Here is a 288,358-nt window from a genome sequence, read left to right on the forward strand (position 1 = left end):
GCGGACGCAGCCACTCTAAGGGCTGCGAGAGGGAGCCTCTGGCCCGGGAGATGCAGCTGGTCCGCGAAATTTGCATTCCAATGGATTTGCGGCGGGGGGTGTGGGTCCAGCCGCGGGATCCAGCTGCGGAGTGCCCTCGGGCCTGGGGGCTTGAAGGGCTTGGGGAGAAAGGCCGTGTCCAGGGCTGCACCCAGGTCCCTACTCTGCCCGGGGCGGGTTTGCGGGTCAAGCTGGAGGATGGGGGCCTGCCCACCCCGCCCCCCACCTGCTCCCTGTGCCAGGGGGGGAACCAAGGCCCAGAGTTCGCCCGGGGCGGTGAGATTCCAGACTGAGGGCGGGGCACTCGCCCCCATTCCTCCTCCCACCCCCACCAGACTCCGTAGGGTGCCACGGACAGGGGACAGAGGGATCCCCCGCCCAAGGCCCTGCTGCCCCTTACTGTCTTGGGCGCTGTGCCTGGGAGGCTGAGGCACCCCGCGCCCGCGCCCGGCCGGTCTACTCTCGGGGCTGGGGCGTCGGCGCGGCCCCACCGGGAAAGGAAGGGGTCCTGGGAATCTGTGGAGCAGCGCAGGGACCCTACTCCTTGTGGAAGCAGCGATTCAGTGTGTGTTAACAGTGTGGATGCCGGGTCCCGCTCCCCCTCTGGGTGGCGGGGGTGGGGGTAGCAGGAAGGGGTCCTGAGCAACCAGGTCATTTGTTAACTTAAATGTTTGTGCAGCGCTGTGTACCGGTCGCTGTGGACGCGGTCTCTGGTGCTGAGGGGATTTGAGGGTTCCTCACACTGGCGGGATTTGGAGCCTCTACCCTGGTGGCAGTAGGTTTAGTGGGTTACCCTGGTGGCATAGTGGTTACGTGCTAAGGCTGCTAGTCAAAAGGTTGGCAGTTTGAATCCACCAGGTGCTCCTTGGAAACTGTGGGGCAGTTCTACTCTGTCCTATAGGGTCGCTATGAGTCAGAATTGACTGGATGGCAACGGGTGTGTTTTGTTTTTTTTTTTAGGTTGGAGATTAGGTGTCTCTCAGGCTGACATTTGAAGGTCTGGAGCTGACGGTTTATGAGGGTTTCTAAGGGTTTTAAGTGCTCCGGCCATGGGCACCAACCCGATCTTCCAGCACCTGCGGACGGACCGCCCCTCCCCCCCGGGGGATTGGCTGCTCTGGGACCCCGAGCCCAGAGGGCGGTGAGAAGCTGACAAACGTGAGTGATGTCCTGCAGGCTCCAGTTGGCGGGGCAGCCCTGCTCACATGGTCTCAATACCGGCAATCGGGCAGTCGGCTTCGTGCCTGGGGGTGGTTTCCGAATGTTCCCTCGTGTCCCCCCACCCGTGCGGGGCGACAACTCTCCCCTGGGCGGGGACCTAGTAGAGGCCTGCAGGGCATCAGGGTATGGAGGGGCAGAGCTTGGGCGGGGAGGGTGCAGCCCTGCAGGTTCCTCTACGTGACCACGGCGGGGGGGTGCGGGTCATGAAGGCTGGGCCTGGTAGAGGACCCACTAGGGCGCGCAGAAGGAGTGGGTTAGGATAATCATAGCATTAATGGGAGTATTGAGAGAGCGCCCTGGGGCCTTGGGTCCCTCGGGAAGAAAAGCTTCTGCTGTCGCCACTGCAGCAGTACCCAGGTCAGTCCCGGCTTAGGTCCAGGAGGTTCCCATGCTCAGAGGGTCTGGTGGGCAGAACAGAACCGGCGGTGCGCGCGCCCTCTCGCGGCCTTGCACCGAATCGCTGAAGTTCAGTGTCAGGCAATTCTAAGGCATGGTTTTGGAACTGAATAGTGAAGCAGAGCAAATGATGCAGTGCCTTGATGGGACCGATGGAGACAACAAGAAGCAAAGCACAGCTCAAACTTCAAAATTCCACTGAGTGTTAGTAGGATTTGGAGGAAGAAAATAGACGGAGAGTCGAGAGGCCCAGAGATGCAGAAGGGTTAGAGGATTAGGGTTAGGGGTTAGGGTTTGGTGTTAGGGGTTCAGGTTGGGGGGTTAGAGGTTTGGGAGTTAGGTTTAGGGGTATAGGTTTTAGGTGGTTGGGGGTTGGGGTTAGGGCTGGGGTTACTAGGCTCGGGCACAATTGGTTTAGGGTTAGGGTTAGAGTGAGGCTGAGGTTGATTCCCCAGTCTTGTGTACCGTCTTTCCTTTGCCAGAGTTACCACCGATCTGTTGTTTGGTTGGAAACCCTGATGGCGTAGTGGTTAAGAGCCACCGGTGCTAACCAAAGGTCTGCAGTTCGAATCCACCAGGCACTCCTTGGAAACTCTATGGGGCAGTTCTAATCTGTCCTGTAGGGTCACTATGAGCTGGAATTGACTCGACAGCAGTGGGTTTGGTTTTTTTGGTTATTGTTTAGTTGGCTTTTCTCTACCCGCTCTTCGTCTCCCTGGTGAACATCAAGGATTGTTTCTGTGCATAAATGTTTTCAGGAGTTTTTATGATAGTGGTCTCTTACTGTATATGTCGTTTTGTGATTGACTTAGTGTGATGCGCCCCAGATTCATCCATGGTGTGAGATGTTTCGGAGATTCATCATTGGTCTTTATTGTCGTGTAGTGTTCCACTGTGTGTACGTACCGTAGTTTGTTTATCCATTCCTCTGTGGACGAGCACTTAGGTTGTTTCCATCTTTTTGCTACTGTGAATAATGTTGCAGTGAACACGGGTGTGCATATGTCTATTCCTGTGACTGCTCATGGAAACCCTGGTGGCTAGTGGTTAAGTGCTACAGCTGCTAACAAAAAGGGTTAGGGTTTGGGGTTAGGGATGTTAGGGTTAGGGTTGTTAGAGTTAGGGTCGTTAGGGTTTGGGGTTAGAGTTTAGGGTTAGGGTTTTTTGGTTGGGGTTAGGTGTTAGGGTTAGGTTTAGGGTTTGAGGTTAGAGTTTGGAATTACAGGTTAGGTGTTAGGGGTTGCAGTTTGGGGTTTAGGGTTTTGGGGTTTAGTCGTTAGGGTTTGGGTTAGGTTTTAGGGGTTAGGGTTTAGGTTTAGGATTGGGGTTGGTGTTGGGTTTGTTTGGGATATGTGGTTTGGGGTTAGAGGGTCGGTGTTAGAGGGTTGGGGTCTAGAGGGTTGGGGGTTAGAGATTGAGGGAGTTAGAGGGTGAGGGGTTAGAAGGTGAGGGGGTTAGAAGTTGAGAAGATTAGAGTGAGGGAGTGAGAAGGTGAGGGTGTGAGGGGGTGAAGGTTAGGGTTTAGGGTTAGAGGGTTTAGGCTTAGGGTTCAGAAGCTTGGGGTTAGGGGGTTAGGGTTTCAGGGTTCAGAGGTTGGGGTTGGTGTTGTGGTTAGGGTTAGAGAGTTAGGGTTAGAGGATTAGGGTTAGGGGTTAGGGCTAGGGCTTAGGGGTTCAGGTTTAGGGGTTTGGGATGGGTTTGGGGTAAGGTTTTAGGGTTTAGGATTAGAGGGTTAGGCTTAGGGCTTAGAGTTTAGGGTTTTAGGATTTAGAGTTTAGGGCTTAGGGCTTAGAGCCTAGGGTTTAGGGCTTAAGGTTTAAGGCTTAGAGTGAGCGTTAAGGCTGGGGGCTGGGGTTAGGGTTTAGGGTATTAGGGTTAGAGGGTTAGACGGTTTAGTGTTTAAGTTTAGGGTTTAGGGGTTAGGGGTTGGGGTTAAGGGTGTTAGTGTTTAGGGTTGTGGCGTTTAGGGTGTTAGGGTTAAATGTGTTAGGGCTAAGGGTGTTAGGGTTTTGCGTGTTAGGGTTTTAAGTGTTATGGTTTAGGGTTTAGAGTTAAGTGATAGGGTTAGGCTTAGGCTCATTCTTAGGTTTAGGGCTAGGGATTTGAGGTTTAGGGTTTGGGGTTAGGTTTGGAGGTTGGGGTTAGGATTAGGGCTAGGGTTAGAGGTTAGAGTTAGAGGGTTAGGGTTTCGGATTAGGGTTTCATGTTAGCGTTAGAGGGTTAGGGTTCGAGGGTTAGGGTTAGGGTCATTAGGGTTAGGGTGGTTAGGGGTTAGGGTTAGGTGTTAGGGTTTAGGGTTTACGGTTAGGTTTAGGGTTTGGGATTTGAGGTTTGGGTTTAGGGTTTGAGGCTTAGAGTATAGGGTTTAGTGTGTAGGGTTTTGATGTGTAGTGTTTTGGGGTGTAGGTGTTTAGGTTGTAGAGTTTAGGCTATAGGGGTTAGGGTTTGGGTTAGGGTTAGAGTTTAGGGCCTTGGGGGTTAGGACCTAAGGGCTTAGGGTCTTAGGGGCTTTGGGGCTCAGGGCTTAGGGGCTAGAGTTAGAGGGCTAAGGCCAGAGGGCCCGAAGGCCAGAGGGCCAGGGTTATGGTTTGATTCCTGGCTGGCAATTTTTTTCCTTCAATATTTTGTGTAAGTCATCCCTTTGCCTTCTTGCCTGCATGATTTCTGCTGAGTAGTCCAAGTTTTTTATTATTTACTCTCCTTTGTTGGTGACTTCCTTTATCCCTAGCCTCTCTTAAAATTCTCTCTATATTTGATTTTGGCAAGTTTGATTATTATGTGTCTCGGTCACTTTCTTTTGAGATCTACCTTATGTGGAATTCGATGAGCATCTTTCATGATATCATGGAAGTTTTCTGCCAACAAATCTTCAACAGTTCCCTTTGTATTTTCTGTTAGCCCTCCCTGTTCTGGTACTGAAATCACTCATAGTTATTTCTCTTGATAAAGTCCCACATGATTCTTTGGATTTCTTCATTTAAATTTCTTTTATCTGCTTTCTCTTCAAATATATTAGTCCCAAGAGTTTCATCTTCAATCTCAGTAATTCTGCCTTCCAATTCCTCAGTTGTGCTCTTCTTACTTTCTATTGAGTTTTCTAACTCTGTAATTTTATTGTTAATCTTCTGAATCTCTGACTGCAGTCTCTCTATGGTTTCTTGCAGCTTATTAAATTTTTAACTATGTTCTTGAGTAACCTTTTTAATTTCTTCAGCTGCTTTATCTTTATGTTCCTTGGCTTGATCTGCATTTTGCCTCATTGGAGAAATCCTTGGGCCCTTCACTGGCTCGCCATGCAGCTCCACGACGTCCACTCCTGGCCCTGGCATTTGGCCGGTGCCCGACTGAACGTGTGCTCCGGAGCCATGTTTCTCCACCCATCACTAGCATTCTGCCACCAGGGGATATGTGAGTGTGGGAGTCACCATTTGTCTGTCACTGGCAGCAGTGTCACGAGTCACTAGACTTCCAGGTACCAGCTGACCTAGGCTGCCTTCTGCCCCAGGCAAGGTCCGGAATCCTTTATCCCAGATGCTGACACCTGGGCACTGGCCGACATTAATTTTTATCAACACAGAGGTCTGAGTGAGGGTCAGCAGGCCAGCTAGGTGAAGTCAAGGCCAGGTGGGCGGGACTAAGGCTCCTTTGCCATCACCATGGAGACAGTCCCACCACCGGAAGAGTAGGCGGAGCTTATGATGGGCCCGGTGACAAGACTGAGCCAATGGCAGAGATCTGGCCCGCCAGGCAGATGACACAGGGCCCTCCATTATGACCTAGGACACCTAGTGGCCACAGGATTTGAGCACACCCTGGGAAAGGCTACGCAGGCACAAGGGAGCCCCTGGTGCGGACTGCTTCACGGCATTGGCAGAGCAGGCCAGGGTCCAATTTTCCCACTTTCCTCAGGATATCAGTACGCAAGACATCCTCACTCAGCATCTCTTGCCTCTCTCTCTGTATGTGTTCATTCTCTGAAATCTCTTCCTTCTCTCCCTGAGTCACTTCACAGCTTGGAGTGCCTGATAGAGTGCCTAGAGACGAAAGAGCAAAGGGGGAAGGTGACTGATTGGGGAGCTACATCACGGGTGTACTCTGGCCAGGTGAAGCTTGTTGACATGTGGCAGCCTCTCCGGAGACTACTAATTCCACTGATGACATTCTATGCAAATACCCGGGTGAGTGCCATGGGCAGAAAACATTGACACATACCTGCCAGAGGCCTATCCTGGGTCTGAAGAGTTCACCCCGGTCTCCAGCGACTCATCCTCTCAGCACACACTTTGCTGCACGCATGGAAATCGGCTCTCTCCACGAATGCCTTCACCTGCTAGGAAACACACGATGTCACTCAGCCAAAGGAGAGCACAGGCAAAGTCAACTGAAGCCCCCATTGTCAAGATTTTGCTTCTTTCTGCTGGGCCACAGCCCCCGGTGGCACACTGCATGCGCGTCACTTCTCCAAAGACAACGCCGAATTCTGGGCAACCAGGGCCCCAGCAGTCCAGAGTCTGCAGAAGGCGGCACACGGATCGCCTCTTTGCCACATACAGGAGGGAGGCCTGGGCCCTACACTGGCTCCGCTAGAGCTCCACGACCTCAGCTATTTTCCCTGACCTTTGGCCCGTGCCCTCATGAGTGTGTTATCTCTAGTTACACTTCTCCTCCGACCACTCTGAATCCACCACCTGCGGATACCTGAGTATGGAAATTAACATCTATCACTCGCTGCAGTGTCACAGGTCGGTCACTAGGTGTCTAGGCTCAGACTGACCTTGGCTGTCTTCTGCCCAGGCAACTAGCCTAAGCCTTCAAAGGAAATGAGGACACGTGGTCACTGGCCGACATCCTTTAACCAACACTGAGTCCCTGGTCAGCATCCTGGAGTCCTGGCAAGAAGAGCCAGGCACCTCCAGGAGCATCTGGAGGAGGAGACAGGGGCTGAAGAGGCTACCACACCTACTGGTGCTGCTACACATGTCGGAGACCTGGCTGCAGAGGGTGCAGGCATGGCCTCAAGGTCAAAGGAGAAAGCACCTGAAGACGTGCTAGGACTCTTAGACTGAGAGAAGCAGGATGTCTGGACTGCAAAATATGTACTCTTCAGGGAAGAAGTTCATTCAAGCTTCTTAAACCCACCTCACCTGGAAAATCCATCCTCTTTTAGCCTTGTGCCCCTTCCACACCCCTTCTAGTACAAAGAGAGATGCAGCCCTACGGCACCAGGGTGGAAGAAGCCCCAGGATAGCTGTCCGAAGACATGAGGTCCACTCAAAAGCTTCCCCCGCCAAGGAGAGAAGAGGACAAGACTCATCTGCAGATGAGGTCTCAGGGCCCTGAGAATGAGCATAATGTTTGTAAGGAAAGAGAAATAGGATTTCAGTGGGACATGGAAGTCTGAGAAAGAGCCTCTGCAAAGATAGCTCTAAGGGAGGTGTGATTGTGAAGGTGGGCTGGTCACTGAGTTCTTTGTAGTACAAGGTACCAGACAGAAGCCAGACTCTGGGGGGAACCTGCCTGCCGGTGAGCAGTGGGCATAAAACCCTAAACCAATGAGAATCGAATCCCTTCTCAGCAGCTTCTGCACAGATCAGTGATGTTTGCTTGGTCTTTCTCTTTTCTGTGGTCTAACCTGATCTGTTCTGAGATCAGAGAGTTGGAATAGAAAAGCCTGACTGAGATGAAACGAGCAAAGAGAAGACAAGGCCTCCTAAATCTGGTGAAGACAGAACACAGATAACCAAAGGTGAGGATGGGAAGAAACAGATTGAGTTCCAAGTCCCATCCACAGTATCCCAGGGCCTGGGAATCCCTGAAAGTGCCAGAGGTGTGTACTCCCTGGGAGATGCGACCCCAAGTGTCAGAGGAAGCCCTGTGGAGCAAGGAAGGGAGGGCAGGGCCTCTAGGATGGGCACTTCCATACAGGCTGCCCATGTGAATTTCTCAGAGTGACCGTGACAGATCCTGAGAGGGACAGTTTGAGGCAAAGGAAAGTAAGTTTTCTGAAGACGGGTGAATTCCACAGTCGCCTGATAATGAAACAGAAATCCCGTCCTGCTCAGAGGTACTGAGTAGGAGGGATTGTGAATTCCCATCCTGCACAGAGGTTGGCTGGGAAGTTCGACTGTCTAAAGACAATGTGGCCAAAGTCTTCTTTATCTTTCAAAGATATATCTTTAACTTCCTGCAAATTCAATCCTGAAAAAAAGCCTAGAATATACAAGTGTGGGTTTTTCAGGAGAGCAACAAGGGGAGAAGGTGATAGTGGCATATCAGAGAAGGAGAACAATAGTCTAAGGGTCCCTGTGTTACTTAATGAATCACACACGGTGTCAAGCATTCTTCCTTACCTGTAGACATGCAAATTCAGTAGATGTTTTAGCAATAACTGAATTAATCCTCAGAATTCTTTTTGGCCATTTCGAGGCATAGAGACCAGAAGAAGTCATTAGTTACAAGAGCAAGCAATAATTCGCTGGTCTGAATTTTGTTCAATTTCTGTGTTTGCCCTTCATAGATGGATAAAAGTCTCTGAATCTGGCATTGAAGACAGTGTTTTCTCTATTGTTATGGATTGAATAGTGTCCCCCAAAATGTGTGTCAACCTGGCCAGGCCATGATTCCCAGTATTGTGTGGTTGTCCTGCATTTTGTGATCTGATGTGATTACTTATGTGTTGTAAATTCCAACCTCTGTGATGTTAATGAGGCAGGATTAGAGGCAGTTAGGTTAATGAGGGAGGACACAATCTGCAGGATTAGGGTGAGTCTTGAATCAGTCTCTTTTGAGATACAAAGAGAAAAGTGAGCAGAAATGAGAGGGACCTCATACCACCAAGGAAGAAGTGCCTGGAGTGGAGCATGTCCTTTTGACCCAGCGTCCAGGCACTGAGAATTTCCTAGGCCAGGGGAAGATGGATGACAAGGACTTTCCCCCAGAGCCACAAAGAGAGAAAGCTTTCTCTTAGAGCTGGCGCCCTGACTTCAAACTTCTTGCTTCTTAAACTGTGAGAGAATAAGTTTCTGTTTGTTAAAGCCATCCACTTGTGCTATCTCTGCTATAGCCACACTAGATAACTAAAAAACACATATATAAAATAGTAAAAAAAAAAAAAAAAAGTTTCAAATACACACACATACACGTATGATGTTATTAAACTTTAAAAGGTTTTACATTCTTATAACACATTTAACAACAGAGATTTGTATACAGAAGTTATAATAAGAGCCATCCCCACATAAGTATATTGTACCTGCTCCCCCAAAGTGTCCAGTGTCCAAAGATACATATGTACCCTTTTACACACTTCTTTTTGCCGGGACACATGTAAGTACATTCATTTGTTTGTTTTTATGGAAATTAGGTCACATTCTACCCATGTTTTTCTCTGAATCACTCTTCACTTGACAATTTTTCATGGTTCCTCTAAATCAGCAGACATGGAAGAAGCACTCTTTTTGGTTCTTCTTATTTTTAACTCCCACCACTCTTCTGTCAGTTTGTTGTAGTGTGGTGGCTTGCATGTTGCTGTGATGTTAGAAGCTATGCCACCGGTATTTCAAATACCACCAGGTTCACCGATGGTAGACTGGTTTGAGTGGAGCTCTGGATTTAGACAGACTAGGAAAAAGGACCTAGTGACCTATTTCTAAAAACAACTGGCCAGTGAAATCTTACAAATAGTACTGGAACACTGTCTGATGGAATGACAGAGGATAACCCCTTAGGTTGGAAGGCACTCAAAATACAAGTGGGGAAGAGCTACCTCCTCAAAGTAGATCCCACTTTAATGACGTTTCCTGATGGGGCACAACTCATAATGAGAAGAAACTGATGCAAATATCCTTTAATAATCAGAACGTGGAATGAAGGAAGTATGAATCTAGGGAAATTGGAAGTCATCAAAAATGAAATGGAATGCATAAAGGTCAGTAATCCAAGGCATTAGTTAGCTGAAATAGCTTGGTTTTGGACCTTTTAAACTAGACAATGATATGTTCTACTATGCCAGGATTGAGATACTGAAGAGAACGGCATCATATTCATCGATAAAAAGAACATTTCAAGATCTTTTCTGAAGTAGAACACTACGAACAATAGGATAATATTCACAGGCCTACCAGGAAGACCAGTTAATAAGACTATTATTCAAATTTACACACACATTATGAATGTGAAAGATGAAGAAGTTGAAGGTTTTTACCAAGTTCCGCAGTTTGAAACTGATCAAACGTGATGCATTCATCAATCAAGATGTACTGATAATTACGTAATTAGAATGCGAAGTTGAAAACAAAGCAGACAAATCAGCAGTTGGAAAATAAGGTATTGATGATAGAAATGACAATGAAGCTTACCTGATAGAATTTGGCAAGACCAATGACTTATTCATTGCACATACCTTTCGTCAGGAACATAAATGGTGACTATACTCGTGAACCATTCCAGGCAGAATAGATAGGAATCAAATTTGTGGAAGGTGATGATGGAGAAGGTCAATACCATGAGTCAGAATCAGGCCAGGGGCTGACTGCAGAACAGATGATCAGTTGCTCATATTCACGTTCAAGTAGAAGCTGAAGAAAATTAAAACAAGTCCATGAGTCAAAGTATGCCCTTGAGTATATCAAACCTGAATTTAGAGACCATCTCAAGAATAGATTTGATGCACTGCACACTAATGATCGAAGACCAGATTAGTTGTGGGATGATAACAAGGACATCATATATGAAAAAAACAAAAAGTCATTAGAAAGACAGGAAAGAAAGCAAAGACCAAAGAGGATGTCACAAGAGACTCTGAATCTTGCTCTTGAATGTACAGTACCTAAAGAGAATGGAAGGAAAAATAAAGTAAAAGAGCTCAACAGAATACCTGAAAGGGAAGCTGGAGAAGACAAAGTATGATAATAATAATGTGAACAGATCTGGAGTTAGAAAACCAAAAGGGAAGAAAACACCTGGCATTTCTCAAGCTGAAAGAACTGAAGGAAATATTCAAGCCTCTAGGTGCAATACTGAAGGAAGGATTCTATGGGCAAAATATCGAACAACACAGGAAACATCAAAAGAAGACGGAAGGAATACACAGACTCAATACACCAAAAAGAATTGGTCGACATTCAACCATTTCAGGAGGTAGGATTGGATCAAGAGCTGATGGTACTGAAGGAAGAACTCCAAGCTGCACTGAAGGCATTGGCAAAAAACACGGCTCCAGGAACTGATGGAGTACCAAATGAGATGTTTCAACACAGGGACGCAGTGCTGGAGGCACTCACTTGACTATTCCAATATATTTGGAAGACAGCTACCTGACCAAATGACTGAAAGAGATTTATATGTGTACCCATTTCAAAGAGAGGTGGTCCAACGCAATGTGGAAATTATCGAGCAATGTAATGTCATTAACATCCCACGCAAGAAAAATTTTGCTGAATATAATTTAAAAACAGTTGCAGCAGTACACAGACAGGCAACTACCAAAAATTCAAGCTGGATTCAGAGGAAGACATGGAATGTGGGATATCATTTCTGATGTCTGATGGATCTTGGCTGAAAGTAGAGTATATCAGTAAGATGTTTACCTGTTTTTGTTTCCTATACAAGCACACTCAACTGTGTGGCTCATGACAAATTATGGATAGCTTAGCAAAGAATGGGAATTCCAGAACACTTAACTGTATTCATGCGGAATATCTACGTAGACCAAGAGGTAGTCATTTGAGTAGGGCAAGGGGATACTGTGTGGTTTAAAATCAGAAAGTTATGTGTCATGGTGGTATCCTTTCACCATACTTACTCAATCTGTATGCTGAGCAAACATTCTGAGAAGCTGGTTTCGAAGAACAAGAACATGGCATTAGTTTTGGAGAAAGATTCACTAACAACCTATGATATGCAGCTGATACGACCTTGCTTGCTGAAAGTAAAGAGGACTTGAAGCAGTTACTGATGAAGAGCAACCACTACAGCCTTCAGTATGGATTACACCTCAACATAAAGAAAACAAAAATTCTCACAACTGGACCAGTAAGCAACACCATGATAAACAGAGAAAATACTGAAGTCATCAAGCATTTCATTTAACTTGAATCCATAATCAATGCCCACAGAAGCAGCAGTCAAGAATTCAAACAATGTATTGCATTGGGCAAATCTGTTGCAAAAGACCTCCTTAAAGTGTTGAGAAAGAAAGATGTCACTTTGAGGACTAAGGTGTGCCTGAGCAAAGCCATGATATTTTCTATCACCTCACATGCTTGAGCAAGTTAGACAATGAATACGGAAAACCGAAGAACTGATTCATTTAAAATATGGTGTTGGCAAAGAATACTGAATATACCATGGACTGCCAGAAGAATAAACAAAACCATCTTGGAAGAAGTACACCAAGAATGCACCTTAGAAGCAAGGATGGCGAGACTTCGTCTCACGTGCCTTGGACATATTTTCAGGAGGGACCTGTCCCAGGAGAGGCTCATCATGCTTGGAAAAGCTGAGGGTCAGAAAAAAAGAGGAAGGCGCTCAACAACATGAACTGGCACACTGGCTGCAAGAATGGGCTCAAACATAGCAATGATTGTGAGGATGGTTCAGGATCAGGCGGTGTTTCATTCTGTTTTACACAGGATCGATGGCATCTAACAGCCACAACTAACATATGTATGCATATATATATGTATGTGTGTATGTGTGTGTGTGTATATATATATACCCATTGCCATCGAGTCGTTTCCAACTCATAGTGACCCTACAGGACAAAGTAGAACTGCCCCACAGAGTTCCCAAGGAGCGCCTGGTGGATTCGAACTGCTAACCTTTTGGTTAGCAGCTATAGCTATTAACCATTATGCGACTAGCGTTTCCATATATATATATATATATATATATATATATATATATATATTCTCTTCACTAGTTTTGCATCTCTAGAGATCCCAGGCTAAGACATTTGGTACCTACTGTGGTTCTAGAGGAACCAAATCTTAAGGATGAGTTTTCTGAATTGATTCTCAAGTCTGGCTAGTCTTAAAGGCACTGATGACTGTCTCCAGTAGTAAACAGGCTATTGCTAATCCATGGTGGGAGGTGACAATAGAAATACGCAAAATACTACTACCACTGGATCAAATATTTGTGAGAGACAAGGCTCTGCCTGATTACATATTTGATACTTTTCTATAATTTTGTCAGAATAAGAATAATAAGGAAGCTGCTTGGTTAGTCCTGCTTTTGCTAGTCACACTGGTGAATGAAAGAAATGGGCTCAAAGCTGAAGCACCACATACAAGATCTGAAAGCTGCCACTTGTGCCCAGAAAGAAAACCATATTTCTTATAGTAACAAGGCTAATGCTGCCAAAAATAAACTCAGATTCTTATCATAAGAGTGACTGAATTAAAGCGCCAGTTGAATATCCAGCCTCAAATGGTGTCTGAAGTTAGAGTGAGGGCACTGATTGGGAAGAAATGGGATCCTGAAACTTGGGATGAGGACATATGGGCAGACAGTCAGGAAGCGGGGGACAATGAACCTCCAATTTCTGTTGAATCGCTCTTCCTAACAGAACCAGACCTCTTACTCCCATCTGAAGAGATTCTCTAACTTTGCCTGCTAAGGCACCCTTCCCAGTAAAACAATTATCCCTTCCACCTCCATCTAATGAGATTACCCTCAGCTGTGCCTGAAGTGTCTTGTTTGAGTTATCTCCTGGGGTGGTATCTGGGGCATTGCCTGGGGCATCACCTTAGGCAGATGTCTTATAAGACACGGCTGAACATCCCACTGCCACTGCCCATTTTTGCTTCTAGACCTATACCTAGACTTCAGTCCCAACAAGCCCCAAAAGGTGAACTATGAAGTGTGACCCAGGAGAAAGTATGCTAAACTCCAAAAGAACTGCTTGATTTTTCTAATACATACATACATACATACAGAAACCTGGTGAATATGTGTGGGAATGGCTATTATGGGTGTGGGATAATGGTGCAAGCAACATAAAGGTGGATTAGTCTAAGTTTATTGATATAGGCCAAGGAAGCATAGATTCTTCATTCAGTGTTTCAGCTTCAGAGGTTAGAAAAGGATCTCATAGTTTATTTGGTTGGTTTACTGAAGCATGGATTAAGTGGTGGCCTACAATAAATCAAGTGGAAATGGCAGATCTGCCATTGTATAATGTAGGAGAAGGTATCCAAAGGCTGAGGGAAACTGGCAGGTTAGAATGGATTTATTAGGCTGGACCCACAGATCCACACACGGAGTGCCCAGAGGGCTCTCTTTGTACCATAGCGGTGAGGTACAAATTTGGGAAGCAAGCCCCAGCATTATTGAAGACTTCTGTGGTTGCTATTTTATGTAAGTAAGAGTCCACAGTGAGAACTGCCCTAACTGAATTAAGACACCTAACTACAATGCAGTTGACTGGACCCCGTGGTGGTAGCAGCCAAGTGGTGGCACTCAATCAACAAAGACAAGGTGTGTGTGGTTACCATAACAGACAGTAGAGTCAAAGCAGTAATCAGAATAGTCTGCTCACATGGATTTATGGCAATGGCTACTTAGTCATAGTGGCCCTGGGAGTGAAAGAGCTGGGAAATGTACATCTCCTGGTACCTAGTGTCTTAGATATCTAGTGCTCCTGTAACAGAAATACCACAAATGGATGACTTTAACAAAGAAAATTATTCCCTCACAGTCCAGGAGGCTCTATAAGTCCAAATTCAGGGTGCCAATTCCAGGGGAAGACTTTTTCTCTCTGTCACTCCTAGGGGAAGGTCTTTGTCACCAATCTTCCCCTGGACAAGAAGGTTCTCAGCACAGGGACCCTAGGTCCAAAGTATGCACTGCTCCTGACACTTCTTTCTTGGTGGTACTGAGGTCCCCCTGTCTCTCTGCTCTTTTCTCTTTTATATCTCAAAAGAGACTGACTTAAAACACAACTTAATCTTGTAGATTGAGCCCTGCCTCCTTAACATAACTGCTTCAAATCTTCGCTCATTAACATCATAGAGGTAGGATTTACAATACATTGGAAAATCACACCAGCTGACAAAATGGTGGATAATCGCACAATACTGGGAAGCATGGCCTAGTCAAGCTGATATATACATTTTGGGAAGACAGAGTTTAATCCGTAACACCTAGTATGCAGCTATCGACCTGTTAATGTCTTTTTCTCCATACCTGTTTGGAAGTATCACCAGAAACAGTGTGCCTTCTCTCTGACCTAAGTATATAAGGACCAAATAATATAGAGGAATCTCTGTTACATTTTCTCCATCTTACCGTTATTTGGCCTCATAGGCAGACCCAGTCACTTAATTGCACGGCAGAATGAAGAGATTAAAGCCCCAACATTCTTGCCAGTGGACCAGGAAGGTAGCTGCTCAGACATCAGACAGCCTCAGAGAGACAGAGACCAGGCGGCTCAAGAGAGGGATACCATAAAGTTGTTTTTCATACCCCCCTCCACTCCCACAGTTGCATATGCTTTGCTCTGACCCTAAGAAGTAGATCAATCCTTTGAGAACTGCATTATGGGTTAGAACACCAACAAGGTCCCAGACTGAGTGACACTCCCATAGATTACATCCAAATATCATTGCAAAGTCTTCAAAATCTGAACTGACATCTGAGCCACAGCATCCAGAAGTTGGGAAAGAACCTGCAGCCTGAACATAACTGGGTCAAGTGATTGCTAAAACAAACAACATCAACATTTTCTGTAAGATTGAAGTAAGACATAGTCTTGGAATCATAGACAAAAACTTTAAAAAGCTACTTTAACCACGCTCAAAGAAGTAACAGGCACAACTTAGAAAAATAGAAAAATACATAGAAACCATTCACAAATGAAAATTTTAGACAGGAAAAATAGAGATAAAAAATTCACTTGATCAGCGGAATGCTGTTGACAGACAAAAGGATCAATGAGATGAAAATAGTTCAATTGAAAATATCCAATCTGAAAACAGAGAGCAAATATTGAAAAAAAAAATGAACAGAGCCTCAAAAAAATCCAAAAATATCTAACATTTATTTATTGGAATTCCATAAGGTGTGGAGAAAATATGTGGTGTAGAAAAAAGTATCTGAAGAAATACTGGCTGAACACTTTCCCAATTTGTTGAAAGACATAAACTTACAGATTCAACAAGCTATGCAAACTCCAACAAGTTAAACTCACATAATTTTACGCCCAAATGACTCACTGTCAATTGTGGAATAACAAGGACCAAGAAAATATCTTCAAAGAAGCTAGAGAGAAAACAACTCATCTCACACAGGAGAAACAATTGGAATGACTCTGTATTCATCATCTGTAGCCATGGAGGCCAAAAGGCTGTGAAAACAACATTTTTTCAACACTGAAAGAAAAGAAACATTAACCCAGTGTTCTATAGGCTGTTATTTCTTTCATGAGTAAAGGAAAAATATTGACATTCTCAGGTGAAGGACGCTTAAGAGAATTCATCGCCACCAGACTTGTTCTAAATGAAACACTAAGGAAGTTCTTCAGGTGGTAGACTTGGAATTTCAGGAGTTATGGAAAGCAACAAAGTCGAAAGTACCTTCTGAAGTTTGCCGATCAGCCAAAGATTAGACAGGTCTATAAAACAAACAATAACACACGTGAAGAAAGTGTTTCTTAGTTCAATCGTGTGTATGAGACCAAAAGTACAAAACCTGCCCAAAAGCACAGAAAAGAGGGCAGGACGGAACAGGAATCATGGCGGATGGAAACGGGGAACCGGAGCATAGAAGAGAATATTGACACATCATGAATATTGCCACCAATGTCACAAAACAATTGTGTATAAATGGCTGAACAAGAAAGTAATTTGCTCTGTAAAGTTTCAAATAAAGCACAATAAAAAATTTTTAAAAAGTGGTAGGTATCTGGGTAAACATATTATGCCAACCCTGATGTCACTGCACAACATGGTGCAGGACTCCCCTCTTTGGAAAGACTTTCTAGCCTATTGCAAACACTTTGGAATATACTCTTGGTGGCAAATTAGTATTAGAGAATGGGATTATTTTGAAAATATGAGATGTCTGTACTCATGTCTGGTGAATAAACTGGATAATAAAATTTTCAGAGCGAAATGAGATGTTCTAACAGAAAAATAGGCCTGAATTCCCACGTGGGCCATGAGCCTAATCTGAAGGCCTTTCCCAGAGAGGCATTTCAGGCACTTCTAGAGCAGCAGGAGCACTGGGGAATGCATGTATCAACCTCCCCCAGGGCCTTCTCTGAGGAGTAAGTACCTGCTTTAGTACTAAGCTTAGGGGTTCATAAATAGTCATTCTGCATAAGGTCTTCAGGTTCAAGTCTGTAATCCAGCTGGGATTCTGTGTGTGCTGCATCTCTGCATCAAAAGAACATGCTTCTAGAAGCAGAATGCCAGGAGAGAGGCGGTAGGGCAGTTGGGGGTGGGGGGTGCTGCGCAGACAGGGGTGCCCAAGGGAGGCACAATATAGTCATTCTGCAGCAGGTCTAGTCATTCTGCATAAGAATTAGAATGCTTCTGTCAATGCATAATAGTTTACATGCAGGACATAAACAAAGTGACTGAAGGACAAAGTCGAATAGTAAACCAAGCCACTCCCTGTCAATCCTTACCTGAGAGGGTCTTCATGAAGACTTCCGGGGATGGAGAAGGACACAGTAAATGCTGATTTATTTTACCTCTTCCTTCCTCAAGAAACAGGAACTGGTGTTAAGATGTCAGGTGTCAAGCCCCAAACTCCTCTTCTGGTCTGTATTTAAGCTGTATAATAAAACTGGGATCAGGCAATCAGCCGTGAGCAGACAGACCCAGAGTATTCCCAGTGCCCCACATCTTTGAGCTCCAGTGAGATCCTGTTCTTAGTCACTAGATTAGCAGAGGAGCTGAAAGACTGAAATTCCGTGTTTTAAGGCAACTTGGGCTTCAAACAGTCACTTATTGCTAAAGTCGTATTTCTCTGTGTTAATTTATGATCCTTAACTCAAATCCGGAGTTTGGAGCTCATTTTGATAACTCCTCATTAGTCTGCATAGACTAGATTCTGCTCACAGTCAGTGATGACAATGGAGGAAACAAAGTCCCTAGCCCAGAGGAGGGACTGCTCCCCATATTTGGGGAAATGCCCCTGGGAAGCATCGGCGAGGTGCACTTTGGCCTCTGTGGCTTTGCCTTCTGCTCCTGGAATTGCACCCTGGGGGCCTCCATATGCAGACCCAGAGTCCGTGGGTGACCACAACTCCCCCCTTCTGGGTCATCGTCAGGACACACGTTGCGATATGCTTCCTGCCCTCCTTTCCAGCATAAGCGCTGCGATCACAAGTGGCAGAACCAGTTCTCAGGTCCAGACCCTAGACCTTGCCCTCCTTGGCCTTAGGCTTCCCCTAGTCCTGGTGGAACCTGCAAGCCTGGCGGATGCGAGGTTAGCACCCGGCTGGGTGGGCTTGGGCCTGTCTCAAAAGGCTCATGGCGCACGCGGGTTCCGCCTCCTTGGAGCCTGCGGGCTTGCGGCGGGCAGCCCGACATCTCCTGCCTCCCTCGGGCGCCCTCTCTGGGCAGCAGCTCCCCTCCCCCTCCCCCGCCAACCACCCAACAGTCGCACTGCCTGCTTTCTGCTTCTAGAAGCGTGTTCTTTTGATGCACACATGCAGCACACACAGAAGCTCAGTTGGATTACAGACTTGAACCTGAAACGCACAACTTTAAAACTACTAGACTGGCGGGGGGCAGGGGTATTGGCAGTGAAAAACGGAAAAAAAAAAAATAAGAAAGAGAACAATTACAAAAAAAGTATTAGAAGACTATATCCTCACATTATGGACTCAAGAAGGTTGTGGATAAACAACTGCGCAGATAGCATACTGTTGTCTCTTTGCAAATAAGTCTTAAATGAGGGAATTTGGTACCGGGAAGAGTTGCAGAGCCTGACTTTGGGGAAATCTGGGATTGATGAATTGCCTTCCATGAGGCTACAAGCCCTGATAATCAATATTTGAAGATGAGATTCGAGCAACCTAGAACATGCATCAGAATTTTTTCTAAGTAAATTAGCACCAGAAGATGCCTTTAACCACTAAATAAAATGGGTCAGTAGTTCAAGATCTCCCTACAAAGAAAACGGCAGACCTAGATCGTTTCCAGTCAGGTTCCAGCAAACATGCAAAAAACAGTCATTTTAATCTTGTACATAGTCAACAGAGATTAGAAAACCATGAGATACTCCCCTAACTTGATCCTTAAGGCTAGTTTAAAAATGATAACAAATTAGAGAAGGATGGTAGAAGAAGAGTTAGAGGACAAGCACACTCAGTAACTGAGATGCAAAACCCTACGTAAGATGCCAGCAAAGGAAATCAGCAAAGGATAAACCACGTAACATGCCATGATCAAGGCGTTTTATTGTAGGCATACAAATTTGAGTGAACATTAAAGATTTAGTAATTTCATTCACCACATGCATAGGTGAAAGAAGAGAAGACATATGCTCACCTCAAGAGATGGGGGCAAAGCAGGTTGATAAAATCCAATCACACGGAGAGATAAGGACTAGGAGCAAATATGGAACAGAAAAGGAGTTCCCGAACATGGAAAACTACAACTAGCACGATAGTTCATGGTGACGTGTGGGACATTCTCTTTAAAATTAATAAACAATAAAATAAGGGTGCTTCTATCATTACTTTTATTAAACATTGAACACTGGAAGTGTAAGCTAGTACAAAAAGAGAAAAAGTATAACTGCTATTCATAGATTATAGGACTGTCTCCATTGAAAACTGTAGAAAATACTGGAATTAATAGTAATCATAAATAAAAAATAAATTGAAATTTCAATGCATCAGCATCAAGCTGACTCTGTCATAGCTCTTAGGTGAAAGCAAAGGACACTGATAGGGAAAGAGCAGATTCGGGTGGGCTAGACCAAGGAGGGAAGAAAATTATTCTGCACTGGGCTGAACTTATAAGCACGGGTATGTGTGTTAGTTACCTAGTCCCTCCATAACAAAAAATAACACAACTGGATGGCTTTAAAGAACAGAAATTTATTTTCTCACAGTTTAGCAGGTAGTAGTTCGAATTCAGGGCATGGCTGTAGTGGGAGGTCCTTCCTTGTCTACCTCAGCTTCTAGTAGATGCCAGCAATCATTTGTGTTCCTGGCCTTCTAGAAGCATCTGTCTTCTTTGTCTGTCTTCCTTTTCACCTGTTTGTGTCTGTGTGTATTCTGCTCCTTTTATAACTAAGAAGAGTTAGGCTTAGGACCCACCCTACATTGGTATGACCTCATTCACATAATAAAAGCAGGCCCCCTCTTTCCTAACAAGGTCAGATTTACAGGTACAGGGGTTAGGATTTCCACATACATTTTGGAGGGACACAATTCAATCCCTAACAGTCGACTTACCAGATATTCTGGATTGAGAGTACTCGCATGAACAGCTGAGAGTGGTTCCAATTCTTTGCTACATTCGTTGGCTGAAACTTGTCTCAATGGTCACCCAAAGGAACGCTGGAGCAATTTATTGTGTAGGACCTAGCCAACCATTCCTAATCACATCCATTGTGTGGAAAAACACACAATCCCATCACCGAAGCCTTGAGAAATTCATGGATAAGAAAAGAATAGTGGCTGGAACAAAGAATTGTTTCATAGCCTAGATAACATGGTGTAGGTGTTAGATATTCACATGGAGATGTCAGGTAATAAAACTTCACCCCACATGGGGATGTCAAGGATAATACCAACAGCTAATGTTCATTGAGTACCTACACTGGTGCCAGGCACTCCTGTGCTTTTCCTTTCATGTTTGCTTTCATGATGGCCATATGAGGAATGTATCATTATAATGCATAAAGAGGTCAATACAGAGAGTTACGCTGACATTTGAATATATGAGTCTGGACCCAGGAGGAGTTTGAATGGATGGAGGTATAAACCTCACGTCCTTAGCTACAAATAGACAGCAGTGAACTCACTGAGGCATCCTAGAGGGAGGGTGTCAACAGAGAGAGGAGCAGGCACCAAGCCCAAGGGTACTCGGGTATCTAGAAGCCTGCCAGGTGAACAGCAGCCAACAAGCCTCTCTGAAGTCCAGTGTGGTTCCTGGAGGGTTGTCTGTCCTTGCTCTCAGCTGCATTTCCCCAGTGCTCCTCCCCCCTGCACTGGGTTGTCCGCTCATGACGACAGGGACAGTGTGTACCTTTCACCACTGTATCTGCATAACACAGACTATTTCTGGCCCATGGAATATACCGACTGAATGAAAAATAAACAAACGATAAGGACGTAAAATCCTTCGTAGTTGATACCTTGGGATACATTAAGGGGCTTCATGAGTAAGAGGGAGAAAAACTGATCAGGGCTGCTTCTGAGACCATCTCTTAGGCGTAATGAGTGTTAAACAATAATTAAACAAAGAGATTTAATGGCAGAGATGTATGCTAAAAAGATGTAAGTATACGTTGAAGATTACTAGAAACATGCACATTTATTATTGCAACTATAGTCAAATCGTTAAAAAACATATACTACATGCACACAGAATATTATAAAGTAATTTAATGCCCTCATTAAAAGAAAACCAAAAAAATTTATCATGAGAAAAGACTAATGTTGAATGAAAATATCAGGATATAATATCCGTGTTAATATACATAAATGTGTGTGCTAATACACACATAAAACCAGTTGCCACTGAGTCAGTTCTGATCCATGAGGACACCAGTGTGCCAGAGTAGAACTGTACCCCATAGGGGTTTCAGTGGCTGAGTTTTCGGAAGTAGACTGCCAGACCTCTCTTTCACAGCAATTCTGGGTGGATCTGAACTCCAACTTTCTGTCAGCAGCTCAAGATATTAACCATTTGCATCAACCAGAGACTCTAATACGCATACACGCCAATATAAGTAAGATAACAGACATATCGGAACGTTAATAATTTATTCTATGCATTACGTATGTTTTCTTGTTATTTATTGCATACTTTCCCATTGCTTCCAAGTTTTTGAGGAATAGAATGTACTTTTGGAAAAATTCATGAGAGATTTTTAAGTAATGAAATAATTAACAGAAACAGAATGAGTAAATCTGTGGCAACGCAGCCCATGAACCCAAGATTACAGTAACACTGCTATGAAAAGGAGAATTGTGGAGTCCTGAAGCTCAGTGGTCCCATGCATGCATCAGGAAAGACGGAAGAGCAAATAAACAAGGAGAAAATACAGTGAGCCAGAGGAGTGGGAGCCCTCTGTTGTGGGCACAGTTTTCTCATGAAACTTTAGATGCACACAATGGGTGGGATTATCCACTTCCATCACACAAACATTTTTATTACCCTTGATTTTAACGGAACTATGTTATAAAAACAAATAATAAAATAAAGTATAATAAAAGAATAAATCTCATAGTGGACTACTATCATTTTCCCCAGCCACTGAGGAGGGCAGGAGACACACACGGGAAAGAAGATGGAGCAGTGTGAAGAATCATGCTTAGTGAGGAGGGGAGTGTTTCTGAGACAGGCCTTACCTGCTACCACCTAGGGAAGTAGGCAGCCGTGCAGGACCAACTGGAAGAAATGGCACATTATTTCTGAGACCTACTCCAGCTCATAACAAATTATGGATAACATGGGGAAGAATGAGATTTCCAGGACACTTAATTGTTTTCATGAGAAACTTGTACATAGAAAAAGAGGCAGTCATCTAAACTGAACAAGGAATACTGCATGGTTTAAAGTCAAGAAAGGTGTGCATCAGTGTTGTATCCTTTCGCCATACCTATTCAACCTGTATGCTGAGCAAATTATCCGAGAGGCTGGACTGTCTGAAGAAGAATAAGGCGTCAGGATTGGAGGAAGACTCATTAATAACCTGAGATATGCAGATGATACAATCTTGCTTGCTGAAAGTGAAGAGGCCTTAAAGCATTTACTGATGAAGATCAAAGACTACAGACCAAGAGCCTAACAACTGGACCAATAAGCAACATCATGATAACGGAGAAAATGTTGACATCATTAAGGGCTTCATTTTACTTGGATCCACAATAAACACCCACGGAAGCAGCAGTCAAGAAATCAAACGACACATTGCATTGGGCAAATCTGCTGCCAGAGACCTCTTTAAAGTGTTCAAATGCACAGATGTCACCTTGAAAACTAATGTGCGCCTGATTCAAGCCATGGTGTTTTCAGTCACCTCATACGCACACGAAAGGTGGGCAATGAATAAGGAAGACTAAAGAAAAATTGAAGGCACTGAATTACGGTATTTGCAAAGAATATTGAATATACCACGGACTGCCAAAAGAATGAACAAATCTGTCTTGAAAGAAGTACAGCCAGAATATTCCTTAGAAGCAAGAATGGCGAGGCTTCATCTCACATATTTTGGACACGTTGTCAGGAGAGATCGGTCGCTGGAGAAGAAAGTCATACTTGGTAATAAGTGGCCACAACAACCGGCTCAAACATAACGACGACTGTGAAGGTGACAATAGGTAGTTTAACATACATTTTGACCCATACGAATTAAAATTTAAACAATTATTTCATGCCTTTTTGTAGCGGTTTCAGAATATACAATTAAAATAAATGTAAACAATTAATAGAAAAAATCTCTGAAAATAAAATTTAATTTTTTTAAGTCACTGCTCCATACCCCAAATCTAAATGGCTTGATATAAAGCACTGGTCTTTGTGATTCACAAAAAGCAGGTGCCAATTCGTGAACAAGAACTGAAGTGACAGGAGAAACTCCCCATGCTGTTAGAGCCCTGAGTATGGGCCCTAATCCAATAATCTGTCCTCATTAATTCCTTTTCATTTCATCTCTGTGAAAGAGGGGAGGGAGAAGGTGAGAGAGGGTTACATGTGCCTATTCTGTTCTTTAGCATCTAGTTCACTGCCAGGGACAAGTATTCATAAGAGGCTACAAAACATTAAAGTACAAATAAGGAGGAAAACCTCCTAGTATATATATGTATTAGGTGGCACAAAGAGTTAAGTGCTCAGCTACTAACTGAAAGGTTGGCAGTTTAAATCCACTCAGCTGCCTTGGAAGAAAGGCCTGGCAATCTACCTCCAAATGGTCACAGCTATTGAAAACCGTATGGAGGGCAGTCCTACTCTGAAAACTCACGGGGTCCTCAGGAGTGAAAATCTCCTCAACGGCAACTGGATTGGTAATCTATATATGGCATAAATGTTCGGAAAATTAGTTTCTGAACATATACACGGCATACAGAATACACTGCACATTAGTATTATGTGCCAAAACCCACTGTCATCAAGTCGATTCTAACTCATAGTGACCCCAAAGGACAGAGTAAAACTGCCCCATAGGGTTTCCAAGACTGTAAGTCTTCACTGAAGCAGACTGCCACATCTGTCTCCTGCAGAGAGGCTGGTGGGTTCGAACCACTGACCTTTCAGTTAGCAGCCAAGTTCTTTAGCCACACAGCCACTAGGGCTCACTGCTGTCATGTACAGTGATTACATAAGCAAATTCTGAAACAAACTGCCTGGGTTTAAATCCTAACTCAATCTATCAGCTGGTTGATCTGGGAACGTTACTTTACCTCTCACTGCCTCAGTTTCCCATTTCTAAAATGGGTCTTATTCAAAAGGTTGTTACGCAGGTTAAATAAAACACACAAGGCACTTAGAAAAAGGCCTTACACACAGAATGAACACAATAAATGTTAGCTTTCATAATTATTAAGGGAATACAAACAGCTTAGTTGAAGAAACTTCCATTGAGAAATAGTTGCGTTCCAAAATTCATGTGTAAAGTCATTTACATCAACTGTTAAAGTTGTATGTTTAGATTCAAGTGATTACTGAGGTATGTTATGATCTTGAACAGAGTTCAGGGGACTATACAGGCTGACTCTGCATGCCCTTCTCCTGCACATCCATTCCATCTCCCTTGGAGCCCAGACATCATGTTATCAATTAAACCCCTCCCACACTGGTGGTGTACTGTTTAAGAGCTACAGCTGCTAACCAAAAGGTCATCAGTTCAAATCCACCAGGCGCCCTTGGAAAGTCTATGGCACAGTTCTGCTCTGCCCTATTGGGCCGCTATGAGTTGGAATAGACTCAGTGGCAATGGGTTTTTAATGGGTATGAGTTAACTGTTCAGTGCTTAAAGACATACCCAAAGCAACCACGAACACAAAAGTATAGTAAAAAGTTCTTATTTCAGAATAGCAAAACCTTTTTCTAACACAGTGGTGAATTAGGGTGGACTGTGTATCAAAAGGAGGCCTGGTGGCATAGTGGTTAAGAGCTCAGCTGCTAACCAAAAGGTCAGCAGTTCGAATGCACCAACTAGTCCTTGGAAACTCTATGGGGTAGTTCCACTCTATGCTATAGGGTCTCTATGAGTTAATATCAACTAGGGTCTGTACGGGTTGGAATCCACTTGATGGTGACAAGTTTGATTTGGTTTGGATTAAATTATGACCCTAAAAAACGTGTGTTTCAACTTGGTTAGGCCATGATTCCCACTATTGCGTAGTTGTCCTTCATTTTGTGATTGTAATTTTACTGTAAGAGGATTAGGGTGGGATTGTAACACCACCCTCACTCAGGTCACCTTTCCCTGAGGTGTGGCCTGCACCACCTTTTATCTCGCAAGAGGTAAAAGGAAAGGGAAGCAAGCGGAGAGTTGGGGGCCTCAGACTATCAAGAAAGCAGCACCAGGAGCAGAGCATGTCCTCTGGACCCCGGGTCCCTGCACCTGAGAAGCTCCTTGACCATGGGAAGGATAAGGACAAGGACCTTCTTCCAGAGCCGAAAGAGAGAGAAAGCTTTCCCTTAGAGCTGATGCCTTGGACTATTAGCCTACTTTAATGCGAGGTATTAAATTTCTCTTGGTTAAAGCCATCCACTCATGGTATTTCTGTTACGGCAGCACTAGATGATGAAGACAGTGGGTAAAGGTGGAAGGGGTGGATGAAGGACAAAAAAAGAAAAATGGACAACAAGAGAAATATAAGAATTTAGAGAACTGTGAAAATTTAATTCCTGAATATACTTTCTTTCTCCTCCCTGTAACTGTAAGGACTTTTCTCATATACAGCATATATAAGTAAATCCTTGCAATATTTAAAACACTTAGATTTTTGTAAAACTCATTCTCTGAAAACTCATGGTGGCCCCATTAATTTGTGGCTTAAAAACAACTAGAACTAAAAAGAAGCATAAATAAATAAAGGCACTGCTGTCATTTGCGGGTGATGTTCTTTTCCTGCTATCCACAACCCACACACTCGGGAGTTAATTTTCCAGGGTCAGTGTTCATAGACCATCCTCTTTCTCTTACCACCACCCCACCACCCTTAATTATTTAGAAAAGGCAGGGCCAGTCAGTGCTCCAAACATCAAGATTTCTCTCCAAAATGCCAACTCGCACTTGGGGAGCAGGCTACATTCTCAGCTATCAGCAATTCCACTAGCCCCTGCAGATAAGGAACATGTCTCCACTGAACTGTTCGTTGTAATTAAAAAAAAAAAAAAGTAAAAAACTGTTTCTTAAAACCAGAAAAAAAAAAAAAAACAGGCATTTCCCTATTACCCACCCACCCCACTCTCCCACACCGAGTGCTCCCCTCACCACACACACACTCAAATATTTCATACCAAGGGTGTGTCCCAAGCACGGGGTCTGGCTCCGCTCTTCTTTTACACCCCTTGGAGGCCTCTGGAGAAACCATACCTTTGGTTGGCAATTCCCTGAACCCTGCCTATTCAAGCTGGCACTTATTCAAAAAGGCAGGTGAGTCTTCAAGTCAGGTTTTTAAAAGGAGTTTAAGAGGAGCCAGGTGATATGCCTACTCACCCTCAAGTTTCTCAAAGGTAATAATTTCTTGAGATGTTTACAATGTCTCAACTATGGGTTAATTAAATCCCTTAGGATGGTGGGCATAGGAAAATCCTGCATCTCAATGCCCCCCACTTTGAAAAAAAAGAGGGGGAATCTCCAAAATTACAAATTTGAATGTCTACATACTTGATTGAACTAAGGAGTAAGTTCCTCATGTGTGTTATTCTTGGTTTGAGCCTGGTGGTGCAGTGGTTAAGAGCTCAGCTGCTAACCAAAAGGTCTGCTGTTTGAATCCAACAGCTGCTCCTTAGAAACCGTATGGGGTAGTTCTACTCCGTCCTATAGGGTTGCTAAGAGTCAGAATTCACTGGATGGCAATTGGTTTGTTTGTTTTTCAATCTTTGGCTGAAAGGTAGACTTTGTTATCAATTTTTAAATCAACTGGTAATTTGCTGGATATTTCTCATACAGGAACTTATGATGTCTTCAAATCCAGCCAATCAGGTTTAGGAAGAGAGAAACTTCTCTACCTTAGCCTCCCTGCCACTCCCATACCTTTTTCATTGATTTCCATGCCCTGTTTAAGTAACATCACTCATCACTTCTCACTGTCTAGGTTATCTGAGCCAATTCATGGCAGTCAATTCCACCTGAGCCCTAGGATACCCTCATTTACATACTCTGCCCTGTTCCTTCACCAATGGCTGACCTCACATCTCCCCTTGAATGTCTACTAGGCATCTCAAACTTAATGTGGTTCAAATAAAATTCTTCGTCCAAGTGTCTTATCTACCTCCCAGTCTTCCTTATCTCAGCAAATGTTCTCACTATCCTCTGGGTTGTTCAGGACAAAAACCTAGAAATCATCTTTGATTTCTCTCCTTTATTCAAATCTTGCATCCAATCCATTGACACATATTCTGGACTCTTGGCGCTACCTTAAAATAAATCCTGACTCTATCCACTTCTCACTACCTCCACCTTACAGCCACCATCATCTCTTGGTGAAAACTGGACTCCGTGCCACCGATCTTCCCTCTTACAGTCTACATAACAGCATCACCTCAGTGGCTTCTCATGGCAATTAGGAAAAATTCCCAAATCCTTCCTATGGTCTTTCATGATGCGGGGCTTGCTCACCATACTAACCTCATTTCCTAACAGTCTTCCCTCGGTTCACTCCACACTAGCCATGACTTATTTCCTGAACTTCCTCAAAACATGCCAGAACACTTGGTTATTAAAGGGCCTCAGAAACAACTCTTTCCTTTATTGGCAATATCCTCCCTCCAGAACTTCATACAGCTATTCTCTCCTTTGATATAGGTCAGTTATCTCCTCAAATATCCTGCTCCCATAAGCCTTTACTAACTATTAATCTAAAACAGCTCACCCCACTCCTTCCCTCACATGCAAATCTGTCTTATTTTCAAAATATTTAGCTCTCCTTGACATTTTTTGTTAATTATTACCTGTAAATGTATTTTTTGTGGTGGAGAATGTATGCAGCAAAACATACACCAACTCAACAGTTTCTACCTGTACAATTTAATGACATCGGTTACATTCAAGTTGTGCAACCATTCTCACCCTCCTTTTCTGAGTAGTTCCTCTGTCATTAGCATAAACCCACTGCTCCTTAAGGTTCCTATCTAATCTTTTCAGTAGCTGTTGGCAATCTGATGCCATATAGACAGTTCTTAAAAGAGCATATGCTCAAGGTAGACCATTTTTATTAGTTAAGTAGCTAATGTTCTGGAGCCCTCGTGGCACAGTGGTTAAGTGATACGGTAGCCAAGCAAAAGAAGAGCAGTTTGAATCCACCACCTGCACCTTGGAAACTCTATGGGGCAGTGCTATTCTGTCCTACAGGGTCTCTGAGTCGGAATCAACTCAATGGCAACAGTATGGTGTTTTCTTTTTTATACTTCAGTTTTAAGATGATTCAAGGGAAGGCTTTTGGTGTAATGATTAAAGATTATCTCACGGCAATAGTTTCAGGAGTTCATTCACTCTCAATGGCTCCAAAAAGTCTAGGGTTCATGAGAATTTGAAATTCTGTTCTGCATTTTCCCCGTTTTGATCAGGGCTTTGCTATGGACTCTTTGATCAAAATGTTCAGTGACAGTAGCCGGGAACCTTCTGGTTCTTCTGGTCTCATGGCATGCTAGATGTTCTTTTAAAAAACATGAGTGGATGCTGGAGATTATCAAATACTTGTTTTATTACACCTATTAATATAATCACATTTATTTTTCCTGTACATATGGCAAATTATACTGATTCATTTTTGAATGTTAAACTAACCTTGAATTCTTGGGATAGACCCAACTTGGTCATAATATATTCTTCTTTAGAGTATTGCTGGATTTGTTTTGCCTATTTCTTTTTATATTTTGCATCTATGTTCATCAGTGACATTGGCCTGTAATTTTCCCATCTTGTGCTGCTCTTGTCAGGTTTTGGTATCAATATTCATTCTACAAGCTTTATAAAATGAGTTTGGGTATATATTTCATTTTATATTGAAGAATTTGTGAAGTATTTCTTGAATATTTGGCAGAATTTGCAGGAAAAGCCATCTGACATGAAGTTTTCCTTTTGAGAATAGTTTGAGCTCCAATTCAATTCTATTAACAATTGTGGAATTACTTTTGCTTCCTGTTTCTTCTTGAATCGTTGTTATTAACTTACATGGTATGATACGTTTGCCTACTTTACCTAAATTTGCAAATTTATTAGCTAATATGGTTCATAACATTCTCACATTATCTTTAAGTTCTGCAAGATCTGCAGTCATTTTCTTTCTAATTCCTGATATTCGTTATTTATACCTTCATTCTTTTTCACTTGATCAATCTTGCCTAAAGTTTGTCAATTTTACTAGCATTTTCTAAGAATTAACTTTAGTCTTCGTTGATCGTCTGTTGCATGTATCCAATCATTAATAGAAACAAAAATTCCTATGAATGTTTGTTTCTGTTTTTTTCCCAACATTTTGAATGGATGTTTAACTCACTTATTTTTCAAAATTTGTTCTTTCCAATTATATTTTTAAGGCTATAAGTTTCCTATATTATATTGTCTGTACTGCACCAATTTTTATATGTACTATGTTCATAATTGTTCACTTCAAAATATATTCTAATTTTCATTATGATGTCTTTTTTAATGCCTAGTATTTTAAAATATCCAAGCACATGGAGATTTTGTATTTTCTTTTTCTAAGATGGTTTTTTTTTTTAAATTATGCTGTACTTACACAGTATCCTCTATATTATTGCAGACTCTTGAAATTTGTTGAGACTTGCTTTATAACACAGTATACAGTTAATTTTTATAAACACTATGTATGTGCATGAGATGAATGTATATTCTTTAGTGGTTAGATAATGCACACACATACACATATATCAATTTGGTATTTTTATACATGTTAAATCTTCTGTATCCTTGACAATTTATGGACTTCTATGTTTCTGAGGGGTGTGTTAAAAATCTATTATGATGCATGATGTCAAAAGGAGCCCCAGTAGTGCAGTGGTTAAGCACTCAGCTGTTAAACCTTTTGATTTGATCCACCAACTATTCCACAGGAGAAAGATATGACAGTTTCCTTCCATAAAGATTACAGCCTTAGAAACCCTTTGGAGAAGTTCTACTCCATCCTATAGTCACTATGAGTCAGAACTGACTCAACAGCACATAAGAAAAAATGTATGATGTGATGGAAACTGAGCAGTACGAAGGTATAAGAATTGAACCTACATCCAGGGTCAAAGGATGAAGGGCAGAGAAAACAGCAGAGACATCCAAAAGCTTGGAAAAAAGGGGGCTGAGAGGACAATGGTTGGTGGTTTAAGGGCTTTGAAGGGCTACCACATATACTGAGGAATCTGGAGTGCAATGTTCTTGCCTAAGGATGAAGACATGCTCATAAAGATCCTGACAAAGCTTTAGGCTTGCACCTCTGGCTGATCTTTGGGCTCCACGGGGGCAGGAAGTGAAGGCTAAGGCAGAGTTTTAGGCGCTTTTGCTTAGCACTGAAAGAACACCCCAGTTCAGAGCCAATCTGCAAAGACTGGGATAATGTTACTTTTTCTTTTTGGCTACAAGCATTTAAAGAAATCACTGTCAGGTCATGAACTGACTGCTGTCATAACAGAACAGAACTTCAGTGTCCACACATGAGAAGACATACAATCTTTGCAGAACTAGTTTGGAAACATCACTAAGCAAATGGATGACTGGCCCTCAACAATTAAAAAAAAAAAAGCAAACCCTAATGACTGGAGGGAATCTGATTTCCAGAGTTACATTATAATATTTAAGATATCCAGTTTTCAACACACTATTTTAAGTCATAAAAGGAAAAAGAAAAGGATGGTTCATTTGTTAAGAAGAAAGAAGAGAATGAACAGAAAGCATCCCTAAGGAAACACAGATATTGGGATTACTAGACAAAGATTTTAAACCAATTGTCTTAAATTTCCTCAAAGAGCTAAAGAAACCATAGACCAAAAAAAAAAGGAAACCAAGAGAAGAATGTATGAACAAGTAGAAAATATTAATAAAGAAATATTATACAAAAGAACCAAATAGAAATTATAGAGCTGAAAAGTAGAATAGCTGAAATAAAATTTTCATTAGAGGAGCTCAACAGCAGATTTGAGCAAGAAAGCAGGAAAATGTAAACTTGAAAAAGCACAACTGAAATTGTTCTAACTGAGGAGCGTAAAGGAAAAAGAATGAAGAAAATGAACAGAGCCTAAGGGACCTGCGGGACAACATCAAGCATACCAATATACTCATTAAGGAGTCCCAGAAAGGAAAGAAAGATGAAAGGACAGAAAGAATATTTGAAAACGTAATGACTGGAAGTTTCCCAAATGTCATCTAGATATCCAAGAAGCTCAATAAACTCAAAGGACAATAAATACATAGATATCCACAGACAGACATAATCAAAATGTCAAAAGACGAAGACAGAAACTTGAAAGTAGCAAGGGATAAGTGACCCCTAATGTACAAGAAGAGAGTCTCAACAAGTTTAACTGTTGATTTTTCATCAGACACCATTGAGATGAGAAAATAGTGGGATGATGTATTTAAGATACTGGAAAAAAAATACAGAAACAAAACTATGAACCAAGATGTCAGTATCTAGCAAAACTATCTTTCAAAAATAAAGGGGAAATTAAGACATGTCCAGATACACAAAACCTGAGGGAGTGTGTTAGCAGCAGAACTGCCTTATGAGAAATGCTACAGGGAATCATTCTGGCTGGCATGGAAGGACACTAGACAGTAACTGGAAGCCATAAAAAGAAACAAAGACTCCGTAAAGGTAACTACTTAGATAAAACAAAGTCAGTAATATTTTTATGTCACGCCTCTCTTTTTTTCATATATGATTTAAAGCACGAATGCATAAAAATACTTACACATCTCTCTTAATGGACACACAATATATAAAGATGCAATTTTTGTACCAGCAACGTAAGTAGGGGAGGTAACTGAGCTGAATAAAAGCAGAATGTTGTATACTGTTGAAGCTAAATTTGTATTAATTAAAAGAAGATTGTTATAAATATAAGATATTAATTGTAATCCTCATGCTCACCACTAAGAAGTTAAAAAATATAAGGAAAGGAAACAAGGAGAGGATCAAAATTGTACACTTGAAAAAAAATCAGTCAAACACAAAAGTGGACAGTAGTGAAGAAAATGAGAAACAAAATACGTATATGACCTACTATTACAAAGTAGAAGATATAAGTCCTTCCTTATCATGAATTGCTTTAAATATAAATAGATTAAATTCACAATTGGGATCATTAAAGTTGTGTGTCAACTTTGTTGGACCATGATTCTCAGTGCTTTGGCAGTTATGATGTAGTTTAGCAGTCGTAAAACGATGCAATCACTTCCATGATGAGATGTGATATAATGTGATTACCTCCATGATGGGATCTGCTGTAAGTAGCCAATCAGATGCAAGGGAGTTTCCTCAGGGGTGTGGACTGCATCCAATATAGGTGGACTTTCTGGCAAGGCTCTTGAGCTTTTGCTCACTCTGAATCCTGCAGCTGGCTCCTCTTCATCTGATCTCAAGTTTTTGGGATTTGAACCTTCAGTTTACCTTCCAATTTTGGGATTCATCAGCCTCCGCAGTCTGTGAGCCGCGGGCTGCCAGCTTACCTGCCGATCTTGAGATTTGTCAGCCTTTGCAGCCTGTGAGCCACAGACCTGTTGTATGACCTGCAGATCCTCAGTTCTGCAGTCCCTGCATCTACGTGAGTCAGGAGAAGCCACCAGGCTGACCCATGGACTTGAGACTTACCAGCCTCTACAGCCTCGGGAGCCATTTCCTTGATATAAATCTATTTATATATAAATACATACATATATATATATCACTGGTTTTGCTTCTCTAGAGAACCCAGCCTAAGATACCAATTAAAAGACAAACACTGGCAGAATGAATAAAAAAATCATTCAATTGCTATCAAGCTGATCTGACTCATGGTGATCCCTCGCCCCATGTGTGTCAGAGTAGTAGTGACACACAAGTGTGTCAGTTCAACGGCTAATTTTTCAAAAGTAGATCACCAAGCCTTTCTTCCGAAGTGCCTCTGGGTGGACTCAAACCTTCAACATTTTGGTTAGCAGCTGAATGCATTAACCGTTTGCACCTCCCAAGGACTCTATGTTTATTTCTGTATTACTTGTCTTTATACTATATACATACACACACACATAGACATCCATGAGTGGTTCATACAGATGATTTGGACTTCGACTAGCAGGGCTCTATTAATTATTGATAGAAAAGTACTGATACCAATTACAAATGCGTATTTGTCCATTTCCCCTTTCAGATTTATTAGTTTTTGTATTTTGGAGCCCTGTTGTTAAATATGTACACATTTAGGATGGTTGTATCTTTTTGGAGAAGTGAACCTTTATTATGTTATGTCCCTACTTATTCCCAATAATACTCCTTTTTCTGAAGTATAATTTGTCTGATATTAATATAGTACTGCAGTAGAACTGGATAATTTTCAACCATTTCAAGAGGTAGCATAAGATCAAGAACTGATGGTATAAAAGGAAGAAATCGAAGCTGCATTGAAGGCATTGGTGAAAAAACTATCCTCTCTCCACCATCTTCACTAACTCTGACACCAACTGTCCCTCACACAGCACTCCCTACTTCTCTGCTGGGTTCAATAATTCATTGCAACGGCCACACAGAGCTCACAGTCCATATTCACGATGATGGGGTTTATTAGGGAAGTAACAGTTACAACTCAGGCTCAAAGACACTCAGAATACAGTTCTTCTATCAGGACAGCCTCTTCCCCCCTGTGCTCATAGGCGTGCCTCTGCCTGGCCTTGGGCCTCTCTCCAAAGGCACTCAGCTTTCCTTCTCCATGGGCCATCATCTCCTATAGCCGGGTCCCTGTTGCTTGGTCTCTCCTGCCATGGCATCTTACCGTCTTCAGGGTTACAGCTTCCTCTCTCTATCTCAGTCTCCTGCTTCTAGGAGCTTCTCAGTGCAGGGATCTCAGGTCCATAATATATGCTCAGCTCCTGGCTGTTCTTCCTTGATGGGAGTTGAATCCTCCTCTTTGCTCTGGAACTGGTTCTCTTTGAAGGGAAAACTAAACAATCCCCTTGGTGAGCCACAATTACCCTATCACACAGTCCTGCCCAAGCACCAGGGTAGATGTTATAAGACCATGGTTAGAAAGGCCACACAAAGTAAACAATCACATCACAGTACCTTGGACTCATTTTTCGAGTGAAGTATCAAAAATCCCATCGGAACGGATTGGTAAAGAACATAATCAATAGCAAGAACATTTTCATAATTATGTTTTCTGTATTTGGAAGAAATCTATAGCACTATTCTTATTTTGCCAGTTCACAGGGATCACAGAGGTTAGTGGTAGATGTTGCAGTACCAGAAAACTCTCTGGTGAAACAGTCTGTGAGCAGTCTTACAAACACGGATATTCCACCAGAGTCAAAAGAATGACGTTACATTAATCATCAAAGAGAACATTTCAAGATCTAGCCTGAAGTACAATGTTGTCACTGATAGGCTATTACCCATACACTTACAAGGAAGACCAGTTTATATGACTATTCAAATTTATGCACCAACCACCAATGCCAAAGACAAAGAAATTGAAGATTTTAAACAACTTCTGCAGTCTGAGATTGATCAAACATGCAATCAAGATGCATTGATAATTACTGGTCATTAGAATGTTAAAGTTGGAAACAAAGAAGGAAAAGTAGTTGAAAAATACAGCATTGCTGATAGAAATGATGCCAGAAATCTCATGAAAGAAGTTTGCAAGACCAGTGACTCATCCACTGCAAATATTTTTTTTCACCAGCATAAACGGCAGCTATACACGTGGACTTTACCAGATGGAATACACAGGAATCAAACTGACTACATCTGTGGAAAGAGAAGATGGGAAAACTCATATCATCAGTCGGAACAAGGCCAGGGATCGACTGTGAAACAGACTATCAATTGCTCATATGGGAGTTCAAGCTGAAACGGAAGAAAAGTAGAATAAGTCAAAAAGGGCCAAAGTATGACCTTGAGTATATCTCACCTGTATTTAGAGACCACCTCAAGAATACATTTTATGTGGTAAACACTAATGACTGAAGACCAGGTGAGTTGTGGAATGACATCAAGGACATCACACATGAAGAAAGCAAGAGGTCCTTTAAAAGACAGGAAAGAAAGAAAAGACCATAATGGATGTCGGAAGAGACTCTGAACGTTGCTCTTGAATGTCGAGTAGCTAAAGGGAAAGGAAGAAATGACGAAGTAATAGAGCTGAACAGAAGATTTCAAAGGGTGGCTTGAGAAGAAAAAGTATTATAATGACATGTGTAAAGATCTGGAGATGGATAACCAAAACGGAAGAACACACTCAGCATTTCTCAAGCTGAAAGAACTGAAGAAAAAATTCAACCCTTGAGTTGCAATACTGAAGGATTCTACGGGTATAATATTAAATGAAGCAGGAAGCATCAAAAGAAGATGAAAGTAATACCCACAGTCACTATGCCAAAAAGAATTGGTCGACCTTCCACCATTTCAGGAAGTAGCATATGATCAGAAACCGATGGTACTGAAGGAAGAAGTCCATGCTGCACTGAAGGAATTGGTGAGAAAAAAAAGCCTCCGAGAATTGATGGAATACCAGCTGAGATGTTTCACCAAATGGATGCAGCACTGGAATCGCTCACTTGTCTAATCCCAAGAAATTTGGAATACAGCTACCTGGCCTACGAACTGGAAAGGATCCATATTTATGCCGATTCCTAAGAAAGGTGATCCAACCAAATGTGGAAATTATCAAACAATATCATTAATATCACATGCAAGTAATATTCTGCTAAAAATCATGCAAAAGCAGCTGCAGCACTACATTGACAGGGAACTGCCAGAAATTTAAGCAGGATTCAGAAGAGGACATGGAAGGAGGGATATCACAGCTGATGTCATATTGATTCTGGCCGAAAGCAGAGAATACCAGAAAGATGTTTAAACCTGTGTTTTATTGACTATGCAAAGGCATTTGACTGCTTGGGTAATAACAAATTATGGATAACATTGCAAAGAGTGGGAATTCCAGAACACTTAATTGTGCTGATGAGGAACCTGATCAAGAGGTAGACGTTCAAACAGAAAAAGGTGATACTGCGTGGTTTAAAGTCAGGAAAGGTGTGTGTCAGGGTTGTATTCTTTTACAATACTTATTTAATCTGCAAATAATCTGAGAAGCTGGACTTTACCAAGAAGACGACATCAGGATTGGAGGAAGACTCACTAACAACCTGCATTTTGCAGATGACACAACCCTGCTTGCTAAAAGATAAGAGGACTTGAAGCACTTACTGATGAAGATCAAAGACCGCGGCCTTCAGTAGAGATTGCACCTCAACATAAAGAAAACAAAAATCCTCACAACTGGACCAATGATGATCAACGGAGAAAAGACTGAAGTTGTCAAGGATTTCATTTTATTTGGATCCACAATCGACACCCATGGAAACAGCAGTTAAGAAATCAAAAGATGCACTGCCATCAGGCAAATCGGCCCAAAAGACCTCCAAAGTGTTGAAAAGCAAAGACATCACCTTGAAAACTAAGATGCAACTGATCCAAGCCAAGGTGTTTTCAGTGGCCTCGTATGTGTGGGAAAGCTGCCTGATGAATAAGGAAGACCGTAGAAGAATTGATGCCTTTTAATTGTGTTGGTGAAGAATTCTGAATATACCATGAACTGCCAAAAGAACGGAAAAATCTATCCTGAAAGAAGTATAACCAGAACGTACCCTAGCCTAGAAGCAAAGATGGCTGGCTAGACTACATCCTACATACTTTGGACCTGTTTTCAGAAGGAATTAGTCCATGGAGAAGGATATCATGTACTATTTCTTTGGACTATCTAAGACCTCAAGAACAAAATCTCATGGTCCAAATTAACGTTTTTACTTACTAATTTTCAAATGTAGCCCTGGTGGAACAGTGGTTAAGAGCTTGGCTGAAACTAAAAGGTTTCAACCAGCCTCTCCTTAGAAGCCCTGCTGTGCAGTTCTATTCTGTCCAATAGGGTCACTGCTAGTTAAAATTTAATCCACAGCAATGAGTTATTTAATTTTCAAATATAATTTTTTTTGTGTTAATGTCTAAATTCTAAAGTAAATTTTATTTTATAAACTTCCGGTTTTATAAATTTATTTTCTATTATTCAAATTTATTGTTATGGCAGAATCAAATTTAAAAAGTGACATTAATTTTCAATCCAGGCAAAATGAAACGGCAATAACTAAGTGCCGTACAAAAATGGAAGCCTGCAGAAGATAAAAAGAAAATGATTTGTGAATCCCTAAAGACTATTCCAAAATTCGTTTTTAGAATGTAATAAATCAGCAGAGACTTCTTCCATTAAAGGTACGTGCTTAATGGGTGGGAGTCATCTTACTAGTACCACTAGTGCTGAAATTAACGATGGCAATACAAATATAACAGAATTTGTTCCAAATTCTGCAACTATTTCTTGCTGTAGTAAAAAAAAAGAAATTAGTAATGATCTAGAAAGTGAAACTAAGAATATTAAATGGTCACATCTGCAGACCCCATAAATAACAGAAATGCAGATCCTGCCTTGTGGAATAATTTTCTTCCAATGAAGTAAATTACTGGATCAAAAGAGGCCCAAGTGATTGTCAACATCACAGTTGTCCACTTGTAAATTTGTGTTGAAAATTCCTGGACGGTAAACAAAGTTCTGTAGCCAGAATTTTTTCTAGAGTGCAATGTTAATGACGAAAATTATAAGAGGGAGTGGCTACTGCAATCTCCAACAGTCAGCTCTGTGTATTGTTTTGTTTGCAAACCTACTAACCAAACAAACAAACCCGTCATCCTCATTTAATTCTCGAATTGTTACAGATGAATTTAGCAATTGGTGCAAATTGAATAGAATCGGTAAACATGAAAATAGTTCAATTCACAGAGATTATGTTATCATATTTAAACCAAACACATTGTTCTGGCTTAATTTATGAACTGGAATCACAAATTAATGAACATCAGTATTGAAAAGCCATTTTGTAATGTGTCTTTGTTGTCCTAACAATCACTGAATGTGGACTATCTTCGTGAAAAAGAAATGAAGTCTTTGGGTCCCCACGAAATGGAAAATTTTAAAGTTGGCTTCAACTTGTTGCTCATTTGATCTATTTTTAGCAAGTCACATCTCAAAATACAGTAACACAGGAAAGGGCAATCCATCCTATAATTCTAAAATAATGTGTAAAAAATTTATAATCTTGATAAGTAATGAAGTTCAATCAACTACTGTCAGTGAAATAAGCATAGCTCGATCTTTCATTTTGTCTGTGGATTCCACTTCTGAGCCTTCTCATACAGGCCAGCTAAGTATTGTTTAAAGATCCGTATCTCCAACAGATAGAAAACCTGTGTGGTGATTTATCACATTTACTAGCTTAAAAAATCTAAAAAATCATACTGGTAAAGACATTGCAAAGCAAGTGTTTCACTAATTATGTGAAGTTTGCAAAATTGATTTTTCTAAGTGCAGAGACCAATCCTGTGACAATGCTGCCATTACGTCACTGCATTATAAAGGCATGCGACAGAAAATTCTGGAATGAAATTAATATGCCCTTTTCATACCAAGGTGCTGCACATTCACTTAATTTTGTAGGATGTATCACAATAGATTTTTTTTGTCCAAAAGCAATTGATATTTTTTCTAATATTCAGTTACTTTACAAATTTTTTGCCACCTCTGCTCACTGCTGAGCTGTTCTTAAAACACATTCAGGCAATGATTGAGCATTAAAGTGTCTAATACACATTGGGAAGCACATGCTATAGCAACAAGTACAATTCTAGGCGCCACACAGAATATTGCTGAAGACCAGATACAAAAAGGAAACACCAAAACAGAAGCTAAAATCATCGCTGCCTTAGTCATCTAGTGCTGCCACAACAGATACCATAAGTGGATGGCTTTAACAAAGAGAAATTTATTTTCTCACAGTCTAGTAGGTTACAAGTCCAAATTCAGGACGTCAGCTCCAGGGGAAGGCTTTCTCTCTCTGTTGATTCTGGAAGAAGGTCCTTGTCCTCCATCTTCCCATGGTCAAGGAGCTTCTCAGGCGCAGGGACCCCGGGTCCAAAGGACATGCTCTGCTCTTGGTAGTATGAGGTCCCCAACTCTCTTTCCTTTCATCTCCTGAGAGATAAAAGGTGGTACAGGCCACACCCTAGGGAAACTCCCTATATCTCGGATCAGGGAGGTGTTAAAATCCCACCCTAATCCTCTCAACATAAAATTACCATCACAAAATGGAGGACAACCTCACATGGCCTATCCAAGTTGATACACACATTTTGGGGGGACATAATTCAATCCATGACATTATACCCTTTGGCCCCCCCCCAAATCACATTCTTGCAAATGGAAAACATATTCATCCCATCACAAACCAAAACCAAACCCACTGCCGTCCAGTTGATTCTGACTCATAGCGACCCTATAGGACAGAGTAGAACTTCCCCATAGAGCTTCCAAGGAGCGCCTGGCAGATTCGTACTGCCGACCTTTCAGTTAGCAGCCATAGCACTTAACCACTACGCCACCAGGGTTTCCTCATCCCATCATAGCATAGAAAAAGTCTTAAATCAAGTCCAAGTCCAAAATTCAAAAATCCCTCTTCATCTGTGAAATCTAGGACACAAGTTATCTGCTTCCAAAGGTACAATGGCATAAAAGGCACAGGCTAGACATTTGCATTACAAACTGAAGAAACTTGAGGGAAAGAAGGCATAACATGCACCAAGCGAGTCAGGAGAGCACATCGCATTAGCCCTCAAAGACATTGCAAACCAAGTGTTTCACTAATTAGGCGAAGCTTGCAAAATTGATTTTTCTAAGTGCAGAGACCAATCCTATGACAATGCTGTGAAATGTCACTGCATGATAAAGGCATGCAACAGAAAATTCTGGAATGTAATGAATACGCCATTTTCATACCAAGGTGCTGCATATTCACTTAATTTTGTAGGATGTATCACAATGGATTTTTGTCAAAAAAATGATTTTTTCTTCTATTCAGATATTTTACAAATTTTTTGCCATCTGTATTCACCGATGACCTCTTCATAGGAAATGATCAGCATTAAAATGTCTTTCTAATACCCACTGGGAAGCACATGCTATAGCAACGAGTGCAATCCTGGAATCACACACTCAGATTCTAGGTGCCACAGAGAATATTGCTGAAGACCAGTCACAAAAAGGAGACACCAGAACAGAAGCTTAAAACGTCACCAACAAAATGTAAATGCAGACCATATAATTGTTATGTATAATAATATATTGCATTATTTTCATTTGACGAGTCAATTCTCCAAGATTCAGAAGTAAATTTATAGACATGCATAGATCTCTACCAGCTATTAACAAGATATTTACAGAAGAGAACATTTTGAAAACATAATAAAACAAATACTGCCAAATACTGATTATCAAGCAGTTTATTGTTGCAGAAGCATTAAAAGAAACAAGTAAATGACAGAAATGCTCCAGAAGTATTGAGTGCCAGGGATCAATTTCACACAACCATCCTCACTGACACACCTGAATCTTGCATGAAATGAAGGGTGAAGATGTATGAAGTTCCTTCTGATATTTTTTTCCTTCTTAATGTGAATATAACTGATGAAGAATTCCTGAAGGTACCCAATAAACCAGCACAGGCTTATCCTGACGAGGAAACCCTGGTGGCACAGTGGGTAAGTGCTACGAATGCTAACCAAGAGGACAGCAGTTCAAAATCACCAGGCGCTCCTTGGAAACTCTATCGGGCAGTTCTACTCTGTCCTATAGGGGCGGGATGAGTCAGAATCGACTCGACGGCAGTGGGTTTGGTTTTTATCCTGATGACTTAAGATAAACCTTTATGGAGAAGTGCTACAATTTCATTCTTACATTAGAATTAAGTTTAGAGATTCAAGACAAATTTTACTCATGTAGGCGTGTAAACCAAAAAACCAAACCCATTGCTGGTGAATTGATTTCAGCACATAGCAACGCTATAGGACAGAGTAGAATTGCCCCCATAGGGTTTCCATGGAGCAGCTAATGTATTCAAACTGCCAAGGTTTTGGTTAGCAGCTGAGTTCTTAACCACTGCACCACCAGTGCTCCAAATATACTTTGGCCCAGTAGTTCAAATGCAACAGCCGCTCCTTGAAAACCCTATGAGGCAGTTCTACTCTGAACTATAGGGTCATTATGCATCACAATCGACTCCAACCCAACGGGTTTGTTCTGCCTACTGCCTCATCCCTATTTCATTTTCTCAGAGATAAGTTTCTGTGATAGTGTCAGATTCAGGAATGTGATGAAAAATGTCTCTTGTAGGGGTGGGGACAAGATGGCAGAATAGTCAGATGCTTTGTGTAGCCCCTCTTATAACAAAGACCCAGAGAAGTAAATCGATTATATATGACAATCTAGGAGCCCTGAACATCAAAGATGAAGTTACAGAATTGGACTTAGTGGCAGGGGGAGGGGGATATGGTTCAGAAGCAGTGAGAGGTGGACAGATCTGACCCGGCAGAAACCAGCACCCTGCAGGCTGGATTGAATAGCATGTGCGGTGACGCAAGCAGTGACGCTCGGGACATGTTTTTCACATCAGAAGAGACCGAGTGGTAGAAAGTCTACACAAGCCTCCAGAACCAGTGAAAAGCAGTGCTAAGTTGGCAAAAGATAAGTACATGCATTTAAAATGCCACACAAATCAAAAATCATCCCCTTTGGGAAGAACATCTCTCCCATTTACCTGCTTCCTCCCTCTCTGTTTTTAGTCTTAGACCAGCTTCGGCTATTTCTGGGTCCCCTGGGCCAGAAGTAGGAACTATCACATGCCCTGGAGCAGGAACAAACAACAAAAAATAATCTGCCAGCTTCCCTAAGCCAGGAACTCAGGGAAGGCACAGACATAAGGGGTCCAAAGACTCTGAGTGCCTTTCACCCTTGCATAGACCTGTGTGGGCCCATTTCAACAGCATAGGCCCTCATTAGCACACTACGACAGGGTATATACCTGAAGCCTGTTTTCAACTGTATCAGCTATAAAGTGGAGTGGCAGGTTCGGGATATTTGACAATGTTCTGCCAATTAAACAGGGTCCTCACCTACCCACATCAGTGACCTGAGGGTTGGTGGCTCCACCCACGTCACCTAGCCACCCAATTCAGGAGTCCAAGAATAAGTGGTGAATCCCAGTCCTTACAACCAACAGCATTGGGTGCCCATGGTCTGGCTGCAAAACCCACACACCTATGTTCTCTAGGGAACAGGGACATGCTTTCCTCCCAGACACTCAGGGGCAGTCATTCCCCCCATAGTAGCCAGACACCTGTACCTACACCAATCAACCCTGTCTATATGCAGGACTGTAGGTGAGAGCCTACACCACACACTTGGTGACCGACTACGTGGACAACTGAGCTGAATCCATACAAGAAAAGTAAAAGGGCTCCTAGGCTCACATACCTAGTAACAGCTCTGATCACCTGGTGACAGGATGTAAGAGCTTCAAAGGTGCCAATAATCAAACTAGCTCAACCAAGCAGCCTATTTGGGCATATTAAAATAAAACAAGAAACTAGGACACAATACAACAACAACAAAACCAAACCCAGTGCCATCAAGTAGGTTCCGACTCAGTATGCAAACATAAAATAAATGAATATAATAACTTATTGATGGCTCAGAGACAAGTGTAAATATCAAATAACATAAAGAGGCAGACCATGATGGATTCAGGAAGCTCCCAAAACAACAAATCAAGAAAACTTCCAAATGAAAAAAAATTCCAGGAATTACTGGAGGTAGAATTTAAAAGATTAATAGACCGAGCCCTTCAAGAGATCCAGGAGGAGATCAGGCAAAACGAAGAACAAGCCAAGGAACACACAGATAAAACAATAGAGGAACTTAAGAAAGTTACACAAGAGTATAATGACAAATGTAACAGGCTGCAAGAATCCATAGAATGACAGCAAGCAAATCCAAAAGAGTAACAATAAAATTTCAGAATTAGACAACCCAATAGAAAATGAGAGGAGCAGAATTCAGGCACTGGAAGTCAGAATTAGTGAGACTGAAGATAAAGCTCTTGACGCCAACTTATTTGAGGAAAAATCAGATAAAGTAATTTTTTTAAATTGAAGAAACTCTAAGAATTATGTGGGACTCTATCAAGAGTGATTGGAACACCAGAATCGGGGCAGGGGGTGGAGGGATAACAGAAAACACAGTGAGAATTGTTGAAGACTTCTTGGCTAAAAACTTCGCTGATCTTGTGAAAGATAAGAAGATATCTATCCAAGATGCTTACTGAACCCCACCCAAGGTAGATGCCAAGATAAAGTCACCAGGACATATAATAATCTTGCTTGCCAAAACCAAATATAAAGAGAGAATTTTAAGAGTAGCTAGGGATAAACAAAAAGTCACCTATAAAGAAGGGTCAGTAAGACTAAGCTCGGACTACTCAGCAGAAACCATGCAGGCAAGAAGGACATATACAAAGCCCTGAAGGAAAAATAAAAAATTGCCTGCCAAGAACTATATATCCAGCAAAACTGTCTCTCAAATGTGACAGTAAAATTAGGACATTTCCAGATAAGCAGAAGTTTAGGGAATTTTTAAAAACCTAACCAATACGACAAGAAATAATAAAGGGAGTTCTCCAGTTAGAAAATCAATAACCTCAGCTAACAACCCAAGACTAGAACACGGGACAGAACAACCAGATATCAACCCACGTAGGGATGTCACAAATAAATCAAAGCTAAAACACTGAAAATGTAGAAACAGAGACATCGATCTGTAAAAGATGACAACATTAAGAGAAAAAAGAGGGACTAAATAATGTAGTCATAGATCTTTCATATGGAGAGGAAGTCAAGACGATATAAAGAAATAAAAGATTGGTTTAAATTTAGAAAAACAGAGGTAAATGTTAAGGTAACCCAAAGGAAACTAACAATCCTACACATTAAAACAAGGAAAACATAAATTTTCGGCAAATACAAAAGCAACAACAAGGAAAAAGATGAAAGACTAAAAAGAAAAACGATTCAGCACAGAAAAAATTAATTAGCAGTAAATACAAAGGCAACAAAAATGAAGAGGATGAAAAGAAAATGCACAAAGAACAACGACTCAACAGAGAAAATTAAGTGGAATAAGGAAAATGTCAACAAGACATTCACAAAAAAGACGAAAATGACAGCACTAAACTCATAACTATGAATAATTATGATAAATGTAAACGGTTTAATTGCACCAATAAGGAGACAGAGAGTAGCAGAATGGATTAAAAACCATGATCCGTCTGTATGCAGACTGCAAGAGACACACCATAGACTCAAAGACATAAACAAACTAAATCTCAAAGAATGGAAATATATATATATATCAAGCAGACAACAATAAAAAATAAGAGTGGCAATATTAATCTCTGATAAAACAGGCTTTAAAGTAAAATCCGCCACAAAGGAAAAGGAAATACACTATATAATGATTAAAGGGTCAATATACCAGGAAGACAAAATCATAATAAATACTTACATACCCAATGACAGGGCTCCAAAATACATAAAACAAACTCAAACAGCATTGAAAAGAGAAATAGCTCCACAATAATAGTCGAAGACTTCAACATACCGCTTCTGATGACAGACAGGATATCCATAAACAAGCTCAATAAAGACACGGAAGACCTAAATACCACAATCAGCCAACTTGATCTCATAGACTTAAACATAACACTTCACCCAACGGTAGTCAAGTAAACTTTCTTTTCTAACGCTCATGAAGCATTCTTGAGAATAGACCACGTATTAGGCCACAAAGCAAGCATTAACAGAATCCAAGACATCAAAATATTACACAGCATGTTTCCTGACCATAAAGCCATAAAAGTCAAAATGCTGTCCTTATCATACATTTTAATTTCTTACATATTTTAAACCCAATAAAGTCTATTCTTATTATGTTATGCAGTCAGTAATCCTCTATTTTTACCCATTTCATTAACTTTCATTCCTTCTTGCATCTTAAGCCTTTCACCCTATTTTCTTTCTGCTTGAAGAATACCTTTGGAATTTTCTTTAATGTGGGCATGCTGATGTTAACTTACCTAGGTTTTGTTTGTCTGAAAACAAAAGGTCTTTGCTCGTTCATGAAGGATGTTTTTCCTCAGCATAGAGTTCTGGGTTGCCATGGATTTTCTCTCTATAATTTAAATATACCATCTTATTGTCTTACGGTTTTCACTATTTCTGTACAGAAGTCATCGGTCAGTTTCTTTGTTTGTCCTTTAAAGATAATCTTTTAGTAGTGTTCAATTATTTGCTTTTTGTGGGGTTTTTTGTCTTTAGCTTCAGCAGTCCTACTATGAATTTCTTTGTATTTACCGTACATGGGTCTTATAAGGAAACCCTGGTGGCGTAGGGGTTAAGCGTTACGGCTGCTAAGCAAAAGGTCAGCAGTTCGAATCCACCAGGCGCTCCTTGGAAACTCTACGGGGCAGTTCTACTCTGTTCTATAGGGTCGCTTTGAGTCAGAATCAACTTGACAGCAGTGGCTTTGTTCTTTTTTTTTTTTTTTTTTTTTGGTTTGGGTTTTGTAAGTCTTCTAGAATCTGTGACTTGATATCTTTAATCATTTGAGGAAAATTCTCAGCCATGATCTCAGTTTTTCTGCCTCATTCTTTTTATTCCTTCTTAAAGTATTTTATGCTAGATATTCTCATTGTATTCTCTGTATCTTATTCCTTTTTATATTATATATATTTTTCCTTTTGTCTATGCCTGTATTTTCTTCCAACATGTCTTCCAGTTCACTAAATCTCTCTTCAGCATTTGTAATCTGCTGTTATATACATACATTAAGATTTTAACTTCAGCTATAGTTTTCAGTTGACTTTCTAAGTTGATCTTTTTCATAGATTCTAGTTTTTTGCCAAATTTCTAAGTCTTGCCTTTATTTCTTTGAACATAATAGAGTTATTTCACTGTCTTTGTCTGATAGTTCAAATATCTAGTTTTTCTGTGGATCTCATTCTGTTATTTGTTGTTTCTACAGGTTTCACTCTTTTCTTTCTTTTTTAAAAAAATTGTTGATTATATTAGAGAGGCGAGGCCAAGATGGCAGAGTAGGGAGATGCTGCCAGTGATCCCTCTTACAAAAAAGACCCGAAAAAACAAGTGAAGCGATTATATTTATGACAAGCTAGGAGCCCTGAACATCAAAGGTAAAGTTAGAAAATGGACTCAGCGGCAGGGGGAGGGAGAGACTATTCAGAAGTGGAGAGGAGTTACTGGACCTGAATAGCCAGGAACCCTCAGGCACCGTTCCCTGGAGCGACTGCAGTGGGGCTGGCAGTAGCATTCCAGAGGCGCTTCACTCAGGGAAAGACAGCAAGTTGCACAGACTACTCACAGCTCCAAAACAAGAGAAGAACGGCACTCTCGGCAAAAGCTAATTACTTGTGTTTATTTTACCACGTCCCCAGCCCCCAAGCCGGTTTCAGTGGCTGTCAACTTCCCTGGGCCTGAGATAGGCCCTGGTACCACTCTGAGCCATTTTTCCATCCTTGAAGAAGGTGTAAGTTCACAACTGGGGGAAAGATAATCTGCCAGCTCAATTAAGCTGGGGAGCTCAGGACAGAAGTAGCTCTTGTTCAGGCACAAACGGTCCATGGGCTTTGAATACCTTTCACCCCAGCACGGACCTCTGTGGGCCCATTTCAGGAGAATAGGCCCTTGTTGCCAGACTGCAATGGTTTCAGCTGAACGGTGGAGAGATGGGTGTTTGATGTTTGACACTGCTTTGCCTATTAAACAGGGTCTTCACCTACCCACATCAGGGGCCTAAGGACTGGTGGTCCCACCCACAATACCTAGCCACCTGTGACAGGGCTCCAAGGATAAGTAGTACTGCCCAGAACTTACAACCAAAAGCATTGGGTACCCACTGCCCTTCTGCAGAACCCACCCGTGTGCTCTACAGAACAGGGATGCACTTTCCTCACAGACACTCAGAGGACAGCTGTCAGACCCCTGCCTTGATCAGAGCCTGACCCCCTACTGCAGCCAGATACTTCTGCCTACACCAATGACCCCTGCCCCTCTAAGACGGTAGGACAGAGCCTGTACCTTACACTTTATGACCAACTACCTGGGCACCTGAGTTGAATCCATACAAGAAAAATAAATGAACTCCTAGGCTCATATACCTGGTAACAGTGCTAGCCATCTGGTGATAGTACATTAGAGCTTCAAAGGTGAAAATAATCAACCTAGCGCACTCAAGCAGCTTATCTGGGTATACCAAAACTAAACAAAGCAAGAAGCTAGGATACAAAAAGCAAGCATAAAATAAACTAATACAATAACTTATAGATGGCTCAGAGACAACAGTCAATATCAAATCACATAAAGAGGCAGACACGGGGGCAGGACCAAGATGGCTGACTAGGTAGAAGCTTCCGCTTATCCCTCTTGAAACAAAGACTTGAAAAAACAAGTGAATCAATTACATAAAGGACAATCTACAAACCCTGACCATCAAACACAGAACTAAGGAGTTGACCTGAGTGACAGGGGAGTGAAAAGCCACACTGCAGCAGCGACCGCTTCCAGAGCCAGTGTCCCACGCCACAGCCTTGAGCCCTCGCGGTTTCCTGGTGTCAGAGTGGTGGGGCTAATTGTGGCTTACTGAGACAGGGAAGCACGGATGTAGGCCTAACCTCAGGACCAACCTCAGAGGGGACCCAGGCAGCACACGCAGGCTCCACACAGACGCGGCTGGCAGGGAAATGAAAAACCACGGGGAAGCAGCAACTGGTTTTGGAGCCTGGAGTGCAGCGCCCCAGAAAGGAAACCTTGGTGCTGGGTGTTGGACTAAGTGTGGGGGAGCTGATTGTGGCTTCCTGAGATGGTGTGAGCATGAATGCAACCCTAACCCTCTGGGACAGTCTCAGCAGGGATACAGCCAGCACACGCAAGCTACACAATGCTCTGGAATCTCAGAAAAAACAGTCCTCACCAAACAACATAAGTAACTTTGTATATTTTGCCAGGCTACTCTCTTCTATATATCTGATTCCACCCCTCATTGCCCCAGCCAGCTTCATTAAGACTGGAATTCCCTGTGCCAGAGAGTGAAGTGCACTGCTCGATTTTTTTTTCTTCTTTCTTTTCTAACCCATTCTCCTGGTCTGAGAAAAGTACCATTTAACAATCAAAGAAAAAATCCTTCCCTGACTTCCCTAAACTGCAATTAACAATACAGAATCAGCTCCATCCAGGCATTAAGAGACCCATAGTCTTTGGCTTTCACCCTACAGGTAACTAGGTGGCTATTATAATGCAAAGGCAATTCTGATAGAGATCTGACCATAATTGTTTTAGCTCAGCAGTGGAAAGGCAAGTTTTGGAGGTCAGATACCTCTGTACCTATTAAACAGAGCCCTCACTGGTCCACACCAGCGAAAAGAAGGCTGAAACTCCACCCACACCACCTAGCCACCTGCTAGAGGGGTCTGAGAATAGTGACGTCTACCCAAGTATTGGGTGCCTAAGATACAGCTGCAGAGCTCACCCACCAGAGCACTCTAGAGAATAGAGCCACACCTACCTCACTGACACTTGAAGGAAGGCTGTCAGCATCCTGCCCTCCTCGAAATGTGACCCCCTGCCACTAATAGAAACTGGCACATACAACCATCACCACTACTCCTCTAAGATAATAGGTGAGAGCCTACACCACACACTAGGTGACCAGCTATCAGGACACCTGAGCTGATTCTATTCAAGAATAGTGAATGGGCTCATACACTTATATACCTGGTAACAGCTCAGGCAAGCTGGTAATAGGACGTAAGTGATTCAAAAGCTACAGCAATCACAATACCACAATCTAGTAGCCCATGTGGGTGTATTGTAACAAAACAAAACAAGACTCAATGAGCAAATATAAAAGAAAATATTACAAAATCTTATAGATGGCTCAGAGACAGCAGTCGACATCAAATCACATGAAGAAGCAGACCATGATTGCTTCTACAAACCCCCAAATCAAAGAATCAAAATCATTCCCGGATGTAGATACATTCCTAGAATTGCCAAATGTAGAATTAAAAAAAATTGTATACAGAATGCTTCAAGACATCAGGAATGACCTCACAAATGAAATAAGGCAATCTACAAAAAAACCAAGGTATACACGGATAAAGCAGTTGAAGAAATCCAAAAGATCATTCAAGAACATAGTGAAAAAATTAATAAGCTGTAAGAACCCATAGAGAGATAGCATTCAGAAATCCAAAAGATTAACAATAAAGTCACAGAATCAGACAACTCAATAGGAAGTCAGAGGAGCAGACTCAAGGAACTGGAATGCAGAGTGGGGGAGCTGGAAGATAAGACAATTGACACAAATATAGTTGAAGAAAAATCAGATAATAGAATTTAAAACTATGAAGAAACCCTAAGAATCATGGGGGACTCTATCAAGAATAATTTGCGTGTGACTGGAGTTCCAGACAGGGAGGGGTAACAGAAAATACAGAGAGAATAGTGGAAGATCTGATGGCAGAAAAATTCCCTGGCATCGTGAAAGATGAAAAGGTATCTACCCAAGATGCTCATCGAACCTCATACAAGATAGATCCCAAAAGAAAATCACCAAGACATATCATCAAACCTGCCAAAACCAAAGATAAAGAGAAAATTTTAAAAGCACCCAAGGATAAACGAAAAGTTACCTACAAAGGAGAATCAATAAGTTTGCAGTACTCGGCAGAAACCATGCAGCCAAGAAGGCAATGGGATGACATATATAGAGCACTCAAAGAGGAAAAACTGTCAGCCAAGAATCATACATCCAGCAAAACTCTAAAACATGAAGGTGAAATTAAGATATTTACAGATAAACACAAGCTTAGAGAATTTGCAAAAAACGATCCAAAACTGCAAGAATTACTAAAGGAAATTCTTTGGTCAGAAAATCAATAATATCAGATACCAATACAAGGTCACAGAACAAAACATCCTAATATCAACTCAGATAGGGAAATCACAAAAACAAAATAAGATTAATTAAAAAAAAATTACTCAAAACAGAGAATCATTGATGTCATTATGTAAAAGATTACAACAGTCAAAAAAGAGGGACTAAATACAGGAGGCATAGATCTTACATATGCAGAGGAAACCAAGGTGATATAGGGTGAAACAAGTTAGGTTTTTACTTAGTCAAACTGGGGTAAATATTAAGGTAACCACAATGAGGTCTAACAATTCCATACTTCAAAATAAAAACCAAGATAAACATAACGACTCAGCAAAATAAATTCAACTACTATAAAAGGGAGGAACACACATTCTACAAAGAAAACTCAACACAAAAAAGTAAATGGAAAAATGAAATTGTCAAAAACAGGCATCAAAATGACAGCGCTAAACTCATACTTATCTATAATTACACTTAATGTAAATGGACTAAATTCACCAATAAAGAGACAGAAAGTTGCAGACTGGATAAAAAAACACGATCAGTCTGTATGCTGCATAAAAGAGACACACCTTAGACTTAGAGACACAAATAAACTAAAACTGAAAGGACGGATAAAAATATATCAAGCAAACAACAATCAAAAAAGAGCAGGAGAGGCAATATTAATTTCCAACAAAACAGACTTTAAAGTTAAATCCACCACAAAGGATAAAGAAGGACACTACGTAATGATTAAAGGGACAATTTACCAGGAAGATATAACTGTATTAAATATTTATGCACCCAATGATAGGGCCGCAACATTCATAAAACAAACGTTAACAGAATTAAAAAGTGAGATAGACACCTCCACAATTATAGTAGCAGACTTCAACACAACACTCTCAGTGAAGGATAGGAAATGCAGTAAGAAGCTCAATACAGACACGGAAGATCTAATTGCTACAATTAAACAACTTCACTTCATAGACTTATACAGAACACTCCACACAACAGCTGCAAACTATAATTTTTTTTTTAGTGCACATGAAACATTCTCTAGAATAGATCACATATTAGGTCATAAAACAAGCCTTTGCAGAATGCAAAACACTGAAATATTACAAAACATCTTCTCTGAACAAAAGACCGTAAAAGTAAAAATCAATAACAGAAAAACCAGGGAAAAGAAATCAAATGCTTGGAAACTGCACAATACCCTGCTCAAAAAAGACTGGGTTATGGAAGACCTTAAGGAGGGAATAAAGAAATTCACAGAATTCAACGAGACTGAAAACGCTTCCTATGAAAACCTTTGGGACACGGTGAAAGCAGTGCTCAGAGGTCAATTTATATCAATAAAGGCACACATATTAAAGAAGAGCCAAAATGAAAGAACCGTTCCTACAACTTGAACAAAGAGAAAGAGAGCAACAGAAGAAACTGTCAGGCACCAGAAGAAAGCAAAAAATAAAAAGTACAGCAAAATTAAATGAATTAGAGAACAGAAAAACAATTGAAAGAGTAACAAGGACAAAAACTGCTTCTTTGAAAAAAATTAACAAAATTGATAAAACACTGGCCAGACTGACTAAAGAAATACAGGAAAAGAAACCAATAACCCGAATAAGAAATGGGATGGGCCATATCACAACTGAAATTAAAACAATCATATCAAATTACTACAAAAAATTGTACTCTAACAAATTTGAAAACCTAGAAAAAATGGATGAATTCCTAGAAACACACTGCCTACCTAAACTAACACAAACTGAAGTAGAACAACTAAATAGACCGATAACAAAAAAAGAGATTGAAAAGGTAATCAAAACACTCCCAAAAAAAAAAGCCTTGGCCCTGACGGCTTCACTGCAAAGTTCTATCAAACTTTCAGGGAAGACTTACCACTACTACCGAAGGTATTTCAAAGCATGGAAAAGGACGGAATACTACCTAACTCCTTCTCTGAAGCCAGCATAACCCTGATACCAAAACCACCTAAGACAACACAAAAAAAGAAAATTACAAACCTATATCCCTCATGAACATAGATGCAAAAATCCTCAACAAAATTCTAGCCAATAGAATTCAACAACGTATCAAAAAAATAATCCACCATCACCAAGTGGGATTTATACCAGGTATCCAAGGTTGGTTCAATATTAGAAAAACAATTAATGTAATCCACCACATAAAAAAAGACAAGAACCAAATAATTTTATCAATTGATACAGAAAAGGCATTTGACAAAGTCCAACACCCACTCATGATAAAAACTCTCAGCAAAATAGGAATAGAAGGAAAATTCCTCAACATAATAAAGGGTATTAGTACAAAGCCAATACCCAACATCATCCTAAATGGAGAGAGCCTGAAAGCATTTCCCTTGAGAAGGGGAAACAGACCAGAATCCCCTTTATCACCGCTCTTATTCAACATTGTGCTAGAGGTCCTAGCCAGAGCAACTGGGCTAGACAAAGAAATAAAGGGCATCCAGATTGGTAAGGAAAAAGTAAAATTATTTCTATTTTCCAACGACATTATCTTATACACAGAAAACCCCAAGGAATCCTCAAGAAAATTATTAAAATAGAAGGGTTCAGCAGAGTTTCAGGTTACAGTATAAACGTACAAAATCAGTTGATTCCTCTAGATCAACAAAAAGAACATTGAAGAGGAAATCATCAAATGAATACCATTCAGAGCAGCCCCCAAGAAGATAAAATACTTAGGAATAAACCTCACCAAAAACTAAAACCGCTATACCAAGAAAACTACAAGGTACTACTGCAAAAAAACAAAAGGAACCTACGTAATTGGAAAAACATACCTTGCTCATGGATAGGAAGACAACATTGTAAAATTGTCCATTCTACTAAAAGCCATCTATAGATACAATGCACTTCCGATCCAAATTCCAATGACATTTTTTAAAAAGATGGAGAAACAAATCACCAACTTCATATGGAAGGGAAAAAAGTCGTGGATAAGTAAAGCATTACTAAAAAAGAACAAAGTGAGAGGACTCACTCTGCCTGATATTAGAACCAATTATACCGCCACAGTAGTCAAAACAGCCTGATACTGGTACAACAACAGACACATAGACCAATGGAACAGAATTGAGAATCCAGATATAAATCCATCCACATATGAGCAGCTGATATTTGACAAAGGCCCAGTGTCAGTTAATTGGGGAGAAGATAGTCTTTTTAACAAAAGGTGCTGGCGTACCTGTATATCCATCTGCAAAAAATGAAACAGGACCCATACCACACACCATGCAGAAAAACTAACTCCAAATGGATCAAAGACCTAAACATAAAATCTAAAACGATAAAGATCATGGAAGAAAAAATAGGGACATTAGGAGACCTAATACATGGCATAAACAGAATACAAAACATTACCAAAAATGATGAAGAGAAACCAGATAACTGGGAGCTCCTAAAAATCAAACACCTATGCTCATCTAAAGACTTCACCAAAAGAGTAAAAAGACCACCTACAGACTGGGAAAAAGTTTTCAGCTAAGACATCTTCGCCCGGCACCTGATCTCTAAAATCTACATGACTCTGCTAAAATTCAACCACAAAAAGACAAACAACCCAATTAAAAAATGGGCAAAGGATATGAACAGGCACTTCACTAAAGAAGACATTCAGGCAGCTAACAGATACATGAGGAAATGCTCTCAATCATTAGCCATTAGAGAAATGCAAATCAAAACTACAATGAGATTCCATCTCACTCCAACAAGGCTGGCATTAATCCAAAACAATAAATGTTGGAGAGGCTGTGGAGAGACTGGAACACTTATACACTGCTGGTGGGAATGTAAAATGGTATACAACCACTTTGGAAATCAATTTGGCGCTTCCTTAAAAAGCTAGAAATAGAACTACCATACAACCCAGCAATCCCACTCCTCGGAATATATCCTAGAGAAATAAGAGCCTTTACACAAATAGATATATGCACATCTATGTTTACTGCAGCACTGTTTACAATAGCAAAAAGATGGAACCAACCAAGGTGCCCATCAATGGATGAATGGATAAATAAATTATGGTATATTCACACAATGGAATACTACACATCGATAAAGAACAGTGACGAATCTGTGAAATACTTCATAATATGGAGAAACCTGGAAGGCATTACGCTGAGTGAAATTAGTTGCAAAAGATCAAATAGTGTATAAGACCACTATTATAAGATCTTGAGAAATAGTTTAAACTGAGAAGAACATATTCCTTTGTTGTTATGGGGGGCGGGGTAGGAGAGGGGTATTTAGTAAAGAGATAGACAAGAACTACTATGGGTGAATGGAAGGACAACACTCAACACAGTGGAGGTCAGCACAACTGGACTAAACCAAAGCAGTTTCCTAAATAAACTGAACGCTTCAAAGGTCAGCAAAGCAGGGGCACATGTTTGGGAACCATATTTTCAGGGGACATCTAAGTCAACTGGCATAATAAAATCTATTAAGAAAACATTCTGCATCCCACTTTGAAATGTGGCGTCTCGGGTCTTAAATGCTAACAAGCGGCCATCTCAGATGCATCAATGATTCTCAACCCACCTGGATCAAGGGAGAATGCAGAACACCAAGAACATAAGATAATAACGAGCCCAACAGACAGAAAGGACTACATGAACTAGAGACTACATCATCCTGAGACCAGAAGAACTAGATAGTGCCGGGCCACAACCAACGACTGCCCTGACAGGGTACATAACCGAGATCCCTTGAGGGAGCAGGAGAACAGTGGGATGCAGACCCCAAATTCTCATAAAAAGACCAGACTTAATGGTCTGACTGAGACTGGAAGGACTCTAGTGATCATGGCCCCCACACCTTCCGTTTACCCACTACGGGAACCATCCCCAAAGCCAGTTCATCAGACATGGATTGGACTAGACAATGGGTTGGAGAGGGATGCTGGTGAGGCGTGAGCTACTTGGTTTGGGTGGACACTTGAGACAATGTTGGTATCTCCTGCCTGGAAGGGAGATGGGTGGATAGAGGGGCTTAGAAACTGGCAAAACAGTCACAAAAAGAAAGAGTGGAAGGAGGGAGCGGGCTCTCCCACTGGGGGGAAAGTAATTGGGAATATGTAAGAAGTTGTGTATAAGTTTTCATGTGAGAGACTGGCTTGATTTGTAAACTTTCACGTAAAACACAACAAAAATTATTGAAATAAAAAAAAAGCTGACCCATGATTGCTTCAACAAGCTCTCAGAACAAAGACTCAAGGAATCTTCTGGATGAAGGTGCAATCCTGGAATTACCAGATGCAGAATACAAAAGATTAATATACAGAACTCTTAAAGACATCACGAAGGAAATGAGGCAAAATGCAGAACAAGCCATGGAACACACAGATAAAGCAGCCGAAGAAATTAAAAAGGTTACTCAAGAACATAATTAAAAATTTAATAGGCTGCAAGAAACCATACAGAGACTGCAATCAGAAATTCAGAAGATAAACAATAAAATTACAGAGATGGAAAACTCAACAGAAAGTAAGAAGAGCACAATTGAAGAACTGGAAGGCAGAATAACTGAGATTGAAGATAAAACACTTGGGACCAATATATTTGAAGAGAAACCAGATAAAAGAATTTAAAAAATGAAGAAATCCAAAGAATCATGTGGGACTTTATCAAGAGAAATAACTATGAGTGATTGGAGTACCAGAACAGGGAGGGCTAACAGAAAATACAGAGGGAACTGTTGAAGATTTGTTGGCAGAAAACTTCCCTGATATCATGAAAGATGCTCATCGAATTCCACATAAGGTAGATCTCAAAAGAAAGTGACCAAGACATATAACAATCAAACTTGCCAAAATCAAATATAAAGAGAATTTTAAGAGAGGCTAGGGATAAAGGAAGTCACCAACAAAGGAGAGTAAATAATAATAAACTTGGACTACTCAGCAGAAATCATGGAGGCAAGAAGGCAATGGGATGACTTACATGAAATATTGAAGGAAAAAAATTGCCAGCCAGGAATCAAACCATAACCCTGGCCCTCTGGCCCTCTGGCCTTAGCCCTCTAACTCTAGCCCCTAAGCCCTGAGCCCCAAAGCCCCTAAGACCCTAAGCCCTTAGGTCCTAACCACCAAGACCCTGAACTCTAGCCCTAACCCAAACCGTAACCATATACCCTAAACCCTACAATCTAAACACCTACACCCCAAAACACTACACACTAAACCCTATACTCTAAGCCCAAAACCCTAAGCCCAAACCTCAAGCCCCAAAGCCCAAACCCAAAACCTAACCGTAAGCCCTAAACCCTAACACCTAACCCTAAACCCTAACCACCCTAAACCCTAACCACCCTAACCCTAACGACCCTAACCCTAACGACCCTAACCCTAACTACTCTAGCCCTAACCCTCGAACCCTAACCCTCTGATGCTAACCTGAAACCCTAACCCAAAACCCTAACCCTCTAACTCTAACCCTCTAACCCTAACCCTCTAACCCCAACCCCCAAACCCAACCCCAAACACTAAACCTCAAATCCCTAGCCCTAAACCTAAGAATGAGCCTAAGCCTAACCCTAACACTTAACCCTAAACCCTAACACTTAAAACCCTAACACGCGAAACCCTAACACCCTTAGCCCTAACACATTTAACCCTAACATCCTGAATGCCAGAACCCTAAACACTAACACCCTTAACCCCAACCACTAACCCCTAAACCCTAACTTAAAGCCTAAGTCATCTAACCCTCTAACCCTAATACCCTAACTCTAAACCCTAAAACCTACACCCTAACCCCAGCCCCCAGCCCTAACCCTCACTCTAAGCCTTAAACCCTAAACCCTAAGGCCTAAACCCTAGGCTCTAAGCCCTAAACCCTAAGTCCTAAAACCCTAAACTCTAAGCCCTAAGCCCTAAACCTAACCCTCTAACCCTAAACCCTAAAACCTTACCCCAAACCCATCCCAAACCCCTAAACCTGAACCCCTAAACCCTAGCCCTAACCAGTAACCCTAAACCTCTAAACTATACCCCTAACCCTCTAACCCTAACCCTCTAACCCTAACCACAACACCAACCCCAACCTCTGAACCCCCAAACCCTAACCCCCAACCCTAAGCCTCTGAACCCTAAGCCTAAACCCTCTAACCCTAAACCCTAACCTTCACCCCCTCACACCCTCACCTTCTCACTCCCTCACTCTATAATCTTCTCAACCTCTAACCCCCTCACCCTCTAACCCCTCACCCTGACTCCCTCAATCTCTAACCCCCAAACTCTAAACCCCAACCCTCTAACACCCACCCTCTAACCCCAACCCACAAATCCCAAACAAACCCAACCCCAAGCCTAAACCTAAATCCCTAAAATCTAACCCAAACCCTAATGACTAAACCACAAAACCCTAAACCCCCAAAACCCTAAACCCCAAACTGCAACCCCTAACACCTAACCTGTAACTCCAAACTCTAACCTCAAACCCTAAACCTAACACCTAACCCCCAACCCAAAAACCCTAACCAAAAAACCCAACCCTAAACTCTAACCCCCAAACCCCAACCCCTAACCCCAAACCCTAAGGACTCTAACTCTAACAACCCTAACCCTAACATCCCTAAGCCCAAACCCTAACCCTTTTTGTTAGCAGCCATAGCACTTAACCACTAGCCACCAGGGTTTCCATGAGCAGTCACAGGAATAGACATATGCACACCCGTGTTCACTGCAACATTATTCACAGTAGCAAAAAGATGGGAACAACCTAAGTGCTCATCCACAGAGGAACGGATAAACAAACTACGGTACATACACACAGTGGAACACTACACGACAATAAAGACCAATGATGAATCTCCGAAACATCTCACACCATGGATGAATCTGGAGCGCATCATACTAAGTCAATCACAAAATGACATATACAGTAAGTGACCACTATCATGAATACATTTACGCACAGAAACAATCTTTGATGTTCACCAGGGAGACGAAGAGTGGGTAGAGAAAAGCCAACTAAACAATAACCAAAAAAACCAAACCCACTGCCGTCGAGTTGATTCCAGCTCATAGCGACCCTATAGGACAGATTAGAACTGCCCCATAGTTTCCAAGGAGCGCCTGGTGGATTTGAACTGCAGGCCTTTGGTTAGCACCGGTGGCTCTTAACCACTACGCCATCAGGGTTTCCAACCAAACGACAGATATGTGGTAACTCTGGTGAAGGAAGAGACGGTACACAAGACTGGGAATCAACCTCAGCCTCACTCTAACCCTAACCCTAACCCTAAACCACTTGTGCCCGAGCCTAGTAACCCCAGCCCTAACCCCAACCCCCAACCACCTAAAACCTATACCCCTAAACCTGACTCCCAAACCTCTAACCCCCAAACCTGGACCCCTAACACCAAACCCTAACCCCTAACCCTAATCCTACAACCCTTCTGCATCTCTGGGCCTCTCGACTCTCCGTCTATTTTCTCCCTCCAAATCGTACTGACACTCAGTGGAATTTTGAAGTTTGAGCTGTGCTTTGCTTCTTGTTGTCTCCACCGGTCCCATCAAGGCACTGCATCATTTCTTTGCTCTGCTTCACTATTCAGTTCCAAAACCATGGCTTAGAATCGCCTGACACTGAACTTCAGCTATTCGGTGCAAGGCCGCGAGAGGGCGCGCGCACCGCCGGTTCTGTTCTGCCCACCAGGCCCTCTGAGTATGGGAACCTCCTGGACCTAAGCCGGGACCGACCTGGGTACCGCTCCAGTGGCGAGAGCAGAAGCTTTTCTTCCCGAGGGACCCAACGCCCCAGGGCGCTCTCTCAATACTCCCATTAATGCTGTTATTATCCTAACCCACTCCTTCTGCGAGACCTAGTGGGTCCTCGACCAGGCCCAGCCTTCACGACCCGCACCCCCCTGCCGTGGTCACGTACAGGAACCTGCAGGGCCGCGCCCTCCCCGCCCAAGCTCTGCCCCTCCACACCCTGATGCCCTGCAGGCCTCTACTAGGTCCCCGTCCAGAGGAGAGTTGTCGCCCTGCACGGGGTGGGGGGACACGAGTGAACATCCGGAAACCACCCCCCAGGCACGAAGCCGACTGCCCGTATTGAGACCATGTGAGCAGGGCTGCCCCGCCGACTGGAGCCTGTAGGGCATCACTCACGTTTGTCAGCTTCTCACTGCCCTCTGGGCTCGGGGTCCCAGAGCAGCCAATCCCCCCGGGGCGGGGGGGGGGCAGTCCGTCCGCAGGGGCTGGAAGATCGGGTTGGCGCCCATGGCCGGAGCGCTTAAAACCCTTATAAACCCTCATAAACGGCCAGCTCCAGACCTTCAAATGTCAGCCCGAGAGACACCTAATCTCCTCCAACCTAAAAAAAAAAAAAAAAACCCACACCTGTGGCCATCGAGTCAATTCTGACTCATAGCGACCCTATAGGACAGAGTAGAACTGCCCCACAGAGTTTCCAAGGAGCGCCTGGTGGATTCAAACTGCCAACCTTTTGGCTAGCAGCCTTAGCACTTAACCACTAGCCACCAGGGTAACCCACTGAACCCACTGCCACCAGGGTAGAGGCTCCAAATCCCGCCAGTGTGAGGAACCCTCAAATCCCCTCAGCACCAGAGACCGCGTCCACAGCGACTGGTACACAGCGCCGCACAAATGTTTAAGTTAACAAACGACCTGGTTGCTCAGGACCCCTTCCTGCTACCCCCACCCCCGCCACCCAGAGGGGGAGCGGGACCCGGCATCCACACTGTTAACACACACTGAATCGCTGCTGCTTCCACAAGGAGTAGGATCCCCACGCTGCTCCACAGATTCCCAGGACCCCTTCCTTTCCCGGTGGGGCCGGGGCCGCACCGAAGCCCCAGACCTGAGAGTAGACCAGCTGGGCGCGGGCGACGGCGCGGGGTGCCTCAGCCTCCCAGGCACAGTGCCCAAAACAGTAAGGGGCAGCGGGGCCTTGGGCGGGGGATCCCTCTCTCCCCGTCCCTGGCACCCTACGGAGTCTGGTGGGGGTGGGACGACGAACGGGGGCGAGTGCCCCGTCCTCAGTCTGGAGTCTCACCCCCCCGGGCGAACTCTGGGCCTTGGTTTCCCCCCGGCACAGGGAGCAGGTGGGGGGCGGGGGGGGCAGGAGCCCATCACCCAGCTTGGCCCGCAAACCCGCCCCAGGCAGAGGAGGGACCTTGGCGCAGCCCTGGACACGGCCTTTCTCCCCAAGCCCTTCAAGCCCCCAGGCCCGAGGGCACTCCGCAGCTGGATCCCGCGGCTGGACCCCCACCCCCCCGCAAATCCATGGGGATGCAAATTCGCAGACCAGCTGCGTCTCCCGGGCCAGAGGCTCCCTCTCGCAGCCCCTAGAGTGGCTGCGTCCGCCCGCCCCCGCGCCGCATCCGCCCCTGGGGATCACTCCGGACGGGGTACGCCGGAGGGGGCGATGCAAGCTGCTAAACCAACGTCCGGACTCCCCAACCTCTGGAGCCCACGGGATGGTGGGACTGGGAACCGCCCTCCCGGCGCCTTCCCTCCACACCTTCGAGGGGCCGGGCTTGTTCAGTCTGGGAGCGGGTCCCTCCACCCACCTGCCGGAGTTTCCTGCCTTTCAGAAAACACAGCACGGAAAGCAGCACGAACACCGTCCGCTGTAAGGCGCGCCACCTGCCCGGGCCCCTCACCACCCGTCCCAGCGCTTCCGGGAGTAACTGGCTGGACGGCGAGGAACATGGCTGCCGGCCCCGCCCAGCGGCCCGGGTGTGGGGCGGGCTTGGGGGGGTTGGGCCTCCAGAGGGGAGGGTGGGATCTAGAAGCAAGGACTACGCCAAGGTGTGCGGGGTGAGGAGACGGGAGACGTCAGGAGAGGGCCCTCTCCGGCGCAGAGTTAAGTATTGGAGGTGCAACGGTTAAGTGCTTGGTTAACTGAAAGGTGGGCCGTTGGAACCCACCAGCTCAGGGGTTGAAAAGATCTGGAGATGGGCTCCCATAAAGATTCTAACCAAACAAAATCCAAACCAGTTGCTGTTGAATCAATTCCGACTCATAGTGACCCTATAGGCAGAGCAGAACTGCCCCATAGGGTTTCTAAGACTGTAAGTCTTTACAGAAGCAGACTGCCATGTCTTTCTGCAAAGAACCAACTGGTGGATTCGAACTGTCCACCCTTTGGTTAGCAGCCGAGCTCTTAACCACGGTGCCACCAGGGCTGCGCCATAAAGACTGCAACCTAGGAAACCTTGTGAGGCAGTTCTAAGCTGTCGTACAGGGTTGATATGAGTCAGAATCTCTTGATGGCACACAACCATGATTGTACTAAGAAAAATTCCTCCAAGCAGCTGTCTACATGACCCCTGAAGCACACATGCATGCACGCTATCAAAGCAGTGCGGCCAAAGACAGGAAATTGGAATAGAGACATTATAGAGTGGACAGTGAAAAGTGATTTCTGAGGGGCATGAAGCTCAAGCGGAGGAGGTAGCATACAACTAAATGCCCTTCTCCTTCTATTGTTCAATGGTCTTGAGAAAGAATGTGTCCCAGGAATTAACTGTAGCCCAGGAGAACTTGAAGACAGCAAATACAGAGGACCAGTCAGGATGCTTCCGCAGTGGTCAGGGTGAGGAGTGATGGTGGTAGTGCAGGTGGGAACAGTGGGCAGGCTTGAGGTGTACTTTGGAGCTTGAGCTGCCAAGAATTGCTGGTGGATCAGACGTATGGGATGAGGGGAATGGAGAATCAAAGGTGACTTCTAGCATTCAGGCTACCATGAGAGCATGATCACCAGAGCCATTCTCTACCATGTGGAAAACCATGGAGGAACAAACTTGAGAAAATGACCAAAAGATTTTTTCTGGACATGTTAGATTTGGATGTCTGAGGTCATCCAAGTGTGGAGAACAGTTCCCAGCTGTGGATACCACTCTGAGGTAGAGTAGTTTTCCAGGTTCTAAGAATTTGGAGATCATCAGCCTATAGCTGATTTGCAAGCCACTGGTGGTGCGATGATTATGCATTTGGGTGCTACCAAAAGGTCTGCAGTTTGAATCTACCAGTCGCTCCTTGGAAACCCTGTGGGGAAGCTCTACTCTGTCCTATAGGGTCCCTATGAGTCAGAATCCACTCGATAGCAACTTCTTTTTGTTTTGTTTTGTTTTAATACTAAGCTCAGAAAAGTTGTGTGTCAGGGTTGTATTTTTTCACAATACTTATTCAAGCAGTTCGAATCTACCAGCCACTCCTTGGAAGCCCTATGGGTCAATTCTACTCTGTCCTTTAGGGTTGCTATGAGATAGAATCGACTCAACAGCAATGAACTTAGTCTTAGAGGAGCTCTTTGTCTGTCAAAGCTGAGAGTTTTACTTCATACTTTTTAAAACTGCCATGTCTCATGTTACGTGGCTACCCTTACAGGAGCATTTTTGGTGCTAACTTGACTTGTTCTTGGTGAAGGGCTCTGTATTCATTTTCTAGGGCTGCCATAGTAAATTACCAAAAACTCAGTGTCTTTAAAAAAACATATAATCCATACAGTCCAAGAAGCTGGATTATATGAAGAAGAAGGGGCATCAGGATTAGAGGAAGACTCATTAACAGCCTAGACATGCAGATGACGCAACCTTGCTTACTGAAAATGAAGAAGACTTGAAGCGCTTGCTGATGAGGGTCAAAGACTTCAGCCTTCGGTATGGATTACACTTCAACGTAAAGAAAACAAAAATCCTCACAACTGGAACAGTAAACAGAGAAAATACTGAAGTTGTCAAGGATTTCATTTTACTTGGATCCACAATCAACACCCATGGAAGCAGCCATCAAGAAATCAAATGACATATTTTATTGGACAAATCTGCTACAAAAGACCTCTTTAAAGTGTTAAAAATTGAAGATGTCACTTTGAGGACTAAGGTGTGCCTGAACCAAGCCATGATATTTTCAATCGCCTCATATGCAGCTAAAGCTGGACAATGAATAAGGAAGACAAAAGAATTGAAACTTGAATTATGTTGTTGGTGAAGAATAATGAATATACCATGGACTGCTAGAAGAATGAACACACCTGTCTTGGAAGAAGTACAGCCAGAATGCTCCTTAGAAAGGTGGGTGGCAAGACTTGGTCTCACATCCTCTGGACATATTATCAGGAGGAATCAGTCCCTGGAAAAAGACATCGTGCTTGGTAAAGTAGAGGGTCAGTGAAAAAGACAAAGATCCTCAATGAGACAGATTGAGACGGTGGCTGCAACAGTGGGCTCAGACATAGCAATGAGAAAGGCCCAGGGCTGGGCACTGTTCCGTTCTGTTGTACACAGGGTCGCTATGAGTTGGAACTGACCCAACAGCACCTAACAACAACATCATAAACTCACTAGATCTCCTGGGGATAGAATGTCACATTCAGTGTAGAATAGATAGAGTTTCTTTGTTTGTTTGTTTGTTTGTTTACCATATTTACTAATACTATGATTTACATTTGATAACTTCCACATTCTGTTGGATCGCTTTTCTTTGGAATGGACACAAACGTGCGTCTCCTGCAGTCTTTTGGCCAGGTAGCTAGCTTCCAAATTTCTTTGCATAGTGGAGTGAGCATCTACAGCGCTGCATCTGTTTGTTGAACCAACTCAGTGGGTATTCTGTCAGCTCCTGGAGCCTTGTTTTTCGCCAGTGCCTTCAGTGTAGCTTGTACTTCTTGCTTCACTACTACCAGTTCTTGATCATATGCCACCTCACGAAACGACTGAAAATTGACCATTTCTTTTGGTACTGTGACTCTGTGTATTCTTTCCATCTTTTGTGTGTGTGCTTTAAGTGAAACTTTACAAATCAAGTCAGTCTCTCATACAAAAATTAGTATACAGCTTGCTATGTACTCCTAGTTCCTCTCCCACCAATGAGACAGCACACTCCTTCTCTCAGCCCTGTATTCCCCGTGTCCATTCAGCCACTTTCTGTCCCCCTCTGCCTTCTCATCTCCCCTCCAAACGGGAGCTGCCCACATAGTCTCATGTGTCCACTTGAGACCAGAAGGTCACTCCTCACCACTGTTTTTTCTATCCTATAATCCAGTCCAATCCCTGTCTGAAGAGTTGGCTTTGGGAATGGTTCCAGTCTTGGGCCAACAGAAGGTCTGGGGACCATGACCTCCAGGGTTCCTCTAGTCTCGGTCAGATCATTAAGTCTGATTTTTTTATGGGACTTTGAGGTCTGCATCTCACTGCTCTCGTGCTCCGTCAGGGATACTCTGTTTCGTTCCCTGTCGGGGCAGTCTTCGGTTGTAGACGGGCACCATCTAGTTCTTCCGGTCTCAGGCTGATGTAGTCTTGGATTTACGTGGCCATTTCTGTCTTTTGGACTCATAATTACCTTGTATCTTTGGTGTTCTTCATTCTCCTTTGCTCCAGGTGGGTTGAGACCAATTGATGCATCTTAGATGGCCGCTTGATAGTGTTTTTAAGACTGCAGACGCCACTCACCAAAGTGGGATGCAGAATGTTTTCTTAATAGATTTTATTATGTCAATTGACCTAGATGTCCTCTGAAAACATGGTCCCCCAACTGCTGCCCCTGCTACTCTGGCCTTTGGAGCATTTGGTTTATTCAGGAAACTGCTTTTGATTTAGTCCAGTTATGCTGACCTCTCCTTTATTGTATGTTGTCTTTCCCTTCACCTAAAATAGTTCTTGTCTACTATCTAAATTTGCGAATATCCTTCTCCCTCCCTTTCTCCCCACCCTCATAACCATCAAAGAATATTTTCTTCCCTGTTTAAACTATTTCTTGAGTTCTTATAATAGTGGTCTCATACAATATTTGTCCTTTTGCAACTGACTAATTTCACTCAACATAATGCCCTCCAGATTCCTCCAAACTATGAAATATTTCACGGGGAGGGGGGAGGGAGGGAGGGAGAGGGTTTTTTTACTGATTAATTAGTAGGTAAGAACTGCTTTAGGTGAAGGGAAGGACAACACTCAATACATGCAAGGTCAGCTCAATTGGACTGGACCAAAACCAAAGAAGTTTCTGGGATAAAATGAATGCTTCAAAGGTCAGCGGAGCAAGGGTGGGGGCTTGGGGACCATGGTTTAAGGGGACTTCTAAGTCAATAGGCAAAATAATTCTATTATGAAAACATTCTGCATCCCACTTTGAAATGTGGCGTCTGGGGACTTAAATGCTAACAAGCGGCCATCTAAGATGCATCAATTGGTCTCAACCCACCTGGAGCAAAGGAGAATGAAGAACACCAAGGTCACACGACAACTAAGAGCCCAAGAGACAGAAAGGGCCACATGAACTAGAGACCTACATCATCCTGAGACCAGAAGAATTAGTTGGTGCCCGGCCACAATAGATGACTGCCCTGACAGGGAGCACAACAGAGAACCCCCGAGGGAGCAGGAGATCAGTGGGATGCAGACCCCAAATTGTCATAAAAAGACCATACTTAATGGTCTGACTGAGACTAGAGGAATCCTGGCGGCCATGGTTCCCAGACCTTCTGTTGGCACAGGACAGGAACCACCCCTGAAGACAACTCATCAGACATGAAAGGGACTGGTCAGTGGGGGGAGAGAGATGCTGATGAAGAGTGAGCTAATTATATCAGGTGGACACTTGAGATTGTGTTGGCATCTCATGTCTGGAGGGGAGATGGGAGGATAGAGAGAGAGGGAAGCTGGCAAAATTTTCACGAAAGGAGAGACTGGAAGGACTGACTCATTAGGGGGAGAGCAAGTGGGAGTACGGAGTAAGATGTATGTAAACTTATATGTGACAGACTGACTTGATTTGTAAACGTTCACTTGAAGCTCAATAAAAGTTAATAAAAATATATATATATTAATGGTCACCTAATGGTATTAAAAATATGATATTCAAGTCAGCTATTATAGAGACATCTTTGGTTTAGGGTCTGTCAAAACCAATATGCCTATTGTTCATAGGAGACACCTGTGATATCTCACTGGTTTCTAGTCATGTTTGTAGAGCAAGTCAAAGTTTCACCCAAGCTTCTGTCAGTATTAATTATATAAAATACATATGGGTTGGGATGGGTGTATATCATCACCATTATCATCAGCAAAAGCACTTTTTTTGCATTATCACTAAATCAGTTAAAATTTGTGTTAACTGGGTTAAAAAAAAAAAAAACCTGAGTTCAAACTTGTATAATAATTACAGGTGCATGAACCCCTTCTAGAATAAATAAACAATTGACCTAATTAGACAACATCTGGTTTAATTCATGCTCCAGAAATAATCACGACAAATGGGATTACTGTTACTGGTGAAATGGTTAGGTTATATCCTTAGAACTGGGCTTGAACTCTATCCTAGTTGATTGACAATCCACAAGTTTCATTGACTTAAAATGTGGGGATATTTCTCATTTATAATACCTCTTGGGTGTGAGTTAAGTGCAAATCTGCTCTGTATTATCATCTTTTCTAATTTCATTTCTGGTTAGCAGCTCTTATGTTAGCCACTATCATGGCAAATGCGTAGGAATATGGATGGAACCAGGTAAATGGCACTTAATTCTTCTGTTTGAATGTGGAATCTTTCACTTCACTCATATTCCATTTGCCCAGCAAGTCATATGGCAAATCCTGACGTGAAAGAGATGAGAAATACCCCGCTACTCAGGATGCACCAAGGATAACCCTCTCCCTTGTTTCTAGGTATAGTGAATTAATCATATATTTCATATACCATTAGGTCTGTATTTGGCTTCCGTATCATGTTCCTATATTAGTCATGGAATCAACTCAGAGGCACTGGGTTGGGATATTAGTCAGAATTTTACTACAATAATGATGCATAAAAGACAACCACAAAATCTTAGTGACACGTAATAAAAAGTATTTCATGCAACTCTACAGATCAGCTAGGTTTTGAGTTCAGGTTGTTTCCATGCATCTCTTAATTTCCTTGGACAAGTTGAAGGGGCAGCAGACACTTGAGGCATGTTCATCTCATGGTAGAACTTCAAGCTTTCAGAGGAGAAGTCTCTTACAGACTAGGCTGGGAAACACCACACTCACACTCATATCCACATTCCGTTAACCGAGTAACATGGCCAAGACTAGTGTCAGTGGGTCAGGAAATATACTCCTCCCATGGAGACAGTGTAGGTCTATGTGTGTGGGGGCAAGCACAGGAATAATGTCAATATTTGGTGACTAATAATAATAATTTTTTTTTTTTTTAATAATCTAATCTACACAAGTTGCATTCACTCATCCAAGAAATACTTTCTGGACACAAATATTTTTTTCAGATACCAAAGCAGGATGTCAAAGTATATGCATTCTAGTTGTTGTTAGCTGCCATCAAGTTGGTTCCGAGTTATGGTGACTTTATGCATCATAAAATGAAAGATTGCCATGTCCTGTAACATCTTCATGATCTTTGGTATTTTGAGTCCATTGTTGCAGCTATTGGGTTAATCCGTCTCACTGAGGGTTTCCCCCATTTTGGTTGGCTCTCTACTTTACCAAACATGGTACCTTTTTCTAGCAATTGGTTTTTCCTGATGACATGTTCAAAGTAAGCAATTTGAAGTCTCACCATCTGTCATGGATTGAATTGTGTCCCTCCCCCAAAATATCTGTCAACTTGCCTAGGTCATGATTACCTTGTGTGATTCTATGATTGCCTATCATTTTACGATCTGATGTGGTTTCCCTAAGTGTTGTACACCCTATCACTATGATGTAATAAGATGGATTAGCAGAAGTTATGTTGATGAAATGTATAAGATCAGGTAGTGTCTTAAGTGAATCTCTTTTGAGATACAAAAGAGAAAAGTGAGAAGAGAGACATGGGGGCCTCATACCACCGAGAAAGGAGTGCTGGAGCAGAGCATGTCCTTTGGGTCTGAGATTCCTGCACTGAGATGCTCCCAGACCAAGGGAAGATTGATGACAAGGGCATTCCTCCAGAGCAGACAGAGAGAGAAAGCCTTCCCCTGGAGCTGACGACTGAATTTGGACTTGTAGCCTACTAGACAGTGAGAGAATAAATTTTTCTTTGTTAAAGCCATCCTCCTGTGGTATTTCTGATATAGCAGCATTGGATGACTAAGACACCATCCTAATTTCTAAGGTACATTTTGGTTGTATTTCTTCTACGACTGAATGAGTAAACATTCATTCTATTGGGAGTCTATGGTATATTCAACATTCTTCATCAACGCTGGAGTTTGCCTGCATCAATTCTTTTTCTAGTAGTAGATAGACAGAAATAGATACACATAATTACATATATATAGTTAGATGGTGCCTTGCTATCTGAAGAAAAATTTAAAAAGTAGGGTAAAAGGACAAGATAGTAACTGGTTCAGGGATGAAGTCTCTCTATCATTTCTAGAAGCAGACTGCTCAAAGCAAATGAACTGGCTAAAGCCCTAAAATAGAAGAAACCTCAGCAAAATATAGCTGTAATACAATGAAAGAGCCCAGTGATGTAATAGGAATTGAGGAGCATACAATAATGGAGGCCAGGTGGAGTTGGGCCTTGAGTTTAGTTTTAAAAGCTTTCCATTCAACTCAGGTTTTTGTAAAATTGAATAGAACCGTAATAAAATCTAACATACTTTAAATGGATTATTCCATGTGCTTTATGGTACAAAGATGGGCACAGTAAGACCATTTAGATAATATTACAAAAGTACAGGTGAGTAAGTATGATGACTTGAACCATCAAGTATGGAAAATAGCAAAAGTAGCAAAATCCTGAAGACAATGAGCAAATGCTGAATAATGCATTCTTTGAGAGAACAGTGGAGTCAGGGATGCTACTAAAGCTTTGGTTGAATAAAGGCATCATTTATTGATAGGATGAAGATTGAGCAGGAAAATATCTTGGAGAGCCTAATCAACCTTTAAACTTCAAATAAGTCAATTTTGAATACTTAATATATATCCTCATGGAGATATTAACTTGGAAGTTGATATTCAACCATGATTTTCAGGGAAGAGATTCTATTTGCAGATATAAATTTGGTAGTTGTAAGCATAGAGATAGAAATTAAACAATGACATAAACTAGATTTAGTCAAATGAGAAGTCTGTTTATTTAAGTAAGGACACAGCACTGTTCATTTATTAAAAATGTCAGGTATCTGGTAGGGGCTGTTACTTATTTTTTAGTACTACTCTAGCTACTATTGGGCCTTTACATACCTACATAAGTTTTAGAATTAGTTTGTCATTTTCTTTACAAATTTTGTTGTGATTTTTATTAGATTTGCATAGAATATATAAACAGTATTGATGGAATTTAGTCTTCTTAACCATTAACTTTCTATATCTCAAGAATTATTGAGGTCTACCTTCATGTCAATATTATAATTTTATCCATGAAATCCTTGAGTGGTTATGTGTGTTCACGAGTGTAGGAGTGTGTGCATGCATGTGTGCGTTCATATACACGCGTGTAAGTCTGTTCACAGATATACATTAACAAAATATAATCAATAAAATACCAAAAAAACACTGAATAGAAAATACCTAAACTAGAAAGCTACTGAACTAGTAAAATCCAAAGCAAATCACTGTCATATAATTTTTATGTTACTTTTATCAAAATAGCAAGAAACTTACAATTCTTATACTTTGTAATATATTTCAGACACAGGGCATAGTGAGGGTAAGGCATTTCCAGGGGCAATCTCTAAGTTCAGCCTTTTCCTATCCCAAATTTCAAGACGAATAGATGTTGATGAGTCAGCAGAAATGTCTCCCCCTCTTGTCTGGCTTTCATATTTGCGGCGCCTGAAAGCATTCTGTACCTTGTCTGCTGCACCCTTGGACTTGGACCCTGGCGCACGTGCCCTCCTCTGCCCCCCTTTTGCGATGCTTCTGTTTAGACAATGGAGAATATAAAATAGAACAAAACCATGTGATTAATAATAATCATACAAATTCTAGTTGCATGACCAAGAACAAGTTACTTAACCTCTCTGAGCCTCAACTTTGTCATCTGTACAATGGCAGTAATAACAGTAACAGATTCAATAGAAGTAATAGGTCTTGACGTTGTGAGGATTAACTAGTTGCCATCCAACTGATTTCATCTCATGGCAAACCCATGTGTGTCAGAGCAGAACTGTACTCTGTAGGGCTTTCAATTGCTGTGACCTTTTGGAGGTAGATCACTAGGCCTTTCTTCTGAGGTGCCTCTGGGCAGATTGAAACCACAAATATTTTGGTTAACAGCAAAGAGCTTAATAATTCGTGCAACTAGGGACTCCCTGTGAAAGTTAAGTGACTTATTGTAAACAAAATGTGTAGAACACTGCTTGGTATATTGTAGTTGCTACTTAATTGTTATCAATATATCATGAATATTTATGGCATTATCACTGAAACATTTGATAACAAAGAGAACAAAAATATAAAGTTGGACAAGTCTCACTTATGCATATTATTTAACACCATAAATAAAATCCCAGAAAATGTGTGCTATCAGTAGATAAAAAGATACTGTATTTTAAACATATATTTGTAATTACAAAATTCCTAAGATGGTCCTACAATAGGACCAGTACAATCATCTATTCATTAAAAAATATTAAGTAAGTGCATATTCTTTGTCAACTGCTGTTTCAGGTCCCATAGAAATGGAAGTAAACCATCAGACAAATTCTCTACCCATCAGAAACTTACAGTCCAATGTAGAAATACACAAAAAATGCATATACAAATAGAGATACAGTAAAACTCAAAGTAATGCTAATGCTTACAAAATGAGCAAGGCATTGAAGTAGAATGTTAATTTATAGGTTAAATTAGTTGGTCAGCAAAGTCCTTTCTTAAGAGTGATATCTGAGCAGAGATCTGAATGAAAGGGGAGAGACAACCAACAGGAAAATATGCAAAAAAAAAACAAAAAAAAAATACTAGGAGAGAGAACCAACCCCAGTCCAAAGGCCTGGAGGCAATGAAACAAAACAAGGAGGATGCACAGCAGAAATCAAGGGAGAGAGGGGTGCTCTGTAGTGAGGTGAGAGATATGTCCAAAAGATTATCATGGCAGCCTAAAGGACTTGGATTTATTTAAAATCTTTGAAAAGATTTGATCAGAGAGACATGTCACCTGAGTAATGTTTTAAGAACTTCTCCCTGGTTGTTGTCTGATTAGACTCTAGAGGGAAAAATTGAAGGTTGGGAGAGCAGTTAGGAGGCCCTTACAGTGTCTGAGCAAGCTGTAATGGCAGCCAGGCCCAGGGTGTTGGCAAGGGAGTAATTTAGAAGTGGGCAGATATGGAATCTATTCTGAAGATACAACCAACAGAAAGTGTTGTATATAAGATGTTAGAGAAAGAGAGAAGTCAATGATGACTCCAAATTAGAGAAAAACCCCGACATCACATCAGTGGAGGAGAAACATTTTTGGTAAAAAATAATACAAATTCCCATAGAACACTAAATATAAACATATTAATTTTTTTTAATAGTCTAGAAGAGGCAGAAAAAAATCTGTAATATGATAAAATGCATACATATTTTAAATGGAAAATAAAACACTGTTAATGTTTTCCATCAATGTTAGAATCAAACATTAAGGATCCAATACTCAACATTTTTCTTGGAAATCGTAGATCTGGATATCAACACTGGAACCAAAAATATCTTACCTTTGAAAAGCTAGCAAAAACGAATGGTATTTATGTATGATATAATCATCCTGAAACACTATTAGACTCAACTGAAAAATCATATAAACTAAAAAGAATGCTCAGAAAGTATAATTGGCACCCCATTAATATAGATAAAGTATAACCCTGAAGAGTTATAAATTTTATTTTCTTATAAAATCAAAAATGCAACAAAATTTATACATTTCCTAAATATAAATTATCAATTTATATTTAGGAAATGTATTTGGTGATATTTATATAAAACATTTTTGCCTTGAACGCCACTTAAACCAAATGAAACCCATTGTTATTGAGTTGATTCCAACTTACAGCAACCCTGTAAGAGAGATGTAACTGCTCAGTAGGACATTCTTGCTGTACTTCTTCCAAGACAGATTTTTTTCTCCTTTTGGCAGTCAACGGTACATTAAATATTCTTCACTAAAACCATTATTCAAAAGCACCAACTCTTCTTTGGTCTTCCTTACTCCTTGTCCAGCTTTCACACACGTATAAGGCAGTTGAGAACACCATGGCTTGGATCAGGCACTCCGTAGTCCTTAAAGTGACATCTTTGCTTTTTAACACTTTAAGGAAGTCTTTTGCAGCAGATTTGCCTAAAGTAACATGTCATTTGATTTCTTGAATGCTGCTTTGATTGTCTCTCCAAGTAAAATGAAATCTTTGACAAGTTCAATATTTTCTCCTTTTATCATGACGTTTCTTACTGGTCTGGTTGTGAGGATTTCTGTTTTCTTTATGTTGAGGTGTAATCTATAATGAAGGCTGTGGTTTTTGATCTTTATCACTAAGTGCTTCAAGTCCTCTTCACTTTCAGTAAGCATCGTCTTGTCATCTGCATATCACAGATTGTTAATGAGTCTTCCTCTAATCCTGATGCCAAATTCTTCAATACAGTCTAGCTTCTCAGGTTACTTGGTCAGCGTACAGATTGAATAAGTATGGTGAAAATAGAGAAAACAAAAATCATCAAAACTGAACCAATAAGCAGCATCATGATAAACAGAGAAAAGACTGAAGTTGTAGAGGATTTCATTTTGCTTGGATCCACAATCAACACCCAGGAAAGCAGCTGTCAAAAAAATCAAATGTCTTATTGTATTGGGCAGATTGAGCTGCAAAAGAGTTCTTTAAAGTGTTCAAAAGCAAAGATGACACTCTGAGGTCTAAGGTGGGCCTGACCCAAGCCATGGTATTTTCCATCGCCTTATATGCATTTTTTTTTTTTACATGCACGCAAAAGCTGGGACAATAAATAAGGAAGGCCGAAGAAGTACTGACACCTTCGAATTATGGTGTTGGCAAAAAAATATTGAATATACCATGGGCTACCAGAAGTAGAAACAAATCTGTTTTGGAAGAAGTATGACCACAGTGCTCCTTAGAAGCGAGGATGATGAGGCTCTGTCTCACGTACTTTGGACATGTTATCAGGAGGAACCAGTCCCTGGACAAAGACATCGTGCTTGATAAAGTAGAAGCTCAGCAAAAAAGAGGAAGTTCCTCAATGAGATGGATTAACACAGTGACTGCAACAGTGGTCTCCAACATGGTGACAACTGTGAGGATGGTGCAGGACTGGGCAGTGTTTCCATCTGTGGTCCATAAGGTCAGTATGAGCTGGAACTGATTAGACCCACCTAACAACAACAACACAACAGCAACAATGTACGGCGAGCAATTTCACATGGGTTTCACTACGTCTTTGATGTGGTGGTTGACAGGTGAAATGGTGCACTGTAGATTAGTGGGAAGGCACAACTGGACCCATGCATAACCTTGCTTATTGGGTCACAGGCTGTGACAGTAATAATTCCTGCTTAGGAGAATTTGAAAGCTGTTCATTGTGGATGTGTGAGGGACTCCGAAATACTTGCAGAAATTTCCAAGTGGGTGGGGTGCTCTAGTGTGAGCATCGGGAGGAATGGACCCCATGTGTGCTTTACATCCTCTGCAGATTATGACACAATCAAACATTCCCTTTTCACTGTCTTGCAAATTGTAAGAGAACAGGGGGAATTTTTAGGCAGGACGCTTTCAAAACACATGGCAAGAAAATTTATTGAAACATTAAATTCAAAATAAAATTTTCCTATATTTTTCTTCCTTCTCTATCTTATTTCAAGGAGGTAGTTGGACTCACAGGGTTGAACCTCTGAAACTTTGAGACCCTGAAGAGCCTGTTGTAAAAGCCTCAGCTCACTGGAGTAATCACACTGCGTGAACTGAAACCCAGGGGAGGAGTGAGAGTCGGATAGCAGAGTCCTAGAAATAGGAAAGGGGTTGGCCCTGCTTCTTGACAGTGCCCTGGGGTAGACGGCAGCACCTCAAAGGATAATGCAGGCACATAGGTACACAAACCCCATCATGGTGTTCGCAGCCCTGCCAAGGTTCTCCTGCTCCAGCTAGGAATGGAAGGAGCAGAGCCAATACTTCTAGAGAAATCACCCATGTAGGCTGGGGCAATGGGTGTTTTGAAGCCTGTCTCCAAACCTTGGTCCTTCATTAGACCCCAGGAATTATTGCATATCTGGATGAGGAGGAAACCTAAAAATAAGTAAGGTGAAAATCCACCACCCCGTCCCCCCCCCCCACCCCCCAGTTTTGTAAGCAGGCTGCTCTGAGCTGGAATTCAGTTTATTTAAAGAAATATCATGCTTTTTTTCACACAGGATTTTATGCAGATTCACACTTATGATTCATATTATTCATTTATCCATTAAGTCAACAAAGATTTACTGTATACTGACTACATGTCAGACCCTATGCCATGTACTCTTGATGATAAGATAACTCAGAGAAGGTCCCTCATTGCCTGATCAGAGAAAGAGCCAAGTTAACCGTTGTATCAGTTGTGTATTGCTGTGTAACAAATGACCCCAAAATGTAGTGCTTAAAAGGATAGCCATTTACTAAGCTCAGAGTTGTTCTGGTTGTCAATTTGGGGATCTTCCTATCTGGGCCAAGCACAGTGACTCGCAGCAGGCCTTCCTCATGTGTCTACAATTCGCTTCCAGGTCAGCTAGGAGCCATTTCATCTAAAATCAACTCAGTGAAACTGCTGGATCCTCTCTCCAATGGTCTCCCATCATCCAGCAGGCTGGTCTGGGTCTGTTCCCATGGGTTCTCAGGCTTTAAGAGCAACAAAAGGGCAAGTCTGAATGCAAAGTCCTTTCAACTCTCACCTTGTATCTGGTTCACTACTATCCTAATGGGCAAAGCAACCCTAAGGTCAGCCTCAACTGAGGGTGCAGAACGACTCCTGCTGCTGAGGAAAGGCGCTCCAGAGTCTCACAGAAGGCATGGACACAGAGAGAGGGAGAATGTGTAGACCTTCCTAAAATCATCTGCAGCAAGTAAATGGAATTGTGTTTTATGTGGTGGTAAAGGGTATCTTGAATACAAAGGTGTACAGAGCAAGAAGTGGACAAATTTACCAGGAAAAGGGTCAGGGAAGATCTCAACTAGGAAGTGATGCCTGAGCCAAGTTGGGAATATGGTTGGATAGTTAAGGGATGACAAAGGCCCAGAATCCAGGAAACCCCAAGAATTCTCTAGAGGCTTCAGTACAAGGTGAGGGATGGCTTGATGAGAACATTCTGAGGAGACAGAGTGAAGCCACTGGTGCATTTGTCAACAGGCACAGATCGTCTTTTGTTCTGTTTTCCAACCAGTCCTCCCTCCTATACAGTTGGGAGTCACACAAAACGAGCCCCTAGCATCTTCGTGTTGTAATTTCTATTTTCTACCGAGAAGTCAGCACCTCTCTCGTCACCTCCCCAACTTTCCTAATTTCTTCCATAATAGATCTCCCCATTTCCAGGATCTTTTTCTAAATGGCATCCAAAACAAAAATAGAGTCTGGAAGAAGCAGAGGTCATGGGCTTTCCCAAGTCAACTCCTAAACCTCCTATTCTGGCTGCATAAAAGTCCTGAGTCTTAGGGCTTTTTGGTGAGGCCATAAGCCTAACCTGTTCCAACAGGGTCAGTTCTCTTCACCACATACTTCACCAGGGAGAGTAGGCCGGGAGATGGGAAGGGGGACAACATCTCCTAGTCAGAGTGAAGAGCCTGTGTGAAGCCTCAGAGGCTAAGGAGACCTGAAAAGGGTGCAGAGTGGATGTTGTATGACCAGGGCTGGAGAGACGATTCAAACTGAGTTAAATGAGAGGATTTGGTGGAAGCAACTGCCTATCACACTATTTTCATTCCCTGTATGCTCTCTCTCCCTCCCAAGGGATGGTAACCTCTTTGAGTGCAGAGAGAAGTTTTAATTTATTTTTAATATATAATCTCCCTCCTCCCAGCCCCCAAGCCCCTACTTCAACAGTTGCCATATTTTCCTTGCTGCCCAGCTTTGCTTCAAACTGGGCCCATAGAACCGAGCAGTGTCAACAATGATGTCACACAAGGGCTATGGAAGTCTTGGTGCTCGCTCAGATGTCAACTGCTCTTTGGAGAGGGTGCCGATCTGGGGTCTCCTGCAGGAGAGTGTCTTTAGATAGCAAATCTAGGAAATTCAGGACTACATCAGAGTCTCCAAGTCATGAAAGATTCAGATATCATCAGTAACTGGGAGGAGGGATAGAGATCCTTCAGAGTACCATTATTTTTGGATGTCTTCACCCAGACAGGATGAATCAGTGATAAACAAAGAAGAGGCCTTTCTCTAAGACTCTAAATAAGGGTGAGAGGAAAAATCTCCCAGATGGGTGAGAGCTAGGGAACTAGGGGATCTGATTTCCACAGAAATCAGAGCTATGACAGGAGAAGATGAAGGATTTGAGGTGAACAGATAGGGTCATAAGGAGGATTGACCTAAGAAAGCATTTCCTGTCATTTAGTAGATAACTCACCAAAGTTTGTAATGTCAATGGGAAATGCAGGAATAAATCAATGATCAAACTTAGGATTCTGAGAAATTTCTGGAATAAGTGCAGAAATAATACTCAATTGTTCTGGCCTTTAAACCTGATGGAAAGGAAGGAAGTCAGTGTACAACTGGGACAGAGAATGTAGGACTGAGGAAAGGGTGGTGAGGGAAAAGTGTATTGCATTATTATATTTTCTAATGAGATGGAATGAACATACTATGTGAAGAACTAAGAAAATTTTCAGGAGGTTCTAGGAGTGAGTGGTGTGAAGAAGCACAGGGCCCACATCATTGTGAACCATGCAGCCCCAGCCTGTTAGGGCAGAAGAAGGTCTTTCAGACTCCTTCCCTAGACCCAGGAACGCGCCTTTTCCTCCTATGTCTCCTCCCCACCTCTCCCCAAGGACCTAAATCCCTCACAGCAAAGATAGCTACAGGATAGAATTTTTTACATTCCTACTTGACTTAACCTGAGCTTCATCTAGGATTACTAATTTCCCACTGTATCACAGGCCAGTTTTGTTGCTCTCCCCACTACCATTATCTCTGCTGCCCCCTAGCCTATGCTGCCCTCCCCTGGCCATGCTTCCTGCTCCTTCCTGGTTTTCTGACACCCTCTTGACAAGTCCCCCATCCCATCTTCTGTCTGTCCCTGGAGCTTTCACTCCCCTCCCAAACTGCTTCCATTCATTTCTTCGTTAACTCACCAATCCTTCCTTCATATTCAGAAATGAGCACAGACCGTTAGGCTGACATTACAGCACACCCAGACACACTCAGGTGAGGTTCTTGTATGTTGCCCACCTGAGGTTTGTGGCATCAAAACTCTCAGAAATGGACATCTGTTTCTGCATCACCCTGAAGGAGTGCTTCTCATAGCAGCATGGTAAGGGCCTTCTGTTCAGAAAAGGGCAATTTTAACCTTCTACCCTGGGTTGGTTAAGGATACAAGGAGAAGCTTTATATGCATATAAAATACAAATTTTTCTAAGTATGCTTCCTCCTATAAATACACTTCCCTTAAAAGAAGGCTGAAAAAAGTTTAAAAAGTGATGACAATTTCTCCTGTTTCACTGTTTACACTCTAAATCTGTTATGAAAATCACTTTCATAGAAAATGTCTCTCAGAGAAGTCAGGTGTGATTATGAAAGATCAGGCAAATGAGGTCATTTTCAAGTTCCAAAGGAACAATTTCATTTGGCATTCAACAAATGCCAAAAAAATTAATGTGGAGACCCTCTCTTTGCAATAGAAATTATCAGTGTATTATAGTCCTTTGAAAGACTACAGACTTCTGTTATGAAGTGCTAATATCACAAAAGATTTTCCAGAGGAGACTTGGTCTCCCACAGTGATGTTCCCCAAAGATGGAAGGTCCCCAGGGAAAAAGGAAGAAACCACAGGTCCTGCAGAGGTGGAGGACAGTGATGATGGAGAGGCTCCCAGGGACACCTGAAACCAGGGTCTTGGGTCACAGTTGAGAACTCAGTGCCCAGAGGGTTCATGTAAGTTAACTCTTTATTATCAGAAGTCTCAACCCAAGAGGAAAGTGCCACTCAAGCTAGAATATCGGAAGCAAAAAACGTAAGCTTCAGGTCCAGGAAGACTCCTTAAGAATCAGAGAGGTCTTCTTTCTCAGCTTCCTCTGAACAGATATCTCACTCATCAAGCTACTCCAGAGAAGCCATGAGTCAAGTATGTGTATTTCACCCAAGTGTGTACAGTTAAGGGGGTAGCCGTGGTCCGGCAGACCAAAACATCCCCTGCCTCCGTAGGCAAGATGCCCCCAGTCTTGAGGCCAAGTTTTCAAAGACAGCCCCATCGGCTCTGCTTCCAGTCTACACAATACCTAAGCCTCGGTCAGCATCCTGGAGTCCTGGCAAGAAGAGCCGGGCACCTTCAGGAGCATCTAGAGGAGCAGAGACAGGGGCTGGAGAGGCTACAGCACCTACTGGTGCTGCTGCAGATGTGGGAGACCTGGCTACAGAGGGTACAGGCATGGCCTCAAAATGTGGGCCCTTCTGGAAAGACGTCCTTTCAGGCTCCTTTCACCCACTACACCTGTAAAACCCTCACATGTGCCTTCCTCCCCACCCCACTCCACCCCCTTAACTGCATGGAGAGCTCCAGCCGGAGGGGGAACTGGATGGAAGAAACCTCAGGACAGCTGACCATAGACACCAGGTCTGCTCAGAGGCTCTCTTGGAGAGGAAAGGACAGGCCTCATCTGGATGGTGAGCTCTTGAGGCCTTGAGGATGAGCACAGCATTAGTAGGGAAAGTGAAATGGGATTTCAGTGGGACTTGGGAGACTGAGAGGGAGCCTCTGTAATGACAGCTCTAAGGGAAGTGTGATGGTGAAGGGGGCATCACCAAGTTCTTTGTGGCAGAAGGAGCCAATGAGACAGTAGGCTGTGGGGAAACCTGCCTGCAGGTGAGCAGTGGGCATAAAGCCCTAAGCCAATGACAGTCAATTCCTTTCCCAGCAGCCTCCACACATAATCAATGACACTTGTTTCATCTTTCTCTTTTCTGTGGTCTAGCCTGAACTGCCCTGAGATCAGAGAACTGGAAGAGAAAAGCCTGACTGAGATGAAAGGAGCAAAAGAGAAGGCAAGGCCTCCTAAACCTGGTAAAGACAGCCAGAGTACAGATAACCAAAGGTTGAGGGTAGGAAGGGGCAGCTTGAGGCCCAGGCTCTGCAGGCCCAGAAAAGCCCAAGTCCCATCCTCAATATCAAGCTCCAGGGCCTGGGAAGCCCTGGAAGTGCCAGAGGTATGTCCACCCTGGGAAATGAAACCCCAGTTGGCACAGGGAAGCCCTCAGGGGTAAGGAAGGATAGACAGGGACTCCAGGTCAGGCACCTCCACCTGCAGGCTGTCCTACTTTTATTTCTCAGAGTGGAAGTGAGGGGTCCTATATGGGACTGGTTGGGGTTGATGGCAGCAAGGGTTCTGAAGTGGGTAAATTCTGCAGTCTCCTGATAAAGAAACAGAAAGACTGAAATGCTCAGAGATACTGAGTGAGAGGGGTCTTGCATTCCCATCCTATGCAGAGGCTGCCTGGGAGGTCCACCTGTCTAAAGACCTTGTGGACAAAATCTTCTTTATCTTTAAAAGATGTATCTTTCCAGTTAACTTCCTCTATGTTGAGTCCTGAAAAAAGGCCTACAATGTATACCGTGGGTTTTCCAGTAGAGCAACAAGGGGAGGAACGTGGTAGTGGGACATCAGAGAAAGAACTGTCTAATGGTCCACTTGTTACTTAATGAATTGCACATGGTGTCCAGCATTCTTCCTTACCCCGAAGACATGTACATGCAGTAGATGTTTGAACAATGACTGCATTAATCCTGACAGAACTCTTTTTGGCCATTTCCAGGTATAGAGACCAGAAGAGGTCATTAGCTCCAAGAACAAGCAAGAAATTTGCTGAGACATTTGTTCCATCTCTGAGTTTGCTCTTCACCCAGTGGTGAAAGTCTCTGAATCCAGTATTGATGACAGTGTTTTGCCTATATAAAATAACAGCCAATAAAACTGTTTTAAATATATACATATATATATTTCTACGATTTTTTTTTACTTTGAAAACTCTTGTATTCTTATTATAACACATTTAACAACACAGATCTTTATAAGAATTATAATAAGAGCCATCCCCACATGTGTAAATTTTACCTGCTTCTCCAAGGTGTCCATGTTCAAAGACACATGTATACCTCTTCACACATTCCTGTTTGCTGGAACACATATGCATAGTCACAGGTACACACGTAGCTTTATGGTTTGTTTGCTTTTCTGGAGATTAGGTCACACTCTACCCACATGTTTCTCTGCACCATTCTTCACTTGACAATTTATCTTGGTTCCCATAAGTCAGTAGCCATGGCAGTAACGCTATCTTTTTGGTTCTTCTAATTTTTAACTCATATATAAACGGGAACATACCAAAAAAACAAAAAACCCGAACTCACTGCCAGCAAGTTGATTCCGACTCATAGCAACCCTATAGAACAGAGTAGAGCTGCCCATGGGATTTCTAAGGAGCAGCTGGTGGATTTGAACCACCAATCTTTTGGTTAGCAAGCGAGCTTTTAGCCACTGTGCCACCAGGGCAGTACACACTGTCAACGGTCACATACAACTCTACAGAAATGAAAAGACATATCATCAATGCTTTTGAAGCATACTGTTTCTATATGTTTTAACTCTCCTCTGCCTGTCTTTTCCGACAAGTGAATCCAAGGGAATTCACACTAAGAATCTGTTAAGTTTATCTCATTATCCTTGCTTAAACCGTTAAACAGTTATAAAACTCTGCAGATTCCCTATTTAAATTACACGTTCATGAAGAAACGTGCATTTTCTTCCTGAAATAATACGATAAATTCACATTATCAAGGTTGAGCAAATCAGTGTTGTTTCCATGTCCCAGTGGTAGACATTAATTCAGCAGTCAGAATTATTTAAACTGTGAATTCCTCTGAGATTGCAAATATACCAAGTATAAATGCAACACTTTGCACTGGGTTTTCTCCTCGAAATGAACACATTTTTCTTTCAAGTTTATTTTTCATGTCCTTTGGTACTAAGTACTTCTCTTTAAGACCTCAACTAGAAGCTGGGAAGGCTTATCTCCTGAGAAGGAACCAAAGAGATCTCACTTACTGACAGAAAGATGGGGCCAAACCAGATCTCAGGGATGACAATCCCTTTTGTAATGGGCCCAAGAACTCACATGCATTATATTTGATTTCTCTGAGATCCAGGTCAGTCATGGTGCTTCCCAAACTTCACTGTGCACCCAGATCACCTAAGGATCGTGTTAAAATGATGAGTCTGAGTCAGGAGGTCTGGGTTGAGGCCCAAGAGTCTACATTTCCATCAAGGTTCCAGGTGCTACCAGTGCTGCTGGTCCCTGGATCCCAGCCTGAGGAGAGAGGTCCTAGAATATCCAAATGAAGAACTCAGATTCAAGAAGATTCAGGGAATAAAGAAGAAACATCTACATCAATTCAACTGGCCATACCTCTGAGAGGGGTGGGGATCAAAAGTGCCTAGAGCAACCATCCTTCATTCCCAAACCCAACCGGGATATCAGAGCAGTAGCCAGAGCCATGGCTGGGTTCCCAAAAGCTCCTTCCTGTGCTCAGCCCACCAAGGTACAAAGGAGAGTAATACGGATTGGTGAAGTCAGAAGTGGCCAAGTCTACTTCTATCATAAGCACGGGTGTGAGTGTTGACCTCAATACATGCAGGCCCAACTTGTGACTCCCTCCTTCTAGACCTGGTGAGGCTCCATGACCCTATGGTCAGCTCAGAATTCTTCCATAGGAGACACCTCTGAGACAAATTTGATGAGAAGATCTGTGGCCTTGGGATTTTCTGATGGGCTTGGTGTCTGTTTTGGGGTGCAGATTTGACACGGGGGGGCCTTTCTTTCTTTCCATGAGGCTTTCTGACCCTTGCTGACATCGCAAGATCAGATGCAGCGAGTGCCCAAAAGAGCAAAAAAGAGGGGATGTTGGTTGGGCCTGGGTGAGGGGTGTCAACTTGAATCTCAGTGGTGGGAGGGGGATATGGAGCATTTCACGTGCATGTCTCCAGCATAAAGAGTAGTTAGGAAATCCCAGTCTACAGCTTTGGCTGCAAATGAGAGGCATGGAAAGCCCTGGAATCACCAGAGATATGACAGTTGTGCCTCCATTATTGGGAGAAGAGATAGCAGAGAATTTCCCTATTCGAGCTGTCTTTCTTTGGATTCATGCATCCATTCCACAAATATTGAACTACCTAAAACATACTACACTAGGAAGTGTTCTATCTATGATCGGGGGATATATCAATGCATAAAGCACACAAAAATTCCTGTCCTCACTAAGCTTATAGTCCAGTGGAGAGACAATAGATAATAAATGTAATAAACTAGGAAATATTTATTATGTTAAAGGTGATAAGTGCTAGTAATAAAATAGGGCACAATTAGTGAAGGTGACAAAGACTTCCTCCAAAACTGATAGAGAAAGCCTTCCCCTGGAGCTGACACCGTGAATTTAGATCACCAGCCTATTAGACTGTGAGAAAATAAATTTGTCTTTGTTAAAGCCATCCTCTTGTGGTATTTCTGATGTAGCAGCACTAGATGACTAAGACAGAATTTGGTACCGAGAGAATGGGGTGCTGCTCTAACAGATACTTAAAATGTGGAAGTGGTTTTGAAACTGTAAATGGACAGACTCAGAAGGAAGTGAGGAGAACTGGTAACACCGGAGAAGGTACCGATGGTGAGAAACAGCAGCAGAGGACCAGCAGCAGCAGGGAGCCAGGAGCAGCACACCCAGGAAACCACGGCCAGGCAGTGCTGAAGTCAACCCAAGGAGCAAGAGAGCTGAGTGCCTGTGTGCTGGAGGATTCCTGGCAGAGTGGGGTGCCTCCAGGCACTTATCGGGGGAGCTACTGAGCTTTGGAACACTTGCCCCAATAGGACAGATGTGGGCATAAGGCCAGAGGGCCAAGAAGCCAAAAAGCAGAGGTTAAAAGAGACAAGGAACACTGTAAGCTGAGCTGCCTTAGTCTCAAAAGGTATAGCCTTGACCTCTGGGATTTCAAAGTGGAGCCATGACTTCTGGTGTTCCTAAGGGTGGAGTCGCCACCCAGATGGACCAGGAGAATGGTATGACTAAAGTCGAGGGAGCAGAGTTGCCATCCCAGTGGGTCAGGAAGGCAGAGCTGAACCCCAGGGCTCTGGGGCCTCCGCTCAGAATCTGGAGAGTGTGGCCAATACCTAGAGTCTAGAGGGCTGGGCCATTGTGTAAATGGTCTCAGAGAACAGAGGATTATTTGCAAAGCCTTTAGGGATAATGTAATGTGTTCTATTAACTTGCTTGGTGCTTGTTATCCCTTCTATTCTTCTAGTTTCTCCATTTGTAATGGAAACGTACAGCTTGCACTTGTCCTGCCACTGCATTTGAAAACAGAAAACTTATATTCTAGATTTCACAGATGAAGAGGAATGTTTGGATTTTAGACTAGGAGTTGATTTAAGACTTTTGCTGTCATATGATGGGGTAAATACATCTTACATGTAGCAAGGACATGAATTTGGTTGGGGGGCAAAGGGTGGAATGTCATGGATCAAACTGTGTCTTCCCAAAATATGAGTCAACTTGGTTAGGCCATAATTCCTAGTATTGTGTGCTTGCCCTTCATTTTGTGATTGTAATTTTATGTTAAAGAGGATTAGGGTGGGATTGTAACCCCCTTACTAAGGTCACATCCCTGATCCAATGTAAAGGGAGTTTCTCCGGGGTATGGCCTACACCACCTTTTATTTTCAAGAGATAAAATGAAAGAGAAGTAAGCAGAGAGTTGGAGATCTCATAACACCAAGAAAGCAGTGCTGGGGTTCCTGCACAGAGAAGCTCCTAGTCCAGGGGTAGATTGGTAACAAGGACCTTCCTCCAGAGATGACAGAGAGAGAAAGACTTCCACTGGAGCTGGTGCTCTGATTTTGGACTTTTAGCCTACTAGGGTATGAGAAAATAAATTTCTCTTTGTTAAAGCCATCAGCTTGTGGTATTCCTGTTACAGCAGCACTAGATGACTAAGACAGCTAAAGGTGATAAGTGCTAGTAATAAAATAGGGCAGGGCTAGGGAGCATGTGAGTGTGAATGGGAGGGAAGAGTTTCCCTGGTTGCAATTTTAAATGGGTGGTCAGGGTAACCCTTAATGAGGAAATGGATTTTGAGCAATGAATTTTAAATGGTGAGCTAATTAGTCACATCTAAATCCTAGATTCTGGGGGCCAGAGGTGGTGCTGGAATGGGCCAGGACATGGGCAGAGCTGTGAGCTCATCTCAGGGAACCATGGAGATTTCCCTCTCAATATGGCTATGCTGTGCCACCTTGAAATAGGCTATAGGATTTCAGGGCTGGCCCCAGGGAAATAGGTCATCTCCCCATCTGCGCACTGCATGGGTTTTCCCTCTGATTTTCTCCTCTTGGGCAGCAGACACCCGTTTTGAGAAGCTGGGCTAAGGGAAATGCTCTCCAAACCCCTCTATAAGGTCACCTGGTTTTTTTACTTAACCAGAAGCAGAACCTAGGTATTCTGGTCAAAGGCATGCAGGATGCCGAGTGGGCCCCAGTGGTGGTATAGACGGACTGATCCTCTTTTCTCAGTGATAGCTTCATAACACGTTCATTCAGGGGCCTGGCCCTGGACTGCTCCCTGTGTGGGAAGGACTATTCTGTGTGGTCTCTGTGATGATCCCTGATTACTTCTGAGGAGCTCGGGTTTATAGGCCATTTTAGGTGCCTCTGCTATAATCTGCCTTCTAGTGACTCTTCTCCATTGGGTTTTTGCTTTTTCTCTATTCACTGAGAGAGATCTTAACATATTCTGAATGCCTATCCTTAGGTAGTTATGTTCATTGCAAATATCCCCGCCCGCCCCCCCCCCCCGAGTTTGTGGCATTTTTCCCCTTTTTCAGTAAGAATGAAAACTTCATTGGTTTGAAAAATACTGAATTTAAAAAGTGCCTTTCTTGCAGGATTTTCTAAGAATTCCCATATTGTCTCTTAGTCACACTCACAGCAGAGGCCTTGGAAATGAGACATTGGGCAATATCATTCTGGACCCCAAATGAGCAGTGTTAACAGAAAAACGGGACTGAATTCCCATGTGGCCAGGAACCAGGCCTGAAGGCCTTCCCCAGGGAGGCATTTCAAAGATGTCTGGAGCAACGGGTGTGCCTCCCAGGGAATCGTGAATGAACCTCTCCACAGGCCTGCTTTGAGGGGTCCCCACTCACTTATGTACCAAGCTTAGTGCTTAAAATGTCGTCATTCTGCTTACAGTCTAGGTAAGAATTAGAATGCTTCCCTGAGGGGAAAATTCTTCATATGTGCTCCATAATCAAAGCGCCTCAGGACAAAGTTTAAAAGAAAAGCAAGGCACTTCCCCCCAGTCCTTAACTGAGAGGGTCTTTGTGAGAATTTCGTGAGACTCACGGAAAAGGACACAGTAAATGCCGCCTTCTTTTCTCCTCAAGAAAAAAAAAAAAACTGGCGCTAAGATGTCAGGCATTCCACAATCTCCTCTTCTCGTCCCGTATCTAAGTTTTCTAATAAAACTAGGAACCAAGCGATCAGCTGCTGTGAGAAGAGAACCCAGGAGTATTTCCAGTCTATGTCATGTTTGAGCTTCAGTGAAACCCTGTTTCAAGTCATTAGATCGGTGGAGGAGCTGGAAGGCTGAAACTACTGGCCCTCGGACTTGCGGGAAGGACGGAGTGTGGTTGACAGGGCCTCCTGGGCTATTCTTTGCCCCAAGAGGCTTTGGAGGCTCCTTCGTGTTAAAGCAAAGGCCTTTCAGGCCTAGCCAATAAGAGCAGCGAAAGACTTTGAAAAGACTTTGAAAGAAGAAACGGACTCAGGAGGGGCAGGTTTGAAGCTTTTCGTCTTCAGTCAGCTTTCTGGCTTCAGGTCACCCTGGCCGCTGGCTGCCTACAGAACCGGGCCTTTCTAACTCATCCACCTCTCTCTCCCTCCCAGGTTTCCCTCAGCACCATGGGCTGTGGCTTCTGCCAGTTATGATGGTGTCCTTTCAGTAGCTCCTTGCACCTTTCAGAGGGAGCAGGTGCTCAGGGTATAGAGCACAAACCCACAGTGTCCTTCAAAACCCAAACCTACTGCCATCAAGTCGATTCCAACTCATAGAGACCCTGTACAACACAGTAGAACTGCCCCACAGGGTTTCCAAGGCTGTAAATCTTCACAGAAGCAGACTGCCACCTCTTCTCCTGTGGAGTGGCTGGCAGGTTTGAACCACCAAACTTTTGGCTAGCCGCTGAGCACTTTAACCACTGTGCCACCAGGGCTCCTTACAGTACCCTTTGTTGTCCTTTAGCAGAAACACTGCTGAGAGGACATAAGGCCTGACTGATCCTGAGGCTCAGATGGGGAGAACCCGAGGAGTGGGTGGGAGTATTGACTTCAGAAAATCTCAGCTTCCTCAGGGTCAGGTCCCTGGGGTCAAGCCCGAGTGTTGGAAAACTGAAGTGGTTCTGAACCTCAGTGTGTTGAATGTCTAGTACACAGGCCTGGGCAGTCCCTGGAGGATTCTCAGACCTTATTCCAGCCAGCACTCGGGAAACCCTCACGGGGCGACGAAAGCAGCAATATTCCTGGGGATCTTTATTCCAGGATCTGAACTCAGTTTGTACAGTCTTGGGAGGTGGAAGATGAGAAAGTTAGGGACCAGGCAGAGTGTCAAAAGAGGAGGCTCATTTCACGTCCTTTGGATTCTTGTTTCATTCCCCCCCTCCCGCCTTTTTTTTAGCAACTAGGGCTCCAAACAGGCATTTATTGTTTCGAGCTCATTTTGTTAACTCTGTCTGAGCAGAGAACAGTCTGCTCACAGCTAGTGATGAGAATGGGGGAAACAAATTCCCTAGCCCACACCAGGGCAGGCTTTGCTGCAGGAAATCCTTGCAGCTTAGCTCTGCTATCTTCTTCTGTCTCCCCTAGACTGAGCAAAGCAGAGGGGTGTGTGAGAAACCTGCCACAGCCATTCTCAGTAGGGGCCTGCTCACAGCTGACCTCTAAAATAAAGCCTTCCATTGTATCAGGACCAGAATTGCCTGAAGAGCTTCTTAGAAGTGTAGATCCCTAGATACCCCCTCCCCAAATTGCTGAGCAGCTAGGGGCCCATGAACCACTCTCTAGCACCTTCCATGGGGGTCTTCCAGGGTGGGGTCTACAGTGGCAGAGTCATGGGAGGGTGGGGGCAAAAGAACTGATAGATGTCACAGGAGCCAACAAAATGGAGGTGGGAGGAAAAGAAGAAAGAACTAGATAGGGCTGAGAAGAAAATCTAGGAAAACATGTCATTGGAAAGAAACCACCCAACTAAAATCATGGGACCTCGTCCTGGGAGTGCACAGGCTCAGGACCTCAGTGCAAAGCAGCTTCATGAAGCAACTCTCCCTGCAGCTTCTGTTGCGGAATGCCAGGCTGGTGGAAAAACAGTGCAAGAAATTCAGGCTGACAAAGGGGTCACATGCAAGAGGAACTGCTGCCAGGGCTTGGCCTGTAAGCACCACTTCACCCTCCCCGTGCGGTGCTGCAGCTCTGGGAGCCTGGGGATCCCCACAGTCTGATCGTGGCCTTCAATCTAGGGGTGATCCCTTGGGAGGACTCTTCCCAGTGCGGTGCAGGTGGTGAGTCCTGACTGGAGAGAGGGTCCACCTGACAGTGTGGCCTCTTTGGCCTGGCCTTTTCCTCCTGGAAGTGCACCCCCCGGGGTTTCCTATGGATGGATTTAGAAGCCCATGTGTGATCGCAACTCACTCACCCGTGCCTAGCGTCCTAGGGATACCCGACAGCTGACTGATTCGCAGCGGAAGTGCTGCGGGCCCGGCGGTGCCCGCGGAGCTCCTGAAGTCCAGGTTCTGGGCCACCCCCTCCATGGCATTGGCCTCCCCCTAAATTTTAGTGGTAGCAATGAGGAGACTGGTGGGGGAGACCCAGAGGGATGAGGGCAGGGGCTGAAGCCTGGCTGGCAGGCAGGTATGAGGGGAGCTGGCCCTTCGCCAGAGGCACCGGACCCAGGCTCAGGTCCTCTGCCAGCCCTGCTGGGCGCAGGACTCCGTGACGCCCTGGAGTGCTCCTCTCCCCGCGCGCAGCACCCACTGTGGTTGGCCCAACCGCCCCAACTGCCTCTCCCTGCCTTTTAGTTTCACAATGTGCGTGCATGCGTGTGTGTGTGTGTATAACATTTTTGTGCTTTAGGTGAAAATTTACATAGTAAATTAGTTTGCCATTCAGCAATTCATACACAAATTGTTCCCTGACATTGGTTGCAATCCCGGCAATGTGTCAGCACCCTCCCCATCCCCACCCTCCTGAAAAATGTGTCCTTTTGATGCCCACATGCAGCTGGACACCACAACATACCACACACAAAGGGAATCTCAGCTGGGTTTCAGACCCAGACATAAAAGCACAACTTTAAAACAATTACGATACGGTATGAAAAAGAAATTAAGTAAAGACAAAAATAGAAAATAAAAGAATATTTGAAGACAGTATCCTCCCTATTTTGGACTCAGGAGCCTGTGGGCACGACACTGCTTGGGTGGCACACTGTTCATTTCTTTTCAGAAAATACAAAGTCTGAGAGGAGGGAACTGGTACCAGGAGTGGATGCAGGAAAGGACCTTTGTGGAAATGGGGAGAATCTGGGATTGATCAATGGGTTTGGATAAGGCTGAAAAGAGTGAATATCCACATAATCTTTAAAGATGGGTTTCTAGCAGCCTAGAGCACACATTGGAAACTTCTCTAATAAATTATTGCCAGAAGATTCCATGAAGCAAAATGGATTGTTGTTGTCGCTACTTGCCGTTGAGTCGAAAATGGATTAGAGTTAAAAATCTTCCTGCAAAGAAAATTACAGGCCTGGTTGGCTCTCAGATTTCATGAAGCATGCAAACAGTTAATTTTGGTCTTAGACAGGATCCATCAAAGAATAGATGAAGATGAAACTCTCCCCAACTTGCCCACGAAGCTAAATGCAATCATGGTCGGCAAGGTCAATGTGTTTGTTATCTACTGGTGCACAACGAATTATCCCAAAACTTAACAGATGTGGGATAGACTACAAAACAGTCCATTCATTTTGATAAAATTCACAACTAAACAAAGATAGCTATAATTACTTCTATCCCAGAATATAGTTTTGACGGTGAATGAATAAGCCAGAAATTTTAAATAACGAGGGTAACTATTAAAAGATTTTAAAACTTTTTTAATGCTGATATAATTGCAAACCTAGAGGACGAATATAAAATTGCTGATAAAGTGGCAGGATATAGGACATATATACCAAAATCAGTGCTATATTTTCGACCAGAAATAAGCACGCGAAAAAATGGAAATGGGAAGGATAGACCATTCTTTTTTCTCTGCTATTTGATTGTACCAAATAGTGTCAAAAACAATAAGATACTTAGGGAAATGTTTTGATAGAAACGGTAAGGAACCTATATGAAGAAAATAATCTACTGAAGTAAATAAAACAAAACCCGAATGAACGCAAAGAAATATGCCTGTTCTCCCAAACGTGAAGACTTGTAAAATAAGTCAAGTGTTTCAAAACTAAGATATATATATAATGTGATTCCCATTGGAATACCAAAATAGTTGTCTGTTGAACTGAATACAGAGTAGAACTGCCACTTAGGGTTTTTTCTGAGGGGGAAGGAAGAGGGCTGTAATTTTTCCAGAAGCAGATTCCCAGGTCTTTCTCCTGTAGAGCTGCTGGGTGCGTTCAACCCGCCAACCTCTCGGTTAGCAGCCAAGTGCTTAACCATTGCACCGCCAGGGCTCCTTATACCGAAGAACAGACAATTGAAATATGAAAAAGGATAGTAAGTGCAGCCTTGTTTCATTGAATAATAGAACATATTAATACATTATAATAAACCAAAAAACCAAACCCATGCTGTCGAGTCGATTCTGACTCATAGTGACCCTATACGACAGGGTAGAACTGCCCCATAGTTTCCAAGGAGCGCCTGGTGGACTTGAACTGCCAACCTTTTGGTTAGCAGCCATAGCTCTTAACCACTGCGCCACCGGGGTTTATACTAGGAACTGAGAAATACACCAATGGAACAAAATAGAAAATTCATAAGGAGATCCTAATAACCACGAAGACAGAGTTGATATTTCAACTAGGCAAAATTATGATTTACATAATAAATGGTGCTGACTCAACTGATTGTCCTTATAGAAAAGTGTGCCAAAATACCACATGGATTTACAAATTTAATGTATAAATCAGCAACAATCTTAACAGAAAATTACGAAGTTACATGTAAGATTTTCTTAACCTATATAGGAAATCCAGAAATTCTAAGAGAAAAGGTAGATGTAATTGAGCATAAAACATTTCAATTATTGAAGAGAGGAAAATATCACTCGCAAAAAAAAAAAAAAAAAAGAAAAGATAAACAAGCAAAAGATTTAAAAATTTGAAACGTAGATGACAAAGGACTAATAACTATTCCTACTTTAGATGAAGGAGACACAAAAATTTGGCATTTGGAAAATGAGCAATGATTTTTTTTAATAATATTTTATTATGTTTTTGGTGAAACTTTACGCAGCAAATTAGGTTCCTGTCTGACAATTTCTACAAAAATCATTCAGATCTTTCACAGCGTGTCAACAGTGTCTTTAATTGTGTTCCGGTTGTTCCATTTCCAGTACTCTAGTTTCCCTGCCCCCTTATCATCTCATCTTTGCTTTAGAGTAATGGTTGACATTTTGGCTGCATATAATGGCTTTTTAATGGAGTGCCGTACTGATGGATAATACCCTTTATTTTGTGTGCCAGTCTGCTATTTCGCTAAAAGATGAACTCAGGGAATAGTTTCAGTACAAGGTTTAAAGAGTATCTCAAGGTGATAATCTCAGAGAGTCCTCTAGTCTCAACTGGTCCAGTAAGTCTGGACTTTTTAATAATCTGAGTTCTGTTCTTCATTTTTCTCCCACTTTTTCAGCATCTATGTATCGTGGCCCTCATCAGAACTGTTGGTAATAAGCAATTACCGACCATTCAGAAAATATCCAAATCCCCAATAAAAATAATCAAAGTTTCAAAAACACTGATAGTTAAGAAAATGTCAATCAAAATCCCAGTGAAACTGGCACAATTTAAAAATCAACACCACTTATGGCTGGGTGGGCTGTGGGAAGAAGGATGCCCTCAGACATGGCTGGAAAGGTGCTGTCATGGATGGAATTATGTCCCCTCCAAAAGGTATATATCAATTTGTCTGGGCCATGATTCCCAGTATTGTGTAATTGTCCTCCACTTTTGATTGTAATTTTACGTTAAAGAGGATTAGGGTGGGATTTTAACACCCTTACTATGATCCAGTGTAAATGGAGTTTCCCTGGGGTGTGGCCTGCTCCACCTTTTACCTTACAAGAGATAAAAGGAAAGGGAAGCAATTGACCTGAGATTCCCACACTGAGAAGCTCCCAGACCAAGGAAAGAGTGATGACAAGGACCTTTCTCCAGAGCTAGCAGAGATAGAAAGCCACCCTGCATTTGGATTTGCAGCCTACTAGACAGTGAGAGAATAAATTTCTCTTTGTTAAAGCTATCCACTTGTGGTATTTTTGTTAAAGCAGCACTAGATGACAAAGACAGGTGCGTTACTACAGGCTCATAGGGGAAAGACATAGACATGGCTCTATACTTTTTAAAACATTCTTTGAACTGGAAATGTCACTCATTAGAATCTACCCCACAGATACAAATCCTAGAGTATATAGTAACCCTACAGGACACAGTAGAACTGCCTCATACAGTTTCCAGGGAGCAGCTGGTGGATTCGAACTGCCAACCTTTTGGTTAGCAGCTGGGCTCTTAACCACTGTGCCACCAAGGCTCCATGTAGTATATGCAAAGGATGGTTATTGTTAAAGACAAAAAAGGAAAAATAAAATTATTGCCCATTGATGATGTGATATTATGATAAAATTTTAATACATAATATTCAAATATTCCAGTAATATTAGAATAATAATATAATAACCATATCATATAATAATATATGGTAGTCATTAGAATGAAACAGAGCTATAGAAGATTAGTAAGTGAAATCACTGTGAAGTATCATTGAAGAAAAAAAAGCAAGACAGAGAGAAGTATATATATAAAGTGAGCCCATATGGGTAAAACAATAACAAATAACCAAATGTATTTATATAAGCATATAAAAAAATTTTTTATATGTATATATATATATGTCCATAAATGAGTAGATGTGGTTATTTGCATGTATGAGTATGATAGTTAAGCAAGAATAATAAGATAGAACACTTACCTGATTGTTGATATGAACTATCTTAGATTCAGTTATGGGAAGGGACAAGGGGTGGGGAGCTAGAACATACTGAAAAGACTATGCTTAATCGACTCAATGGCAGCAGATTTTTTTAAAGATCATAGCTGCTATGTGTTTTCATTTCTGTAGAGTTATATGAAAGTGTATAGGTTGCACATTGTCATTGTTCCCATTTATTTACATTCTTTGTGTATAAATACGAGTTAAAAAATTAGAAGAACCAAACAGCATTAGTTCCATATCTACTGACTTACAGGGGAGCCATGAACAAATGTCAAGTGAAAAAAGGGGCAAGGAGCAACGTGGGTAGACTGTGTTGAAGGTTCTGTAACAGCAAACATGCAAATAGATCTACATGGATACGTACAACTGTAACATGTGTCCCAGAAAAGAGAAATGTAAGGAAGGACACACATGTGTCTTTGAACACTGGACACCTTGGGAGAGCAGGAGCATCATACATATGTAGGGGTGGCTTGTATTATAACTTCTTTACAAATTTGTACTGTTACGTATGTCATAATAAGATTATAAGATATTTGCAAGTCGTAAAATATGACATATATGTTTTTAAAACTATTTTTTTATGTTGTTGTTGTTGTTAGGTGCTATCAAGTTGGTTCCGACTCATAATGACCTTATGTACAACAGTAGGAAATACTACCCCATCCTGTGCCATCCTCACACCTGTTGCTGTTTGATCCCATTGTTGCAGCCACTGTGTTAATCCATCTTGTTGAGGGTCTTCCTCTTTTTCTTGTAGGAAAAAAAACAATCTTTAATGTCAGATCAGAGATTTTAATCCCTGGATAGAGAACACAAACACAGACTGTACAAAAGTCAGACTCTGCAGATTTCATGTTTGGTATATGGAGCCAGTGACCTCTTCTGATCTCTATCCCTAGAAAGGACCAAAAAGAATTCTGTGAGGCTCAATATAGTAACGCTTAATGCATGTACACGTGTATACGCAAAGATGAGGGCTGAACACCATGTGCAATTGAGTAGGTAACGCAAGGCACAAAGAAGAGTCTCCTTGTCAGGTATGCTATTACCATCTTCCTCCCCTCATTGCTCTACTGGAAAACCCACCCTTGAGCACTCCAGGCCTTTTATCAGGACTCAGTGGCAATGGGTTTGGCTTTGGTTTAAACTTAGAGGAAGTTAACTGGGAAATTGTTGCTTTTAGGATAATGAAGACTATGGCCATAAGTCTTTAGACAGGTGGACCTCTTCAGACACCTCTGCCCACCTTGTAAACATCAGGCCCCTGGCAGTTCCGTACCTCTGAGAACCGTAGGCTTTCCTTTTTCATCCTCTGGTACTGGCAGAATTAATCCTGTCTCAAAGCTCTCGCTTCTGTCTGCCTCTGACCCCGGCCCTCGCAGGAGCCATTACTGTCACTGAGAAATATACACAGGGCAGCCTGTGGATGGAGATGCCTGTCCTGGAGGCCCTGCCCTCCCTTCCTTGCTCCTGAAGGCTTCCCTGTGCCATTTGGGGTCTTATCTCCCAGGAGGGTCAACATGCCCCTGGCACCTGCAGGGCTTCCCAGGGCGTGGGACATGATGATGTGTCTAAGACTTGGGCTTTTCTGCTCATTATACAGTCTGGGCCTGAATCTGCCCCTTGCTGGCCTCACCTCTAACCATCTGTGTTCTCCCAGGGTTAAGAGGCCTCGTCTGCCTTTGTTCCTATACTTCCAGCCCAGTCTTTTTCTTCCAGTTCTCTGACCTCAGGATTGGCCAAATTATACCACAGAAAAAAAGAAAGAACAAGCTAGTGTCATTGATATGTGCAAAATCAAACAGAAAAATCTTTTTTAAAAGAAAAAAAAAAGTTCCCTTACATCCTAGGAACTCATCCTTTGCATGAGTTATGCAGACACTACTAGATCTACTGTTATGCAGAAAAGGGTGACACCCAGGAGAGTTTTTCTAAACCATCTCCCAGTCCATTCCAAAGAGGCCCAGTACCCAGTGCCGCCAAGTCGATTCCGACTCATAGTGACCCTATAGGACAGAGTAGAACTGCCCCATAGAGTTTCCAATGAGTACCTGGTGGATTCGAACTGCCGACGCTTTGGTTAGCAGCCCTGGCACTTAACCAATACACCATGAGGGTTTCCTCCAAAGAGGCAACACTAAATCACAGCAATAAACCCAAATCCCCCCAGCGAGGGCAGTAGACTTGAATGCGGTGAGCTCTTCATTTCACCACCTCCTCCTCTTTGCCCAACCAGGACCTCTTCCTTTCTATGCTTGGAGGATGATGAGAAGTGACCCAGAGTCCTTGGTTAGGGCCTTATGCCCACTGCTCACCTACAGGCAGGTCTCCCCACAGCCTACTGTCTCTCTGGTTCCTTCTATGCAAAAAACTCAGTGACACCCCGTTCACCAGCACACTTTCCTTGGAGCTGTCTTTCCAGGGTCCCCCTCAGCCTCCCAAGTCCCACTGAAATCCCATTTCTCCTCCCCCTCCTTATGCTGTGCTCATTCTCAGGGTTCTGAGACCTCACCATCCAGATCAGGCCTGTCCTCTCCTCTCCTAGGCTAGGGGAACCTCTGAGCAGACCTGGTGTCTGCAGTCAGGTGTCCTGGGGCTCCTTCCATCCAGGTCCCCCTAGGATTGCAGCTCTCCATGCACTTGGAGTAGTTGGGTTGGGGCACAGGCTGGGAGGAGAGGTTCTTACAGGGCAGGTGGGTTAAAGGAGCCTGAACAGAGGCCTTAACAGAACAAAAACCTACTGTCTTGTTGATTTCAATGCATGGTGAACCCAGGTGTTTCAGAGTAGAACTGCACTGCACAGAGTTTTCAACGACTGTGATAGTACAGAAGTAGATTGCCAGGCCTTTCTTCCGTGGGCCACATATCTTTTGGGTAGCAGCTGATGAGACAACCCACATTTCCCGGCACAAATGCCCTGCTCCTCCCAGTCCCAAGTTGCTAGCAGGTCTTCAGGCTCTTCCTCTTCTGCTGTGCCCCCACCCTCTGTAGCCTGGCCTCCTCCCTCTGCAACCTCACCAGCTGGTGCCTCAACCTCCTCAGCTGCTCTCTCTGCTTCTCCAGCTGCCCCTCCAACTCCTGCAGATGGCACTCCTCTCCCACACCTTCCTCTTCTTGGAGGCCATCAAGTGGCCTTGGCCAGCTGGTGGCCGCCTCTGGGCTCGCGTGGGGGTGAGGGTGGCAGTTCCTTTTCCAGCAGCTCTTCACACAGGACCTGGCAGCTGAAGTCCTGGCGCACTCCATGCTCCACGTGAGCCACCAGGGCCTCCTGGGACTTGAACACAAGGCAGCAGGCCAAGCAGCGGAAGCTGTGCTCATGGGTCACTAGCCACTCCGGGGTGGCTGCGTGGGGGCTTTCCCCATGCTCCTCTCCTCAGATGCTGGGCTCGGTGGTACAGGCCTGGGGCCCCTCCTTCCAAGGCCCCAGGGTGCTTACCAGGGACTCAGTGTTGGCCAGACTGGGGGCACAGCGACGGTGCTCTACTCAGAGAGCTCGGCCTCAAAGACTTGGGGCATCTGTCCCACGGGGGCAAAGGAGGTTTTGGTCTGCCAGGCCACAGCCACCCACTTGACCGTGCGCACCTGGGTGAAATATGCACACCTTACCCATCGCTTCTCTGGGGTAGCCCCTTAGCTGGATGAATGAGATGCCTGCTCAGCGGAAGCTGAGGGAAAAGGCCTCTCTGATGGTAGTGGAGTCTTCCCGGCCCTAGAGCTTGGGTTTTTTGCTTGAGATGTTGTGGATTCTTGGGCATTTTCCTTTTGGATAGAGACCTCTGAGAATAGTTAATTTATATGAGCTCTCATGGCCCTGATCTTCATATAGGAGCCCAAGGCTCTGGTCTCAGGAATCCCTGGAGGCCTCTCCATCACCAGCATCCTCCACCTCTGCAGACCTCGTCCCTTCTCTCTTTCCACAGAAGCTACCATATTTTTGGGGGCATTGCTGTGAGCAATAAAATCTCTGCAAAATGGTACCAATGATAATAGCCATTTCCAAGCAGTGGATTCTGACTCATGGCTATACCATGTGTTACAGAGTAAAGCTGCACTCCATAGAGTATTCTTGGCTGTAATCATTATGAAAGCAGAAGCAAGGCCTCTCTTTCAGGACGCACCTGTGTGAGTTGGAACCACTAACCCTTCGTTTATCTGTAGAGAGCAAATGGTTTGTGCCACCAAAGGTCCCCTTCTAGTGATAGTAGTGCCTTGTAACAAAAGTTCACGCCCTTTGAAAATAGTATTGTGGGGTTTCATATTTGTAAACAAAGAATCTTCAAGTTAATTTTTTCGTGGCATTGATATGTTGAATGCCAAGTGAATTTCCTCCTTTGGAACATGTAAATGTCCTCATTTCCCTGAACCTTTTTAACAGTCTGAAACTTCTCCTAAAGATTTCTTCTACGCCGGTGATTTTCTTACCATATTTAACAAGTAAACATTCAAACAGGAGAAATGCTCATCTCTTTTAACTCTCTTTGAAGGGAGGACTTTTATAGAGGCGCCGTACCTAAAGAGAAAGAAAAATTTGTATACTTTGTTAAAAACCTTACAGGTATACCTCTTCCTTGTACCCTTCCTAAACAAGCAACAGAGGGTTAAACTTATCTTTCTGTAAACAGAAGTCCCCTCTACAGCTCCATCTTAGATGAACTCTTTCAAGGTCCTCAGGCAGAAAACAGATGACTGTATGTATCTGAGAGTCTTGATTCCACACATAGAGAGATAGTATTACAACTACCTCACCTGGGTGTGTCTGGGTGGGTTGTCCATGTCAGCCTAAAGGTCTGTAGGTTTTTCTGTATCTGAGGGAAGGACTGGAGAGCTCAGAGAGAAGAAAGAGATGGAGGTAGGTTGTGTGAGTTGGATGGACAGAAAACTCCAAGGTGAGATACAGGATAGAGAGGAGGGACCTCCCAGGAGTATGTTAGAGAGATACAGAGACCAAGGAGGGAGCAGAAAGCAGGGCTCAGCCACTGTGGGGCAATACAGGAGAAAAGCAGAGAAGAAAAAGGGGTGGGTGGTGGAAGAGGTTATAGTATCAGGGTGTGCCACCAGGATTTACAGCATAAGCTCAGGTTCAGTGTGGTAAAATTTTAAAACTTCAAGTCTAAATAGAACTTTAGAACTTGGAGGAAAAGGGCAAGTCCCTGGAGCTCAGGCAGCAAGTCATGCCCAGACCTTCTGCTGCCTGAGTCCAGGCTGGGAACTGTTGGGGCTCACAGTGACCGGCAACTCTGGGTCAGCGTGGGGTACTGTGTTCTCTCACACCACCCACTCCCAAAACTCCTCAAATACCTTTATTTCTTTTAGTTCATCACATGACTTATCAATTCGATCTCATTAGAACATATTAAAAATAAGTACAAGTCTCCATAACCACCCTTCTTCCTGGGCCTTCACCCACTGCCCTAGGTGACCACTTGCCTCCTTCAATCCCAGAGATAGAAGCATATGCCTAAAATATTGAGTGTCTTCTCCTCCCTACTCTGAAAAACCCTCAGGTTACAGTAGAATTTTATGATTAACGCATTTATTCCTTCACATTACCTACTTTGCTTAATCGTCTACTAAATGGCAGGAAGTACTTTCCCAACAAAAACCTTAGTGAGCCCGGTCATCCCACATCAAAGGCTTCATCTTCTCTCCTTGTGGCCTTCTTTTTCAGGGAAATACAACCCCTCACTGCCAGCTCTAATTGATTGGGAAGAATTTTCCTCCCACCTCAATTCTTAGAGAAAGGCCTCTTCGTTGCATTCCGCTGCTCCATCCCTGGGTGAAGATGAGCCAAAAAGGGTGGTTTTCTGAAGGAGGTTTCTCCCTCCTCCCAGTTAGAGAAGATATCCCAAACTCTCACTAGCTGGACGACTCTGACTTAGGAAACACTCTCTGGCAACTGGTAGCTTAAGTCGCTCTCCCACAGAAGACCTCAGATCAACAACCTCTCCAAAGAGCCGTTGGGATCTGAGTGAACACCATGGCTTCCCGTAACTCTTGTGTGACATCATTGTTGACATATCTCAGTTCCAAGGGCCCATTGTGAATCCATACACGGCAACAAGAAAAATGTGGCAACTCTTCTGGCAGGGGTTAGGAAGTTATTTTAAGGGAAATAATATAGAAAGAATGAATTGAACCTTTCCCCTGCCCTTAAACAGGTTAATATCCACTGGGGTGACTTGAGAGTCCAGGGAATGATAACAGTATAAGGGCTGTTGTTCCCCAAGCCACTCCTCTGACACTGTTTGAACCACTTTGCTCCAGTCCTAGAAACACATGTGCACTCTGAAGCCCTCTCAGGCCTCCTTTGCAGCTGAGGCTTCACATAGGCTGTTCCCTTCGGATGGAAGATGTTCTCTCCCCTCCCTTCTTCTCCGTGGTGAACCATGATGGTGAAGACAGCAGGCCCCAGCCAAACTCCTGGGCTTGAGTCCCAGTGTCTCCATATACCTGCCATATGACCTTGCATGAGGCATTTAACCTCTCTATGCCTCACTTCCATCACCTGTCAGATTAAGAGAACTCTTTTTTTTTTTTTTTATCCTTCTCATAGGGTTGTTGAGAGGATGCCACCTTTAACAACAGTGACTGCTACAGACTAAGATTGTGTGAATGCTCACTGTTAGAGGAGCCATGGTGGTGCAATTGTTAAGTGTTGGCTACTAAGGAAAAAGGTGTCAGTTCAAACCCACTTAGTGGCTTTTGGGGAGAAAGAGCTGACTATCTGCTCTCGTAAAGATTACAGCCTTGGAAACCCTATGGGGCTGTTCTACTCTGTCACGTGGGGTCAGTAGGAGTCGGAATCGAGTTGATAGAACATAGCAACAACAACAACATTGTTATACTTCATGTCACAGCTTGCTGAGTCTGCCTAAACTACTTGATATTCCTGCTCTAAGTATATCAGATCACTCTATAATCCCTACATGATAACACTCCCCCTCCCCACCCCACTCAACTGTTCACGTGAGATCCTCATTTAAAAATCTATCTCCTTTAGAAGGATTATAAGCAACTTAGGGGCGAACACAAGGTCTGCCTTATACGTGTAGTCCTAGAAAGTAGGATAGTACCTGACACATAGTAGGGGCAAACACAAGGTCTGCCTTATACGTGTAGTCCTAGAAAGTAGGATAGTACCTGACACATAGTAGATACTTGACATATATTAGTTGGATCAATGAATGATGAATAATGAGTCCCCCAAAAGACCCATCCTTTGTAGAAAATCAGTGCAGAATAGAACTCTTCGATGTGGTGCCTAAAAGCACCATCACTCATGGGTAGGCTGTTGACCCAAATTCATTGATCTTCCTGGCTCTGAGACCCAGAATATGGTACACTTACCCCCTTCCCATGCTTTCTCTTGGGCCTTCTGGAAAAGGGTTAGCATTATGGCCTCACAGAAAAGCAACGAGTATAAGGACCTCCATGGTCAACCCACATGGGAGGCCTAGCAGAGCCCTCAGGAAAAAGCCCACTGTTCTCTGCTTTGCTGCACATTTGATTTTGTTCTAGAGCACTGTTTAGAAAAGCAACCAGTAAAATTGTTGAAACCATTTGAGAAGGGGTTTTAGAAAGTTTTGTTGGTGAACAGAAGGGAATCTGATAACTTGGAGGAAAACGGAAGGTCTCAGATGAGGAGGAGAGGAGGATTGTTTTGTGTGACTACAAAGGGTAGAACCGGGACAAGCATCTCTAAACACAAAAGGACAAAAGAAGAACTTTCTTGCTCAGAAATGCAGCAAAAATGCCCCAATAGCTTCACCCTGTCTCCTCAGAATTTTTACGTTCATGATACCCATGCACTTGCACTGTGGCCTCAGGAGAATACTTGGGGTTTCCTGAATATATTGGGCCATTTCCTACTTTTTAACCAGCTACTGATATTTCCACATTTGGCTCAGCATCACTTCCTGGTAAACCCTTCTCTGACCCTACTGCTGGTATAACTCGTCACTCCCTGCTGTGTACCCCATTGTGTTTTAGAAACAATTTGCCATAGCTCAGAACACACTTGATTGTATTTGCTTCTTGTGATTGATGGTAAAAGTGGCCACTCATTCTTGCTATCTCTGTACCTGTGCCCTTTTAATGTTTCAAGCATCACTTCTTGGTTGAAGCCTTTCTTGACACTATTCCTGGTAGCACATCCTACTCCCTGTTGCTGTTGTCTTTAGGTGCCATTGAGTCAATTCCGACTCATAGTGACCCTATGTACAACAGAACTATGTCCCGCTCCGGGAGATTCTTGTACTCAAGAAATTCCTTACCATAGTTCAGAAAACACTCAAGTGCTTTTATTTATTGTACCTGAATACAGTATGGCCATATATTTTTCCTGTTTGTTTTCCATGACTTTGGAAAATGACCTGGAAGCTGCTTTCATCAAAAGCAGAAGTCTGTTAACCTCTTGAATTGCGACTGAACTTATGACAGCTTTGGCCATTGGCCAATACCAAACCTGATAGAAGTAGAGAACTGAAAGGACTTGGGCTTTGGGGCTTGCCCTATAGCTGCTCTTCAAACCCTGGAAACTCATGGGTTTGAGCCAAGGCCAGTGTGCTGCATGATTTATGTCTTTCATCAAATTTGGATAGTGTCCGGCTGTTATTTTTGCTTCTGCACCTTTCTCTCTATCCTCTACTTTTGGGATGACCGTGATGTGTTGCCGGGAGAAAAATATGGCAGTCTGCTCCCATAAAGATTTACAGCCTTGGAAACCCTATGAGGGTGGTTCTACTTTGTCCTACAAGGTTGCTATGAGTTGGGATCGACTCAACGGCAATGGGTTTGGTTTTGGTGTGATATGTTTACTGGCGTGTTTGATGTCCCACGGGAAACTCAGGTTCTGTTCGTTTTTCTTATTCTTTTTTCCCCCTTCAGACTGGATAATTCCAAATACCTTCTCTTCAAATTTGCTGACTCTGTGTTCTGCCTGTTCAAATCTGTCATTGAGCCACTCTAGTGAATTTTTATTTCAGCTGTTGTGTTTTCAGCTTCATAATTTCCATTTGGTTCATTTTTATAGTTTCAATTCCTTTATTATAGAAACTATGTCATCATGAGTGAGACTATATCATAGAAACTATAAAAATGAACCAAATGGAAATCATGAAGATGAAAAGCACAACAGCTGAAAAAAAAAAAGTTTCTGTATCTTTATTAGAGCTCTGCTGGTGCAGTGGTTAAGAGTTTGGCAGCTAGAATCCACCAGCTTCTCCTTGGACACCATATGGGGCAGTTCTCCTCTGTCCTATAGGGTCACAATGAGTCAGGTTCAACTGAATAGCAACCGGTTTGATTTATACCACTGTGGACATTTTCTATTTGTTCATACATTGTTCTTGTGATTTACCTCTTTATTCGTGGCTTTCTTTATTTCATTGAGCATATTTAAGATATTTGATTTAATGTCTTTGACTACTACTTCCAATGTCTAGGCTCCCTCAGAGATTGTTTCTGTCAGATATTTTTCTTTACTTTATATGAGCCATATTTTTCTGTTTTTTTGTATGCTCTGGAATTTTTTGTTGAGAAATGGAAATTTTGACTATTAAAATGTGGCAGTTCTGGAAATTATATTCTCTCCCTCATCATGGTTACTGCTGTTGTTTTTTGAGGGCTTCAGCCATCCATTTGCAAAGTGGATTTTTAAATTATGTATGTAATGTCTTTATTTCACCTGTGAGTGGTCAGTCAAGCATCTGTTCCATTATCTCTGTGGTCAGTTTGTGACCTTACAGATATTTCCTTAAATATGGAGATTTTTTTAAAGGTGTGTATATGTCTTTAGAAACCCTGTTAGCACCGTGGTTAAGAGCTCGGCTGCTAATCAAAAGGTTGGCAGTTCAAATCCAACAGCTGCTCCTTGGGAATCCTATGAGGCAGTTTTATTCTGTCCTATAGGGTTGCTGTTGGTTGGAAATGACTCTATGGCAACAAGTTTTTTTTTGTTTGTTTGTATCTCTTTCAGCCACTGGATCCTGAAGGGGCTAAAACAGGGCAAAAATATCCTCAGTGTTCCCTCAAGTAACCACCTGACCCACCAAAATGTACAACTCCAAATATTTGGAGGACAAGGTTCTTATAGTCCATGCTGGCATCAGTTAGCCACTCTAAGAATAAAAGCCACTGCCCGTATGTCTGTGGTCATGCTGAGGAATGGGTGCTGGTAGCTCGTTCCCCCATGTTGCTCTCTTACTAAAGCTCAGCAGCCACTCTCTTCATCAAGTAGTTCTCTGGTTGCCCTAAGTATCTGATTAGGTTGCAGAGCACTGCAATAGATGATTCTGACTTTTTTTTTTCAAGCTTAGTGCTGTTTTGCTGGAGAGACCAATACTTGGTGCTTTCTACTCTGCCATTTTCCATTACATTAAGTTTTTTCAACTATATTGTTTTTCGCATCACATTCACTGTCACTTCAAAAGTAGGATGAGGTGTCATTATTTGCTGAGCCTTTTTGGGTATTTACACTACAAATCAGGTCTCATGCCCCACTGACAGCTCAGGAATCAATGTTCTTGGTTGCCTCTCCCAGTCTGATACTTGCATATTAATTCCTTTAAAAATGATTTTTCTATGGCTATTTTTTATTTTAGTGGACTTTAAGGAATTAAAGGAGGTAAGTATGCGTATTCAATCTTCTGTCTTAAAGTGGAATCATTGACCTTGCCCATTTATTAATTGGGGATTTTATAGTAACCCCTATTGATGTATTGCTTCTGTTTATTTAAGTTTGCCTTTATGAGTGATACATTTTTATTTTGCTTTAGGTGAAAGTTTACAGCACAAATTATTTTCTCATTCAAAAATTTATACACAAATTGTTTTGTTGCCGTTGGTTGCAATCCCCACTATCTATTAGTATGTTCCCACTTTCCCTTTACACCTCAGGTTTCCTGTGTCCATTCCTCCAGTTGTCCTGAACAGATGATGCCCATTTGGTGTCATACACTTCATTGAATTAAGAAGCATGTTCTTCACGTGTGTTATTGTTTGTTTTATAAGCCTGTCTAATCTTTGGCTGAAAGGTAGACTTTGGGAGTGTCTTCAGTTCTGGGTTAGCAGGTGTCTGTGGGCCATAATCTCTAATCTCTGGCTGAAGGGCACACCTCAGGAGTGACTTCATTACTGAGCTAAAAGGATGCCTGGGGACCATACTCTTGCAGTTTCTCCAGTCTCTGTCAGGCCAGTAAGTCTGGTCTTTTTTTGTGAGTTAGAATTTTTTCCTACATTTTTCTCCAGCTCTGTCTGGGGCCCTCTATTGTGATCCCTGTCAGAGCAGTCAGTGGTGGTAGCCTGGCACCATCTAGTTGTGCTGGACTCAGTCTGGTGGAGGCCATGGTAGTTGTGATCCATTAGTCCCTTGGACTAATCTTCCCCTCGTGTTTTTGGTTTTCTTCATTCCCCCTTGCTCCTGAGGGGTGAGACCAGTGGAGTATCTTAGATGGCTGTTCACAGGCTTTTTAGACCCCAGACGATACTCGCCAAAGTAGAATGTAGAATATTTTCTTTATAAGCTATGTTATGCCAGTTGAGCAGGATGTTCCCTGAGACCATGGTCCCCAGGTCCCTCAGCCCAGTAATTTGGTCCCTCAGGGAGTTTGGATGTGTTTATGGAGCTACCATGACCCTGAGTTATACAGTTCTGCTGGTTTCCCCAGTATTGTGTACTCTTTTATCCTTTGCCAAAGTTACTACTTCTCTATTTGGTTATATTTTCTTACACCTAACTTATCACCTTTCTATTTTATGACTTTGAGTATTTTAGAATGCACTTCCTCCTTATCAGTTAAAAAATTAAGCAAAAATGCCATAGTTTCTTAAAAACTTTTTATTTTTTGTATTTTAAATTTAAATATGTGATCTAACTGGAAATAAGCAGGTGTAAGCAGCAAGTCAATGGATCAAAATATTTATTTTTAGAGGTTATTGTTTAGGTAGTGACCAAATTGCCCAGAAAACTACTTCTTGAATAAACTGTCTCGTTCCTCTGCTCCCCACCATCAAACAAATTGAAAAGCATTTTCAGAAAAAGGAAGCCCACCATTCTCACCATTTCATTTTAAATATATTGCTTTGGTGCAAAATATACCCTTTCTCTTTTTTTTTTATTTATCCATCTGTGATCTTTTCTCTATTAAACTCACAAAAATTTTGAGGTGTGCGGGATTTTTGCAAAACTAACAAGCAAGGGTGATTTCATAACTGGGTCTATGTGTTGCAGCCTCAAAGCAGGAGAGGTGTAAATAGAAACCACAAGGATGTCTTAAGCCATGAGAACATGATTCTCTGGGATTTGCTATTTTGTTCTACAAAGGGCTCTAGATTTTTTCCATATGAAGATGAATCTGTATATCAACTTTACTATCCACAGGGAATAACACCCTAAGCCATAGGCATTTATAAGGAATATATTCATGCCTTGGAGGATATTTACAAGTATATGTATTTTGGTGAACATATATTTTCATTTTTGATGGGTATTTGTCTAGAAGTAAATTTGCTGAATTATAAATTATAGATAGGTTCAAATAATTGTTTAAAATGGTTATACCAGTTTACACTCTCCCTTGCAGTAGATTAGAGTTCCAGTTCCTCCATTCTACTCAAAATTTGGTATTTAGTATCTTTTTTATTTTACCCATCCTGGTTGGTATGGGGTAGTATAATATTGTTGCTTTATATTTGCATTTGCATGATGACCAAAGATGTCCAGCCCCTTTTCTAGTGTTTATTGCTCACTAGGTAGGCCAAAGTGGGAGGTGAGAGTGAGGGCTGGGGTAAAAAAAGGAGTCAGAAATAATCTGCCATTTTTCCTCTGCTTTCCTAACTGGTAGCAGCTAAGCCCTGTATTAGAAATACTCCCACCACCATTCTGCTTGACTCTTTTAATGACGTTCTATTTTCTTTTTCCATACATATCTCCTGAGCCCTGGTGGTGCAAAGGTTAAGAGCTCCCTGCTAACTGAAAGGCTGGCAGTTCAAACTTACAAGGCACCTCCATGGGAGAAAGACCTGGCAATCTGCTTCCATAAAGATTACAGCCTAGAAAAACCTATGGAGCAGTTCTGTTCGGTCATATCAGGTCACTATGAGTCAAAAATGACTGGAGGGCACCTAACAACAACAACTTCCTCAGTTTCTGACTAAATAATAGTAGTCAATTGATGAGATTTCCCCTTTAAGTATACTTTTCTCTAGTTTCTCGTTTGTTTCAATAAACACTCATTACTGTTAAGTCAGAGAAAATAAAACTTTTGCAATGTTAAAAGTGATAATAATACCTATCTCACACACTGTATCAATCTAAGGGTTAAATGAGGAATGACATGTGAACATAGCAGAGGGCCAAGCCTCCTACGTCACTCAGGGAATGTGTTCTTCTCTCCTCTGGCTCTCTCTCTTTTCCTTATTGCTCTACTAAGACCTTGAGGGCTACATATGGCTACAGGGTTCATGACTTCGCAATTCTGTTTTCCATACCAGTGCACCGTAATCTTGGGCTCATGGGCAGCCTCTCCACAGATGTAGTGCTTCCATTTCTATTCACTTATTTATTAAGTCAAGGTTCCACTTCCAGCCATTTCAACTCCTCCTGGGTCCAGACTTATACTCAAATGTCAGCATAAATCTCTGTATCGACCTCTTCATGTATAAAATGTGTGTTATAATGATACATTCCTCATACAGCTATCATGCAGAACAAATATCGTAAGAAAGAAGAAGCCCTCACAAGGGTACTGGCACCACCAGTGCGTGTACTCAATACGTGTTAGCTGTTAGCATCATTACCTGACATCTCCAGGTGGACGTCTAACAGTTATCACATGTTATCAAGGCCATGAAATAATTCTTGGTCCCAAGCCCTATTCTACTTTTATTAATGCATTTCTCCAGACTTCCATAATGGTAGTATGTGTTTTCTTCCACACAATGGATATGTTTAGGAAAGTTTGGCCGGGTCTTACCTAATGAATTGCTCAGACATTTGAATGGGCAAACTTTGCTACGAGCTTTAGCCAACTAATGTAGCAAACAATTAGAATCATCCTCAGCTGCTCCTGCTAGGACTCTCAATCCAGAATATCTGGTAAGACTATTGTTATGGACTGAATTGTGTCCCACAAAAATGTGTGTTGAAATTCTAACTCCCGCAATTGTAAATATGACCCAGCTTGAAAATAGGGGGCTCCCTTTGTTATGTTAATGAGGCCATAACAGTGTATGGTGGGTCCTAAACCTATTCACTTCTGAGCTATGAAAATGTGTGGAATAGACACAGAAATACACACGGGGCAGAGGAAGGCAGATGGTGGAGGGTGGAGACAAATGCCTCTACAATGCAGGAACTCTAAGGATTGCTGGCAGTTTCTAGAAGCTGAAATACAGGAGGAAGGACCCTCCCCTGGAGCTATGCTCTGAATTCAGACTTCTGGCCTCCTGAACTGTGAGAAAATATATTTCTCTTTTAAAGCCACCCAATAGTCACTTTGTTTTTGTTGTTGTTATTGTAACTCCTACAGGTACCAAGATGATAAATTTAGCCCAAAGTAAAGTAATGTTCTTTCCTCCTTGGTATTCGTTGTTGGTGTTAGCTGCTCTTTACTCAGCCCCTGACTAATGGTGATGCTATGCAAAGCGAGATGGGACTGTTTTGATTCGTAGTGTGTTCACTGGCTGATTTTCAAAAATAGATTGCCACCTCTTTCTTCTTCATTCCTCTTAGTCTGGAAGCTCTGCTGAAACCTGTTCAGCCTCACAGCAACAAGCAAGCTTCCTCTGACAGATGGTGGTAACCGTGCGTGCGGTGCACGGGCCGGGAATTGATTGGGGTCCCCTGCATGGAAGGCAAGGATTCAACCACTGAACCACCCTGCCCCCTTCCTCCTCGGTGCGGTCCACCAGAATCCTGCTCTTTCCCTCTCAGTGTCCTCTGCTCTCACCCGAGAGCCTTGGCAGGGTCAGCTTCGTGCTGATGGATAGAAATTTGATTGATTGATTTTTAATTGTGGTGAAAATACATATTCTTATTTTATATTTATGATTACCTACTGCTTTCCAGTCAATTCCAACTCGTAGTCACCCTGTAGGACAGAGTAGAAGTGCTCCATATGGTTTCCAAGGCTGTACATTTTTACGGAAGCCGACTGCCACATCTTCCTCCTGAAGAGCGGCTGGTGGGTTGGAACCGCCCATCCTTCACTGAGCAGCCGAACACAGAACTACTGTGCCACGAGGGTTCCTCATATGTATGATTAATTTTTATTAATTACAATACTTTCTATAGTTTTGAATTTTTTTCTATGGAGACTGCTCTGTAATCTACATATGATAAAAGTTATGCCTTTTCTTTCTTTTTTGTTTTGTGTCTTATTGTATGAGTTTGATCTCCATTTTAAATGTTTAATAAAAATAATACAAAGCATTCTTATTTTATTGCTAATTTTAAAGGAAATGTCCAACATTTCCAGTTAATACCATATTAATTATAGTTTTCCAGGTCAGGCAACTCCTTTCCTGTTTCATGTTTGCTCAGAGTTCTTATCTCTCACAGTGACTGGATTTTATCAACTACTTTATCCCATCTCTTCAGGTGACCCTGTCTTTTCTTCTTTCACCTATACATGTGGTGAATTAAATTATTAAATCTTTAATGTTCTCTCAAACCTGCGTGCCTACAATAAACCATCTTGATCATGGCATGTTATATGTTTTATTCTGTGCCAGATTTCCTTTGCCAGCACTTCACGTAGGTTTTTGCATCTCAGTTATTTAGTGTGCTTGTCCTGTAACTCTTCTTCTACCATCCTTCTGTAATTGGTTATCCTTATTAAACTAGCCTTAAGATCCAGTTGGAGGAGTGTCTCATGGTTTTCTATTCTTTGTTGCCTATGTACAAGTTTAAAATTATCTGTTTCTTGCATGTTTGATGGTAACCTGACTGAAAATTATCTAGGCCCATTATTTTCTTTGTACAGAGATCTTGAACTATTGATCCATGTTGTTTAGTGATTAAAGGCCTCTTCTGGTAGTAATTAGAAAAATTTCTGCTGCCTGTTCTAGGCTACTAGAATTCTATCTTAAATATTATCTTGATTTTCATGGTTTTCAGCCTCATTCAGACCAACTAATCAATACCAAATTTTCCCCCTTTTCCCAAAGTCAGCCTCTGCAACTATTCCTGGCACCAATCCCCGTATCTAAGTCTTATTTCCAAAGAAAGATATCACAGTATGCTATCCAAGCAGTTTTGTGTGCACAGGCTCCGTGAACCCATAATGTGAGCATATAATCTTCTAATACTTATTTTTCTAATTGTTCTTTTGCTAAAACTTTTTTTCTTTACTTTCTTTTTTCATCCCTTCCCTCCTCCTCCATCTGGTAGTATTAAAGTTGTGGGTTTTATGTTCAAGTCTTCAACTCAGGTGGGATTGACTCTGTGTGCAGTGCAGTGCCCAGTTGCATCTATGCAGCAAGAGAACACACTTCTAGAACCAGAAGGCAGGGAGGGCGCCGGTTGGGCAGTTGGGGGGGGCGGGGCTGCGCGGAGAGGGGCGCCAGGGTGGCGCGAGGCCCGGGGGCAGCCCCATCGCAAACCCGTGGGGCTGCTGGACAGAGCCCGGCCTGCTGTGCCTTCTGGGACAGGCCCAGCCAGTCCAGCACCTCAAGGCCCCAGACCCCCGCCAGGCTACAGGTCCCACCAAAACTCGGGGAAGCCTAAGGCCACGGAGGGCAAGGCCCAGGGTCTGGCCCTGAGGACTTTTTCTGCCCCGCTTGATCACAATGCTTATACTGGGAAGGAGGGAAGAAGGCCTATCAGGACATGGGTCCAGAGGAGGACAGGAGGCAGGGCAGTGAGTTGTGGTCACCCATGGAGTCAGGGTCCTCCCATGGGAAGCCCACAGGGTGCCCTTCCAGGAGGAGAAATCAAAGCCACAGAGGCCACACAGCCTGGCCGCAGCCCCAGGCTGGACTCACTGCCTGCCCTGCTGCCCTGGGAAAGGCTCCCCAGGGGCGTCACCCCTAGTACAGGAAACAGCAGAGCCTGCTCTGGCTAAGGAATTTGTTTCCTCCCCTCTCATCACTGGCTGTGAGCAGTCTCTTCTCTGTGCAGACAGAAGAGGAATTATCAAAATGAGCTACATACTCCAGATTTAAGTTAAGGATCATATGTTAACACAGAGAAATATGATTTTAGCAACAAATGCCTGCTTGGAGTCTGAGATGCATTAAAAAAAAAAAAGAAGAGGGAAGAAGCGGGGAGAAAGGGAGGGATGGAGGGAAGGAAGGAAAGAAGCGACAGAGGGAGGGAGGGAGGAAGGGAAGGGAGGAAAAGCAAGAGAAAGGAAGGAAGGCGGAGGGTGTGAGGAAGGAAAGGAGGAAGGAAGAAAGGACTACTCAAGACGGCAGAGGGAGTGATAGGAGTCTCCTTCTTTTGCCACCCTCCCATGGTCCCAAGCTTTCTCATCTCCCACCTCTTAAGACTATATCAGCTGCTTTGAGAACTTTAGAATAAAGATCCTCAGGAATATCACTGCTCTCCCCCCTTAGGGTTTGCCCAGTGCTGGGTGAAACTAGGACTGAGAATCTTCCACAGGCTTCCCCCACCTGTGTATTGGGCAGTCAACACACTGAAGTTTGGAGCCACTTAAAGGAAGCTGAGACTTCTGGACAATGACCCCCCGCCCAAAGTTCTGCCCATCTGGGTCTAAGGATCAGTCAGGCCATCGTGTACCCTCAGCAATGTTCCTACTGAAGGACACTTAAGGGCACTGTGGGTTTGCTCCCTCAGCGGAGAGCAAGGAGCTACTGAAAGGACACCATTGAAACCCGCAGAAGCCACAGCCCAGGGTGCTGGGGGAATTTGGGAGGGAGAGATGAGGATGAGCTCAAAAGGCAGGTTGTGAAGGTGGCCAGGGGCCAGTGACCTGAAGCCACAAAGCTGACTTAAAGAGAAAAGCCTCACACCTGCCCCTCCTGGGCCCTTTGCTCCTTCAAAGGAGAAAGTCTTTTTCGCAGTTATGCAACTGGGCAGTAATAGTCCTTGAGTTATGACATGAACGAGTCTCTAAAACCTCTTGGGGAGAATGATGGTCAAGGAGGTTCTGACAACCCCACCCTGTCCTTCTCTCAGGTCAGAGGACCAGAGCTCCTCCACTGGTCTAGCGATTTGAAACAGGATTTCACTGGAAGGCAAACCTGTCACAGACTGGAAATACTCCTTGGGTTCATCTTCTTATAGCTCATTGTCTGGTGCTATTACACAACTTAGATACGGGACCAGGAGAGGAGTTTGGAGCTTGACCCCTGACATCTTAGCACCAGTTCCTGTTTCTTGAGGAGGGAAGAGGTGAAAGAAGACAGAGTTTACTCTGTTCTTTTTTCTGAGCCGCTGGAAATCCTTACAAAGACCCTCTCAGGTAAAGACTGATGGGAAATGCCTTGGTTTACTATAACTTTGTCTTTGAGGCACTTGTTTATGTCATTTGTATAAAATGCTTTCCTCTCAAGGAGGCATTGTAATTCTTAGCTAGACTATCTACAGAATGACTATATGTTAACCACTAAGCTTGGTACTTAAGCAAGTGGTTACCCTTCAGAGAAGGCCAGAGGAGAGGTATATAGCCTTCATTCCCTGATGCTGCCATTGCTCCAGATGTATTTGAAATGCCTCCCTGGGGAAGGCCTTCAGAGCCGGCTCATGGGCACATGGAAATTCAGACTCATTTTGTTTGTTTGTTTGTTACCATCTTTCATTTGGTGTCCAAAATGTTATTATCCAGTTTTTCACCAGATGTGGCTACAGACATCTCTCATATTTTCAAAGTAAATTTCATTCTCTAGTACTGATTTTTTTTTTAGTACTGATACGCCACCAAGAGTGTATTCCAAAGTGTTTGCACCAAGCTGTAAAGACTTTCCAAAGAGGGCAGTCCTGCGCCATGTTGTGTAGTGACAGCAAGGTTGGCATAGAATGTTCACCCAGATACTTACCGCTGTGCTGCTTTCTATAATTCCTGAAATTCCGAGTCTGCCACCTGAAGAACTTCCTTTAGTGCTTAAACTAAGTCTGGTGGTTATGAATTCTCTTTAGAGTTCCTTCAGCTGAGAATGTCATTATTTTCCTTTATTCCTGATGGATATTTTCACTGGATATAGAATTCTGAGTTAACGATTCTTTTCTTTCAGCACTGAAAAAATGTTGTTGCAGTCTTTTGACCTCCATGGTTTTGGATGAGAACTGTAGAGTAATTGAAAATTTTCTTCCCCTTTGTGAAATGTGTTGTTTTCTCTCTAACTTCTTCCAAGGCATTTCATTGTCTTTGCTATTCTACAGTTGATTATAACTTATTTGGGCATAAAGTTCTTTGAATTTAATTTGTTGGCATGTCCTGAGCTTCTTAAATTCGTAAGTTTGTCTTTCACCAAAATTGGGAACTGTTCAGCCCAGATTTTTTCAAATACTTTAACACCTACACAGAATACCATCTACATTCTGCTATTGAGCCCATCAAGTGAATTTTTAATTTCTAAAAAAAATTTTTATTAGTGTATTCATACCTAAATTTTTCTCACATCAAAAATTGTCATTTGTAAATACCTTCTTTTTCTTTAGTGATAATATTTTCATTGCCATTTGTTAAAAAAAAAAACAAAACTCTTCCTGTTACTTCTTAGAGCACGGTTACAATACCTTTTTACACTTTTTCTGTTATGCCAGTGCTGTGAGTCCTGCTTTAACCTTATGGAAATTGTCATTTTTTTGTTTGCTTGTTTTAGCAAGAAATAGACCCAGTTATGTTCAGGCTGCAAGTTCTGTCTCATCTCCTGTATGCTGTGGCTCAAATGTCTTTTGAGTTTTCAAAGCTTAAGAGGACGAAAATATTTTGAGGACTTATCTATGTGAGTGCCACTCAGTCTGGGACCTAGATGGTGTTCTAACCCATAATACAGTGCTCAAAGGTTTACAATGCTTCTTAGGATCAGATCTATGCATGTGCAACTTACCCATTGCCATCGAGTCAACTTAGAGGTGACTTTATGTGCGACTTTATGAAATCCCTGTCTTGAGCTGCTTCCTCTCTATCTCTCTGAGGCTCTCTGCCTTCTGAGGGGCTACCTTCCCGGTCCACTGGCAAGAATGTTGGGGCTTTAATCTCTTCATTCTGCCACGCGGTTAAGTGACTGGGTCTGTCTATGGGGCCAAATAATGGTATGATAGAGACAGAAAACGTAACAGACGTTCCTCTACACTCTTTGGACTTAGAGTATTAGGTGTTTGCCCCTCTGCCTGCCTGCCCATCTCTCTCCTTTACAGACCGTCTTCCCCCCGCATGAGAGAAAGAAGGATTGTCTTGGACCTATTTCTATCCACAACCTGAGTGTAGTTATGAGATTTGGGCTCATTTAATTTCAGCCTCTGGAATATTCATACTTTATGTTCTGGTTTCCTCCCCCAGCCACCTTCAACCACTTCCTTTGCAGAGTCCTGAGATAGCATCCCATGCATTTGTCCAGATACTTAGTTTTCAGATACCAGCATAGCCACCGGGGAAGTGTTGGTTGTGGTTGCGGGGAGGGACTGTACACTGAAGGAGCTGCAAGACCTGGCTGCCTTGTGTGAGCAGGACTGGGGTGTGCTGAGGGACGAGTGCTGAAGGTGCTGAGTCAAGGGGAGTTTAATGTAAAGTTGGGTCAAGAAGAGTTTGTTGATATGGGGGGAACTCTCTCCTAAAAAGGATTTATTGCCATTGTGGGGGTTCTGGAAATGGGTTTAATATGCTACAGGGATTGCGCTTGGAAGCTTGGAAAAGGCAATGGTCCACATTCTATGAAATCAAAATGCCGTTACTGCTGTGTCAGATGTTGAAAAATGGGGGGAAAGTCTCCAATACATGGACATCCAGAGTGAGTTTTCTTAAGACCATTTTTGAGAAGTCCTGGAGGACACTCCTCTCATCAGAACAATAAGGAATGCACGGTGGAGGGGAGCGGCAGCAAAGTGAAACTTAGCGATGTCTGTCCTCTGGAGGCTTAGGTTGTGGGTAGGAGACAGCTGCCTAGTAGCAATGGGAATAATGGGGTCCCAGAGCAGCAGAAGCCAGGTGGAAGCACTTAACTATCAGAAACAAGGTGTATGTCATTACTGTAATGGTCAGCAGGTCAATATATTATCTACTGGGGCATAAAAAATTATCATAAAACATAGTAGATATTAGATAAATGGAAAAATACTCCATTCATGCTAATAAAATTTGGAAGTAGACAAATATACTGTTATTACTTTTATGACCCAACATACTTTTCTAGGTGAATTAATGAGCTAGAAAAGTTAAGGAATGAATTAAATATTAAAACAGATTTTCTTCTTTTTATGATGATAATATAATTGCATACCTAGAAAATGAGGATAAAAATTTTGGTAAACTGACAAGCCAAATATACCAAAATCAATGACTTCTCTCCAATCTAGACACAGTGCCCAAAATTGGAAGTTTCAGGGTGGGAGGAATAAAGACAATTTTCTTTACTACATGATTGCATCAAATTGTGTCCAAAACCATAAACTACTTAGGAAAACGTTGTTTTGACTGGAACAGAAAAGAGCCTATTTGAAGTAGAGGAGGAAATAAAATTAAACCTTAATAATGCAAAAAATATGTTTTATCAAATGGGAAGTCTTGTTTAATCAATGACAGTCCCCCAAAACCAACATACAAATGTATTGCAATTCCCATTAGAATATTTACCTAGTTATTTGTTGAATTGTATACAGTAATCTTAAGATGCAAATAGTATAACAGATACGAAAGAACAGACAACAAAAACATGAAAAAGAAGGAGGCTGCTTCATCAACTAACGGAACAAATATTACATAGCATAGGAACTGAAAGCTAGACCAAGGAAACGAAGTAGCAAATCCACAAAGATTATCATAATAACCGTTAATACAGAGGTGGTATTTCAACTCAGGAAAATTATGGTTTATCTTATAAATGCTGCTGACTCAACTGATCATTCTGGGCAAAAAAAAAAAAAAACATCTAAGAATGTGATACATCAGCGATGGATTTGGGAAGTTATGGGAAATGTCGGTGATAAGGATTAACAACTATTTCCATTTTATACAAGGAAGACAAAAATTGAGGACTTACAAAATGAGCAATGAATTCAAAAGACCGTTCAGAGCAAATACGAATGGCCAATAAGCATAATCAAAGTTGTTCAAAAACACTGGTAGTGAAGAAAATATCAAAGTCCCAGTGAAACTGGCACAATTTAAAAATCTACACCACCTATGGCTGGGGCCGGGGGGTGCTGTGGGGAGAAGGGTGCCTCAGACATGGCTGGAAAGGGGCGTTATGACAGCCTTTAGGGGAAAGACACGGACATGGCTCTGTAATTTTGAAACATTCTTTGACCTAGAAATCTCACCCTTTGGAATCTATCCCATGGAAGCAAATCCTCTAGTATACAAAGGACGGTTATTGTTAATAACGGCAAAATCGACTGCCATGGATGGTGGAAAGATAGATAATTTATGGTAGAGCTAAATCAATAAAGTTTGAGTCATTAGAATGAAAAAGAACTCTGGTAGTTAAACAGGAGAAATCTCTGTGAAGTATTATTGAAGGAGAAAATCAAGGTGCAGAGAAGTCTGTATAAAATGAGCACATTAGGGTAAAGCAATAGCAATTGTTTGAGTATGCTTGAATACCTGTTTGTGTTTATGTGAGTGTGTAAATGAGCAGACGAAGATACATTTGTGTCTGTGTGTGCTCGTATAAGCAAGGGTAAGAGAGAGTACTTACCACATTGTTAACCTGAATTACCTTGGATTCACTTCTGGAAAAGGACTGGTGGGGGCGGGGGAGTTAGAACATGCAGGAAGAGCGGACTTAGAAAGCACTGGTGATATGTGTTTCCACTGTAGTAGTGCTATGTATGAGTCTAGATAGTGTATACAGTAATTGTTCTCATCTATTTAAATGCTTTATGTGTAAATATGAGTTCAATCTTAGAAGACCCAAAAAGGCAGTGTTAGTGCCATACCTAATGACCTTCAGGGAATCAGCAATTTACAGAGCACCGTGGGTAGAGTATGACCCAATTTCCATTAGAGCAAACAAACCAGGGGATCTACTTGTGAACCTGTGACTGTGTGTGTGGGTCCCAGCTGAGAAACATAGGGAAAGATACACGTGTCTATTAACACTGGACGCCTTGGGGGTGCAGGACCAAATTACATATGAGGGTGGGGCCATGACTGTAACTTTTTCATTATACAAATCTGTACCCTTAGAGGTGTTATACAAAAGACTTTCAGAGCTTTGAAAGTTGATAAACATCATCATAGATACATTATTTTAAAAACATTTTGTTGGATTTTTTTTTTTGAACGGGGAAAATATCTTTAACAACAGATACAAAGATTTTAATCACTGGAAGAAGAACACACCACAGACCACTCAACAGTCAGACCCAGCAGATTTCATGCTTGTTCTTGGAGACAATGAGCTCTTCTGGTCTCTACACCTGGAAATGACCAGCGAGAATTTTGTAAGGGTCCATGAAGTTACTCCTCAAACATCTCCTGCAAGTACATGTCTACAGATAAAGGAGGAAGGCTGGACACCACATGCAGTTCACTAGGTAACTCATGTGCCTCTAGAAGATTCTCTTTCCCTGATATGCCACTACCACTTCCTTCCACTTGTTGCTCTGCTGGAAAACGTACCCTTTGCATGCTACACCTTTTCCTGGACTGAACATAGAGGAAGTTAACTGGAAAGATGCAGCTTTTAAGGAAAAATATTTTGACCAATAGCTCCAGGGACAGTAGGACCCCCTCAGCCAGCCTATGGCCACTGTGGGAATGCCAGCCCCCTCACTCTCTTGTACCTCTGATCATCCAGGGCTTTCTGTTTGATCATCAGGAGACTTCAGAATTCACCTCGCCTGAAAGCCCTCGCTTCCTCCGTCTCTGACCCTGTCCCTCGCAGGAGAGTCTGTCACTCTGAGAAGTACAAACAGGGCAGCCTGTGGTTGGAAATGCCTGTCCTGGAGGCTCTGCCCTTCCTTCCTTGCCCCTGAGGGCTTCCCTGTGCCACTTGGGGTCTCATCACCGAGGGAAGGACATACCCCTGGCACCTCCAGGGTTTCCCAGTTCCTAATACTTGCTGTTGTGGCTGAAACTTGGCCTTTTCTGCTCATTATCGAGTCTGGGTCTTGGGAAGACTCATCTATGAGCCCAAGGATTTGGTCTTAGGGATCCCTGGGGCCTGTCCATCACCACCATCCTCTCATCAATTCTCCCTCTGTCCTGGGACCCCTCACTCCCCTTGGGGGCGCTGCTGTGGGAGACAGAATCCCCTGGGCACAATGACACTAATGATAGTAGTACCTTATAACAAAAATGTTTACTCTAAAAACACTATAACATGTCTTGGGATTTTATATTTGTAAATAGAAGATCATCCAATGTGCTCCCTCCCCCCTTTATTTGCTGAATGTTCAGTGAATTTGCTCCTTTGGAACATGGGAATGACCTCATTTTCTTGAACTTTTGTAATATTTTGTGACTTCTCCAAAAGGAGTTTCCTATGAAAGTGATTTTCTTAGTAAATTTAAACACGCAAATGGGAGAAATTTTCACCTCTTTTTAAGGGAAGTCTTTCATAGAAGGAATTATACTTAAAAGTTAGAGAATAATTTGTATATTTAGTTAAGACCCTGACAGGTATACCTCTTCCTTGTACCCTTCTTAACCAAGCCACAGTAATAGGTTAAAATTGTTTCCTCTTGAAAACAATTGAACAGTAGCCCCTTAAATGTCCTTATTAGATGAGTGACTTCAGAGTGATGCAGAAAACATATGTTTGGCCGAAAGCCTTGACGCCACAAACCTGAGAGGCTAAGACACAACCACCTCACCTGTGTTTGTCTAGGAGGGTTGTACGTGTCAACATAAGGTCTATCTATGTACATTTCTGAACATGAGGGAAGGATTCGAGACCTCAGGATGAAGAGAGAAAACAGACGGAGCCAGGTTGGGTGTGTGAGTGTGGTGTGGGGTGGAAAGTAGCGAAAGCTCTCAGAAGCAAGTTAGCGGCCAGGCAGAGGACCAAGGAGGAAACAGGAAACAGGTCTGGGGCGGTTCAGGGCAGCATGGGCAAGCAGCTGAAAAGATGGAGGAGGGCAGACACTGGCTGATGAAAGGGTGTACAATTAGGAACCACAGAAGCTCAGGTTCAGTTTGTTGTTGTCAGTTGCCATGAAGTCGATTCTGACTTGTGGCGACCCCATGTGTTTCAGAGTAGAACTGCTCCATTGGGTTTTCTTGACTGTAATCTTAAGAGAAGCAGATCGCCAGGACTTTTCCTCCCAGTACTCCTACTTTTAGGTGAGCTGTCGAGCACAAACTGCATCACCTAGGCACCTTTACCTCCTTGACCTATACTTTAAATTAAGTAGAGTAGGAATTTAAAATGCTATCTTGAAGTGAGGCTTTGCTGTGACTGGGTGTTAAGCCTTGGAAGAGGAGAAGGGGATTCCCTGGATCTAGGGGGATGGGGTCTTCCGCCCAAGCCCAGGCTGGGACAGCATAGTTCACAGTGGTACAGACACAGTGCTTCCTCACGCCACCCACTTTCATAAGCTCCTGAGAAATTTTACTTCTTTCGTTATTCCTGACATGACATATTAATTCAATCTTATTTGAAAATATGATACAAATGAATAACTGATCTCCCTAAACACCCTTCACCCCCGTCCCAGTTGCCCAGTGGCTTCCTCAACATAGGAGGTTCCCAAGCCTGAACAATTGAGTAGCTAGTCTGTGCCTACTCAGAAAGGCCCTTAGAGTTACAGTCGTGTTCTTTGGTTCACTCACTCATTCCTTTATTCATATCACTGTTTTGTTGTCTACTAAATGACAGCAAGTACTTTCTCTGGGAGAGCCACTTCATCTCCTCACTCAAAATCCATATCTTGTCTCCAAATCTTGTCTGGTGAAATCAGACTCTTTGCCACACACCTCCTGTCAATCAGGAAGAATTTTTCTCCCACCCCTACCTCGAGTCTTAGAGGTTTCTCCTTCCCATATTGCCATTTCATCCTGACTGGGTGAAGGTAAACCAAAAAAAAAAAAAAGGTCCCCCAAAGGATGTTCACCCCTCTGTTCCAAGCTCTCACGAGTTGGGAACTCCAACTGAGGAATCACTCTCTGTGAACTGGTAGCTTAAGTTGCTCTCCCACAGGAGACCTCAGATCGACAACCTCTCCAAAGAGCAGTTGGATCTGAGTGAGCACCAAGGCTTCCATAACACTTGTGTGACATCATTGCTGACATTGTTCAGTTTCGAGGGCCCAGTTTGAACCTAAACAAGACAAACATGGCAGCTTTTGGAGGTGTTGGGAGGATTGGGGGAAACTTAATAATAAGTATGTAATAAAAATGAATTGAAAGTTTTCCCTGCCTTCAAAGAGGTTACCATTCTATTGGAAAGAGAAATGTGAGTTCAGGGAATGATAACGGAGTGTGATGGGCTGTGGTTTCTCCCAAACCTCTTATCTCTGAATTTTAGATGGCGGCTTACTAGCTTGGAAGACCCCAGATGCCATTCACCAAAACTGGATGCAGAACATTTTCTTAATAAACTTCTTTATGCCAATTACCTACACATCCCCCGAATCCATGGTCCCCAGACCACCGCCCCTGCTCTCCTGTCCCTCAAAGTATTTGGTTGTGATCAGGAAACTTCTTAGCTTTTAGTTTAGTCCAGTTGTGCTGACTTCCCCTGTATTGTGTGTTGTCCTTCCCTTCACCTAAGATGATATTTGTCTACAGTTACTGTTAAAAAAACTGTCTTTGGAATTGGAATTGGGATTGCATTGTATCTGTAGATGGTTTTGGGTAGAACTGACATTTTCACAATGTTAGTGAATTTTCTTCTCCCTCACTCCCCACACTCTTAACCATCAAAGAATGTTTTCTTCTGCGTTTAAACTTTTTCATGAGTTCTTACAATAGTGGTCTCATACAGTATTTGTCGTTTTGCGACAGACTAATTTCACTCAGCATAATGCCTTCCAGATTCCACCCTCAGTCCCCTGTAGGCCCGAATGCTGCCGCCAGGTGGGCAGACGCTGCCTGATGGCCACCAAGAAGAGGGAGGTGAGGGAGAGTGTGGTCTGCAGGCACCTGGAGGAGCAGCTGGAGAAGCAGAGAGAGGAGCTAAAGAGGCTGAGGGACCAGCTGGAGAGGCTGCAGAGGCAGAAGTTCAGGCTACAGAGGGTGCAGGTGCAGCATCAAGGCCAGAGCGGGAAGCACCAGAAGACCCTCTAGCACCCCCGGACTAGGAGGAGCAGGGCCTTTGGGCTGGAAGTGTGGGCCCTTCAGGAGAGACCTCCATTCAGTTTTGTTTAACCCAGCTCCCCTGGAAGATCCCCACCCTCCCACCCCGAGTACACAGAGAGCTCCAGCCCTAGGAGGATCTGGATGGAGGAAGCCCCAGATGGCTGACCGCAGACACCAGGTCCCCTCAGAGGCTCCACTGGCCCAGAAGAGGAGAGGACAGGCCTCACCTGGATGATGAGGTCTCAGAACTCTGAGGATGAGCATAGCATAAGTAGGGAAAGGGAAATGGGATTTCAGTGGGACTTGGGAGGCTGAGGGGTCCCTGCAAGGACAGCTCTAAGGGAGGTGTGACGGTCATGGGGTGTCACTGAGTTCTTTGCAGGAGAAGGAATCAGAGAAGCCGCATACTGTGCGGAACCTGCCCGCAGGTGAGCAGTGAACATGAAGCCCTAAACCAAGGCCTCTGGGTCCCTTCCCAGCAGCTGCAGGCAGAGAAAGAAGCAGGGCTTGGGAGGAGGACAGGAGGGCGGGGTGGAGGAAAAGGAGCTCACCCCAGTCATGTCTTCTGTCCTCACAGGGTGAATTTGGGTTTACGATTAGGATTAGGGGAGTGGAAGGGGGAGCTGGTGTAGCAAAATCCTCCTGGGTGTTTTCCATTTCTGGATAAGAGTTGATCCAGTGCTTGCAGGATATTTTCTGTATTTAGCATGTCCTAAAAAAAAAAAAAAAAAGTAAGGAGTAGAGCTTTGGAACTTTTTCCTCTCCAATAAATCAAGCTATTCTTTCAGGTTTTCCACATGTTAATGAAACTTGCTAATATTTTTTCTTCTTTCTGTGGTCTAACCTGACATGTCCTGAGGTCAAAGAACTGAAGAAAAAGGTTGACTCAGATGAAAGAAGCAGAGGGCAGGCTGGTAAACCCAGAGAGAACAGCAAGAACACAGGTGATCAGAGGTGAGGGTGGGAAGGGGCAGATTCAGGCCCAGACTAAGTAGTGGACAGAAAAGCCCAAATCTCAGCCGTAGCTTCAGGTCCCATGTCTGGACGTGACAGGGGCGTAGCCATCTCCCTGGAAGATGAGACCTCTACTGTCACAGGGAAGCCTTCGGGACACAGGCAGGGAGGACAGGACCTCCAGAATGAGCACCTCCAACCACAGGCTGTCCTGTGTGGATTTCTCAGAGTGACAGAGACAGCTCCTGCATGGAACAGCGTCAGAGGTAGAGGGCAGTGAAGGCTTTCAGGACAGGTGAATTCAGCAGTCTCCTAAGGATCCAAAAGGAAAATCAGAGATTCTCAGAGGTATCAGAGTGGGAGAGGTTGGCATTCCCAGGTTGGGGAGAGGCTGGTTGGGGAGGTACTGCTTTCTGAAATCTTTTCATCAAACTCTCTTCTATTCATCAACTATCTTCTCAGTTGATGTCATCTAAGCTCAGTCCTGAAAAGGGCCTAGAATGCACAAGCGTGGGTTATTTGGTGTGGCAAGGTGGGGAGGAGGTAGTGGCAGCATATCCGGGAAAGAGAATCTTCTAGAGGCACATGAGTTACCTAGTGAATTGCACATGGTGTCCATTCTCCTTCATTTAGCTGTGGACGTGTGTTTGCAAGAGGTGATTGACTTCCCCAAATTATTTTTGGTCATTTCTAGTTACAGACACCAGAAGAGCACATTGGCTCCAAGAACATGCAAGAAATCCACTGATTGTGATTATTACTGTCTGTGGTATGCTCTCCTTTCAGTGATTAAAACCTTTGTCTGTCATAGAGAATTTTCACCTATTTAAAAATATATGTCTATGTCATTTACTAATTTCCAAAGCTATGAAATTCTTTTTTATTACATGTCTAAGAATACAAATTTGTATAATGAAAAAGTTAACATGCAGAGTCCCACCCTCATATTTTGCTCCTGCTCCCCCAAGGTATCCAAAGTTAATAGACACGTGTATCCTTCCCTAGGTTTCTCTGCTGGGACATGTATACACAGTCACAGGTACACAAGTAGATCTGATGGGGTGTTTGCTTTTATGGAAACTTGGTCACACTCTACCCACATTGCTCTTGCCCCTTCTTTCCCTTGACATTCTATCTTGACTCTCTGTAAGTCATTAGATATAGCATTAACTATATTTTTATGTCTTCTAAGTTACACACATAAATTAAATAGATGATAACAATTTTAGTACACTTTATCTAGACTTAGACATGTTGTTAGGTGCTATCGAGTTGGCTCTGACTCACAGCGATCCTATGCACAACACAACAAAACACTGCCTGGTCCTGGGCAACCCTCATAATGGTTGCTATATTTGAACCCACTGTTGTAGCCACTGTGTCAGTCAATCTCATTGAGTGTCTTCCTCTTATTCGCTGGACCTCTGCTTTACCAAGCATGGTGTCCTTCTCCAGGGACTGGTCCCTTCTGATAACATGTCTAAAGCCATCCTTGCTTCTAAGGAACATTCCAGCTTCTTTCAAGACAGATTTGTTTGTCTCATACATAACACTAGTGAAATGGAAACACGTTATCACCCATGCTTTTTCAGTCCACTCTTCCTGCATGTTCTAGCTTTCCACCCCCTGTTCTTTCCCACAAGTGAATCCAAGGTAATTCACTTCGACCATATGGTAAGTAGTCTATCTTATCCTTACTTAAACAAGCACACGCACACATACATGTACCATCATCTGTTCATTTATACACACACATACATGTAAACAGGTATTCAAATATGTTCAACTGTTATTGTTCTACCCAAATGTGCTCATTTTATATATACTTTTCTGCACCTTGATTTTTTCAGTAAACTTCCATAATACTTCACAGAGATTTCTTCTACTTAACTACTACAACTCTTTTTCATTCTAATGACTTCCTATGTTATTGATGATGTAGCTCTACCATATATTCTCTATCATTTCACCACCAATGGACAGTCAATGTTTTGTCAGCATCAATAATAAACACCCTTTGTATAGTACAGGATTCGCTTATGTGGAGTAGACTCCACAGAGTGAGATTTCCAGTTCAAAGAATGTTAAAAGCACAGAGCCATGGCCATGTCTTTCCCCTAGAGGCTGTCCTAAAGCACCTTTCCAGCCATGTCTCAGGGTTTCCTTCTCCCCACAGCCCAGCCAGCTATAGATGGTGTTGATTTTTAAATTGTGCCAGTTTCACTGGGACTTTGATATTTTCTTATCTACCAGTGTTTTTGAGCAACTTGGACTATGTTTATTGGGCATGTGGATTTGCTGTGAACGATCTGTTTGAATTCACTGCTCATTTTTCAAGTGCTTAACTTTTATCCTTCTGTGTAAAATATAAACTGTTATTAATCCTGGTCATCTACATTTCACATAATTTTCCAAATCTATGATTTGTGTATCACATTTTTGCAAGCTTTGTCCCCCAGAACAATCAGTTGAGTCAGCACCATTTATTAAATAAATATGATTTTCACACCACCTTTTTTTTTTTTTTTTATGAATAGTTACTGTGATTTCCTAGTAGGTTTTCTATTTCAGTTGTCTACCTGTCAGTTTGTATGCTATGTAATATTGATTTGTTCTGTTACTTGATGAGGTAGACACCTGTTACTATCCTGTTATTTCAGGTTTTTCTTGTCTATTCTTTGGTAATGCAGCCCTGGTGTTGCAATGGTTAAGTGCTTGACTGCTAATTGAAAGAAAGGCTGCCAGGTCGCACCCACCCAGTGGCTCTGAGGGAGAAAGGCCTGGCGGTCCGCTCCCATAAAGATTACGGCCTATAAAGGCCTACTGGGCAGTCAGACGGGACGGCTGTGAGTCAAACATCTTGTCCAAGGCTCCAGCAACAACATTCTTTGTTATCTATTGTACTACTTGTAGCTTATGATTAATGTATACAATTAAAAAACAACTACCCGAATATTCTAATTGGAAATGCAATCCATTTATGTGTTAGTTTTGGGAACCTCCATTTGATTAACAAGGCTTCCCACTTGGAAATATGGCATATTTTTTTGCACATATTCAGGTTTTGTTTTATTTACGTTAATACATTAGTTTTCTTTATATATGTCCTTCGCTGCTCTGGTCAGAACAATGTTCCCCTAAATATTTTATAGTTTTGGACACAGTTTGCTACAGTCAAGTAATAGGCGAAAGAGAACGACCAGCCTTTCCCACCCTTGCTAATTTTAGTCTCTTATGTCCACATGGGACAGAAACCCTTGATTTTGATGTATTTGTCTTTTATTCGGGTATGCAATTATATCATTATTTTGAAAATCTGTTTTTATACTTATACCAGTTATTTAAATTTTCTAGTTTAACCCTTCACCTTAAAAGTATGTTGAGTCTTACCAAAATCTTTGTCTAGTTCCAAATTTATCAGCATGAATTGAATATTTTTCCATTTATCTCTCATCTGCTAAGTTTGGGGATAATCTATTATGCCCCAATAGGTAACTAATACTCTGACCTGCTGACCGTTGTTGTAATCACACACAACTTGTTTCTGACAGTTAAGTACTTCTACCTGGCCTCTGTTGGGCTGGGATCCCATTACTTATATTGGTATGAGGTAGCCCAGCTCCCATGAACAATCTCAGCCAATAGGGAATTGTTGTCGTTTGTTGTTGTCGTTTGTTGCTGTCAAGTCATTTCCAACTGATGACAACCCCATGTGTGCAGCGTACAACTGCTTAATAGGGTTTCCAAGGCTGTGACCCTTTAGAAGGAGATCACCAGGCCTGTCTTCTGAGGCACCCCTCCGTGGGTTCAAACTGCCAACCTTTCAGCTGGTAGTTGAGCACTGAACTGTTTGTGGCACCCAGGGACCCCCTAGAGAAGACAGATATCAGTAAGTTCAGTGTTGTTGCTGCTCCCCTCATCTCTGCATTCCTTATTATTTTGATGAAATGGGCGTCCTTCAGGACCACCAAGAAATGGTCTTATAGAAACTAACTCTGCCACGGCCACATATTGGAGACTTTTGCCTCATCTTCCCACATCTGACACAGCAGGTCTGGCATTTCTATTTCGTAGATAGTGGGCCATTGCCTTTTCCAAGCATCGAAGAACAATGCCACAGCTTACGAGACCCATTTCTAGAGCCCTTGCTATGGCGATAAATCCTTGTTAGGAGAGAGTTCCCCCATATCAACAAACTGTCCTTGACCCAACTTTATATTAAACTCCCCTTGACTCAGCACCTTCAGCACCCATCCTCAGCACACCCCCGTCCTGCTCACACAAGGCAGCCAGATCTTGCAGCTCCTTCAGTGTACAGTCCCTCCCCCCCTTACCACAACCAACACTTCCCCAGTGGCTATACTGGTATGTGACAACTAAGTATCTGGACAAATGCATGGGCCGCTATCTCAGGACTCTGCAAAGGAAGTGGTTGGCAGTGGTAGGAAACCAGAACATAAAGTATAAACATTCCAGAGGCTGAAATTAAATGAGTCCAAATCATGTAACTGCATACCAGCTGTGCACAGAAACAGCTCCAAGAGAAGCCCTCTCTCATATCAAATGGGATAGAGGGTCCATAAAGGAGAGAGGTGGGCAAGTCGGCAGGTGGGAAGAAACTTAAAACTCTGGAAGAACAGATTCCTTCTCTCTGACCAGAGTATGTAAGGGCCCAAGAGTGTGGGGGAAGCTCCATTAAGTTTTCTCTCTCCCTGTCTGCTGTTGGCATTTAGTCAGTTCTGCCTCAAAGGGTGTGACTTTTCGAAAGCAGATCACCAGGCTAGTCTTCTGAGACGCTTCTTGACAGACTCATGCTGCCAACCTTTGGGCCGGTTGTGGAGTATTTTGGCCCCATAGGCAGAACCAGTCGCTTATGTGCACGACAGAATGAGGAGATTAAAGCCACAGGATTCCTACCAGTGGGCCAAGAAAGCACTCCTTCAGAGCTCAGAGAGCATCAGAGAAATAGAGAGAGGAAGCGGCACAAGAAAGAGATTCTTCAAACTTGCTATGAACTCCTGGTTCACCACCCATCCCCCCAGATGCATATGCCTTGCCCTGACCCTAAGAAGCACTATCAAATCCTTTAAGAGCCTCACTAGGGGTTACAACGCCATCAAGATTCCAGTCTGGGTGGCACTCATGTAGATTAGACCCGAGTATCACCGCAAAGGCTTCAAAAATTGAACGAAGATGTGAGCCACGGAATACAAAAACAGGACAGAACTTGCAGCATGAACATATCTGGGTCAATTGAATGCTAAAAAAAACAAAATTAACATTTTGTTTTTCCATAACATTTAAGCAAGACTTACAGTTTTGAAATCTTAAGACACGTATTTTAAAATGCTATTCTAATCATGCTCCAAGAAATAACAGGGACATTTTTTAAATACGTGGAAAGATAGTGGCTATTTGCAAAGGAAAATTTTACATGCTAAAAATGCAATGCTAGCAATGAAAAATTCATTTGATAGTTTCAAAAGCAGAATGGTGATGACAGAGAAAAAAACTGAGTTGGAAGTAGATCAATAGAAAATATTTATTCTGAAAACAGAGAAAAAATACAGAAAAAGATGAGCAGAGCCTCAAAAACTAGACCAAAACCCTATTTCTTTATTGGAACTCCAGAAGACATGGAGAAAATGTGTGGTGCAGAAAAAAGTATTAGGAGAAATACTAACACTTTCCAAATTTGGTGAAAGACATGAACTTACAGATTCAAGAAGCTCAGCAAACCCCAATGAGTTAAATTTAAGGAATTATATACCGCAATAACATATTATTATGAAAATATTTTAAGCACACTATACGAATTCTTTTACAGTGACATGTAAAAAAGAAAACGGCGTACTGTGCTTATGACAATACCTGGGAGGGGGAAAATGCAGTTGACAAAAAAAGAAAAAATATATATAAAACATGCATTATTTGCATAAAAATATGATATATCATAATCAATGGCAGAATAACAAAGACCAAGAAAATACTCAGGAAGAAGTTAGACAGAAAACAACACATTTCAAATGGGAAAAATAATTCAAATAACTCTATAGTCATTATCAGAAGCCATGGAAGCCAAAAGATTGTGAAACAACATTTTTTCAACACAAAGAGGGAAATATTAATCTATATAGATATATAATTCTATACCCAGTCATACCTTTGGGAGTAAAGCAAAAGTAATGCCATTCTCAGGGGATGGAAAACTGAGAGAATTCATCACCACCAGACTTCTGCTAAATGAAACACTGAGAAAAGTGGTTCAGGTGGTAGACTTGGAATTTCATTCATATTTCAGGAAAGCAGAAAACGTGGGAACTATGTGGATAAATATACTATGTCAACACTGTAGTCACTGCACAACATGGCACTGGACATGCCTCTTTGGAAAGGTTTTCCAGTCTCTTGGAAATGCTTGGGAATACACTCTTGGTGGCAAATCATTATTAGAGAAAGGAATTAATTTTGACAATATCTGAGAGCTGGCTGTATTCAAGTCTGGTGAATAAACTGGAAAGAAAATAAATTTTTGGACCCAAAATAAGTCGTGGAAACAAAAAAATGAGTCTCAATTCCCATGTGGCCATGAGCCAGCTCTGAAGGCCTTCCCCAGAGAGGCATTTCAAGCACATCGGGAGCAATGTCTTCCTGTTGTTTTTGCTAGGTGCCATCGAGGGGATTTCTGAGTCACCGTGGCCTGGTGTGAAAGGAGAATTGTCCCCATAGGGTTTACTGGTGTGTAATCTTAACGGGAGCAGGCTGCCAGATCTTTATTCCTTAGAGCCTCTGGGTAGGTTCAAACAATTAACATTTCGGTTAGCAGCCAAGCACTTAACTTTTGTACCACCAGGGCTCCTTGGAGCAATATCAGTACCACAGAAGTTGGTATGAACCTTCCCATGGACCTTCTCTGAGAGATAATCCCTTGCTTAAGAACCAACTTTAGTTTTCATATATACTCATTCTGCATCAAGTCTAGGTAAGAATTAGAGTGCATCCTTGAGAGGACAATATTTTATATGTGGTCATCAACAAAATATGCCTCAAGGGCAAAGTTTAAGAATAAACCAAGGGATTTCCCATCAGTCCTTGGGACCTGAGAGGGTCTTCAGGAGGATTTTCTGAGACTCATGGAAAAGGAAGTAGTAGATGCTGCCTTCTTTTTACCACTTCCCTCCCAAACAAACAGGAACCACTGCTAAGATGTCAGGTGTCAAACCCAAACTCCTCTTCGCATCCTCTATGAAACTTGTATAGTAAGACCAGGAACCAGGTGTTCAGCTGTGTGAAGAGAAAAAAAAAAATTTTTTTTTTTTTTAGTATTTCCCATCTTCCAAAGTTTCGAGTTCCAGTGGAATCCTGTTATAAGTCACTAGATCAGCCCAGGACCTGGAAGACTGAAATTCCTGGAGCTCTGACAAGTGGGAGGGGTGGGGGGGGGCACTGGGCAGAGCCTCCTTGACATCACTTGCCCCAAGAGGCTCTGGAGGCTGCTTCATGTTAAAAGTCAAAGGCCCTTCCGGCCCAGCAGAGTAAGAGCAGGGAAAGACTTTCTCCATTGAAAGAAGAGATGGGCTCAGGAGCTGCAGGTGTGAGACCATTCAGCTTTTTGGCTTCAGGGCATCCCGGCCCCAGTTCACCTTTACAACTGGGCCTTTATAGCCTCTCCACTTCTCTCTCCCTCCCAGCTTTCTCCCAGCACCATGGGCTGTGGCTTCTGCTAGTTTCAATGTTTCAGTAGCACCTCACCCCACTCAGAGGAGGTAGGTTTGCAGGGTGGGGGGCACAAACCCATAGTGCCGCTTAGGTGTCCTTCAACAGAAACTCTCTGGAGGGGACAAGTTGGCCTGACTGATCCTGAGACCCAGACAGAGGGAAACCCAGGGGGAGGGTCATTGGTTGAGGAAGTGTCAGCACCCTCAGGGTCATGTCCCTGGGGTCATGCCCAATTGCAGGAAAAAGGAATTAGCTCTGCAGCTTGGTGTGTTGACCGTCCAGTATGAAGGCCCCGGAAGCCTCTGGAGAATTCTCAGAATTTAGTCTAATCCAGCACTGGGGAAATCCTTACTGAATGAGAGCAGCCATATTCCTGGGGATCTTTATTCTAAAACTCTCAAAGCAGTTGATACAGTCTTAGGAGGTGGGAGATAAGAAAGCTTGGGGCCACAGAGGGACTGTGGCAAAAGAGGGAGGTTCCTATCACTCCCTCTGGGGTCTTGTTCAGGATTTTTTTTTTTTTAATGCAACTTGGGCTCCAAACAGGCATTTATCACTGAAGTTGTATTTATGATCCTTAACTCAAATCTGGAGTTTTGAGCTTATTTTGATGATTTCTTCTTTAGTCTATGGAGAAAGGAGTCTACTATAAGCCAGTGGTGAAAGTGCAGGAAATAAAGTCCCTAGTCCTGACCGGGGTCGGCTCTGCTGCACCCCAAACTAGGGGTGACCTCCCTGGGGAGCCCTTCTGAGGGAGAAAGGGGGTGCAGTGTGTGTACCTACAGTGTGGCCTCTGGGGCTTTGCCTTCTCCTCCCAGAAGTGCAACCTTGGGCCTCCACGTGCGGACCCAGAGTTAGAGGGTGACCTCAACTCTCCCACCTTTCCTGGGTCATCCTCTGGACCCAAGTCCCCATATGCCTCCTCTGCTCTCCTATCCCAGCATAAGCGCTGTGATCAGGCTCAGGTGCGTGCACTGGGTCTCGCTCTCTGTGGCCTCAGGCTTCCCCTATTCTGGTGCGACCTGTGAGCCTGGTGGGTCTGAGTTCAGGGCAGGGCTGGGTGGGCTGGGACTGTCGCAAAAGGCTCCTGAAGCCAGCTTCATCCTGCTGCCCGCGAGCTTGCGGTGGGGCAGCCCTGGGCATCGCGCATCCCCCAGGGCGCCCCTCTCTGTGCAGCCCTGCCCCGCCCCCACCCCCCAACCACCCACCCTCCGCCTCAGGCCTCCTAGTTCTAGAGGCGCCTTTTCTTGATGCCCAGATGCAACTGGGCACCGCACCGCCCCGCAGAGTCAATCCAGCTAATGACCTCAACCTGAAATGCACAACTTTAAAACTGCTAGATAGGTGGGAAATGAAAAAAAAAAAAAGTAAATGTGAAACACTTAAAAAGAACAATTACAAAGATGTCACATTATGTGGGACTGACTGTATTCTCACATCATAGACTCAAAGGAGGCTTGGTTGTATGTTTCTTTGCAAATAAGTCTTAGATAAGGGAACTGGTACCAGGAGTAGATACGCAGCGTGACTTCCGGAAAATGGAAAATCTGGGATTGATTAATTGGCCTGGATGAGGCTGAAAACAGTGATAACCGCGTAATATTTAATGATGACATCCTAGCAGTCTACAACATGCAGTGAAAATTTTTCTAAGTAAATTGGCACCAGAAATGGCCTTTAATCACTATACAAAATGGGTCAGTAGTTCAAGATCTCCCTAAGAAGAAGGAATCAACTCGATGGCCAAATGGTTTCAGGTTTGGGAGACCACTTTCAGGCAAGTTCCAGCAAACATGCAAAAAACAGATCATCTTAATCTTGTACATAGTCACCAAAGAAGAGAAAAATATGAGATGCTCTCCAACTTGATCCTTAAGGCTACTTTAATATTGATACCGAATTAGAAAAGAAAGGTATAAGTAATTGAGATGCAAAACCCTACATAAAATGCTGGCAAAGAACTCCAGACAAGTGTAAACCATGTAATACGCCACGATCAAGGGGGTTTATTGTCAGCATGCAATCGAGTGAACATTAAACATTTAATAACTTAATTCACCACATGTGTAGGTTAAGGAAGAAAAGACAAGGCTCACATAAAGAGATGGCGAAAAGTAGTGATAAAATCCAATCACACTGAGACATAAGAACTCTGAGCAAACTAGGAACAAAAAAAGGAGTTCCCAAACTTGGAAAACTACAACTAGCATGATAGTTCATGGCGAAATGTGGGACATTCTCTTTAAAATTAATTAGCAATAAAACAAGGATGCTTTCTCTTATTATTTCTATGAAATTTAACAATGGAGGTCGAAGCTAGAACGAAATGACAAGAAAAGGTATAACTTATTATTCATAGATTATACGAATGTCTTCACAGGAAATTTTTAAAAGCCATAGAAAACATTAGAATTAATACTAATCATAAATACAAAGTGAAAAATAGAGTGAATTTCTATGCATCAGCATCAAGCCGGCTCTTCTGTAGCTTAGTGAAAGCAGAGGACACTGATAGGGAAACAGCAGGATCCAGGTGGGCTAGACAAGGAGGGGAGAGCACTATTTTACCCTAGGCTGGATTTATAAGCACAGATATGTGTGTTAGTTACCTAGTGCCGCCATAAGAAAAAAATAACACAACTGAGTGGCTTTAAAGAACAGAAATTTATTTTCTTACAGTTCAGGAGAGGCTCGAAGTCTGAATTCAGGGCATGGCTCATGTCTACTTCAGCTTCTAGCAGCTTCCAGCCACCCTTTGTGTTCCTGGCCTTGTAGATGCATCTGCTCCTGTCTGTGTCTATTCTGCTGTTTTTATAACTCAGAAGGGACTAGGTCTAGGACCCACCCTACACTGGTATGGCCTTATTAACATAATTTTAAAAATCCCCTATTTCTAAATTAGGTCACATTTACAGGTACAGTGGTTAGGATTTCAACATACCTTTTGGCGTTATACAATTCAGTCCATAATAGTGCCCTCACCAGATATTCTGGACTGAGAGTCCAAGCATGAGCTGCTGAGAGTGGTTCTGTTTTTTTTTCTATATTAGTTGACTGTAACTTGTATCAATGGTAACCCATATGAACTTTGGAGCAACTTATTATGAAGGACCTGGTCAACCTTTTTAACCATGTCCATTATGTGGAAAAACACACAGACTCCCATCACTGTAGCCTTGAGAAATTGATACGGGTGGAATGGGTTTGGGACCAAGACTTGCTTCATGGCCTTGATAACATGGCATAGCTGTCAGACGTCCACGTGGAGATGTCAGGTAATAATACTAATAGCTAACACTTACTGAGCACATGCACTGGTGTCAGGGGCTCTTGTAAAAGCTTCTCCTTAAGAGTTTTGCTCTGCATGATAGTCCTATGAGGAATGTGCCATTATAATGCCCATTTTACAAAAGAGGTCGACACAGAGAGTTAGGCTGACATTTGAATATACGAGTTTGCACCCAGGAGGAATTTGACTAGAGCTACAAAGCTGGCATCTTTAGCTACAGATAGACAGCAGTGGACTCACTGAGTCATCCTAGACAGAGGGTGTCAATAGAGAGAACTAAGCACCGAGCCCTAGGGCACCCTGACGCCTACAAGCTGGCCAGGTGAACCACAGCCAACAAAGCTCTCTGAAGGCCAGTGCGGTTCCTGGAAGGTGGCCTGTCCTTTCTCTAGGCCGAATTTCCCCACTGCCCTTCCCACCCGCACTGGCTTGTCCCCTTCATAATGGCAGGGACAGTGTGTAACTTTCACCACTGCCCAAGATCCCAAGGTTACAATAACATTGGTATGGAAAGCAGAATGATGGAGTCAGGAAGCCTGGTGGTCACATGCAGCCAGCTGGAAAGAGAAAAGAGCAAATAAACAAGGGGAGAAGACCGTGAGCCAGAGGAGTGGGAGAAATGAAATATTTCCCGAGTGCCAAGTAAGGCTGGGCGACTGCTAGTGGCATGTAGTTCCTCATTTAAGCTTCAGAGGGACACAATGGGTGGAATAGACATTGTTACCACTTTCATCATGCAAACGCTTTATTATCTTTGATTTTAACAGTCACATGTTAAGAAACCAGAAAACTGAGAAAAGTATAATAAAAGAATACATCTCATCAATTGCAGACTATAGTGTTGCCTCAGAAGCTGCTCATTTTTGTTGCTGCTGTAAATATTGCACACAATCTTTGCCAAGTGAACAAGTTGTACAGGTGTACAAGCTATTGACAGCAATTACATTAATCAGCTGTGCAAACTTACCCTTATCAATGGGATTTTTCCATCACCATAAACTGAAACTCCGTGCTCTGTATGCAATAACACTGCTTTATTTCCTCCCTCCTGCCCCTGTTAACCCCTAATAAACTTTCGTTACTATACATTTGCCTGTTCTTATAAAAGGCAGGTTTCTGAATCTGAAAGCTCTTGACAAGCCACAAGGGTGAATTCGTATGGTAGCAGAAGTTATTTGCAATACCTATGTCCTACTATGGACTTGGTTCTAGAATATATAAAGAACCGTTTATAAAGCAAAAACAAAAAAAAAGTCCAATAGATGAGGAAATACTTGAAAAGATTTCTATATGGCCAACATACATTCATTAGTTATCAGAGAAACTCTTAACAAAATGTCACAATGTGATACTATCCCCCACACACCAGAATGGCTAAAATGAAAAAGATGGAAAATACCAACTACTAGGTAGAGCATGGAGCAAAGGGATCTCTAATTTACTGCTAGTGAAAGTGTAATTTGGTACAACCACTTTAAAAATGCTTTGGCCATATCTACTAAAGCTGTGAACACACATGTATCCTACGACCCAGCAATTCTACTTCTAGATACATACCCAATAGAAATGGGTAGATATGTTCAACAAAGCACATACTTCTAAGGAATGAACACTCTCATTCTGAAAGCCTAACTTTTTAAATTTTTCTTTAGATGAAGGTTTACAGAACAAACTAGCTTCTTACTAAACAGCTAGTACATATATTGTTTTATAACAACGGTTACCAACCCCATGACATGTCGACACTCTCTCTTCTTCAACTTAGGTTCCCTATTACCAGCTTTCCTGTCCTCTTCTACCTTCTAGTCCTTGTTCCTGGGCTAGTATGCTGCTGGAGCCTCATTTCGTTTTATGGGCCTGTCTAATCTTTGGCTGAAGGGTGAACCTCATGAGCGACTTCATTATTGACCTCAAAGGATATCTGGGGTCCATACACTCAGGGTTTCTCCAATCCCTGTCAAGTCAGTAAGTCTGGTGTTTTTTTTGTGAGTTAGAAGATTGTTCTACATTTTTCTCCAGTTCTGTCCTGAATGCTTCACATTCAAAGCATTATTCTCTGTCTGTTCTAAGGTGATGGCCATATATAATATGTTTATATAGAAAAGTCTAGAGCTTTCTCTGAAATTCAAGAGCAAATCTCTAGAGGCTCATGTGCTTATAGCTTCTGTTCCCTCTGGAGCTACTGCTTCTGTCTGTCCTTCTGCTGGGCTGCACCACATGGAACCAGTTATAAAATTCAACCTCATCTTATAAATTCACAGGAGTCCTACTCACACAAAATTTTTATTGGCTATGAGAACAGGTGTGTAGATAAGGTATACAAGGGATTTCTATTGTAGCAAAGCAAAACCTTAAAATGAAATGGCTGGGAATGGCGGGCCTCCTTCTGTAAAAATGCTTTTCTACATGGAATATGGGAAAATGCAGTTAAGATATGGCTTATGCAGAAAGGCAAAACGGAGTGCTTGCAGCAATTTGGTAATCATTTAGATCACCTGTAAAAATATTTTCATCCTTTTTCTCATAGCTTACAGGAAATGAAATTCCAAAAGGATCGCATATTTAAAAGTAAAATATGCCACCATAAAAATTTCAGAAGAAACTATGAGAGATTTTGTTTTGCTTTTTATTGGTAAAAGAGAAAGATTTTCTAAAAATCCCAAAGCTGTGAAGGCTAAAACTGGTAAGATATAGATACAGATCTTTGGCATAGCAAAAACTATATGAAGAAAGCAAAAATACAGGCAAAAAGCTGAAAAAAAAAATTGCAGGCTAAGGATTTGACTAGACATTTCTCCAAAGAAGATATATAAATGGTCAATAATCACATGAAAAGAAGCTCAACCTCATTAGTCATTAGGGAAATGCGAATCAAAACCAAAACTCACTATTATTTCAAAACCACTAAGATGGCTCAAATCAATAGGATGGACAACATATGTGGTGAGGATGTGGAGAAACTGGAACCCTCATACATTGCTGGTGGACATGTGACACGATCCAATCAGTTTGGAAAACAGTTAAGTACTTGCTCAGAAAGTTAAACAAAGAGTTACCATGCATAGCAATTCCACTCCTAGGTATGTACCCAGGAGAGCTGAAGCATGTTCACATAACAACTTACAAAAGAATTTTCATAGCAGCATTATTCATAAATACCCAAAATATGGAGAGAATCCAAATGTCATGAACTGATAGACAAGCTGTGGTATATTCGTAGACTGGAATATTAGTCATTAAAATACATGCAACAATATGGACAAACTTTGAGAACGTTATGCTAAGTGAAAGAAGCCAAACAGAAATGACCACATGGTGCGTGACTCCATTTATATGAGATGTCCAGAACAGACAAACCAACACAGACAGAAAGTAGATTAGTGGTTGCTACGTCTTGGACGAAAGGAATAATGAGGATGACTACTAATATGTAGGGCATTTATTTACAGGGCACTGAAAATATCGTGAAGCTAGACAGTGGTGATTGTTGCACAACTCTGTCCATATACTAACAACCACAGAATTGTGCACATTTCAAAGGGCAATGTTATGGCGGGTGAATTATCTCTCAATGGAAATATTTGTGACTCCTAAAAGACTAACTTTTCAATTCAATATATAGAACTTATAAATCAGTAGGGGAAAAACAACCCAACTTTACCAAGTCTCTTTCCAACCAAAGTGAAGGGGGTACATTCAGTTAGTACACTTTATTTTTGTCTCTCTCTTCATTATAGAAGTTCTGTTCTCATTTTATATAACTTTAAGTTATACAAGTACTAGTCTCCATTTCCTTATCCCTGTTTTCACTATTGTAACTACATAAAGAGAGCAGTACCATGGTTTTTATAAAAACCCACCCACTCATTCATTCACTCAAATCAGTTTTGAGTGCTTCTTAGGTGCTAGGAACCAGGATACTCTTGCAACACAGCAGAGAAGCTCCTGCCCGTATGGGCCTTCTATTTGTGTGGAGCAGTCAGATGATAAACCAGCCAAACAGCATGGAATGTTACCTAACATCAGGGAGGAGTCGTGTGATTTTGGAGGTGTCCCAAGCTGTGTCTCTCTCGTGAAGAGTTCTCTCTTTCCTCTAAACCCAGTGAAAAGTACACACTTCGAAGGAACTGTGGGGTCGATAAGTGTGAAAAAGAGATTTCATTTCAGTTTCATTGTGTTGGTTTCACCTGCTACGCTGTCAGCATTTTTTTAAACATTATTCTGCAGCTAATATCAACCCCTCTCCAAAAAAAACACTCTTGCCATGCAGTTGATTCCGACTCACAGCGACCCTATAGGACAGGGTAGGGCTTCCAAGGAGTGGCTCATCTTAGGACACAAATAACTCCTGCTTATGAGAATCCGAAAGCTGTTCAGTGTGGATGTGTGAGGGACTCAGCAACACTTACGGTGATTTCCCAGTAGGTGGGGTGCAATAGTGTGAGCATCAGGAGTAACGAACCCCATGTGCACTTTGCATCCTTCCACAGATTATGACACAACAAACATTCTCTCCTCATCGTCCTGCATCTTGTAAGAGAACAGAGGGAACCGTTAGGCAGGACCCTTTGAAAACGCATGGCAAGAAATTTTATTGAAACATTAAATTCAACATAAAATCTTTCTGCATTTTCCTTCCTTCCCTACCTCATTTCAGAGAGGTAGTTGGACTCACAGAGTTGAATCCCTGAAGCCTGGAGACTCTGAAGAGTCTATGGTAAAAGCCTCAGCTCACTGGATTAATCACAGTGAGTGAACTGGAACCCAGGGGAAGAGTGGGAGTCAGAGAGCAGAGTCCCAGACATTAGGAAGGGGTGACGTCTGCTTCTTGATAAAGCCCTGGGGTAAGTGGCAGCACCTCAAAGGGTGATGCAGGCACGTAAGTAGACAGACTCCCTTATGGCGTTCCCAGCCCTGCCAACGTTCTCATGCTCCAGCTGGGAAAGGAAGCCGCAGAGGCAATGCTTCTAGAGAGATCACCCACATAGACTGGGGCAATGAGTGTGTTAAAGCTCTTCTCCAAACCTTGGTCCTTCATTAGACTCCAGGAATTACTGCATATCTGGGTGAGGGGCACCCTAAAAATAAACCAACACGGAAAAAAAAACAAAGCCCTAAAAATAAGTAAGGTTAAAATTTCACCCCAATTTTGTAAGCCAAGAGCTCTGAGTTGGAATTCAGTTGATTGAAAGAAATATCATGTTTTCTTGCACACATGAATTTGTGCAGATTCACAGTTACGGTTCATATTATTCATTCATCCATGGAGCCACCAAAGATTTACTATACAATAGCTACATGTGAGACCCTATGGCAGTTGCTCTTGATGATGAAATGACTCAGAGAATTTCCCTCAATGCCTGGTGAGAGAAACAGCCAAGTTAACAGTTGTATCAGTCATGTATTGCTCTGTAACAAATGACCCCAAATTGTCGTGTCTTAAAAGAGCAACAATTTACCAGCTCACAATTTTTCAAGTTGTCAGTTTGGAGCTCTTCTGATCTGGGTCAGCCTCAGTGGCTCACAACACGGCTTCCTCATGTGTCTACAATTTGCTTCCAGGTAGCTGGGAGCCAGTTCATAACATCAAGTCAGTGAAACCGCTAGATCCTCCCTCCATTGGTCTTCCATCATCTAGCAGGCTGGCCTGAGGATGTTCCCATGAGTTCTCAGGGTTTAAGAGCAACAAAAGGGAAGTCTCAATGTAAAGTCTTCCAACTCTCTCATTTTATCAGGTTTTCTACCATCCCAATGTCCAAAACAATAATGTCAGCCCCAACTAAGGGATGGAGAAAGACTCCTACTGCTAATGAAAGGCGCTCCAGAGTCTCATAGAAGGCATGGGCACAGAGAGAGGATAAATGTGTAGACATTTCTTACATCAACCACAACAGGTAAATGCAATTGTGTTTTATACTGTGGTAAAGGGTTTTGCAGGTACAATGGAGTAGGGAGCAAGAAGTGAACAAATCTACCAGGAGGATATTTAGGGAAGAGCACAACCAGGAACTGATGCCTCAACCAAGTTGGGAATATGATTGGATAGTTAAGGGGTGAAAAAAGGCCCGGGTCCAGGAAGCCCCATGTCTTCTCCAGAGAGAAGTCTGAGGAGACAGGCTGAAGCCACTGAGGCATTTGGTACATTTGTGACCAGATGCAGATCATCTTTTGTTCTACTGTTTTCCAACCACTCGTCCCTATTTATAGTTTGGAGTCATACAAGAGTAGACCCTAGCATTTCCCTGTTGAAACTTTTATTTTCCTCTGAGAAGTCATCACCACCCCAACGTTCTTAATTGCTTCCTCAAATGCTGCCTCCATTTACCAGCTCCTTTTCTATATGGGCTCCAGAGTGAAAGCAGAGCCTGGAAGATGCAGAGGTCATGGACTTTCCCCAAGTCAACTCCTAAACCTCCCATTCTGGCTGACCACAAATTCCTGAGTCTTAGCATTTTATGGTGAGCTCATAAGCCCAATCTGTTCCAATGGGGTCAGTTCTCTTAACCACCATGCTTCACCAGAGAGTAGGCCATAAGATGGGATGGGAGAGAAAATCTTCTAGTCACGGGGAAGAGCCTGTGTGAAGCCTCAGAGGCTAAGGAGACCTGAGAGGTGTTCAGAGTGGACATTGTATGACCAGGGCTGGAGAGACATGATTCCAAGAGAGTCAAATGAGAAGTTTTGGGCAAATCAACTCCTGATCACACTGTAACGATTCCCTGCACTCTCTCTCTCCCCACCAAGGGATAGTAACGACATGGAGTGCAGAGAAAAGTTGCAATTCCTTTTTTATATCTAAGCCCCCTTTTCCCAGTCTGGGACTGGCAGTATTCAAGCTCCTACTTGAACTGTTTCATATTTTTGTTTTTGCTGTGTTTCTATTTAAAGCGGGCCCATGGAACTGAGCAATGTCAGGAATGATGTCACACAGGGTTATGGAAGTTCACGCTGATCTCACCTACTCTTTTGGAGAGGGTGTCGATCTGAGATCCTGTGGGAGAGCACCTGAAACTACTCTATCACGGAAATTCCGGACTAAACCGGGGTCCCCAAGTCACCAAACGGTCATGCATCATGAAGAACTGGGAAAAGGGATAAAGATCCTTCAGAACATCATTATGATTGAACTTCTTCACCCAGAGAGGAGGAAACAGTGATACACAAGGAAGAGGCCTTTCTCTAAGACTCTAGATAACGGTGAGAGGAAAAATTGTCCCAGACTGATGTGTGTTATGGAACAAAGGGTCTGGTTTCCACCAGAAAAGAGAGCCATGATAGGACAAGATGAAGGAATTGGGAATGGATAAGGTCATAAGAAGGAGCGTCCTGAGAAAGCATTTCCTGTCATTTGGTGGGCAATTAACCAAATTCTCATATCAATAAGAAATGTAGGAATAAGTGAGGGATCAAGCTACAGAATTCATTGGGAGTTCGAGAGCTTTCCAGGCACTCTGTTGTTTAGGATCTGTACCTGGTGGAAAGGAAGGAAGCCAGTGGACAACTAGGGCAGAGAGTATAGGATGGGGGAAAGGGTGGTTAGAGAGAAGCGTACTTATTATATTTTCTAATGACATGATATTAATGTACTATGTGAAGAATTAAGAAAATATTTCAGGAGGTTCTGGGAGTGAGAAGTTGAAGGAGCCCAGAGCCCACATCATTGAGGGCAGAAGATGGCTTGCAGACTCCTCCCCTAGATTCAGGAACTCCCCTTCTCCTCCTATGTCTTCTCCCCACATCTCCCGAAGGGCCTAAAAAACTCTCACAGCAAAGAGAGCTATAGGATAGAATTTTTTTACATTCCTACTTTTCTTAACCTGAATTTTGTCTAGGATCTTTAATTTGCCACTCCTTTCAGGGCAGTTTTGTTGCCCTCTCCACTACCATTATTTTTGCTACCCCCCACCACTACTGTAGTGCTGCCCTCCACTGGCCCTATTTCCTTTTGCTTCCTAGGTTTCTTACTGGCCTCTAAAACCCTCTTGAGAGATCCCCTGCTGCAACTTCTGTCACGGAGTTTGCACTCCACTCCCAAGATGCTTCCATCTCTTTCTTCCTTAACTCGCCAATCCTACCTTCATACTCAGGAAAATACAGACCCTTATGTTCACATATACAACCCACCCACACACACAGTTGATGTGGTTGTGTCTTGGCTACTGAGATTTGTACCATCGGACTCTCAAATATGGACATCTCTTTCTGCCTCACACTGAAAGAGTATTTCTCATAATGACATGGTGAGAGCTTTCTGTTCAGGGAAAGGCAATCTTAAAGGAGAAGCTTTAAATTATACATAAATATACAAATTTTGCTCTAAGTATAATTCTTTGAATAAAAGGTCTTCCCTTAATGGCCACATAAACCAGAGACGCCATCAGCCTGAAACCAGAAGAACTAGGTGGTGTGCAGCTACAGTCAATAACTGCCCTGACAGAGGATACTTGCAAGTTATAAAAATGATGGTACCCTCAAATACAGCCCTTATACTGAAAGAAAAGACCAATATGAATGTCAGAGATACTCTGAAACTTGCTCTTGAACGTAAAGTAGCTAAAGGAAATGAAAGAAATGAGGAAGTAGAAGAGCTGAAGAGAAGATTTCAAAGGGCGGCTCGAGAAGACAAAGTATGATAATGACATGTGCAAAGACTTGGCGTTAGAAAAACAAAAGGGAAGAACATGCTTGGCATCTCTCAAGCTAAAGGAACTGAAGAAAAAATCCAAGCCTCGAGATGCAATAGTGAAGGATTATACAGGCAAAATATTGAACAACACAGGAAGCATCAAAATAAGATGGAAAGAATACACAGGGTCACTGCACAGACACACAGACACACAGACACACACAAAAGCATGGGTCGATGTTCATTCATTTCAGGAGGTAGCATGTCATCAAGAACTGATGGTATTGAAGGAAGAAGTCCACACTTCACTGAAGGCATTGGCAAAAAACAAGACTCCAAGAACTGACAGGTACCAACTGAGATGTTGCAACAAACAGATGCAGCACTGGCCGAATAATCTAGCCATCCGATTGGAAGAGATCCATGTTTGTGCACATTCCAAAGAAAGTGATTCAACAAAATTCAGAAACTATCAAACAATATCATTAATATCAAAACTCAGTAAAATTTTGCTGAAGATCATTAAAAAGAAGTTGCAACAGAAATTCAAGTCAGATTCAGAAGAGGATATGGAATGAGGAATATCATTACTGATGTCTGATGGATCTGGGCTGAAAGCAGAGAATACCAGAATACCAGAAAGATGTTTCCATGCGTTTTATTGACTATGAAATGGCATTATACTGTGTGAATCATAAAAAATTATGGGTAACACTTCAAAGAACGGAAATTCTAGAACACTTAATATTGCTCATTTGAAACCTGTACATAGACCACGAGGCAGTTTTTCAGAGAGAACAAAGGGCACTATGTGGTTTAAAATCAGGAATAGTTTGTGTCAGGGTTCTATCCTTTCATCACATTTATTCAATCTGTATGCTGAGCAAATAATCCAAAAAGCTGCACTCTATGAAGACAAACGTGGCATTAGGTTTAGAGGAAGATTCATTAACAACCTACGATATGCAGATAACACAAACTTGGTGAAAGTGAAGAGGACCTGAAGCACTTAGTGGTGAATATCAAAGACTACAACCTTCAGTATGGGTTGCACCTCAACATAAAGAAAACAAAAATCTTCACAACTGGACCAATAAGCAACATCATGATAAACAGAGAAAAGATTGAAGTTATCAAGCATCTCATTTTATTCAGTTCCCCAGTCCACGCTCATGGAAGCAGCAATCAAGGAATCAAATGACGTATTGCAAACCTGCTGCAAAAGAACTCTTTAAGCTGGTGACAAGCACAGATGTCACTCGGAAGGCTAAGGTGTGCCTGACACAAGCCATGACATTTTCAAACGCCTCATACGCATGTGAAAGCTGGACAATGAATAAGGGAAACTGATGAAGAAAGGCTGCCTTTGAATTATGGTGTTGGTGAACAATATTGAGTATACCACAGACTGCCAGAAGAACAAACAAATCTGTCTTGGAAGAAGTACAGCCAGAATATTCCTTACAAGCACAGATGGTGAGTGTTTGTATCACATACTTTGGACATGTTATCAGGGGAGACCAGGCCCTGGAGAAGGACATTATGCTTGGTAAAGTAGAAAGTGAAAAAGAGGAAGACCCTCAGTGACATGGATTGACACAGTGGCTGCAACAATGGGCTCTAGCATAATAACAAGTGTGAGGATGGCACAAGACTGGCCAGTGTTTTGTTCTGCTGTATATAGGGTCACTATAAATTAGAACTGACCTGATGACACCTAACAACAACAATATGCTGTTCAGCTCACTGCCTGTCTTAGTTTGCTGTACGGTGGTGGTTTGGATGTTGCTATGATGCTGGAAGCTAGGCCACCAGTATTTTAAATACCAACAGGGTTATCCATGGTGGACAGGTTTCAGTGGAGCTTCAAGACTAAGACACACTAGGAAGAAAGACCTGGAGATTTACTTCTGAAAATTGGACAATTAAACCCTTACAGATCACAAGAGAATACTGTCCAATTCACTTGCTTTGGACATGTCATCAGGACAGATTAATCAGTCCTAGAGGAGAATATCATGGTTGGTGAAGAAGAAGGCCAACAAGGCTGTAGGAGACCCTTGGTGAGATGGACTGGCACATTAGCCATAATGATGGAATCTAAATTGCTGGCACTTGTGAGGATGACACAGGACCTGGCAACCTTTAGTTCTGTGTTACCTAAGTTCACCATTAGTCGGAGTCACCTCAATGGCAGCTAGCAAAAAATTACTGTTTGAGAGGAGAACTGAGATATGAACTTGATACAATATACCAAATATTAAAATGTTCAAAGATCTCACGTTTGCCATGAATGAATAGGAATTGAAAATACGACTTTCAAATAGCTAGAAGGAAAAAGAAAGTAAGAGAAATTTCATCATTCCAATAAAAAAAGAAACAGGAAAGGCAGAATAAAAAAAAAAAAGAACAGTGAATATGAAGTATAATATTGGAATTATGTCTAAATGTATGAGTAATAGCAAGAAAAAGGGATTAATACCTAAGGAAAAAACATGTACACTCAGCTTAGACTTGCAAATCCACCCATATCTTATTTATAAAAGGAAGTTAAAACATAATGTTAGAAACTTTTAAATTATGTAAATGAAGAAATTTCTACTGTCTAATGACTACATGAACAACCCTCTGCCAGATACTGTTGATACAGAAATGATTAAGATTCCTTGCAGTCTGGTGAGAGAAACAGCCCAGTTAATGAATCAGTTATCAATTGCTGTATAACAAATGACCCAAAAATGAAGTGCCTTAAAAGAACAAGCAGTTACTTCGCTCACAGGTTTCCGGGTTGGCAGTTTGGGGTTCTTCTGGTCTGGGCCAGACTCAGCCGCTCTCGGCTGGGCTCCCTCATGTATCTGGAATCAGCCACCATGTCAGCTGGCGGGCAGAGGGCCTGAAATCTTCTCAGCTGGATTCTCTCTCTAATGGTCTCTTGTCATTTATTAGGGTGGCCTGGGCTGTTCCCATGGGTTCTCAGTGTTTGAAGAGCAGCAAGAAGGCAAGGAGGAGCCCTGGTGGTGCAGTGGTTAAGGGCTCAGTTGCTAAAGGAAAGGTAATCAGTTTGTACCCACCAGCTGCTCTGTGGAAGAAAGACATGGCACTCTCCTTCTGTAAAGATGACAGCCTTGGAAATCCTATGGGGCAGTTCTACTCTGTCCTTCAGGGTCACTATGAGTTAGAATATACTTGAGAGTAATGGGTTTCGTTTTTGGTAAGAGAGCAAGTCACGATGTGTCTAATTATATTCGGTCTCTGCTTCTATTGGTCTTTGTACTGTCCCAAAGGCCAAAGCAATCATAGATCAGTCCAAATTCAAGGAGTGGAGGAAGAATCTTGCTCTTGAGAAAGGGAGCTGTAAGTCATATAATATGTATGGATACATACATATTAGAACATGTGGCCATTTTTGCTATCCATCACAACATGTAAATGCAGCCAAGTTTGTCCCTAGTTGTGGCAGAAGCGTTTCTTAAATACAATAGAGTGTGGAGCAGGGTGGGAAATTCTACCAGGTGTAGGGTCGGAAAGGCTTCCACCAGGAAGTGATGCTTGACCTAAATTTTGAAATACGAGTGGATGGTTAGGAGATTTTCTTTTTTTATATATTTCCAACCACTTGCCCACATTCTACCATCTGTCGTCACACAAAGCGAGCCCTCTGCTCCCACGTTGACATCTTTATTTTTTTCCTTCAAATCCTCAGGCTCTCCTCTACCTACCAAGCACAACTTCCCAAACCCTGCCTTAAAATGTTTCAACAATTTGCTTGTTCCTTTTCTAATTGCCCCTTGGACAAACAAGGAGATCAAGCAGAGGACAGTGGACCTTTCCCCGAGGGCTCTCCTAAGCCTCCCAGGCAGGTTAACCATAGACGTCCGGAGTCTCAGTGCTTTTCTGTGATGATCTAATCCTACCCTTTTTAGTGGCTCCAAGGGAGAAGCGTGTGGACAGGCCAAGAGGCTTCACAGGGTTTAGAGTCAGGAGGTCAAGAGAGAGTGGCCTAGACACCACCACTGAGTGATGGTACCTCCAGGCAACAGACCAAAAACTCCATTCTGCACGGATAGCTACGAAGGGTGAGTCTTTTGGAAGAGTTTTCTTTTATTTAATCAATAGATATATATTGGGTATCTCCTATGGGTGGGGTTCTGTCTCACTTTCTGGGACTACCAAATATGAGGCAGACCTTGTCTTTGTCCCCAAGTTATTTACAACACATTTGGAAGACACAAATTGGAAATTGAGCATCTCCTATGACTCAGTGCTATGATGGAGGATTACTAAAAGATTACTAGGTCCTCTGAATACATAAACCAGAAGCACAGACTGGGTACCTTGGAGGAGGAACCAGTCAACAGGAAGGGAGAGAATGTCTACTAGTCAGAGGGAACAGCCTGTGTGAAGCCTAAGTGGCAAAGGAGGCCTGAGAGGTGTTCAGAGTGGACATTGTGTTTCTAGGGCTGGAGAGATTTGATTCAGGGCCAGAGAAGAGGTTTGGGAGAAATAGCGACTCATTATACTCTTCTATTTCCTCAACTCACAGTTTCCTTCCTCTTAGATGTTGACTTCTTTAAGTGAACATTTCAATTCATTTTTAAGATATAATTTCCCTCCTCCCAGCCTTCTAGCCTCTCCCACAACAGTTGCCATATTTTTTCCTAGTGCGCTGTTTAGATTCAAACTGGGCCCTTGGAACTGAGCGATGTCAGTGATGATGTCACACAAGAGTTACTGGAAGCCTTGGTGCTCACTCAGATCCCAACTGCTCTTTGGAGAGGTTGTGGGTCTGAGGTCTCCTGTGGGAGAGCGACTTTGGATACCAAATTACAAACGGTTCTGCCTAAATCAAGGTCCTCAACTTGTGAGAGTTTGGGACATCATCTCTACGTGGGAGGAGGAGAAACATCTTGCTGGTGACCATCCTTCGTGGTTCATCTTCACCCAGCCAGGATGGAGCGGCAATACGTGAGGAAGAGGCCTTTCTCTAAGGCCCGAGGTAAGGGTGGGAGGAAAATTCAGTCTGTGCGATGGGTGCTGGGCAGCAAGGGGTTTGATTCACCCTGGAAACAAGGACCACAAGGGATCACCGAGGCTTTCACCTGAAAAAACTTCCTGTCAATTAGTAAACAGTAAGAAATTATAGTGTGAATAAATAAACGAAGGAATAAATACGTGAGTGAAGTATAGAATTCTACTGTCATCTGAGGGGCTTTCCATAACAGTAGCAGACAAGTCAGATTGGTGAACTCTCCTGCTTTGTTAGTGGAAAGAACGCAGGTGGGCAACTGGGGCAGTGGGTATAGAACCAGGGAGAAGGGTGGTTACAGAGACTTGTACTTAATTTTTTCATGAGAATGAATTAATATATCATGCGAATTAAAAAAATATATCAAATTTATCAGGAGGTTTTGGGAGTGGGTGGTGTGATGGAGCACAGTACGACACATTCATTCAGAGTTCCCAGTCAATGTAGGCTGCCACAGTCCTCAGCCTGAACTCAAGCAGAAGAAGGTCCAGGAAGGCCCTGCCCCTCTAGCTCTAGGGATTTCCCTTCTCCTCCAAGGTCTCCTGACCATCTTTACCTAAGGGTTTAACATTTCTTCTAGGTAAAGACAGCTATAGTATAGATCGTTTTTTTTTCTCTTGTAATTGCAAAGTTTTATTTTTTTTAATTGTGTTCAAAATATACATAAAACATAACTGAATAATTGCTAATGTATGAGTCAGTGATACTCATTACATTCTTCAAGTCATATAACCATTCTCAATATCCTTCTCCAAACTTTTCTACAACCATTAACATAACCTCAATGCCCCAGTGGAAAAACTTCCCCTTCCCCCTGCCCACAACTGGCAACGACCAATAATCCTTGCTTTCTATATATTTGCTTATTTCATATAAGTCAGACCGTACAGTATTTGCCCTATACTTAGGGCAAATACTAACTTATTCCATTTAGCATGATGTTTTCAAAGTCTAGCAGGAAAGAATTTTAAAATTCCAACTATAGCTAACCTCAGCTTCTGCTATCATTCTTAGTTATCCATTCTTTCTCCGACTAGTCTGCCCCCACTTTGTCTTCTTTGTTGCTGCCCCATTCTGCCCTTCAGTGGCTGAGCCCTGCTTTCTGCTCCCTCCTCGATCTCTGTATCCTTCTAACCAACTGCTGGCATGTTCCATCTCTGAATCTTGTCTCTCTCTCAAGCTTTCCCTCCATCCAACGCACCTGACCTAGCTCCATCTCTTTCTGCATCCTGAACTCTGCAGTCGTTCCCAAAGATTCAGAAACATACAGAGGCCTTTAGGTTGACATAGACAACCCACTGAGACATACACAGGAGAGGAGGCTGTGTGTTCTCCATCTGAAGTTCTCGCATCAAGGTTCTCAGATACGGCCATCTCTTTCTGCCTCACTTCATCTACTAAGGACTGGGCTTCTATTCCGAGAAAAACAATTTTCATCTTCTACTGTGGCTGGGTTAAGAAGGGTGCAAGGAAGAGGTATACATGTAAGAATCATAACTAAATATACACATTCTTCTCTTTACGTATAACTTCTCTATAAAAAGCCTTTCAGTAAAAAGAGGATGAAAAGAGGTGACCATTGCTCTGGAGTGTTTACCCTCCAAATTTACTAAGAATATCACCCGCATACAAAACATCAAGTCACACATTTATTATGAAGCTTCATGGGAATGAGGTCATTTCTAAGTTCCAAAGGAACAAATTCATTCGAATTCAATAAATGTGGAATTAAAGAAAAATAACTTCTTAAAAAATGAACTACCATAAACAGTGCCACTTTACAATGGAGACTTTGTCTTCCACAGCAGTGCCCCCAAGGGTGGTGGGTCTCTGGGGAAGAAGAAAGAAACCATGGGGTCTGCAGAGGTGGAGGATGTGGTGATGGAGAGGCCTCCAGGGGTCCCTATGACCAAAGCTTTGGGGTCACAGGTGAGAATAAGGACCCTGAAAGCTCAACTAAATTAACTCTCTATTCTCAGAAGTCTCTATCCAAGAGGAAAATGTGCAACAGTCAACAACGTCCCATGAAAAAAGTCGAAGCTCCAGGCCCAGGAAGATTCCAAAACAATCCGAGAACCCTTCTCCTTCATCTTCCACCGAGCAGACCTCTCACTCCTCCAGCTACCGGGCTGCCCCAGGAAAGCCATGGGTCAGGTGCGCATATTTCACCAAGGTGCGCACGGTCAAGGGGGTGGCGGTCTCCTGGCAGACCAAAACCTCCTTTGCCCCCGTGGGCAAGATGCCACAGGTCTTTGAAGCCGAGCTCTCTGAGGAGAGCACCATCGGCTCTGCCCCCAGTCTGGCCAACACTGAGTCCCTGGTCAGCACCCTGGAGCCCTGGCAGGAGGGGCCCCAGACCTGTACCCAGGAGCCCACTGACCAACGGGAGGAGCATGCTGAGAGACCCCGCGCAACCACCCCGGAGTGGCTGGTGACCCGTGAGCGCGGCTTCCGCTGCGTGGCCTGCTGCCGCGTGTTCGAGTCCCGGGAGGCCCTCGTGGCCCATGCGGAGCATGGTGTGAGCCAGGGCTTCAGCTGCCGGGTCTTCTTTGAAGAGCTGCTGGAGAGGCGGCTGCCACGCTCAGTCCAGCGAAGGCCCAGACGCTGCCACCAGCTGGCCAGGCGTTGCCTGATGGCCTCCAAGAAGAGGGAGGTGAGGGAGAAGAGAGCGGTCTGCAGACGCCTGGAGGAGCAGCTGGAGAAGCAGAGAGAAGAACTGAAGAGGCTGAGGCACCAGCTGGACAGGCTGAAGAGGCAGGAGACCAGGCTGCAGAAGGAGCAGGCACACCACCGAGGCCAGAGGGGGAAGTGCCTGAAGACGTGCTAGAACCCCGGGACTAGGAGGAGCAGGGCCTTTGGGCTGGAAACGTGGGCCCTTCAGGAGAGACCTCCATTCAGGTTCGTTTCACCCAGCTCCCCTGGAAGATCCTACCCTCCTTCCCCTGTGACCCCAACCCTCCCAACCCAAGTGCACAGAGAGCTCCAGCCCTAAGGGGGATCTGGATGGAAGAAGCCCCAGATAGCTGACCGCAGACGCCAGGTTCCCTCAGAGGCTCCCCTGGCCCAGGAGAGGATAGGACAGGCCTCATCTGGATGGTGAGATCTTGGGACCCTAAGGATGAGCGCAGCATAAATAGGGAAAGGGAAATGGGATTTCAGTGGGACTTGGGAGGATTGGGGGGGGCCCTGCTGAGGTGTGATGGTGAAGGGGGTGTCACTGAGTTCTTTGGAGGAGAAGGAATCAGAGAGATGGCAGGCTCGTGGGAAACATGTCTGCAGGTGAGCAGTGGACATAAAGCCCTAAACAAACAACTCTGGGTCCCTTCCCAGCAGTATAGAGGCAGAGAAAGAGGCAGGGCTTGGTAGGAGGAGAGGAGGGCAGGTTGAAGGAAAATGAACTCACCCAAGCCATGTCTTCTGGTCTCCTACGGTGAATTTGGGTTTATGATTGGGATGCATCCTTTTTTCCACATTAGGGGAATGTAAGTGGGAGGTGGTATAGAAAAATCCCCCTGGGTGTTAACCATTTCTGGATAAGAGTTGATCCAGGGCTTGCAGGATATTTCCTGTAGAGCATGTCCTAGGGTGAGGGGTAGAGCTTTGGAACTTTTTCTTCTCCTTAAAATCAAGCTGTACATTCCGGTTCTTGACATGTCAAACAAACTTGCTAATTTTTTTTTGTTTTCCTGTGGTCAAATCTGACCTGTCGCGAGGTCAAAGAACTGGAAGAAAAAGGCCCTCTGAGGTGAAAGAACCAAAAGAGAGGACAGGCTTCAAACCCAGGGAGAACAGCGAGAACACAGGTGATCAGAGGTAATGGTGGGAAGGGGCAGATTCAGGCCCAGACTCAACAGTGGACAACAAAGCCCCAGTCTCAGTCGCGACATCAAATCCCAAGTCTGGGGAAGCCCTGGACATGACAGGGGTGTATCCATCTCTCTAGGAAATGAGACCACAAGTATCACAGGGAACCCCCCAGGGGCAGAGAAATGGAGGGCAGGGCCTCTAGGATGGGCACCTCCGTCCACAGTCTGTCCTGTGTGTATTCCTCAGAGTGACAGGGACGGCTCCTGCGAGGCAGAGGGTCACAGGCAGAAAAGAACCAAGGTGTTCAGACCAGGTAAATTCTGCAGTCTCCTAAGGATCCAAACCGAAAACTCAGAGATTCTCAGAGGTATCAGGGTGGGAGGGGTTGGCATTCCCAGGCTGGGAGAGGCTGGCTGGGGAGGTGCTGGTTTCTGAAATCTTTTCATCAACATCTTTCTTCTTAAAAGCTACCTTCCCAGTTGATGTCCTCTATGATCTATGCTCAGACCTGAATGGGGCCTAGAATGCACAAAGGGGGGATATCCAGTGGGGCTAGGCAGGGAGGAGGTGGAAGCAGCATATTCAGGAAAGAGAATCTTCTAGAGGCGCATGAGTTACCTAGTGGATTGCACGTGGTGTCCAGCCTTCTACATTTAGCTGTAGACGTGTACTTGCAGGACGTATTTGAGGGGTAACTCTACTGACTTCCCAAAGTTATTTTTGGTCATTTCCAGTTATAGAGACCAGAAGAACTCACTGGCTCCAAGAACAACAAGAAATCCACTGGATCTGATTATTACTTTCTGCGGTGTGCTCTCCTGCCAGTGATTCAAATCTTTTGTCTGTCATTCTGGAGAATTTTCACCTATTTTAAATATCTAACAAAACACGTTAAAATATACATATATCTATGATGTTTATGAATTTCCAAAGCTCTGAAATTGTTTTTTATCACATTTGCAAGATCACAGATTTGTGTGACAAAAAAATTTATGTCAGGGTCCCACCCTCATATGTAATTTGGTCCTGCTCCCCCAAGGTATCCAATGTTAATAGACACACGTGTATCCTTCCCTACACCTCTCTGCAGGGACACATATACACAGTCACAGGTACACAAGTACATCTGCTGGGGTGTTTACTTTTATGAAAGCCTGGTCACACTCCACCCACATTGCTCTCGCCCCTTATTTCACTTGATATTCTACCTTGATTCTCTGTAAGTCATTAGATATGGCACTGACACTATATTTTTTGATCTTTTAACTTACATGAATAATTTAAATAGATGATATCAATTCAGTACACTTTATCTGGACTTCTACATGTTGTTGTCAGAAGCTATCAAGTCAGTTCTGACTCACAGTGGCCCTTTGCACCACAGAACAAAACACCACCCGGTCACGTGCAATCCTAATAATCTTTGCTCTATTTGAGCACACTGTTGCAGCCACTGTATCAATCTCATTGAGGGTCTTCCTCTTTTTCACTGGACCTCTGCTTTACCAAGCATGATGTCCTTTTCCAGGGACTGGTCCCTCCCTCTTGATAACATGGCCAAAGCCATCCTTGCTTCTAAGGAATATTCTGGCTTTCTCCCTTTAAGACAGATTTCTTCGTCCATACGTAACACTACTAAAATGGAAACATTATCATCCATGCTTTTTAAGTCCACTCTTTCTGTGTGTTCTAGCTCTCCTCCCCCTGTTCTTTCCTGCAAGTGAATCCAAGATAATTCAGGTTAACAATGTGGTAAGTAGTCTCTCTTATCCTTGCTTAAACAAGCACACAGACTTATACACACTCATAAACATAAACAGGTATTCAAGCATATTCAAACAATTGATATTGTTTAACCCAGATGTGCTCATTTTATATACACTTCTCTGCACCTAGATTTTTTCAGTAATACTTCAATAATACTTCACAGATATTTTTCCCACTTAACTACTACAACTCATTTATTGATGATGTAGCTTTACCATAAGTTATCTATCATTCAACTATCAATGTACAGTCAATGTTTGGTCAACACTAATAATAACTATCCGTTGTGTACTACAGGATCTGTTTCTGTGGAATAGACTCCATAGAGTGAGATTTCCAGCTCAAAGTATGTTTTAAAAGTACAGAGCCATGGCCATGTCTTTCCCCTAGAGGCTGTCCTAAAGCACCTTTCCAGCCATGTCTCAGGGTATCCTTCTCCCCACAGCCCAGCCAGCCATAGATGGTGTTGATTTTTAAATTGTGCCAGTTTCACTGGGACTTTGATATTTTCTTAACTACCAGTGTTTTTGAGCAACTTGGACTATGTTTACTGGGCATGTGGATTTGCTGTGAACGATCTGTTTGAATTCACTGCTCATTTTTCAAGTGATTAACTTTTATCCTTCTGTGTAAAATGGAAATTGTTATTAAGTCTTGTCATCTCCATTTCACATGATTTTCCAAATCTATCATTTGTGTATCACATTTTTGCAAGCTTTGTCCCCCAGAACGATCACTTGAGTCAGCACCGTTTATTAAATAAATATAATTTTCTCAAAATAGCGCCTTTGTATCAATGGTTATTGTGACTTCTTAGCAGATTTTGTTTCATTGGTCGACTTGTCAGTTTCTATGCTATGTAATATCAATTTGTTCGGTTACCTGAAGAGGGAGACACCTGTCAGTATCCTGCTTTTTCATGTTTTTCTTCTCTATACCTTTTAAGGCAGCCGCAGTGTTGCAGTGATTAAGTGCTCATCTGCTAATCCAAAGAAGGTTTGGCAGGTCGAACCCACCAGGGGGCACTGAGGGGAAAGACCTGTTGTTCTGCTCCCATAATGATCACAGCCTAGAAAACCCTATGGGGCGGTGAAATGGGATCACTATGAGTCAGAAATGGACTCCAAGTCTCCTAACACCAGCAACATCCTGTGTTATCTACTGTACTATTTGTAGCATACGATTACTGTATACAATTCAAAAACAACTATCTTAATATTCCAACTGGAAATACATTCCACTTATGTATTAGTTTTAGGGACCTCCATTTGATTGACAAGACTTCTCATTTGAAAATATGGCATGTTTCTTGCATATATTCAGGTTTCATTTTATGTATTTCAGTACATTAGTTTTTGTCACAGAAGTCCTTTGCTGCTCTGGTCAGAACAATGTTTTCCTAAATATTTTACAGTTTTGAATACAGTTTGATCCAGTCAAGTCGTAGGGGAAAGAGAACGGTCTGCCCTTCTCACCCTTGCCAATTTGAGACCCTCATGTCTATGCTGGAGACAAACTATTGATTTTGATGTATTTGTCTTTTATTCAGGTATGCAATTATATCATCATTATTTGAAAAATCTCTTATTATACTCATACTAGTTATTTAAATTTTCTAGTTTATTCCTTCACCTTAAAACTATGTTGAGTGATACCAAAATTTTTGTCTAGTTCCAAATTTATCAGAATGAGTTGAATATTAATTTTCCATTTATCTCACACCTGCTAAGTTTGGGGAACTCTATTATGCCCCAATAGATAACTACTACTCTGACCTGCTGACCATTATTGGAATCACACACAACTTGTTTCTGACAGTTAAGTACTTCCACCTGGCCTCTGTTGAGCTGGGATCCCATGATTTGCATAGCTACTAGGCAGCCCAGCTCCCACTAACAACCTGAGCCTATAGACGATTGTTACTGTTAGTTGTCATCAAGTCATTTCTGACTCATGACCACCCCATGTGGGCATAGTAGAACTAACTGTTCAATAGTGCTTTTAAGGCTTTCATCCTTTAGTAGTTGATGGCCAGGACTGTCTTCCAAGGACCCTCTGAGTACGTTCAAACTGCCAAACTGCCAGACTTTCGGATAATAGTCAAGCACTTAACTGTTTGTGACGCCCAGGGACTCCCTACAAAGTATACATATTGGAAAGCTCTGTGTTGCTGGTGCTCCCCTCATGTCCGCATTCCTTGTTCTTTTGATGAAATGGGTATCCTTCAGGACCTCCAAGAAATGGTCTTACAGAAGACTAACTCAGACATGCCCACATATTGGAGGCTTTTAATCCCTCTTCCAACATCTGACACAGCAGGTCTGGCATTTCGATTTCAGAGAATGTGGGCCATTGCCTTTTCTAAGCTTCCAAAAGCAATCCCACAGCATATTAAACCCATTTCCAGAACCCTTGCTATGGCAATAAATCCTTGTCAACAAACTCTCCTTGACCCAACTTTATACTAAATGCCCCTTTACTCAGCACCTTCAGCACCCACTCCTCAGCACACCCCCGTCCTGCTCACACAAGGCAGCCAGGTCTTGCAGCTCCTTCAGTGTACAGTCCCTCCCCCCTCAACCACAACCAGCACTGCCCCCAGTGGCTATGCTGGTATCTGACAACTAAGTATCTGGACAAATGCATGGGACACTATCTCAGGACTCTGCAAAGGAAAGTGTTGAAGGTGGATGGGGGCAGGGCGGAGCCAGAACATAGAGTATGAACATTCCAGAGGCTGAAATTAAATGAGCCCAAATCTCACAGCTGCACACCCGTTGTGGACAGAAACAGCCCCGAGAGAAGCCCTCTCTCATATAAATGGGATAGAAGGTCCACAAAGGAGAGAGACAGGCAGCTGGGCAGGTGGGCAGACACCTGAAACTCTGGCAGAGGAGAATCCTTCTCTCTGACCAGAGTATGGAAGAACCAAATATTGTAGAGAAAGCTCCATTACATTTTCTCTCTCTCTGCTGTTAACTGACACCTAGTCAATTCTACCTCAAAGGGTGAGACTTTTCAAAAGCTGATCGCCAGGCTTGTCTTCTGAAGCGCTTCTTGACAGGTTCAAACTGCCAGCCTTTTGGCTGGTTGTCCAGTGCTTTGGCCCCATAGGCAGAACCAGTCACTGATGTGCACAACAGAATGAGGAGATTAAAGCCCCAGCATTCCCACCAGTGGGCCAGGAAAGCACTCCTTCTGAACTCAGAGAGCAGAAGAGAAAGAGAAAGAGGAGGCTGTGCAAGAAAGAGATTCTGCAGACTTGCTATGAACTCCTGGTTCACCCCTCAGGTGCGTATCCATTGCCCTGACCCACAGAAGCATTATCAAATCCTTTAAGACCCGCACTATGGGTTAGAATGCCATCAAGGTTCCATACTGAGTGGCGCTCACATAGATTAGACTTTAATACAGCTGCAAAGCCTTCAAAAATTGAACTAACATTTGAACCATAGAATACAGAAGATGGGACAGAACTTGGAGCCTGAACATAACTGGGTCAATCGACTGCTAAAAACAAAAAAATTCTCCATAAAATTTAAGCAGGACTTGTACTCTCAAAATCATAAGAAACAGATTTTAAAATGCTATTCTAATCCAAGAAATAACAGGGACACTTTTTAAATAAATGGAAAGATAATAGGTGCTATTTGCAAATGAAAATTTTACATGTTAAAAGTACAATCGTAGAAATCAAAAATTCAGTTGATATTTTCACAATAGCAGAATGGTGATGACAGAGAAAAAAACTAAATACTTGAAATAGATCAGTAGAATATATCCATTCTGCAAACTGAGAGGAAAATATGGAAAAAAATGGACAGTGCCTCAAGAACTAGACAAAAAGCTTATTTATTGGAACTCCAGAAGAAGTGGACAAAATGTGTGGTGAAGAAAATAGTATTTGAAAAAATACTGGCTGAACACTTTCCAAATGTGGTGAAAGACATAAACTTACAGATTCAAGAAGTTCAGCAAACCACAGCAAGTTAAAGAATTCCATGCCCCAATACCGAATTTGCACAAAAATATTCTGCGGGTTATGGGTTTTTTGCCAACCCAGTGGGCCTTACCCCACATCCCAAGTATATTTGTAAGTACATTACTAATATATATATATATATTTTTTTAACAGCAGCATGTAAAAAGAAAAAAACAGTGTACTGAACTTACAGACATACCCGGGAGGGGAAAAACAGTTGACACACACATATATATATAAATCAACTGCAGAATAACAAAGGTCAAGAAAATACTCAGGAAGGAGGTAGAGAGAAAACAACACATTTCACCTGAGAAAAATAATTTGAATGACTCTGTATTCACTATCAGAAGCCATGGAAGCCAAAAAAAAAAAGATTGTGAAACAACATTTTTTCAACCCTGAAAGATGGAAATATTAACCCAGAATTCTATGTATCATGTATCTATGTATCATTACCTTCAGGAGTAAAGCTCAAATAATGCCATTCTTAGGGGAAAGAAAACTGAGAGAATTCATCACCACCAGACTTCTAAGTGAAACACTAAGGGAAGTACTTCAGGTGGTAGACTTGGAATTTCAGTTGTTATTTAAGGAAAGCAGAAAACGTGGAAACTATGTGGTTAATATACTACGTCAACACTGTAGTTACTGCACAACATGGCGCTGGACAAGCCTCTTTGGAAAGTTTTTCCAGTCTCTTGGAAATGCTTGGAAATACATCCTGGCAAATCATTAGTAGAGAATGGAATTAATTTTGACAATACCTGAGAGATGTCTGTAGTCAAGTCTCGTCAATAAACTGGAAAATAAATTTATTGACTGAAACTAAGGTGTGGTAACAAAACATGAGTCTCAGTTCCCGTGTGGCCATGAGCTGGCTGTGAAGGCCAGCCTTCCCCAGAGAGGCACTTCAAGCACATTGGGGGCAACAGCTTCCTGTTGTTATTGCTAGGTGCCATCGAGTGGGTTTCTGAGTCATTGCGGCCCAGTGTAAAAGGAGAACTGCCCCGATAGGGTTTCCTGGTTTGTAATCTTAATGGAAGCAGTTCGCCAGGTCTTTACTCCTTAGAGCCTTTTGGTGGGTTCAAAAAACTAACCTTCAGTTAACAGCCGAGTGCTCAAACTTGGCACCACCTGGGCTCCTTGGAGCAATGGCAGCACCACAGAATTTGGTAGAAACCTTCCCATAGGCCTTCTCTGAGAGGTAACCCCTTGCTTAAGGACCAAGTTTAGGTTTTATATATACTCATTCTACATAAATTCTAGATAAGAATTACAGTGCTTCCTTGAGCGGACAATATTGTATATGCCCTCCATAAACAAAATGTGTCAAGGGCAAAGTTTAATATTAAACCAAGGCATTTCCCGTCAGTCCTTACCTGAGAGGGTCTTCGTGAGAATTTCCTGAGACTCTTGGAAAAGGACTTAGTAGACACTGCTTTCTTTTTACCTCTTTGCTCCTGAACAGAAACCGCTGCTAAGAGGTCATGCGTAAAGCTCCAAACGCCTCTTCTTATCCTGAATGTAAGCCGTGTAATAAGACCAGGAACTAGGCATTCAGCTGGGTGAAGAAACCCAGGAGCACTTCCTGTCTTCAACACCTTCCAGTTCCAGTGAAATCCTGTTATGAGTCACTAGATCAGCCCAGGAGTTGGAAGACTGAAATTCCTGGTCCTCTGACAACTGGGAAGGGCAGGGTGGGGTTAGGCAGAGCCTCCTTGACCATCACTTGCCCCAAGAGGCTCTGGAGGCTGCTTCATGTTCTAAGTCAAAGGCCCTTCCAGCCCAGGCACATAAGAGCAGGGAAAGACTTTGTCCATTGAAAGAAAAGATGGGCACAGGAGTGGCAGCTTTTAGGGCACTCAGCATTGGTCAGCTTTGCGACTTCAGGACATCCTGGCCCATGGTCGCCTTCACACCTGGGCCTTTATAGCCTCTTCACCTCTCCGTCCTTCCCAGTTTTCTCCCAGCACCATGGGCTGTGGCTTCTGCTAGTTTTAATGATTTCAATGTTTCAGTATTCCAGTAGCTCCTCACCCCACTCAGGGGAGGCAGTTTTGCAGACTGCAGGACACAAATCCACAGTGCTGTTTACGTGTCCTTCAGCAGAAACACTTCCGAGGGTACAAGTTGGCCTCAGAGATTCTGAGACCCAGGCAGAGAGAAGCCCAGGGGGAGGGTCACTGGCTTCAGGAAGTGTCAGCACTCTCAAGGGTCATGTCCCTGGGGTCATGCCCAACTGCAGGAAAAATGAAGTGGGCTCTGAGGCTCTGTGTGTTGACCGTCCAGTACACTGGCCCTGGAAGCCTTGGAAGGATTCTGTCTTAGTCTAACCCAGCACTGGGGAAATCCTCACAGGGTAACAGCAGTGATATGCCTGGGGATCTTTATTCTAAAAGTCTCAAAGCAGTTGATACAGTCTTGTGAGGTGGGAGATGAGAAAGCTTGGGACCACCGAGAGAGGATGGCAAAAGAAGGAAGCCTTTATCACTCCCTCTGTTCAAGATTTTTTTTTTTTAATTCCAACTGGGGCTCCAAACAGGTCTTTGTTGTTAAAGTTGTATTTCTCTGTGTTAATTTATGATCCTTAACTCAAATCTAGAGTTTCGAGCTCATTTTGATAATTCCTCTTTAGTCTGTGGAGACAGGAGTCTGCCTTCAGCCAGTGGTGAGAGTGGAAGAAATAAAGTCCCTAGTCCAGACTGGGGCAGGCTCTGCCGCTCCGCAAACTAGGGGTGTGGTCCCTGAAGAGCCCTTCTGAGGACAGCACAGGAGGGGCGTCCCGCCTGGAGAAAGGGCAGAGGGGGGTGGGGGATTGTTTGTGTGAGCAGTGTGGGCTCTGTGGCTTTGTCTTCTCCTCCTGGAAGTGCAACCTGGGGCCCTTCACGTGCAGAGCCAGAGTCCTAGGGTGACCACAACTCTCCCACCCTTTCTGGGTCACCCTCTGGACCCAAGTCCCCATACGCCTCCTCTGCCCTACTATCCCAGCATAAGCACTGTGACTGGGCTCAGGGGTGTACCCTGGGACTTGACCTCGGTAGACTCAGGCTTCCCCTAGTTCTGGTGGGACCTGTGAGCCTAGCGGGTCTGAGTTCAGGGAAAGCCTGGCGAAAGGCTCCTGCAGCCAGCTCCTTCCTGATGCACGTGAGATTGTGGTGGGGCAGCCTCCGACCTGGCACCTCCCCTGGGCGCCCCTCTCCACACAGCCCTGCCCAGTTCCCTCCCCCGCCCCCGCAACCGCCCAACCACATCCTCCTGCCTCCTAGTTCTAGAGGAGTGCTCTTTGGATGCCCATTTGCAACTGGCACCCCATGGCCCTGCACGGAGTCAATCCAGCTAATGACCTCAACCTGAAGTGCACAACTTTGAAACTGCTAGATACGTGGGAAATGAACAAAAAAAAAAAAAAAAGAGGAGAAACACTTAACAAGAAAAACAGTTACAAAAAAAGTTATATGGGACTGTATTCTCACATCATGGACTCAAAGATGCTGGGTTGTATTTTTGTTTGCAAACAAGTCTTAGATAAGGGAATTGGTACCAGGAACAGATGTAGAGTTTGACTTTGGAAAAATGAGGGAAAATCTGGGATTGATTAATTGACGTGGATGAGACTGAAAATAGTGATAACAACATAACATTCAAAGATGAAATCCTAGCAGCCTAGAACATGCAGTGGAAATTTTTCTAAGTAGCACCAGAAAAGACCTTTAATCACTACACAAAATGGGTCAGTAGTTCAAGATCTCCCTAAGAAAATAGGAGGCCGAGACCACTTTCATTCAGGTTGCAGCAAACAGGCAAGAAACAGAGCATTTTAATCTTGTGCAAAGTCAGAAAAGAAGAGAAAAAGATGAGATGCTCCTCTACTTCATCCCTAAGGCTAGTTTAATATTGACACCAAATTAGACAAGGATCGTAGAAGAAGAGTTACAGGGCAAGCACACTAAGTAACTGAGATGCAAAAACCTACATAAAATACTGGCAAAGGAAATCCAGCAAAGTATAAACCAGGTAATACGCCATCATCAAGGGGGTTTATCGTCAGCATGCAAGCTTGAGTGAACATTAAAGATTTAATAATTTAATTCACCATAAGCATAGATGGAAGAAGAAAAGACATGCTCACCTCAAGAGATGGGGACAAAGCAGTTGATAAAATCCAATCACACTGAGAGATAAGGACTCTGAGCAATCATGGACCAGAAAAGGAGTTCCTTAAGTTGGAAACATACAACTGGCATGATAGTTCATAGTGAAATGTGGGACATTCTCTTTAAAATTAATTAGCATTAAAATAAGGATGCTTTCCCAATTTGAAGACTGGCGTCTGGCGTCTTAAACATTAGAAAGCAGCCATCTAAGGTTCATCCATTGGTCTCAACCCACCTGGATCAAAGGAGAATGAAGAACACCAAGGACACGAGGTGATTACAAGCCCAAGAGACAGAAAGGGCCACGTGAATCAGTTACTACATCATCCTGAGACCAGAAGAACTAGATGGTGCCCGGCTACAACCAATGACTGCCCTGACAGGGAACACAACAGAGAAACCCTGAGGGAGCAGGAGAACAGTGGGATGCAGACCCCAAATTCTCATAAGATCATACTTAATGGTCTTACTGAGACTGGAAGGATCCCAGTGGTCATGACCCCCAGACCTTCCGTTGCCCCAGGACAGGAACCATTCCCGAAGCCAACTCTTCAGACACGGATTGGACTGGACAATGGGTTGGAGAGGGATGCTGGTGAGGAGTGAGCTTCTTGAATCAGGTGGACACTTGAGACTATGTTGGCATCTCCTGCCTGGAAGGGAGATGAGAGGGTGGAGGGGGTTTAGAAGCTGGCGAAAAGGACACGAAAAGAGAGAGTGGAGGGAGAGAGCAGGCTGTCTCATTAGGGGGAGAGTAATTGGGAGTGTGTAGCAAGGTGCATACGCGTTTTTGTGTGAGAGACTGACTTGATTTGAAAACTTTCACTTAAAGCACACAAAAAAATTCTTTAAAAAAATAAGGATGCTTTCTATCATTATTTATATTAAATATTTAACACTGGAGGCCCAAGCTAGAACAAAGCGACAACAAAAAGAAGGAAAAGTTGCAACTGCTATTACTCATAGATTACAGAAATGCCTCCACAGAAAAATTAACAAACCATTGAAATTAATGCTAGTCAATCATAAATATAAACTAAAAAATAAACTGCATTTCTATGCATCAGCATCAAGCCGACTCTTGTTGTAGCTCTTAGTGAAGGCAGAGGACACTGATAAGGAAATAGCAGGATTCGGGTGGGCTAGACAAGGAGGGGAGAACACTATTTTACACCAGGCTTCATGGATAACCATGGGTATGTGTTAGTCATCTAGGGCTGCCATAAGAAAAAAATAACACAATTGGGTGGCTTTAAAGAACAGATATTTATTTTCTCACAGTTCGGGAGGCTAGAAGTAGGAATTCAGGGCATGGCTCGTGTCTACTTCAGCTTCTAGCAGCTTCCAGCCACCCTTTGCGTTCCTGGCCTTGTAGATTATCTTCCCCTTTGTCTGTCTCCCTCTTCCCCTGTTTGTGTCTGTGTCTATTCTGTTCTTTTTGTAACTCAGAAGGGATTAGGTTTAGGACCCACCCTACACTGGTATGGCCTCATTAAAATAATTTTAAAAATCCCCTATATCCAAATCAGGTCACATTTATAGGTACAGTAGTTAGGATTTCAACGTACCTTTGGGGTTACACAATTCAGTCCATATAGTACCCTCACCAGATATTCTAGGCTGAGAGTACAAATATGAGCAGCTGAGAGTTCTATTTTTTGTCTATATTAGTTGGCTATCACTTGTCTGAGTCCACCCATATAAACTTTGGAGCAACTTATTATGAAGGACCAGGCCAACCTTTATTAGCCATGTCCATTATGTGGGAAAACGCACACATTCCCATCACTGAAGCCCTGAGAAATTCATCGATAAGGGTGGAATGGGGTTGGGACCAAGAATTGTTTCATGGCATTGATAACATGGCATAGCTGTTAGACATCTACGTGGAGATGTCAGGTAATAATACTGACAGCTAACACTTACTGGTGCCAGGACTCTTGTGAGGGTTTCTCCTCTCTTAAGATACTTGCTCTGCATGATACCCATGTGAGGAATGTATCATTATAAGGCACATTTTACAGATGAAGAACTCGGTACAGAGAGTTACGCTGACATTTGAATAGAAGTCATGAACCAGGAGAAGTTGAAATGGATGGAGGTGTAAACATCACATCCTCAGCTACAGACAGCCACCGACTCACTGAGACATCCTAGAGAGAGGGTGTCTATATAGAGAGAGAGGACTAAGCACTGAGCCTGAGGGCACTCTGACATCTAGAAGCCGGACAGATGAACGGCAGCCAACAAAGCTCTCTGAAGTCCAGTGTGGTTCCTGGAGCATGGTCTGTCCTTTCTCTGGACTGCATTTTACCAGTCCCCCTCCCACCCGCACTGGGTGTCCCCTTCACAATGGCAGGGACAATGTGTACCTTTCACCACTGCGTCCACATGATGTAGACTATTTCTGGCACATGGAATCTTTCTAAATATTGATTGAATGAAAAAATGAAAATGATGAATGAAATCATAGTTTGCTACCCCCACGTGTCTGACAGTTTGTCATATTGTGGGGGCTTGTGTGTTGCTGTGATGCTGGAAGCTATGCCACCGGTATTCAGATACCAGCAGGGTAACCCATGGAGGACAGGTTTCAGCTGAGCTTCCAGACAAGAGAGCCTAGGAAGAAGGACCCGGAAATCTACTTCTGGAAAGCATTAGCCAGTGAAAACCTTATGAACAGCAACGGAACACTGTCTGATATATGGCCGGAAGATGACCCCCCCAGGTTGGAAGGCACTCAAAACATGACTGGGGAAGAGCTGCCTCTTCAAAGTAGAGTCAACCTTAATGACATGGATGGAGTAAAGCTTTCAGGACCTTCATCTGCTGATATGGCATTTCTCAAAATGAGAAGAAACAGCTGCAAACATCCATTAATAATTGGAACCTGGAATGTACGAAGTATGAATCTTGGAAAATTAGAAATCATCAAAAATGAAATGGAATGCACAAACATCAATATCCTAGGCATTCGTGAGCTGAAATGGGCTGGTACTGGCCATTTTGAATCAGACAATCATATAGTCTTCTACGCTGGGAATGACAACTCGAGGAGGAATGATGTTGCATTCATCGTCAAAAAGAACATTTCAAGATCTATCGTGAAATACAATGCTGTCAATGATAGGATAATATCCACACTCCTACAAGAAAGACCAGTTAACACAACTATTATTCAAATTTACACACCAACCACCAGGGCCAAAGATGAAGAAATAGGAGATTTTTTTCAGCTGCTGCAGTCCGAAATTGATCGAACATGCTATCAAGATGCATTGATAATTACTGGCTATTGGAATGCAAAAGCTGGAAATAAAGAAGGATCAGTAGTTGGAAAATACGGCCTTGGTGATAGAAACAATGCCGGAGATCAAATGATAGAATTTTGCAAGACCAACGACTTCTTCATTGCAAATACCTTCTTTCACCAGCATAAACGGTGACTATACACATGGACCTCGCCAGATGGAACACACAGAAATCAAACTGACTACATCTGTGGAAAGAGACGATGGAAAAGCTCAATATCATCAGTCACAAAACAGCCAGGGGCTGACTGTGGAACAGACCATCAATTGCTCATATTCAAGTTCAAGCTGAAATTGAGGAAAATCAGAGCAAGTCCATGAGAGCAAAAATATCCCACCTGAATTTAGAGACCATCTCAAGAATAAATTTGACACATTGAACACTAGTGACCGAAGACAAGACAAGTTTTTGAATGACATCAAGGACATCATCCATGAAGAAAGCAAGAGGTCACTGAAAAGATAGGAAAGAAAGAAAAGACCAAGATGGGTGTCAGAGGAGACTCTGAAACTTGCTCTCGAACGTCAAGCAGCTAAAGCAAAAGGAAGAATTGATGAAGTAAAAGAACTGAAGATTTCAAAGGGCCTCTCAAGAAGACAAAGTAAAGTATTATAATGACATGTGCAAAGAGCTAGAGATGGAAAACCAAAAGGGAAGAACATGCTCGGTGTTTCTCAAGCTAAAAGAACTGAAGAAAAAATTCAAGCCTCGAGTTGCGAAAGTGAAGGATTCCATGGGGAAAATATTAAACGACGCAGGAAGCATCAAAAGAAGATGGAAGGAATACACAGAATTATTATACCAAAAAGAATTGGTCACTATTCAACCATTTCAAGAGGTGGCCTATGATCAGGAACCAATGGTACTGAAGGAAGAAAAGTCAAAGCTGTTCTGAAGGCACTGGCGAAAAACAAGGCTCCAGGAATTGATGGAATATCAATAGAGATGTTTCAGCAAACAGATGTAGCACTGGAGATGCTCACTCGTCTATGCCAGGAAATATGGAAGACAGCGTCCTGGCCAACTGACTGGAAAAAAAAAAAAAGAAATATATATATATATATATATTTTTTGGAAGAGATCCATATTTATGCCTATTCCCAAGAAAGGTGACCCAAACGAATGTGGAAATTATAGAACCATATGATTAATATCACACACAAGCAAAATTTTGCTGTAGATCTTTCAAAAACGGCTGCAGCAGTATATCGACAGGGTACTGCCAGAAATTCAGGCCAGTTTCAGAAGAGGACGTGGAACCAGGGATATCCTTGCTGATGTTGGATGGATCCTGGCTGAAAGCAGAGACTACCAGAAGGATGTTTACCTGTGTTTTATTGACTATGCAAAGGCATTCAACTGTGTGGATCATAACAAACTATGGATAACACTGGGAAGAATGGGAATTCCAGAATACTTAATTGTGCTCATGGGGAACCTTTACATAGATTAAGAGGCAGTTGTTCAGACAGAACAAGGGGATACTGATTGGTTTAAAGTCAGGAAAGGTGTGCGTCAGGGTTGTATTCTTTTACCATACCTATTTAATCTGTATGCTGAACAAATAATACGAGAATCTGGACTATATGAAGAAGAACGGGGCATCAGGATTGGAGGAAGACTCATTAACAACCTTCATTATGCAGATGACACAACCCTGCTTGCTGAAAGTGAAGAGGACTTGAAGCACTTACTAATGAAGATCAAAGACCACAGCCTCCAGTATGGATTACACTGCAACATAAAGAAAACAAAAATCCTCACAACTGGACCAATGTGCAACAAAAGGAGAAATGGAGAAAAGATTGAAGTTGTCAAGGATTTCATTTTACTTGGATCCACAATCAACAGCCATGGAAGCAGCAGTCAAGAAATCAAAAGACACATTGCATTGGGCAAATCTGCTGCAAAGGACCTCTTCAAAGTGTTGAAGAGCAAAGATGTCACCCTGAAGACTAAGGTGCGCCTGACGCAAGCCATGCTATTTTCAATCACATCATATACATGTGAAAGCTGGAAAATGAATAAGGAAGACCGAAGAAGAGTTGACGCCTTTGAATTGTGGTGTTGGTGAAGAATATTGAATATACCATGGACTGCCAAAAGAACTAACAAATCTGTTTGGGAAAAAGTGCGGCCAGAATGCTCCTTAGAGGCAAGGATGGCGAGACTGCGTCTTATATACTTTGGATATGTTGTCAGGAGGGATCAGTCCCTGGAGAAGGACATCATGCTTGGCAGAGTACAGGGTCAGCGGAAAAGAAGGTGACCCTCAATGAGGGGGATTGACACAGTGGCTGCAACAATGAGCTCAAGCATAACAATGATTGTAAGGATGGCCCAGGACCAGGCAGTGTTCCGTTCTGTTGGGCATAGGGTCCCTATGAGTCAGAACCGACCCGACGGCGCCTAACAACAACAACGACAATCTTTGAATACTTTAAGGGCCTTCGTGTGTAAGAGGGAGAAAATATGATCTGAGTTGATCCTGAGACTATCTCCTAGTGTTAAAGAATGCTGAATAACAAATAAAAAAAAAGGTTCAATAGCAAAGATTTTTGTTAAAAGATTTAAGTATAGGTTGAAGATTACTAGAAACATGCACATTTAATATTTCAACTATACTCAAATTGCTAAAATTATATACTCCTTGCACACAGCAGAATATAATAAAACAATTTGATGTTGTCTGTAAAATAAACAAAACTTTATCATGGAAATATAATATTGAGTGAAAGGAGCAGGATATAATATTTAAGTGAATATACATAAATGTGTGCGACACACATATAAAACCCATTGCCGTGGAGTCTATTCTTACTCATGGTGTTCCCATGTGTGTTGGGGTAGTCTCCAAATTTTCAATGACTAGAATATACTTCTACAAGCAGGACAAAATTAAACGAGTATATTTAAACAATAAATGAACAGAAGTGAAAGAATTAAACCTGTGGAGAGGCTGCCCAGGAACCCAAGACTACAATAACATTGGTATGGAAAGCAGAATGATGGTGTCGGGAAGCCTCTGGTCACATGCTTCCAGCTCGAAAGAGAAGAGCAAATAAACCAGGGGAGAAGACAGTGAGCCAGAAGAGTGGGAGAAATCAAGTATTTATCGAGTGCCAACCAAGGCTGAGCCTCTGCTGATGGCATGTAGTCCCTCATTTAAACCTTAGAAGGATGTAATGGGTGGGATAGACCTTGTTATCCACTTTCATCATGCAAACATTTTATAAATTTGAACAGTAGCATGTTATAAAAACAAATTAGAAAATAGAGAAAAGTATAATAAAAGAATACGCCTCATCGGTTGAGTACTCTTATGTTGCCCCAGCAGCTGCTCATCGTTGTTGTTGTAAACATACCACACAACCTTTGGTGACTGAACAACTGACAGTAATTACCATTAATTGGCTGTGCAACCCTGCCCTTAATCAATGTGACTTTCCTACCACTGTTAACCAGAACTCAGTCTCCATATGCAGGAACACCACTTTATTTCCTCCCTCCTGCCCCTGGTAACCCCTAATAAACTTTTATGTCTACACATTTGCTTGTTTTTGTAAAAGACGGGTGTTTGCATCTGAAAGTTCACGACAAGCCACAAGGGTGAATTCATGTGGTAGCAGAAGTTATTTGCAATACATATATCCTAATACTGACTTGGTTCTGGAATACATAAAGAACAATCCAAAAAGGAAAAAGGAAGCGGACAGTTCAATAGAAAAATGAGCGAATACTTGTGCACTGTATAAAAGATTTCTATATGGCCAAGAAACATATGAAAAGTGACAAAACTTCACTGGTTATCAGAGAAATTCTAATAAAAAGCCATAATGTGATACTATCCCCTACACGCCAGAATGGCTAAAATGGAAAGGATGGAAAATACCAACTATTGGGTATAACGTGGAGTAAATGGAGCTCTAATCTACCGCTACTGGAAGTGTAATTTGATACAACCAGTTTAAAAATGTTTTGTCTGTATTTACAAGAGCTGTGAACATACATATATCCTAGGACCCAGCAATGCTACTTCTAGATACATACCCAGTAGAAATGGGTACATATCTTCACCAAAACACATACACTTCTCAGCATCCGCTAAGGAATGAACACCTTCCTTAGGAATGTCTAACTTTTAAAGCATTATTCTCTGTCTGTTCTAAGGTGATGTCCATATATGATGATAAGTTTACACAGAAAAGTCTAGAGCTTTATGTGAAATTCCACAGCAAATCTCTAGAGGCTCCTGTTCTCATAGCTTCTGTCGCCTCTGCAGCCCCTGCTTCTGTCTGTCCGTCTGCTGGGCTGCACCACATGGAACCAGTTATGAAATTCAAGCCCATCTTACACTCGCCAAGGTCCTACTCACACAAAATTTGTATTAGCTTAAAAGAAAAGGTGTGTAGATAAGATACACAAGGGATTTAATTGCAGAAAACAAACCTTAAAATGAAATGGCTGGGAATGGTGGCCTCCCTTTATAAAAAGGCGTCTCTGTACGGACTACGGGAAAATGCAGTGAAGATATGGGTCATGGGAAAAGGAGCGTTTGTAGCAATCAGGTAATCACTCAGACCACCTGTAAAAATGTTTTCATCCTTTTTCTCATACCTTACACAAAACAAAATTCCAGATGGATCGAATATTTAAAATTAAAATATGCAACCATAAAAATTTTAGAAGTTTTTATTTTCTTTTTATTGATAAAAGAGAAAGACTTTTTAAAAATCCCAAAATATGAAGGCTAAAACTGTTAAGATCTGTAGATCTTTGGCATATCAAAAAGTATATGAAGAGAGTAAAAATACAGGCAAAAAGCTGAAAAAAAGTTTGCAGGCTAAGGATTTGAATAGAGATTTCTCAAAAGCAGATACAGAAACTGTCAACAAGCACAGGAAAAGAAGCGTAACCTCATTAGTCATCAGGGAAATGCAAATCTAAACTAAAGTGCACTACTATTTCAAAACAAGTAAGACGGCTAAACTCAACAGGATGGACAAGTGTCGGCGACGATGTGGAGAAGCTGGAATACCGCTGGTGGAAATGTAAAATGATCCAATTGTTTTGGAAAACGGTTTGGCAATTCTGCAGAAAGTTAAACACAGAATTACCATACAACACTGCAATTGCACTCCTAGGTCTGTAGCCCGGAGAATCAAAAGCATGTTCACATACAAACTCACACAGAGGATTCCTAGTAGTGTTATTCATAACAGCCAAAATGTGGAGAGAACCCACATGTCATGACCTGATAGACAGGATGTGGTATATTCATAGACTGGAATATTACTCAGCCACAAAAAGGCACCAAGTACTGATACATGACACAACATGGACGAACCTTGAGAACATTACGCTAAATGAAAGAAGCCAAACACAAATGACCGCAACGTGCATGATTCCATTTACATGAAATGTCCAGAACAGACAAACCAACACAGACAGAAGTAGATTAGTGGTTGCTACGGCATGGAGGAAAGGAGTAATGAGGATGACTGTTAATACGCCTTTATTAACAAGGGCCTTCATTTACGGGGCACTGAAAATATTCTGAAGCTAGACAGTGGTGACTGTTGTACCAAGTCTGCCCATATACTAAAAGCCAAGGTATTGTGCATATTTCAAAGGCAGTGTTACAGCAGGTGAATTGTATCTCAATAGAAATATTTGTGATTCCTAAAAGACTACCTTTCAATTAACATATAGAACCTATAAATCAGTAGGGAAAAAACAATCCAATTTTAAAATGTCTCCCTCCAAAGCAAAGGGAAGGGGGTACATTCCATCCACACAGCTTATTTTTTTATCTCTTCATTATTCAAGTTCTATTCTCATCTTATGTAACTCTAAATTATACAAATAATTGTCTCCATTTTCCTTATCCCTGTTTTCACTATTTAACTAAATAAAGACAGCAACACAGTGTTTTTTATAAAAACCCACCCACATTCACTCAAATCATTTTTTAGCACTTCTTAGGCACCAGGTACCAGGATACTCTGACAAACACAACAGACAAGTTCCTGCCTGCATGGGCCTTCTATTTTTGTGAAGCAGGCAGATGATAAACCAGCCAACCAGCTCTTAATGTAACCTAACATTAAGGAGGGAAACGTAATTTTGGAGCTATCTCAAGCTGTGTCTCTCTCACAAACATTTCTCCGAATCTAGTGAAAAGTAAACACCTCGAAGGAACTCTGTGGGGCCAATAAATGTGAAAAAGCCATTACATTTCAGTTTTGTTTTGTTACTTTCACCTGGTACTTTGTCATCATTTTTTAATAACACGATTATGGAGCTGACATCAAACTCTCACCACTCGGCTGAAAGAAAAAGCCAAACCTGTAGCCATCTAGTCAATTCTGACTCAGAGACCCTATAGGACAGAGTAGAACTGCCCCATAGGGTTTCCAGGGAGCAGCTGGTGTTAGGACACAATTCCCTCTTATAAGAATCTGAAAGCTGTTCACTGTGGATGTGGGAGGGACTCAGTAACACTTGCAGAGATTTCCACGTGGGTGGGGCGCCGTAGTGTGAGCATCGGGGGAATGGACCCCATGTGCACTTTGCAGCCTTCTGCAGATTATGACACAACAAACACTCCCTCTTCATCGTCCTACATCTTGGAAGAGAACAGAGGGAATTGTTAGGCAGGACCCTTCGAAAATGCAGGGCAAGAAATTTTATTGCAACATTAAATGGAAAATAAAGTCTTCCTACATTTTTCCTCCTTCCCTACCTCATTTCAAGGAGATAGCTGGACTCACAGTGTTGAAGCCCTGAAACTTCAAGACTCTGAAGAGTCTGTGGTAAAAGCCTCAGCTCACTGAGGTGATCAGACTGAGTGAACTGGAGCCCAGGGGAAGAGTGACAGTGAGATAGTAGGGTCCTAGACATTGGGAAGGGGTAGGACCTCCTTCTTGATAGTGCCCTGGAGTAGGTTACAGAACCTCAAAGGCTGATGCAGGCACATAAGTAGACAAAACCTGTTATGCTGTTGACAGCCCCACCAAGGCTCTCATGCTCCAGCTGAGAATGGAAACAGCAGAACGAATGCTTCTAGAGAGATCACCCACATAGGCTGAGGCAATGGGTGTGTTGAAGGTCTTCTCCAAGCACTGGTCCTTCATTAAACCCTGGGAATTATTGCATATCTGGATGAGAGAGTACCCTAAAAGTGAGGTTAAAAACTCCCCTCAATTTTGTAAGCAGGTAGTTCTGAGCCTCAATTCATTTTATTTTTTAAAAAATCATGCTTTTTTTCATAATGATTTTGTGCAGACTCGCACATACAATTTGTATTACTCATTCATGCATTAAGTCAACAAAGATTTCCTGTATAAACAGCTACATGTCAGACCCTAGGCCAGATGCTCTTGGTGATGAAATGACTTAGAGAAGTTGCCTCACTGCCTGGTAAGAGAAACGGCCAAGTTAACAGGTGTATCAGTCACCTATTGCTGTGTAACAAATGACTCCAATAGGTAGTGTCTTAAAAAAACAACCATTTACTAAGCTCATAATTTTTCAGGTTGTCACTCTGGGGTTCTTCTGACCTGGGCCAGCCACAGTGGCTCGCAGCAGGGCTTATTCATGTGTCTACAATTTGATTCCAGGTCACCTGCGAGCCAGTTTCATAAAATCAACTCAGTGAAACCGCTGGATCCTCTTTCCAATGGTCCCTCATCATTCAGCAGGCTGGCCTGGGGTCATTCCCACAGGTTCTCAGGGTTTAAGAGCAACAAAAGGGCAAGACTCAATGTAAAATCTTTTCAATTCTCTCCTTGTATCTTCTCTGCTACTATGTAAATGGCTGAAGCAACCGTAAGGTCGGCCTTCAACTAACAGGTAGAAGAAGACTCCTACTGCTAATGAAAGGTGCTCCGGAGTCTCATAGAAGGCATGGGCACAGAGAGGGGAAGAATGTGTAGTAAATGCAATTGTGTTTTATGCTGTGGTAAAGGGTTTCCTGGGTACAATGGAGTACAGAGCAAGAAGTGGACTCATCTACCAGGAGAAGATTCAGGGAAGACTACAACCAGGAAGTGATGCCTGAACCAAGTTGGGAATATGACTGAATAGTTAAGGGATGAAAAAAGGCCGAGCATCCAGGAAGCCCCAGGTATTTTCCAGAGGCTTCAGTAAAAGGGGAGGGATGGCTTGATGAGAAAAGTCTGAGGAAACAGGCTGAAAACACTGGGGCATTTGTTACATTTGTGAAGAGGCACGGATTATCTTTTGTTCTATTGTTTCCCTACCATTCCTGCCTCTTCTGTCCTTTGGGGTCACACAACACAAGCCCCTACCATCCCCATGTTGAAACTTTTATTTTCCTTGGAGAAGTCTGCTCCTTCCTCATCACCACCCCAACCTTCTTAATTTCTTCCTCAAATGGTCTCCCCATTGGCTGGTTTCTCTTCTAAATGGCCTCCTAAACAAAAGCAGAGTCTGTCATGGGCTTTCCCCAAGTCAACTCCCAAACTTCCCATTCTGGCTGACCACAAAATTCCTGAGTCTTAGGCCTTTTTGGTGAAGTCATAAGCCTAATCTGTTCCAGTGGGGTCAGTTTTCTTCACCTTCACTCTTCACCAGGGAGAGTAGACCAGCAGACGGGAAGGGAGAGAACATCTCCTAGTCAGAGAGCAGAGCCTGTGTGAAGACTCAGAGGCTAAGGAGACCTAAGAGGGGCTCAGAGTGGACATTTTATAACCAGAGCTGGAGAGACATGATTCCAACAGAGTCAAATGAGAGGACTGGGAGAAAGCAGCTACCCGTGATACTGTTATCATTCCCTGTGCTCTCTTTACCCACCAAGGGATAGTAACCCCTTACACGGCACGGAAAAGTTTCAATTCATTTTTAGTATCTAATCTCCTTCTTCCCACATTGGCACTAGCACTTCTCAAGCACCTACCTGACAGTCTCATGTTTTTCTGGTTGCCATGTTTAGCTTCAACCTGGGCCCATGGAACTCAGCACTGTCAGCAATGATGTCACACAGGATTACGGAAGCCTTGGTGCTAACTCAGATCTCAGCTGCTTTTTGAAAAGGGTGCCAACCTCAGGTCTTGTGGGAGAGAAATTGTAGCTACTGAATCAAGGAAATTCAGGAGCAAGCCAGAGTCCCCAGGTTACCAAAGGTTCCTGATGGGAGAAGGGATAAAGGTCCTTCACACCATTATGTTTGGACATCTTCACCCAAGCAGGATGAAACAGTGACACACGAGGAAAAGGCCTTTCTCTAAGACTCTAGATAAAGGTGAGGAAAAGTTGTCCCAGATTGCCGAGTGCTACAGAACAAAAGGTTTGACTTCCACCAGAAAAGAGAGCCATGGTAGGACAAGATGAGGGATTTGGAACGAATGGATAAGGTCATAAGGAAGATTCTTCTGAGAAAGCATTTTCTGTCATTTAGTAGACAATTAACCAAAGTTTATTTTGTCAATAAGAAATGTAGGAATAAATGAGGGATGAAACGAAAGAATTCAACTGTAAGTTTGAGAGCTTTCCAGAATAGCTGCAGACAAGGCACTCTTTTGTTCTGGATCTGAACATGGTGGAAAGGAAGGAAGCCAGTGGGCAACTGGGGCAGAGAGTATAGGATGATGGAAAGGGTGGGTAGCAAGAAGCCTACTTATTATATTTTCTAATGAGATGGAATTAATATACCATGTGAAGAACTAAGGAAATTTCTCAGGAGGTTCTGGGAGTGGTAGGTTGACGAGCCCAGAACCCACATCATTGAGGGCAGAAGAAGGGCTGTAGACTCCTCCCTAGATCCAGAAACTCCCCTTCCCCTCCTGTGTCTCCTGCCCACCTCCCTCAAGAGCCTAACAACCCCTAACCACAAACATGGCTACAGGATAGAATTTTTTATTTTCCTACTTTTCTTAACCTGAGCTTCATCTAGGATCAGTCATTTATCACTCTTTTCAGGCCAGTTTTGTTGCCCTTCCCACTACTATTACCTCTGCTGTCCTCCTCCACCCAGTGCTGCCCTCCACTGGCCCTGCTTCCTGCTGCATCCTGCTTTTCTGACTGGCCTCTAATACCCTTTGAGAGATCCCTCACCCCATCTTCTGTCTGTCACTGGAGCTTACACTCCCCTCCCAAACTCCTTCTCTTTCTTCCTTAACTCGCCAATCTTTCCCTCAAACTCAGAAAAATACTGACCCTTATGCTGACATATACAAGCCCCGCCCCCCCCACAGGAGGCATGGTTGTGATTCAGCTACTAAGGTTTGTGCCATCAGACTCTCAAATGTGGACATCTGTTTCTGCCTCACCCTGAAGGACATGGTAATGGGCTTCTGTTCAGAGAAAGGCAATTTTAATCTCCTGGTGTAGGCTAGTTAAGGGTACGAGAAGAAGTTTTAAATTACACAGAAAAGTACAAATTACGCTGTCTCCTTAAGTATAATTCCTTCTATGAAAATCCTTCCCTTAAAAGGAGGAAGAAAACAAGTTACAAAGAGGAGACCGATTCTCCTGTTTCAATGTTTACACTCTAAATTTACTAAAAAAAATAACTTTCATAGAAAACAGCTTTTAGAGAAACCATGTATTATCATGAAGGTGCAGAGGATGAGGTAATTTCCATATTCCACAGGAGCAAATTCACTTCCGTCCAACAAATGCAAAAAAAAAAAATTTTTTTTAATGTGGCGATCCTCTGTTTATATTATAAACTATCACTGGATAAACGTTTGGCTGCGAACTAAAAGGTTTGGCAGTTGGAATCCACGAGCTGCTCCTTGGAAACCCTATGGGGAGTTCTACTCTGTCCTACAGGGTTGCTATGAATTGGAATCTACTAAAAGAAAACTGGGAGTTTTTTTTTTTAAATCAACGTATTATAATTTTTTGAAAAACGATAGACTTTTGCTATAAGGTAGTACCATCACTGAAATTTTCTGGAGGAGACTTTATTGCCCAGAGTAAATTCCCTAAAGTATGGTCGGTGCCTGGGGAAGAAGAAAGAAACCATGGGGACTGTGGAGGTGGAGGATGGTGGTGATGGAGAGGCCTCCAGGGATCCCTGAGACCAGAGACTTAGGTCACAGTTGAGACACCAGAGCCCAGAGGGCTCATGTAAATTAACTCTCCATTATTGTAAGTCTCAACCCAAGAGGAAAGTGTCACTCAGGGTAGAACATGAGAACAAAAAGCCCAAGTTCCAAGCCCAGGAGGATTCCCCAAGTATCAGCAAGGCCTTTTTCATCAGCTTCCACTAGGCAGAATTCTCACTCATCAAATTACTCCAGAGATCAATAGGTCAAGTATGAGTATTTAACCCAAGTGTGTAAGGTCAAGGGGTTAGCCATGGTCTGGCAGACCAGACCAAAACATCTCACACCCCTGTTGGCAAAAGGCCCCTGGTCTCGAGGCTGAGTTTTTGAAGAAAGTGAGTGCCATCATGTCTGCCCTCAGTCTAACCAACACTGAGTTCCTGGTCAGCATCCCGGAGTCCTGTCAAGAAGAGCCAGGTACCTCCAGGAGCATCTGGAGGAGGAGACAGGGGCTGAAGAGGCTACCACACCTACTGGTGCTGCTGCACATGTGGGAGACCTGGCTGCAGAGGGTGCAGGCATGGCCTCAAGGTCAAAGGAGAAAGCACCTGAAGACGTGCTAGGACTCTTAGACTGAGAGAAGCAGGATGTCTGGACTGCAAAATATGCACCCTTCAGGGAAGAACTTCATTCAGGCTTCTTAAACCCACTTCACCTGGAAGATCCACTCTTTTAGCCTTGTGCCCCGTCCACGCCCCCTCTATTACATGGAGAGATCCAGCCCTAGAGCACCAGGGTGGAAGAAGCCCTAGGATATCTGTCCAAAGACATGAGGTCCACTCAAAAGCTCCCCCCGCCAAGGAGAGAAGAGGACAAGACTCACCTGCAGATGAGGTCTCAGGGCCCTGAGAATGAGCACAATGTTTGTAAGGAAAGAGAAATGGGATTTCAGTGGGACGTGGAAGTCTGAGAAAGAGCCTCTGCAAAGATAGCTCTAAGGGAGGTGTGATTGTGAAGGTGGGCTGGTCACTGAGTTCTTTGTAGTACAAGGTACCAGACAGAAGCCAGACTCTGGGGGGAACCTGCCTGCCGGTGAGCAGTGGGCTTAAAACCCTAAACCAATGAGAATCGAATCCCTTCCCAGCAGCTTCTGCACAGATCAGTGATGTTTGCTTGGTCTTTCTCTTTTCTGTGGTCTAACCTGATCTGTTCTGAGATCAGAGAATTGGAATAGAAAAGCCTGACTGAGATGAAACGAGCAAAGAGAAGACAAGGCCTCCTAAATCTGGTGAAGACAGAACACAAATAACCAAAGGTGAGGATGGGAAGAAACAGATTGAGTTCCAAGTCCCATCCACAGTATCCCAGGGCCTGGGAATCCCTGGAAGTGCCAGAGGTGTGTACTCCCTGGGAGATGCGACCCCAAGTGTCAGAGGAAGCCCTATGGAGCAAGGAAGGGAGGGCAGGGTCTCTAGGATGGGCACTTCCATACAGGCTGCCCATGTGAATTTCTCAGAGTGACCGTGACAGATCCTGAGTAGGACAGTTTGAGGCAAAGGAAAGTAAGTTTTCTGAAGACGGGTGAATTCCACCTTCTCCTGACAATGAAACAGAAATCCCGTCCTGCTCAGAGGTACTGTGTAGGAGGGATTGTGAATTCCCATCCTGCACAGAGGTTGGCTGGGAAGTTCAACTGTCTAAAGACAATGTGGCCAAAGTCTTCTTTATCTTTCAAAGATATATCTTTAACTTCCTGCAAATTCAATCCTGGAAAAAAGCCTAGAATATACAAGCGTGGGTTTTTCAGGAGAGCAACAAGGGGAGAAGGTGATAGTGGCATACCAGAGAAGGAGAACAATAGTCTAATGGTCCCCGTGTTACTTAATGAATCACACATGGTGTCCAGCATTCTTCCTTACCTGTAGACATGTACATGCAGTAGATGTTTGAGCAGTGACTGAATTAATCCTCACAGAATTGTTTTTGGCCATTTCCAGGCATAGAGGCCAGAAGAAGTCATTAGTTACAAGAGCAAGCAATAATTCGCTGGTCTGAATTTTGTTCAGTTTCTGTGTTTGCCCTTCATAGATGGATAAAAGTCTCTGAATCTGGCATTGAAGACAGTGTTTTCTCTATTGTTATGGATTGAATAGTGTCCCCCAAAATGTGTGTCAACCTGGCCAGACCATGATTCCCAGTATTGTGTGGCTGTCCTGCATTTTGTGATCTGATGTGATTACTTATGGGTTGTAAATTCTAACCTCTGTGATGTTAATGAGGCGGGATTAGAGGCAGTTAGGTTAATGAGGGAGGACACAATCTACAGGATTAGGGTGAGTCTTGAGTCAGTCTCTTTTGACATACAAAGAGAAAAGTGAGCAGAAATGAGAGGGACCTCATACCACCAAGGAAGAAGTGCCTGGAGTGGAGCACGTCTTTTTGACCCAGCGTCCACGCGCTGAGAATTTCCTAGGCCAGGGGAAGATAGATGACAAGGACCTTCCCCCAAAGCCACAAAGACAGAAAGCTTTCTCCTAGAGCTGGTGCCCTGACTTCAAACTTCTTGCTTCTTAAACTGTGAGAGAATAAGTTTCTGTTTGTTAAAGCCATCCACTTGTGGTATCTCTGCTATAGCCACACTAAACTAGATAACTAAAAAACACATTTATAAAATAGTAAAAAAAAAAAAAGTTTCAAATACACACACATACACGTATGATGTTACTAAACTTTAAAAGGTTTTACATTCTTATAACACATTTAACAATAGAGATTTGTATACAGAAGTTATAATAAGAGCCATCCCCACATAAGTATATTGTACCTGCTCCCCCAAAGTGTCCAGTGTCCAAAGATACATATGTATCCTTTTACATACTTCTTTTTGCCAGGACACACGTAAGGACATTCATTTGTTTGTTTTTATGGAAATTAGGTCACACTCTACCCATGTTTTTCTCTGAATCACTCTTCACTTGACAGTTTCTCATGGTTCCTCTAAATCAGCAGACATGGAAGAAGCACTCTTTTTGGTTCTTCTCATTTTTAACTCCCACCACTCTTCTGTCAGTTTGTTGTACTGTGGTGGCTTGCATGTTGCTGTGATGTTGGAAGCTATGCCACTGGTATTTCAAATACCACCAGGTTCACCCATGGTAGACAGCTTTGAGTGGAGCTCTGGTTTTAGACAGACTAGGAAAAAGGACCTAGTGATCTATTTCTAAAAAAAACTGGCCAGTGAAATCTTACGAATAGTACTGGAACACTGTCTGGCTGAATGACAGAGGATAACCCCTTAGGTTGGAAGGCACTCAAAATACGAGTGGGGAAGAGCTACCTCCTCAAAGTAGATCCCACTTTAATGACATTTGCTGATGGGGCACAACTCAAAATGAGAAGAAACTGACGCAAAAATCCATTAATACTCAGAGTGTGGAATGAAGGAATTATGAATCTGGGGAAATTGGAAGTCATCAAAAATGAAATGGAATGCATAAAAGGTCAATAATCCTAGGCATTAGTGAGCTGAAATAGCTTGGTTTTGGACATTTTAAACTAGACAATGGTATGTTCTACTATGCCAGGATTGAGATACTGTAGAGAATGGCATCATATTCATCGCTACAAAGAACATTTCAAGATCTGTTCTGAAGTACAACACTACGAGCAATAGGATAATATCCACAGGCCTACCAGGACGACCAGTTAATAAGACTATTATTCAAATTTACACACAAATCATGAATGTGAAAGATGAAGAAGTTGAAGGTTTTTACCAAGTTCTGCAGTTTGAAACTGATCAAACATGATGCATTGATCAATCAAGATGTACTGATAATTACGTAATTGGAATGCGAAGTTGAAAACAAAGCAGACAAATCAGTAGTTGGAAAATAAGGTATTGATGATAGAAATGACACTGAAGCTTACATGATAGAATTTGGCAAGACCAATGACTTATTCATTGCACATACCTTTCATCAGGAGCATAAACGGTGACTATACTCGTGAACCATTCCAGGCAGAATAGACAGGAATCAAATTTGTGGAAGGTGATGATGGAGAAGGTCAATATCATGAGTCAGAATCTGGCCAGGGGCTGACTGCAGAACAGATGATCAGCTGCTCATATTCACGTTCAAGTTGAAGCTGAAGAAAATTAAAACAAGTCCATGAGTCAAAGTATGCCCTTGAGTATATCAAACCTGAATTTAGAGACCATCTCAAGAATAGATTTGATGCACTGCACACTAATGATCGAAGACCAGATTAGTTGTGGGATGATAGCAAGGACATCATATATGAAAAAAAAACAAAAAGTCATTAGAAAGACAGGAAAGAAAGAGAAGACCAAAGAGGATGTCACAAGAGACTCTGAATCTTGCTCTTGAATGTACAGTAGCTAAAGAGAATGGAAGGAATAATAAAGTAAAAGAGCTCAATAGAATAATTGAAAGGGAAGCTGGAGAAGACAAAGTATGATAATAATAATGTGAACAGATCTGGAGTTAGAAAACCAAAAGGGAAGAAAACACCTGGCATTTCTCAAGCTGAAAGAACTGAAGGAAATATTCAAGCCTCTAGGTGCAATACTCAAGGATTCTATGGGCAAAATATTGAACAACACAGGAAACATCAAAAGAAGACGGAAGGAATACACAGACTCAATACACCAAAAAGAACTGGTCAACGTTCAACCATTTCAGGAGGTAGCAGATGATCAAGAGCTGATGGTACAGAAGGAAGAACTCCAAGCTGCACTGAAGGCACTGGCAAAAAACATGGCTCCAGGAATTGATACAGTACCAAATGAGATGTTTCAACACATGGATGCAGTGCTGGAGGTGCTTACTTGTCTATTTCAATATATTTGGAAGACAGCTACCTGACCAAATGACTGGAAGAGAGGTGCTCCAAGGCAATGCGGAAATTATCGAGCAATGCCATTAACATCACATGCAAGAAAAATTTTGCTGAATATAATTAAAAACAGTTGCAGAAGTACACAGACAGGGAACTACCAAAAATTCAAGCTGGATTCAGAGGAAGACATGGAATGTGGGATATCATTTCTGATGTCTGATGGATCTTGGCTGAAAGGAGAGAATATCAGTAAGATGTTTACCTATTTTTGTTTACTATACAAGCACACTCAATGTGTGGCTCATGACAAATTATGGATAGCTTAGCAAAGAATGGGAATTCCAGAACACTTAACTGTATTCATGCGGAATATGTACTTTTTTTTTTTATGTACATAGACCAAGAGGCAGTCATTTGAGTAGAACAAGGGGATGCTGTGTGGTTTAAAATCAGGAAGTTGTGTGTCATGGTGGTATCCTTTCACCATACTTACTCAATCTGTATGCTGAGCAAACATTCTGAGAAGCTGGTCTCGAAGAACAAGAACATGGCATCAGTTTTGGAGAAAGATTCACTAACAACCTATGATATGCAGCTGATACGACCTTGCTTGCTGAAAGTAAAGAGGACTTGAAGCAGTTACTGATGAAGAGCAACCACTACAGCCTTCAGTATGGATTACACCTCAACATAAAGAAAACAAAAATTCTCACAACTGGACCAGTAAGGAACACCATGATAAATAGAGAAAATACTGAAGTCATCAAGCATTTCATTTAACTTGAATCCATAATCAATGCCCACAGAAGCAGCAGTCAAGAATTCAAACAATGTATTGCATTGGGAAAATCTATTGCAAAAGACCTCCTTGAAGTGTTGTGAAGGAAAGATGTCACTTTGAGGACTAAGGTGTGCCTGAGCAAAGCCATGATATTTTCTATCACCTCACATGCTTGAGAAAGTTAGACAATGAATATGGAAAACCAAAGAACTGATTCATTTAAAATATGGTGTTGGCAAAGAATACTGAATATACCATGGACTGCCAGAAGAATAAACAAAACCATCTTGAAAGAAGTACACCAAGAATGCACCTTAGAAGCAAGGATGGCGAGCTTCGTCTCATGTGCCTTGGACATATTTTCAGGAGGGACCTGTCCCGGGAGAGGCTCATCATGCTTGGAAAAGCTGAAGGTCAGAAAAAAAGAGGAAGGCGCTCAACAACACGAACTGACACAATGGCTGCAAGAATGGGCTCAAACATAGCAATGATTGTGAGGATGGTTCAGGATCAGGCAATGTTTCATTCTGTTTTACATAGGATCGATGGCATCTAACAGCAACAACAACTAACATATGTATGTATGCATATGTGTGTGTGTGTGTGTATATACCCATTGCCGTCAAGTCGGTTCCAACTCATAGTGACCCTACAGGACAGAGTAGAACTGCCCCACAGAGTTCCCAAGGAGCGCCTGGTGGATTCGAACTGCTAACCTTTTGGTTAGCAGCTATAGCTATTAACCATTATGCGACTAGGGTTTCCATATATATGTATATATATACACACATACACACACATATATATACACACACTCATATATATGTGTGTATATATATATATGTTCCCTTCACTAGTTTTGCACCTCTAGAGATCCCAGGCTAAGACATTTGGTACCTACAGTGATTGTAGAGGAACCAAATCTTAAGGATGAGTTTTCTGAATTGATTCTCAAGTCTAGCTAGTCTTAAAGGCACTGATGACTGTCTCCAGAAGTAAACAGGCTATTGCTAATCCATGGTGGGAGGTGACAATAGAAATACGCAAAATACTACTACCACTGGACCAAATATTTGTGAGAGACAAGGCTCTGCCTGATTACATATTTGATACTTTTCTATAATTTTGTCACAATAAGAATAATAAGGAAGCTGCTTGGTTGGTCCTGCTTTTGGAGCCACACTGGTGAATGAAAGAAATGGGCTCAAAGCTCAAGCACCACATACAAGATCTGAAAGCTGCCACTTGTGCCCAGAAAGAAAACCATATTTCTTATAGTAACAAGGCTAATGCTGCCAAAAATAAACTCAGATTCTTATCATAAGAGTGACTGAATTAAAGCGCCAGTTGAATATCCAGCCTCAAATGGTGTCTGAAGTTAGAGTGAGGGCACTGATTGGGAAGAAATGGGATCCTGAAACTTGGGATGAGGACATATGGGCAGACAGTCAGGAAGCGGGGGACAATGAACCTCCAATTTCTGTTGAATCGCTCTTCCTAACAGAACCAGACCTCTTACTCCCATCTGAAGAGATTCTCTAACTTTGCCTGCTAAGGCACCCTTCCCAGTAAAACAATTATCCCTTCCACCTCCATCTGATGAGATTACCCCAGCTGTGCCTGAAGTGTCTTGTTTGAGTTATCTCCTGGGGTGGTGTCTGGGGCATTGCCTGGGGCATTACCTTAGGCAGATGCCTTATAAGACACGGCTGAACATCCCACTGCCACTGCCCATTTTTGCTTCTAGACCTATACCTAGACTTCAGTCCCAACAAGCCCCAAAAGGTCAACTATGAAGTGTGACCCAGGAGAAGGTATGCTAAACTCCAAAAGAACTGCTTGATTTTTCTAATACATACATACATACAGAAACCTGGTGAACATGTGTGGGAATGGCTATTATGGGTGTGGGATAACGGTGCAAGCAACATAAAGGTGAATTAGTCTAAGTTTATTGATATAGGCCAAGGAAGCATAGATTCTTCATTCAGTGTTTCAGCTTGAGAGGTTAGAAAAGGATCTCATAGTTTATTTGGCTGGTTTACTGAAGCATGGATTAAGTGGTGGCCTACAATAAATCAAGTGGAAATGGCAGATCTGCCATTGTATAATGTAGGAGAAGGTATCCAAAGGCTGAGGGAAATTGGCAGGTTAGAATGGATTTATTAGGCTGGACCCACAGACCCACACACGGAGTGCCCAGAGGGCTCTCTTTTTACCATAGCGGTGAGGTACACATTTGTGCAGCAAGCCCCAGCATTATTGAAGACTTCTGTGGTTGCTATTTTATGTAAGTAAGAATCCACAGTGAGAACTGCCCTAACTGAATTAAGACACCTAACTACAATGCAGCTGCCTGGACCCCGTGGTGGTAGCAGCCAAGTGGTGGCACTCAATTAACAAAGACAAGGTGAGTGTGGTTACCATAACAGACAGTAGAGTCAAAGCAGTAATCAGAATAGTCTGCTTGCATGGATTTATGGCATTGGCTACTTAGTCATAGTGGCCCTGGGAGTGAAAGAGCTGGGAAATGTACATCTCCTGGTACCTAGTGTCTTAGATATCTAGTGCTCCTGTAACAGAAATACCACAAATGGATGACTTTAACAAAGAAAATTATTCTCTCACAGTCTTGGAGGGTCTATAAGTCCAAATTCAGGGTGCCAACTCCAGGGGAAGGCTTTTTCTCTCTGTCACTCCTAGGGGAAGGTCGTTGTCACCAATCTTCCCCTGGACAAGAAGGTTCTCAGCATAGGGATCCTAGGTCCAAAGGATGTACTGCTCCTGACACTACTTTCTTGGTGGTACTGAGGTCCCCCTGTCTCTCTGCTCTTTTCTCTTTTATATCTCAAAAGAGATTGACTTAAAACACAACTTAATCTTGTAGATTGAGCCCTGCCTCCTTAACATAACTGCTTCAAATCCTCGCTCATTAACATCACAGAGGTAGGATTTACAATACATTGGAAAATCACATCAGCTGACAAAATGGTGGATAATCGCACAATACTGGGAAGCATGGCCTAGTCAAGCTGATATATACATTTTGGGAAGACAGAATTTAATCCCTAACACCTAGTATGCAGCTATCAACCTGTTAATGCCTTTTTCTCCATACCTGTTTCGAAGTATCACCAGAAACAGTGTGCCTTCTCTCTGACCTAAGTGTATAAGGACCAAATAATGTAGAGGAATCTCTGTTATATTTTCTCCATCTTACCAATATTTGGCCTCACAGGCAGACCCAGGCACTTCATTGCACAGCAGAATGAAGAGATTAAAGCCCCAACATTCTTGCCAGTGGACCAGGAAGGTAGCTGCTCAGACATCAGACAGCCTCAGAGAGACAGAGACCAGGTGGCTCAAGAGAGGGATACCATAAAGTTGTTTTTCATACGCCCCCGACTCCCACAGTTGCATATGCTTTGCTCTGACCCTAAGAAGTAGATCAATCCTTTGAGAACTGCATTATGGGTTAGAACACCAACAAGGTCCCAAACTGAGTGACACTCCCATAGATTACATCCAAATATCACTGCAAAGTCTTCAAAATCTTAACTGACATCTGAGCCACAGCATCCAGAAGTTGGGAAAGAACTTGCAGCCTGAACATAACTGGGTCAAGTGATTCCTAAAACAAACAACATCGACATTTTCTGTAAGACTGAAGTAAGACATAGTCTTGGAATCATAGACAAAAACTTTAAAAAGCTACTTTAACCACGCTCAAAGAAGTAACAGGCACACCTTAGAAAAATAGAAAAATACATAGAAAACATTCACAAATGAAAATTTTAGACAGGAAAAATAGAGATAAAAAATTCACTTGATCAGCTCTACAGCAGAATGCTGTTGACAGACAAAAGGATCAATGAGATGAAAATAGTTCAATTGAAAATATCCAATCTGAAAACAGAGAGCAAATATTGAAAAAAAAAATGAACAGAGCCTCAAAAAAATCCAAAAATATCTAACATTTATTTATCGGAATTCCATAAGGAGTAGAGAAAATATGTGGTGTAGAAAAAAGTATTTGAAGAAATACTGGCTCAACACTTTCCCAATTTGTTGAAAGACATAAACTTACAGATTCAAGAAGCTATGCAAACTCCAGCAAGTTAAACTCACATAATTTTACCCCCAAATGCCTCACTGTCAATTGTGGAATAACAAGGACCAAGAAAATATCTTCAAAGAAGCTAGAGAGAAAACAACTCATCTCACACAGGAAAAACAATTGGAATGACTCTGTATTCATCATCAGAAGCCATGGAGGCCAAAAAGCTGTGAAAACAACATTTTTTCAACACTGAAAGAAAAGAAACATTAACCCAGTGTTCTATAGGCTGTTATTTCCTTCACGAGTAAAGGAAAAATATTGACATTCTCAGGTGAAAGACGATTAAGAGAATTCATCGCCACCAGACTTGTTCTAAATGAAACACTAAAGGAAGTTGTTCAGGTGGCAGGCTTGGAATTTCAGGAATTATGGAAAGCAACACAGTGGAAAGTATCTTCTGAAGTTCGCCCTTCAGCCAAAGATTAGACAGGTCTATAAAACAAACAATAACACATGTGAAGAAACTGTTTCTTAGTTCAATCATGTGTATGAGACCAAATGTGCAAAACCTGCCCAAAAGCACAGAAAAGAGGGCAGGATGGAACAGGAATCATGGCGGATGGAAACGGGGAACTGGAGCATAGGAGAGTGTTGACACATGATGAGGATTGCAACCAATGTCAAAAACAATTGTGTATAAATGGTTGAACAAGAAAGTAATTTGCTCTGTAAAGTTTCAAATAAAGCACAATAATAAAAAAAAAAAAAGTGGTAGGTATCTGGGTAAACATATTATGCCAACCCTGCTGTCACTGCACAACATGGCGGAGGACTCCCCTCTTTGGAAAGACTTGCTAGCCTATTGGAAACACTTTGGAATATACTCTTGGTGGCAAATTAGTATTAAAGAATGGCATTAATTTTGAAAATATGAGATGTCTGTACTCATGTCTGGTGAATAAACTAGATAATAACATTTTCAGAGCTAAATGAGATGTTCTAACAGAAAAATAGGCCTGAATTCCCACGTGGGCCATGAGCCTAATCTGAAGGCCTTTCCCACAGAGGTATTTCTGGCACCTCTAGAGCAGCAGGAGCACTGGGGAATGCATGTATCAACCTCCCCCAGGGCCTTCTCTGAGGGGTAAGTATCTGCTTTAGTACTAAGCGTTCATAAATAGTCATTCTGCATAAGGTCTTCAGGTTCAAGTCTGTAATCCAGCTGGGATTCTGTGTGTGCTGCATCTCTGCATCAAAAGAACATGCTTCTAGAAGCAGAATGCCAGGAGAGAGGCGGTTGGGCAGTTGGGGGTGGAGGGTGCTGCGCAGACAGGGGTGCCCAAGGGAGGCACAATATAGTCATTCTGCAGCAGGTCTAGTCATTCTGCATAAGAATTAGAATGCTTCTGTCAATGCACAATAGTTTACATGCAGAACATAAACAAAGTTACTGAAGGACAAAGTTGAATAGTAAACCAAGCCACTCCCTGTCAGTCCTTACCTGAGAGGGTCTTCATGAGGACTTCCGGGGATGGAGAAGGACACAGAAAACGCTGATTTATTTTACCTCTTCCTTCCTCAAGAAACAGGAACTGGTGTTAAGATGTCAGGTGTCAAGCCCCAAACTCCTCTTCTGGTCTGTATCTAAGGTGTATAATAAAACTGGGAATGAGGCAATCAGCCGTGAGCAGACAGACCCAGAGTATTCCCAGTGCCCCACATCTTTGAGCTCCAGTGAGATCCTGTTCTTAGTCCCTAGATTAGCAGAGGAGCTGAAAGACTGAAATTCCTTATTTTCAGGCAACTTGGGCTTCAAGCAGGCACTTATTGCTAAAGTCGTATTTCTCTGTGTTAATTTACGATCCTTAACTCAAATCCGGAGTTCGGAGCTGATTTTGATAACTCCTCCTTAGTCTGTGTAGACAAGAGTCTGCTCACAGTCAGGGAAGACAGTGGAGGAAACAAAGTCCCTAGCCCAGAGGAGGGACTGCTCCCCAAATTGGGGCAATGCCCCTGGGGAGCACTGGCGAGGTGCACTGTCCCCTCTGTGGCTTTGTGTTCTGCTCCTGGAATTGCACCCTGGGGGCCTCCATATGCAGACCCATAGTCCGTGGGTGGCCACAACTCCCACCCTTCTGGGTCATAGGCACCTTGCGATATGCTTCCTGCCCTCCTTCTGAGCATAAGCGCTGAGATCACGCATGGCAGAACCAGTTCCAAGGTCCAGACCCTAGGCCTTGCCCTCCTTGGCCTTAGGCTTCCCCTAGTCCTGGGGGAACCCGCAAGCCTGGCGGGTGCGAGGTTAGCACCGGGCTCGGCGGGCTTGGGCCTGTCTCAAAAGGCTCAGGGCGCACGCAGGTTCTGCCTCCTTGGAGTCTGCAGGCTTGCGGCGGGCAGCCCCGCATCTCCTGCCTCCCTCGGGCGCCCTCTCTGAGCAGCAGCTCCCCTCCCCCCACCCCACCAACAGCCCAACGGTCGCACTGCCTGCTTTCTGCTTTTAGAAGCCTGTTCTTTTGGATTACAGACTTGAACCTGAAGCGCACAACTTTAAAACTACTAGATGGGGTGGCGGGGCGGGGGGGGGGTGGCAGTGAAAAAAGGAAAAAAAATTAAGAAAAGAACAATTACAAAAAAAGTCTTAGAAGACTGTATCCTCACATTATGGACTCAAGAAGGCTGCGGATACACAACTGCATAGATAGCATACTGTTGTCTCTTTCTTTGCAAATAAGTCTTAAATGAGGGAATTTGGTACTGGGAATAGTTGTAGAGCCTGACTTTGGGGAAATCTGGGATTGATAAATTGGCTTGCATGAGGCTATAAGCCCTGATAATCAATATTTAAAGATGAGATTTGAGCAACCTAGAACATGCATCAGAATTTCTTCTAAGTAAATTAGCACCAGAAGATGCCTTTAACCACCTAAATAAAATGAGTCAGTAGTTCAAGATCTCCCTACAAAGAAAATGGCAGACCTAGATCGTTTCCAGTCAGGTTCCAGCAAACATGCAAGAAACAGTCATTTTAATCTTGTACATAGTCAACAGAGATTAGAAAACCATGAGATACTCCACTAACTTGACCCTTAAGGCTAGTTAAAAAATGATAGCAAATTAGAGAAGGAAGGTAGGAGAAGAGTTAGAGGACAAGCACACTCAGTAACTAAGATGCAAAACCCTACGTAAGATGCTAGCAAAGGAAATCCAGCAAAATATAAACCATGTAACATGCCATGATCAAGGCGGTTTATTGCAGGCATACAAATTTGAGTGAACATTAAAGATTTAGTAATTTCATTCACCACATGCACAGGTGAAAGAAGAGAAGACATATGCTCACCTCAAGAGATGGGGGCAAAGCAGGTTGATAAAATCCAATCACACGGAGAGATAAGGGCTAGGAGCAAATATGGAACAGAAAAGGAGTTCCCGAACGTGGAAAACTACAACTAGCATGATAGTTCATGGTGACGTGTGGGACATTCTCTTTAAAATTAATAAACAATAAAATAAGGATGCTTCTATCATTATTTTTATTAAACATTTAACACTGGAAGTACAAAAAGAGAAAAAGTATAACTGCTATTCATAGATTATAGGACTGTCTCCATTGAAAACCGTAGAAAACACTGGAATTAATAGTAATCATAAATAAAAAAATAAATTGAAATTTTAATGCATCAGCATCAAGCGGACTCAGTCATAGCTCTTAGGTGAAAACAAAGGACACTGATAGGGAAAGAGCAGGTTCAGGTGGGCTAGACCAAGGAGGGAAGAAAATTATTCTGCACTGGGCTGAACTTACAAGCACGGGTATGTGTGTTAGTTACCTAGTCCCTCCATAATAAAAAGTAACACAACTGGATGGCTTTAAAGAACAGAAATTTATTTGTTCATAGTTCAGTAGGTAGTAGTTCAAATTCAGGGCATGACTGTAGTGGGAAGTCCTTCCTTGTCTACCTCAGCTTCTAGTAAATGCCAGCAATCATTTGTGTTCCTGGCCTTGTGGATGCATCTGTCTTCTTTGTCTGTCTTCCTCTTTGCCTGTTTGTGCCTGTGTGTATTCTGCTCCTTTTATAACTAAGAAGAGTAAGGCTTAGGACCCACCCTACATTGGTATGACCTCATTCACATAATAAAAGCAGGCCCCCTCTTTCCTAACAAGGTCAGATTTACAGGTAAAGGGGTTAGGATTTCCACATACATTTTGGAGGGACACAATTCAATCCCTAACAGTCGACTTACCAGATATTCTGGATTGAGAGTACTCGCATGAACAGCTGAGAGTGGTTCCAATTCTTTGCTACATTCGTTGGCTGAAACTTGTCTCAATGGTCACCCATAGGAATGCTGGAGCAATTTATGGTGTAGGACCTAGCCAACCATTCCTAATCACGTCCATTGTGTGGAAAAACACACACTCCCATCACTGAAGCCTTGAGAAATTCATCGATAAGAAGAGAATGGTGGTTGGAACCAAGAATTGTTTCATAGCCTAGATAACAAGGTGTACCTGTTAGATATTCACGTGGAGATGTCCGGTAATAAAACTTCACCCCACATGGAGATGTCAAGGATAATACCAACAGCTAATGTTCATTGAGTACCTACACTGGTGCCAGGCACTCCTGTGCTTTTCCTTTCATGTTTGCTTTTCATGATGGCCATATGAGGAATGTATCATTTTAATGCATAAAGAGGTCAATACAGAGAGTTAGGCTGACATTTGAATATATGAGTCTGGACCCAGGAGGAGTTTGAATGGATGGAGGTATAAACCTCACGTCCTTAGCTACAAATAGACAGCAGTGAACTCACTGAGGCATCCTAGAGGGAGGGTGTCAATAGAGAGAGGAGCAGGCACCAAGCCCAAGGGTACTCTGGTATCTAGAAGCCTGCCAGGTGAACAGCAGCCAACAAGCCTCTCTGAAGTCCAGTGTGGTTCCTGGAGGGTTGTCTGTCCTTGCTCTCAGCTGCATTTCCCCAGTGCTCCTCCCACCTGCACTGGGTTGTCCCCTTCATGACGACAGGGACAGTGTGTACCTTTCACCACTGTATCTGCATAACACAGACTATTTCTGGCCCATGGAATATACTGACTGAATGAAAAATAAACAAACGATAAGGACGTAAAATCCTTCGTAGTTGATACCTTGGAATACATTAAGGGGCTTCATGAGTAAGAGGGAGAAAAACTGATCAGGGCTGCTTCTGAGACCATCTCTTAGGCGTAAAGAGTGTTAAACAATAATTAAACAAAGAGATTTAGTGGCAGAGATGTATGTTAAAAAGATGTAAGTATAGGTTGAAGATTACTAGAAACATGCACATTTATTATTGCAACTATAGTTCAAATTGTTAAAAAACATATACTACATGCACACAGAATATTATAAAGTAATTTAATGCCCTCATTAAAAAAAAAACCAAAAAAAATTTATCATGAGAAAAGACTAATGTTGAATGAAAATATCAGGATATAATATCTGTGTTAATATATATAAATGTGTGTGCTAATACACACATAAAACCAGTTGCCACTGAGTCAGTTCTGATCCATGATGACACCAGTGTGCCAGAGTAGAACTGTACTCCATAGGGGTTTCAGTGGCTGAGTTTTCGGAAGTAGGCTGCCAGACCTCTCTTTCATAGCAATTCTGGGTGGACCTGAACTCCAACTTTCTGTCAGCAGCTCAAGATATTAACCATTTGCATCAACCAGAGACTCTAATACACATACACGCCAATATAAGTAAGATAATAGACATATCGGAATGTTAATAATTTATTCTATGCATTACGTATGTTTTCTTGTTATTTATTGCATACTTTCCCATTGCTTCCAAGTTTTTGAGGACTAGAATGTACTTCTGGAAAAATTCATGAGAAATTTTTAAGTAATGAAATAACAGAAACAGAATGAGTAAATCTGTGGCAAGGCAGCCCAGGAACCCAAGATTACAGTAACACTGGTATGAAAGGCAGAATTGTGGAGTCCTGAAGCTCAGTGGTCCCATGCATCCATCAGGAAAGAGCAAAGAGCAAATAAACAAGGAGAAAATACAGTGAGCCAGAGGAGTGGGAGCCCTCCGTTGTGGGCACAGTTTCCTCGTGAAACTTTAGATGGACACAATGGGTGGGATTATCCACTTCCATCATACAAACATTTTTATTACCCTTGATTTTAATGGAACTATGTTATAAAAACACATGATGAAATAAAGTATAATAAAAGAATAAATCTCATCAGTGGACTACTATCATTTCCCCCGGCCACTGAGGAGGGCGGGAGACACACACGGGAAAAGATGGAGCAGTGTGAAAACTCATGCTAAGTGGGGAGGAGAGTGTTTCTGAGACAGGCCTTAGCTGCTACCACCTAGGGAAGTAGGCAGCCGTGCACAACCAACTGGAAGAAATGGCACATTATTTCTGAGACCTACTCCAGCTCATAACAAATTATGGATAACATGGGGAAGAATGAGATTTCCAGGACACTTAATTGTTTTCATGAGAAACTTGTACATAGAAAAAGAGGCAGTCATCTAAACTGAACAAGGAATACTGCATGGTTTAAAGTCAAGAAAGGTGTGCATCAGTGTTGTATCCTTTCGCCATACCTATTCAACCTGTATGCTGAGCAAATTATCCGAGAGGCTGGACTGTCTGAAGAAGAATAAGGCGTCAGGATTGGAGGAAGACTCATTAATAACCTGAGATATGCAGATGATACAATCTTGCTTGCTGAAAGTGAAGAGGCCTTAAAGCATTTACTGATGAAGATCAAAGACTACAGACCAAGAGCCTAACAACTGGACCAATAAGCAACATCATGATAACGGAGAAAATGTTGACATCATTAAGGGCTTCATTTTACTTGGATCCACAATAAACACCCACGGAAGCAGCAGTCAAGAAATCAAACGACACATTGCATTGGGCAAATCTGCTGCCAGAGACCTCTTTAAAGTGTTCCAAAGCACAGATGTCACCTTGAAAACTAATGTGCGCCTGACTCAAGCCATGGTGTTTTCAGTCACCTCATACGCACATGAAAGGTGGGCAATGAATAAGGAAGACAAAAGAAAAATTGAAGCCGTTGAATTACGGTGTTGGCAAAGAATATTGAATATACCACGGACTGCCAAAAGAATGAACAAATCTGCCTTAAAAGAAGTACAGCCAGAATATTCCTTAGAAGCAAGAATGGCGAGGCTTCATCTCACATATTTTGGACATGTTGTCAGGAGAGATCAGTCCCTGGAGAAGCACGTCACGCTTGGTGACAAGTGGCCACAACAATTGGCTCAAACATAACAACGACTGTGAAGGTGAAGATAGGTAGTTTAATATACATTTTGACCCATATGAATTAAAATTTAAACAATTATTTCATACCTTTTCGTAGCGGTTTTAGAATATACAATTAAAATAAATGTAAACAACTATTAGAAAAAAATCTCTGAAAATAAAATTTAAGAAACTGCTCCATACCCCAAATCTAAATGGCTTGATATAAAGCACTGGTCTTTGTGATTCACAAAAAACAGGTACCAATTCCTGAACAAGAACTGAAGTGACAGGAGAAACTCCCCATGCTGTTAGAGCCCTGAGTATGGGCCCTAATCCAATGATCTGTCTTCATTAATTCCTTTTCATTTCATCTCTGTGAAAGAGGGAAGGGAGAAGGTGAGAGAGGGTTACATGTGCCTATTCTGTTCTTTAGCATCTAGTTCAGTGCCAGGAACAAGTATTCATAAGAGTCTAAAAATCATTAAAATACAAATAAGGAGGAAAACCTCCTAGTATATATATGTATTAGGCGGCACAAAGAGTTAAGTGCTCAGCTACTAACTGAAAGGTTGGCAGTTTAAATCCACTCAGTTGCCTTGGAAGAAAGGCCTGGCAATCTCCCTCCAAATGCTCACAGCTATTAAAAACCGTATGGAGGGCAGTCCTACTCTGAAAACTCACGGGGTCCTCATGAGTGAAAATCTCCTCAACGGCAACTGGATTGGTAATCTATATATGGCATAAATGTTGGGAAAATTAGTTTCTGAACATATACACGGCATACAGAATACACTGCACATTAGTATTATGTGCCAAAACCCACTGTCATCAAGTCGATTCTAACTCATAGTGACCCCAAAGGACAGAGTAAAACTGCCCCATAGGGTTTCCAAGGCTGTAAGTCTTCACTGAAGCAGACTGCCACATCTGTCTCCTACAGAGAGGCTGGTGGGTTTGAAACACTGACCTTTCAGTTAGCAGCCAAGTTCTTTAACCACACAGCCACTAGGGTTCACTGCTGTCATGTACAGTGATTACATAAAGCAAATTCTGAAACAAACTGCCTGGGTTTAAATCCTAACTCAATTTATCAGCTGGGTGATCTGGGCACGTTACTTTACCTCTCACTGCCTCAGTTTCCCATTTCTAAAATGGGTCTTATTCAAAAGGTTGTTACGCAGGTTAAATAAAACACACAAGGCACTTAGAAAAAGGCCTTACACACAGAATGAACACAATAAATGTTAGTTTTCATAATAAGGGAATACAAACAAACGGCTAGGTTGAAGGAACTTCCACTGAGAAAGAGTTGAGTTCTGAAATTCATGTGTAAAGTCATTTACATCAACTGTTAAAGTTGTATGTTTAGATTCAAGTGATTACTGAGGTATGTCATGATCTTGAACAGAGTTCTGGGGACTATACAGGCAGACTCTGCATGCCCTTCTCCTGCACATCCATTCCATCTCCCTTGGAGCCCAGACATCATGTTATCAATTAAACCCCTCCCACACTGGTGGTGTACTGTTTAAGAGCTATGGCTGCTAACCAAAAGGTCATCAGTTCAAATCCACCAGGCGCTCCTTGGAAAGTCTATGGCACAGTTCCGCTCTATAGGGCCTATAGGGCCGCTAAGAGTTGGAATAGACTCAGTGGCAATGGGTTTTTAATGGGTATGAGTAAACTGTTCAGTGCTTAAAGACATACCAAAAGCAACCACTAACACAAAAGTATAGTAAAAAGTTCTCATTTTAGAATAGCAAAGCCTTTTTTTAACACTGTGGTGAATTAGGGTGGACTGTGGATCAAGAAGAGCCCTGGTGGCATAGTGGTTAAGAGCTCAGCTGCTAACCAAAAGGTCAGCAGTTCGAATCCACCAACTAGTCCTTGGAAACTCTATGGGGTAGTTCTACTCTATGCTATAGGGTCTCTATGAGTTCAAATCAGCTAGGGTCTCTACGAGTTGGAATCAACTTGATGGTGACAAGTTTGGTTTGGTGGGTGTCATGGATTGAACTATGACCCTAAAAAAATGTGTGTTTCAACTTGGTTAGGCCATGATTCCCACTATTGTGTAGTTGTCCTCCATTTTGTGATTGTAATTTTACTTTAAGAGGATTAGGGTGGGATTGTAACACCACCCTCACTCAGGTCACCTTTCCCTGGGGTGTGGCCTGCACCACCTTTTATCTCTCCAGAGATAAAACGAAAGGGAAGCAAGCAGAGAGTTGGGGGCCTCAGACTATCAAGAAAGCAGCACCAGGAGCAGAGCATGTCCTCTGGACCCAGGGTCCCTGCACCTGAGAAGCTCCTTGTCCATGGGAAGGCTAAGGACAAGGACCTTCTTCCAGAGCCGAAAGAGAGAGAAAGCTTTCCCTTAGAGCTGATGCCTTGAATGTGGACTATTAGCCTACTTCAATGTGAGGTATTAAATTTCTCTCGGTTAAAGCCATCCACTCATGGTATTTCTGTTATGGCAGCACTAGATGATGAAGACAGTGGGTCAAGGTGGAAGGGGTGGATGAAGGACAAAAAAAGAAAAATGGACAACAAGAGAAATATAAGAATTTAGAGAACTGTGAAAATTTAATTCCTGAATATACTTTCTTTCTCCTCCCTTTAACTGTAAGGACTTTTCTCATATACAGCATATATAAGGAAATCCTTGCAATATTTAAAACACTTGGATTTTTGTAAAACTCATTCTCTGAAAACTCATGGTGGCCCCATTAATTTGTGGCTTAAAAACAACTCAGAACTAAAAAGAAGCATAAATAAATAAATAAAGGCACTGCTGTCATTTGCAGGTGATGTTCTTTTCTTGCTATCCACAACCCACACACTTGGGAGTTAATTTTCCAGGGTCAGTGTTCATAGACCATCCTCTTTCTCTTACCACCACCCCACCACCCTTAATTATTTAGAAAAGGCAGGGCCAGTCAGTGCTCCAAACATCAAGATTTCTCTCCAAAATGCCAACTCGCACTTGGGGAGCAGGCTACATTCTCAGCTATCAGCAATTCCACTAGCCCCTGCAGATAAGGAACATGTCTCCACTGAACTGTTCGTTGTAATTTAAAAAAAAAAAAGTAAAAAACTGTTTCTTAAAACCAAAAAAAAAAAAAAACCAGGCATTTCCCTATTACCCACCCACCCCACTCTCCCACACCGAGTGCTCCCCACCACACACACACTCAAATATTTCATACCAAGGGTGTGTCCCAAGCACGGGGTCTGGCTCCCCTCTTCTTTTACACCCCTTGGAGGCCTCTGGAGAAACCATACCTTTGGTTGGCAATTCCCTGAACCCTGCCTATTCAAGCTGGCACTTATTCAAAAAGGCAGGTGAGTCTTCAAGTCAGGTTTTTATAAGGAGTTTAAGATGAGCCAGGTGATATGCCTACTTACCCTCAAGTTTCTCAAAGGCAATAATTTCTTGAGATGTTTACAATGTCTCAACTATGGGTTAATTAAATCCCTTAGGATGGTGGGCATGGGAAAATCCTCCATCTCAGTGCCCCCATTTTGGAAAAAAGAGGGGGAATCTCCAAAATTACAAATTTGAATTTCTACACGCTAAAAAGCCTGTCGGTTCCCTGGTGGTCTAGTGGCTAGGATTCCGCATTTTCACCGCCACCGCCAGGGATTTCCAGCCAGGGAAGAGTCTTTGGAAACCCTGGTGGTGTAGTGGTTAAGAGCTACGCCTGCTAACCAAAGGTCGGCAGTTAGAATCCACCAGACACTCCTTGGAAACCCTATAGGGCCGTTCTACCCTGTACTATAGGGTAGCTACGAGCTGGAATTGACTCCGTGGAAATGGGTTTGGTTTTTGTTTTTAAAAAGACTGTCAGAATGATGAATTCCAAAGAACTACATATTATGTATATTACCTACATGATTGCACGGAAACAAGACTAGAAGCACAGAGACTGGCATAGAGTGTAAATATGAATGTATACAGTGAAATATATTTTTTAAACCACACCCTCCCATGGTGGCTTCTCAGGCTCTCCGAGGCCAAATGGTCAGTGTCAAGCCATCAGGGAGCCCTCTGGTGGGCTCGGAGACGGCCATCGGAGGTCAGCAAACAAATGACCCTTAGAGGAGGTGCCCTCTGCACCCTCCCCCAACGCTTGGGTGGAGCTTCCTCTCCTCTCCATTTGGTCTGGACCATCCTCACCTGGTCGCCTTGATGCCCCTCACCTGGCCGATTACCCAGCTGGGCAATTGCCAGTTGTGAGCTATCTCAGTGGATTTTCTTTATTTAAAAAGCAGGTTATACAGGTATTCTTTTGATTATTTTTGATATTTTGATAACTGAAGACCCGTTTTAAACTACCAATAACAGACGAATTTTAAAAAATAAAACCATGTATTTTTTAAATCCCACCACCTGAGGTATCCACGTCTCTAAGTCTGCTTCCAAGCTTCCAGTGCAAATACATATCAAACTACAGAATATTATACTCTTTAAAATGGGGGTGAGTCATACGCATTTTTACAATCTACATTTTCCCGTTAAAATGATTCTTTTCCTGTCTATTTTTTTTATACTGAACTTTATTTGATTTTTTTTTCTTTTTAATTTTACTGGGTTTTAGGTGAAAGTTTACAGCACAGATCAGTTTCTTATTCAAAAATTGATACACAAACTGTTTTGTGACATTGGTTGCAATCCCCACTTTGTGTCAGCGCTCTCCCCTTTTCCCTGTCCACCTCAGGTTCCCCATGTCCATTCGTCCAGGTTTCCTGTCCTTTCCTGCCTTTTCATCTTTGCTTTTGAGCAGGTATTGCCCATTTGGTCTCATACTTGATTGAACTAAGGAGTAAGTTCCTCACGTGTGTTATTCTTGGTCTGAGCCCTGGTGGTGCAGTGGTTAAGAGCTCAGCTGCTAACCAAAAGTCTGCTGTTTGAATCCATCAATTGCTCCCTAGAAACCCTATGGGGTAGTTCTACTCAGTCCTATAGGGTTGCTAAGAGTCAGAATCCACTAGATGGCAATTGGTTTGTTTGTTTTTCAATCTTTGGCTGAAAGGTAGACTTTGTTATCAATTTATTAAATCAACTGGTAATTTGCTGGATATTTCTCATACACGAACTTATGATGTCTTCAAATCCAGCCAATCAGGTTTAGGGAGAGAGAAACTTCTCTACTTTAGCCTCCCTGCCACTCCCACACCTTTTTCATTGATTTCCATGCCCTGTTTAAGTAACATCACTCATCACTTCTCACTGTCTAGGTTATCTGAGCCAATTCATGGCAGTCAATTCCACCTGAGCTCTAGGATACCCTCATTTACACACTCTGCCCTGTTGTTCCTTCACCCATGGCTGACTACATCTCCCCTTGAATGTCTACTAGGCATTTCAAACTTAATGTGGTTCAAATAAAATTCTTGCTCCAAGTGTCTTATCTACCTCCCAGTCTTCCTTATCTCAGCAAATATTCTCACTATCCTCTGGGTTGTTCAGGACAAAAACCTAGAAATCACCCTTGATTTCTCTCCTTTATTCAAAGCTTGCATCCAATCCATTGATACAAATTCTGGACTCTTGGCACTACCTTAACATAAATCCTGACTCTATCCACTTCTCACTACCTCCACCTTACAGCCACCATCATCTCTTGGTTAAAACTGGACTCCACGCCACCGATCTTCCCTCTTACAGTCTACAAAACAGCATCATTTCAGTGGCTTCTCATGGCGATTAGGAAAAATTCCCAAACCCTTCCCATGGTCTTTCATGACGCGGGGTTTGCCCACCATACTAACCTCATTTCCTAACAGTCTTCCCTCGGTTCACTCCACACTAACTAGCCATGACTTATTTCCTGAGCTTCCTCAATCATGCCAAAACACTTGGTTATTTAAGGGCCTCAGAAACAACTCTTGCCTTTATTGGCAATATCCTCCCTCCAGAACTTCATACAGCTATTCTCTCCTTGGATATAGGTCAGTTATCTCCTCAAATATCCTGCTCCCATAAGCCTTCTGACTATTAATCTAAAACACCTCACCCCACTCCTTCCCTCACATGCAAATCTGTCTTATTTTCAAAATATTTAGCTCTCCTTGACATTTTTTGTTAATTATTACCTGTAAATTTATTTTTTGTGGTGGAGAATGTATGCAGCAAAACATACACCAACTTAACAGTTTCTACCTGTACAATTTAATGACATCGGTTACATTCAAGTTGTGCAACCATTCTTACCCTCCTTTTCTGAGTTGTTCCTCTGTCATTAACATAAACCCACTGCTCCTTAAGGTTCCTATCTAATCTTTTCAGTAGCTGTTGTCAATCTGATGCCATGTAGACAGTTCTTCAAAGAGCATATGCTCAAGGTAGACCATTTTTATTAGTTAAGTAGCTAATGTTCTGGAGCCCTCGTGGCACAGTGGTTAAGTGATACGGTAGCCAGGCAAAAGAAGAGCAGTTTGAATCCACCACCTGCACCTTGGAAACCCTATGGGGCAGTGCTATTCTGTCCTACAGGGTCTATGAGTCAGAATCAACTCAACAGCAACAGTTTGGTTTTTTCTTTTTTATACTTCAGTTTTAAGATAATTCAAGGGAAGGCTTTTGGTGTAATGTTTAAAGAATATCTCACGGAAATAGTTTCAGGAGTTCATTCACCCTCAATGGCTCCAAAAAGTCTGGGGTTCATGAGAATCTGAAATTCTGTTCTGCATTTTCCCCCTTTTGATCAGGGCTTTTCTATGGACTCTTTGATCAAAATGTTCAGCGACAGTAGCCAGGAACATTTTGGTTCTTCTGGTCTCGTGGCATGCTAGATGTTCTTTTAAAAAACATGAGTGGATGCTGAAGGTTATCAAATACTTATTTTATTACACCTATTAATATAACCACATTTATTTTTCCTGTACATATGGCAAATTATACTGATTCATTTTTGAATGTTAAACTAACCTTGAATTCTTGGGATAGACCCAACTTGGTCATAATATAATCTTCTTTACAGTATTGCTGCATTTGTTTTGCCTATTTATTTTCATATTTTGCATCTATGTTCATCAGTGACATTGGCCTGTAATTTTCGCATCTTGTGCTGCTCTTGTCAGGTTTTGGTATCAATATTCATTCTACAAGCTTTAAAAAGGAGTTTGGGTATATATTTCATTTTATATTGAAGAATTTGTGAAATATTTCTTGAATATTTGGCAGAATTTGCAGGAAAAGCCATCTGACATGAAGTTTTCTTTTTGAGAATAGTTTGAGCTCTAATTCAATTCTATTAACAGTTGTGGAATTACTTTTGCTTCCTGTTTCTTCCTGAATCGTTGTTATTAACTTACATGGTATGATACGTTTGCCTACTTTACCTAAATTTGCAAATTTATTGACTAATATGGTTCATAACATTCTCACGTTATCTTTATGTTCTGCAAGATCTGTAGTCATTTTCTTTCTAATTCCTGATATTCGGTATTTATACCTTCATTCTTTTTCTCTTGATCAGTCTTGCCTAAAGTTTGTCAATTTTACTAGCATTTTCTAAGAATCAACTTTAGTCTTCGTTGATCGTCTGTTGCATGTATTCAATCAATAGAAACAAAAATTTCTATGAATGTTTGTTCTGTTTTTTTCCCAACATTTTGAATGGATGTTTAACTCACTTATTTTTCAAGATTTGTTCTTTCCAATTATATTTTTAAGGCTATAAGTTTCCTATATTATATTGTCTGTACTGCACAACTTTTTACATGCACTATGTTCATAATTGTTCACTTCAAAATGTATTCTAATTTTCATCATGATGTCTTTTTTGACTCATAGTATTTTAAAATATCCAAGGACATGGAGATTTTGTATTTTCTTTTTCTAAGATGGTTTCTTTTTTAATTATGGTGTACTTACATAGTATCCTCTATATTATTGCAGACTCTTGAAATTTGTTGAAACTTGCTTTATAACACAGTATATAGTCAATTTTTATAAACACTATGTATGTGCATGAGATGAATGTATATTCTTTAGTGGTTAGATAATGCACGCACATATACATATATCAATTTGGTATTTTTATACATGTTAAATCTTCTGTATCCTTGATAATTTATGGACTTCTATGTTTCTGAGGGGTGTGTTAAAAGTCTATTATGATGCATGATGTCAAAAGGAGCCCCAGTAGTGCAGTGGTTAAGCACTCAGCTTTTAAACCTTTTGATCTGATCCACCAACGACTCCACAGGAAAAAGATATGACAGTTTCCTTCCATAAAGATTACAGCCTTAAAAACCCTTTGGAGAAGTTCTACTCCATCCTATAGTCACTATGAGTCAGAATTGACTCAACAGCACACAAGAAAAAATGTATGATGTGATGGAAACTGAGGAGTACAAAGCTCAAAGAATTGGTCCTACCTCCAGGGTCAAAGGATGAAGGACAGAGAAAACAGCAGAGACATCCAAAAGCTTGGAAAAAAGGAGGCTGAGAGGAAGATGCTTGGTGGTTTAGGGCTTTGAAGGGCTACCACATATACTGAGGAATCTGGAGTGCAATGTTCTTGCCTAAGGATGAAGACATGCTCATAAAGATCCTGACAAAGCTCTGGGCTTGCACCTCTGGCTGATCTTTGGGCTCCATGGGGGCAGGAAGTGAAGGCTAAGGCAGAGTTTTAGGCACTCTTGCTTAGCATTGAAAGGACACGCCAGTTCAGAGCCAATCTGCAAAGACTGGGATAATGTTCCTTTTTCTTTTTGGCTACAAGCTTTTAAAGAAATCACTGTCAGGTCATGAACTGACTGCTGACATAACAGAACAGAACTTCAGTGTCCACACATGAGAAGACATACAATCTTTGCAGAAATAGTTTGGGAACATCACTAAGCAAATGGATGACTGGCCCTCAACAATATAAGAAAAAAAAAAGAAAAAAAGCAAACCCTAATGACAGGAGGGAATCTGATTTCCAGAGTTACATTATAATGTTTAAAATATCCAGTTTTCAACACACTATTTTAAGTCATAAAAAGAAACAGAAAAGGATGGTTCATTTGTTAAGAAGAAAGAAGAGAATGAACAGAAAGCATCCCTAAGGAAACACAGATATTGGGATTACTAGACAAAGATTTTAAAACAATTGTCTTAAATTTCCTCAAAGAGCTAAAGAAACCATAGACCAAAAAAAAAAAAAAAAAAAGGAAACCGAGAAGAATGTATGAACAAGTAGAAAATATTAATAAAGAAATATTATACAAAAGAACCAAAAAGAAATTACAGAGCTGAAAAGTAGAATAGCTGAAATAAAAATTTCATTAGAGGAGCTCAACAGCAGATTTGAGCAAGAAAGCAGGAAAATGTAAACTTGAAAAAGCACAACTGAAATTGTTCTAACTGAGGAGCATAAAGGAAAAAGAATGAAGAAAATGAATAGAGCCTAAGGGACCTGCGGGACAACATCAAGCATACCAATATATTCATTAAGGGAGTCCCAGAAAGGAAAGAAAGATGAAAGGACAGAAAGAATATTTGAAAACGTAATGACTGGAAGGTTCCCAAATGTCATCTAGATATCCAAGAAGCTCAATAAACTCAAAGGACAATAAATACATAGATATCCACAGACAGACATAATCAAAATGTCAAAAGACAAACACAGAAACTTGAAAGCAGTAAGAGATAAGTGACTCCTAATGTACAAGAGAGTCTCAACAAGTTTAACTGTTGATTTTTCACCAGAAACCATTGAGACAAGAAAATAGTGGGATGATGTAGTTAAGGCACTGGAAAAAAAAAATACAGAAACAAAACTATGAAGCAAGATGTCAATATCTAGCAAAACTATCTTTCAAAAATGAAGGTGAAATTAAGACATGCCCAGATACACAAAACCTGAGGGAGTGTGTTAGTAGCAGAACTGCCTTATGAGAAATGCCACAGGGAATCATTCTGGCTGGCATGGAAGGACACTAGACAGTAACTGGAAGCCATAAAAAGAAACAAAGACTCCGTAAAGGTAACTACTTAGATAAAACAAAGTCAGTAATATTTTTATATCACGCCTCTCTTTTTTTCATATATGATTTAAAGCACGAATGCATAAAAATACTTACATATCTCTCTTAATGGACACACAATGTATAAAGACGCAATTTTTTTAACAGCAACGTAAGCAGGGGAGGTAACTGAGCTGAATAAAAGCAGAATTTTGTATACTGTTGAAGCTAAATTTATATTAATTAAAAGAAGACTGTTATAAATATAAGATCTTAATTGTAATCCTCATGGTCACCACTAAGAAGTAAAAAAATATAAGGAAAGGAAATAAGGAGAGGACCAAAATTGTACACTTGAAAAAAATCAGTCAAACACAAAAGTGGACAGTAGTGAAGAAAATGAGCAACAAAATACATATATGACCTACTACAAAGTAGAAGATATAAGTCCTTCCTTATCATTAATCGCTTTAAATATAAATAGATTAAATTCACAATTGGGATCATTAAAGTTGTGTGTCAACTTTGTCGGACCATGATTCTCAGTGCTTTGGCAGTTACGATGTAGTTTAGCAGTCGTATACGGATGAAATCACTTCCATGATGAGATGTGATATAATGCGATTACCTCCATGATGGGATCTGCTGTGAGTAGCCAATCAGATGTAAGGGAGTTTCCTTGCGGGTGTGGACTGCATCCAATATAGGTGGACTTTCTGGCAAGGCTCTTGAGCTTTTGCTCACTCTGAATCCTGCAGCTGGCTCCTCTTCATCTGATCTCAAGTTTTTGGGATTTGAACCTTCAGTTTACCTTCCAATTTTGGGATTCATCAGCCTCCGCAGTCTGTGAGGCACGGCCTGCCAGCTTACCTGCCGATCTTGAGATTTGTCAGCCTTTGCAGCCTGTGAGCCACAGACCTGTTGTATGACCTGCAGATCTTGAGTTCTGCAGTCCCTGCATCTACGTGAGTCAGGAGAAGCCACCAGCCTGACCCATGGACTTGAGACCTACCAGCCTCTACAGCCTCGTGAGCCATTTCCTTGATATAAATCTATTTAAATATATATCTCACTGGTTTTGCTTCTCTGGAGAACCCAGCCTAAGATACCAATTAAAAGACAAATATTGGCAGAATGAATAAAAAAATCATTCAATTGCTATCAAGCTGATCTGACTCATGGTGACCCCTCCCCCGATGTGTGTCAGAGTAGTACTGACACTCAAGTGTGTCAGTTCAATGGCTAATTTTTCAAAAGTAGATCGCCAAGCCTTTCTTCCGAAGTCCTTCTGGGTGGACTCAAACCTCCAACATTTTGGTTAGCAGCTGAATGCATTAACCGTTTGCACCTCCCAAGGACTACAACATCTATCTATGTTTATTTCTGTATTACTTGTCTTTATACTATATACATACACACACACATATGTACACACACATAGACATCACACAGATGCTTTGGACTTCAACTAGGAGGGCTCTATTAATTGTTGATAGAAAAGTATTGATATCAATTATAAATGCGTATTTGTCCATTTCCCCTTTCAGATTTATTAGTTTTTGTATTTTGGAGCCGTGTTGTTAAATACGTACACATTTAGGATTGTTGTATCTTTTTGGAGAATTGAACCTTTATTATGTTATGTCCCTACTTGTTCCCAATAATACTCCTTTTTCTGAAGTATAATTTGTCTGATATTAATATAGCTACTGCAGTAGAACTGGATAATTTTCAACCGTTTCAAGAGGTAGCATAAGATCAAGAACTGATGGTATAAAAGGAAGAAATCGAAGCTGCATTGAAGGCATTGGTGAAAAAACTATCCTCTCTCCACCATCTTCACTAACTCTGACACCAACTGTCCCTCACACAGCACTCCCTACTTCTCTGCCGGGTTCAATACTTCATTGCAACGGCCACACAGAGCTCGCAGTCCATATTCACGATTATGGGGTTTATTAGGGAAGTAACAGTTACAACTCAGGCTCAAAGACACTCAGAATACAGTTCTTCTATCAGGACAGCCTCTTCCCTCCTGTGCTCGTAGGTGTGCCTCTGCCTGGCCTTGGGGCTCTCTCCAAAGGCACTCAGCTTTCCTTCTCCCTGGGCCATCATCTCCTATAGCTGGGTCCCTGTTGCTTGGTCTCTCCTGCCATGGCATCTTACCGTCTTCAGGATTCCAGCTTCCTCTCTCTATCTCAGTCTCCTGCTTCTAGGAGCTTCTCAGTGCAGGGATCTCAGGTCCATAATATATGCTCAGCTCCTGGCTGTTCTTCCTTGATGGGAGTTGAATCCTCCTCTTTGCTCTGGAACTGGTTCTCTTTGAAGGGAAAACTAAACAATCCCCTTGGTGAGCCACAAGTACCCTATCACACAGTCCTGCCCAAGTACCAGGGTAGATGTTATAAGACCATGGCTAGAAAGGCCACACAAAGTAAACAATCACATCACAGTACCTTGGACTCATTTTTCAAGTGAAGTATCAAAAATCCCATACGAACAGATTGGTAAAGAACATAATCAACAGCAAGAACATTTTCATAATTATGTTTTCTGTATTTGGAAGAAATCTATAGCACTATTCTTATTTTGCCAATTCACAGGGATCACAGACATTAGTGGTAGATATTGCAGTACCAGAAAACTCTCTGGTGAAACAGTCTGTGAGCAGTCTTACAAACATGGATATTCCACCAGAGTCAAAAGAATGACGTTACGTTAATCATCAAAGAGAACATTTCAAGATCTCGCCTGAAGTACAATGTTGTCACTGATAGGCTAATATCCATACACTTACAAGGAAGACCAGTTTATATGACTATTCAAATTTATGCACCAACCACTAATGCCAAAGACAAAGAAATTGAAGATTTTAAACAACGTCTGCAGCCTGAAATTGATCAAACATGCAATCAAGATGCATTGATAATTACTGGTCTTTAGAATGTTAAAGTTGGAAACAAAGAAGGAAAAGTAGTTGGAAAATACAGCATTGCTGATAGAAATGATGCCAGAAATCTCATGACAGAATTTTGCAAAACCAGTGACTCATCCACTGCAAATATCTTTCTTCACCAACATAAACGGCAGCTATACACGTGGACTTTACCAGATGGAATACACAGGAATCAAACTGACTACATCTGTGGAAAGAGAAGATGGGAAAACTCATATCATCAGTCAGAACAAGGCCAGGGATCGATTGTGAAACAGACTGTCAATTGCTCATATGGGAGTTCAAGCTGAAACTGAAGAAAAGTAGAATAAGTCAAAAAGGGCCAAAGTACGACCTTGAGTATATCTCACCTGTACTTACAGACCACCTCGAGAATACATTTTACGTGTTAAACTTAACAACTGAAGACCAGGTGAGTTGTGAAATGACATCAAGGACATCACACATGAAGAAAGCAAGAGGTCCTTTAAAAGACAGGAAAGAAAGAAAAGACCAGAACGGATGTCAGAAGAGACTCTGAACCTTGCTCTTGAATGTCGGGTAGCTAAAGTGAAAGGAAGAAATGACGAAGTAATAGAGCTGAACAGAAGATTTCAAAGGGTGGCTTGAGAAGAAAAAGTATTATAATGACATGTGTAAAGATCTGGAGATGGATAACCAAAACGGAAGAACACACTCAGCATTTCTCAAGCTGAAAGAACTGAAGAAAAAACTCAACCCTTGAGTTGCAATACTGAAGGATTCTACGGGTATAATATTAAATGAAGCAGGAAGCATCAAAAGAAGATGAAAGTAATACCCACAGTAACTATGCCAAAAAGGATTGGTCGACCTTCAACCATTTCAGGAAGTAGCATATGATCAGAAACCGATGATACTGAAGGAAGAAGTTCATGCTGCCCTGAAGGAATTGGTGAGAAAAAAAAGCCTCCAAGAATTGATGGAATACCAACTGAGATGTTTCACCAAATGGATGCAGCACTGGAATCGCTCACTTGTCTAATCTCAAGAAATATGGCCTACGAACTGGCAAGGATCCATATTTACGCCTATTCCTAAGAAAGGTGATCCAACCAAATGTGGAAATTATCAAACAATATCATTAATATCACATGCAAGTAATATTCTGCTAAAAATCATTCAAAAGCAGCTGTAGCAGTACATTGACAGGGAACTGCCAGAAATTTAAGCAGGATTCAGAAGAGGACATGGAAGAAGGGATATCAAAGCTGATGTCATATCGATTCTGGTTGAAAGCAGAGAATACCAGAAAGATGTTTACCTGTGTATTATTGACTATGGAAAGGCATTTGACTGCTTGGGTCATAACAAATTATGGATAACATTGCGAAGAGTGGGAATCCCAGAACACTCAATTGTGCTGATGAGGAACCTGATCAAGAAGTAGACGTTCAAACAGAAAAAGGTGATATGATACTGCGTGGTTTAAAGTCAGAAAAGGTGTGTGTCAGGGTTGTATCCTTTCACAATACTTATTTAATCTGCAAATAATCTGAGAAGCTGGACTATACGAAGAACACGACATCAGGATTGGAGGAAGACTCATTAACAACCCGCATTTTGCAGATGACACAACCCCGCTTGCTAAAAGATAAGAGGACTTGAAGCACTTACTGATGAAGATCAAAGACCGCGGCCTTCAGTAGAGATTGCACCTCAACATGAAGAAAACAAAAATCCTCACAACTGGGCCAATGAGCAACATCGTGATAAATGGAGAAAAGATTGAAGTTGTCAAGGATTTCATTTTATTTGGATCCACAATCAACACCCATGGACACAGCAGTTAAGAAATCAAAAGATGCATTGCATTAGGGAAACTGGCTGCAAAAGACCTCTAAAGTGTTGAAAAGCAAAGACATCACCTTGAAAACTAAGATGCAACTGATCCAAGCCACAGTGTTTTCAGTGGCCTCGTATGTGTGGGAAAGCTGGCTGATGAATAAGGAAGACCGTAGAAGAATTGATGCCTTTTAATTGTCGTGTTGGTGAAGAATTCTGAATACACCATGAATTGCCAAAAGAACGAAAAAATCTATCTTGAAAGAAGTATAACCAGAATGTACCCTAGCCTAGAAGCAAAGATGGCTAGACTACATCCTACATACTTTGGACCTGTTTTCAGGAGGAATTAGTCCATGGAGAAGGATATCATGTACTATTTCTTTGGACTATCTAAGACCTGAAGAACAAAATCTCATGGTCCAAATTAATGTTTTTACTTACTAATTTTGAAATATAGCCCTGGTGGAACATTTGCTTAAGAGCTTGGCTGAAACTAAAAGGTTTCAACCAGCCTCTCCTTAGAAGCCCTGCTGTGCAGTTCTATTCTGTCCAATAGGGTCACTGTTAGTTAAAATTTAATCCACAGCAATGAGTTATTTAATTTTCAAATACAAATTTTTTGTGTTAATGTCTAAATTCTAAATTAAATTTTATTTTATAAACTACCTGTTTTATAAATTTACTTTCTATTATTCAAATTTATTGTTATGGTAGAATCAAATTTAAAAAGTGACATAATTTTATATCCAGGCAAAATGAAATGGCAATAACTAAGTGGAGTGCAAAAATGGAAGCCTGCAGGAGATAAAAAGAAAATGATTTGTGAATCCCTAAAGACAATCCCCAAATTCCTTTTTAGAATGTAATAAATCAGAAGAGACTTCTTCCATTAAAGGTACGTGCTTATGGGTGGGAATCATCCTACTAGTACCACTAGTGCTGAAATTAAGGATGGCAATACAAATATAACAGGATTTGTTCCAAATTCTGCATCCATTTCTTGCTGTAGTAAAAAAAAAAAAAAAAAAAAATTAGTAATGATCTAGAAAGTGAAACTAAGAATATTAAATTGTCACATCTGCAGACTCCATAAATAACAGAAATGCAGATCCTGCCTTGTGGAATAATTTTCTTTCAATGGAGTAAATCACTGGATCAAAAGAGGCCCAAGTGATTCTCAACATTACAGTTGTCCACTTGTAAATTTGTGTTGAAAATTCCTGGATGGTAAACAAAGTTCTATAGCCAGAATTTTTTCTAGAGTGCAAAGTTAATGATGAAAATTATAAGAGGGAGTGGCTACTGCAATCTCCATCAGTCAGCTCAGTGTATTGTTTTGTTTGCAAACCTACTAACCAAACAAACCCGTCATCCTCACTTAATTCTCGAATTGTTACAGATGAATTTAGCAATTGGTGCAAATTGAATAGGATCAGTAAACATGAAAATAGTTCAATTCACAGAGATCATGTTATCATATTTAAACCAAACACATTGTTCTGGCTTAACTTATGAACTGGAATCACAAATTAATGAACATCAGTATTGAAAAGCCATTTTGTAATGTGTCGTGGTTGTCATAACAATCACTGAATGGGGACTATCTTCGTGAAAAAGAAATGAAGTCTTTGGGTCCCCACGAAATGGAAAATTTTAAAGTTGGCTTCAACTTGTTGCTCATTTGATCTATTTTTAGCAAGTCACATCTCAAAATATGGTAACACAGGAAAGGGCAATCCATCCTATAATTCTCAAATAATGTGTAAAAAATTTATAATCTTGATAAGTGATGAAGTTCAATCAACTACTGTCAGTGAAATAAGCATAGCTCGATCTTTCATTTTGTCTGTGGATTCCACTTCTGAGCCTTCTCATACAGGCCAGCTAAGTATTGTTTAAAGATCCGTATCTCCAACAGATAGAAAACCTGTGTGGTGATTTATCACATTTACTAGCTTAAAAAATCATACTGGTAAAGACATTGCAAAGCAAGTGTTTCACTGATAATGTGAAGCTTGCAAAATTGATTTTTCTAAGTGCAGAGACCAATCCTATAACAATGCTGCCATTACGTCACTGCATTATAAAGGCATACAACAGAAAATTCTGGAATGAAATTAATATGTCATTTTCATACCAAGGTGCTGCACATTCACTTAATTTTGTAGGATGTATCACAATAGATTTTTTTTTTGTCCAAAAGCAATTGATGTTTTTTCTAATATTCAGTTACTTTACAAATTTTTTGCCACCTCTACTCACTGATGAGCTGTTCTTAAAACATATTCAGGCAATGATTGAGCATTAAAATGTCTAATACACATTGGGAAGCACATGCTATAGCAACAAGTACAATTCTAGGTGCCACACAGAATATTGCTGAAGACCAGATACAAAAAGGAAACTCCAAAACAGAAGCTAAAATCATCGCTGCCTTAGTCACCTAGTGCTGCCACAACAGATACCATAAGTGGATGGCTTTAACAAAGAGAAATTTATTTTCTCACAGTCTAGTAGGTTACAAGTCCAAATTCAGGATGTCAGCTCCAGGGGAAGGCTTTCTCTCTCTGTTGATTCTGGAAGAAGGTCCTTGTCCTCCATCTTCCCATGGTCAAGGAGCTTCTCAGGCGCAGGGACCCCGGGTCCAAAGGGCATGCTCTGCTCTTGATAGTATGAGGTCCCCAACTCTCTTTCCTTTCATCTTCTGAGAGATAAAAGGTGGTGCAGGCCACACCCTAGGGAAACTCCGTGTATCTAGGATTAGGGAGGTGTTAAAATCCCACCCTAATCCTCTCAACATAAAATTACCATCACAAAATGGAGGACAACCTCACATGGCCTATCCAAGTTGATACACACATTTTGGGGGGACATAATTCAATCCATGATATTCTACCCTTTGGCCCCCCCAAAATCACATTCTTGCAAATGGAAAACATATTCATCCCATCACAAACCAAAACCAAACCCACTGCCGTCCAGTCGATTCCGACTCATAGTGACCCTACAGGACAGAGTAGAACTGCCCCATAGAGTTTCCAAGGAGGGCCTGGCAGATTCGAACTGCTGACCTCTTGGTTAGCAGCCGTAGCACTTAACCACTACGCCACCAGGGTTTCCTCATCCCATCATAGCATAGAAAAAGTCTTAAATCAAGTCCAAGTCCAAAATTCAAAAATCTCTCTTCATCTGTGAAATCTAGGACACAAGTTATCTGCTTCCAAAGGTACAATGGCATAAAAGGCACAAGCTAGACATTTCCATTACAAACTGAAGAAACTTGAGGAAAAGAAGGCATAACATGCACCAAGCGAGTCAGGAGAACACATCGCATTAGCCCTCAAAGACATTGCAAACCAAGTGTTTCACTAATTAGGCGAAGTTTGCAAAATTGATTTTTCTAAGTGCAGAGACCAATCCTATGACAATGCTGTGAAATGTCACTGCATTATAAAGGCATGCAACAGAAAATTCTGGAATGTAATGAATACGCCATTTTCATACCAAGGTGCTGCATATTCACTTAATTTTGTAGGATGTATCACAATGGATTTTTGTCAAAAAAATGATTTTTTTCTTCTATTCAGATATTTTACAAATTTTTTGCCATCTCTATTCACCGATGAGCTGTTCATAGGCAATGATCACCATTAAAATGTCTTTCTAATAACCACTGGGAAGCACATGCTATAGCAACGAGTGCAATCCTGGAATCACACACCCAGATTCTAGGTGCCATAGAGAATATTGCTGAAGACCAGTCACAAAAAGGCGATACCAGAACAGAAGCTTAAAACGTCGCCAACGAAATGGAAACACAGACCATGTATTTATGTTTGTTATGTATAATAATATATTGCATCATTTCCATTTGACGAGTCAATTCTCCAAGATTCAGAAGTAAATTTATAGACATGCATAGATCTCTACCAGCTATTAACAAGATATTTACATAAGAGAATATTTTGAAAACACAATAAAACAAATACTGCCAAATACTGATTATCAAACAGTTTATTGTTGCAGAAGCATTAGAAGAAACAAGTAAATGACAGAAATGCTCCAGAAGTATTGAGTGCCAGGAATCAATTTTACATAACCACCATCACTGACACACTTGAATCTTGCATGAAATGAAGGGTAAGGATGTATGAAGTTCCTTCTGATATTTTTTTCCTTCTTAATGTGAATATAACTGATGAAGAATTCCTGAAGGTATCCAATAAATTAGCACAGGCTTATCTTGATGAGGAAACCCTGGTGGCACAGTGGGTAAGTGCTACAACTGCTAACCGAGAGAACGGTAGTTCAAATCCACCAGGCGCTCCTTGGAAACTCTATCGGGCAGTTCTACTCTGTCCTATAGGGTCAGGATGAGTCAGAATCGACTTGACGGCAGTGGGTTTGGATTTATCCTGATGACTTAAGACAAACCTTTACGGAGAAGTGCTACAATATCATTCTTACGTTAGAATTAAGTTTAGAGATTCAAGTCAAATTTTACTCATGTAGGCATGTAAATCAAAAAACCAAACCCATTGCTGGTGAATTGATTTCAACACACAGCAACGCTATAGGACAGAGTAGAATTGCCCTCACAGGGTTTCCATGGAGCAGCTAATGTATTCGAACTGCCAAGCTTTTCGTTAGCAGCTGAGTTCTTAACCACTGCACCACTAGTGCTCCAAATATACTCTGGCCCAGTAGTTCAAATGCAACAGCCGCTCCTTGAAAACCCTATGAGGCAGTTCTACTCTGACCTATAGGGTCATTATGCATCAGAATTGACTCCAACCCAACGGGTTTGTTCTGCCTACTGCCTCATCCCTATTTCATTTTCTCAGAGATAAGTTTCTCTGAGAGTGTCAGATTCAGGAATGTGATGAAAAATGTCTCTTGTAGGGGGTGGGGCCAAGATGGCAAAGTAGTCAGATGCTTTATGTAGCCCCTCTTATAACAAAGACCCAGAGAAGTAAATCGATTATATATGACAATCTAGGAGCCCTGAACATCAAAGGTGAAGTTACAGAATTGGACTTAGTGGCAGGGGGAGGGGAATATGGTTCAGAAGCAGTGAGAGTTTGACAGACCTGACCCGGCAGAAACCAGCACCCTGCAGGCTGGATCAGATGGCATGTGCGGTGACGCAAGCAGTGATGCTCGGGACATGTTTTCCACATCTGAAGAGACCGAGTGGTGGAAAGCCTACACAAGCCTCCATAAGCAGTGAAAAGCAGTGCTAAGTTGGCAAAAGATAAGTACATGCATTTAAAATGCCACACAAATCAAAAATCATCCCCTTTGGGAAGAACATCTCTCCCATTTACCTGCTTCCTCCCTCTCTGTTTTTAGTCTTGGACCAGCTTCAGCTATTTCTGGGTCCCCTGGGCCAGAAGTAGGAACTATTACACGCCCTGGAGCAGGAACAAACAACAAAAAATAATCTGCCAGCTTCCCTAAGCCAGGAACTCAGGGAAGGCACAGACATAAGGGGTCCAAGGACTTTGAATGCCTTTCACCCTTGCATAGATCTGTGTGGGCCCATTTCAACAGCATAGGCTCTCATTAGCACACTACGACAGGGTATATACCTGAAGCCTACTTTCAACTGTATCAGCTATAAAGTGGAGGGGCAGATTTCTGATATTTGACAATGTTCTGCCAATTAAGCAGGGTCCTCACCTACCCACATCAGTGACTTGAGAGTTGGTGGCTCCACCCATGCCACCTAGCCACCCAATTCAGGAGTCCAAGAGTAAGTGGTGAATCCCAGTCCTTACAACCAACAGCATTGGGTGACCATGGTCTGGCTGCAAAACCCACCCACCTATGTGCTCTAGGGAACAGGGACATGCTTTCCTCCCAGACACTCAGGGGCAGTCATCCCCCCCACAGTAGCCAGACACCTGTACCTACACCAATCAACCCTGTCTATGTAGGACTGTAGGTAAGAGCCTACACCACACACTTGGTGACCGACTACCTGGACACCTGAGCTGAATCCATACAAGAATGTAAAAGGGCTCCTAGGCTCACATACCTAGTAACAGCTCTGATCACCTGGTGACAGGACTTAAGAGCTTCAAAAGGTGCCAATAATCAAACTAGCTCACCCAAGCAGCCTATTTGGGCATATCAAAATAAAACAAGAAGCTAGGACACAGTACACCAAAAAAAAAAAAAAAAAAAAAACCAAACCCAGTGCCGTCAAGTAGATTCCGACTCAGCAAGCAAACATAAAATAAATGAATATAATAACTCACTAATGGCTCAGAGACAAGTGTAAATATCAAATAACATAAAGAGGCAGACCATGATGGATTCAGGAAGCTCCCAAAACAACAAATCAAGAAATCTTCCAAATGAAGAGAAATTCCAGGAATTGCCGGAGGTAGAATTTAAAAGATTAAGAGACCGAGCTCTTCAAGAGATCCAGGAGGAGATCAGGCAAAACGAAGAACAAGCCAAGGAACACACAGATAAAACAAAAGAGGAACTTAAGAAGGTTATACAAGAGTATAATGACAAATGTAACAGGCTGCAAGAATCCATAGAAAGATAGCAAGCAAATCCAAAAGAGTAACAATAAAATTTCAGAATTAGACAACCCAATAGAAAATGAGAGGAGCAGAATTGAGGCACTGGAAGTCAGAATTAGTGAGACTGAAGATAAAGCAATTGACGCCAAGTTATCTGAGGAAAAATCAGATAAAATAATTTTTTAAAATTGAAGAAACTCTAAGAATTATTTTTTTTCTATCAAGAGTGATTGGAACACCAGAATCGGGGTGGGGGTTGGAGGATAACAGAAAACACAGTGAGAATTATTCAAGACTTCTTGGCTAAAAACTTCACTGATCTTGTGAAAGATAAGATGATATCTATCCAAGATGCTTACTGAACCCCACACAAGGTAGATGCCAAGATAAAGTCACCAGGACGTATTATAATCTTGTTTGTCAAAACCAAATATAAAGAGAGAATTTTAAGAGTAGCTAGGGATAAACAAAAAGTCACCTATAAAGAAGGGTCAGTAAGACTAAGCTTGGACTACTCAGCAGAAACCGTGCAGGCAAGAAGGACATATACAAAGCCCTGAAGGAAAAAAAAAAAAAATTGCCTGCCAAGAATTATATATCCAGCAAAACTGTCTCTCAAATATGATGGTGAAATTAGGACATTTCCAGAGAAGCAGAAGTTTAAGGAATTTTTAAAAACCTAACCAATATGACAAGAAATAATAAAGGGAGTTCTCCAGTTAGAAAATCAATAACATCAGCTAACAACCCAAAACTAGAACACGGGACAGAACTACCAGATATCAACCCACATAGGGACGTCACAAATAAATGAAAGCTAAAACACTGAAAATGTAGAAACAGAGACATTGATCTGTAAAAGATGACAACATTAACACAAAAAAGAGGGACTAAATAATGTAGTCATAGTTTTTTCATATGGAGAGGAAGTCAAGACGATATAAAGAAATAAAAGATTGGTTTAAATTTAGAAAAACAGGTAAATGTTAAGGTAACCCAAAGGAAACTAACAATCCTACACATTAAAATTTAAAAAAAAGCAAGGAAAACATAAATTTTCAGCAAATACAAAAGCAACAACAAGGAAGAAGATGAAAGACTAAAAAGAAAAACGATTCAGCACAGAAAAAAATAAATTAGCAGTAAATACAAAGGCAACAAAAATGAAGAGGATGGAAAGAAAATGCACAAAGAAAAACGACTCAACAGAGAAAATTAAATGGAATAAGGAAAATGCCAACAAGACATACACAAAAAAGATGAAAATGACAGCACTAAACTCATAAAAAAACTCGTTAACTATGAATAATTACGATAAATGTAAATGGTTTAATTGCACCCATAAGGAGACAGAGAGTAGCAGAATGGATTAGAAAACATGATCCATCTGTATGCAGACTGCAAGAGACACACCATAGACTCAAAGACATAAACAAACTAAATCTCAAAGAATGGAAATATATATATATATATATATATCAAGCAGACAACAATAAAAAATAAGAGTGGCAATATTAATCTCTGATAAAACAGGCTTTAAAGTAAAATCCTCCACAAAGGAAAAGGAAATACACTATATAATGATTAAAGGGTCAATATACCAGGAGGTCAAAATCATAATAAATACTTATACACCCAATGACAGGGCTCCAAAATACATAAAACAAACTCAAACAGCATTGAAAAGAGAAATAGCTCCACAATAATAGTAGAAGACTTCAACATACCACTTCTGATGACAGACAGGATATCCATAAAGAAGCTCAATAAAGACACAGAAGATCTAAATACCACAATCAGCCAACTTGGTCTCATAGACTTAAACACAACACTCCACCCAATGGTAGTCAAGTAAACTTTCTTTTCTAACGCTCATGGAGCATTCTTGAGAATAGACCACGTATTAGGCCACAAAACAAGCATTAACAGAATCCAAAACATCAAAATATTACACAGCATGTTTCCTGACCATACAGCCATTAAAGTCAAAAGGCTGTAGTTATCATACATTCTAATTTCTTACATATTTTAAACCCAATAATGTCTATTCTTATTATGTCATGCAGTCAGTAATCCTCTATTTTTACTCGTTTCATTAACTTTCATTCCTTCTTGCATCTTAAGCCTTTCACCTTATTTTCTTTCTGCTTGAAGAATACTTTTGGAATTTTCTTTAATGTGGGCATGCTGATGTTAACTTATCCAGGTTTTGTTTGTCTGAAAACAAAAGGTCTTTGCTCATTCATGATGTTTTTCCTCAGCATAGAGTTCTGGGTTGCCATGGATTTTCTCTCTATAATTTAAATATATCATCTTATTGTCTTTTTTTTTATTATCTTAGGGTTGTCACTATTTCTGTAGAGAAGTCATCAGTCAGTTTTTTTCTTTGTCCTTTAAAGATAATCTCTTCCATTCTTTAAGTAGTTTTAAATTATTTGATTTTTGTGGGGTTTTTTGTCTTTAGCTTCAGCAGTTCTACTATGATGTACCTAGATACGAATTTCTTTGTATTTACCCTACATGGGTCTTATAAGGAAACCCTGGTGGCGTAGCGGTTAAGTGTTATGGCTGCTGAGCAAAACGTCAGCAGTTCGAATCCACCAGGCGCTCCTTGGAAACTCTACGGAGCAGTTCTACTCTGTCCTGTAGGGTCGCTTTGAGTCAGAATCGACTCGACGGCAGTGGGTTTTTTGGTTTTTTTTTTTTTTTTTGGTTTGGGTTTTGTAAGTCTTCTAGGATCTGTGACTTGATATCATTAATCATTTGAAGAAAATTCTCAGCCATAATCTCAGTTTTTCTGCCTCATTCTTTTTCTTCCTTCTTAATCTTATGCTAGATATTCTCATTGTATTCTCTATATCTTATTCCTTTTTATATTTTATATATTTTTTCTTTTGTCTATGCCTCTATTTTCTTCCAACATATCTTCCAGTTGACTAAATCTCTCTTCAGCATTTTTAATCCACTGTTATATACATGCATTAAGATTTTAACTTCAGCTATAGTTTTCAGTTGACTTTCTAAGTTGATCTTTTTCTTAGTTTCTAGTTTTTTGCCAAATTTCTAAGTCTTGCCTTTATTTCTTTGAACATAATAGAGTTATTTCGGTGTCTTTGTCTGATAGCTCCAATATCTAGTTTTTCTGTGGATCTCATTCTGTTATTTGTTGTTTCTACAGGTTTCACTCTTTTTTTTCATTTAAAAAAAAATTGTTGATTATATTAGAGAGGCGAGGCCAAGATGGCAGAGCAGGGAGATGCTGCCAGTGATCCCTCTTACAAAAAAGACCCGAAAAAACAAGTGAAGCGATTATATTTATGACAAGCTAGGAACCCTGAACATCAAAGGCAAAGTTAGAAAATGGACTCAACGGCAGGGGGAGGGAGAGACTATTTGGAAGTGGAGAGGAGTTACTGGACCTGAATAGCCAGGAACCCTCAGGCACCATTCCCTGGAGCGACTGCAGTGGGGCTGGCAGTAGTGCTCCAGAGGCGCTTAGCTCAGGGAAAGACAGCAAGTTGCACAGACTACTCACACCTCCAGAACAAGAGAAGAACGGCACTCTCAGCAAAAGCTAATTACTTGTGTTTATTTTACCACGCCCTCAGCTCCCAAGCCGGCTTCAGTGGCTGTCAACTTCCCTGGGCCTGAGATAGGCCCCGGTACCACTCTGAGCCATTTTTCCATCCTTGAAGAAGGTATAAGTTCACAACTGGGGGAAAGATAATCTGCCAGCTCAATTAAGCTGAGGAGCTCAGGACACAAGCAGCTCTTGTTCAGGCACAAATGGTCCATGGGCTTTGAATACCTTTCACCCCAGCATGGACCTGCGTGGGCCCATTTCAGGAGAATAGGCCCTTGTTGCCAGACTGCAACTGTTTCAGCTGGACAGTGGAAAGATGGGTGTTTGATGTTTGACACCGCTTTGCCTATTAAACAGCATCTTCACCTACCCACATCAGGGGCCTAAGGACTGCTGGCTCCACCCACAATACCTGGCCACCTGTGACAGGGCTCCAAGGGTAAGTAGTACCTCCCAGAACTTACAACCAAAAGCATTGGGTACCCACCGCCCTTCTGCAGAACCCACCCGTGTGCTCTACAGAACAGGGATGCGCTTTCCTCACAGACACTCAGAGGACAGCTGTCAGACCCCTGCCTTGATCAGAGTCTGACCCCCTACTGCAGCCAGATACTTCTGCCTACACCAATAACCCCTGCCCCTCTAAGACTGTAGGACAGAGCCTGTACCTTACACTTTATGACCAACTACCTGGGCACCTGAGTTGAATCCATACAAGAAAACTAAATGAACTCCTAGGCTCATATACCTGGTAACAGTGCTAGCCATCTGGTGATAGTACATTAGAGCTTCAAAGGTGAAAATAATCAACCTACCGCACTCAAGCAGCTTATTTGGGAATACCAAAACTAAACAAAGCAAGAAGCTAGGATACAAAAAGCAAGCATAAAATAAACTGATACAATAACTTACAGATTGCTCAGAGACAACAGTCAATATCAAATCACATAAAGAGGCAGACACAGGAGCAGGACCAAGATGGCTGACTAGGTAGAAGCTTCGGCTTATCCCTCTTGAAACAAAGACTCGAAAAAACAAGTGAATCAATTACATAAAGGACAATCTACAAACCCTGACCATCAAACACAGAACTAAGGAGTTGACCTGAGTGACAGGTGAGCAAAAAGCCACACTGCAGCAGGGACCGCTTCCGGAGCCAGTGTCCCATGCCACAGCCTTGAGCCCTCACGGTTCCCTGGTGCCAGAGTGGTGGGGCTGATTGTGGCTTACTGAGACAGGGAAGCACGGATGTAGGCCTAACCCTCAGGAAGAACCTCGGAGGAGACCCAGGCAGCACACGCAGGCTCCACACAGACGCGGCTGACAGGGAAATGAAAAACCATGGGAAAGCAGCGACTGGTTTTGGAGCCTGGAGTGCAGCGTCCCAGAAAGGAAACCTTGGTGCTGGGCTTGGGACTAAGTGTGGGGGAGCTGATTGCGGCTTCCTGAGACGGTGTGAGCATGGACGCAGCCCTAACCCTCTGGGACAGTCTCAGCAGGGATCCAGCCACCACACACAAGCTACACAATGCTCTGGAATCTCAGAAAAAACAGTCCTCACCAAACAACATAAGTAAACTTTGTATATTTTGCCAGGCTACTCTCTTCTATATATCTGATTCCACCCCTCATTGCCCCAGCCAGCTTCATTAACATTGGAATTCTCTGTGCTAGAGAGTGAAGTGCACTGCTCGATTTTTTTTTCTTCTTTCTTTTCTAACCCATTCCCCTGGCCTGAGAAAAGCAGCATTTAACAATCAAAGAAAAATCCTTCCCTGACTTCCCTAAACTGGAATAACAATACAGAATCAGCTCCATCCAGGCATTAACAGACCCATGGTCTTTGGCTTTCACCCTACAGGTAACTAGGTGGCTATTATACTGCAAAGGCGATTCTGATAGAGATCTCACCATAATTATTTTAGCTCAGCAGTGGAAAGGCAAGTTTTGGAGGTCAGATACCTCTCTACCTACTAAACAGAGCCCTCGCTGATCCACACCAGCGAACTGAGTGCTGAGACTCCACCCACACCACCTAGCCACCTGCTAGAGGGGTCTGAGAATAGTGACATCTCCCAAGCATTGGGTGCCTAAGATACAGCTGCAGAGCCCACCCACCAGAGTGCTCTAGAGAATAGAGCCACACCTACCTCACTGACACTTGAAGGAAGGCTGTCAGCATCCTGCCCTCCTCGAAATGTGACCCCCTGCCACTAATAGAAACTGGTGCATACAACCATCACCACTACTCCTCTAAGGTAATAGGTGAGAGGCTACACCACACACTAGGTGACCAGCTATCAGGACACCTGAGCTGATTGTATTCAAGAATAGTGAATGGACTCATACACTTATATACCTGGTAACAGCTCAGGCAAGCTGGTAACAGGATGTAAGTGTTTCAAAACCTACAGCAATCACCATACCACAACCTAGTAGCCCATCTGGGTGTATTGTAACAAAACAAAACAACAAGATAAGACTCAGTGAGCAAATATAAAAGAAAATGGGACAAAATCTTATAGATGGCTCAGAGACAGCAGTCGACATCAAATCACATGAAGAAGCAGACCATGATTGCTTCTACAAACCCCCAAATCAAAGAATCAAAATCATTCTTGGATGTGGATACATTCCTAGAATTGCCAAATATAGAATATAAAACAATTGTATACAGAATGCTTGAAGACATCAAGAATGACCTCACAAATGAAATAAGGCAATCTACAGAAAAAGCCAAGGAATACACGGGTAAAGCAGTTGAAGAAATCCAAAAGATTAATCAAGAACATAGTGAAAAAATTAATAAGCTGTAAGAATCCATAGAGAGACAGCACTCAGAAATCCAAAAGATTAACAATAAAGTCACACAGACAACTCAATAGGAAGTCAGAGGAGCAGACTCGAGGAACTGGAATGCAGAGTGGGGGAGCTAGAGGATAAGACAATTGACACAAATATAGTTGAAGAAAAATCAGATAATAGAATTTAAAACTATGAAGAAACCCTAAGAATCATGGGGGACTCTATCAAGAATAATTTGCGTGTGACTGGAGTTCCAGACAGGGAGGGGTAACAGAAAATACAGAGAGAATAGTGGAAGATCTGATGGCAGAAAAATTCCCTGGCATCGTGAAAGATGAAAAGATATCCACCCAAGATGCTCATCGAACCTCATACAAGATAGATCCCAAAAGAAAATCACCAAGACATATCATCAAACCTGCCAAAACCAAAGATAAAGAGAAAAATTTAAAAGCACCCAAGGATAAACGAAAAGTTACCTACAAAGGAGAATCAATAAGTTTGCACTATTCGGCAGAAACCATGCAGGCAAGAAGGCAATGGAGTAACATATATAGAGCACTCAAAGAAGAAAAACTGTCAGCCAAGAATCATATATCCAGCAAAACTCTAAAACATGAAGGTGAAATTAAGATATTTACAGATAAACACAAGCTTAGAGAATTTGCAAAAACCAAACCAAAACTGCAAGAATTACTAAAGGAAATTCTTTGGTCAGAAAATCAATAATATCAGATTCCAACACAACACAAGGTCACAGAACAAAACATCCTGATATCAACTCAGATAGGGAAATCACAAAAACAAAATAAGATTAATTAAAAAAAAACTGCTCAAAACAGGGAATCATTGATGTGATTATGTAAAAGATTACAATAGACAAAAAAAGAGGGACTAAATACAGGAGGCATAGATCTTACATATGGAGAGGAAACCAAGGCGATACAGGGCAAAACAACTTAGCTTTTTACTTAGTCAAACCGGGGTAAATATTAAGGTAACCACAACGAGGTCTAACAATTCCATACTTCAAAATAAACACCAAGATAAACATAATGACTCACCAACATAAAAAACATAAACTCAGATACTATAAAAAGGAGGAACACACATTCTACAAAGAAAAACTCAGCACAAAAAAGTAAATGGAAAAATGAAATTGTCAAAAACAGGCATCAAAATGACAGCACTAAACTCATACTTATCTATAATTATATTTAATGTAAATAGACTAAATTCACCAATAATGAGACAGAAAGTTGCAGACTGGATAAAAAAACATGATCAGTCCGTATGCTGCCTAAAAGAGACATGCCATAGACATAGAGACACAAATAAACTAAAACTGAAAGGATGGATAAAAATATATCAAGCAAACAACAATCAAAAAAGACCAGGAGAGGCAATATCAATTTCCAACAAAATAGACTTTAAAGTTAAATCCACCACAAAGGATAAAGAAGGACACTACATAATGATTAAAGGGACAATTTACCAGGAAGATATAACTGTATTAAATATTTATGCACCCAATGATAGGGCCGCAACATTCATAAAACAAACGTTAACAGAATTAAAAAGTGAGATAGACACCTCCACAATTATAGTAGCAGACTTCAACACAACACTCTCAGTGAAGGATAGGAAATGCAGTAAGAAGCTCAATACAGACATGGAAGATCTAATTGCTACAATTAAACAACTTCACTTCATAGACTTATACAGAACACTCCACCCAACAGCTGCAAACTATAATTTCTTTTCTAGTGCACATGAAACATTCTCTAGAATAGATCACATATTAGGTCATAAACCAAGCCTTTACAGAACCCAAAACACTGAAATATTACAAAACATCTTCTCTGAACGAAAGACCATAAAAGTAAAAATCAATAACAGAAAAACCAGGGAAAAGAAATCAAATGCTTGGAAACTGCACAATACCCTGCTCAAAAAAGACTGGGTTATGGAAGACCTTAAGGAGGGAATAAAGAAATTCACAGAATTCAATAAGACTGAAAACACTTCCTGTGAAAACCTTTGGGACATGGTGAAAGCAGTGCTCAGAGGTCAATTTATATCAATAAAGGCACACATATTAAAGAAGAGCCAAAATGAAAGAACTGTCCCTACAACTTGAACAAACAGAAAGAGAGCAACAAAAGAAACTGTCAGGCACCAGAAGAAAGCAAAAAATAAAAAGTACAGCAAAATTAAATGAATTAGAGAATAGAAAAACAATCGAAAGAGTTAACAAGGCCAAAAACTGCTTCTTTGAAAAAATTAACAAAATTGATAAACCATTGGCCAGACTGACTAAAGAAATACAGGAAAAGAAACCAATAATCCGAGTAAGAAATGGGATGGGCCATATCACAACAGATCCAACTGAAAGTAAAACAATCATAACAGATTACTACAAAAAATTGTATTCTAACAAATTTGAAAACCTAGAAAAAATGGATGAATTCCTAGAAACACACTACCTACCTAACACAAACTGAAGTACAACAACTAAATAAACCCATAACAAAAAAAGAGATTGAAAAGGTAATCAAAACACTCCCCAAAAAAAAAGCCTTGGCCCTGACGGCTTCACTGCAAAGTTCTACCAAACTTTCAGGGAAGACTTATCACTACTACTGAAGGTATTTCAAAGCATAGAAAAGGACGGAATACTACCTAACTCCTTCTATGAAGCCAGCATAACCCTGATACCAAAACCAGCTAAAGACAACACAAAAAAAGAAAATTACAGACCTATATCCCTCATGAACATAGATGCAAAAATCCTCAAGAAAATTCTAGCCAACAGAATTCAACAACATATGAAAAAAAAATCCACCATAACCAAGTAGGATTTATACCAGGTATGCAAAGTTGCTTCAATATTAGAAAAACAATTAATGCAATCCAGCACATAAAAAAAAGACAAGAACCACATAATTTTATCAATTGATGCAGAAAAGGCATTTAACAAAGTCCAACACCCACTCATGATAAAAACTCACAGCAAAATAGGAATAGAAGGAAAATTCCTCAATATAATAAAGGGTATTGATACAAAGCCAATACCCAGCATCATCCTAAATGGAGAGAGCCCGAAAGCATTTCCCTTGAGAACGGGAAACAGACAAGGATCCCCTTTATCACTGCTCTTATTCAACATTGAGCTAGAGGTCCTAGCCAGAGCAACTGGGCTAGACAAAGAAATAAAGGGCATCCAGATTGGTAAGGAAGAAATAAAATTATCTCTATTTTCCAACGACATTATCTTATACACAGAAAACCCTGAGGAATCCTCAAGAAAACTATTAAAACTAACAGAAGGGTTCAGCAAAGTTTCCGATTACGATATAAACATACAAAATCAGTTGGATTCCTCTATATCAACAAAAGGAACATTGAAGAGGAAATCACCAAATGAATACCATTCACAGCAGCCCCCAAGAAGATAAAATACTTAGGAATAAACCTTACCAAAAATGTAAAAGAGCTATACCGAGAGAACTACAAGGTACTACTGCAAAAAAACAAAAGGGACCTACGTAATTGGAAAAACATACCTTGCTCATGGATAGGAAGACAACATTGTAAAATTGTCCATTCTACTAAAAGCCATCTATAGATACAATGTACTTCCGATCCAAATTCCAATGACATTTTTTAAAAAGATGGAGAAACAAATCACCAACTTCATATGGAAGGGAAAGAAGTCGCGGAGAAGTAAAGCATTACTAAAAAAGAACAAAGTGGGAGGACTCACTCTTCCCCATATTACAACCAATTATACTGCCACAGTAGTCAAAACAGCCTGGTACTGGTACAACAACAGACACACAGACCAATGGAACAGAATTGAGAATCGAGATATAAATCCATCCACATATGAGCAGCTGATATTTGACAAAGGCCCAGTGTCAGTTAATTGGGGAGAAGATAGTCTTTTTAACAAAAGGTGCTGCTGTAACTGTATATCCATCTGCAAAAAATGAAACAGGACCCATACCAGGACCCATACCACACACCATGCACAAAAACTAACTCCAAATGAATCAAAGACCTAAACATAAAATCTAAAACGATAAAGATCATGGAAGAAAAAATAGGGACAACATTAGGAGACCTAATACATGGCATAAACAGAATACAAAACATTACTAAAAATGACGAAGAGAAACCAGATAACTGGGAGCTCCTAAAAATCAAACACCTATGCTCATCTAAAGACTTCACCAAAAGAGTAAAAAGACCACCCACAGACTGGGAAAAAGTTTTCAGCTAAGACATCTCTGCCCGGTGCCTGATCTCTAAAATCTACATGACTCTGCTCAAACTCAACCACAAAAAGACAAACAACCCAATTAAAAAATGGGCAAAGGATATGAATAGGCACTTCACTAAAGAAGACATTCAGGCGGCTAACAGATACATGAGGAAATGCTCTCAATCATTAGCCATTAGAGAAATGCAAATCAAAAAACTACAATGAGATTCCATCTCACTCCAACAAGGCTGGCATTAATCCAAAACACACAAAATAATAAATGTTGGAGAGGCCGTGGAGAGACTGGAACACTTATACACTGCTGGTGGGAATGTAAAACGGTATACAACCACTTTGGAAGTCAATTTGGCGCTTCCTTAAAAAGTTAGAAATAGAAATACCATACAACCCAGCAATCCCACTCCTCGGAATATATCCTAGAGAAATAAGAGTCTTTACACAAACACATATATGCACATCTATGTTTATTGCAGCACTGTTTACAACAGCAAAAGGATGGAACCAACCAAGGTACCCATCAATGGATGAATGGATAAATAAGGTATATTCACACAATGGAATATTACACATCAATAAAGAACAGTGATGAATCTGTGAAACACTTCATAACATGGAGAAACCTGGAAGGCATTATACTGAGTGAAATTAGTTGCAAAAGGTCAAAAAGTGTATAACACCACTATTATAAGATCTTGAGAAATATTTTAAACTGAGAAGAACATATTCCTTTGTTGTTACGAGAGGGGGGAGGGAGGGAGGAGAGGGGAGGGGTATTTACTAAAGAGATAGACAAGAACTACTTTGGGTGAATGGAAGGACAACACTCAACACAGTGGAGGTCAGCACAACTGGACCAAACCAAAGCAAAGAAGTTTCCTGAATAAACTGAATGCTTTGAAGTTCAGCAAAGCAGGGACAGGGGTTTGGGGACCCTGGTTTCAGGGGACATCTAAGTCAACTGGAAAAATAAAATCTATTAAGAAAACATTCTGCATCCCACTTTGAAGAGTGGCATCTGGGATCTTAAATGCTAGCAAGCAGCCATCTCAGATGCATCAATGATTCTCAACCCACCTGGATCAAGGGAGAATGGAGAACACCAAGAACATAAGATAATAACGAGCCCAAGAGACAGAAAAGACTACCTGAACTAGAGACTACATCATCCTGAGACCAGAAGAACTAGATAGTGCCGGGCCACAACCAATGACTGCCCTGACAGGGAATATAACAGAGATCCCTTGAGGGAGCAGGAGAACAGTGGGATGCAGACCCCAAATTCTCATGAAAAGACCAGACTTAATGGTCTGACTGAGACTGGAAGGACCCCAGTGATCATGGCCCCCACACCTTCCGTTTACCCACTACGGGAACCATCCCCAAAGCCAGTTCATCAGACATGGATTGGACTAGACAATGGGTTGGAGAGGGATGCTGGTGAGGCGTGAGCTACTTGGTTTGGGTGGACACTTGAGACAATGTTGGCATCTCCTGCCTGGAAGGGAGATGGGTGGGTAGAGGGGCTTAGAAACTGGCAAAATGGTCACGAAAAGAAAGAGTGGAAGGAGGGAGTGGGCTGTCCCATTAGGGGGAAAGTAATTGGGAATATGTAACAAATTGTGTATAAGTTTTTATGTGAGAGACTGGCTTGATCTGTAAACTTTCACTTAAAACACAATAAAAATTATTAAAATAAAAAAAAAAAAGAAGCTGACCCATGATTGCTTCAACAAGCTCTCAGAACAAAGACTCAAGCAATCTTCTGGATGAAGGTGCAATCCTGGAATTACCAGATGCAGAATACAAAAGATTAATATACAGAACTCTTAAAGACATCACGAAGGAAATGAGGCAAAATGCAGAACAAGCCAAGGAACACAAAGATAAAGCAGCCGAAGAAATTAAAAGGGTTACTCAAGAACATAATTAAAAATTTAATAAGCTGCAAAAAACCATAGAGAGACTGCAATCAGAAATTCAGAAGATTAACAATAAAATTACAGAATTAGAAAACTCAATAGAAAGTAAGAAGAGCACAATTGAAGAACTGGAAGGCAGAATTACTGAGACTGAAGATAAAACTCTTGGGACTAATATATTTGAAGAGAAAGCAGATAAAAGAATTTTAAATGAAGAAATCCAAAGAATCATGTGGGACTTTATCAAGAGAAATAACTATGAGTGATTGCAGTACCAGAACAGGGAGGGCTAACAGAAAATACAGAGGGAACTGTTGAAGATTTGTTGGCAGAAAACTTCCCTGATATCATGAAAGATGCTCATCAAAATCCATATAAGGTATATCTCAAAAGAAAGTGACCGAGACATATAATAATCAAACTTGCCAAAATCAAATATAAAGAGAATTTTAAGAGAGGCTAGGGATAAAGGAAGTCACCAACAAAGGAGAGTAAATAATAATAAACTTGGACTACTCAGCAGAAATCATGGAGGCAAGAAGGCAATGGGATGACTTATACAAAATATTGAAGGAAAAAAATTACCAGCCAGGAATCAAACCATAACCCTGGCCCTCTAACTCTAGCCCCTAAGCCCTAAGCCCCAAAGCCCCTAAGACCCTAAGCCCTTAGGTCCTAACCCCCAAGGCCCTAAACTCTAAATCTAACCCAAACCCTAACCCCTATACCCTAAAACCTACAACCTAAACACCTACACCCCAAAACACTACACACCAAAACCCTACACTCTAAACCCTATACTCTAAGCCCCAAACCCTAAACCCAAACCTCAAACCCCAAAGCCCAAACCCTAAACCTAACCATAAACCCTAAACCCTAACACCTAACCCTAACCCCTAACCACCCTAACCCTAACGACCCTAACCCTAACCCTCGAACCCTAACCCTCTAACGCTAACCTGAAACCCTAACCCAAAACCCTAACCCTCTAACTCTAACCCTCTAACCATAGCCCTAAACCTAACCCCAACCCCCAAACCCAACTCCAAACCCTAAACCTCAAATCCCTAGCCCTAAACCTAAGAATGAGCCTAAGCCTAACCCTATCACTTAACCCTAAACCATAACACTTAAAACCCTAACACCCTTAGCCCTAACACATTTAACCCGAACACCCTAAACGCCAAAACCCTAAACACTAACACGCGTAACCCCAACCTCTAACCCTAACCCTTAAACTTAAACGCTAAACCATCGAACCCTCTAACCCTAATACCCTAACCCTAAACCCTAACCCCAGCCCCCAGCCCAAACCCTCACTCTAAGCCTTAAACCCTAAACCTTAAGCCCTAAACCCTAGGCTCTAAGCCCTAAGCCCTAAACCCTAAGTCCTAAAACCCTAAACTCTAAGCCCTAAGCCCTAAACCTAACCCTCTAACCCTAAACCCTGAAACCTAACCCCAAACCCATCCCAAACCCCTAAACCTGAACCCCTAAACCCTAGCCCTAACCCCTAACCATAAACCTCTAAACCATACCCCTAATCCTCTAACCCTAAACCTCAAACCCTATCCCTCTAACCCTAAGTCTCTAACCCTAACCACAACACCAACCCCAACTTCTGAACCCTGAAACCCTAACCCCCTAACCCGCTAACCCTAAGCCTCTGAACCCTAAGCCTAAATCCTCTAACCCTAAACCCTAACCTTCACCCCCTCACACCCTCACCTTCTCACTCCCTCACTCTATAATCTTCTCAACCTCTAACCCCCTCACCCTCTAACCCCTCACCCTCTAACTCCCTCAATCTCTAACCCCCAATCCCCTAACACCCACCCTCTAACCCAAACCACATATCCCAAACAAACCCAACACCAACCCCAACCCTAAACCTAAACCCTAACCCCTAAAACCTAACCCAAACCCTAACGACTAAACCCCAAAACACTAAACCCCAAACTGCAACCCCTAACACCTAACCTATAACTCCAAACTCTAACCTCAAACCCTAAACCTAACCCTAACACCTAACCCCAACCCAAAAACCCTAACCGAAAAACCCTAACCCTAAACTCTAACCCCAAACCCTAACTCTAACAACCCTAACTCTAACATCCCTAACCCCAAACCCTAACCCTTTTTGTTAGCGGCCGTAGCACTTATCCACTAGCCACCAGGGTTTCCATGAGCAGTCACAGGAATAGACATATGCACACCCGTGTTCACTGCAACTTTATTCACAGTAGCAGAAAGATGGAAGCAACCTCAGTGCTCGTCCACAGAGGAATGGATAAACAACCTATGGTACATACACACAGTGGAACACTACACGACAATAAAGACCAATGATGAATCTCCGAAACATCTCACGCCATGGATGAATCTGGAGCGCATCATACTGACTAAGTCAATCACAAAACGACATACACAGTGAGAGACCACTATCATAAAAACTCATGAAAATATTTACGCACAGAAACAATCCTTGATGTTCACCAGGGAGACGGAGTGGGTAGAGAAAAGCTAACTAAACAATAACCAAAACAACGAAACTCACTGCCGTCGACTCGATTCCAGCTCATAGAGACCCTATAGAACAGATTAGAACTGCCCCATAGAGTTTCCAAGGAGTGCCTGGTGGATTCGAACTGCAGACCTTTGGTTAGCACCGGTGGCTCTTAACCACCACACCCTCAGGGTTTCCAACCAAACAACAGATATGTGGTAACTCTGGTGAAGGAAGAGACGGTACACAAGACTGGGGAATCAACCTCAGCCTCACTCCAACCCTAACCATAACCCTAAACCACTTGTGCCCAAGCCTAGTAACCCCAGCCCTAACCCCAACCCCCAACCACCTAAAACCTATACCCCTAAACCTAACTCCCAAACCTCTAACCCCCAAACCTGGACCCCTAACACCAAACCCTAACCCCTAACCCTAATCCTCTAACCCTTCTGCATCTCTGGGCCTCTCGAGTCTCCGTCTATTTTCTCCCTCCAAATCCTACTAACACTCAGTGGAATTTTGAAGTTTCAGCTGTGCTTTGCTTCTTGTTGTCTCCACCGGTCCCATCAAGGCACTGCATCATTTGCTCTGCTTCACTATTGAGTTCCAGAACCATGGCTTAGAATCGCCTTACACTGAACTTAAGCGATTCGGCGCAAGGGGGCGAGAGGGCGCGCGCACCGCCGGTTCTGTTCTGCCCACCAGGCCCTCCGAGCATGGGAACCTCCTGGACCTAAGCCGGGACGACCTGGGTACTGCTCCAGTGGGAATAGCAGAAGCTTTTCTTCCCGAGGGACCCAACGCCCCAGGGCGCTCTCTCAATACTCCCATTAATGCTATGATTATCCTAACCCACTCCTCCTGCAAGACCTAGTGGGTCCTCAACCAGGCCCAGCCTTCACGACCCACACCCCCCCGCCGTGGTCACGTAGAGGAACCTGCAGGGCTGCGCCCTCCCCGCCCAAGCTCTGCCCCTCCATACCCTGATGCCCTGCAGACCTCTACTAGGTCCCCGCCCAGGGGAGAGTTGTCGCCCCGCAGGAGGGGGGGGGCCACGAGGAAACATTCGGAAACCACCCCCCAGGCACGAAGCCGACTGCCCCTATTGAGACCATGTGAGCAGGGCTGCCCCGCCGACTGGAGCCTGCAGGGCATCACTCACGTTTGTCAGCTTCTCACCGTCCTCTGGGCTCGGGGTCCCAGAGCAGCCAATCCCCCCGGGGCGGGGGAGGCGGTCCGTCCGCAGGGGCTGGAAGATCGGGTTGGTGCCCATGGCCGGAGCACTTAAAACCCTTATAAACCCTCATAAACGGCCAGCTCCAGACCTTCAAATGTCAGCCCGAGAGACACCTAATCTCCTCCAACCTAAAAAAAAAAAAAAAACCCACACCTGTGGCCATCGAGTCAATTCTGACTCATAGCGACCCTATAGGACAGAGTAGAACTGCCCCACAGAGTTTCCAAGGAGCGCCTGGTGGATTCAAACTGCCAACCTTTTGGCTAGCAGCCTTAGCACTTAACCACTAGCCACCAGGGTAACCCACTAAACCCACTGCCACCAGGGTAGAGGCTCCAAATCCCACCAGTTTGAGGAACCCTCATATCCCCTCAGCACCAGAGACCGCGTCCACAGCCACCGGTACACAGCGCCGCACAAATGCTCAAGTTAACAAACAACATGGGCGCTCAGGACCCCTTCCTGCTACCCCCACCCCCGCCACCCAGAGCGGGAGCGGGACCCGGCATCCACACTGTTAACACACACTGAATCGCTGCTTCCACAAGGAGTAGGGTCCCCGCGCTGCTCCACAGATTCCCAGGACCCCTTCCTTTCCAGGTGGGGCCGGGGCCGCGCCGACGCCCCAGACCTGAGAGTAGACCAGCTGGGCGCGGGCGACGGCGCGGGGTGCCTCAGCCTCCCAGGCACAGTGCCCAAAACAGTAAGGGGCAGCGGGGCCTTGGGCGGGGGATCCCTCTCTCCCCGTCCCTGGCACCCTACGGAGTCTGGTGGGGGTGGGACGACGAACGGGGGCGAGTGCCCCATCCTCAGTCTGGAATCTCACCGCCCCCGGGCGAACTCTGGGCCTTGGTTTCCCCCCTGGCACAGGGAGCAGGTGGGGGGCGGAGGGGGCAGGCGCCCATCCCCCAGCTTGGCCCGCAAACCCGCCCCAGGCAGAGTAGGGACCTTGGCGCAGCCCTGGACACTGCCTTTCTCCCCAAGCCCTTCAAGCCCCTAGGCCCGAGGGCACTCCGCAGCTGGATCCTGCGGCTGGACTCCCCCCCCCCCGCAAATCCATGGGGATGCAAATTTCGCAGACCCCTAGAGTGGCTGCGTCTGCCCGCCCCCGTGCCGCGTCCGCCCCTGGGGATCACTCGGGACGGGGTACGCCTGAGGGGGCGATGCGAGCTGCTAAACCAACGTCCGGACTCTCCAACCTCTGGAACCCACAGGATGCTGGCACTGGAAACCGCCCTCCTGGCGCCTTCCCTCCACACCTTTGAGGGGCCGGGCTTGTTCAGTCTGGGAGCGGGTCCCTCCACCCACCTGCCGGAGTTTCATACCTTTCAGAAAACACGCACGGAAAGCAGCAGGAACAGCATCCTCTCTAAGGCGCGCCACCTGCCCGGGCCCCTCACCACCCGTCCCAGCGCTTCCGGGAGTAACTGGCTGGACGGCGAGGAACATGGCTGCCGGCCCCGCCCAGCGGCCCGGGTGTGGGGCGGGCTTGGGGGGGTTGGGCCTCCAGAGGGGAGGGTGGGGTCTAGAAGCAAGGACTACGCCAAGGTGTGCGGGGTGAGGAGACGGGAGACGTCAGGAGAGGGCCCTCTCCGGCGCAGAGTTAAGTATTGGAGGTGCAACGGTTAAGTGCTTGGCTAACTGAAAGGTGGGCCGTTGGAACTCACCAGCTCAGGGGTTGAAAAGATCTGGAGATGGGCTCCCATAAAGATTCTAACCAAACAAAATCCAAACCAGTTGCTGTTCAATCAACTCAGACTCGTAGTGACCCTATAGGGCAGAGTAGAACTGCCCCATAGGGTTTCTAAGACTATAAGTCTTTACAGAAGCAGACTGCCATGTATTTCCGCCAAGAAGCAACTGGTGGATTTGAACTGTCCACCCTTTGGTTAGCAGCCGAGCTCTTAACCACCGTGCCACCGGGGCTGCACCATAAAAAGCTGCAACCTAGGAAACCTTGTGAAGCAGTTCTAAGTTGTCATACAGGGTTGATATGAGTCAGAATCTCTTGATGGCACACAACCATGATTGTACTAAGAAAAATTCCTGCAAGCATCTGTCTACATGACTCCTGAAGCAAACATGCATGCACGCTATCAAAGCAGTGCGGCCAAAGACAGGAAATTGGAATAGAGACATTATAGAGTGGACAGTGAAAAGTGATTTCTGAGGGGCGTGCAGCTCAAGCGGAGGAGGTAGCATACAACTAAATGCCCTTCTCCTTCTATTGTTCAACGGTCTTGAGAAAGAATGTGTCCCAGGAATTAACTGTAGCCCAGGAGAACTTGAAGACAGCAAATACAGAGGACCGGTCAGGATGCTTCTGCAGTGGTCAGGGTGAGGAGTGATGGTGGAAGTGCAGGTGGGAACAGTGGGCAGGCTTGAGGTGTACTTTGGAGCTTGAGCTGCCAAGAATTGCTGGTCGATCAGACGTATGGGATGAGGGGAATGGAGAATCAAAGGTGACTTCTGGAATTCAGGCTACCATGAGAGCATGGTCACCAGAGCCATTCTCTACCATGTGGAAAACCATGGAGGAACAAACTTGAGAAAATGACCAAAAGATTTTTTCTGGACATGTTAGATTTGGATGTCTGAGGTCATCCAAGTGTGGAGAACAGTTTCCAGCTGTGGATACCACTCTGAGGTAGAATAGTTTTCCAGGTTCTAAGAATTTGGAGATCATCAGCCTATAGCTGATTTGAAAGCCACTGGTGGTGCAGTGGTTATGCATTTGGGTGCTACCAAAAGGTCTGCAGTTTGAATCTACCAGTCCCTCCTTGGAAACCCTGTGGGGAAGCTCTACTCTGTCCTGTACGGTCCCTATGAGTCAGAATCCACTCGATAGCAACTTCTTTTTGTTTTGTTTTGTTTTAATACTAAGCTCAGAAAAGTTGTGTGTCAGGGTTGTATTTTTTCACAATACTTATTCAAGCAGTTCGAATCTACCAGCCACTCCTTGGAAGCCCTATGGGTCAATTCTACTCTGTCGTTTAGGGTCGCTATGAGATAGAATTGACCCAACAGCAGTGGACTTAGAACTTGGACTTAGAGGAGCCCTTTCTTTGTCAAAGCTGAAAGTTTTACTTCATACTTTTTAAAAACTGCCATGTCTCATGCTATGCGGCTACCCTTACAGGAGCATTTTTGGTGCTAACTTGACTTGTTCTTGGTGAAGGGCTCTGTATTCATTTTCTAGGGCTGCCGTAGTAAATTACCAAAAACTCAGTGTCTTTAAAAAAACGTATATCCATACAGTCCAAGAAGCTGGATCATATGAAGAAGAAGGGGCACCAGGATTGGAGGAAGACTCATTAACAGCCTAGACATGCAGATGACACAACCTTGCTTACTGAAAGTGAAGAGGACTTGAAGCACTTACTGATAAGGATCAAAGACTTCAGCCTTCAGTATGGATTACACTTCAACATAAAGAAAACAAAAATCCTCGCAACTGGAACAATAAAAAAATCACAATAAACAGAGATAATACTGAAGTCATCAAGGATTTCATTTTACTTGGATCCACAGTCAACACCCATGGAAGCAGACTTCGAGAAATCAAATGACATATTTTATTGGGCAAATCTGCTACAAAAGAACTCTTTAAAGTGTTAAAAATCAAAGATGTCACTTTGAGGACTAAGGTGTGCCTGAACCAAGCCATGATATTTTCAGTCGCCTCATATGCATGCTAAAGCTGGACAATGAATAAGGAAGACAAAAGAACTGAAACTTGAATTATGTTGTTGGTGAAGAATAATGAATATACCATGGACTGCTAGAAGAATGAACACACCTGTCTTGGAAGAAGTACGGCCAGAATGCTCCTTAGAAAAGTGGGTGGCAAGACTTGGTCTCACGTACTCTGGACATATTATCAGGAGGAATCAGTCCCTGGAAAAAGACATCGTGCTTGGTAAAGTAGAGAGTCAGTGAAAAAGACAAAGATCCTCAATGAGACAGATTGAGACGGCGGCTGCAACAGTGGGCTCAGACACAGCAATGAGAAAGGCCCAGGGCTGGGCACTGTTCCGTTCTGTTGTACATAGGGTCACTATGTGTTGGAACTGACTCAACAGCACCTAACAACAACATCATAAACTCACTAGATCTCCTGGGGATAGAATGTCATATTCAGTGTAGAATAGATAGAGTTTCTTTGTTTGTTTGTTTACCATATTTACTAATTTACATTTGATAACTTCCACAGTCTGTTGGATCGCCTTTCTTTGAATGGACACAAACATGCATCTCTTGCAGCCTGTTGGCCAGGTAGCTAGCTTCCAAATTTCTTTGCATGGTGGAGTGAGCATCTGCAGTGCTGCATCTGTTTGTTGAAACAACTCAGTGGGTGTTCTGTCAGTTCCTGGAGCCTTGTTTTTCGCCAGTGCCTTTTTTTTTTTTTTTTTCAGTGTAGCTTGGACTTCTTGCTTCACTACTACCAGTTCTTCATCATATGCCACCTCATGAAACGACTGAAAGTCGACCATTTCTTTTGGTACTGTGACTCTGTGTATTCTTTCTGTCTTTTGTGTGTGTGTGCTTTAAGTGAAACTTTACAAATCAAGTCAGTCTCTCATACAAAAATTTGTATACAGCTTGCTATGTACTCCTAGCTCCTCTCCCACTAATGAGACAGCACACTCCTTCTCTCAGCCCTGTATTCCCCGTGTCCATTCAGCTACTTTCTGTCCCCCTCTGCCTTCTCATCTCCCCTCCAAACGGGAGCTGCCCACATAGTCTCATGTGTCCACTTGAGACAAGAAGGTCACTCCTCACCACTATAATTTTCTATCCTATAATCCAGTCCAATCCCTGTCTGAAGAGTTGGCTTTGGGAATGGTTCCAGTCTTGGGCCAACAGAAGGTCTGGGGACCATGACCTCCAGGGTTCCTCTAGTCTCAGTCAGATCATTAAGTCTGATTTTTTTTATGAGACTTTGAGGTCTGCATCTCACTGCTCTCATGCTCCGTCAGGGATGCCCTGTTTCGTTCCCTGTTGGGGCAGTCTTCGGTTGTAGACAGGCACCATCTAGTTCGTCTGGTCTCAGGCTGATATAGTCTCGGATTTATGTGGCCATTTCTGTCTTCTGGACTCATAATTACCTTGTATCTTTGGTGTTCTTCATTCTCCTTTGCTCCAGCTGGGTTGAGACCAATGGATGCATCTTAGATGGCCGCTTGATAGTGTTTTTAAGACTGCAGACGCCACTCACCAAAGTGGGATGCAGAATGTTTTCTTAATAGATTTTAGTATGCCAATTGACCTAGATGTCCCCTGAAAACATGGTCCCTCAACTGCTGCCCCTGCTCCTCTGGCCTTTGGAGCATTTGGTTTATTCAGGAAACTGCTTTTCATTTAGTCCATTTATGCTGACCTCTCCTTTATTGTATGTTGTCTTTCCCTTCACCTAAAATAGTTCTTGTCTACTATCTAGATTTGCAAATATCCTTCTCCCTCCCTTTCTCCCCACCCTCATAACTATCAAAGAATATTTTCTTCTCTGTTTAGACTATTTCTTGAGTTCTTATAATAGTGGTCTCATACAATATTTGTCCTTTTGCAACTGACTAATTTCACTCAGCATAATGCCCTCCAGATTCCTCCAAGCTATGAAATATTTCACGGATTCATCATTGTTCTTGATCTGAGTGAAGTATTCCATCGTGTGAATGCACCACAATTTATTTATCCATTCATCTGTTGATGGGCACCTTGGTTACTTCCATCTTTCTGCTATTGTAAACAGTGCTGCAATGAACATGGTTGTGCATGTATCTGTTCATATAAAGGCTCTTATTTCTCTAAGATATATTCCAAGGAGTGGGATTGCCATATCCTATTGTAGTTGTATTTCTAGCTTTTTAAGGAAGTGCCAGATTGATCTCCAAAGTGGCTGCACCATTTTAAATTCCCACCAGCAGTGAATAAGTGTTCCAGGCTCTCTACAACCTCTCCAACATTTATTATTTTGTGATTTGGCATTAATGGCAGCCTTGCTAGAGTGAGATGGTGTCTCGTTGTAGTTTTGATTTACATTTCTCTAATGGCTAATGATTGTGAGCATTTCCTCATGTATCTGTTACCTGCCTGAATGTCTTCTTCGTTGAAGTGCCTGTTCCTATCCTTTGCCCATCTTTAAAATGGATTATTTGTCTTTTTGTTATTGAGTTTTTGCAATATCATGTAGATTTTAGAGATCAGAGGGTGATCGGAAATGTTATAGCTAAAAACTGTTTCCCACTCTGTAAGTAATCAGTTTACTCTTCTGGTGAAGGCTTGGGATGAGCGTAAGTGTTTGATTTTTAGGAGTTCTCTTTTCTCTTTGGGTGCTTGCACATTGTTAGCAATGTTTTTTGTACTGTTTATGCTACATATTTTTTTTTATTAGGGCTCCTAGTGTTGTCCCTGTTTTTTCTTCCATGATTTTTATCATTTTAGATTTCATATTTAGGTCTTTGATCCATTTCAGTTAGTTTTTGTGCATGGTGTGAGGTATGGATCTTGTTTCATTTTTTTGTGGAGGGATAGCCAGTTATGCCAGCACCATTTGTTAAAGAGGCTATCTTTCCCCCATTTAACTGACTTTGAGCCTTTATCAAATATCAGCTAATAAGTGAATGGATTTATGTCTGGTTTCTCAGTTCTGTTCCATTGGTCTATGTGTCTGCTGCTGTACCGGTACCAGGCTGTTTTCACTACTATGGCGGTAAAATCAGGTAACGTGATGCCTCCCACTTTGTTCTTCTTTTTCAGTAATGCTTTATTTATCTGGGGCCTCTTTCCCTTCCATATGAAGTTGGTGATTTGTTTCTCCATCACATTAAAAAATGTCCTTGGAATTGGGATTGGAATTGCAGCATATCTATAGATCGCTTTCAGTAGAAGAGACATTTTTACAATGTTCAGAGTTCCTGTCTATGATCAAGGTATGTTTGTCCACTTACGTAAGTCTCTTTTGGTTTCTTGTAGTAGTGTCTTGTAGTTTTCTTTGTATAGGTCTTTTATGTCTCTGGTTACAATTATTCCTAGTATTTTATCTTCTTGGGGGCTACTGTAAATGGTATTGATTTGGTGATTTCCTCTTCAATGTTCTTTTTGTTGGTGTAGAGGAATCCAACTGATTTTTGTAGGTTTATCTTGTATCCTGATATTCTGCTGAACTCTTCTACTAGTTTCAGTAGTTTTCTTGAGGATTCTTTAGGGTTTTCTCTGTATAAGATCGTGTTATCTGCAAATAGAGATACTTTTATTTCTTCTTTACCAATCTGGATGCCCTTTATTTCTTTATCTGGCCTAATTGCTCTGGCTAGGACCTCCAGCATACTGTTGAATAAGAGTGGTGATAAAGGGCATCCTTGTCTGGTTCCCCATCTCAAGGGAATGCTTTCAGGCTCTCTCCATTAAGGGTGATGTTGGCTGTTGGCTTTATATAAATGCCCTTTATTGTGTTGAGGAATTTTCCTTCTATTCCTATTTTGCTGAGAGTTTTTCTCATGAACGGGTGTTGGACTTTGTCAAATGCCTTTTCTGCATCAGTTGATAAGATCATGTGGTTCTTGTCCTTTGTTTTACCTATATGGTGGATTACTTCGATTGTTCTTCTAATGTTGAACCATCCCTGCATACCTAGTATGAATCCCACGTGGTCCTGGTGAATTATTTTTTTTGACATGTTATTGAATTCTATTGGGTAGAATTTTGTTGAGGATTTTTGCATCTAATTTCGTAAGGAATATAGGTCTGTAATTTGTTTTTTTTTGTGTGTGTGTGTGTGGTGTCTTTACCTGGTTTTGGTAACAGGGATATGCTGGCTTCATAGAATGAGTTTGGGAGTATTTCATCTTTTTCAATGCTCTAAAACACCTTTACTAGTAGTAGTGTTAACTCTTTCCTGAAAGTTTGGTAGAACTCACCAGGGAAGCTGTCAGGGCCAGGGCTTTTGTTGTTGTTCTTGGGAGATTTTTAATTTTTAAAATTACCTTTTTCAACCTCTTCTTCTGTTATGGGTTTATTTAATTGTTCTACCTCTGTTTCTGTTAGTTTAGGTAGGCAATGTGTTTCTAGAAATTCATCCATTTCTTCTAGGTTTTCAAAGTTGTTAGAGTATGATTTTTCATACTAATCTGATATGATTCTTTTAATTTCAGTTGGGTCTGTTGTGATGTTGGGTAATTTGCTTCTTCTCCTGCTTTTCTTTTGTCCGTTTGGCCAATGTTTTAGCAATTTTGTTAATTTTTTCAAAGAACCAGCTTTTGGTCTTGTTAACTCTTTCAATTTTTTTTTCTGTTCTCTATTTCATTTAATTCTGCTCTACTTTTTATTATTTAATTTCTTCTGATGCCTGAGGGTTTCTTTTGTTGCTCTCTTTCTATTTCTTCAAGTTGTAGGGATAATTCTTTGATTTTGGCCCTTTCTTCTTTTTGGATGTGTGCATGTATTGCTATAAATTGACGTCTGAGCACTGCTTTACCTGTGTCTCAAAGGTTCTGGTAGGAAGTGTTTTCATTCTCATTGGATACTGTAAATTTCTTTATTCCATCCTTAATTTCTTCTATAACCCAGTCGTTTTTGAGCAAGGTATTGCTCAGTTTCTGAGTGTTTGATTTCTTTCCCTTGCTTTTTTTTTTGTTTTGTTTTTGATTTCTACTTTTATAGCTTCATGGTCAGAGAAGATGCTTTGCAATATTTTGATGTTTTGGATTCTTTAAGGTGTGCTTTATGGCCTAATATGTGGTCTCTCCCAGAGAATGTTCCATATGCTTTGGAAAAGAAAGTATACTTGGCTGCTGTTGGGTGGAGTGTTCTGTATATGTATGTGAAGTCAAGTTGGTTGATTGTGGCATTTAGATCTTCCATGTCTTTACTGAGCTTCTTTCTGAATGTTCTGTTCGTCACCAAAGTGGTATGTTGAAGTCACCTAATATTGTTGTGGAGCTGTCTATCTCACTTTACAATGCTGTTAGAGTTTGTTTTATGTATCTTGAAGCCCTGTCATTGGGTGTGTGAATATTTAATATGGTGATATCCTCCTGGTATATTGTCTATTTAATCATTTTATAGTGTCCTTCCTTATCCTTTTTGGTGAATTTAACTTTAAAGTCTATTTTGTCAGAAATTAATATTGCCACTCTTGCTCTTTGTTGATTCTTTTTTGCTTGATATATGTTTTTTCCATCCTTTGAGTTTTAGTTTGTTTGTGTCTTTAAGGAGTGTCTCTTGTAGGCAGTGTATAGATGGATCGTGTTTTTTAATCCATTCTTTCACTCTCTGTCTCTATTTGTGCATTTAGTCCACTTACAGTCAGTGTAATTCTGGTAGTTATGAGTTTTGTGCTGTCATTTTGATATCTTTTTTTGTATGTTGTCGAGTTTCTTTTTTCTGCTTAATTTTTTGTACTGAGTAGTTTTTCTCTGTATATGGTCTTTTCCTCTTATTCGTTGTTGATTTTTTTTTTTCTGAGTTGTTACCTTTTTCTTGTATTTTATTTTGATGTGTAGGATTGTTAGTCTCCTTTTTGGTTACCTTATTATTTGCCATTATTTTTCTAAGTTTAAATCTAACTTTTATTTCTCTCTACCCCTTGACTATCTCTCTATATGAAAGATCTATGACTACATTTTTCAGTCCCTCTTTATTATTTTAGTATTGTCGTCCTTTACGTAATAACATCACTGTTTCCCTGTTCTGAGCATTTTTTTATCTTGATTTATTTTTGTGATTTCCCTACCTGGGTTGATATCTGGTTGCTCTGTCCTGCATTCTAGTCTTGGGTTGATATCTGATATTGTTGATTTTCTAACCAGAAAACCCTCTTTAGTATTTCTTGTAGGTTTTTTTTTTTTTTTACAAATTCCCTAATCTTCTGTTTATCTGGAAATGTCCTAATTTCACCTTCATATTTGAGAGACAGTTTTGCTGTGTATATGATTCTTGGCTGGCAATTCTTTTCCTTCATTACTTTATATAACTCATCCCATTGCCTTCTTCCCTGCATGGTTTCTCTCGAGTAGTCTGAGCTTATTCTTATTGAGTCTCTTTTGTAGGCGACTTTTCATTTATTCCTAGCTGCTCTTAAAATTCTCTCTTTGTCTTTGGTTTTGGCAAGTTTGTTTATAATATGTCTGGGTGACTTTCTTTTGAGATCTACCTTATGTGGGGTTCAATGACCATTTTGAATAGATATCTGCTGCTCATCTTTCACGGTATCAAGGAAATTTTCTGCCAACAAATCTTCAACAATTCTCTCTGTTTTTTCTGTTAACCCTCCCTAATCTGATACTTCACTCTTAGGTTATTTCTCTTGATAGAGTCCCGCATGATTCTTAGGATTTCTTCATGTTTTTAAAAATAGTTTTATCTGATTTTTCTTCAAATATATTGGTGCCACGTTATTTATCTTCAATCTCACCAATTCTGCTTTCCATTTCCTCAATACTGTTCCTCTGTCCACTGAGTTGTCTAATTCTGTAATTTTATTGTCAATCTTCTGAATTCCTGATTGCTTTCTTTCTATGGACTGTTGCAGCCTATTAAATTTTTCTTTATGTTCTTGAGTAGCCTTTTTAATTTCTTCATCTAATTTATCTGTGTGTTCTTTGGCTTGTTCTGCATTTTGCCTGATCTCCCTGATCTCTTGAAAGTTCTGTATATTAACCTTTTGTATTCTACGTCTGGTAATTCCAGGAAGACACCTTCATGTGGAAGATTACTTGATTCTTTGTTTTGAGAGATTGTTGAAGTGATCATGGTCTGCTTCTTTACGTGATTTGATGTTGACTGCTGTCTCTGAGCCATCCATAAGTTATTTTATTTTATAATTTTACTTTTGCCTACTGTATCCTAGCTTTTTGCTTTGTTTTGTTTTGATATGCCCAAATAGGGTGCTTGAGTGAGCTCGCTTGATCATTTGCAACTTTCAAGATTTAACGTCCTGTCACCAGATGGCTCGAGCTGTTACCAGGTATATGAGCCTAGGAGTCCATTCACTTTTCTTGTATAGATTCAGCTCAGGTGTCTAGATAGTTGGTCATCAATTGTAGGTCATCAAGTCTTATAGTCTTAGATGGGGAGGGGTGATTGTTGGAGACACAGGTATCTGGTTGAAGCAGGGGGTCACACTCTGAACAAAGGCAGGGGGCTGACAACCATCTCCCAAGTGTCTGTGAGGAAAGTGCACCCGTTTTCTATAGTGCACAGGTAGCTGGGTTCTGCATTTATACCACAGGCACCCTATGCTTTTGGTTGTAAGGACTGGGAGGCACCTGTTATCCTTGGACCCCTGTCTTGGGTGTCTAGATGATGTGGGTGGAGCCACCACTCCTCAGGCCACCAATGTAGGTAGGTGAGGACCCTGTTTAATAGGCAGAGCAGTGTCAAACATCAAAAACACACCTCTCCACTGCAAGGTGAAACAGTTGGATACCCGGCACATACACCGTTGCAGTAACAAGGGCCTAATCTCCCGAGATGGGCCTACACAGGTCCATGCAGGGGTGAAAGATATTTAAAGTCCGTGGACCATTTGTGCCTGGAAAGGAGCTTCTTCTGTCCTGAGCTCCCCAGCTTAGGGGAGCTGGCAGATTATCTTTTCCACCAGTTGTTAATTTATTCCTTCTCCAAGGCCAGGAGAATGGCTCAGGCTGCACAGCAACACCTATCTCAGGTGCAGGGAAATCTACAGCTACTGAAGCCATCTTGGGGGCTAAGCGCACAGTAAAACGAATGCAAGTACTTAGCTTTTGCCAACAACACTGTTCTTCTCTGGTTCCGGAGTTGTGAGTAGACTGTGAGACTTGCTGTCTCCCCCTGAGGAAACTGCATCCTGAATGCTACTGCCAGCCCTGCCACTGTCCCTCCAGGGGACTGTGTCCAAGGGGTGCCATTTCTCACCAAGTCAGGTCCGGCAACTGCTCGCCACTTCTGAACCGTGTCTCCCTCCCCCGGCCACTCAGTCTGATTTCCTAACTTTGCCTTTGATGTTCAGAGCCCTTATCTTGTCATGTATAAAATTGTTCCACTTGTTTTTTCAGGTCTTTGTTTTTTTTTTTTTTTTTTTGGTTTTTGTTGTAAGAGGGATCACTGGAAGTGTCTGACTACTCCGCAATCTTGACTCCACCTTCTCTATCTTCTTTTGATGCTTTCTGCGTCATTTAATATTTTCCCTGTAGAATCCTTCAATATTGCAACACAAGGCTTGAATTTTTTCTTCAGTTCTTTCAGTTTGAGAAATGCCGAGCATGTGCTTCCCTTTTGGTTTTCTAACTCCAGGTCTTTACACATTTCATGATAATATTTTACTTTGTCTTCTTGAGGTGCCCTTTGAAATCTTCTATTCATCTCTTTTACTTCATTATTTTCTTTTTGCTTTAGCTACTCTACATTCAAGAGCAAATTCGAAGTTTTTTCTGAAATCCATTTTGGTCTTTTTTTCTTTCCTGGCTTTTTAATGACCTCTTGCTTTCTTTTTTTTCCAACAGATATACATATATATTTTATTTTATATCTTTATTGTCATACTTTAGATGAAGGTTTACAGAACAAACTAGGTTCCCATTAAACAATTAGTACACATATTGTTTTGTAACACTAATTACCAACCCCACAATATGTCAACACTCTGCCCTTCTAGACCCTGGGTTCCCTATGACCAGCTTTTCTGTCCCCTCCTGCCTTCTAGCCCTTGCCCCTGGGCTTTTGTGCCCCTTTAGTTTTGCTTTATGGGTCTGTCTAATCTTTGTCTGAAGGGTGAACTTCAGGAGTGACTTCATTACTGAGCAAAAAGTGTGTCTGGGGGACATACTCAGCATCTCTCCAGTCTCTGTCAGGTGAGTAATCTGGTCTTTTTTGAGAGTTAGAATTTTGTTCCACATTTTTCTCCAGCTCTCAGACCCTCTATTGTGATCCCTGTCAGAGCAATGACCTCTTACTTTCTTCATGTATGATGTCCTTGATGTCATTCCACAACTCATCTGGCCTTCAAGCATTAGCCTTCAATTCATCAAATCTATTCTTGAGATAGTCTCTAAATTCAGGTGAGATATAATCAAGGTTGTACTTTGGCTCTCGTAGACTTGCATATGAGAAATTGATGGTCTGTTCCACAGTCAGCCCCTGGTCTTGTTCTGACCGATGATATTGAGCTTTTCCATTGTCTCTTTCCACAGATGTAGACATTTGATTCCTGTATATTCCATCTGGTGAAGCCCATGCGTATACTCACCATTTAAGTTGTTGAAAAAAGGTATTTGCAATGAAGAAGTCATTGGTCGTGCAAAATTCTATCATGCTGTCTCCAAGGCCAGATTTTCCAACTACTGTTCCTTCTTGTTTCCAACTTTCACATTGCAATCATCAGTAATTATCAATGCATCTTGATTGCATGTCTGATCAATTTCAGACTGCAGAAGTTGGTAAAAATCTTCAGTTTCTTCATCTTTGGCATTAGCAGTTGGTGCATAAATTTGAATAATAGTCATATTAACTGCTTGTCATGGATTGAAATGTGTCCCTAAAAAATATCTGTCAACTTGCCTAGGCCATGATTCCCAGTATTGTATGATTGTCTACCATGTAGTCATCTAATGTGATTTCCCTATGTGGTGTAAATCCTATCACAATGATGTGATGAGATGGATTAGTCGCAGTTATATTGATGAGATCTATAAGATTAGATAGTGTCTTAAGGCAATACCTTTTGAGATATAAAAGAGACAAGCAAGCAGAGAGATATGGCGACCTCATAACACCAAGAAAGCATCCCCAGTAGCAGAGCATGTCCTTTGGACCCAGGGTCCCTGCACCTGAGAAGCCCCTTGACCAGGGGAAGATTGATGATGGAGACCTTCCCACAGAGCTGACAGAGAAAGTTTCCCCTGGAGCTGACACCCTGAATTTTGAATTCTAGCCTACTAGACTGTGAGAAAATTAAATTCTCTTTGTTAAAGCCACCCACTTGTGGCATTTCTGTTATAGCACCACTATATGACTAAGACACTGGTCTTCCTTGTAGGCATATGGATATCATCCTATCACTGACAGCATTGTACTTCAGGATAGATCTTGAAATGTTGTTTTTGATGATAAACTTAATGCCATATCTCTTCGATTTGGCATAGTAGTCCATATGATTGTCCGATTCAAAATGGCGAATATCAGTCCATTTCAGCTCACTAATGCCTAAGATATTGATGTTTATGTGTTCCATTTCATTTTTTAATGATTTCTAATTTTCCTAGATTCATACTTCATACATTCTGTGTTTCTATTATTAATGGATGTTTGCAGCCGTTTCTTCTCCTTTTGTGTCATGCCACATCAGCAAATGAAGGTCTCGAAAGCTTGATTCCATGCATGTCATTGAGGAGTGTGTGCAGTTTTGTTCTTATGTAACTTGTATCTTTTAAAATAAATCTTGTAAAGCTTTTGTTTAATTAAATGGTTTTGAAAATTCATCTAAAATCATTGCTAAGCTTTCTGTTACAATTCATCAATTGCATTTAATTTCTATTAGGTTTTCTGTTTAGACTATTGTATAACCTTCAATAATAATTTTTTATATCAATTCACAACCATTATAATTTCTTTCTCTTTCTTTTTTGGGGGGTGTAAATCTGAAATATGAATATGAATAGAAGTGTTAAGAGCAGATATTATTTTCTCGTTTCTTCTGTTAAATAAAGTTTTTTTTATTAACTTTTATTCAGCTTCAAGTGAACGTTTACAAATCAAGTCAGTCTGTCACGTATAAGTTTATACACATCTTACTCCTTACTCCCACTTGCTCTCCCCCTAATGAGTCATCCCTTCCAGTCTCTCCTTTCGTGACAATTTTGCCAGCTTCCAACTCTCTCTATCCTCTCATCCCCCCTCCAGACAGGAGATGCCAACACTGTCTCAAGTGTCTACCTGATATAATTAGCTCACTCTTCCTCAGCATCTCTCTCCTACCCACTGTCCAGTCCCTTTCATGTCTGAGGAGTTGTCTTCGGGGATGGTTCCTGTCCTGTGCCAACAAAAGGTTTGGGGACCATGACCACCGGAATTCCTCTAGTCACAGTCAGACCATTAAGTATGGTCTGTTTATGAGAATTTGGGGTCTGCATCCCACTGATGTCCTGCTCCCTCAGGGGTTCTCTATTGTCCTCCCTGTCAGTGCAGTTATCGATTGTAGCCAGGCACCAACTAGTTCTTCTGGTCTCAGGATAATGTAGGTCTCTGGTTCATGTGGCCCTTTCTGTCTCTTGGGCTCTTAGTTGTCATGTGACCTTGGTGTTCTTCATTCTCCTTTGCTCCAGGTGGGCTGAGACCAATTCATGCATCTTAGATGGCCACTTGTTAGCATTTAAGACACCAGACGCCACATTTCAAAGTGGGATGCAGAATGTTTTCATAACAGAATTATTTTGCCAATTGACTTAGAAGTCCCCTTAGAGCATGGTTCCCAAACCCTGGACCTTGCTCCGCTGACGTTTGAAGCATTCATTTTATCCCGGAAACTTCTTTGCTTTTGGTCCAGTCCAATTGGGCTGCCCTTCCATGTATTGAGTGTTGTCCTTCCCTTCACCTAAAGCAGTTCTTATCTACTAATTAATCAGTAAGAAACCCTCTCCATCCCTCCCTCCCTCCCCCAGTCGTAACCACAAAAGTATGTGTTCTTCTCAGTTTTTACTATTTCTCAAGATCTTATAATAGTGGTCTTATACAATATTTGTTCTTTTGCTTCTGACTAATTTCGCTCAGCATAATGCCTTCCAGGTTCCTCCATGTTATGAAATGTTTCACAGATTCGTCACTGTTCTTTATCAATGCGTAGTATTCCATCGTGTGAATATAAAAAAAATAGCACAGTTTATTTACCCATTCATCTGTTGATGGACACCTTGGTTGCTTCCAGCTTTTTGCTATTGTAAACAGAGCTGCAATAAACATGGGTGTGCATATATCTGTTTGTATGAAGGCTCTTGTTTCTCTAGGGTATATTCCGAGGAGTGGGATTTCTGGGTTGTATGGTAGTTCTATTTCTAACTGTATAAGATAACGCCAGATAGATTTCCAAAGTGGTTGTACCATTTTACATTCCCACCAGCAGTGTATAAGAGTTCCAGTCTCTCCGCAGCCTCTCCAACATTTATTATTTTGTGTTTTTTGGATTAATGCCAGCCTTGTTGGAGTGAGATGGAATCTCATCGTAGTTTTAATTTGCATTTCTCTAATGGCTAATGATCGAGAACATTTTCTCATGTGTCTGTTAGCTGCCTGAATATCTTCTTTAGTGAAGTGTGTGTTCATTTCCTTTGCCCACTTCTTGATTGGGTTGTTTGTCTTTTTGTGGTTGAGTTTTGACAGAATCATGTAGATTTTAGAGATCAGGCGCTGGTTGGAGATGTCATAGCTGAAAATTCTTTCCCAGTCTGTAGGTGGTCTTTTTACTCTTTTGGTGAAGTCTTTAGATGAGCATAGGTGTTTGATTTTTAGGAGCTCCCAGTTATCGGGTTTCTCTTCATCATTTTTGGTAATGTTTTGTATTCTGTTTATGCCTTGTATTAGGGCTCCTAGGGTTGTCCCTATTTTTTCTTCCATGATCTTTATCGTTTTAGTCTTTATGTTTAGGTCTTTGATCCACTTGGAGTTAGTTTTTGTGCTTGGTCTGAGGTATGGGTCCTGTTTCATTTTTTTGCAAATGGATATCCAATTATGCCAGCACAATTTGTTAAAAAGACTATCTTTTCCCCAATTAACTGATACTGGGCCTTTGTCAAATATCAGGTGCTCATATGTTGTTGGATTTATATCTCAGTTCTCAATTCTGTTCCACTGGTCTATGTGCCTGTTGTTGTACCAATACCAGGCTGTTTTGACTACTGTGGCTGTATAATAGGTTCTAAAATCAGGTACAGTGAGGCCTCCCACTTTCTTCTTCTTTTTCAGTAATGCTTTGCTTATCCGAGGCTTCTTTCCCTTCCATATGAAGTTGGTGATTTCTCTATCACATTAAAAAATGACATTGGAATTTGGATCGGAAGTGCATTGTATGTATAGATGGCTTTTGGTAAAGTAGACATTTTTGCTATGTTAAGTCTTCCTATCCATGAGCAAGGTATGTTTTTCTACTTAAGTAGGTCCTTTTTAATTTCTTGTAGTAGAGCTTTGTAGTTTTCTTTGTATAGGTCTTGTACATCCTTGGTAAGATTTATTCCTAAGTATTTTATCTTCTTGGGGGCTACTGTGAATGGTATTGATTTGGTTATTTCCTCTTCGATGTTCTTTTTGTTGATGTAGAGGAATCCAAGTGATTTCTGTATGTTTATCTTATAACCTGAGACTCTGCCAAACTCTTCTATTAGTTTCAGTAGTTTTCTGGAGGATTCCTTAGGGTTTTCTGTGTATAAGATCATGTCATTTGCAAATAGAGATAATTTTACTTCCTCCTTGCCAATCTGGATGTCCTTTATTTCTTTGTCTAGCCTAATTGCCCTGGCTAGGACTTCTAGCACGATGTTGAATAAGAGCGGTGATAAAGGGCATCCTTGTCTGGTTCCCGTTCTCAAGGGAAATGTTTTCAGGCTCTCTCCATTTAGAATGATGTTGGCTGTTGGCTTTGCATAGATGCCCTTTATTATGTTGAGGAATTTTCCTTCAATTCCTACTTTGGTGAGAGTTTTTATCATGAATGGGTGTTGGACTTTGTCAAATGCCTTTTCTGCATCAATTGATAAGATCATGTGGTTTTTGTCTTTTGTTTTATTTATGTGATGGATTACATTAATGGCTTTTCTGATATTAAACCAGCCTTGCATAAAAAAAAAAACCTGGTATAAATCCCACTTGATCGTGGTGAATTATTTTTTTGTTATGTTGTTGAATTCTATTGGCTAGAATTTTGTTGAGGATTTTTGCATCTATGTTCATGAGGGATATAGGTCTGTAATTTTCTTTTTTTGTAATGTCTTTACCTGGTTTTGGTATCAGGGAGATGGTGGCTTCAGAGAATGAGTTGGGTAGTATTCCGTCCTTTTCTATGCTTTGAAATACCTTTAGTAGTAGTGGTGTTAACTCTTCTCTGAAAGTTTGGTAGAACTCTGCAGTGAAGCCGTCCGGGCCAGGGCTTTTTGTTTTTGGGAGTTTTTTGATTACCGTTTCAATCTCTTTTTTTTTTTTATTGAAGTTTTTTGATCACTGTTTCAATCTCTTTTTTTGTTATGGGTCTATTTAGTTGTTCTACTTCTGATTGTGTTAATTTAGGTAGGTAGTGTTTTTCCAGGAATTCATCCATTTCTTCTAGGTTTGCAAATTTCTTAGAGTACAATTTTTCATAATAATCTGATATGATTCTTTTAATTTCAGTTGCTTCTGTTGTGATGTGATCCTTCTCGTTTCTTATTCGGGTTATTTGTTTCCTTTCCTGTATTTCTTTAGTCAGTCTAGCCAATGGTTTATCAATTTGGTTAATTTTTTCAAAGAACCAGCTTTTGGCTTTGTTAATTCTTTCAATTGTTTTTTCTGTTCTCTAATTCATTTAGTTCAGCTCTAATTTTTATTATTTGTTTTCTTCTGGTGCTTGATGGATTGTTTTGTTGCTCACTTTCTATTTGTTCAAGTTGTAGGGACAGTTCTCTGATTTTGGCTCTTTCTTCTTTTTGTATGTGAGCATTTCTTGATATAAATTGGCCTCTGAGCACTGCTTTTGCTGTGTCCCAGAGGTTTTGATAGGAAGTATTTTCATTCTCATTGTATTCTATGAATTTCCTTATTCCCTCCTTGATGTCTTCTATCACCCAGTCTTTTTTCAGGAGGGTATTGTTCATTTTCCAAGTATTTGATTTCTTTTCCCTAGTTTTTCTGTTATTGATTTCTAGTTTTATTGCCTTGTGGTCTGAGAAGATGCTTTGTAATATTTCGATGTTTTGGAGTCTGCAAAGGTTTGTTTTATGACCTAATATGTGGTCTATTCTAGAGAATGTTCCATGTGCGCCAGAAAAAAAAGTATACTTTGCAGCAGTTGGGTGGAGAGTTCTGTATAAGTCAATGAGGTCAAGTTGGTTGATTGTTGTAATTAGGTCTTCCGTGTCTCTATTGAGCTTCTTACTGGATGTACTGTCCTTCTCCGAAAGTGGTGTGTTGAAGTCTCCTACTATAATTGTGGAGGTGTCTATCTCACTTTCCAGTTCTGTTAAAATTTGATTTATGTATCTTGCAGCCCTGTCATTGGGTACATAAATATTTAATATGATTATGTCTTCCTGGTCAATTGTCCCTTTTATCATTATGTAGTGTCCTTCTTTATCCTTTGTGGTGAATTTAAGTCTAAAGTCTATTTTGTCAGAAATTAATATTGCTACTCCTCTTCTTTTTTGCTTGTTGTTTGCTTGATGTATTTTTTCCATCCTTTGAGTTTTAGTTTGTTTGTGTCTCCAAGTCTAAGGTGTGTCTCTTGTAGGCAGCATATAGATGGATCGTGTTTCTTTATCCAGTCCGAGACTCTCTGTCTCTTTATTGGTGCATTTAGTCTATTTACATTCAGCGTAATTATAGAAAAATAAGTGTTTAGTGTTGTCATTTTGATGCCTTTTTATGTGTGTTGTTGACAATTTCATTTTTCCACATACTTTTTTGTGCTGAGACGTTTTTCTTAGTAAATTGTGAGATCCTCATTTTCGTAGTGTTTGACTTTATGTTTGTTGAGTCGTTACTTTTTTCTTGGCTTTTGTCTTGAGTTATGGAGTTGTTATACCTCTTTGTGGTTACCTTAATATTTACCCCTATTTTTCTAAGTAAAAACATAACTTGTAATGTTCTATATCGCCTTGTATCACTCTCCATATGGCAGTTTTATGCCACCTGTATTTAGTCCCTCTTTTTGATTATTGTGATCTTTTACATTTTGACTTCAGTGATTCCCTGTTATGAGCATTTTTTTTTTAATTAATCTTAATTTGTTTTTGTGATTTCCCTATTTGAGTTGATATCAGGATGTTCTGTTTTGTGACCTCATGTTGTGCTGGTATCTGATATTATTGGTTTTCTGACCAAACAATATCCTTTAGTATTTCTTGTAGCTTTGGTTTGGTTTTTGCAAATTCTCTAAACTTGTGTTTGTCTGTAAATATCTTAATTTCGCCTTCATATTTCAGAGAGAGTTTGGCTGGATATATGATCCTTGGCTGGCAGTTTTTCTCCTTCAGTGCTCTGTATATGTCGTCCCATTCCCTTCTTGCCTGCATGGTTTCTGCTGAGTAGTCTGAACTTATTCTTATTGATTCTCCCTTGAAGGTGACCTTTCTTTTCTCCCTGTCTGCTTTTAAAATTTTCTGTTTATGTTTGGTTTTGGCAAGTTTGATGATAATATGTCTTGGTGTTTTCCTTTTTGGATCAGTCTTAAATGGGGTTCGATGAGCATCTTGGATAGATATCCTTTCGTCTTTCATGATGTCAGGGAAGTTTTCTGTCAGCAGATCTTCAACTATTTTCTCTGTGTTTTCTGTCCTCCCTCCCTGTTCTGGGACTCCAATCACACACAAGTTATCCTTCTTTTTAGAGTCCCACATGATTCTTAGGGTTTCTTCATTTTTTTAAATTTTTTTATCTGTTTTTTTTTTTCAGCTATGTTGGTGTTAATTCCCTGGTCCTCCAGATGTCCCAGTCTGCATTCTAATTGCTCAAGTCTGCTCCTCTGACTTCCTATTGCGTTGTCTAATTCTGTAATTTTATTGTTAATCTTTTGGATTTCTACATGCTGTCTCTCTAAGGATTCTTGCAACTTGTGAATTTTTCCACTATGTTCTTGAATAAATGTCTTTCTTTACTCTCTGGTTCTTTTTAAGATTTTTTATTGTATTCATGTACTGAAGTTTCACTACATTATATCTTGATTCAGATTTATTTTTACTTTGCCCTCTGGGGATATCTTTGCCTTGCCTAATCTAAGGATTGATATGTTTCATTGTTTTTAGTCACTAGTTCCCCAAATGTTTTTTCCTATATTATTTATTTATTTATTTATTTTTAATAACTTTTATTAAGCTTCAAGTGAACGTTTACAAACCCAATCAGTCTGTCACATATAAGTTTACATACTTCTCACTCCCTACTCCCACTTGCTCTCCCCCTCTTGAGTCCGCCCTTTCAGTCTCTCCTTTCTTGACAATTTTGCCGGCTTCCCTCTCTCTCTATCCTCACATCCCCCCTCCAGACAAGAGTTGCCAACACAATCTCAAGTGTCCACCTGATATAATTAGCTCACTCTTCATCAGCATCTCTCTCCCACCCGCTGACCAGTCCCTTTCATTTCTGATGAGTTGTTTTCGGGGATGGTTCCTGTCCTGTGCCAACAGAAGGTCTGGGGAGCATGGCCGCCGGGATTCCTCCAGTCTCAGTCAGACCATTAAGTTTGGTCTTTTTATGAGAATTTGGGTTCTGTATCCCACTGATCTCCTGCTCCCTCAGGGGTCCTCTGCTGTGCTCCCTGTCAGGGCAGTCATCGATTGTGGCCGGGCACCAACTAGTTCTTCTGGTCTCAGGATGATGTAGGTTTCTGGTTCATGTGGCCCTTTCTGTCTCTTGGGCTCTTAGTTGTCGTGTGGCCTTGGTGTTCTTCAATTTCCTTTGCTCCAGGTGGGTTGAGACCAATTGCTGCATCTTAGATGGCCGCTTGTTAGCATTTAAGACCCCAGACGCCATATTTCAAAGTGGGATGCAGAATGATTTCATGATAGATTATTTTGCCAATTGACTTAGAAGTCCCCACAAACCATGTTCCCCAGACCCCCGCGCTTGCTCCGCTGACCTTTGAAGCATTCATTTTATCCTGGAAACTTCTTTGCTTTTGGTCCAGTCCAATTGAGCTGACCTTCCATGTATTGAGTGTTGTCTTTCCCTTCACCTAAAGCAGTTCTTATCTACTGATTAATCAATAAAAAACCCTCTCCCACCCTCTCTCCCTCCCTCCCCACCTCGTAACCACAAAAGTATGTGTTCTTCTCAGGTTTACTATTTCTCAAGATCTTATAATAGTGGTCTTATACAATATTTGTCCTTTTGCCTCTGACTAATTTCGCTCAGCATAATGCCTTCCAGGTTCCTCCAAGTTATGAAATGTTTCACAGATTCGTCACTGTTCTTTATCGATGAGTAGTATTCCATTGTGTGAATATACCACAATTTATTTACCCATTCATCCGTTGATGGACACCTTGGTTGCTTCCAACTTTTTGCTATTGTAAACAGAGCTGCAATAAACATGGGTGTGCATATATCTGTTTGTATGAAGGCTCTTGTATCTCTAGGGTATATTCCTAGGAGTGGGATTTATGGGTTGTATGGTAGTTCTATTTCTAACTGTTTAAGATAACGCCAGATAGATTTCCAAAGTGATTGTACCATTTTACATTCCCACCAGCAGTGTATGAGAGTTCCAATCTCTCCACAGCCTCTCCAACATTTATTATTTTGTGTTTTTTGGATTAATGCCAGCCTTGCTGGTGTGAGATGGAATCTCATCGTAGTTTTAATTTGCATTTCTCTAATGGCTAATGATCGAGAGCATTTTCTCATGTATCTGTTGGCTGCCTGAATATCTTCTTTAGTGAAATGTGTGTTCATATCCTTTGCCCACTTCTTGATTGGGTTGTTTGTCTTTTTGTGGTTGAGTTTTGACAGAATCATGTAGATTTTAGAGATCAGGCGCTGGTCGGAGATGTCATAGCTGAAAATTCTTTCCCAGTCTGTAGGTGGTCTTTTTACTCTTTTGGTGAAGTCTTTAGATGAGCATAGGTGTTTGATTTTTAGGAGCTCCCAGTTATCGGGTTTCTCTTCATCATTTTTGGTAATGTTTTGTATTCTGTTTATACCTTGTATTAGGGCTCCTAGGGTTGTCCCTATTTTTTCTTCCATGATCTTTATCGTTTTAGTCTTTATGTTTAGGTCTTTGATCCACTTGGAGTTAGTTTTTGTGCATGGTGTGAGGTATGGGTCCTGTTTCATTTTTTTTCAAATGGATATCCAGTTATGCCAGCACCATTTGTTAAAAAGGCTATCTTTTCCCCAGTTAATTGACACTCGTCCTTTGTCAAATATCAGCTGCTCATACGTGGATGGATCTATGTCTGGGTTCTCAATTCTGTTCCATTGGTCTATGTGTCTGTTGTTGTACCAATACCAGGCTGTTTTGACTACTGTGGCTGTATAATAGGTTCTGAAGTCGGGTAAGGTGAGGCCTCCCACTTTCTTCCTCTTTTTCAGTAGTGCTTTGCTTATCCGGGGCTTCTTTCCCTTCCATATGAAATTGGTGATTTGTTTCTCTATCCACTTAAAATATGACATTGGAATTTGGATCGGAAGTGCGTTAAATGTATAGATGGCTTTTGGTAGAATAGACATTTTTACTATGTTAAGTCTTCCTATCCATGAGCAGGGTATGTTTTTCCACTTAAGTATGTCCTTTTGAATTTCTTGTAGTAGAGCTTTGTAGTTTTCTTTGTATAGGTCTTTTACATCCTTGGTAAGATTTATTCCTAAGTATCTTATCTTCTTGGGGGCTACTGTGAATGGTATTGATTTGGTTATTTCCTCTTCGGTGTTCTTTTTGTTGATGTAGAGGAATCCAAGTGATTTTTGTATGTTTATTTTATAACCTGAGACTCTGCCAAACTCTTTTATTAGTTTCAGTAGTTTTCTGGAGGATTCCTTAGGGTTTTCTGTGTATAAGATCATGTCATCTGCAAATAGTGATAACTTTACTTCTTCCTTGCCAATCCGGATACCTTTTATTTCTTTGTCTAGCCTAATTGCCCTGGCTAAGACTTCCAACACGATGTTGAATAAGAGCGGTGATAAAGGGCATTCTTGTCTGGTTCCCCTTCTCAAGGGAAATGCTTTCAGGTTCTCTCCATTTAGAGTGATATTGGCTGTTGGCTTTGCATAGGTGCCCTTTATTATGTTGAGGAATTTTCCTTCAATTCCTATTTTGGTAAGAGTTTTTATCATGAATGGGTGTTGGACTTTGTCAAATGCCTTTTCTGCATCAATTGATAAGATCATGTGGTTTTTGTCTTTTGTTTTATTTATGTGATGGATTACATTAATGGTTCTTCTGATATTAAACCAGCCTTGCAATACCTGGTATAAATCCCACTTGATCAGGGTGAATTATTTTTTTGATGTGTTGTTGGATTCTATTGGCTAGAATTTTGTTGAGGATTTTTGCATCAATGTTCATGAGGGATATAGGTCTATAATTTTCTTTTTTTGTACTGTCTTTACCTGGTTTTGGTATCAGGGAGATGGTGGCTTCATAGAATGAGTTGGGTAGTATTCCGTCATTTTCTATGCTTTGGAATACCTTTAGTAGTAGTGGTGTTAACTCTTCTCTGAAAGTTTGGTAGAACTCTGCAGTGAAGCCGTCTGGGCCAGGGCTTTTTTTCTTGGGAGTTTTTTGATTACCGTTTCAATCTCTTTTTTTGTTATGGGTCTATTTAGTTGTTCTACTTCTGAATGTGTTAGTTTAGGTAGGCAGTGTTTTTCCAGGAATTCATCCATTTCTTCTAGGTTTTCAAATTTGTTAGAGTACAATTTTTCATAATAATCTGAAATGATTCTTTTAATTTCATTTGGTTCTGTTGTGATGTGGTCCTTCTCATTTCTTATTCGGGTTATTTGTTTCCTTTCCTGTATTTCTTTAGTCAGTCTAGCCAATGGTTTATCAATTTTGTTAATTTTTTCAAAGAACCAGCTTCTGGCTTTGTTAATTCTTTCAATTGTCTTTTCTGTTCTCTAATTCATTTAGTTCAGCTCTAATTTTTATTAGTTGTTTTCTTCTGGTGCCTAATGGATTGTTTTGTTGCTCACTTTCTATTTGTTCAAGTTGTAGGGACAGTTCTCTGATTTTGGCTCTTTCTTCTTTTTGTATGTGTGCATTTATTGATATAAATTGGCCTCTGAGCACTGCTTTTGCTGTGTCCCAGAGGTTTTGATAGGAAGTATTTTCATTCTCGTTGCTTTCTATGAATTTCCTTATTCCCTCCTTGATGTCTTCTATCACCCAGTCTTTTTTCAGGAGGGTATTGTTCATTTTCCAAGTATTTGATTTCTTTTCCCTAGTTTTTCTGTTATTGATCTCTAGTTTTATTGCCTTGTGGTCTGAGAAGATGCTTTGTAATATTTCGATGTTTTGGAGTCTGCAAAGGTTTGTTTTATGACCTAATATGTGGTCTATTCTAGAGAATGTTCCATGTGCGCCAGAAAAAAAAGTATACTTTGCAGCAGTTGGGTGGAGAGTTCTGTATAAGTCAATGAGGTCAAGTTGGTTGATTGTTGTAATTAGGTCTTCCGTGTCTCTATTGAGCTTCTTACTGGATGTCCTGTCCTTCTCCGAAAGTGGTGTGTTGAAGTCTCCTACTATAATTGTGGAGGTATCTATCTCGCTTTTCAATTCTGTTAAAATTTGATTTATGTATCTTGCAGCCCTGTCATTGGGTGCATAAATATTTAATATGGTTATGTCTTCCTGATCAATTGTCCCTTTTATCATTATATAGTGTCCTTCTTTATCCTTTGTGGTGGATTTAAGTCTAAAGTCTATTTTGTCAGAAATTAATATTGCTACTCCTCTTCTTTTTTGCTTATTGTTTGCTTGATATACTTTTGTCCATCCTTTGAGTTTTAGTTTGTTTGTGTCTCTAAGTCTAAGGTGTGTCTCTTGTAGGCAGCATATAGATGGATCGTGTTTCTTTATCCAGTCTGTGACTCTCTGTCTCTTTATTGGTGCATTTAGTCCATTTACATTCAGGGTAATTATAGATAAATAAGTTTTTAGTGCTGTCATTTTGATGCCTTTTTATGTGTGTTGTTGACAATTTCATTTTTCCACATACTTTTTTGTGCTGAGGCGTTTTTCTTAGTAAATTGTGAGATCCTCATTTTCATAGTGCTTGACTTTATGTTAGTTGAGTCGTTACGTTTTTCTTGGTTTTTATCTTGAGTTATAGAGTTGTTATACCTTTTTGTGGTTACCTTATTATTTACCCCTATTTTTCTAAGTAAAAACCTAACTTGTATTGTTCTATATCGCCTTGTATCACTCTCCATATGGCAGTTCATTGCCTCCTGTATTTAGTTCCTCTTTTTGATTATTGTGATCTTTTACCTATTGACTTCCATGATTCCCTGTTATGTGTATTTTTTTTTTTAATTAATCTTAATTTGTTTGTTTTTGTGATTTCCCTATTTGAGTTGATATCAGGACGTTCTGTTTTGTGACCTTGTGTTGTGCTGATATCTGATATTATTGGTTCTCTGACCGAACAATATCCTTTAGTATTTCTTGTAGCTTTGGTTTGGTTTTTGCAAATTCTCTAAACTTGTGTTTGTCTGTAAATATCTTAATTTCGCCTTCATATTTCAGAGAGAGTTTTGCTGGATATATGATCCTTGGCTGGCAGTTTTTCTCCTTCAGTGTTCTGTATATGTCGTTCCATTCCCTTCTAGCCTGCATGGTTTCTGCTGAGTAGTCAGAACATATTCTTATTGATTCTCCCTTGAAGGAAACCTTTCTTTTCTCCCTGGCTGCTTTTAAAATTTTCTGTTTATCTTTGGTTTTGGTGAGTTTGATGATAATATGTCTTGGTGTTTTTCTTTTTGTATCAATCTTAAATGGGGTTCGATGAGCATCTTGGATAGATATCCTTCCGTCTTTCATGATGTCAGGGAAGTTTTCTGTCAGGAGTTCTTCAACTATTTTCTCTGTGTTTTCTGTCCCCCCTCCCTGTTCTGGGACTCCAATCACCCGCAGGTTATCCTTCTTGATAGAGTCCCACATAATTCTTAGGGTTTCTTCATTTTTTTTAATTCTTTTATCTGATTTTTTTTCAGCTATGTTGGTGTTGATTCCCTGGTCCTCCAGATGTCCTAGTCTGCATTCTAATTGCTCGAGTCTGCTCCTCTGACTTCCTATTGCGTTGTCTAATTCTGTAATTTTATTGTTAATCTTTTGGATTTCTACATGCTGTCTCTCTAAGGATTCTTGCAACTTGTGAATTTTTCCACTATGTTCTTGAATAAATGTCTTTCTTTACTCTCTGGTTCTTTTTAAGATTTTTTATTGTATTCATGTACTGAAGTTTCACTACATTATATCTTGATTCAGATTTATTTTTACTTTACCCTCTTGGGGTATCTTTGCCTTCTCTAATCTAAGGATTTATATGTTTCATTGTTTTTAGTCACTAGTTCCCCAAATGTTTTTTCCTATATTTTTGAAGGGATAGAATTCCTCCACGTTTTGTGAATATATGTACATCATATTTACAATCACGTTTTTAAAATGGTTTTGCCCACGAGGTAGCTAATATTTTCCTAAATTAAAGAAGTGGGGAAAACAGCACAATACAGAAGTAATGAATGCCACATCAGATCAGTTATTTGATGCCATGTCTTATGACTGCCAATGGAACATATTGTTTTTTATCCATGTCTTGCCTGTTTATGTGCTAGTATCCTGTCCTGTGAACTCATTTCAAGGGCTGTGTGCCTGACCCGGAAGCAGCTTTAAGCATTTTCCCCAGGTATAAATAGAAGAGGATGTTTTTTCTTCTGTAAAAATAAATCCAAATAGGTTTTTTTTTGTCCCTTTTATTTTTATTTTATCCATTGAAAGAAAAATAAATATTTATTTGTAGTCTATTTACAAAACTTTTAACCTGTCTTTATTTTTAATTTTCCCCCATAATTTTGTGATATGGGCACTAGCATTTATTACATTATACACAAAAAGAAAGGACAAGGAGAAAAAAATCTGATGATAGTTTCAGAGAAGAAACAAAAGTGGGAGAAACAAGCCTTAAATCTGGACCATGACCATACATGGGAGGTAAAACTTTTATTCACCACCTTCACTGGGTGACACCTAAAATATTTCAGGATTTGTGTCAGGATTAAATTGTAGTTTATACTTCACACAACCTCTTAAGGTTGATATCACCACTGACATTTTATAGATGATAAAATTGATATGAGGAGATTTTAAGTAGTTTTCCCTAAATGTCCAGCTAAATTATGTATATATATAAAACCTTTTAAAATACATACCCTGTAAACCAAACCCATTACCATAGAGTTGATTCCAACTCACAGCTACCCTATATTATCTCTCAACTATTTGGAACTGGTGAATCTAAAGGGTGGTACACTTTTTAATGACATAGAACAGAAAGAGAGAGAGAAAGGAAAGAAGTAAAGGAAGGGAGGGAGGGAGGGAGGAAGAGAAAGAGAGAGGGAGGAAGGAAGGAAGGTAGGAAGAAAGAAATGAAAGTTATTAAAATAGAAATTCTCTGTATATAGTAGAGGATCAACAATATATATAAAAGAATTTTTATTCCCAGATGAAATTGTTTTAGTGTTAAAAATTTATTCATTTTAACAAATTCTTGTGTTTATATTTCGTCATATGTCCTGGCTCTAACATATTCTCATTCAACAGTGAGTTATTCTAAAACAACCCAAATCTAATGAATGATAGAAGGAGAATGCGTATATTTAGTTAAGTGTCTTAACTAAATATACGCATTCTTCTCTTTAAGTGTAACTTCTCCGTAAAACAGCCTTTCAGGAAAAGAGATTGAAAAGAGGTCAGCATTGCTCTCCTTTGAGTGCTTACACCCGAAATTTACTAAGAAAATCACCCTCATAGAAAACTTTCAATGACGTCACACATTTATTATGACGTTTCAGGGGAATGAGGTCATTTCTAAGTTCCAAAGGAACAAATTCATTGGAATTCAATAAATGTGGAATTAAAGAAAAATAACTTCTTAAAAAATGAACTACCATAAACAGTGCCACTTTACAATGGAGACTTTGTCTTCCACAGCAGTGCCCCCAAAGGGTGGTGGGTCTCTGGGGAAGAAGAAAGAAACCATGGGGTCTGCAGAGGTGGAGGATATGGTGATGGAGAGGCCTCCAGGGGTCCCTGTGACCAAAGCTTTGGGCTCACAGGTGAGGATAAGGACCCTGAAAGCTCTACTAAATCTACTCTCTATTCTCAGAGGTCTCTATCCAAGAGGAAAATGCCCAGGAGTCAACAATATCCCAAGCAAAAAGCCCAAGTTCCAGGCCCAGGAAGATTCCAAAAACCATCAGAGAGCTCTTTTCCTTCATTTTCCACCAAGCAAACCTCTCACTCCTCCAGCTACGGGGCTGCCCCAGGACAGCGATGGGTCAGGTGCACATATTTCACCAAGGTGCGCACAGTCAAGGGGGTGGCGGTCGCCTGGCAGACCAAAACCTCCTTTGCCCCCGTGGGCAAGATGCCCCAGGTCTTTGAGGCCGAGCTCTCTGAGGAGAGCACGATCAGCTCTGCCCCCACACTGGCCAACACTCAGTCCCTGGTCAGCAACCTGGAGCCCTGGCAGGAGGGGCCCCAGACCTGTACTCCGGACACCACCGACCAAGGGGAGGAGCATGGGGAGAGCCCCCGCGCAGCCACCCCAGAGTGGCTGGTGACCCGTGAGCACGGCTTCCGCTGCGTGGCCTGCTGCCGCGTGTTCGAGTCCCGGGAGGCCCTGGTTGCGCACGCAGCGCGTGGTGTGACTCAGGGCTTCAGCTACCGGGTCTTCTTTGAAGAGCTGCTGGAGAGGCGGCTGCCACGCTCAGTCCAGCGCAGGCCCCAACGCTGCCACCAGCTGGCCAGGCGTTACCTGATGGCCTCCAAGAAGAGGGAGGTGAGGGAGAAGAGAGCGGTCTGCAGGCACCTGGAGGAGCAGCTGGAGAAGCAGAGAGAAGAACTGAAGAGGCTGAGGCACCAGCTGGACAGGCTGCAGAGGCAGGCCAGGCTGCAGAAGGCACAGCACCAAGGCCAGAGGGGGAAGCACCTAAAGACCTGCTAGCACCCTGGGACTAGGAGGAGCAGGGCCTTTGGGCTGGAAACGTGGGCCCTTCAGGAGAGACCTCCATTCAGGTTCGTTTAACCCAGCTTCCCTGGAAGATCCTAGCCTCCTTCCCGTGTGCCCACCAGCCTTCAACCCCAAGGGCACAAAGAGCTCCAGCCCTAAGGGGGATCTGGATGGAAGAAGCCCCAGATAGCTGAACACAGACACCAGGTCCCCTAAGAGGCTCCCCTGGCCCAGGAGAGGACAGGACAGGCCTCATCTTGATGGTGAGGTCTTGGGACCCTAAGGATGAGCACAGCGTAAGTAGGGAAAGGGGAATGGGATTTCAGTGGGACTTGGGAGGCTAAGGGGGACCCTGTTGAGGTGTGATGGTGAAGGGGGTATCACTGAGTTCTTTGGAGGAGAAGGAATCAGAGAGATGGCAGGGTGTCAGGAAACCTGCCTGCAGGTGAGCAGTGGGCATAAAGCCCTAAACCAAGGACTCTGGGTCCCTTCCCAGCAGCATACAGGCAGAGAAAGAGGTAGGGCTTGGCAGGAGGAGAGGAGGGCCCGGTTAAGGAAAATGAATTCACCCCAGCCATGTCTTCTGGTCTCCTAGGGTGAATTTGGGGTTCTGATTAGGATGCATTGTTGTTGCCTCATTAGGGGAATGTAAGTGGGAGGTGGTGTAGAAAAATCCCCCTGGGTGTTAACCATTTCTGGATAAGAGTTGATCCAGCCCTTGCAGGGTATTTCTTGTAGAGTATGTCCTCGGGTAAGGGGTAGAGCTTTGGAACTTTTTCTTCTCCTTTAAATAAAGCTGTACATTCCAGTTCTTGACACGTCAATAAATCTTGTTAATTTTTTTCCCCCCTGTGGTCAAATCTGACCTGTCCCGAGGTCAAAGAACTGGAAGAAAAAGGCCATCTGAGATGACAGAAGCAAAAGAGAGGAGAGGCTTCTGAACCTGGGGAGAACAGCGAGAACACAGGTGACCAGAGGTATGGATGGGAAGAGGCAAATTCAGGCCCAGACTCAACAGTGGACAACAAAGACCAAGTCTCAGTCACAACATCAAATCCCAGGTGTGGGGAAGCCCTGGACATGACAGGGATGTATCCACCTCTCTGGGCGATGAGACCGCAGAGGGCAGAGGAAAGGAGGGCAGGACCTCTAGGATGGGCACCTCCATCCACAGTCTGTCCTGTGTGTATGCCTCAGAGTGACAGAGACAGCTCCTGTGAGGGAGAGGGTCACAGGCAGAGAAGAGCCAAGGTGTTCAGGCCAGGTAAATTCTGCAGTCTCCTAAGGATCCAAAACAAAAAATCAGAGATTCTCAGAGGTATCAGGGTGGGAGGGGTTGGCATTCCCAGGCTGGGGAGAGGCTGGCTGGGGAGGTACTGCTTTCTGAAATCTTTTCATCAACGTCTTAATTCTTAAAAGCTACCTTCCCAGTTGATGTCCTCTATGCTCTAGGCTCAGAACGAAAAGGGCCTCGAATGCACAAAGGCGGGTTATACAGTGGGTCAAGGCAGGGAGGAGGTGGTACCAGCACATCCAGGAAAGAGAATTTTCTGGAACATCATGAGTTACCTAGTGAATCGCACATAGTGTCCAGCCTTCTACATTTAGCTGTAGACATGTGCTTGCAAACATGTTTGAGGGGTAACTCTACTGACTTCCCAAAATTATTTCTGGTCATTTCCAGTTATAGAGACCAGAAGAGCTCACTGGTTCCAAGAACAAGAAATCCACTGGATCTGATTATTACTCTCTGTGGTGTGCTCTCCTTCCAGTGATTAAAATCTTCTGTCTGTCATTATAGAAAATTTTCACCTATTTAAAATATCTAACAAAACACATTAAAATATACATGTATCTATGATGTTTATCAATTTCCAAAGTTCTGAAATTGTTTTTTATTACATTTGCAAGATTACAGATTTGTATGACAAAAAAGTTACATCAGGGTCCCACCCTCATATGTAATTTGCTCCCGCTCCCACAAGGTATCCAATGTTAATAGACACATTTGTGTCCTTCCCTACATTTCTCTGCAGGGACACATACACACAGTCACAGGTACACAAGTACATCTGCTGGGGTGTTTGCTTTTATGGAAACTTGGTCTCACTGTACCCACATTGCTCTCGCCCCTTCTTTCACTTGGCATTCTACCTTGATTCTCTGTAAGTCATTAGATATGGCACTGACACTATATTTTTGGGTCTTTAACTTACATGAAAAATTTAAATAGGTGATATCAACTCACTACACTTTATCTGGACTTATACATGTTGTTGTTAGAAGCTATCAAGTCAGTTCTGACCCCCAGTGACCCTAGGCACCACAGAACAAAACTCGGCCCGGTCATTGCAATCCCAATAATAGTTGCTATATTTGAGCACACTGTTGCAGCCACTGTATCAATCTCATTGAGGGTCTTCCTCTTTTTCCCTGGACCTCTGCTTTACCAAGCATGATGTCCTTTTCCAGGGACTGGTCCTTCTTGATAACATGTCCAAAGCCATCCTTACTTCTAAGGAATATTCTGGCCTTCTCTGTACAAGACAGATTTATTCACCCATATATAACACCACTAAAATGGAAACATTATCATCCATGCTTTTTAAGTCCACTCTTCCTGCATGTTCTAGCTCTCCTCCCCCTGTTCCTACCCACAAGTGAATCCAAGGTAATTCGGGTTAACAATGTGGTAAGTAGTCTCTCTTATCCTTGCTTAAACAAGCACACACAGACTTACATGTATCCTCATCTTCTCATTTATACACACACATAAACATAAACAGGTATTCAAGCATATTCAAAAAATTGATATTGTTTAACCCAGATGTGCTCATTTTATATACACTTCTCTGCACCTTGATTGTTTCAGTAATACTTCCATAATACTTCATAGAGATTTCTCCCACTCAACTACTACAATTCTTTTTCATTCTAATGACTCCCTGTTTTATTGATGATGTAGCTTTACCATAAGTTATCTATCATTCCACCATCAATGGACAAAGTTTGCTCATATTAATAATAACTATCCTTTCTATACTATAGGATTTGTTTCTGTGGAATAGACTCCACAGAGTGAGATTTCCAATTCAAAGAATATTAAAAGTACAGAGCCATGGCCATGTCTTTCCCCTAAAAAAAATTCCCCTAGAGGCTGCCATAATGCACCTCTCCAGCCACGTCTCAGGGCATCCTTCTCCCCACAGCCCAGCCAGCCGTAGGTGGTGCTGATTTTCAAATTGTGCCAGTTTCACTGGCAGTGTGATATTTTCTTAACTTGGACTATGTTTACTGGGCATGTGGATTTACTCTGAATGAACTGTTTGAATTCACTGCTCATTGTTCAAGTGATTAACTTTTATCCTTCTGTGTAAAATGGAAATTGTTATTAAGCCTTGTCATCTCCATTTCACATGATTTTCCAAATCTATCATTTGTGTATCACATTTTTGCAAGCTTTGTCCCCCAGAACGATCACTTGAGTCAGCACCATTTATTAAATAAATATAATTTTCTTGAAATATGACCTTTGTAAGTTATTGTGACTTCTTAACAGATTTTCTGTTTCATTGGTTGACTTGTCAGTTTCTATGCTATATAATATCAATTTGTTCTGTTACCCGAAGAGGTAGACACCTGTTACTATCCTGCTTTTTCATGTTTTACTTTGGTAAAACTGCCCTCGTTTTGCAGCGATTAAGTGCCCAACTGCTAATGCAAAGAAAGTTTGGCAGGTGGAACCCACCAGGTGGCTCCAAGGGAGAAAGACCTGGTGTTCTGCTCCCATAATGATTACAACCTAGAAAACCCTATGGGGCAGTCAGATGGGATCGCTTTGAGTCAAAAATCGCCTCCAAGTCTCGTAACAACAGGTATATTCTTTGTTATCTATTCTTTTATCTACTGTACTATTTGTAGCATATGATTCCTGTATACAGTTCAAAAACAACTATCTTAATATTCCGGCTAGAAATGCATTCCACTTATATATTAGTTTTAGGGACCTCCATTTAATTGACAAGACGTTCCATTTGAAAATATGGCATATTTTTGCATATATTCAGGTTTCATTTTATGTACTTTAATACATTGTTTTCCCTCATAGAGGTCCTTTGCTGCTCTGGTTAAAACAATGTTTTGCTAAATATTTTACAGTTTTGGACACAGTGTGATACAGTCAAGTAGTAGGGGAAAGAGAAGGGTCTGCCCTTCCCACCCTTGCCAATTTTAGACCCTTATTCTATACTGGAGAGAAACCATTGATTTTGATGCATTTGTCTTTTATGCAGGTATGTAATTATATCATCATTATTTTAAATATCTCTTTTAATACTTGTACTAGTTATTTAAATTTTCTAGTTTATTCCTTCACCTAAAAACTATGTTGAGTGATAGCAAAATTTTTGTCTAGTTCCAAATTTATCGGAATGGGTTTAATATTTTTCCATTTATCTCACACCTGATAAGTTTGGGGATAATTTGTTATGCACCAATGGATAACTAACACTCTGAGCTACTGACCTTTATGGTAATCTACACACAACTTGTTTCTGACAGGTAAGTACTTCCACCTGGCCTCTGTTCAGCTGGGATACCATGATTTACATTGCTACTAGGCAGCCCAGCTCCCACTAACAATATGAGCCTATAGAGAATTGTTCTTGTTAGCTGTCATCAAGTCCTTTCTGACTCATGACCACCCCATGTGGGCATAGTAGAAGTGTTCAATAGGGTTTTCAAGGCTGTGATCCTTTAAAAGCAGATCGTCAGGACTGTCTTCTGAAGTGCCTTTGGGTAGGTTCAAACCAATGAACTTTCAGCTAGTATAGAACACTTAACTGTTTGTGGCACCCAGGGACCCCCTGCAAAGGATACATATTGGTAAGCTCCATGTTGCTGGTGCTCCCCTCATCTCCGCATTCCTTATTCTTTTGATGAAATGGGTGTCCTTCAGGACCTCCAAGAAATGGTCTTATAGAAGACTAACTCAGACTTGCCCACATATTGGAGGCTTTTATTTCTTCTTCCAACACCCGACACAGTAGGTCCGGCATTTCAATTTCATAGAATTTGGGCCATTGCCTTTTCTAAGCTTCCAAAAGCAATCCCACAGCATATTAAACCCATTTCCAGAACCCTTGCTACGGCAATAAATCCTTGTCAACAAACTCTCCTTGACCCAACTTTATATTAAACTCCCCTTGACTCAGCACCTTCAGCACTCGTCCCTCAGCACACCCCCGTCCTGCTCACACAAGGCAGCCAGGTCTTGCAGCTCCTGCAATGTACACTCCCTCCCCCCCCCTTACCACAACTATCACTTCCGCCGGTGGCTATGCTGGTATCTGACAGCTAAGTATCTGGACAAATGCATGGGATTCTATCTGAGGATTCTGCAAGGGAAACTGTTGAAGGTGGATTGGGGGGGTGACCAGAACACAGAGTATGAACATTCCAGAGGTTGAAATTAAATGAGCCCAAATCCCAGAGCTGCACATCTGTTGTGGACAGAAACAGCTACGAGAGAAGCCTTCTCTCATATAAATGGGATAGAGGGTCCATAAAGGAGAGAGATGGGCAGGTGGGCAGGTGGGCAGGTGGACAGGTGGGCAGACACCTGAAACTCTGGCAGAGGAGAATCCTTCTCTCTGACCAGATTATGGAAGGGCCAACGAGTGTAGAAGAATCTCCAATATATTTTTTTCTCTCTCTCTGCTGTTAACTGGCACCTAGTCAATTCTACCTCAAAGGCTGAGACTTTTCAAAAGCAGATTGCCAGGCTTGTCTTTTGAGGTGCTTCTTGACAAGTTCAAACTGCCAGCCTTTTGGCTGGTTGTCCAGTGCTTTGGCCCCATAGGAAGAACCAGTCACTTATGTGAACGACAGAATGAAGAGATTAAAGCCCCAGCATTCCTGCCAGTGGGCCAGGAAAGCACTCCTTCAGAACTCAGACAGCAGCAGAGAAATAAAGAGAGGAGACTGTGCAAGAAAGAGATTCTGCAGACTTGCTATGAACTCCTGGTTAACCCCCCAGATGCATATGCATTGCCCTGACTCTAAGAAGCATTATCAAATCCTTTAAGAGGCGCCCTATGGGTTAGAACGCCATCAAGGTTCCAGACTGAGTGGGGCTCACATAGATTAGATCTGAATACAGCTGCAAAGCCTTCAAAAATTGAACTAACATTTGAACCATAGAATACAGAAGATGGGACAGAACTTGGAGCCTGAACATAACTGGGTCAATAGACTGCTAAAAACAAAAAAGAAAAAAATTCTCATAAAATTAAGCCAGACTTGTAGTCTTGAAATCATAAGACACAGATTTTAAAATGCTATTCTAATCATTCTCCAAGAAATAACAGGGACACTTTTTTAAATAAATGGAAAGATAACGGGTGCTATTTGCAAAGGAAAATTTTACATGGTAAAAATACATGGTAGAAATAAAATTCATTTGATAGTTTCAACAGCAGAATGGTGATGACGGAGAAAAAAATAGATGAGTTTAAAATATTTACTCTGAAAAGAGAGAAAAAATACGGAAAAAAATGAAAAGAGCCTCAAGAATTAGAGAAACAGTCTGTTTATTTATTAGAACTCCAGAAGAAGTGGAGAAAATGTGTGCTGTAGGAAAACATATTTGATGAAATACTGGGTGAACACTTTCCAAGTTTGATGAAAGACGTGAACTTACAGATTCAGAAGGTCAGCAAACCCCAACAGGTTAATCCTAAAGAACTCTGTGTGAAAATATCATATTTTTATGCAAATATTGTGTTATGTGTTTTTTGCAGATCACACGCTCCCCTCCCCCCAAACCGGCATATTTGCAAGCATGCTGTGCTAGTTTTTTACACCAACATATAAAAAAAAAAAATAAAATTAGGCACCATTTCTCATAAGAGTACCCGGAAAGAGGAAGGCTCAGTTGGCAAAAAATATCTATAATGTGTGCATTATTTGCACAAAAATACAGTACATCATAATCAACTGCAGAATAACAAAGATCAAGAAAATACCCAGGAAGAAGCTAGAGAGAAAACAATAGATTTCACATGGGAAAAATAATTTCACTGACTCTTTCTTCATTATCAGAAAACCACAGAGGCTGAAATGTTGTGAAAAAAACATTTTTTCAACACTGAAAGATCAGAAACATTACCCCAGATTTCTATATCCAATCATTACCTTCAGGAGTAAAGAAAAAATAGTGCCATTCTTAGGGAAGGAAAACTGAGAGAATTCATCGCCACCAGACTTCTCCCAAACGAGACACTAATGGAAGTGCTTCAGGAGGTAGACTTGGAATTTCAGCCGTATTTCAGGAAAGCAGAAAACGTGGGAACTATGTGGGTAAATATACTGTGTTAATACTGTAGTCACTGCACAACATGGCGCTGGACATGACTCTGTGGAAAGTTTTTCCAGTCTCTTGGAAATGCTTGGGAACATACTCTTGACAGAAAATCATTATTAGAGAATAGAATTAATTTTGACAATATCTGAAAGATGTCTGTAGTCAAGTCTGGTGAATAAAATGGAAACTAAATTTTGGGACCCAAAATAAGGTGTGGTAACAAAAAATGAGTCTCAATTCCGATGTGGCCATGAGCTGGCTCTGAAGGCCGGCCTCCCCCAGAGAGGCGTTTCAGGCACATTGGGAGCAATGGCTTGTTGTTCTTGTTGCTAGGTGCCATCGAGTGGATTTGTGAGTCATTGCTGCCCAGAGTGAAGGCAATAGTGTCCCAACAGGGTTTCCTGAGTTGTAATCTTAATGGGAGAGGATTGCCAGATCTTTACTCCTTTGAGCCTTTGGGTGGGTTCAAACCATTGACCTTTCGGTTAGCAGTCAAGCACTTAAACTTTGCACCACCAGGGCTCCTTGGAATAATGGCAGCAGCACAGAATTTGGTACAAACTTCCCCATGGGCCTTCCCTGAGAAGTAACCTCTTTGCTGAAGGACCAAGTTTAGTTTTCATACATAGTCATTCTGTACAAAGTCTCCATAAGAATTAGAGTGCCTCCTTGAATGGACAACATTTTACATGTCCTCCATGAAGAAAATGCCTCAAGGGCAAAGTTTAAGAGTAAACCAAGGCATTTCCCATAACTCCTTACCTGAGAGCGTCTTCGTGAGGATTTCCTAAACACACGGAAAAGAACATAGTAGACACTGCCTTCTATTTACCTCTTCCCTCCTAAACAAACAGAAACCTTTGCTGAGATGTCAGGTGTCAAGCCCCAAACTACTCTTCTTATCCTGTATGTAAGTTCTGTAATGAGACCAGGACCCAGGCAGTATTTCCCATCTTTCAAAGTTTGAAAGTGAAATCCTGTTACAAGTCACTAGATCAGCCCAGGAGCTGGAAGACTGAAATTCCTGGTCCTCTGACAAGTGGGAAGGGCAGGGTGGGATTGGGCAGAGCCTCCTTGACCATCACTTGCCCCAAAAGGCTCTGGAGGCTGCTTCATGTTATAAGTCAAAGGCCCTTCCAGCCCAGTCGCATAAGAGCAGGGAAAGGCTTTTTCCATTGAAAGAAGAAATGGGCTCAGGAGCAGCAGGTTTGAGGCCATTCAGCTTCTGTCAGCTTTGTGGCTTCGGACATCTTGGCCGCTGGTCGCCTTCACAACTGGGTCTTTATACCTCTCCACCTCTCTCTCCCTCCCAGTTTTCTCCCAGTACCATGGGCTGTGGCTTCTGCTAGTTTTAATGATTTCAATGTTTCAGTAGCTCCTCGCCCCACTCAGAGGAGGCAGGTTTGCAGGGTGTGAGGGACAAACCCATAGTGCTGCTTAGGTTTCCTTCAACAGAAACACTCCTGAGGTGACAAGCTGTCCTGACTGATCTTGAGACCAAGACAGACAGAAACTCAGTGAGAGGGTCATTGGCTTCTGGAAGTGTCAGCACTCTCAGAGACATGTCCCGGGGTCATGCCCAATTGCAGGAAAAATGAAGTGGCTCTGAACCTCGGTGTGTTGACCGTCCAGTACAGAGGACCCGGAAGCCTCAGGAGGATTCTCAGTCTTAGTCTAACCAAGCACTGGGGAAATCCTCACAGGGTGGGAGCAGTGATATTCCTGGGTATCTTTATTCTAAAAATCTCAGAGCAGTTGCTACAGTCTTGTGAGGTGGGAAAAGAGAAAGCTTGGGACCACAGGAGGGTGGCAAAAGAAGTAGGCTCCTATCACTCACTCCCTCTTGGATCTTGTTCAGGTTTTTTTGTTTTTTAATGCAACCTGGGCTCCAGGCAGGCACTTATTGCTAAAGTTGTATTTCTCTGTTTTAATTTATGATATCTAAGTCAAATCTGGAGTCTTGAGCTCATTTTGATAATTCGTCTTTAGTCTGTGCAGACAAGAGTCCACTCACACCCATGATGAAAGCAAAGGAAATAAATTCCCTAGCCTAGACCAGGGCGGGCTCTCTTGCTCCTCAAACTAAGAGTACCACACTTGGGGAGCTCTCCTAGGGCAGTGCAGGTGGCGAGTCCAGTCTGGGGCCCTGGGAAGGGGATGGGGTGGGTGCCAGGCAGTGTGGCCTCTGTGGCTTCACCTTCTCCTCCAGGAAGTGCATCTCGAAGGCCTCCACATTTGGATCCTGACGCTAACCACAAGTTCTCACCCTTCTGTGTCCACTGTCTGGACCCAAGTCCCCATATGCCTCCTCTGCCCTCCTATCTCATCATATGCGCTGTGATCATGCTCCGGTATGTACCCTGGGTCTCGCCCTCTATGGCCTTCGGGTCCCCGAGTTCTGTTGGGACCTGCCAGTCTGGGCAGTCTCAGGTGTGGGTGGGGCTGGGTGGGCTGGGACTGTCACAAAAGGCTCCTGAAGCCAGCTCTTTCCTGCTCCCCACCAGCTTGTGGTAGGGCTGCCCAGGACCCCGCACCTCTCCCGGGTGCCCCTCTCTGAGCATCCCTGCCGTCCCCTCCCCTAGTTCTTGAGGCACCTTCTCTTGATGCACAGATGCAACTGGGCACCTCACCACACAGAACCCGGAGTCGGTTCTCAGCTAGATTAAAGACCTGAACCTGAAATGCACAACCTTAAAACCACTAGAACCAATAACTCGTTGTCGTCTAATCCATTCCGACTCATAGGGACCATAAAGGACAGAGTAGAACTGCCCTATAGGGTTCCCAAGGAGCGCCCGGTGGACTTGAACTGCCAACCTTTTAGTTACCAGCTGTAGCTTTTAACCACTACTCCACAAGGTTTCCTAAAACTGCTAGATAGGTGGGAAATGAAAAAAGGAAAAAAAAGTAAATAAAAAAATTTTAAGAAAAAGAACAATTACAGAATATGTAAAAGAAAAAAAATAACAAAATAAAAAAAAATCACATAATATGAGACTGTAACCTCACATTTTGGAGTCAAGGAGGCTGGGTTGTATCTTTCTTTGCAAATAAGTCTTAGATTAGGGAATTGGTACCAGGAGTAGATACACACTCTCACTTCAGGAAAATGGAAAATCTGGGATTAATTGACCTGGATGAGGCGGAAAACGGTGATAACCACATAATATTTAAAGATGAAATCCTAACAGCCTAAAACATGCAGTGGAAATTTTTCTAAGTAAAGTAGCATTAGAAGAGGCCTTTAATCACTACACAAAATGGGTCAGTAGTTCAAGATCTCCCTACAAAGATGGAATCAACTCAATGGCCAACTGGTTTTGGGTTTGGTAGATCACTTTTAGGCAGGTTCCAGCAAACACGCAAAAAACAGATCATTTCAATCTTGTACACAGTCAATAAAGAAGAGAAAACTATTAGATGCTTCCCAACTTGTTCCCTAAGGCCACTTTAATATTGATACCAAATTAGAAAAGGAAGGTACAAGGGGAGTTACAGGACAAGCACACTAAGCAACTGAGATGCAAAAACCTACCTAAAATGCTGGCAAAGAAATCCAGCAAGGTATAAAGCATGCAATATGCCATGATCAAGGGGGTTTATTTAAAGGATGCAAGCTTGAGTGAACATTAAAGGTTTAATAATTTAATTCACCACATGTGTAGGTTAAGGAAGAAAAGACATAGGTTCACCTCAAGAGACGGTGAAAAGGCAGTGATAAAATCCAACCACACTGAGACATAAGAACTCTGAGCAAACATGGAACAGAAAAGGAGTTCCCGAATGTGGAAAACTACAACTAGCATGATAGTTCCTGGTGAAATATGGAACATTCTCTTTAATATTAATTAGCAACAAAATCAGGATGCTTTCTCTCATTATTTCTATTAAATATTTAACACTGGAGTACAAAAAGAAAAAGAAAACATATAACTCTTATTATTCATAGATTATAGGAATGTCTCCACAGAAAAATTTAAAAAACATAGAAAATATTAGAATTAATATTAGTTAATCATAAATACAAAGTAAAAAATAAAGTGAATTTCTCTGCAGCAGCATCAAGACAACTCTGTCATAGCTCTCAGTGAAAGCAGAGGACACTGACAGGGAAACAGCGGGATCCAGGTGGGCTAGATTTTTTTTTTAGACCAAGGAGGGGAGAGCACTATTTTACACTGGGCTGGATTTATAAGCACAGGTATGTGTGTTAGTTACCTAGTGCTGCCGTAGGAAAAAAAAATAAATAACACAGTTGGGTGGTTTTAGAGAATAAAAATTTATTCTCTCGCAGTTCAGGAGGCTACCTGCCTGAATTCAGGGCATGGCTCATGTCTACTCCAGCTTCTAGCAGCTTCCAGCCACCCATTGTGTTCCTGGCCTTGTAGATGCATATGCTCCGTTGTCTGTCTTCCTCTCCTACTGAGTGTGTCTGTGTCTATTCTGCTGTTTTTATAACTCAGAAGGGCCTAGGTTTAGGACCCACCCTACACTGGTATGGCCTCATTAATATAATTTTAAAATCCCCTATATCCAAATCAGGTCACATTTACGGGTACGGTGGTTAGGATTTCAACATACCTTTTGGGGTTTTACAATTCAGTCCATAATAGTGCCCTCACCAGATATTCTGGACTGAGAATACTAGCATGAGCAGCTAGGAGTGGTTCTATTTTTTTCCCGCATTAGTTGGTTGTAACTTGTCTCAATGGCCACTCATATGAACTTTGGAGCAGCTTATTATGAAGGCCCTGGCCAACCTTTCGTACCCATGTCCGTTGTGTGGAAAAACACACAGCCTCCCATCACTGAAGCCTTGGGAAATTCATATATAAGTGTGGAATGGAGTTGGGACCGGAACTGTCTCGTGGCCTTGATAACATGGAATAGCTGTTAAGATATCCACATGGAGATGTCAGGTAATAATACTAACAGCTAACACTTACTGAGTACATGCACTGGTGCCAGGATTCTTGTAAGGGCTTCTCCTTTCCTAAGATATTTGTTCTGCATGATAGCCCTATGAGGAATGTATCATTATAATGCACATTTTATACATGAAGAGGCTGATACAGAGATTTAAGCTGATATTTGAGTATAAGTCTGGACCCAGGAGGAGTTGAAATGGCTGGAGGTGTAAATCTCACGTCCTCAGCTATAGGCCAATGGCTGTGGACACACTGAGGCATTCCAGACAGAGGGTGTCAATAGAGAGAGAGGACTAAACACCGAGCCCTAGGGCACCCTGACACCTACAAGCTGGCCAGGTGAACCACAGCCAACAAAGCTCTCTGAAGGCCAGTGTGGTTCCTGGAAGGTGGTCTGTCCTTTCTCTAGGCCGAATTTCCCCACTGCCCCTCCCACCCGCACTGGCTTGTCCCCTTCCTAATGGCAGGGACAATGTGTGACTTTCACCACTGCCCAAGATCCCAAGGTTATAATAACATTAGTATGGAAAGCAGAATGATGGAGTCAGGAAGCCTGGTGGTCACATGCAACGAGAAAAGAGCAAATAAAGACGGGGAGAAGACTGTGAGCCAGAGAGGTAGGAGAAATGAATATTTCCTGAGTGCTAAATAAGGCTGGACGTCTGCTAGTGGCATGTAGTTCCTCATTTAAACTTCAGAGGGACACAATGGGTGGAATAGACATTGCTATCCACTTTCATCATGCAAACATTTTATTTCCTTTGATTTTAACAGTAACTTCTTATAAAAACAAATGAGAAAATAGAGAAGAGTATAATAAAAGAATACATCTCATCAATTCAGTACTATCATTTTGCCTCAGCAGCTACACATTTTTGTTGTTGATGTAAATATAACACGCAACCTTTGCCAAGTGAACGAGTTCTACAGGTGTACACACTATTGACAGAAATTACATTAATCGGCTGTGCAACCCTACCCTTAATCTGTGTGATTTTTCCATCATTGTAAACAGAAACTCAGTTTCCATATGCAATAAAAAAAAATATGCAATAGCACCTCTTTATTCCCTCCCTCCTGCCCCTGAGAACCCTTATAAACTTTCGTCTCTATACATTTGCCTGTTTTTGTAAAAGGCATGGTGACACTACCCAGAGGTACCTCGGAAGGAAGCGCTGGTGACTGTACCCAGAGGTACCTCGAAAGGAAGGCCTGGTGACTGTACCCAGAGGTAACTCAGAAGGAAGGCCTGGAGACTGTACCCAGACGTACCTCGGAAGAAAGGCTCGGTGACTGTACCCAGAGGTACTTCGGAAGGAAGGCCTGGTGACTGTACCCACAGGTACGTGGGAAGAAAGGCCTGGAGACTGTACCCAGAGCTACCACGGAAGGAAGACATGGTGACTGTACATAGAGGTACTCGGAAGGAACGCCTGCTGACTCTACACAGAGATACCTAGAAAGGAAGGCCCGGTGACTGTAACCAGAGGTACCTCGGAAGGAAGGCCTGGTGACTGCACCCAGAGGTACCTCGGAAGGAAGGCCTGGTGATTGTACCCAAAGGTTCCTCGGAAGGAAGGCCTGGTGACTGTACCCAGAAGTACCTCAGAAGAAAGGCCTGGTGACTGTACCCAGAGGTACCTCGGAAGGAAGACCTGATGACTGTACCCAGAGATAACTCGGAACGAAGGCCTGGTGACTGTACCTATAGGTACCTCAGAAGGAAAGCCTGGTAACTGAACCCAGAGGTACCTCGGAAGGAAGGCCTGGTGACTGTACCCAGAGGTACCTAGAAAGGAAGACCCGGTGACTTTAAACAGAGGTACCTCGGAAGAAAGTCCCGGTGACTATACCCAGAGGTACTTCGGAAGGAAGGCCTGGTGACTGTACCCAGAAGTACCTCGGAAGAAAGGCCTGGTGACTTTACCCAGACGTACCTCTGAAGAAAGGCCTGGTGACTGTACCCAGCGGTACCTCGTAAGAAATGCCTGCTGACTGTACCCAGAGATGCCTCGAAGGAAGGTCTGGTGACTGTACTCAGAGGTACCTCAGAAGGAAGGCCAGGTGACTGAACTCAGAGGAACCTCGGAAAGAAGGCCTGGTGACTGTACCCACAGGTACCTCGGCAGAAATGCCTGCTGACTCTACCCAGAGGTACCTCGGAAGGAAGGCCTGGTGGCTGTACTCATTAGTACCTCGGAAGACAGGCCTGGTGACTGTACCCAGAGGTACCTCGGAAGGAAGGCTGGTGGACTGCACACAGAGCTAACTCAGAAGGAAGGCCTGGTGACTGTACCCAGAGGTAACTCGTAAGAAAGGCCTGGTGACTCTGCCCAGAGTTAGCACAGAAGAAAGGCCTGGTGACTGTACCCAGAGGGACCTCAGAAAGAAGACCGGGTGACTGTACCGACAGGGACCTCGGAAGGAGGCCTGGTGACTGTACCCAGGGGTACCTCAGAAGGAGGCCTGGTGACTGTACCCAGAGTTACCTCGGAAGGAAGGCCTGGTGACTGTACTCAGAGGTACCTCAGAAGGAAGACCTTGTCACTGTACCCAGAGGTACCTCAGACGGAAGGCCCGGGGATTGGACCCAGAGTTACCTCAGAAGGAAGTCCTGGTGGGTGTACCCAGAGGTGCCTCGAAAGGAAGGCCTTGTGACCGTACCCAGAAGTACATTAGAAGGAAGTTCTGGTGACTGTACCCAGAGGTACCTTGGAAGGAAGGCCTGGTGACTGTACCCAGAGGTAACTCACAAGGAAGTCCTTCTGACTGTACCCAGACATACCTAGAAAGAAAGGCCTGGTGACTGTACCCAGAGGTACCCCGGAAGAAAATTCTGGTGACTGCACCCAGGGTTACCTCAGAAGGAAGGCCTGGTGACTTTACCCAGAGGTACCTCGGAAGGAATACCTGGTGACAGTACTCAAGGTACCTCAGAAGGAAAGCCTGGTGAATGTACCCAGAGGTACCTCGTAAGAAATGCCTGGTGACTGTACCCAGAGATGCCTCGGAAGGAAGGCCTGGTGACTGTACCCAGAGGTACCTCGTAAGAAAGGCCTGGTAACTGTACCCAGAGGTAACTGACAAGGAAGTCCTTCTGACTGTACCCACAGATACCTCGAAAGAAAGGCCTGGTGACTGTACCCAGAGTTACCTGACAAGGAAGGCCTGGTGACTGTACCCAGAGTTACCTCGGAAGGAGGCCTGCTGACTGTACCCAGAGTTACCTCGGAAGAAGGCCTGGTGACTGTACCCAGAAGTACCTCGGAAAGAAGGCCTGGAGACTGTACAGAGAGGTACCTTGGAAGGAGGGCATGGTTACTACCCAGAAGTACCTCGGAAGAAAGGCCTGGTGACTGTACTCAGAGCTACCTCAGAAGAAACACCACGTCACTGTACCCAAAGGTACCTCAGAAGGAAGGCCTGGTGATTGTACCCAGCGATACCTCAGAAGGAAGGCCTGGTGATTGTACCCAGAAGTACCTCGGAAGGAAGGCCTGGTGACTTTACCCAGAGGTACCTCGGAAGCAAGGCCTGGTGACTGTACCCAAAAGCACCTCGGAAGAAACGCCTGGTGACTGTACTCAGAGGTACCTCGGAAGGAAGGTCTGGGAACTGTACCCAGAGGTACTTCGGAGAGAAGGCCCGGTGGCTGTAACCACAGGTGCCTTGGAAGGAAGGCTTGGTGACCATACCCAAAGGTACCTGGGAAGTAAGGCATGGTGACTGTATACAGAGGTACCTCGGAAGGAAGGCCTGGTGACTGTACGCAGAGGAACCTGAGAAGGAAGACCTCGTGACTGTACCCAGAGGTACCTCAGAAGGAAGGCCTGGTGCTTGTACCCAGAGGTACCTCGGTAGGAAGGCCTGGTAACTGTACTCATTAGTACCTCGGAAGGAAGGCTGGGGGACTGTACCCAGAGCTAACTCAGAAGGAAGGCCTGGTGACTGTACCCAGAGATACCTCGTAAGAAAAGCCTGGTGGCTGTACCCAGAGATACCTCGGAAGGAAGGCCTGGTGACTGTACCCAGAGTTACCTCAGAAGGAAGACCCGCTGCGTATACGCAGAGGTACCTCAGAAGGAAGGCCTGATGACTCTTCCCAGAGGTAACTCAGAAGGAAGGTCTGGAGACTCTACTCAGAGGTACCTTGGGAGGAAGGCCTGCTGAGTGTACCCAGAGGCACCTCGGAAGGAAGGCCTGGTGACTGTACCCAGAAGTACCTCGGAAAAAAGGCCTAGTGACTGTACCCAGAGGTACCTCGGAAGAAGGCCTGGTGACTGTACCCAGAAGTACCTCGGAAAGAAGGCCTGGAGACTGTACAGAGAGGTACCTTGGAAGGAGGGCATGGTTACTACCCAGAAGTACCTCGGAAGAAAGGCCTGGTGACTGTACTCAGAGCTACCTCAGAAGAAACACCACGTCACTGTACCCAAAGGTACCTCAGAAGGAAGGCCTGGTGATTGTACCCAGCGATACCTCAGAAGGAAGGCCTGGTGATTGTACCCAGAAGTACCTCGGAAGGAAGGCCTGGTGACTTTACCCAGAGGTACCTCGGAAGCAAGGCCTGGTGACTGTACCCAAAAGCACCTCGGAAGAAACGCCTGGTGACTGTACTCAGAGGTACCTCGGAAGGAAGGTCTGGGAACTGTACCCAGAGGTACTTCGGAGAGAAGGCCCGGTGGCTGTAACCACAGGTGCCTTGGAAGGAAGGCTTGGTGACCATACCCAAAGGTACCTGGGAAGTAAGGCATGGTGACTGTATACAGAGGTACCTCGGAAGGAAGGCCTGGTGACTGTACGCAGAGGAACCTGAGAAGGAAGACCTCGTGACTGTACCCAGAGGTACCTCAGAAGGAAGGCCTGGTGCTTGTACCCAGAGGTACCTCGGTAGGAAGGCCTGGTAACTGTACTCATTAGTACCTCGGAAGGAAGGCTGGGGGACTGTACCCAGAGCTAACTCAGAAGGAAGGCCTGGTGACTGTACCCAGAGATACCTCGTAAGAAAAGCCTGGTGGCTGTACCCAGAGATACCTCGGAAGGAAGGCCTGGTGACTGTACCCAGAGTTACCTCAGAAGGAAGACCCGCTGCGTATACGCAGAGGTACCTCAGAAGGAAGGCCTGATGACTCTTCCCAGAGGTAACTCAGAAGGAAGGTCTGGAGACTCTACTCAGAGGTACCTTGGGAGGAAGGCCTGCTGAGTGTACCCAGAGGCACCTCGGAAGGAAGGCCTGGTGACTGTACCCAGAAGTACCTCGGAAAAAAGGCCTAGTGACTGTACCCAGAGGTACCTCGGAAGAAAGACCTCGTGTCTGTACCCAGAGAGAACTCAGAAGGAAAACCTGGTGATTGTACCCAGAGGTACCTCGGAAGGAAGGCCTGGTGACTGTAACCAGAGGTATCTCGGAAGAAAGGCGTGGTGACTGTACCCAGAGGGACCTCGGAAGGAAGGCCTGGTGACTGTACCTAGAGGTACCTCGTAAGAAAGTCCTGGTGACTGTACCCAGAATTAGCTCGGGAAAAACCCTGGTGACTGTACACAGAGGGACCTCAGAAAGAAGGCTGGGTGACTGTCCCCAGAGGTACCTCAGAAGGAAGTGATGGTGACTCTACCCAGAGGTACATCGGAAGGAAGCGATGGTGACTGTACCCAGAGGTGCCTCGAAAAGTAGGCCTGGTGAGTGTACCCAGAGGTACCTCGAAAGAAAGGCCCGGTGACTGTACCCAGAGGTACCTCGGAGGAATGCCTGGTGACAGTACCCAAGTACCTCAGAAGTTAAGCCTGGTGACTGTACCCAGAGGTACCTAGTAAGAAATGCCTGGTGACTGCACCCAGAGGTATCCCGGAAGAAAGGCTTGGTGAGTGTACCCAGAGGTACCTCGGAAAGAAGGCCTGGTCATTGTATCCAGAGGTACCTCGGAAGGAAGGCCTGGCGACTGTACCCAGAGGCAACCCGGAAGGAAGGCCTGGTGACTGTACGCAGAGGAACCTGAGAAGAAAGACCACGTAACTGTACCCAGAGGTAGCTCAGAAGGAAGGCCTGGTGCTTGTACCCAGAGGTACCTCGGAAGGAAGGCCTGATAACTGTACTCATTAGTACCTCGGAAGGAAGGCTGGGGGACTGTACCCAGAGCTAACTCAGAAGGAAGGCCTGGTGACTGTACCCAGAGGTACCTAGTAAGAAAGGCCTGGTGACTGTACTCATTGTGACCTCAGAAGGAAGGCCTGGTAATTGTACCCAGAGGTACCTCGGAAGGAAGGCCTGGTGACTGTACCCAGAAGTACCTCGGAAGAAAGGCCTGGTGACTGTACCTAGAGGTACCTCGTAAGAAAGTCCTGGTGACTGTACCCAGAATTAGCTCGGGAAAAACCCTGGTGACTGTACACAGAGGGACCTCAGAAAGAAGGCTGGGTGACTGTCCCCAGAGGTACATCGGAAGGAAGCGATGGTGACTGTACCCAGAGGTGCCTCGAAAAGAAGGCCTGGTGAGTGTACCCAGAGGTACCTCGAAAGAAAGGCCCGGTGACTGTACCCAGAGGTACTTCGGAAGGAAGGCCTGATGACTGTACCCAGAGGTACCTTGGAAGGAAGTCCTGGTGACTGTACCCAGAGATACCTCGTAAGAAAAGCCTGATGGCTGTACCCAGAGATACCTCGGAAGGAAGGCCGGTGACTGTTCCCAGAGTTACCTCGGAAGGAAAGCCTGGCAACTGTACCCAGAGGTACCTCAAAAGGAGGCCTGGTGACTGTACCCACAGGTACCTCAGAAGGAGGCCTGGTGACTGTACCCAGAGTTACCTCGGAAGGAGGCCTGCTGACTGTACCCAGAGTTACCTCGGAAGAAGGCCTGGTGACTGTACCCAGAAGTACCTCGGAAAGAAGGCCTGGAGACTGTACAGAGAGGTACCTTGGAAGGAAGGCATGGTTACTACCCAGAAGTACCTTGGAAGAAAGGCCTGGTGACTGTACTCAGAGCTACCTCAGAAGAAACACCACGTCACTGTACCCAAAGGTACCTCAGAAGGAAGGCCTGGTGATTGTACCCAGCGATACCTCGGAAGGAAGCGATGGTGATTGTACCCAGAGGTACATGGGAAGGAAGGCCTGGTGACTGTACCCAGAGGTACCTCAAAAGGAAGGTCTGGTGACTGTACTCAGAGGTACCTCGGGAGGAAGGCCTGCTGAGTGTACCCAGAGGCACCACGGAAGGAAGGCCTGGTGGCTGTACCCAGAAGTACCTTGGAAAAAAGGCTTAGTGACTGTACCCAAAGGTACCTCGGAAGGAAGGCCTGGTGACTATAACCAGAGGTATCTCGGAAGAAAGGCGTGGTGACTGACCCAGAGGGACCTCGGAAGGACTGCCTGGTGACAGTACCCAAGTACCTCAGAAGTTAAGGCTGGTGACTGTACCCAGAGGTACCTCGTAATAAATGCCTGGTGACTGCACCCAGAGGTATCTCGGAAGAAAGGCGTGGTGACTGTACCCACAGGTACCTGAGAAAGAAGTACCTCGGAAAAAAGGCCTAGTGACTGTACCCAGAGGTACCTCGGAAGGAAGGCCTGGTGACTGTACCCAAGGGTACCTCAATAGGAAGACCCGCTGCCTCTACGCAGAGGTACCTCAGAAGGAAGGCCTGATGACTCTACCCAGAGGTACATCAGAAGGAAGATCTGGTGACTGTACCCATAGGTACCTCAGAAGGAAGGCCGGTGACTGTACCCAGAGGTACCTCTGAAGGAAGTTCTGGTGACTGTACTCATAGGTACCTCAGAAGGAAGGCCTGGTGAATATACCCAGGCATATCTCCGAAGAAACGCCAGGTGACTGTACACAGAGGTACCACGGAAGGAAGGCCTGGTGATTGCACCCAGAGGTACCTCGGAAGGAATGCCTGGTGAGTACTCAGACATACCTAGGAAGAAAGGCCTGGTCACTGTACTCAGAGGTACCTCAGAAGAAAGACCTCGTGAGTGGACTCAGAGGTACCTCAGAAAGAAGGCCTGGTGATTGTACCCAGAGGTACATCGGAAGGAAGGCCTGGTGACTGTACACATTAGTGCCTCGGACGGAGGCCTGGTGACTGTACCCAGAGGTACCTCAGAAGGAAGGACTGGTGACTGTACCGAGAGGTATCTCGGAAGGAAGGCCTGGTGACTACCCAGAAGCACATCGGAAGAAAGGCCTGGTGACTGTACTCAGAGGTACCTCAGAAGAAAGACCTCGTGACTGTACCCAGAGGTACCTCAGAAGTAAGGCCTGGTGATTGTACCCAGAGGTACCTCGGAAGGAAGGCCTAGTGATCGTACCCAGAAGTACATCGGAAGGAAGGCCTGGTGACTGTACTCAGAGTTACCTAGGAAGGAAAGCCTGGTGACTCTACCCAGAGGTACCTCGGAAGGAAGCGATGGTGACTGTACCCAGAGGTACTTGGAAAAGAAGGCGAGGTGCGTGTACCCAGAGTTACCTCGTAAAAAGGGCTGGTGACTTTACCCAGAGGTACCTCGGAAGGAAGGCCTGGTGACTGTACCCAAAGGTACATCAGAAGGAAGGCCTGATGGCTGTACCCAGAGGTGCCTCAGAACGAAGGCCTGGTGACCGTACACAGAGGTACCTCGGACAGACAAACTGGTGACTGTACCCAGTGGTACCTCGGAATTAAGGCTTGGTGATCGTAAGCAGAGGTACCTGGGAAGGAAGGCCTGGTGACTGCACGCAGAGGTACCTCGGAAGGAAGACCTGCTGACTGTACCCAGAAGTACCTCAGAAGGAAGGCCTGGTGACTGTACCCAGAGGTACCTCAGAAGAAATACCTCGTGACTCTACCCAAAGGTACCTCACAAGGAAGGCCTGGTGATTGTACCCAGAGTTATCTCGGAAGGACGGCCTTGTGACGATACCCAGAAATACCTCGGAAGAAAGGACTGGTGAGTGTACCGAGAGATGCCTCGGAAGGAAGGCCTGGTGACTGTACCCAGAGGTACCTCGGAAGGAAATCCTGGTACTGTACACAGAGGTACTTCGGAAGGAAGGCCTGGTGACTATACCCAGAGTTACTTCGGAAGGAAGCGATGGTGACTGTACCCAGAAGTACCTCGGAAGGAATTCCAGGTGACTGTACCCAGAGGTACCTCGGAAGGAGGGCCTGGTGACTGTACCCAAAGGTACCTCGGAAGAAAGGCCTTGTGACTGTACCCAGAGGTACCTCGGAAGGAATTCCTGGAGACTGTACACAGAGGTACCTCGGAAGCAAGGCCTGGTGACTCTACGCAGAGTTACCTCGGAAGGAAACGATGGTGACTGTACCCAGACGTACCTCGGAAGGAAGGCCTGGTGACTCTAGCCAGAGGTACCTGGGATGGAATGCCTGGTGACAGTACTCAAGGTACCTCAGAAGGAAAGCCTGGTGAATGTACGCAGAGGTACCTCGTAAGAAATGCCTGGTGACTGAACCGAGAGATGCCTCGAAAGGAAGGCCTGGTGACTGTACCCAGAGGTACCTCGGAAGGAAGGCCTAGTGACTGTACCCAAAGGTACCTCAATAGGAAGACCCGCTGCCTTTACGCAGAGGTACCTCAGAAGGAAGGCCTGATGACTCTACCCAGAGGTACATCAGAAGGAAGATCTGGTGACTGTACCCAGGTACCTCAGAAGGAAGGCCGGTAACTGTACCCAGAGGTACCTCTGAAGGAAACCCTGGTGACTGTACCCAGAGGTAACTCGTAAGAAAGGCTTGGTGAGTGTACCCAGAGGTACCTCGGAAAGAACGCCGGGTGACTGTACCCAGAGGTACCTCGGAAGGAAGCGATGGTGACTGTACCCAGAGGTACTTGGAAAAGAAGGCGAGGTGCGTGTACCCAGAGGTACCTCGTAAAAAGGGCTGGTGACTGTACCCAGAGGTACCTCGGAAGGAAGGCCTGGTGACTGTACCCAGAGGTACCTCGGAAGCAAGGCCTGGTGACTGTACCCAGAGTTACCTCAGAAGGAAGGCCTGGTGACTGTACCCAGAGGTACCTGGGAAGAAAAGCCTGGTGACTGTACCCAGAAGTATCTCGGAAGGAAGGCGTGGTGTCTGTACTCAGAGGTATCTCGGAAGGAAGGCCTGGGGACTTTACCCAGAGTTACCTCAGAAGGAAGGCCTGGTGACTGTACCCAAAGGTACATCAGAAGGAAGGCCTGATGGCTGTACCCAGAGGTGCCTCAGAAGGAAGGCCTGGTGACCGTACACAGAGGTACCTCGGACAGACAAACTGGTAACTGTACCCAGTGGTACCTCGGAATTAAGGCTTGGTGATCATAAGCAGAGGTATCTCGGAAGGAAGGCCTGCTGACTGTACCCAGAAGTACCTCAGAAGGAAGGCCTGGTGACTGTACCCAGAGGTACCTCAGAAGTAAGACCTCGTGACTACCCAGACGTACCTCGAAAGAAAGGCCTGGTGCCTGTATTCAGAGGTACCTCAGAAGAAAGACCTCGTGACTGGACCCACAGAGACTTCAGAAGGAAGGCCTGGTGATTGTACCCAGAGGTACCTCGGAAGGAAGGTCTGGTGATTGTAACAAAAAGTACCTCGGAAGAAAGGTCTGGTGACTGTACCCAGAGGTACCTCGGAGGGAAGGCCTGGTGACTCTACCCAGAGTTACCTCGGAAGGAATCCCTGGTGACTGCACCCAGAGGTACCTGGAAATGAAGGCCCGGTGACTGTTCCCAGAAATACCTCGGAGGAAAGGACTGGTGAGTGTACCCAGAGGTACCTCGAAAAGAAGGCCTGGTGACTGTACCCAGAGGTAACTCAGAAGGAAGGCCTGGTGCCTGTACCCAGAGCTAGCTCGGAAGAAAGGCATGGTGACTGTACCCAGAGGGACCTCAGAAAGAAGGCCGGGTGACTGTACCCAGAAGTACCTCAGAAGGAAAGCCGGTGACTGTACCCAGCGGTACATCTGAAGGAAGGCCTGGTGACTGTACCCATAGGTACCTCAGAAGGAAACCCTGGTGACTGTACCCAGAGGTAACTCGTAAGAAAGGCTTGGTGAGTGTATCCAGAGATACCTCGGAAAGAACGCCGGGTGACTGTACCCAGAGGTACCTCGGAAGGAAGGCCGGGTGACTGTACCCAGAGGCAACCCGGAAGGAAGGCCTGGTGACTGTACGGAGAGGAACCTCAGAGGAAAGACGTCGTGACTGTACCCAGAGGTACCTCCGAAGGAAGGGCCGGTGATTGTACCCAGAGGTACCTCGGAAGAAGGGCCTGGTGACTGTACCCAGAACTACCTCGGAAGAAAGGCCTTGAGACTGTACCCAGAGGTACCTCGGAAGGAATTCCTGGTGACTGTTCACAGAGGTACTTCGGAAGGAAGGCCTGGTGACTCTACCCAGAGTTACCTTGGAAGGAAGCGATGGTGACTGTACCCAGAGGTACCTCGGAAGGAATTCATGGTGACTGTACCCAGAGGTACCTCGGAAGGAGGGCCTGGTGACTGTACCCAGAACTACCTCGGAAGAAAGGCCTTGTGACTGTACCCAGAGGTATCTCGGAAGGAATTCCTGGTGACTGTACACAGAGGTACCTCGGAAGGAGGGCCTGGTGACTGTACCCAGAACTACCTCGGAAGAAAGGCCTTGTGACTGTACCCAGAGGTAACTCGGAAGGAAGGCCTGGTGACTCTACCCAGAGTTACCTCGGAAGGAAGCGATGGTGACTGTACCCAGAGGTACCTCGGAATGAAGGCCCGGTGATTGTACCCAGAGGTACCTCGGACGGAAGGCCTGGTGACTGTACCCAGAGGTACCTGGGATGGAATGCCTGGTGACAGTACTCAAGGTACCTCAGAAGGAAAGCCTGGTGAATGTACGCAGAGGTACCTCGTAAGAAATGCCTGGTGACTGTACCGAGAGATGCCTCGGAAGGAAGGCCTGGTGACTGTACCCAGAGGTACCTCGGAAGGAAGGCCTGGTGACTGTACACAAAGGTACCTCAATAGGAAGACCCGCTGCCTTTACGCATAGGTACCTCAGAAGGAAGGCCTGATGACTCTACCCAGAGTTACCTTGGAAGGAAGCGATGGTGACTGTACCCAGAGGTACCTCGGAAGGAATTCATGGTGACTGTACCGAGAGGTACCTCGGAAGGAAGGCCTGGTGACTACCCAGAAGCACATCGGAAGTAAGGCCTGGTGACTGTACCCAGAGGTACCTCAGAAGTAAGGCCTGGTGATTGTACCCAGAGGTACCTCGGAAGGAAGGCCTAGTGATCGTACCCAGAAGTACATCGGAAGGAAGGCCTGGTGACTGTACTCAGAGTTACCTAGGAAGGAAAGCCTGGTGACTCTACCCAGAGGTACCTCGGAAGGAAGCGATGGTGACTGTACCCAGAGGTACTTGGAAAAGAAGGCGAGGTGCGTGTACCCAGAGTTACCTCGTAAAAAGGGCTGGTGACTGTACCCAGAGGTACCTTGGAAGGAAGGCCTGGTGACTGTACCCAGAGGTACCTCGGAAGCAAGGCCTCGTGACTGTACCCAGAGTTACCTCAGAAGGAAGGCCTGGTGACTGTACCCAGAGGTACCTGGGAAGGAAAGCCTGGTGACTGTACCCAGAAGTACCTCGGAAGGAAGGCGTGGTGTCTGTACTCAGAGGTATCTCGGAAGGAAGGCCTGGGGACTTTACCCAGAGTTACCTCAGAAGGAAGGCCTGGTGACTGTACCCAAAGCTACATCAGAAGGAAGGCCTGATGGCTGTACCCAGAGGTGCCTCAGAAGGAAGGCCTGGTGACCGTACACAGAGGTACCTCGGACAGACAAACTGGTGACTGTACCCAGTGGTACCTCGGAATTAAGGCTTGGTGATCGTAAGCAGAGGTACCTGGGAAGGAAGGCCTGGTGACTGCACGCAGAGGTACCTCGGAAGGAAGACCTGCTGACTGTACCCAGAAGTACCTCAGAAGGAAGGCCTGGTGACTGTACCCAGAGGTACCTCAGAAGAAAGACCTCGTCACTCTACCCAAAGGTACCTCAGAAGGAAGGCCTGGTGATTGTACCCAGAGTTATCTCGGAAGGACGGCCTCGTGACTATACCCAGAAATACCTCGGAAGAAAGGACTGGTGAGTGTACCCAGAGGTACCTCGAAAAGAAGGCCTGGTGACTGTACCCAGAGGTAACTCAGAAGGAAGGCCTGGTGCCTGTACCCAGAGCTAGCTCGGAAGAAAGGCATGGTGACTGTACCCAGAGGGACCTCAGAAAGAAGGCCGGGTGACTGTACCCAGAAGTACCTCAGAAGGAAAGCCGGTGACTGTACCCTGCGGTACATCTGAAGGAAGTCCTGGTGACTGTACTCAGAGTTACCTCGGAAGGAAGGCCTGGTGATTGTACCCAGAGGTACCTCGGAAGGAAGGCCTGGTGACTCTACCCAGAGGTTCCTCGGAGGGAAGCGATGGTGACTGTACCGAGAGGTACCTCGGAAGGAAGGCCTGGTGACTGTACCCAGGGGTACCTCGGAAGGAAGGCCTGGTGACTCTACCCAGAGTTACCTCGGAAGCAAGCGATGGTGACTGTACCCAGAGGTACCTCGAAAAGAAGGCCTGGTGAGTGTACCCAGAGTTACCTCAGAAGGAAGACGCTCTCCCTGTACGCAGAGGTACCTCAGAAGGAAGGCCTGATGACTTTACCCGGAGGTACCTCAGAAGGAAGGTCTGGTGACTCTACTCAGAGGTACCTTGGGAGGAAGGCCTGCTCACTGTACCCAGAGGCACCTCGGAAGGAAGGCCTGGTGACTGTACTCAGAAGTACCTCGGAAGAAAGGCCTCGTGACTGTACTCAGAGGTACCTCGGAAGAAAGACCTCGTGTCTGTACCCAGAGTTATCTCAGACGGAAAGCCTGGTGATTGTACCCAGAGGTACATCGGAAGAAAGGCCTGGGGACTGCACCCCGAAGTATCTCGGAAGAAAAGCCTAGGGGCTGTACACAGAGGTACCTCCGAAGAAAGGCCTTTTGACTCTACCCAGAGGTACCTCGGAAGGAAGGCCTGGTGACTGTACCCAGAGCTAACTCAGAAGGAACGCCTAGTGACTGTACCCAGAGGTACCTCTTAAGAAAAGCCTGGTGACTGTACCCAGAGGTACATCGGACGGAAGCCTGGTGACTGTACCCAGAGTTACCTCAGAAGGAAGGCCTGGTGTGTGTACCCAGAGGTACATCGGAAGGAAGTCCGGGTGACAGTACCCAGAGTTACCTCAAAAGGAAGGCCTGGTGGGTGTACCCAGAGGTGCCTCGGAAGGAAGGCCTGGTGACTGTACCCAAAGGTACCTCAATAGGAAGACCCGCTGCCTTTACGCAGAGGTACCTCAGAAGGAAGGCCTGATTACTCTACCCAGAGATACATCAGAAGGAAGATCTGGTGACTGTACCAAAGGTACCTCAGAAGGAAGGCCTGGTGACTATACCCAGGCGTATCTCCGAAGAAACGCCAGGTGACTGTACACAGAGGTACCACGGAAGGAAGGCCTGGTGACTGTACCCAGAGGTACCTCGGAAGGAATGCCTGGTGAGTACTCAGACATACCTAGGAAGAAAGGCCTGGTCACTGTACTCAGAGGTACCTCAGAAGAAAGACCTCGTGAGTGTACTCAGAGGTACCTCAGAAAGAAGGCCTGGTGATTGTACCCAGAGGTACATCGGAAGGAAGGCCTGGTGACTGTACACATTAGCGCCTCGGACGAAGGCCTGGTGACTGTACCCGGAGGCACCTCGGAAGGAAGGCCTGGTGACTGTACCGAGACGTACCTCGGAAGGAAGGCCTAGTGACTACCCGGAAGTACATCGGAAGAAAGGCCTGGTGACTGTACCCAGAGTTACCTCGGACGGAAGGCCTGGTGACTGTACCCAGAGGTAACTCAGAAGGAGTTCTGGTGACTGTACCCAGAGGTACCTGACAAGGAGGCCTTGTGACTGTACCCAGAGGTACATCGGAAGGAAGGCCTGGTGACTGTACACATTAGTGCCTCGGACGAAGGCCTGCTGAGTGTACCCAGAGGTACCTCGGAAGGAAGGCCTGGTGATTACCCAGAAGTACATCGGAAGAAAGGCCTGGTGACTGTACTCAGAGGTACCTCAGAAGAAAGACCTCGTGACTGTACCCAGAGGTACCTCAGAAGTAAGGCCTGGTGATTGTACCCAGAGGTACCTCGGAAGGAAGGCCTGGTGACTCTACCCAGAGGTTACTCGGAAGGAAGCGATGGTGACTGTACCCAGAGGTACTTCGGATGGAAGGCTTGGTGACTGTACCCAGAGATACCTAGGAAGGAAGGCCTGGTGACTCTACCCAGAGGCACCTCGGAAGGAAGCGATGGTGACTATACCCAGAGGTACTTCGAAACGAAGGCCTGCTGCGTGTACCCGGAGTTACCTCGGAAGGAAGGCCTGGTGACTGTACAAAGGGGGACCTCAGAAGGAAGGCCTGGTGACTGTACCCAGAGGTACAACGGAAGGAAGGCCTGGTGACTACCCAGACGTACCTCGGAAGAAAGGCCTGGTGACTGTACTCAGAGGTACCTCAGAAGAAAAATCTCGTGACTGTACCCAGAGGGACCTCAGAAGGAAGGCCTGGTGATTGTACCCAGAGGTATCTTGGAAGGAAGGCCTCGTGACTATATCCAGAAATACCTCGGAAGAAAGGACTGCTGACTGTACACAGAGGTACCTCGAAAGGAAGGCCTGGTGACTGTACGCAGAGGTACCTCAGAAGGAAGGCCTTGTGACTGTGCGCAGAGCTAGCTCGGAAGAAAGGCGTGGTGACTGTACCCAGAGGGACCTCAGAAAGAAGGCCAGGTGACTGTACCCAGAAGTACCTCAGAAGGAAAGCCGGTGACTGTACCCAGAGGTACCTCTGAAGGAAACCCTGGTGACTGTACCCAGAGGTAACTCGTAAGAAAGGCTTGGTGAGTGTACCCAGAGGTACCTCGGAAAGAAGGTCTTGTGATTGTATCCAGAGGTACCTCGGAAGGAAGGCCGGGTGACTGTACCCAAAGGTACCTCGGAAAGAAGGCCGGGTGACTGTACCCAGAGGCAACCCGGAAGGAAGGCCTGGTGACTGTACGCAGAGGAACCTCAGAAGAAAGACTTCGTGACTGTACCCAGAGGTACCTCAGAAGGAAGGCCTGGTGCTTGTACCCAGAGATACCTCGGAAGGAAGGCCTGGTAACTGTACTCATTAGTACCTCGGAAGGAAGGCTGGGGGACTGTACCCAGAGCTAACTCAGAAGGAAGGCCTGGTGACTGTACCCAGAGTTACCTCGTAAAAAAGGCCTGGTGACTGTGCCCAGAGTTAGCTCAGAAGAAAGGCCTGGTGACTGTACCCAGAGTTACCTCGAAAGGAAGGCCTGGTGACTGTACCCAGAGGTAACTCAGAAGGAGGTCTGGTGACTGTACCCAGAGGTACCTCAGAAGGAGGCCTTGTGACTGTACCCAGAGTTACCTCGGAAGGAAGGCCTGGTGACTCTACCCAGAGTTACCTCGGAAGGAAGCGATGGTGATTGTACCCAGAGGTACCTCGGAATGAAGGCCTGGTGATTGTACCCAGATTTACCTCGGAAGGAAGTTCGGGTGACTGTACCCAGAGTTACGTCAAAAGGAAGGCCTGGTGGGTGTACCCAGAGGTGCCTCGGAAGGAAGGCCTGGTGACTGTATCCAGAGGTACCTCGGAAGGAAGGCCTAGTGACTGTACCCAAAGGTACCTCAATAGGAAGACCCGCTGCCTTTACGCAGAGGTACCTCAGAAGGAAGGCCTGATGACTCTACCCAGAGATACATCAGAAGGAAGATCTGGTGACTGTACCCATAGGTAGCTCAGAAGGAAGGCCTGGTGACTATACCCAGAGGTACCTCGGAAGGAATGCCTGGTGAGTACTCAGACATACCTAGGAAGAAAGGCCTGGTCACTGTACTCAGAGGTACCTCAGAAGAAAGACCTCGTGAGTGTACTCAGAGGTACCTCAGAAAGAAGGCCTGGTGATTGTACCCAGAGGTACACCGGAAGGAAGGCCTGGTGACTGTACACATTAGTGCCTCGGACGAAGGCCTGGTGACTGTACCCAGAGGTACCTCAGAAGGAAGGCCTGGTGACTACCCAGAAGTACATCGGAAGAAAGGCCTGGTGACTGTACTCAGAGGTACCTCAGAAGAAAGACCTCGTGACTGTACCCAGAGGTACCTCAGAAGTAAGGCCTGGTGATTGTACCCAGAAGTACCTCGGAAGGAAGGCCTGGTGACTACCCAGAAGTACATCGGAAGAAAGGCCTGGTGACTGTACTCAGAAGTACCTCAGAAGAAAGACCTCCTGACTGTACCCAGAGGTACCTCAGAAGTAAGGCCTGGTGATTGTACCCAGAGGTCCCTCGGAAGGAAGGCCTAGTGATCGTACCCAGAAGTACATCGGAAGGAAGGCCTGGTGACTGTACTCAGAGTTACCTAGGAAGGAAAGCCTGGTGACTCTACCCAGAGGTACCTCGGAAGGAAGCGATGGTGACTGTACCCAGAGGTACTTGGAAAAGAAGGCGAGGTGCGTGTACCCAGAGGTACCTCGTAAAAAGGGCTGGTGACTGTACCCAGAGGTACCTCGGAAGCAAGGCCTGGTGACTGTACCGAGAGTTACCTCAGAAGGAAGGCCTGGTGACTGTACCCAGAGGTACCTGGGAAGGAAAGCCTGGTGACTGTACCCAGAAGTACCTCGGAAGGAAGGCGTGGTGTCTGTACTCAGAGGTATCTCGGAAGGAAGGCCTGGGGACTTTACCCAGAGTTACCTCAGAAGGAAGGCCTGGTGACTGTACCCAAAGGTACATCAGAAGGAAGGCCTGATGGCTGTACCCAGAGGTGCCTCAGAAGGAAGGCCTGGTGTCCGTACACAGAGGTACCTCGGACAGACAAACTGGTG

General features: G+C 42.7%; 1 long non-coding RNA gene across 6 annotated transcripts; it reads right to left on the reverse strand.

Moving 5' to 3' along the window:
* Positions 1 to 5,343: 5,343 nt before the first annotated feature.
* On the reverse strand, positions 5,344 to 229,693 carry LOC135230029 (uncharacterized). Of its 6 annotated transcripts, none has more exons than XR_010320668.1 (7): positions 229,587 to 229,687; positions 228,187 to 228,389; positions 184,865 to 185,007; positions 177,634 to 177,808; positions 10,058 to 12,154; positions 5,869 to 5,986; positions 5,344 to 5,690 (listed from the first exon to the last, which is right to left on the reverse strand). It is a non-coding gene; the product is annotated as an uncharacterized LOC135230029 (long non-coding RNA). The 6 variants fall into 6 exon arrangements; XR_010320666.1 differs by lacking the exons at positions 5,344 to 5,690; positions 5,869 to 5,986; positions 10,058 to 12,154 and adding exons at positions 113,706 to 116,182; positions 116,549 to 116,663; positions 120,557 to 120,717 and having other exon boundaries at positions 229,587 to 229,684; XR_010320665.1 differs by lacking the exons at positions 5,344 to 5,690; positions 5,869 to 5,986; positions 10,058 to 12,154 and adding exons at positions 116,189 to 116,663; positions 120,557 to 120,717; positions 156,558 to 157,964.
* Between the last annotated feature and the right edge of the window lie 58,665 nt (positions 229,694 to 288,358).

This window comes from Loxodonta africana, unplaced genomic scaffold (assembly GCF_030014295.1).
Source record: "Loxodonta africana isolate mLoxAfr1 unplaced genomic scaffold, mLoxAfr1.hap2 scaffold_73, whole genome shotgun sequence".
NCBI classification, from domain to species: domain Eukaryota; kingdom Metazoa; phylum Chordata; class Mammalia; order Proboscidea; family Elephantidae; genus Loxodonta; species Loxodonta africana.